Source organism: Rhinolophus ferrumequinum, chromosome 9 (genome assembly GCF_004115265.2).
Source record: "Rhinolophus ferrumequinum isolate MPI-CBG mRhiFer1 chromosome 9, mRhiFer1_v1.p, whole genome shotgun sequence".
NCBI classification, from domain to species: Eukaryota; Metazoa; Chordata; class Mammalia; order Chiroptera; family Rhinolophidae; genus Rhinolophus; species Rhinolophus ferrumequinum.
In genome coordinates, this window is record NC_046292.1 from 12,689,045 (window position 1) to 12,916,332 (window position 227,288).

The 227,288-nt window shown below is 46.9% G+C and overlaps 1 protein-coding gene across 1 annotated transcript; it reads right to left on the minus strand.

Annotated features, from left to right (window-relative positions):
* Positions 1-101,143: 101,143 nt before the first annotated feature.
* On the minus strand, positions 101,144-223,649 carry UBR4 (ubiquitin protein ligase E3 component n-recognin 4). The gene is made up of 106 exons (XM_033115099.1): positions 223,403-223,649; positions 216,398-216,495; positions 215,031-215,134; positions 214,126-214,255; positions 213,872-214,011; positions 213,122-213,224; positions 212,852-212,993; positions 212,576-212,700; positions 210,780-210,904; positions 210,120-210,179; positions 209,819-210,009; positions 207,407-207,506; positions 207,136-207,273; positions 206,561-206,678; positions 205,477-205,664; positions 204,282-204,441; positions 204,076-204,161; positions 198,260-198,429; positions 196,730-197,012; positions 195,950-196,085; positions 194,490-194,569; positions 193,859-193,987; positions 192,462-192,644; positions 192,199-192,321; positions 191,880-192,109; positions 190,344-190,465; positions 189,249-189,346; positions 187,892-188,049; positions 186,730-186,939; positions 185,709-185,810; positions 185,313-185,413; positions 184,868-185,066; positions 184,315-184,503; positions 183,839-183,902; positions 182,509-182,700; positions 181,900-181,970; positions 181,663-181,810; positions 181,003-181,230; positions 180,199-180,369; positions 178,691-178,873; positions 177,644-177,802; positions 177,158-177,310; positions 176,506-176,733; positions 176,030-176,187; positions 174,870-175,041; positions 174,412-174,613; positions 173,355-173,518; positions 172,706-172,922; positions 171,662-171,878; positions 169,698-169,761; positions 169,136-169,270; positions 167,982-168,156; positions 166,974-167,114; positions 165,953-166,074; positions 165,218-165,329; positions 163,160-163,290; positions 162,864-163,041; positions 162,298-162,402; positions 160,567-160,704; positions 159,563-159,737; positions 153,173-153,269; positions 152,423-152,530; positions 151,847-151,963; positions 150,690-150,899; positions 148,793-148,942; positions 147,346-147,573; positions 146,542-146,620; positions 145,600-145,848; positions 144,607-144,775; positions 143,960-144,104; positions 142,911-142,996; positions 142,125-142,212; positions 141,672-141,865; positions 139,837-140,076; positions 139,276-139,414; positions 138,440-138,565; positions 138,192-138,320; positions 137,085-137,428; positions 135,418-135,508; positions 134,998-135,082; positions 134,704-134,831; positions 131,744-131,873; positions 131,462-131,619; positions 130,634-130,743; positions 129,823-129,964; positions 129,349-129,430; positions 128,850-129,023; positions 126,885-127,006; positions 125,730-125,927; positions 124,944-125,024; positions 122,593-122,680; positions 121,706-121,833; positions 120,730-120,837; positions 120,085-120,204; positions 119,172-119,362; positions 118,572-118,745; positions 118,098-118,197; positions 114,713-114,931; positions 113,753-113,866; positions 112,697-112,839; positions 112,146-112,271; positions 110,865-111,059; positions 107,929-108,153; positions 104,707-104,797; positions 103,938-104,100; positions 101,144-101,529 (listed from the first exon to the last, which is right to left on the minus strand). The coding sequence occupies exons 1-106, from the start codon at positions 223,576-223,578 to the stop codon at positions 101,465-101,467; spliced, it is 15,549 nt and encodes a 5,182-aa protein (XP_032970990.1). The 5' UTR covers positions 223,579-223,649; the 3' UTR covers positions 101,144-101,464.
* Between the last annotated feature and the right edge of the window lie 3,639 nt (positions 223,650-227,288).

A 227,288-nucleotide genomic window follows, 5' to 3' on the forward strand; every position in this document is an offset into this window, starting at 1 on the left:
TTCATGGACCTCCCTGAGGGGCTTGAGGATAGAATTCTGAGGGGTCCACGATACTGGGTTGGACAAAAGTTATATCTTCGTTTTCTCCAGTCTCTAAGTGGTATTTAGCATTTCCTTTGATCATGAATGCAGGCAACAAGTAGGAGTCCCTGTTGTTTTGCCACAAATAGAAATCACAGATCTTTCCATATCGCACTTCAGTTACTATAGATATTCCAAACTATTGTTTAAGCTACCACTACTCTAAAATTAAGATCATATCATTCACCACTAAATATCATTTAATGTATTAATAAAGAAGCACAAAAAATTGTAAATACTTTGATGACTGTATTTTAGTAAAATTGTTTTCATTGTAATCCAAATGCAAGTTTAACAAATTATTCTGAGAACGGGTCCACAGACTTCACCAGATGCCCAACGAGTCTGTGGGACAGAAAGCTTTACGAAGCCACACCTGGGGAGTGGTCCCTTGCAGCCCTTTTTAGGAAGATTCTGTTCTGCCAACAGAATTGCCCTGGAGTTGGGGTGTGAAACCCTGGGGTGAAGGGGATGCCTGGCCCTGTCCTGGGCACTGCAGAGTTAGACAGTCCACGGTCGTTTATTGAACACCTGCTCTGGCACAGCCCCTGCCTGAAGGCTGGGGAAAGGACAGTAAACAAGGCAAGAGCTTAAGGAGCTCTGAGGGAGCTAATGGAGACCGACAACCAAAAACACCATCCTGAGAAGTGGGAGAGGGTGCAGGGGTGGGAAACCCGACCGGGAGGAGATGGTTGAGCAGAGACCAGGCAATCTGAAGGAAGCAGAAGCAGTCGTACCATGACTTGAAGGGATTTCCAACTGAGTCATAGAAACATGGTACGTACAAACAAAATGGCTAGAAAATAGTTCTGTGGCCACCAATGTGCAAAAGCAAGATGCTGTGTCTTACTCTTTGTGAGTAAGATGAGAGGGGAGGCTAAGCTCATGTCCTTTCAGCTAGGGTGATCAACTGCCTCCATTTGCCCAGGACTGAGGGGTTTCCTTTGAGGCAGGGCCTTCAGTGCTAAAACCCAGAAAGTCCCAGACAAACCAGGACGAGGTGGTCATCCTACTTCCAGCACAGAACTCTAGAGACACCTGAGCCCAGCAGTTCTGGTCATCAATGTCAGCCAGATAGAGCTCAGAGTGCAGCAAACCCAATGCTCCCATTTTAGAGACAAAAGAATTGAGGCCCAGAAGTAGCTAGGGACTAGCCCCAGTTACCCAAATAATTGGTGGCAAAACCTGGCCTAGAATTCTGGCCTCACTCCTTATCCAATGCTCAGTCCTAGCACAAGCAGTGCAGAGAAGTTAGTGGTCCCTTCCCTTCCGCCCTGGACACCCTCACCTCCCGCATCCATCATCCAAAGAATATAGGTGGGTTCTCACAAGGAGAGGGAGAGACAAGGGTTCAACAGACAGGAATTTCCCCAGGAGGGATGCCAGTCTCCACCCACTGAACAAGGTTGGGTTTCTAGGTGGGCACCTCCCCACGGCCCTCAAAATCACAGTGGTGTGTCTGAATCCCCTGGCCTCTTCTTGTAGGCAGGAAGGGAGAGTATTTCCAGACATGGGCTTTTGAGCCAATGTTGGCTTAGGTTTGGATCTCTGCTCCAGTCATGTCACCTGGCAAGTCACTTCACCTCTCTGAGCCTCCATTTCCTCAGCAGTTACAAGGACATAACTTCACGGGCAAGGCCCTTCTTATACCTTCTACATCTGTCACGGCCACCCTCCAGCCGCGTCAAAGTGTTGGGCCCATGGCAGTCTCTCAATAAACAGTTGCTGAACGAACAAATGAATGAATGAATGAATGAATGAATGAATGAATGAATGAATGGTCAACTTTCATTCTCCCCACCCCACTCTCCTGCCATTTCATCTGGTAACTACCTCTCATCCTTCAGGTCCCAACCACACGCATAAAACCCTTTCTGCCCTCCCAGCATCCACCAGGTCTGGATTGGGGTGCTTCCTCTAGGCTATGTCAGCACCATGGCTACCCCATGACAGTACCAGCGACACTCTCTGGTCGTGGATGGCTTTTTCATCCATGTCTCCACCCCACCCCCACCCAACCCCCAACACTCACTACACCATAATCTCCATCAGGGCAGGGACCTTGAACCAGAACCAGATCCAGTTCACTGCTACACCCCCGTATCCTGGCAGGGCGCCTGGCACATAATAGGTGCTCAATAAGGATGAACTTGGGTAAACAAATAAGCTGTTAGCACTGGGAAAAACTATAAAGTGCATAATAGGTGCTCAATAAATGTCAGGTTTTCACATTTTAATTACATTTCTTTGTTTTACAACTTATTGAAGTACATGTTACATATTTACACAAGTCACCCATTTCAACGGTTTTTAGTAAATTTACCAACTATCACTGTAAGTCAGATTTAGAATATCTCATCTCTCCTAATAAGATTTCTTGTGCCCATTTACTATGACTCTCTTTTTCTACCCCCTGCCCCAGGCAACCACTAATCTACTTTTTGTCTCTATAGATTTGCCTTTTCTGGACATTTCATATGAATGGAATCATACAATACGTGATCTCCTGTGTCGTGATTCTTTCAGTGAGTATCCAAGTTTTTAGGTTCATCCATCTCATAGCATTAGCAGGTCATTCCTTTGTATTGACAATCTCTTTTTAAATTTTGATAATTTGAATTTTTCATTACCTTATTTACTTTACTTTTCTGCACTTCAGTTCTTCCTCTGGAAATAGAAAAAAAATATCTACTTCATAGGATGGTTATACGGGTTAAATGAGTTAATACATGTAAAGTCAACATGTATGTAGTAAATGCTCAATAAATATTAGCTATTATCACCGCATTTTTTTCATTCTTCTTGCTTATGCAAATATGGAAAGCCTATAAATGTGGAAGGAGGCAGGAAAACCATAAGCACCTCCAACGATCCCACACCCAGTGGCCCTCTCTGGCATGCAAGTTTAGTCCTGCTGCCAAGGAGAATAAACTGCCATCTCCCCTCCATCCCCCGTCCCCACCCTCAGGCTGCAGTTTCTAGAACATTCTCATCAGGTTTCCTCATGGCAAAATGAAAGAGAGCAGTAAAACATGACGGCACAGAGGAAAGGGAGTGGCTGCAAGTCCCACATGATGCTACAGGTGAAAATTAATCCTTTAAGCAAAACAGAACATTTTTGAGGTGTCCCATCTCTCCTCCAAAAAACAATAATGACAACAACAGCCAAAAAAAAAGCTGGCAAAAAGGGCAACTCTGGCTCACCTCAGCAGCGGCAGCATGTTGCTGGGCCTCCTCCTTCCTGGGCACCTCCAGGCTTACAGGCGGTTTACACTGCCTGTTGGCTTGACAGTTATTCTGGGTGGGTTTGCCTTCCTCGAAAAGGGCGTGGGTTTCACGGGAGTCAGGGCTCCAGCGTGCCCACTGGCTGCCCAACAGCGCTGATCTTGGCCAACAGCCTTGGGGGAGCTCTGGTTCTTCCAGCACCTTCTCCAGGTTTCTGCAGCGTGTCTCATGAAGCCCAGCTGGGGAGTCCTGTATAATCTGGCTATATGGTGGTGTGGTTATGAGCCAGGATCCAGAGCCAGGTACCATCAATGAACTGTGTGGCTGTGGGCCAGTGACTCAACTGTTCTGTGCCTCAGTTTCCCCCTCTGTAGAATTAAATGATAGCAGTTACTATGAGGATGAAACAAGTCCACATGTGTAAGGAGCTCAGAGCAGTACCTGGCAGGTGTTAAGTGCTAGCTAGCACGAGCCAACATGCCTCGAACCTCTGGTATGTGCCAGGCACTGTTCTAGATGGTGGTTTCAGGTCCACGTGACAGGAAATCAAGGCCAGGGGTTGCAGAGGCCTACCTAGGGCTATGCTGGATTACTCTAGAGGGGCGCCACAAGTTTGGGGGAGGGCTTGTTTTCAGGCCTTATTCCCTGATTCCTATATGATAGGCATCTAGTGAACATTTCCTTTACCCTGACTCTATCACTAACACTTCACCTATTAAAGACCCTTCTTACAGATGGGAAAACTGAGGCTCATTGGGTGAAGGGCCCTATCTAAGAACAATCATTCATGGCACAGTTAAGCGCTGAATCCAACTTTGAACTCCAAGTCCTCTCCATCTCGCTCTGACTACAGCTCCTTTCTCAACAACTCAAAGGTGGAACATCCAAACATAGACCTGAGGTGTGTGTGAGCTGTTGAAGTGATTTCTGCCAACCTATTCCACAGTGGAAACCTTCAATGAGTAGAAAGAGGTGCAGAGAAGCTAGGGGAAGTGGCATTATCAAGTGAGCCCAGAGGCAAGATGAGAAGGAACGCCATGCACGCCTACCAGAGGGCCTTTGCACATGCTGGTTTCTCCTCCAGGACCACTGTTCCCCCTTCTCGCTGGCTAACTCTTATTCATCCTTCAGATCTTAGCTTTGGTCTACTTCTCCTTTGTTTGTTGTCTTGTTTTGACTTTGTATTGAGGGATAACTTACACTCAATTAAGTGCACAAATATTACATGTTCAGCTCAATGGATTTCTACATACGTACACCCACATGTACTCCCCACCTACATTGTTTCCCACCTTCCAGAAGGCTTCTTCATACTCCCTTTCACTGGCATCTCCCAAAGGTAATCAGGTTCTGACTGTTCTCACCATGAATTCTTTCCTAACCGCGTATAAGTGGTATCATCCCGTATCTTTTGGCTTCTTTTGCACAATCTTATCTATATGAGATCCATCCACCTAGTTATGCGTAACAGCATTTTGTTCTTTTGTTTTGCTGTATAAGTAGTATACGGGCTGAACATATCACTATTCATTTATTCTACTGTGGATGGATGTTTTTGTGCTTTCTCGTTTGGGGCTATTTGGAGTAATGCTACCATGAACCTTCTCATATATGTCTTTTGGTGAACATACATGCTTATTCCTCTGGGATGTAAGTCAAGGAATGGAATTGCCGGGTCCTTGGGGACATGTATGTTTAGAGTTAGTAGCTACTGCCAAACAGTTCTCCAAGCTGGCCATACAAGTTTACACCCCGTCCAGTAGTATCTGAGAATTCTCATTGATCCACATCCTGGCTCATATTTAACAGAGCCAGTCCTTTTTACTTTAAACTTTTGGGTGAACGTGCAGGGTAATAGTCCTTCTCCCCCGAGAAGCCACTCTGTAGCCCTCAGACCAGGGTAGGGACCTCCTGTTCTTCCTTGTTGTAGATTCACTTCTCTGTAGCATTTCCACCAGTTCACTCTCCCTCATCTCATGGAGAAAGGGCTGCTTGAGGGAGGAAAGGGCACCATCTATCTGACCCATAACTCCTTTGGGTCAGGAGAAGCCAGACCCTGTCATCCCGTCCTCGGCCATTCACCCTCTTCCAGTGAAGCCATAAGTCCAGCCCTGAAAATGAACGGTCCTCTTGTGGATGCGCCCTAGTTCATTTCAAGCCCAAAGCTTAATGAGCCGGCTTCTTACTGAATGTGTGATACCTCTCGGAGCCTCAGTTTCCCCATCTATAAAATAAGACACCTCTGCTCCATAGGGTTGTGGTGAGAGCTGAATGAAATGCTATATATTAAGTCCTTGGAAGGGTGCCTGGCAGAGGGGAGTGGCTCTCTGAGGTCACTCGAAAACCACAGGCCTCTCTCAGAGGAGACGACCTCTCCTGCCTCATTCTGCTCATCAACAGAAAGCTCTATAAAGTGCCGAACTGCATGAACCAACGTGTCCATCTCTGCCCGGAGAGATGGGTCCCTGACCTCAAAAACCAACACGGACCGAGAGCCTTTTCTCTGCTCCACACGTGGTGTCTCGTTCATTTCTCACATTACTCTGCTCCATCGACTTTAACAGCAATGGTTTCCATGGCAGGCATCATATTAAGTGCTTCCCATGCATCATCTCATTCTCCCCCGACCTCATCCTTCCCCTTTTCCAGATGAGAAACTGAGGCTTGGAGAGGGAAAGCTAGGTGGCCGAGGGGCGACTCTTTCCCCTGTTCCAGGGCCTGGAGAGCATAGGTCCAAAATTTTAAGCCAGGTCCCGTGTGGATACTGCAATGTCCACACCAATCTCAAGACAAGGGAGGACCCTGCTTCTGCATGGGGGGCCAGCATGAGTGGATGCTCGTCAGGGAGGCCCCGGGAGTTCTGGAAACCACACGCCAGGGCAGGGGAGTCCTTACCCTGTGAGGTCCCTTCTGTCTTCCCTACTGGCTTGCTTTTTGAGCTTGGTGAATCCCCACTTCCCTCACCTCTGATTTCTGGTGTGCAAATGGCTTCCTCGCGTGTCAAAGAAAGCCCTCAGAAAAGGGCAGGGCAGGTCCTCTGTCACCTCATGGTCCTATTTCTGCTGAAACAGATGTCCCAGCAATAAGGATACCTCCTGGGAGGTGACTGCAAAGAAAAGGGTGAGTCAAAGGCATTTTTCCCAGAGGACTGCCCCTTCTAGCACATGTAAAGAAGGAATGCGTCTGATCTCATCCCAGGCTCCAAAGGCAGGAACATCTCCCTAATTGTCCTTAAAGCAACTTCAAAATTACTCATCGCAGAAGTCACTGTGTCAGCCTTGGTGACTTCCCCAATAGCTGTTTTGTAACTGCAGGGGCCTCTGCCAGCCAGAAGATTCCTTAGTCTACACCTGCCCTGCAACTTCCGGCTCAACTCAAAAGAGATAATAGGAGTCACCTAGGTGTCCAGCAACAGGGGATTGACTAAATACGTCATGGCACATTCATAAAAAGTAACACTCAGCAATCCTGAAGATGATACACACCCATCCTTCCTGGCATAAAGAAGCCCAGCATTTACTGTGGAAGTGAAAAGGCACAAGAGAAAACCCATTTAAAAAGTCTTTGTCTTAGGTCTGAGGGGTTGTCTCTGTGCATATACACAGAAAAAAATCTGAAAAGACATCCACAAGGTCAGCAGGTGGTTTTCACTTTTTAAAAATACAAGTATGTGTTTTCTGAATGATAGTAACAATTGTTACAAAGCTCTGTGTCAGGTGTCTTGGTGAGTCCTTTCCCAGCAGTATCTCATCTAATCTTCACATCAAGACAAATTCGGCAAAATTCTTTCCCCTTTTTACAACGAGCAATTATAACTTTTATAAGGAGAAAAATGAAAAAACTATTTTCACTTTGAAAAACAAACAAAAAACCATATAGCTCATATGGCTGCATAAAAGACACCGGGGCCGAGTGGGAAATCAAAAGATAAATTCTCTGCATAGAATGTGGCCCTGACTTCAGGAAGTTTCCGGTCCCAGGTACCTAAATAACTCGAATGCTAGTTTGCATCTGGTAAGTGGACCAAGAGACACCCAGCAGAGTGTTATGAGAATACAGAACAAGTTGTGTCTTTAGGGGACCACAAAACAAATATTTATCGAGCATCTACTACGTGCCTCTGCTCTCAGCGCCTTATTCCGTTTTGGGCTCACAGCAGCCCTTGGGTGGGCATAACTTCCATCACTGCACTCATGAGGAAATCCAGACTCAGCAAGGCTCTGAAATTTTCCCAGAGCCATGAAGCCAGGACTAATAGAGCCAGGATTCAAACTTCTGTCTCCAAAACCAGTGGTGTCTCTCCCACTCCTGACACTTCCACTATCCCCAGAGGAGTGTTCAGGACAAAGCTGCTTTTGAATTCAAACTCGCTTCATAAATAACATTTCAACAGCAGGTGAGGCAAACAGAGACAGTTCTCTGTCCAGGCCTTAGTTTTCTCATTTCTCAGTTTTGGGAACAATAATACCAACCTCATAGAGTTGGTGTGAGGCAATCGAGATAGCTATGCGTGTAAAGCACCTTGAAAACACGCCTGGTGCCCAGTGAGCTCTGAGCCTAGCGGGCTCTCGAGTCAGGCTGCCTGGGTTTGTGTCTCTTCTCTGCCACTTACTGTGTAACACTAGACAAGTTACTTAACTTCTCTGTGCCTCACTTTCTTCATCTGTAGAGTGGGTGTGATTAAAAAAAAAAGTCCCAATCTCATACTTCTGTTGGGACAATTAAATAAGGGAATGCATGTAAGGGATTCAGAGCAATGCCAGCACATAGTAGACACTGAATAAAAATGGTCATCATTATTATTAATATTATTTTGTACTGCAAAGACTTCTGAAGTTATCAGAGCCTGATAATTGCTGCTGGGGTTTTTTAAGGGCCTGTTTAAATGAAAACATCTCAGGAGGGGTGGAAACACCACCAGTTTCCATCTGCCAAGCTCTTGGCAAGAGGGCAATGGTGTCACAGATAGTGATGAGGGTGGAGAGGCGTGGGTCAAAGGGCCTTGAAGGGAAGGAGAAAAACCTCTCCTAGTAGAGCATAAATTGGGAGGAAAGGTCACCTCGAACAGCGTCATAACTCTAACATCTAGTCTGTCACCCAGCCCAATCCTAGCCGTGCAAGATCAGGCAGAAAATAGCAATTGATTATAGCTACCTTGGCTGAGCAGTAGTTATGGGATAGGCACTGCACACAGCTTTATTTGTGCAGGCCATCATTTAATCCTCAGAGAAATGCCATGAGCACATGCTTCTCCCCCCCACCCCATTTTACAGATGGAGAAACTGAGACCCAGGAAGCTCAAATGACTTGGCAAACATCACACAGCTAATTTGTAGTCCAGCCATGACTGCACTCGGCTGTACAAACCCATAGCCCATATTTTTTCTCTAATCCCACACTCTGTCCCTTTGATGTGCACTCTTTTGATTCAGTGAATGGACATACACCTCCCTCTACCCCTTGGGTCCCCAAGGACAGATGGTCCCCACCTCCCATGCCGCTAAGACAAGCTTCTGACATTGAGCTGGAATCTGGCCTCCTTTGGAGACAACACTGGGGCTGTCTGGGAAAAAGAGTGAGTCTGGCCAGCTGTCAGAAATCTCCAGATCTCAGCCTTTCTTTGGTGGTCCCATCCAAGGCTGGCCACCATCCCTGCCTGTCAGGCAAGGCTTAAACCACCCAGCCCACAGGCAGGATTGGGACATATGTTTGGAAGTTGCCATGGGGGAGGCACAGCTCATCTCCTGTGACTTGGAAATTGGTCACCCAACCTGGAGTCCAAACCTATTTCCCTGAACCCATCCACGCCATGGGTCAGGTAAGAGACTGGTGAGTAACTCGAGCAGCAGAGCTCAGGGATGGGAAAGCAGGATGCTTCTGAGAACCGGTGGGACCCAGGGACGAGGACTGTGGCACATGACACCTGCTTCTGTCCTGTGGCTCACTCAGGTGTGAACTGTCCCTCTCTGGGCCTCAGCTTTCATAGCTAAAAAATGAAGGGTTGAACTAGACCATCTCCCAGGACCTTCCAGGTACCCCTAAATCTGGTGGTTCTATGATAGCATTCCCTTCCTTCTTGGTGTCCACAAAGGAACAGGAAGACATAGTCCCTCAAGAAATTCAAGTAGGGAGGCTGGGGCAGTGGGAAGACAGTGACATTTATAGCCACCAGGTTCTGGGTTCACATCCAAGCTCTGAGTATGTGACCTCAAGTTACCTCCTCCAAGCCTCATTTCCCCCACTATGAAATGGGGCTACGAGAGCTACCCTTACAGTCACGGGGAGGATAACCATATGAGATACTACCTCACACCCACCAGGATGGCTACTATCACAAAAACACAAAAAAGAATATGTGTGAGCAAGGATATGGAGAAATTGGAACCCTGGTACACTGGTGGTGGGAACGTAACATGGTGCAGCCACGATGGAAAATAGTTTGGCAGTTCCTCACACAGTGAAACATAGAATTACCAGCAGTTCCACTCCTAGGTGTATACCCAGGAATTGACAGCAAGGACTTCAACAGTCCCTTGTACTCCCGTGTTCACAGCAGCTTTACTCACATCAGCCAAAAGGTAGAAACAACCCATGTGTCCTTCCACAGATGAATGGATGCACAAAATGTGGTCTAGATAGACAATGGCATATTGTTCCACCATAAAAAGGTAGGCAATTCCGACACATGCTATACAAACATGGATGAACCCAGAAGACATTATGCTAAGCGAAATACACCAGTCACAAAAGGATAAATATTTTAAGCTTCCACTTGTATGAGGGGCCCAGAAAGGCAAATTCATAGCCAGAAAGTAGAACAAAGATTACCCGGGGCTGCAGAGAGGAGGGAATGGGGACTTATTCTTCCATGGGTACAGGGTTTCCGTGCGGGATGATGGAAAAGTTCTGGAAATAGACGGTGGTGATGAGTGTACAATATTGCGAATACTTAAAGTCCACTGAATTGCATACTTAAAAATGGTTAAAATGGTACATTTTGTGTTACGTACATTTTACAGCAATAACAAAAAATTTTAAATATATCATCTGAAAAAAGAACTCATGGGGAGGGTTAAACGAGACAAGGTCAGAAGCTGTCCGCACAATTCTTTGCCAAGAAGGAGCACAGATCCCACTAAGTCCACCAATGACACGGGCGCGCTCTGTCACGCCCTGTGGCATGCTCGGGGCGGGAGAGCATTTGTGTGGCTTTATTGTCACTCTCCACTGGACCCTTGCCCTCAAGGAGCCCCCACTGCCCAGTGGAGGGGGCCACGCAGGCCCACCAATGCCGCCCACAGCAGATGAAAAGTGATGAGTGACAAAGTCTGGAATGTGCCCGGAGGTCACAGACATTTGGAGGTGAGGTGAGTGCAGACGGCTGGGAGGGCCAGCGGGTGCGGGATGGGATGTTGTCCCATAAACCAAAGTTCCAGGACATTTGAAAGCAAGGACAAGAACAATGGGGCTGCTGGGAACCTGGGAGGCTTCCTGCAGGAGATGGCTTAGAACTGGGTCTTGAAGGAGGTAGAGATAGGACATTCCATGGGCATCCCAGCTTTTTTTCTTTCTTTTTTTTTTTTCGGATCCCAGCTTTCTAGCAGCCCTTCTGCTTAGGCTGGATGCAGTGAAGAATCATTTATGGAGTTTTCACCCAGCGCTGAGCTCATTCAGTCCTAACAGTGACCCCATGAGGTGGCTGTCATGGTGCCCATGTTATAGAAAGGGAACCTGAGGCCCGAAAGACTGAGTAACTTGTCCAGCGTGATGGCATGAAGGTTGAAGCCCAGGCCTATCTGACCCCCCAAGCCTGTGCAGCTCCCACAATACAAAACTGCTCTCCAAAGAGTAGAGCAGGTCCCAATCCCCACATGACTCCTCCTCCCACTTCAAGGTCTGGCACAACCCGCTTTCTGTTTTACTTGCTGTGTTTCCTTGGGAAATACACTCAAGTTCTTTGACCCTTGGTTGCCTTATCTGAAAGCTGGAGAACATAGAGTCCTTCCTTAGAAAGCTATCTGTGAAGATTAAATGAGATACTGTGTCTGACATGCTCAGTACTATCCCTGGCATGTTATACATACCCCACAATTGATAACTACTTTATTTTCATTCTTCTTCTTCTTTATTATGGTGATAACAACTACTGTTTCTATTGCTATTAAGACAAAGGCCATCTATTAAGAGGGATCACCACTTCCGATACCTACGGAGGCTGAGCAGGCAACACAAGTCTATGAATTGGGCAGTGCAACAGGGGAGGTGGGGTCTGTGGCAAAGAGGAGTGTGCGTGCCCCATGCCCTGCCTAAAGATGGTCTGTGGTACAATGAAAAATAAATATTTGGTCTTCACCCCTGGTTCCTATCGTGTTGCCCTGAAAATAAGACCTAGCCGTACCATCAGCTCTAATGCGTCTTTTGGAGCAAAAATTAGTTTAAGACCTGGTATTATCTTATATTATCTTATATTATATTACATATTATATATTACATTACATTATATAAGATTGGGTCTTATATTAAAATAAGACCAGTTATTATATTATATTATATTATATTAAGACTGGGTCTTATATTAAAACAAGACCAGGTCTTATATTAATTTTTGCTCCAAAAGATGCATTAGAGCTGATGGTCCGGCTAGGTCTTATTTTCAGGGAAACACCGGTAGTTCCTGGCACAGAGCTCCTAAAACGTTTGGAATTTACTGTTTTTTATACGCTAATGAGCTGACTCTTTGGGGGCCCAGCCTGATAGTTCCAGGATGGGGGCTGGTTGCCAGAAGAACCAAGTCCTGAGTAGAGCCTTAAGACTTTTCAGCCTCCCCTCCCTAAGCTCTGCGGAGGAGAGAGGGGCTGGAAATTGAGTTCAGTCTAGCTAATGAGACCTCCATTAAAACCCCTACACCACATGGTCCAGAGAGCTTCCAAGTTGGTGAACACACTGAGATAAGTGCTGGGGTGGTGGTACATGTGACAAGGCCGCGCACGGAAGCTCCATGCCTGCCACACCCCACACCTTGCCCGTGCATCTCTTCCAACATCAGGCTGTTCCTGAGATGCGTCCCTTACAATGAACCGGTAAACCCAAGTGTTTTCCTGAGTTCTGTGAGTTGTTCTAGTGAATTATCAAACCTAATGAGGTCATGGCTACTCCCCCTCCCATGTATAGCCGGTTGGTCAGAGGACAGGTCACCCCCGCAGGACTTGTGATTGATATCTGAAGTAGGGGGCAGTCTTGTGGGACTGAGCCCGTAACTTCTAGGCTCTGTGCTAACTCCAGTTAGTGTCAGAAGTGACTAGTTAGACACTTAGCTGGTATTGGAGAATTGGAGAATTGGTGTGGAAAACCCCCACACTATTTGGTGTCAGAAAAAAAGACACGACGTAGTCAAACTAAAAATTAAAAAAAAAAGAAAAAAGAAAAAAATATATATAGTGTCAAGTGATTGGAGGGGCACACAGGAATCCTGGGGGGTCTGCCATGCTGTGCTCTCTCTTAGCCTGGTTGGTGGCCACCCAGCTGTTCACTATGTGACAGTTCACTGAACTATATAATTACGTACTGTGAATATTTCTGCCTGCATGTTATTACTTTAAAATTCAACTATACCAGTTAGCTAAGCCATACCTAAGGTCAGATTTGGCCTCCAGGCAGCACATTTGCTACCCCTATTAGTTAGGTATTAATAGGTATTAATAGGTATACCCCTATTAGTTAGTTAGGAGTTAGGTATTTTCTCCTAGATGGAGAACACCTGTCCATGGAGAGGACCAAGGCACCAGGATTTGAGACTCACTTCGGGTAACAGTGGGCAGTACTGGGACAGAGCCTAAAGGGCTCGTCAGGTCCAGCCCCTTTCCTCCTGGGCATAAAATATTATTATACCCATTTCTCAGATGAGGCCACGAGGCCTGGAAACCTCCAGCAAGATGCCCTACCTCAGAAGGCACCATCTCTTTTGGGGCCTTAAAATCCTCAACAGCCTGACTCTGTTGTCTCACCTTCCTGGGCCTCCGGAAGCCCTGTGCAAGCCTGTGCCTGGACGGGGCCGGTGGGGTCCCGAGGCTATCTCGGTTGGCTTTTCCACAGGCCAAAGTCACTTTCATGTCCTTGACTCATCCTTGTTGCAATTTCAATTATTATTTTTAGTGATGCTTTTAAAATACGCTTCAAGGCCTTCGGGCACTAACGTCTCACCAATCCAAATTCATCACCATTATTGTGATTAGTATTTAATTAACAATACTAATTTCCTACAATGACCATCAAGTTGTCATTAGGTGATTTCAAAACACTTAGCAAAGGTTGACTCACGCCCCAAAGGCTGGTCAGAAACAGCGTTATTTTTCTCCCCAGATAGTCAGTGACCTGGATGAGAATTGAGAACACCATAGTGTGTGGCCAGTAGGTTCCAGTAATATAGCCAAGCGTAGTGTCAGGTACCTTATGATATTATTTCAGTGCTGCCTCCCATTGGGTGGTGTTAGGTCGCGTAAGACGCAGCATTAAATAACGTTGACTTCTATAACGGGAGAGCCGCTTGTTCATTCCTTTTCCATTTGTTCCCCTGAATTGGACCAGGAGAAAGTCTCAGCCGTGTTCTCATTTGTCCCTGATACCCTATATCCCTCTTTAACAAAGAGAGAGCAGACCCCAAGCTCAGACCCTCGGGCTCAACCTTCTATCCAGGGTAAGTGGTGGTGATGTGATGTAAAAGTTCCTTTTTGAATGCATGTATTTAAATAAGTAGAAGGTGAATCTCAAGAAAGTATTAAAGAAACAACAGTCTGAATCTGGGGTTGGCAAACCGTGGCCCGTGGGCCAAACCTGGCCTACTGCCTGTTTTTCTACAGTTCACGAACTAAAAATTATTTTTACATTTTTAAAGAGCTGGAGGTAGGGGACCAAAGGAGAATAATATTTTGTGATATGAGACAAATATGTGAAATTCAAATTTCAGTGTCCATAATAGTTTTATTGGCACACATTCGTGCTCATTGATTTCCGTTTTGTCTGTGGATGCTCTGCCATTACAGTGGCAGAGTTGAGTAGATGCAACAGAAACCAAATAGCCTACAATGTCTAAAATATTTATTATTTGACCCTTTAGAGAATGAGTTTGCCGACCCGTGGTGGAGGGGGACGGCTGACGTGGCAAAGAGCTCGTTGACGGTCCCAGTGTGTGAATCCCTCATGGGAACTCTGGGAGGGTATCATCATTTGTTTCCACCCAGTTTTCAGGTGAGAAGGAAACTGAGGCTCAGAGAAGTTTAGTGACTTGTCCAGCTGATCAGCAGCAAGTTGGGATTTGAACACAGGTTAGACTGCAAAAGGGCATTTGGTGGGCAGGGATGAACATAACGTACGTTTTTGTGATCGTTCTTTTCATAACTCCCACCTGTTCATCCTCTCCATGTCCCCCAAACACACCTGGCACTTGCTAACCTCTGCACCTTTGTTCATATACTCTCCCTCCTCTTCCCATTCTTAACCCCAGCGAGATGGCCCTTCCTCTAGGAAGTCTCCCCCCTCTCCCCACCTCTCCCAGACCCAGGGCAGTCCCCTTCCTCTTCTGTCCTCCCCCCACTCACAGGCATGTGGCCGTGGATTATTCACCATCATCTCCTGATGATTCAGCTCATCTCCCCAGGGTCAGGAAAGGGGGAACTGCTTTATACAAACTCCAAATGACTGAGCAGGACAGGAGAGGTCTCATGTCTGGAGCCTGGCCTACAGCCTCACGTCACTTCTCCCTGGCTTATGCCTTATGCTTGTAATTCCCCAAACCCATCACAATAGCTCAGGCCTCTTTACCTATGCACAGGCTGTTCCTTCTGATGGAAACACCTTCCCTGCCCCTTCTGCACCCGACTCCTATTCATCCTTCAAAGCCTCAATCAGGCATCAATACGAAGACCTCCATGTACCCCACTCTCACCTCCAACAGAGTAGATCACTCCCTCCCCTGGGCTGCCTCCATTCCCCCAACTACTGGTGAGGCTGTAGAGGGGTGGCTTAGCAGGCAGGTCTGGAGCCAGATCGCCTGGGTTCAAATGTGACTCTTCTCAGTTCTAGCTCTGTATCATTGGACACGTAACTGAGTCTTACTCTGTCTCAGTTGCTTCGCCTGTGAAATGGGACAGCAGCGACTGTAAATTGCGCCTGGGCTCAGATTGGATGACGTAATGCCTGTGAAGCCCCTCCACACAGTAAGTGCTCAGTAAATGTTCACTGTTATTACTGCATTGTAATGTCAGTATCTATGTCTTCCCATTCTCCAAGTGATGGGGGCGGGGGGTCCTGTGGGAGTGGGAACTGGCTCTCATCTACGTGTGACTCCGCAGTGCCTAATGCAGCAGCAGGTGTGGGTTAGGCACTCCGTAAAAGGGAGTTCCCTTCCACCTTTCTCCTCCTCACCTCCACCCCAGCCTCTGCTCCGAGCTGAACAAAGCAAACTGGCTGGGAGTGAGGCTTAGCCCAAGCACCAGGTTCGCTTTCTCACAGAGGTCCTTGACCTGAAACCAGGGCCCCAGGGCCCAGGGCCATGGCTGCAGCCACCCCACAGCTGACCTTTCAACCCCTTGCGAATCCGAGGAGAGGAACCCATAAACATGGTTTATAGGCCAGGAAACAGATTAAGAGGCTTGCCTTGTTCAAAGTCAGTGGGACCTCAAAGGAGGCCACACCAGCGTCCTTGTTCTTCGTCCAACTCCTAGGCTCTCTTCTGAGAGTGGGCTCCCCTCCACCAAAGGTCTGTTAAAACAAAACAACAAAGACATGCCTGAATGATGTCCTTACAGCCAGGCTTGGGGCCAAGGCAGCAGCATGCAGAGCAAACCGAAGCCTCCCCAGGAAAACCAGAGTCCCCATAAATCTAAATGGAAAGGAGGTGAGTTAGCTACCCAATAGGGCTCCGTGAAAGGCAGGGCAGTGCAGTGGCAAAGAGCTCAGGCCCTGGGTTCAAATTCAAACATCACAACTTAATAGCTTTGTGACCTTGGACAACTCACTTCACCTCTCTGAGCCTCAATTTTCAACTCAGTCAAATGACGTACAGAGCTGCTGTGAGGATGAAATACTACCTGGGAAGTGCTTTGCACACAATGCCAGGCACCAAATAAATTTTTCAATTCACCTAGATCTTATCATCACCTGGGAGAATCCTCGCTTCCCTTTCTTGCTTTCTCTGGGCCTCCGCTCCTTCCAGAGCAGTCCTCCCTGCTCATACTTGCCCCCTCAGAGTCGAGTAGTTAGTCCAGGGTTGTACAGGGCACTGGGAGCAAGATGGAGCTGGGCCAGCTGGGGTCCAATACTTAGCCCCATTAGAACCCTAATCACCGCCTTAGATGGGGTGACCCTAAAGTCCAACACAATGCAGGGATTCATGTACCTGAACATGTTGTTTATTGGGGAGGCAATCCCAGGAAATGCCAATAGGGGACTGGGTAAATGAGACAGAAAAAGGAAGGCAGCCAGCTACCACTAGGGCTCCTGTCCTGGGGTGGAGGTAGGGGTGGGGCTGTGAATTCCCCAACACTTCACACCTACTGTGGATGCCGAGGCATGAGGAAGCTCCCAGGGGAAGACCTGGAAGGGCCGGCAGCTGGAAGTGGGGTGAGTGCTGTGGTGCGGTGATGGTGAAGCCAGGGAGGGCACCCATGGCATCTGCTACGAGCACCTACTATGTTCCAGGCACTCAGGTGCCATACACATCAGGTCTCACTCAGGCCCCCAACGACCTTGCAAAATGAAGCGTTATCTCCCTCCTCTTTTTAAACAGCTTTATTGAGGTATAATTTACATACCACAAAATCTGCCCATTTTAAGTACACAATTTAGTGTATTCTTATTATATTTGCAGAGTGGGCCCACCATCACCACGATCTAACGTTAGATCATTGCCCACTTACAGTCATTCCCCATTCTTCTCGGCCAACCTACACCCCCACCAGCCTTAGGCACTCACGAATCTATTTTCCGTCTCTATCGAGACGTCTATTCTGGACATTTCATATTCCAAATGGAATCCTACAATCGACGGTCATTTGGGTCTGGCTTCTTTCATTTTGCATCATGTTTTTGAGGTTCGTCCATGTTGTAGATGTGTCCGTATTTCAATCTTCTTTTAATTGTCAAATAGAATTCTGTAGAATGGATATACAACTACCTTTTGCTTATCCATTCGCCAGCTGGTGGACGTTTGAATTCGTTTTTTGGCTTTACTGAATAATGCCGCTACGAATATTCGTGTACAAGTCTTTGTGTGAATATATGTTTCCAGTGTTGAGTGGATACGTAGGGTGGAATTGTTCGGTCATCTGATAATACTATGTTTATCACTTTGAGAACATGCTTTTGCAAAGCAACTGTGCCGTTTGACATTCCCACCAGCAATGCATGAAGGTTTCAATTCTGGCCACCCTTGTCAACACTTGTCTAGTGGGTGTGAAAAGATATCTCGTTGTGGTTTGGCTTTGCATTTCCCTCATGACTAAGAGCAGCTTTCCATGTGCGTATTGGTCATATGTATTCTCTTCTTTAAACATGTATCTATTCAAATCTTTCACCCCTTTTTAAATTGTGTTATGTGTCTTCTCTGCCATCCCCCTTTACAGAGGAAAGGACGGAGGCTCAGAGAGGCAGAGCAGCTTGACCACAGCACCACAGCCCGTGGGTGGCAGGCAGCCTGGCCCCCATGTACAGCCCTTGGCACTACTCCCGGCTGTGTCCAGATCCCCATTTGACCTTCTTCCCCAAGGACATGTTTGGAGGTTGTTGGGAGCTGAATGTTTGGTTCTTTGGAAATGAGGGGCTGGGGGACTCCTCGAGGGCATGTCTCCTACTTTAGAGGTCTGTGATCCCAGAGAGAAACGCACTTCACAGCAGCCTGCTTGCCTCACCCTGAGAAGCTGCCCCTCCCCAGCACAAGGACCAGGTGACAGCACAGAACCACCCTGCCAGGTGCTCAGAGTTTGAAGACTTGTGTCATGGACCATGCACTCCATCCCACCTGCGCCCCCCGCGCTCCCTCAGCCCTCCACTTGGGAGCATGGCCTGCTTTCTCCTGACCTCTGGCCTTGGCTCTGCTTCTTGGCTACTGTTCTTGTCTGTTCTCTACAGTCCAGTGATTCCACTAATAGCCCTCTGGGTCACACCCCTACTGGCCTGACCCAGCTTTCCTCTAGCTCGCCATTGGTCAGTCCTCTCAGCGGACGTTGTCTTAGCACCTGCTCAGGGCAGAACTCCAGGGACTCAAAAGCACAGGACACAATCTGTGCCCTTGATGAGGCGGACGAGGCAGGACCATACATGACTGAGAGCCAGTGAAGATCTATGGGAGCTGTAATAGACGAGAAAAGTCTGTCCAGGGAACTGTGGGGTGAGGAGCAGGAGGCAGAAGTGAAGCAGAGTTCACGGTCAGACTCATCCCTGGAGAGTAGAGGCAGGGCTGGGTGTTCCAGGCAGTGGGAACAGCAGGAGCTATGGCAGAGGGGGGTGAAATCTGTTTGGGAAATGGCAAAGAGCTCTGGGTTGTTGGGCTGTAAAGGGCAGAATTGGTATCTAGTAGAGCTGGGGTCATGGGGGACCATGAAAGAAGTTGGGGAGCCAAAGAGGGTTTTAAGCAGAGGAGGGATATGGTCAAATCTGTGCTTCAGAAAAATGCAACCATGCTGATCAGTCATTCATTAAATTCAGCACATCAGTGTCCCCTGGGTGTTTTGTGCTGCCAGACAATCCATTCCATTCCATTTCCCAGTCTCTTCACTCTCCCACTCTCTTCAACGAGCATCTCACACCTTCTCTCTCTCATTGCTTAGACACCTCCTCACCATCCTCCTTCTCAGCGAATGACCTTCTTTCCTATTTACTGAGAAAGCAGAAGCAACCAGAAGAGAGGGCCCACACCGTCCACCTCATTCCAGCGTATATGACTCTGCATCCCCGCTGTCTCTGTGAGTGAACTCTCCTGCTCCTACCCGAGCCCCAGTCGCACGCTGTCTGCTCTCCCCTGCACACCAGCATCACCCCATCAACTGGCCCCTGTCTGCTGGGTCAGCTCGTCATCATACAAACCTCCACTCTACCTTAAGGTAACTTCTCAACTTCTTCTTTTTTTTTTTTTTAACTTTACATCTCTCTTCAGCTACTGGCCCAATTCTCTGATCATTTTCACAGTACAATTTCACAAAAGAGGTGTGAATTTTTCTCTAGCCACATTCAACTTCAAGAATTGAATCAATTAGAAAAGAGAATCAAACTGAGCACGGAACGAGAGACCATAAAAATGACCGTGGAGATTTGAAAAAGAAACACATGAAACATCCAGGAATGAAAAATATATTAAGTGAAATTTCAAAATCAATGCATGCATTAAACAATAGATTATATAAGGCTGAAAAGATAATTGAGAAAATGGAAGCTCTATCTGAAGAAATTATCACAGACAGACAAAAGTATAAACTATGAAAAAGAGACTAAAAACGCGGTGGGAGGATGTAAGCTACATCTCAATGGAGTGCCATGTGCTAGGCTGAAAAATGGCCCCCAAAAGACATCTGTGTCCTAATTCCTGGAACCTACTAATGTTACCATACATGGCAAAAGGGGGGATCTTTGAAGATGTGATTAAGTTAAGGGGCACAGGATGGGCATATTCGTCTGGATTATTCGAGGTCCTTAAATGGAATTACATGCATCCTTACAAGAGGGAGGCAGAGGGATATTTGCCACAGAGAAGTTAATATGAAGATGGAACAGAGAGCAATTCAAAGATTCTCTCCTTGAATACTGGAGTGATGAGGATGAAAGCCAAGGAGTGCAGGCAGCCACCAGAAGCTGGAAGAGACAAGGAACGGATTCTCCCCTAGAGCTGCCAAAGGAAACACGGTCCTGATGACACCTCGATTTCAGCCCAGTCTTACTGATTTAGGGCTTTTGGCCCCCAGAACTGTGACAGAATAAATTTCTGCTCTTTTAAGCCGCCAAGTTTGTGGTGATTTGTTACAGCAGCCACAGGAAACTAATACAATGAGAGAAAAGCAATCATTGAAAAGATAGTGGCTAAGAATTTTTCAGAATTGATGGAAGATATGTATCGTCATATTCAAGAAGTAGAGTAAATCTCAAGCAACATTAAAGTTTAAATCTGTATCTATATATAACACCATGAACCTTTAGAAGAGCATGTTCAAAGAGAAAATACAGTCAGAGAAAGAAACAACAGATTTACTATCACCACCACTAACAAAAAACAAGGATTAATGGATAGCTGACTTTTCAACAGTAACAACGGTAGCCAGAAGACAGTGGACCAATTTTTTCAAGGGCCAGATACTTGTTCCTTCGTGAAAAGAATTGTCACTAGGACATTCCAAAGACATGTTATCCTAGATACACAAGAATGATAGGACTCCATCAGACCATCCTGTGTGGTTACTTTCCATCACTGGGATTCTCAGGTTTATTGTAGCCCCCTTTTTGTTTACAACTGTAGTGATCTCTGCAGAGTACAACAATATGATTTAAATTTTTTATTATTATCTATTTTATACATTGCTATGTTCAACAGTTTTAACTTAAAAAATTAAAGTTAACCTTAGAATTCTTTTTTAATTTGGAGACATAAAAGGACCTTTCAGTTGTTTTCATACTCAAATAGCAATCACTTTGGGTATAATATTATAGAGTTAAGATGTTCTTTACAAATCATCCCACTGTTACTCTGAGTCCTGCACATTTCAATTCTTTTGGAGACATCTGGTTTTTTTTGGGGGTTTTTCACTGTTTGTTTGGTAGCAGGAGTCTTTATTTAAATTAAAATTTTTTTCACCTGGAAACTTTCTAGTCTTATTCTCATTTCATGAGTTTTTTCTTTGCACATATCAAACTCTCTCAACTTCCAATTACAGATTTCTTTTAATTGAGGTATAATTGACATACAACACAATGTTGTTTTCAGGTGTGAAACATAATGATTCCATACTTGTATATATGTGAGGCGATCACCACAACGGGTCTGGTTAACATCCATGACCACACACATATCACAGAATCATTTTTCTTGTGATGAGAACTTTGAAGATCTACTCTCTCAGAAACTTTCAAATATGCAATGCAATATTATTGACTGTAGTTGCCAGGCTGTACTGAAAGTTTTTTTAATATTCATTTTTATCCTCATTTATGTTCCAGTGTTCCATGTTATACTTCAAAAACAGCTCTTATTTTCAGATTATTTGTAGGTTGGATTTCTATGACTTGTCCTCCAATATATTTCTGAACTCTTCAACAACAGAAAAAAGAAAAAAGAAAGAAAAGACTTGTCACTAGAATTGTGTACCTAGCAAAACTGTCTTTCAAGGACAAAATTTTCAAACAAACCAATATTGAGTATGTTGACCACCAATAAACCTTCACCAAAGGAACTTTTAAAGATTTCCACAGGAAGAAGAAAAATCATCCCAGATGTAGATCTAAAATACAAGACAAAACAATGAGAAAAAAAGACAGACAACCATGCAAGTAAATATGAATAAATAGTAATTATACAAAATGTAATATCTGCACAAATGAATTTATTAGTCAGTGCAGTTCCAAATAAAATCCCAACAAGGTGTTTATGGCATATGACAATCTCTTTCTATAATTTATAAGAAAGAGCAAAGGACCAAAGAAAGCCAAGATGTTCTTGAAGAATAACAAGGAGTGAGGCTTGACTTACCAGGTATCAATATACACAATATAAAGTGATCATTAAGACTTGTTTTAAAGCATTGGTCATTGGGAGTATGGTTTGGCTCAGGGTAGACACACAGACTAGTGGATCACACTAGAGAGTTTAGAAGTAGACTCAAGCATAAAAGGAAATGTGATCTAGACAAGAGGTGGTTTTGCAAATAATAATACAGAAAATGAACTATTTAATAAATAGAGCTAGGATAGTTGCTAATCCATTTAGAAAAAACTGAAATTTAATCTTTATTTATATGAAATCAATTCCAGGTGCATGAAAGACCTAAATATGCAAGGCAAAACTTCTAGAAGAAAACATAGCAGACTATTTCTATGACATCAGGGGAGGGAAGAATTACTTTAAAAAGACACAAAAGCACACACCATGAAGGAAAACACCAATAAATTCTACAATGTTAAGAATAAGAGCTTCTGTTCACAAAGACACACCATTTAGAAAGTGAAAAGACAAGCCACCGATTAGGAAATGACACTTGAAATGCATGTAATTTATAAAAGATTAGGATGAGAATATAATAAAGAGCTCCTAAAAATATTAATAAGAAAAAGCAACATAATAGAAAAGGACATTGCACAGAGAATCAAGTATTAGCAATAGACACAAAAAGATGTCTCATTAGAAATCAGGGAAATGCAAGCCAAAACGCGACATAATATGCCAATTTACACCCACTGGATTGGCACCAGTGTTAAAGTCTGACAACATCAAGTGTTGTCAGGGCTGTGGAACAATGCGAGCTCTTATACACTGCTTGTGGGAGTGTACATTTATACAACCAGTTTGGAAATACACTTGGCATTGTCTGGTCAAGTTCAGATGCTTACTACCCAGTTCTTATTCCGGTGATGGCAGAAACCATATATCCATCAAGAGGAGAAGGGAATGATGATACGTGGTTTATTCATACAATAGAGTGTGTTATAGCAGCAAAAATGAATGTGGTGCAGCTATACTCAACAACACGGGTTAATCTCACAAAGAAAATGTGGAACAAAAACACACGTGCTGTGAGAAAACGCAGACAGTCCAATTCTTTTCTCTCACGTTCAAAGACAAAACTACACAATGTATTGTTTAGGACTGCATCCATCTGTGAGGAAACTATGAAGAAAAGGGCAAAGGGGCAGCCAGATGGCTCAGTTGGTTAGAGCACAAGCTCTCAACAATAAAGTTGTCGGTTCAATTCCCTCATGGGATGGTGGGCTGCACCCCCTGCAACTAAAGATTGAAAATGGCACCTGGACTTGGAGCTGAGCCGCGCCCTCCACGACTAGATTGAACGACAACAACTTGGAGCTGATGGGCCCTCGAGAAACACACTCTTCCCCAATATTCCCCAACAAAAATTAAAAAAAAAAAAAAAAGGAAAGGGCAAAGGAATGACAAATACAAAATTCAGGATAGTTATCGCCTCCGATGGGAAGGACAGAGAGAGCTGGAAGAGAAACGGGAGGAAGCTTCAGGAATTTGTAAAGTCAGCTCTCCTAAGCTGGATGTGGGTGTATGAATTTAATAATAATAATAGAAATATCTTACATATAAGATATGCTTTAGGTGGATGAAATGTTCTTAATTTCAAAAAGAAAATGCAACTAGCACCCATACTCTGGCAACCATGAGGACGGTGGCGACTTCAGACTCAAAAGGGGGAAACTGGAGACGGGAGACCCACCATGAGGCTGTTTCCTCTCTGGGGTGTCATGAGTATTAAATGAAATCACGAATGTTAAAGTGCTTAAAGCAATGCCTAGTCCATAATAAGGTCTGCATAAGTGTTTGTTCTCGTTGCGATAATGAGAGTCCGCCAGGGCTAATGGTCGTGTGTAGAGGGAAAAGGAAAATATTTGAGAAATCTTTGCCGCTTAGAGTGATTGAGTATGGGGGGTGAAAGACTCAATCATGACGTTAGGATTTCACTGTATCTATGAATACACTTAGTATTTGCAGAAAACCAAGCAGGAACCAGTAGAAGAGAAGCAGTTGGCGGTTACAGGGGTAATGGTTGTTTTTCATGCATGTTTGGATCACGTGGATGGCAATGTTTTATCAACACACTGTGTGCACTGCACTGAAGAAAGACAGATGGAGAGTTTGTATGGAACATGGAGAATTGAGGATTTGCCGGCGGAGCTGTGCCCAAGCCCTGGAAGCCACGTGCAGACTCCGTAATTCACAGACAAGGCTGCTCTAGCCCCCAGGCAACTCCAGAGTTTACTAGTCACCTTTCGACTCACCATAGAATTCTTCTACCACATGACTTTCTCCTTGCCTCTTAAGAATGCCGAGCATCTTGTTTAGGCAGGTATACACAACCTTTTGAAGTGGCTACACTTGGAGGGTACAGCAAATGCATACTAGGACTCTGTCTTTGTCGGTCCCAAGGGAACTTGACTGCTGGCTGACAGGGCTCTCTGAGAGCAGAGTCTTTGGAGACCCACCCAGGGGCCTTGGCACTCACAACCAGAGGTCAATGTGAACCTCGATGCTGGTTCTACGGTTTGTCTTCTTGTCATTAGAACCTCAAGTCACTTCTGGAAAGGACTTCAAAAAGTCACCTAGGCAGTTCCGCCTCTGAGGACCAACCCAGACAGACATACCTCTTCCCTCTCTGAAGGTATCCTATAAGGGCGACACCACTGATGCTCTGGGGGACCTTTCTTCCTTTGGCTTTCTTCCTCTTGAAAAGCCTCCAGGCATAGGGGGATTTGGGGAGCACATACTGACCTGTTCAGTCTGCTGTGAGCGTCCCCTTTATGGGAGGCAACTAGCAACGCGTATCAAAAGCTCTAAACCAGCTTTAGCCCACATAGTTTCCTCATAAATTATCCTAAATAAACAACTGTATAAAGAGGCACTTACAAGATTGTCTATAATAAAGAAAAATTAAAAACGAGCTCTCTGTCAACCTCATAAGATTTACATATATATTGGTAAGTCCTTGCAGCATAATACAATACACCCATTTGGAAAAAAAAACTTGGCGGGGTGGGGGTTGCGGGGGGGCGGGGGGTGCAGCCGGTGAGCTCAGTTGGTTAGAGCATGGTGCCAATAACACCAAGTTTGCCGGTTCGATCCCCGCATGGGCCACGGTGAGCTGCGCCCTCCTTAAAAAAAAACCACAAACAACTTGGCTTGGGAGAATATTTAATGACATGGATAGATATTCACAAGATAGTAGAAAGTGTAAAAATGCAGATTTATTAAACAGTGTGTTACATGTAGTCATCTTCTTTTTTTAAGCATAGGAAAATATAGAAAAGATTCGGAAACATATGTAGTCATATCTTAATATTATGGGTATTTTTTTCCCTTCATCGTGTATAGCTGCATTTTCAGAGGGTTTACAATGAATATATATTTGTTTTAGCTTTAACTTTTTCATTACACCACTAATGCACAGAACAGATTCATGGTGAAACTGTCAAGCAAAACACAGGCCAGCATCATTTTACCCACTCCTTCCCAGGGCCTATCCCTTCCCATCTGCGGCCACTGTTACGAGTTCAATGCCATCCCTTTAAGTCCTTTTCCTGTGTATTTTGCATGGATATATGTATATAGTTAGAAATATGCAGCATTTTTTAGGGTTTCTTTTTTAACATAATTGGTATCATAATGTACATTATACAGACATGAGGTTGAACAGTTGGACAATTACGTTTGCAAACTCATCCTAGAAAAAGTGCTACATACCTCATAGCTGAATATCACTATGGTCACCTTCAAAGTACTCCCCTTGGGAAGCTATGCACTGATGCCAGCACCTAGTCCACCCTTCAGAGCAATTTGGAACTCTTTCTGGAATGGCCGTCAGAGCTGTCATCGTATTACCCTTGATGTCCTGAATGTCATCAAAATGTCTTCCTTTCAATATTTCCTCTATCTTTGGGTAAAGAAAGAAGTCATTGGGGTCATCAGGTGAGTAGGGAGGGTGTTTCAATACAGTTATTTGTTTACTGGCTAAAAACTCCCTCACAGACAGTGCCATGTGAGCTGGTGCATTGTCGTGATACAAGAGCCATGAATTGTTGGCGAAAAGTTCAGGTCTAACTTTTTCACGCAGCCTTTTCAGCACTTCCAAAGAGTAAACTTGGTTAACTGTTTGTCCAGTTGGTACAAATTCATAATGAATAATCCCTCTGACATCAAAGAAGGTTAGCTACATCGTTGCAACAAATTCACAAACTTAATTGTCAGACTTCATATGTAACTTGCTTTTCCTCTTACCCATGTACCTAGGAGATTTTTTCATGTTGGTATAAAGAGATCTACCTAAATCATTTTAACTGCTGCATGGTATCTATAGTATGGATGGACCATAATTTATCTACCTATTCACAATGGATTGATAGGTAGGTTGTTTACAGTTTCTGACTAATACAAACACAGATGCAGTGAAAAAATCCTAGTGTGTGCCTGTATGCATGCAGGTATATATTCATTTCTCTAGGAGAGATTCTAAGAAGTGAAGTCATTAGTCAGGCACATGTCAGATTTAAAGAGATAACCGCAAAATATTCCCCCAAAAGTGAGACTGGCCTGCTGATTTTCCCACTAATGGTATTTAAAATACCTGTTTCTCCAAGTCTCTGCCAGCACAGTACATCATCAGTCTTTTTCGTTTTTTAATTTTATTGGGGAATATTGGGGAACAGTGTGTTTCTCCAGGGCCCATCAGCTCCAAGTCGTTGTCCTTCAATCTACCGTGTTTCCCCGAAAATAAGATCTAGCCGGACAATCAGCTCTAATGCATCTTTTGGAGCAAAAATTAATATAAGATCCAGTCTTATTTTACTATAATATAAGACCAGGTCTTATATAATATAACATTATCATATCATATCATATCATATCATATCATATCATATCATATCATATCATATAATACCAGGTCTTACATTAATTTTTGCTTCAAAAGATACATTAGAGCTGATTGTCCGGCTAGGTCTTATTTTTGGGGAAACATGGGCACAGCTCAGCTCTAAGTCCAGTTGCCATTTTCAATCTTTTTTTTCTTCTCATGATTCTACTGATTATTATTATTTTTATTTATTTATTGGGGTGACAATTGTTAGTAAAATTACATAGATTTCAGGTGTACAATTCTGTATCACATCATCTATAAATTACATTATGTGTTCACCATCCAGAGCCAGTTCTCCTTCCATCACCACATATTTGATCCCCCTTACCCTCATCTCCCACCCCCCCCCACCCCCCTTACCCTCTGGTAACCACTAAATTACGTTCCCCAGATTAATTTTCAAAACCCCGTGGCCATCTTGTGGTTACTGACTGTTTTCTAATCCCCTCACCTTCCCCTTTACCCCCCCCACCCCCCCCCGCCCATCTAGCAACCCTCAGTTTTTCCTCTTTGTCTCCAAAACTGTTTCTGATTAGTTCATTCACTTATTCTTTTCTTTAGATTCCGCATGCCATTTTCAATCTTTAGTTGCAGGGGGCGCAGCCCACCATCCCATGTGGGAATTGAACCGGCAACCGTGTTGTTGAGAGCTCACACTCTAGCCAACTGAGCCATCCGGCTGCCCCTCATCAATCTTTTTAAGCTTGTGTATTACTTCAGTGACAAGGAAGAAAATGGGGTTATCATAGGTCATCCCATTTAACCCTCCACTGCCCAAAGGGTGGCTGGATCTTTTACAGCCTCCCAACTCGAATACCCAGGAACACAGTTTTGTACATAGCACCCTGGGTGGCTGGTGTCACATGCTATTGCCACATCTAATGGCTGAGTGAGGTGTGTCAGTGGGGCTGTCGATGAGAGGGGCGGTCCCAGAAATGTACGAATCATCTTCTACCACCAAACACTATTCCAGCACTATTGGTTCTATTGGCTCTACTTCCAAAACAAGTTGGTCTGCGTCGTCTGCCTCCATCGCCACCATTCCAGATCCAGCCTCCTCATCCATCACATGCACCCTGAGATTGTCTGCAATCGTCCCCCACTTCCACTCTTGTCCTTTCAACTCTCCAGTTTGTTCTCCATCCAACAGCCAAAGAAATCTTTCTTGAAAAGTAATTCAGATCACATGCCCCCATGCTCAAAAGCCCCCCTAGCTTCGTGCTGGACCGTTTCCATGGCCACAGAGCCCTGCACCATCTGGTCCCACCTGCTCCCTGACTTCACCTCCTCCGCTCTCCGCTTGCTCGCTACAGTCCACGCACTTCTGACCTACATGGACGCCATCTCCTCCATGCCTCAGGGTCCTTGCCCATGTTGTGCCCCCTGGTGAGGACCTCCTCCTTCCCGTACTGGTCCCTGCTCATCTGTCAGGTCTTGGCTTAAAGGCCACACAATCTGAAGTGGGTCTTCCCCATCTTGTTCTAATTTTCCATCCTTTACCGTCATAGCACCCGTCACAACCAAACAGACGCAATCTGTGTGGCTGTTTCAGGTTATTTCTGGTCTATCCTCCCACCAGACTGGGAGCCCACAGGGGCTGAGACTTGCCCAGCTTTTCTTCCCTGTATCTCCAGCACCAAACATGGTGCCCGACACACAGTAAACACTCAGTGACAGATGAATAAATGAATGAATGAAACATCCCAGGAAAGAGGAAGGAGGGGCAACCTGCTCCGGGAAGCCTCAGTCGCGCAGGAGCCCTGGGAGGCAGAGGGCACTTGGAGATGGCTAAGCATCTCGTGTCACCTTCCAGTTGTTTGCTGTTCTGTGATGCCATTCTCTCTTTGACTGAACCCAAATCTCAGTCAAGGCCTGCGCTGCTCAGGTGAGTGACACCTTGAGGAGGAATTCTGGGACTGCTCCTAAGAATCTTTGGTGATTTGGGCCAAGTGGGGACACCACAGGTCCCCATGGTGGGGACTCAGTGAAGGGAACAGTGGCCCCATGGAACTAGTGGAATTTGGAGATTCCATTTTTCTACCAGATTCCCCATAAAATAAAACTCCTGAGGAAAAGAAGGTTAGAAAAAAATCAGAGCAGACACAGAGAATGAGGTGGCTTCCTCCTCTTGGGAGGAGGGGCGGGGGCGCAGAGGGACGAGCCAAGCTTGGGACTCTGCTGAGTTTGGTGTTGGTTCCAGCTCCTCCCCTGCGTCTCCATTTCCTCATATGTAAAATGGGCATGACTGTCATCGTTTATGTCCCATGTCAACAGATTACATGAGATAACAAATCCCTAAAGCACTTGGTACTATTGCCACACTTTTTGCCTTGTTCACAGCGGGGGAAGAGGAGGGCAGGCAGAAGTCCGGGGACCTTGTGTGTTTGCATGTGTGGAGGGTCAGCTTCCCAGACTTGTGACCTGGGCAGTTGCACAGGGTCCCGCGCTCAGAAGGGCCCTGAGCTTGGTTCAAGCTCTGCTTTAATGTCACCGTTTTGAAATTCTTCATTTTAACAAGGGGCCCTGCACTTTCCTTGTGCACTGGGCTCCACGATTAAATTATGTAGCGGGGTGGGGATGTGGGGGGTGAGTGTGTGTGTGAGAAACAGGGAGGGAGAGGGAGACAGAGGGAGAGAGAAGGATGCTGCTGAGGGTGCTCAATGAAGAGATGAAGAGATGTCCTCATCGATGAAGCCGTGTTAACTGGTGGCAAATACCCACTCCAGCCAATACCCACGTCACCGTCCTGAGCCAACCACACACACCAACAAGCTGAGACTTCACCTAACAATAGCCCCTCTCAGTTCCAAACATCAACAACTGAAACAACCCCTCCTAGCCTTTGGGCTGTTACTCAAACACCCCACGCCCATAGGCCAAGACCCAACACCGAGCAGGTGCCAGGTGTGGGCTCCCTGCAGATTTTCCCAAGGACTCAACCAGCCCCAGAGGCTGTTTTCTGTTGGTTTCCATACACAAGGCACGTGATCTGCTGGCTCCCAGAAGCGCTGCCCCACGCCATGCTGTGTGTACCGTACATCAGGTCTTTATCACCCTGTCCTGGGCCAGATGGTGAGCCCCTTGAGGCCCGGATCTGGGCCAGCCTCCTCTCTGTGTCCCTAAGGGTGGGTGCAGGGCTTACAACACAGTAGGTGCTCAATAAATGCTTGCTAAAGTCGTTTATGCATTCGTTTCACACACATTTATCATCCAGAGGCAGAGATGGTCACAGGCAAGATGCACATAAAATAAAGGAATGCTAAAAAGTTTACAGTCTGAGCAAGAATTTGAGCTTCTGTAAGATGTGGACTCCCTCTACCTTAGGCTGTGCCTTCTGCAGGCTGGGACTCTCACTGTTGAGAACTGGGGAGCCAGGAAAGGCCTCAGTCTCCACTCTGCTTCTGAAATTGCTGCTTCTGGGGTTGGTGCTTAATGACCTGCTCAAGATAATGCAGGCATCAAATAGAGTGGAACGGCCCTGACAGAGTCAGGAGACTTTGGTCCTGTTCCTGCTCAGCTCAGTGCCCTTCAATCAGGCAAACATGTTGGATCAGGGCTACGCTATCCACTATGGTGGCCATTCACTTGAAATGTGGCTTGAGGAACTGAATTTAACTGTTATTTATTTTTAATTAATTTGAATTTTTAAAATGATGCACAAGTCATTGGAAAAATTTTAAATATATTTGGAACAACTTGGGTATGGGATCCTATTTTTTTTTCCATTGTAAATTGGATAAAATCTAAATGCTGATCAAGTATTTCCGAGGAAAATTTAGATCTTGGACTAAGATGTTGACTGAATATAAAATACAGATCTTGAAGACTTCATATGAAAAAAAGAATGTAAAATATCTCATGAATACTTTTTATATTGATTAAATATTGAAATGGTACTATTTTGGATTTAATGGGTTAAATAAGTATTATTAATAGCAATTTCACTTGTTTCTCTTTTTCATTTTTAATGTGGGTACTAGAAAATTTAAAGTTACAGTTGTGGCTCACATTCTACTTCTGTTGTACATCATTGGATTAGGGAATCTCTTAAGTGACTTCCTTTTTTTAAATATTTTGATGCTACAAATCTATGTCTTTCTGATGCTGGGTAATCTTTTAATTCTGTGAGTTTGCTTATATGCTTATAATTCTGTGAGTCTGGCATTATATGCCTCCTCATCCCAATCTTGTGTTGGCACTTTAATTTTCCAAAGGAAGATTGCTTCAGGTTAGACTACTCTTCATCCCCAAGCTATAGGTGGGCACATGACCCAGGTCTGGTCAATCAGAAAAGAACACCCTCCCTTTGACCACAGTGATTGGTTCAAGTGTCACATATGACCACCAGGCAGAGCCAAAGAGACTCCATTTGACTGAAAGATTGGAAATGAGTCCGGCCTTCCCCCTGGGGTTGCTCAGAAGTAGGATGGAAGCCTAGACCTGCCGCCAGCCATCTTACTCCTGTGAGAGAGCAACCTGCCTGACAACAATGAGAAAAAGAGAAGGAGAGTGAAGAGAGAATCCAAGTCTTGAATCTGAAACCAGGAACTATCCCTGGGCTTTTCAGTTACATGAGAAAAAAACAGAAACAAACAAACGAAAAAAAAACACAAAGCACTTTTAGTTTAAGACAGTTCAAATTGTGATTCTGTCCCCTGAATCTTGAATAACCCATGGACACTTGGTTACCCCCTTAATCCTAGCTTAAGTGATAATGTTGAAAAACTGGGCTGCCTTCAACCCTCTCATAATTTCTGTGGAACTGGCCCCTTCCGTCCCTCTCCTCTCTGCCTTGAAACCCAGCCTGCCTTACCATATCCCCCAGTCTATTCTCTCGCTGGCCACTCTCTCACCTTTCCATCAGCTGGAACAACTCGCAGAGGCATGAACCAACGCCACTTGTCTTCCTGCATTTTCACATGCTGCTCCTACTGCTTGAAAAATCCCCACCCTGCCCCCTACACCATAGAATCTGGCAAACTCCTCATCGTTAAGCCTCAACGACTCTTTCCAAAGTCACAAATCCAATGGTCACTTCTCTTTCCAGCCCCTGTGTGACTTCTTGACAACACAATTGACCGTTCCCACCTTCTTGAAAGCTTTCTCTTCCTCCTGGTTTCCCTAACTTACTGTCCTCCTACTACCTCATTCACCACTCCTTCTCAATCTCTTCATTCATTCATTTATTCTTTCATGTGTTCCTTCAACAAATATTTACCAAGAGCCTACACTTGCTAAGCCCTATGCTAGGCACTAGGCAGTCAACAGAACAAAGCCCCGCCCATGGCGCTTACATTCTAGGGCAAGTCTTCTTTATCGAGTCTCCACCTCTGCTCAACCTCTAAATGTTGGCATGCACTGAGGCTTATCTCAGACACCCCCTGTCTTTTCCATCTTATCCATCTCATGGCTTTAAATTCCATCCATATGTTATTGACTCCCAAATGTCTATCCCTAGACCTGGCTGTTTTCCCTGAACTCCAGACGGCCTACTTGATTTAACCACTTGGATGTCTACAGGCTGTCTCCAGTTTAACATGTTGAAAACAGAAATATGTATCCCTCACTCTCAGCCTGAACCTGTTTCTCTACCTGCCATTCTCCATCGCAGTCAATGGCACCACCAACCACCCAGTTGCTCAGGCCCAAACCTTAGGAGTTATCCTCATTCCTATCTTTTCTTCTTGCCCTACAACCAATCTACCAGCAAGTTCTGACAAGATGTACTCCACTGTCCGCTTTTCTCTGTTTCCTACCACCCTAGTCCAGGCCACCATCATCCATCCCCGACCACTGTAATAACCTCCTCACTGGTTTCCATGCACGTCTATCATCCCCATCTATTCTTCATACCACAACTAGAGTGATCTTTTCAAAATATAAATAAGATCATGTCACTCCTCTCCTTAAAACCCTCCAGTAAACAGTGTGGGAGAAGATATTTGCAACATCTGTAAAAGACAATGGATTAGTAACTCGAATATATAAACAACCCCCACTAATCAATTCAAAAAAGTCAGCATTGTAGAAAAATAGGCAAGGGATATGAACAGACAATTCACAAGAGAAGGAAAATCTAAAAGCCAATAAATACAAAATTACATGTTTAATCTCACTAGTAATCATGGAAATGCAAATTAAAACGAGTTACCCTTTTACACCCAAAACATTGTCAAAATTTTAAAACGCTGACGGTAAACTGTTGGCAAGGATACAAAGAAATGGGAACTTTCAGACGCTGCTAGTGGTGATATAAATTAGCATGCCAGCTTTGGAGACACATCTGGCAACTTCTTATGTCGAAAATGAACACACCCTTCAACCCATGAATCCCCCATTTCAGAATCAGTTGTAACAGTGAAAAATCAGAATACAATCGAAATGTCTATCAATCGGAGAATGGATAAATAAAATAGGATGTATATGTGCCATATGATTCTATATAGCAGTTGAAAACCAATTAAGTTAATTTAACATCAAGCATGGTTGGATGAAACAAGGCAGCCATAAAAAGACATGCGCACACAGCTTCCATGTATGCAAATGTAAAATTCTAAACTTGAAGAGAAAAATGGCTTCCCATTACCCTCAGAGAAAAATCTTCATTCCTGCCCTGGACCAAAAAGGTCTATGTGGTCTGGCTCTTGCCCAGGTCTCTAACTCCATCTCACACCCCTCCAGACACACTAGCCGTCTTTCAGGCATTCCTCAAGCACCGATTTTCACACGCAGCTCAGGGGCTTTTTATTAACTAACTGTTCTCTCCAGCAGGCACTTCCCCTGAAGCAGGTTCCGCATCACCTTCAGACATTCTGTGTTTGTCTATTTATTTGCTTGCTTATTTCTTTATCTCTCCCCTCACTAGACTGTAAGGAACTTTGTCTTTCTTGTTCAGTGGTATATCACCAGTGGATGGCATTTAGTCAGAGCTCAATGAATGCTTGTTGAATGAATACATATGACTTCCTCCAGGAAGTCTTTCCTGATTTCCTAGACTAAGAAACATCCCTTAACTCTGCATTTCTACAGACTCTTAGCTTGGCTCTCTCAGCAATTTTCCCACGATGATTCAGGAACTCTTGATCTGGAAGTCTCAAATGGATGACAAGGGAATCCATAAACATTCAAACCCTGTGGGCCAAATTTCATGTGCATGTCCTTATTACATTTTCTGGGAAGTTTGCATCAAATTTCCAAAGAGGTCTATACCACAAACATACAAAAAAAAAAAAAAAAAGTTCATAACATTCCTGTTTCAGTTGGGTTATAATTTGACCAGGTCCTTCACACTGTAGGCTGTTTGAGGGCAAGTCTGCCACTATTTTCCAAAACGCCAGTGCGGAGCCTGGCATGTAATAGGAGAATCTCAGTGAAAACCTGAGTGAATGAATGAATGCATGCATGCTTCTGGAGCCTGGGTACCAGGCTCATTTTCACTCTCAGATCCCTTGGGAGACCAAGACATTGGAACTGGAACAGACTGGAACAAACAGGAAACAGAAAGCTGGCCTCAGAGCCAAGAAGGCTAAATGTGCAAAGGGGCAGGGTCCCAGACAGGGCTCTCATCTTGTTTGCACTGAGCCCAAAGGTGCTCATCCATTACAGGTTTTCCATCCTCAGCCCAGCACTGGCTGCGCCCTTCTCCTCCTTACCCCAGAAGGTGAGCCAGCTTTGGTACCAGGGGCGTATCAGCCGAGATCAAGGCAATCACCAAACTCAGGCAGCCCCATGGAAACCCCACAACAAGACAACAAAACAGAGACCAAACCCTTCCTGGAAAACTCAAGGGGCGAGGAGAGGTGTCTGCTTCACTGGTGACGGAGGAATCTAGAAATTCCAGCAGGGCCAACTGAGCAAGTGGTGCGGACACTCAGCCTCATTCCATATATAGAAACCCCAGCCTCCCAGATCTACCCCGGTTTACCATGTGGCCAGAGTCTTTCTCCAAGGCCATCTTTGCTCACGCCTAGGGGCAGGCACTCCCTCGAGAAGTTCATGAATGAAGGTCGTTCAGGTTGGGCCCATGAGGAATATTTAACACTATTGGTCACCATTGACTGAGGTCTACCATGTGCCAGACCATATGCTACATACTCTACATTTTTAAAAACTGAATCCTCACAATATACCTGTCCAATGAGCCCCATTTGACAGAAGAGGAAACCGAGCCAGGAAAGGCCAAGTAGCTTCACAAGGCCCTTTGGCCAACAAGTGGCAGAGCTGAGATTCAAACAGGTCATCTGGTTCCTATGACCTTAACCCCCAGTCCAGTGCCGCCAAGTAGGGAGCCCAAACTTGGTCACACAGGGCTACACCTGATTACATTCAGGTCTCACAGCCACCCTGGCAGCGGAATCACCATGACTCTCTCCATTTTACAGATGAGAAAACAGACTCAAAGAGGCTAAGTAGTCTGCGCAAGGTCACACAGCAAGATGAGTAATGGCGGAGACCCACGCCTCGCTGACAGGTTGGCTCCTAAGCTCTGCCTGGAACTGCTTTCTCTAAGAGGGCGGGGCTGGTGTGGCCACTCCCACCTCCCCAACCCTTTCCACTCCAGAGTGTAATGAAGTCATTCTCTAAGTTGAATTTCAAGAACATAAACCAGCACCTAAAACAACGACCAGGCAAAAAGTCTGAGCTTGATGAATAAATGTGTGAATGAACTACTGAATAAATGAATGAACTACTTGATGTATAAATGAATGGATGAATGAATTTCTCCTGACTGCAATCTCTCCTCTCAGAAAGAGAGTCTACACTTCCCTCCAGGAGAGTCAGGACCAGGCACCCACCAAACATTCTCCCCTTGGGCTGGAGAGCCTTCTGAGGCGAGGTATAGGAGACGGGCTTACATGTGTTCCTGCAGGACTAACTCTGCTGCTTGCACGAGAATAACCAAGCCTTAGTCTGCAGAGCACGCTTGTACACGTTCTCATGGATTTCTCTCCATAGCCACCATGAGGGAGCTACCACGCTCCCATTTTACAGGTTAAGAGCCTGCAGTGCAGAGAGGGCACGTGAGTTGTCACACAGGAACAAGCGACAGAATGGGGGTCACTTCAGATCCCCCATCCCTTCTCCTCTGGCCTGTCCCTGTGTGTAGGGTCAGAGACAGGATTACAGGATTGCCAGGGGTTTGTCCCAAATCCACAGGCCAACAGGTCAAGGGGCAGCATCCGGGTCCACATTTTGAGGGAAATGAAATGGAAACAAAGGCATTCCAGGGGATGTGGCCAGAGGTCCCAGTCAGACAGCACGACCAGGCTCGGAGATTTCAGAGAACCGCGTGATGGGCCCCAGGGCGGCATCAGGCCAGAAACCAGGCAGAATCAAGGGCATTACTGAAATGTACCTGTTGCTAAAACAGGTACAAGCCCAGCCAGAGGCAGCCCAGGAACTTGGGCGCAGAATCAGCAATAGGTCCCCGCCTGCCCTCCTGCTCACCCCTCCTAGTGGGGCACGGGATCATCACTGGGGAAGCTGGATGCCACACAATGGGCTGGGAAGGCAGAATCTCTCTATGTGGGCACGGAGCAGTGTTGCCCGGCCCAGCCAGGCCCTCACCAGACAGCCAAGCACAATGGCTCTCTCAGACAGGCAGACAATTCAGCCCTTTCAGGCCGAGGGCAGCCGGGCTGGCATCCCCTGCACCTCTATTTCTCTCTGGCTCCCGTAAGTGAATCACTCAGAATTAATGACCCTGGGAACAATGAACGAGGAGCAGGTTTGAGTTCTTCTTAAGCAAACAGAAAGCTGCATCCTAGGCACACCAGTGCCGTTGCTGCTGATGAAGATCTATGCAGCTGATGCTCCAGGGGCACAGAGCCACACAACAAAGTGTCACTGAATTGTCACTAACTGTGACCATCAGAACCATAGAAGGTTAGGTTCATAGCATCACGGATTTTTCAAGAGCTACAGATTGTTCTCATTGCAGAGCCACAGAGAGTGAATGCCCCAGAACTGTCAATCATAAGCTTAGAATCACCAGCTCAGGGAATCACAGACTTGCAGGACCATCAACCCATCAGTTGTCAGAACCTAGCTCTCTAGAGAGAGAAAAGGCCTTACAGACCATCCTGTCTAAGGCTTCATTTTGCAGGTAGGGAAACTGAGTCAGCTGATCAAGGGCACAGAGCTAGGGCTAGGACACACACCTCATCACTCTGCATCCTTGCTCCACTTCCAGGGAAAATGGGCAAGAGCTGCAGCAGCCTGAGCTCCTGGACGCTTGGCCCAGGGACTTGCCTCTTGGGAATCGGTCTGGCCCCACTCTGAGGGATTATCTGGTGCTGTCAGGGCACCTGTGGTCAAGCCCTTCCATTGTGTCAGGTCTGAGGCTTTGTCAGCTCTAATGTCAGGATGATGTAGTTGACAAGTCTAGACAGGCATGGATTCTTTTAGCCAATCCCTCAGTTCCCTGCCTAATAAGGGAGAATAATGCACCCTCGTGATTTTACCACCTGTGGAGAGAATGCCCACAGGTGATCACACAGGGGAGAGAGCTGGTCCTCCTGGGTTTCACCCTGGGATGTCCATTGCCTCAGAAGGGTCACTTCAGTTCACTGCCACACAAGGAAGCCCAGTCTCGCTTCCCAAGAACCTGTCACATGCTAGGCTCGGAGAAGCTACTAAGAAGGAAACGGTGCCGACCTTCGAAGCCCCTGTAGTCTACTAAGAGAGTCACATATGTATGTGATCATAAGCAAGGCAGAGTGTGGTGGCAATAAACACAGAAGAGACGGAAACTAAGAAAGGCTGCATGAGATAGTGGTAGCATTTAAACTGATCCATCACAGAGCTTTTCTTTATATCAGTTCCTGACGGTTCAGGGAGAGGAATCCCAGGAGGAATATATTAATCTTGCTGAATGAAAATTTGGAGATTGGAGTTCAGGCACGCAGCTAGAAGTTGTGTGACAAAGTTCCCGAAAGTAGGAAGTTGTGCAGTAAAAGAGCTCCAGAAATTTGCCTGGGACTTTTTGGAGTTATTGCTGAGTACTAGGGTAAAATTCCATGAGACTGAGCAAAGAACAACTGACAGGTTGCAGCTGAACATTTCCCAAAGCTCACATATGACAGGAAACATTTGAATTATGACCAGCCAGAGTGGTGAGAAATCATTGAAAACCTAGAACCTTCAATGGAGATTCTGTAGAAGTCACGCCTTAGCTAGAGTGAGGGCTAGTCCAGACCAGCCATAGCAAAGCTTTAAAACAGGCTTCAAAGGGTGCCTCCGATTTGCAAGTAACCCAGCTGCCTGTTACAACAAAGCCCAACTTCTTTAAAGGAAGACAACAAAATTGAGACACTCAACTACATAACAGCGATAATGTCCAACATCCAATCAGAAATTATTATGTGCGCCAAGAAGCAGGAAAATGTGACTCACAATCAAAAGAAAAATCAATCAATAGAAATGAACCCAAAAATGACATAGAAGATGGAACTAGCATACAAAGATGTTAAAATAGTTATTATAACTATGTTGAAGTATTTAAATAAAAATATAAGCATAATGAGGAGAGAAATAGAAGATATAAAAAATAATCAGGTGGAACTTTTAGAGGTGAAAAATGTAATATAATACCTAAAATGAAAAACATTATTGGGTGAGATTGACAGCAGATCAGATACTGCAGAAGAAAAGATCATTGACCCTGAAGGTGTGGCAATATAATTTAGCTAAAATAAAACACAGGAAGAAAAAAAGACTGGGGGGGGGGGGAAATAACAGATCTTAGCAATCTGCGATATGACAGCAAATGGTCTAACATATGTGTAATTGAAGCCCAAGGAGAGGAGAAAGTAACAGAAAATCTATCTGAAGAAATAATACTGAAAATTTTCTAAATTTGATTAAAACACTATAAACCCACATATCAAGAATCTCAAACCCCAAGCAGGATAAACATAAAAACTCCACACCAACTTACATCATAATCAAATTGCCGAAAACCATTAATAACAAGAAACTCTTAAAAGCAAACAGAGAAAAAAGACATGTTATGTATAGAGAAGCAATGATATGAATTAAAAGACAGTTCTTATCAGAAACTATGCAAGCCAGGAGACAATGGAATATCTCTAAAAGAAAAAAAAAAACCTGTCAACCTAAAATTCCAGGTTTCCAGCAACAAAACCCTTTAAACAATGAAGGAAAAATAAAAACTTTTTCAGAAAAACTAAGAGAATTTGTCACCATCAGACCTGCACTACAAGAAATAATAAAGGAAATTCTTTAGGTGAAAGAAAAATTATACCAGATGGCAACTTAAATCTACACAAATGAATAAACATGTCAATAAATATAAAGGTATTTTCTCATTTGTCAACTGAAATCTTTAAAAGATAAGCAAAAATAACAGTGTATGTTGGAGTTTACAATGTATGTGAGAGTAAAATGTAACATAATAGCACAAAAAAGACAGAATGGGGAAAGGAAATATACTGTTGTTATAAGTTTCTTACATTATTTCTTGTAGTGGATTTGTATTGGGTCAATTCAGTTAAGCTGGAACTACATTTCCCAGAATTCCTTTCCCTGCTCGTTAGCATGGGTCCCAAGAGACATTTTTTGCAACATCTGGAAGATGGAGTAAAGCAGTAGCCACATGCATTTTTGCTTTTTTTTGTTGTTATTGGTTGGTTTTTTGGTCTCTCCGAAAGTTGGTACAGGGACACCAGGTGCAGCTCACACACAGTGTTGTTTAACTGCTGGGTCACCTTGTCACCATGAAGGCAGCAGCTGGAGCTGGGCCCACAGCTCCTGCTGTATCATCCTTCCGTTTCTCTAGTCCCTGGCATTGAAGTTAGGAGGTGTGAGATGACGTTGGGGTTCTGGTTTGTTCCCACTCTTCCCCACTCTCCCCTCACTTTAAATCCATCTCTTCTTCCCAATTTCCTTCCTTTCAATGTCAGAGAATAGCCTTTTATAAATTCTTTATCTCACTCTATAGTATCATATAAGGTTAAATTCTTGTAATAAATCTCTTATATATCACTCCCAGTGGTTCTGCTTCTCTGATGGAACCCTGACTAATAAATATGTAAAGTGGCATAATATTATGTAAATACTATGTGAGAAGTTAATGATGTATATAATTAACACCAAAGCAACAACTGAAAAAAGAAGTGAAAATAAAATGAAATCATAAAAATAATTAATCCAAAAGAAGCCAGACAAGGGGAAATCAAGGAACAAAAAAGAGATGGGACAAATAGAAAGCAAGTAGCAAGATAGTAGATTTAAATCCAAGCACATCGACAATCAGTGACCATAGGATGGCCACGGGCTTGAAAATTAATCTGGGGAACGTAATTTGGTGGTTATCAGAAGGTAAAGGGGTTGGGGGGTGGGGGATGAGGGTGAGGGAGATCAAATGTATGGTGATGGAAGGGGAGCTGACTCTGGGTGGTGAACACACAGTGTGATTTATGGATGATGTAATACAGAATTGCACACCTGAAATCTATGTAATTTTACTAACAATTGTCACCCTAATAAATTAAAAATAAATTAAATAAATAAATAAATAAATAAATAAATCCAAGCACATCGATAATTATATTAAATGCTAATTTTTTTTTTTTCATTTCCATTTTCAAGGCAGAGATTGTCAGATTGGATTTAATAAGCAAGACCAGGGCCTGCCTGGTGGCTCAGGCGGTTAGAGCTCCATGCTCCTAACGCTGAAGGCTGCCGGTTTGATTCCCACATGGGCCAGTGAGCTCTCAACCACAAGGCTGCCGGTTGGACTCCTCGACTCCCACAAGGGATGGTGGGCTCTGCCCCCTGCAACTAAGATTGAACACGGCACCTTGAGCTGAGCTGCCGCTGAGCTCCCGGATGGCTCAGTTGTTTGGAGCTCATCCTCTCAACCCCAAGGTTGCCAGTTAGACTCCCACAAGGGATGGTGGGCTGCAACCCCTGCAACTAATAACGGTAACTGGACCTGGAGGTGAGCTGCACCCTCCACAACTACAATTGAAAGGACAACAACTTGACTTGGAAAAGTCCTGGAAGTACACACTGTTCCCCAATAACGTCCTGTTCCCCTTCCCCAATAAAATCTTAAAAAAAAAAAAAAAAAAAGAGCAAGACCCAAGTATATGTTGCCTACAAGACATCTACTTTATATAAAGGAACAGAAAAGTTAAAAGTAAAAAGATGGGGAAACCGATAGCAGGAAAGCACTAATCATAAGAAAGTTGGAGTGGTTATATTAATATCACACAAAGTAGACTTCAGTATAAGGGATGTTACCAGAGATTAAGAAGGATCTTTATTAATGAAAAAGGGACCAATTAATTAAGAGGATATAACACTCCTAAACATGTATGCAGTTAATAACAGAGCTTCAAAATACATGAAGCCTAAACTGACACACCTGAAAGGAGAAATAGACAAATCCACAACTAGAGTTGGAAATTTCAACACTCCCATAACATATAGAACAAATAGACAGAAAGTCATCAAGGATATAAAAAACTTGAACAACACTGTCACCTAACTTGACCTAATTGACATTTATAGAACACTCCACCTAACAACAGAGTACACATTATTTTCCAGGGCACGCCAACGTACACCACATGTTGGGCCAGAAAACGTGTCTCCGTACACTTAAAAGGATTGACATCACTACACTGATTCTGGAGAGAAAAAAAATGTTAAGGGGATGCACAAGTTTTTGTTTGTTTGTTTGTTTGTTTTGTTTTCTTAGCTAAAAGATAGAGAAGAGAAACTTTCTATACAACTCAAATGAATCAGTCATCTTTTGTTGCTTACAAGTGATAGCAGTGTGCCTTAAAACTTAGACATGTCTTAAGACTTAACTCCTTTTGAACAAGGTCATGAATCAGAAGGGACTTCCAGGCCAGTAGGGCATATTATTGAAAGTCAGGGTGACTTTTCAAAGGGAGGGTGCTGGTAATAGCAGCTAAGGCAAGAAACAGACCGATACATAGCTAGATCTCTGAGCTCCTACACCTCCTCCTGGGTGTCCCAAGGCACGTCAATGTGTCCAAAACAAAGCCAGCCGTGTATTCCCAGCCCCCCCAGAGCACCCATCTTTACTTCTCTGTCTCAAAACTGCTATTTCTTCCAAATTACCCATCTTGGTTAGTAGCACCTCTCAGAAACCCACAGGCAGTCTCCACTCCTACCTCTCCTTCAGTTCTCACGGTTAATCGGTCACGGAGTCCTTTTGAGTCTTTCTTTTTCATTGATCTCAGGAATCCAGCTTTCTCTCCGCCCCTCCCCCGCCGCCACCACCACGGCCACTGCAAGGTCCAAGCACTTTTTTCCTTTCTCACGTTATTCTATAACTGCCTCTAATTTCCCCCGGGCCTTCTGCCTTCTTTTGTCTCCTTCTGTGCTAATAGAGTTTCAACTTTCTTGATTTTTATGTTTTAAAAAATCACACAGTAATACATATTTCTCATCCGAAAATGTCTAATACAGGTAAGAAAAATCCAAAATACATTACTTAATAAACAGAAGTAAAAGCAATTGTAACTTCGTATCAGCTCGCCACCACCACTCAGTGATAACCACTGTTTGTATTTGGGACGAACCGCCTTCCAACTCTTTTCTAAACATTCATTAATATTCTTAATGATAATAATATTCTTAATAATAAAATGTGATTGTTCTAGACATATTACTAGGGTGACCCAGTTAACCCGGGACAGTCCCGATTTTAGCACCAAAGGTCTTGCATCCCAGGAAAGCACTCAGTCCGGGGCAAATTGGGATGCTTGTAAACCTGCAGTTTTTTTTGCTTAATATATTAGCATATTTTGATGTTAATAATATACAACTTTATCTTCATTTTAATGACTGCAGGGATAGCAACAGGTGTATGGGATCAGACAATTAAGGTCATGAACTCATCCTAGAAAACGTGCTACACACCTCACTGCTGAATATCACTACAGTCACCTTTGAAGTACTCCCCTTGGGAAGCTATGCACCAACACCAGTGCTTAGTCCACTCTTCAAAGCTATTTTGGAACTCTTTTTCTACAATGTCCATCAGAGCTGTCACCATATTGCCCTTGATGTCCTGAATGTCATTAAAATGTCTTCCTTTCAATAGTTCCTTTATCTTTGGGTAAAGAAAGAAGTCATTGGGGCCAGATCAGGTGAGTAGGGAGGGTGTTCCAATACAGTTATTTATTTACTGGCTAAAACCCCCCTCACAGACAGTGCCATGTGAGCTGGTGCATTGTCGTGATGCAAGAGCCATGAATTGTTGGCAAAAAGTTCAGGTCGTCTAACTTTTTCACGCAGCCTTTTCAGCACTTCCAAATAGTCAACTTGGTTCACTGTTTGTCCACTTGGTACAAATATATAATGAATAATCCCTCTGATATCAAAGAAGGTTAGCAACATCTTTGCAACAAGGCTGTGAACTTGTCAGTCCTCGTATATGTCAAAATACTCTTTTAAAAGGAAAAACCCACTATCGTCCACTTAACATCCTTTGATGTAGGGTTTCCAGGCAGGAATTCCCACCTGTTCTCAGGATTTTTTTTTTTTTTTTTTTTTTGCTTTCCTATTCCCGAATCCCGAGATATAAGCTGTTTTCTGTTCTCCACGATGAATCTTTCCACAAAGTGACAGCCAATACTACCAACCACCTGGGTTCAAGGAGCCGATTTTCCCGATTTCCCAACCAACTTTTCTCGGGATTCAGGAAGGGGAAAGTGAAAAAAAAATCCTGAGAACGGGTGGGAAGTCCCCCCTGGAAACCCTACTTTGATGTACCCCATAGAGTAGCGCAGTGAGCTCCAAAGTCAGGGTAGGGAGATGCATTCCAGGAGATGCTTGAGAAGAACCACTGATGCAAGGGAGATAAGTACCAGAATTTATGGATTCTTTATCTCATGTTTTACATTTTTCTGTTGAGGAAACTGGACAGTTGCATGCAAAAGAATGAAACTGGACCACTATCTTACACCATACACAAAAATTAACTCAAAGCAGATGAAAGACTTGAACATGAGATCTGAAACCATAAAACTCCTAGAAGAAAAACATAAGTGGTAAGCTCCTGGACATCAGTCTTGGTGACGATTTTTTTTTTGGATTTGACACCAAAAGCAAAAATAAACAAGTGGGACTACATCAAACTAAAAGCTTTGCATAGCAATGGAAACCATCAACAAAATGAACAGGCAACCCACTGGATGGGGGAAAGTATTTGCAAATTTTATATCTAATAAGGGGTTAATAGCTGAAATATATAAAGAACTCACACAATTCAATAGCAAAAAAAGCAAATAATCTGATTAAAATTTTCCATTTTTGTGTCTTATACATGGTATATTTGTATGGCAGTACATGGATATAATTTATTTATAAATAAATCACCTCTTAATGGGGATTATTTTGTGTTTATTTCAAGCATGATCCTAAAAGTTAGAGATGTTCACCTGATAACATACTAGCTCTAGCCGTCCTGGAATGTCCAGCATGGTTAATTTCCTCCTTCAATTTCATCTACCATCTCCCGCCCGCTCAGCAAGCCATACCAAACCATGTCTGTTTCCTAAACATCCATATTCTCCCTTTCAAACATTTGTACAGGCTGTTTCCACTGCCAGAGGTTCCAGACACTCCACCCTCTTCACCTCGTGGCTAATATGTACCTGTCCCTGGAGACCCAGATAAGTGACATCTCTGCCAGGAAGCCTTCCTGGGTACACACCCCCTCTGGAGCCCATCCCATCCCTGCTGGGTGCCCCTCCTCCTTGTTCCCATAGCACCTTGTGCTTACCTGCACAACACTGACCACGTGACTTTGTTAATTGCCTGTTTATCCCTCTGTGACCTCCTCAAGGTTGGGATTGTCCTTCAGATTTGAATCCCTGGTGATGGTCCAGACCAGCGCCTGCCACTTGTTACTAAATGGTGAAAGAATAAACAAACAATAATAGCTAATGTTGTCTATCGCACTTTGTAGATGCCAGGCACTGGTTAAAGAACTTGACATACATTTGCGCATTTAACACTCCACAAGGCGGGTACTTCTGTTGTCTCCATTTTACAGATGAGGAAACAGAGGCACAGAGAAATCAAGTAACTTGCTGAGATCACACAACTAATAACTGTCTGAGCTGGGATTCGAACCCAAGCAAATCAGCTTCAGAACCCACGCTATCAACCACTGTGTGAATCACTCAGTGAAAGAACGAATGAACAAATGAAGGGAGGAAGGAACAAATGAATGAACAGTTAAACAAAAGAATGAGTAAAAACAAGTGTCCAGTGGCCTCATGAGACCATGCCCAGATTGCTTTGCAAACATCAACCAACTGCTCTATCGGAAAGATGCTTTTGTCGTTTTTCATCTTATGCCATTTAAATTTTTTTTAATTGGTGCATAACAAGGTCCCAAAAACTTGGCTCCTTCCTCCTCACCCCTTTACTGGCACCAATCAAACCGTCCTGTCCTCACTGCTTTTTCCGTAACAGCCATGTAGCGTAATGAGCATCTAGACGGTATGATCATTGAGTGTAAGAGCTAGCAGGTACACTTACAGACACTTAGATTATCATGCAGTCCAACCTTCCATTTTGTAGATGGGAAAACCGTGGCCCAGAGAGGCAAAGTGATGTGCTCACAGTAACACAGCAAGTTAGTAGCAGAGTTGAGCACGGGCCTAGCCTCCTGACTTCCAGTCTGTCTCTCTTTACCAACCCACCTCTCATCACTGCTTTAGCTCTGTCAATCAAAAGGCATTTGGGGCAAAAGCATAACAGACAGGTTTAATGATTTCTCAAATGCAGACGCTATCCCAAATCTGCTTCGGTGTCGATTTCAAAAGGTCGTGGGAATAAGGGAGGTGAGAACTCAAAGTCGAAGCCCTGTGATTTCCTTCAGGCAGAGAAGTAAATAACTGAAACCATCACTGATGACTCACCATGTGCTAGATCCTTCCCTGCCTTAGCCCATTGAACCCTCCCAACAGACAGATGGTAATTATCCCCATTTACACGGGAGCAAATTGAGGCTCAGAGAGGTAAATAGAGTGACCTGGAACCATCCCTGTTTCCCATCTGGGAGTCCTGTGTCTCGGGAACCCCTGAGTCCGGGGAAATCGGGATGGTTAGCTACCCTCCCGAAGGACCAGATTCCGGGGATCCTGGCCAGTTCCTATGACCTTTTCTACCACACTGCGCTGCCCCTCTGGGTAAAGAGATAGACTTGAGAGGGAGGAATGAAGAGATACACAGACAAGTTGGGGTGGGGCTGGGAAGTGGGGGGAGGGTGGGCACTGAGGGGCAGCTCTGAAGGCAGGTCAGTCCCCGGTCACTGCAGCCCAGCTAGTCTGGGAGGTAGGGCGCTACTGGGTGTCATGCCAGAGAAGTACAGACAAAGGCTGGTCTCTTCTCCTTTTATTCCAGGAGGAGTCTGTTTACGATGATAATAGCCCTGTTATCTCCGCCAGGCCGCTGGTTTCCTGCCAGGCAGTGTAGGGGGTTAAGGTCTGAGGCTCTGACAAAACCAGTCTCCCTGGGACCCTGGCACGCTCCCCATCCTCACCTGGTTGGGAAAGAAAGGGAGACACGTGAGAGCCACAGGGTGGGGTCTCCCTGGCCCATGGAGGCCGCTGGGCGACCAGGACCCCCGTGCTCGGACACTGGATTTCCATGTGGCTAGGGGAGGATTTCACAGTGCTCGACCAGCTGCTGGGAGCCAGACACTGCACAACGCTCCTCTTTTTACCTTCCTCCTCCCCAAAGCACTCAAGAGTGGAAGCATCACCCCTACCTTACAGCAAAGAAACCTGAGGCCCAGAGTGGGGATGTCCCTTGATGAGGTCACACATCTGTCAGTGGTAGAGCTATGACCGCAGTGTTCCCTGCCTCCCAAGCCTGGGCGCTTTCCTCCACTAGAGGCTGTAAAACGATGACACAGACATCGGCTATGACCTGGGTGCGTGTCTGTGTGACTCTGGTTTCCCACAGCACACCTGCCTGCACACTACCCTCGCTCTCCGCCACCGACTGATTCCTCCTCATCCTTGACACCTGCAGTCAGCCCGGGCTGAGCAAGGACCCTGTCCCGGAACCCATGGTGGCCTAAGCTTGGGCAACCTCCGTTCTCACGGTCTGGGTTATAACAGGCATTTGTCAGTCTCCCCCGTTCACGGCTCCACGGGGACAGGAACTGACCTCCCCACTCCCGGCACTGATATGTTCAATTAGCTGCCAGATCATTTTCAGTTCTGTCTCAATCAGGAGGCATCCCGAAGGCAGCAGCCCACTTACGTCTCCCTGTAGGTGCCTCTGCGCCACCGACTTGCCCTGACGACCCCAATGACCTTTATCTGTCACCTCAGTATTCAAAGTGTGGTCCTTAGATCAGCAGCTGCAGTGTCACCAAGAGCTTGGTCAAAATGCAGAACTCAGGCCCCACTCCGGAGCTGGCCCTGAGCCAAGGCTTGATCAATGGTAGCTATCATTGTACACTATCATGTCTGAACCTCGCTACAAACTCTACCACACAGCGGTCACCCTCCCACTACGACAGATGAAGCCAGGGTTTGGGGAAAGGAAATGACTTCCTCCAGGTTGAACAGCCAGGAAATGGTAGAGCTGGGATTCAAACCTAGAGTCCATTTCCCTCCAAAGCTGATGGAAATTAGCGCCAATATTCCACATGGTGGGAAAGCTACATTTATTGAACATCAGTACTTGCAAAGCTCTGTACGTGCTTTATCTCTCAGGTGACCCTCCCAACCTCTTATGAACTAGGGGGTTAATATTCTCACTTTATAGACAAGAAGACAAAGCTCAAGCAGAAGAGACACTTGCCCAAGGTCCACAGCTAGGAAACAGCAGAAATGGGATGGAACCATCTCTGTTTGCCTGACAAAAGGCCCCAGTCTGTCTGTTCGGGAGGGGGCAGACACTGGCTGTGAGGAGTGTGCTGGGTCACTGCTCCAGCTCTGCCTGTCTTTTCTCCCACCTGAGAGAGCTGCGGCCTTGGATTACAATACACACTTCATGTCCCATCCTAACCCTCAGCCTTGGGCTTAATCATTATCCAACAAAGTTGAGCACAAACACACGCTAATTGATTGCAAACTCCTAGTAATGTGTGATGTCACCCCGCAACTATTTCCATTAGCCAGTGCCAAGAATTCCTGAGATGACCTTCCTGCATTCCTAGGGTCATCGCGTGTCCTTCTCTGCCTGATCCCGGATGTGCGCCTCTGTAGCAGGTAGGGGTCACAGGGAACACGTTACGCCCCGTTGAACGGAAGACTCCGACCAGAAAGAACCATTCCCAGGCCATCCTTGTTCCTCCCAGTTGTGGGATCTTAGCAGATTACTCATGTCTCTGAGCCTCAGCTTCTCCATCTCTGAAATGGGTGGGTGATAACCGTACCTCCCAGGGAGGTTGTGAGAAGTATTGGGGCTGATGAAAGTGGCTGCGGGGGGTCTCCGGAGTTCTCATTGCCTGGAATGAAAACACAGCTCGGGCTGTCTAATGGGTTGGCCAGCGAGCGTAGGCAGTGCACGGGCATCCATTTGTAAGTGCAGCTCACAGGGGGAAAGTGTTGTTTGGAAGGAGAGGAGGGAGTGGCACAGGTGTGTGTGTCCTGTCAGGAGGTGCCCAGGCAGGGGGCAGGGGACAGGGAGTGCTGTCTTCAGGGAGCAAGGCATGAGCAGAGTGGTAAGAGCAACCTTTACCCGCTCCTGTGGGGAACACAGCACATGGGCCCAGTGAAGAGGGTGGCGGGGGTTGGAAAACAGCTCTTGGCATGAATCTCCATATCCCTACAGACAGCACTGGCCACTGTGGCCAGGCCCTCTCAGTGACTTCAAGGACAGAGGACACAGAAGGGGGAGGGGTGGCAAAAAATAAAAGATGAATGGGCAAGGGCTGGTGGTAAAGGTAGCGAGGTTTTGTGAGCACTTGGGACTTGGCGGTCACACTTGGATGCCCAGACCCACCTGGGTGAGGTTGTGCAGGGACCAGACATCCAGAGGAGCAGCTGGCAGCCAGACCCACTGAAATGTGCATGGGAGCTGTTAACAGGAGCCCATTTAGTCACAAGGCTGGAGAGACAGGAGGAAGTACCATCACGGGCCCCTGGACACATGGCTGAAAGGGCCCTACTTCCAGCCGGGGGCCATGAACCCTGCCACCTGCACTCACCCACTTACCCTCTTCCCAGCCCGGATATAGGGCAAAGGGCATGTTGGGGGTGGGGGTGGGGGTAATAAAGTCCTTATAAAGTGAAAACTTATTCATGAGTCAGCCTGAGCCCTGGCCGGCCCAGCTCATTCATTGCAAAGGTATTTTCTCTTCAGCTCTTTTCTACAAAGCCTTTCACTGATGCGGAGGTGAGGTCATCGCTGGTAAACACTCTGCCTTTCCGTAAATTTCCTCAGAACGTTTTGCTTCTGTTTAACCAGCCAAACCTCAAGGGAAGCTGGCAGCCTAGAGAAGTGCAAAGGGTTCGAGGCTAAGTCGGAGGCAAGGGTTGAAATCCCAGGTCTGCCCTTTCCAGCTGCGGGACCTTGGCCGATGGGCCTTGGTTTCTGTGTAATATGAAGTCACTGCTACTACTGAAAGTATTCTAAAAAAATACACAGCATTCAATCAACAGATACTTGTTGCGTGCTTAATATGAGTAAGCACTATGCTGGACACAATGGAAATTATGGTAAAGAAACATACATATGTGCACACATATGTGTGCGCACACATGGTTCCCACTCCGTGCCCTTCGAAAGTTCACATTCTAGTAGGGAAGACAGACATGAATCAAATGAACCCATAAATGAATATTAAAATTCGGCTGTGATTAGCACTGAGTTTGACGGTGCTCTAAGAGCTTGTAATGGGGGTTTGAGCCAGTCGGGGTGGGCAGGGCTGGCAGGGAAGACCACCTGAAGGAGTGGTGACTGAGGGAGGGATGGAGAATATGAGCTGGCATCCCCCCGGCAGACAGAAGCTGTGAGCAAAGTCCCCGCAGAGAGGCCGAACTAAGGCTTGTCCCAGTCACGGGACATGGTCAGTGTGCCTGGAGCACAGGGGTGAGGGGTGAGGGTGAGCAGGGACAGAATGGGGCTGCAGATGCAGGAAGGGCGGGGATCAGTACTGAGCCTGCCGCCCCTGAGGGCAGTTTCCGGCTCTGATATTCCAGGCCAGATGTTCCCCTATGTGCTCAAGTGGCTTTGCAGAGAACAGTACGAAATGTCAGTGGGTTCTGAGTCTGATAATTAACTTCGCGAGCTTGTTGCAAGGATGTGGCTGACCTTTTTTTATATCAGAGGGATTCTTCATTATGAATTTGTACCAACTGGACAAACAGTGAACCAAGTTTACTATTTGGAAGTGCTGAAAAGCTTGCATGAAAAAGTTAGACGACCTGAACTTTTCGCCAAAATTTCATGGCTCTTGCATCACGACAATGCACCAGCTCACATGGCACTGTCTGTGAGGGAGTTTTTAGCCAGTAAACAAATAACCGTATTGGAACACCCGCCTTACTCATCTGATCTGGCCCCCAATGACTTCTTTCTTTACCCAAAAATAAAGGAAATATTGAAAGGAAGACATTTTAATGACATTCAGGACATCAAGGGTAATACGACGACAGCTCAGATGGCCATTCCAGAAAAAGAGTTCCAAAACTGCTTTGAAGGGTGGACTAGGCGCTGGCATCAGAGCATAGCTTCCCAAGGGGAGTACTTGGAAGGTGACCGTAGTGATATTCAGCAATGAGGTATGTAGCACTTTTTCTAGGATGAGTTCGTGAACTTAATTGTCACACCTCATAAACTTAATTTGGGCTAAATCAGAAACTATCATCTACTCAATTATGGCACAGACAAAAGGCAATAGATATGGAAAACCATAACTGAAAAAATTCTATCCCTCAGTTTTATTTTTCTGCAATTTAAAAAAAAAACAAAAACGCTACCATGGTTTGATTTTAGTGATAAAAAAATGTCAGCCCAATCCACAGAACAGCAGTTCTCCAGAGGACGCCAGTGTGAGCCCAGCTAAACTCAGCCCCTGCCTTCCACAGGGCACAGCATGCACGGGGCCACCAGGTGTAGCTAGGAAGGACAGTGGAATTTTGGGATGGCTGCCAACGAGTAAATCCCACAGTGGTTCCCATCATTTCATTCTGGGAGCAGAAGAAAATCCCGGTTCAGATCATGGCAGTACAGTATTTGTCTTATAAAAAATATGCTGCCTAGAAGAAAACATAAGTGGTAAGCTCCTTGACATCAGTCTTGGTGATGATTTTTTTGGATTTGACACTAAGAGCAAAAATAAACAACTGGGACTGCATCAAACGAAAAAACTGCATACCAAAGGAAACCATCAACAAAATGAAACACAACCTATGGAATGGAGGAAATATTTGCAAATCATATTACTTCTGATAAGGCGTTAACATCTAAATTATATTAATAACTCACATAACTGAACAACAAAAAGAACAAATAATTTGATTAAAAAATGGGCAGAGGAGATGAATAAACATTTTAGACATACAGATGGCCAACAGATACATGAAAATATGTTCAACAGTATAAATCACTAGAAAAGTGCCAATCAAAACCACAATGAGATAACACCTCACACCTGCTAGAGGGACTATCATCAAAAAGATAAGAGACAAAAAGCGTTGGCAAGGATGTGGAGAAAAGGAACCCTTGTGCACTGTTGGTAGGAATGTAAATTGGTGCAGCCGCTATGGAAAACAGTAGGGAGGTTCCTCAAGAAATTAAAAATAGAACTACCGTATGACCCAGCAATTCCTCCCCTTCTGGGTTATACTCAAACAGAATATAGAAGAGATATCTGCATATTCATTGCAGCATTATTCACAATTGCCAAGATCTGGAAGCAACCTAAGTGTCACCAAGGGATGAATGGATAAAGAAGATGTGGTCTATACATACAATGGAATATTGAGCCATAAGACCGAAGGAAATCCCGCCATTTGTGACATGAAAGGACCTAGAAAACATCATGCTAAGTGAAATAAGCCAGACAGAGGAAGACAAACATTGCCTGGTATCACTTACATGTGGAATCTTTAAAAAGAAAATGTCAAACTCATAGAAACAGAGTAGAAAAGTAGTTGCCAGGGGCTGGGGGGGAGGGCAGGTTAACAGAAATAGAGATTGGTGAACGGGTAAATTTTCAGCTCTGAGATGAAGCAAGTCTGAAGAGCTAATGTAAAACATGGAGACTATAGTTGATGACATTGTATTATATAATTAAAATTTGCTAAGAGAGTAGAACTTAAATGTTTTCACCAAAGTGTGTGTGTGTGTGTGTGTGTGTGTGTGTGTGTGTGTGTACGCGCGCATATAATGGATGTGTTTGTTAACTAGATGGAAGGAATCCTTTCATAATATATACATATATCAAATCATCACAGTGTACACTTGAAATACCTTACAATTTTATTTGTCCAGTATAACTGTAAAAAGCTGACAAAAAGTATATGCTGAATAGTGGCCTCCTATTGGGTATTCGTTCCTGTCATCCTGACCCAGTGGGGATTGCCAAGAAAGCCAAGGCCACCTACTGTACCACTCTGCCCCCAGCCTGGCATCTAGCACAGGGAGACCACCCAGTGCCTATGTCAGGCAGGACAAGTCGGTGAGGTTGGCAGTGGAGCTTGTTACATGGAACTCCTGGCGTTTCCTATCGGACCTGAAATTGCTGCATCAACTTTCATGAATATTAAATATGAAACTACCTAGAATTTGTATTGCTTTCTTAAAGTTCGTACTGGATTTAGGGGGAGAGGGATTTAGATAACTCAGGTCTCTCTCTCTAAAAAAAAGTTAAACTACAAGGATTGAAATAAAGACATTTCTCGCTGCGCAATATATTTTCTTGAAATAAGTATAGTCATCCGAAATCATTCCTTCTGGGAACAGCGATGGAAGAAGGAAGAAAAAGGAAAGAAAAGGAAAAGCAAAAAGGATGTCCTCAAGCATCTCTGAGCAGCCATTCTGTGTTAAGCCTTGGTTGCCCAGAGAATAGAAAGTCAGGATCTGAGTTATGAGATAATAATAAAACAAGACAGACGCACGGACAAGGGCTCCAAACACGATACAAGCAATCGGCATTGAGGAAAGCCTGTGCAGGACACATGGTCCACAGGTGACCCTCTGGGACTGGCATGGGGCAACCACTCTGGCCTCTGGACATAGGAGACCTGACTTCCAACCCCAGTTCTTCTGATTTCTAGCTTGGCTGATTTCCCACTCTCCTCTGAGCCTCAGTTTTCTTGGCTGTGATATGGGCCACCAAGAGGTGTGAGGTGAACTGTGCAAAGAACTCAGCCCCTAGTGCAGCTCTCAAGGGTGGGGAGATAAAGGTGGGCTGGGGGTGTCTGGGAAGGTCTCTTTCATGGGGTTGGCATGAGACCTTAGAAACAAGGGCAGGATTGAACAGGTGGAGCCGGGTGCTGAGATGGATGTTCTATACACAGGTGAGGCTGGTTCCTCCTTGGTGATGGTGGTGGACGTGGCTACTCCCTTTGAAGAGTGATTTGTTTTAAATGAGGGCTGACCATGGACTTAGCCACTTCATTGTCTATTACCACCTGCCTCAGTTTATTCAAACTTCAGCCAAGCTTTGGGTTAAATTAATGTCACCAGGAAACGAATTCCCTCCCATGCTTCACACTTCACTGAAAACCCATAAAACAATTCATGCACCATTAGGGATGGGTGTATGGTCCAAGACTGCCCTCTAAACAAGGAAGGAAAGGGTAAGCAGGTGCCTGGAGAATCCAGACCAACGCGTTCACTTAGTCAAGTTCACTGAGTCAGCAAGAAGCAGTGAAAGCAAAGACTGACCGTGACTCCACACTGAATCTGTGGCTGGGACCCCTGTTATCTCTGCCTGGTGCTTAGAATCATGTAAATCTGCTGAAAGGAGCACAGATGTTGCCACCTGGAAACTTTCGCTAGCAACCGTTCTCTTCCAAGATGGGAAGAAAGTTGACGATAGCGTTTGGGAGACTTTGAAAAGGTCATCCCTTTTGCCCCAATCATTTCCCCATTTTAGGCCTCTTTCCTGAAGAAGGCATCTGTGGTTCTGACAGAAAGTTTGGCTACAAGATCTTTACAGAAGAGTTATTTATATTAGTGATAACTGGAAGAAATGAAATGTCCAACAATAGAATGGTTAAATTAAACAGAATTCAGCATAGACAAAATCCAATATTTCTGGTTTGGGAGATTTTTCTAATAATGACATGATAAAATGTTCATGATGAAAATACTCCGTGGGGGAAAATATACAAAATTACATATTTGTACTCTGACTCTGACTTTGTGTTTTCAATATCGCAAGGATCTCATTTCATTCTGCCTTTGTTGTAATTAATTGGGTATCTATCTGCCCCTTAGACTGTACATTCTCAGAGGATTTGAGAGTGAACTTGCCACTGTATTGGAAAAAAAGAGTGAATGGGTGTGTGGCTTATTTGACAATCTGGTAGTTTATTTAAAAACAATAGTAACAGCTTACATAATTGGGCGCTTACAATATGCCAAATCCTGAACTGAGTTCTTCATCCCCTTGTCACTTAATCCTTACAACTCTATTGTATGAAGATGATACGGGTTCGTTAGAGCACGGTTCCCAAAGTTCCCTCGGAATTAGCAGCATTGGCCTCACCTGCGAATTTTCTAGAAAAACAACTTCTAGGGTCCCACCCAGACCTACTTCACCAGCGTCCATTGCTTGACCAAATTCTCCAGGTTATTCTGAGGCACATTCAAGGCTGAGAAGCGCTGGCCTGTGGATGACATGTACCCAGGTTTCTCAAGAGCAGCCGAGGGGTTGAGCTTGAAAGTTATGTCCCAGCCCAGTGAAGCTAAGACCAAGAACAAGCCTGTAATCTGACAATGTCAGATTTATCCACCCACTGCGATGAGGGAGAACACACAGCAAAGGACGCAAACGAAGGAAAAAACAGAGTCCATCTGAAATTATATGATGTTATTAACCAATGTTATCCCAATACATTTTAATTTTTCTTTAAAAAAAAAAAGGTAAAAAACTAAAATTACAGCCATCCTCGTAGGTATGAAGTGGTATTTCATACAATGGAATATTATTCGGCCACAAAGAGGAATGAAGTTCTGCAACGTTCTGCAACAAGGATGAATCTTGAAACCATTACATGAGATGAAACGAGCTCAACACAAAAGGCAAATATTGTGGGATTCTACTTATATGAAATATTTAGAAAAGGCAAATCCACAGAGACAGATTGTAGATGAGAAGTCACCAGGAATTGAGGGTGGATATAGGAATGTTTACAGGGGTGATTTGGAACTGGATAGTGGGGATGGTTGCACAATATCACAAATATAATAAATATCACTGAACTGTACGCTCAAAAATAGTTACAATGACAAATTTTATGTTATATATATTTTATCACAAAAATGTGAAAAAGAAGAAAAAAGATTTAGACAAAATCCAGACGAGAGTTACTGCCCGATCATCCACTGTTAATTAACCTACCTTGTTTCCCCGAAAATAAGACCTAGCCGGACAATCAGCTCTAATATGTCTTTTGGAGCAAAAATTAATATAAGACCCTGTCTTATTTTACTATAATATAAGACTGGGTCTTATCTAACATAATATAAGACCAGGTCTTATATTAATTTTTGCTCCAAAAGACGCATTAGACCTGATTGGCTGGCTCTTATTTTGGGGGAAACACGGTAGAAAGGCGGGGGATTTTAAACTGGAACTAAAAAAAAAGTAACTATAGAACTTTGAAGAAGGGAGGAGTCCAGGTGGAATTTAAATGAAGGAATGTTTTAGCCTCAAAGCAAAGTAGGGCCTGTATTTAAGGGGCTTGATATCAAACCTAGCCTGCAAAGAGTTCTCTTTCCTTGGAAACCAGGAAGATACAATAGATACGGAATGTTGTGTACAGAAACCCCTTATCTGAAGTCTGGCACTTGGGTTGGAGATCAGGGCTCCTTCTCTGTGTCAAAGTGACTTAGATCTGCAGGGCAAGACTGGGATGTTTCATTCTTATATTTCATTCTCCAAAATTCTTACTGATAAAATTTCAAGCAGCACAGTTTCTGGTAGCCTCTAATTTTAGAAAGCAAAGTTTCTCAGTGAGTAAAAAGCAGTTGTCACTTATAGAAGTGAGTTGTTCTGACATTTTATAGCTGCACATGTGTCCTGCTGCAGGAGAATATTGTTTCCTGGATACTTTGCAGCTGGCTTGATCCATGCTTGTCATTCCAGACTGACAAACGGCCGGCCAGATCTGTACCTTCTCAGTCCAAGCTAATTGTCACTTTCTCAGCTAGAAGGTGGTAAATGAATGAACATTAGTAAAATGCTTAGAACTATTCCTGGCAAATAATTCATATACACTGTAACTTTATATTACATAAAATATAAGTGAATATACATAAAATATAAAATATGGTACATAATGAATGGAAATATTAACTACTAATTCAAGTGATAAGGCTTGTGGTTCAACAGAAAGAGGAGAAAGGGTTTTTCCCCTTCCCTTCAAGCAAGATTAGAAAGAATTAGAAAGTGTCTCAGGCCTCTAATTGCAGAAATAGAAAGACTAGGTTAAGAAAGACCTTGGGCTCTAGTTTCAGGAATGCTAGGACAGAGAGGGAGAAGTATTTACTGAGTGTCTATTTTGTGCTGGGCTCTGAGTGACCTCATTTGCCCTATAAGTTGTTACTCCCGTTTTACCCATGAAGGAGCTTAAGGTAGTTAGTTACCTGAACTCGTCTTGCTCATTTAGCGGTGGAGCTAAGATCCAAGCCCAACCACAGCCAGATGCCTGACCAGCCACAAATCACGGATGCACTGGCAGCCTTTGCTCTTCCATTTGCAAAATAGAGGCGATACAACAAATTGTTTTGAAAGTTCCTTCTCATGTCAATGTTCTTTCTATAATTAAAACTCAGTGATGACCCCCTCCAAAAAAAGACCATATGTGAATAGATAATGGTACAAGGATCGCCATTACAGATTCTTTTATATCAAAAATGAGAAAGAACCTAAATGCTGAACAGTAGGATATGATTAAATCAGTCACAATATATCCATATAGTGGACTGCTATGATGCTGTTGAAGTACATTATGGAAAGAAAAGATATTCACGATATATTGTTTGTATAGTAATATTTTGTGAAAAACAGTGCCTGTCATTTACAGATTCAATGCAATCCCTGTCAAAATTCCAATAACATATTTTTTGCAGAAATAGAAAAGTTCATTCTAAAATGTATATAAAATCTTAAGGGAAACTGAAAAACCAAAACAATCTTGATAAAGAAGCACAAAATTTGAGGTCTCACACTTCCTAATTTCAAAACTTACTACAAAGCTACTATAATCAAAATAGTATGATACTGGAATAAAGACAGACATATAAACCAATGGAATAGAATAGAAAGCCCAGAAATGAACTCTCACATATATGGTCAAATAATTTTGAACAAGGATGACAAAAGCATTCAATAGGGAAAATACAGTCTTTTAAGAAAATTGTACCGGGAAAAGTGGATATCCACAGACAGGAGGAAAAAAAAAAAGAAGAAGTTGGACACTTACGTTACACTATATAGAAAAACTAACTGAAAATGGATCAAAGACCTGAATGTAAGAGCTAAAACTATAAGACTCCTAAAAGAAAACATAGGGAATATTCTTTGCGACATTGGATTTGGCAATGAGTTTTTTGGCTATGATACCAAAAGCACAGGCAACAAAAGAAAAACTAGGTAAGTCAGACTTCATCAAAATTTGCACATCTAAGGACGCTATCAACAGAGTGAAAGGCAATACATGGAATGGGAGAAAATATTTCCAAATCATACATCTCATAAGGAATTAATATCCAGAATATGTAAGAGCTCCTACAACTAACCAGAAAAACAACCTGACTAAAAAACGGGCAAAGGATTTCAATAGCTATTTCTCCAGAGAAGATACACAAATAGCCAACATGCACGTGAAAAGACGCTCAACATCACTAATCATTAGGGAAATGCAAGTGAAAACCATAATGACATCTCCTTGTACACATCTTAGAATAGTGTAAAAAAGCAAACAACAAAATAACAAGTGTTGGGGGGTGGGAGATGAGGATAAGGGGGATCAAATATATGGTGATGGAAGGAGAACTGACTCTGGGTGGTGAACATACAATGTAATTTATAGATGATGTGATACAGAATTGTACACCTGAAATCTATGTAGTTTTACTAACAATCGTCACCCCAATAAATTAAAAAAATAATAACAACAAGTGTTGGTGAGGATGTGGAGAAATTGAAACCTTTCTGCCCTGCTGATATAAACAATATGGAAAACTGTAGTAAACAGAATGGCAATTCCTCAAAAAATCAAGCAGTATTACCATGTGATTCAGCAATTTCACTTTGGGTTATATACCCAAAAGAATTAGAACAGATGTATGCAACCCCATGTTCATGGCAGCGTTATTCACACTAGCCAAAAGGTGGAAACAACCCCAATGTGAAATAATCCAAGACGAATAAATAAGCCAAACATTGTATACAGACACACAAAGGAGTATTATTCAGCCTAAACAGGAAGAAAATTCTGACACAGGCTACAACATGGATGACCTTGAGGACATTGTGCTAAGTGAAATAAGCCAGACACAGAAGAGAAAATACTGTATGATTCCATTCACATGAGGTACCTAGAGTACTCCAATCCATAGAGTCAGAAAGTAGAATGGCGGTTGCCAGAGGCTGGGGAGGCAGGAACGTTGTTCAATCAGTACACGGTTTCAGCTGGGGAAGATGAAAGGGTTCTGGAGATGGATGGTGGTGACAGTTGCACAACAATGTGAATGTACTTAAAGCCACAGGACTGTACACTTAAAGATGGTTAAAATGGCAAATGTTACATTACGTGTATTTTACCACAATGATAAAGTATTATATATATATCAAACTATCCCAGTTTGGGGTTTTTTAAATGTATATGTTTAAAAGTTATGAAAGAATATATTTATGATGTTAACCGTCATTATCTGTAAGCAAGAGATGATGAGTGATTTGAGAAAGTGATCTCATTTTATAAATGGCTATGATGAACTTGTTTCAGTTGTATAATAAAATAAAATCCTGAAAGAATACAATGGGCAAGGTTTCCAGTAATGTCAGCATGAGAACACTAAGCAATTCTCCACAGAAAACAAGTATAAAACTGGACAAAAGTGTTTTGCTAACAGAGCACTGAAACATGACCAAAGGCAGGTAAGAACTTGATAAGTCTTGACTCAGAAAAAACTGCTGCTGAGGGTAGGAACAGTGAATCTGTGACCCTTGCTCCTGGAGGTATCATAGCTTCCCCAAGAAGGGCAGTAAAATCCTGCAGTTTAAAAGCCCAAAGGTAGTGAACATGGCTCAAGGGTGGTATATTCAACAGGGAGACACTGAAAGTGAGAGAGGCGTATGTGATGGTCAATGTATGTGTCAATTTAACTTGGGCTAAAGGATGCCCTGATAGCTGGTAAGACATTATTTCTGGGTATGTCTGTGAGGATGTTTCTAGAAGAGATTAGCATTTGAACCCATAGATTGAGGAAAGAAGATGGCCCTTACCAATGCACGTAGACATTATCCAATCAGCTGAGGGCCTGAATAGAATAAAAAGGCAGAGGAAGGGTGAATTTTCTCTCTTTGCATGAGCTGGGACATCCATCTTCTCCTGTCCTCAGACACTAATGTTCCTGGTTCTTGGGCCTTTGGACTCAGACTTATACCATCAGCTCCTCTGGTCCTCAGTCCTTCAGCCTCCTAGCATACCTGAAACTAGAACCTCTGAATGAGCTTCTAAACCCACGGAGAGCTCAGGTGGCAGAGGGTTAAATTCTTATTGGCTTGAGATGTCTGAGCATAATCTCCACCCAATCACTGGCTGACCCTGAACTATTTAGACACAGGGAAGAGCCCTAGGGAGCCAAGTTACAATAGAAAAAATAAAAATGAAGAGAAACATCAGGAGCTTCACATTGTAGAAGAGACAGTTTGAGGTTTGAGTCTAGACAAATTAGTTGCCTACTAAAGCTGAAAAATTAACAACTTCAGAAAAACAAAAACAATTTAGAGTTGCCACAATGTATTATCTACAATGACCAGTTTTCAACCAAAAATTACTATACATGCAAAGGAAAAAGAAAGTATGACCCATACCAGGGGGGAGGAAAAATAACAGTCAAAAGACACTAACTCTGAGCCCCGATGTTAAATATAGATTTTTAAACAACAACAAAAGCAGTTATAACTATGTTCAAAGAATTAAAGGAATATACATTCAAAGAATTAAGAGAAAATGTACTGGGAGCAAGCAAATAAATAGAAAGTCTCAACAGAAATTAAAACTATTTAAAAATCAAATAGAAATACCAGAGCTGAAAAATATATACCAGAGCTGAAAAATAACAACTGAAAAAAAATTTTTTTAAGTCACCAGATGGGTTCATAGTAAATGTGAGATAATAGAAGAGGGGAAAAAAGTGAACTTGAAGATAAATAAGTAAAAATTCTCCATATTGAAAACTATAGAAAAAAAAGATTGAGAAAAAAATCAATAAAATCTCAGAAATCTGCAGGACATTATCAAGCATTGCAACATATGTTTAATTGTAGCCCTAGATAGAGAGAAAAGAGAGAATTGGGAAGAAAAATATTTTAAGTGAAATGGCCAAGGGGCCAGCCCGGTGGCTCAGGCAGTTGGAGCTCCGTGCTCCTAACGCCGAAGGCTGCTGGTTCGATTCCCACATGGGCCAGTGGGCTCTCAACCACAAGGTTGCCGGTTCAACTCCTCGACTCCTGCAAGGGATGGTGGGCTGTGCCCCCTGCAACTACCAATGGCAACTGGACCTGGAGCTGAGCTGCGCCCTCCACAGCTACAATTGAAGGGACGACAACTTGACTTGGAAAATATCCTGGAAGTACACACTGTTCCCCAATTAACTCCTCTTCCCCTTCCCCAATAAAATCTTTAAAAAAAGAAAAAGAAAAACATACAGCTATAGATATTAAGAGAGCAAAATAATGGGTTTCTTTTTAAAAAGTGAAATGGCCAAAATATTCCCAAATATGGTGAAAAACATTGACTAACAGATCCAAGAAAGTCAACAAGAAGGCAAACACAAGGAGAATCACACCTAGATATATAACAGTCAAATGGCTGAAAGACAAAGACAGAAAAAGTATTGAAAGCATAAAGAGAAAAATAACACATCACATACAGAGGAACTATGATAAGTAGCTGAGTTCTCACCAGAAATAATACAGGTCAGAAAATATTGGAATGACACATTCAAAGTGCTAAAAAAAAGAAATTGTCAACGAAGAATTCTCTATACAATAAAACTACCTTTCAAAAGAAGGATGCAATAAAAACATTTATACATAAATGAAAACAGAGCAAATTTGTTGTTGGCAGATCTGCATTACAATAAAAACTAAAGGAAAACGGAACAAAAACTGTAAACTAAAGAGAAATGATACCTGATAGTAATCCACATGTGGGAATGAAGAGCACTGAAACTGGTAACTATGTGGTATATTTTGTTTTCTTAATTTCTTTAAAAGATATATGACTGTTTGAAGCAAAAATTGTAACACTGCATGGCTGGATTTATAACATATATGTAGTATATATTACAACAATACCACAAAGGAAGGTGGGTAAGTGAACTGTGCTGGTGCAACGTTGGTACAAGTTAGTCATTATTAATTTGAGTTAGATTGTGATAAGGTAATGATACATGTTGAAATTCTAGAGCAATCTCTAAAAATTCACAAAAATATCAAAAAAGAATTAAAATCATATATTCAAAAGATGTTTAACACAAAAGAAGGAAGTATAGTAAGAACAGAGAAACAGCAAAGAAATGAGATAAGTAAAAAAACAGATTGCAGACCAACTCTAACCAGGTCAATAATACATTAAATATAAATGGATTAAATCTTCCATCAAAAGGCAGAGATACTTTAGATTGGATTAAAGAGCAAGATTCAACTGTATGCTGTATACAAGAAAGTAAAAGATGGAAAATTACATCCCACTCAAATGGAAGTATGAGAGGGCTAGACCGGTCATATCAATAACAAACAAAATTGGCTTTAAGACAAGGATTCCCTATAGACAAAGAGGAATGTTCCATAATCATAAAAAGGTCAATAAGGCACAAAGCTTTATAAATGTATATGCATGTGATAATAATGCCCTCCAGGACATGAAGATTTTAATACAGCAGTAACTGATAGAAAAGGTAGGCAGGAAGAATACAGACCACTTGAACAACACTGTCAAGAAACTTGATCTAATTGACATTTATAAAACTCCACCACACAAAAGCATAATATACAGAGGGTGCCACAAAAATGTACACACATTTTAAGAAAGGAAAACTGTATTAAGATTGTAATACTCAATATATACCAATAACAAAAAATGAGTACAAGTCACATTTGACTTCTGCAATTACAACAGATGCTCAAAGTGGTTACCATCAGCGTCCAGACACTTCTGATTACGGTGAACTACTGCTTGAGAAACGTTGACCAAAGTGTCCATTTGTGTACATTTTTTTTGGTACCCCTGGTACATGCTTTTAAAGTATATATGGAACATTTACTTATCAGGATAGACCAAGACTGGGTCAAAAATCAGTCTCAATACATTTGAAAGGATTGAAATAATATAGAGTATGTTCCTTAAACCCAAAAGAATTAAGTTAAAAAGTAATAACAGGAAGAAATATGGGAAATCCCCTAAATTGTGGACATTAAACAATATACTTCTTAATAAAAATGGTCAAAAGAAGAAATCACAAGTGAAATTGGAAAAAAACTTGACTAAATAAAAAATAAAAACACAATATGGTAAAATTTGCAGGATTTAGTTAAAGCAGTGCTGAGAAGGAAGTTTATATCTTTAAATGCTTATACTAGAAAAGAAAAAAGGTACAAAAATAATTACCTAAGTTTCCACTATAAGAAGCTAGAAAACCCAGCAATATATACACATCGTAGCCAAGTGAAGTTCATCCCAGCAAAAATCAATTAACATACAGGATGCCCGCTCTTACCTTTTCTACTCAACTGTTGTACCACTATATACCCATTAGAATGGCTGAGATTTAAAAAACAAAACAAAAAACAAAACAAAACAAAACAAAACAAAACCGGGCCGGCCTGGTGGCTCAGGCGGTTGGAGCTCCATGCTCCTAACTCCAGGGCTGCGGGTTCGATTCCCACATGGGCCAGTGGGCTCTCAACCACAAGGTTGCTGGTTCGACTCCCACAAGGGATGGTGGGCAGCGCCCCCTGAAACTAACAACGGCAACTGGACCTGGAGCTGAGCTGCGCTCTCCACAACTAAGACTGAAAGGACAACAACTTGACTTGGAAAAAAGTCCTGGAAGTACACACTGTTCCCCAATAAAGTCCTGTTCCCCTTCCCCCGAAAAATAAAAACAAAAACAAAAACAAAAACAAAAACCTAGTACTTGACTATATATCAAGTGTTGGTGAGAACGTAGAGAAACCGGTACCCTCTGCATCGCTGGTGAAAATGCCCAATGGTACAGCCACTGTGCAAAACGTCTTGACAGGTTTCTTAAAAAGCACTTTATCTTATGAGCTAGTGATTCTAGTCCTAAATATCTACCTAAGCAAATTGAAAACATGTGTCCACACAAAGATTTGTATACCAATGACCATAGCAGCATTATTCATATTATCCAAAATAAATAAATACATAAAAATGATCCAACCCAAATGTCGTTCCACAGGAGAATGTTGAACACAGTGTGACACATCCATGCCATGGAATACCATTCAATCATAAAAAGTACTGATATTTGCTACAATGTGGATGGACCTCAAAGACATTATACTAAGCAAAGAAAGCCACACATCACAGACCACATACGGCCTGGTTTTATTTCTGTCAGAAAACGCAAAACTACGGTGAGAGAAATCACTCAGTGGTCGCCTGGGGCTGGAGATGGACTGCAAAGGCACACGAGGGTGCTGGAAGTACGCTAAACGGTGATTGAAGGTGTGGATCACACACACCTATATATATTTCACACAACTATATATATTTCCCAAAAATATATATATAACTATATATATTTCCCAAAATTCACTGAACTGTAATTCATTTAAACGGGTGGGTTTTATGGAACGTGAATGATACCTCAGTAAAAAAAAACAATGGGGGACAAGAGAGTTGTTGTAAAGAACTGTGGGAACAAGGAGGAATGCTCTGACCCACATCCACATCTGGCTTGACATCTGTGTGCTACACACGGCCCACCTTCTGGGCAAGATGGGCTGGGACCATGAGCTGCCATGGAGACGGCAGCCAGCCCAGTGGGGCAGAAAGGCATGTGACCCAGTCATTGCAAAGCAATGTAACAAGGCTTCACCAGAGTTCCAGCTCTGTGAGCATGCCGAGGAGGGAGCCATCAACCCTTTCCAAGAGAGGGGAGTCCTGCTGGGAAGGGAGGCAGGGGGCATGTCAGACTTGACTTCCTGGTACTCGCTTCTTTCCCTTCACTTCCCCCCACTCCATTGTGCCAGGTGGCTGTCATTTCTTTTTTAATTAAAGTGAATTCAATTTAATCTTGCCCAGAGAGTTTCCTGATACCTCTGGGAATAATTAGAGTCTCCCTGGGATGTTGCAAAGACTGGGTTGGGCCTCTCTCTTCCAAACTCTGAGGGCAGCGATGTGACCACCCTCCTGGACGCTGATTTGATCTCAGTGGGGTCGGGGTGGGGGGCGGGGTAGGTGGCAAGAGGGCGGTGCTCCAGGTAGAGAGAACCACCTGTGTCAAGGCCCTGTATGGGACCTGGTGTGTTCAAGGAAGTGTCCAGAGTCCTGTGTGACCAGGGCATTGTCAGCAATGACCTTCTGGAGCCATGGAGGTCTGAGGGACAAACTGCTGTTTCCAAGGGCAGGGCAATGTCTTGTGACGTTATTCAGCTCCATTAGTGTCTAATTGTCTCAGGGCGTTGCTTTGTGCTGGCTCCTGGGACAACCCCTTGAGGGCAGAGCCTGTAGTTCACTTCACATCATTTCCTTATATGCCTGCAAAGGACGCAAAGGACAGAAGGAATGTTTATTGCAAGCCTACCGTGTCCTTTACAGCACGGTAGCATTCAGTCCTTATATGGGAGGTAATTTCGTTATCCCATTTTAGGAAAAGGAAACCAAGGTCCAGAGAGGGGAAGTGACTTGCCCAAAGTCACACAGCCGCTGAGCTGGGATTCGAACCGTAGTGTGGCCTGAGCCCCAGCACCATGTCTACGTCTGGACCGAGAGCTAAGAGGTGTTCAGAGATCCCAGTGGCGAGAGGGCAATGGCTGGGCCTGGCCTGCTCGTTTGCTCGTTCCCTAAACCCCAGCACCCAGGAGAGGGGGCAGCAGGTGGGCAGCCTGAGGTCAGAGCATCCGTGCCCACTTGGCCCTCTGCCTCAGTTATCCTGGGTGCTAGAAAAGGCATGATCACCTCGGTCATGACTAAGGCTTGAAAGGTGTATTGAAAGTTAGATCCAGTGACTAAGAGGAAGGAAGGGGTGTCCTCGGTCTCCCCACCCCTGCCCCACACAGTCCTTTCCCAATTCCCTTTACTGGTTTGACAGAGCTGACGGGAGAGAGGGTGGGAGGGAGGTGTGGGCCTAGGGGAAGCTGGCTGAGCAGGAGCGAGGTGTGATTGCAACAGCCTCCCGGCCTCCCTGCCTCCTGTCCAGCCCACGTGAGCCTGTCCCAGCATCTCTCATCGCTCCCCAGACCCCTCAGGGGCTCCCCATCACCCCAGAATGAAGCCTAGTTCCTCCGCCTTCCAGGTTCATCCCCCACAAATCCCCACGTCACCACCTACTGCTCCCCCAAAGTGCCTTTCCAAACCTTTAGCCATGTAGGTCCGCGGCCCCTCCACATTCTGCTGCTACTTTCCGTGTGTTGACATTTGACCCTTAAAATCCTCACACAAGCCCCTTGTTAGTCACCAAACCACCCCTGGTCACTCCGATCCGGGGCCTCTGGCCTCTGGCCTCGGTGGCTGGTGATTTGCATCACTTTTTGCAGGGCCTGTGCTGGCTCCCGGGTGACTGTAGCAGACCCCAGGCTAAGTCCTCCCTCACCCCCCAGGCAAGGCCAGGACCCCCACTCTGGGACCCTTACCCTAGAAGGAGCCACACGTACACTGGGGCACTTAGGCCAAAGCATCGTGACGACTTGATCCTGGGTCTGTCTCCCCAGGATCATTATGTTGGTGATAAGCCTCCGGCACACAGAAGGTGCTCAGGAAAAGTTCAGAGATGAAAGAGATTAGGGTTTCCAGGCGGGACTTCCCACCCATTCTCAGGAATGTTTTTGTTTTCCCCTTCCCGAATCCTGAGAAAAGTTGGTCGGGAAATCAGGAAAATCAGCTCCTTGAACCCAGGTGGTTGGTAGTATCGGCCGTCACTTTGTGGAAACGATTCATCGTGGAGGACAGAAAACAGTTTACATCTTGGGATTCGGGAATGGGAAAGTGAAAAGAATTCCTGAGACCGGGCGGGAATTCCCGCCTGGAAACCCTAAAAGGGATGGAGGAGAGAAAGTCGGAGGGAGGAGGGAGGGATGGAGGAGGGAAGAGGGACAGATGGAGGAGGGAGAGAAGAGTCCAGCACAGTGCCCCATCCATAGGTGGGTTATTGAATAGAAAGAAATGATTCTGGAAGCCTCTGTTTGCTAAGGGGAAATTTACTATCTTCCAAAAATGAAAAATTTCACTGTTTTTACTAGCATAGCAATAATATATGCTAATGTCAATTTTTGTTTTCTAGATGAAGGGTTGGCCAACTCTTTCTGTCAAGGGCCTAAATAATTTATGGATCACATATGCTCTCGATAGCATATGCTTCTGCTGTTTTGTTTGTTTTTAATACCTTTTAAAAATGTACAAGCCATTCTTAGCTCATGTACAAAACCAGGCCACGGGCTGCATGTGGCCTGCAGGCCACAATTTGCCGACTTGCATTGTAGACAACCCACAAAGATAGAGATAAGAAAGTGAAAATCACCTGTAAACCCTCCACCCAGAGATCACTGCCTTCAAGATTTTGATGTCTTTCTCTCTAGACTTTCTGGGCATGTGTATTATACATATTTTGCCAAAATAGGATTATATTCTATATACTGTTAAGTAACTGGCTTTCTCATTTAACAAAATAACGAGGCCCTAGCTCCACGCCACTGAATATGGATCTAGGACATCGTTTTTCGGGACATGTATGAGCCTGACGATTTCTTTGGCATATTTATTGAGGGCAGACGAGTTACAGCCTCCAAGTCCTTGCTCAGCTTAATAAATAAAAGACCAAAACAAAAACCGAAGGAAGGGCTGGATCTCAGTGACCTGGGTACCAGGTGCCCCTCTTGTAGCAGGCACGAAGAAATGCCTGTTGGTGATGGTTTCATCACGTATTGATTCTCACCCCCTTCTTTCCAGTGAGGGCTACGAGTAGTGGGTGACGCTGACGGAGCAAAGAGACAGAAGCACAAACCAGCATCTGCTTTGACCCCGAGGCCAGCCTGAGAGCGCACGTGGTCAGCCTGCGCAGGGAACCCATTTGATGGGACCAGCTGGTGCAGGCGACACCGCTGCTCTTAGGCACAGAGTAACGTGCTGGGCCTTGCAGGCCAAGTGACAAGGGCTTGGCCAGTCACCAGACATTTGTCTTGCATTGGGGCAGCCGCTTATTTAGAAACTTCCAGAGACACCGTTCCTCACTTTCCAGGTGGATATTGGATGTCCTGGCAGATACGGCCTTGGAAGTCAGGAGACAGGAATCTTCTGCACACCTTAGGGTACCCCAATAATTGTTGGGAAGCCAGGCAAGCAGGGGTTTTGTTCATAATTATAATACATAATTACATGTATCGACCATATACAGGCTACGTGCCACCTCATGCAAGCCCTACATCTGTCTAATGAGAATATCCCCGCTTTGCAGGTGAGGGACCTAAAGCACAGAGCAGTCAAGTTACTTGCCCAAGGTCACACAGTTGGGGCATGGGAAACCCCAAACCTGCACCTATGTATGACATTTGACTCAGAAGCTGGTACTCTGTCCCACAATGCAGAGAGAACTGTACCCTGCTGTGCACACAGAAGGACCCGTGGGAGGGGATGGCTGCAAAGAAGTAGGAGAGCCCTGGGCCAGAGTGTGGAGACCTGCTCTAGAGTCCACCCACCTCTTGGAAGCAGGACAGGTGGGGAGCCCCTCGGCCTCAGCTCACTTCCACCCTCATCTGTCCAGTGGGTGCCTCACACCCCCTCAGTCCACAGGAGGCAGGCGAGAGACGCAGACAAGCAGTGGACTTGAACACACTTTGGGTCATGAGATATAAGGTGACATGTGGGCTGAACCACCCTGCTAGGGACATCATGGAGAAGTGGCACTGAGGCCAGAAACGAGAAAAGGGCACCGTCACTAAGAATGGCCGCGGGCTGCTTCCAGGGACCAGGGGCCCTGAGCTTTCTAAACCCATCCCCTCCCCTCTGTCCTCTCTGCCTCACCTGGACTATTGTGGTAACTTTTATCCGGGCTTCCTGCCACCTGTCTCCACCCTCCATCCATCCTCCCCACCCTGCCACCAGCATCACTGCCCCACAGACTGAAACCGGTCATGTCATTCCCTGCCTCCAACCCTTCTGGAGTCCCCACGGTCCTGATTTGAGCTCTTTGGTGGGGCTAGAGCCCACCAGTGTCCAGATCCTGCCTCCTCCCTCGTCTCCCCCTGAGCCCATCACAAAAACTGTTCTTCCTCCTCTAAATGTGTCTCTGGGCCTTTGCACACACTGTTCCTTCTGATCGATGCTTTCCCCTCAGATTGATATGCCCTCTCCCCTTTCCTGGCAACTTCCAGTACATTCTTCAAAAAGACATTTCCAGCATCACCTTCCCTGACCTCCAGGGCAGTCGGGGGCTCCCTGAGTAGTGCACCCACGTGGCCGTGCACAAATCGTCCAGTGCATGGAAATCTCTGTGTGTGCAGTTACCCTGGCCCAGCAGGCACTGGGACTTGCTCGTCTTCATACCCCAGTGCCCACACTGGAGCCTGGCCCAGAGTCAGCCTTTAGCCAACAGTGGTTGGGTTAAGAACCAGATAAAAGCCAGGGGTAGCAGAAGAGCCCGGGGCCAGCTCCACTCACCAACTGCCTGCCCAGGGTCCCGGCCCTTGAGATGGCCGGGGTGGAGCCGGGGTGCCAGTGGGAACCGAGCAGGCCAGGCAAGAAGGTGCTTGTCTGAGAACCAAGCCAAGGGGTGACTTCACTGTTGACTCAGCCTGGCAAACACGAAGGTGGGGGCCGCCCTCCTAGGGAGGGGTGGTGTCTGGGACAGATTTAACAGGCAAGGTGCATGCTTAGGGGCCAAAAGCAAGGTGATGAGTCAGGGAAGGGGAGACGCCTTGCCCTAAAAGGGGGAACAGCTTCCCTCTCACAGATCCCTACTGATCACATCACACTCATTAAAAGAAAAGCAGAAAAAATAGGAGGGAAAAATACCAAATCCCATAGCTGGCGCTTTTTCTTAGAGGCAATTAACGATCATTCGGAAAGAATGACGACACCATCCCTAGTTTGAGCCAAAGAAACAAGAGCCCTAGGTGTGCACCAGGTAGAGGCACAGGTAGCCCACGCTTTCTGTGCCAAGGACACGGTCCACCCTTCGGGTTCATCCCCTCATCCCCCAACCAGTTATGCCCCAAATATGCCTGCGCCCCAACCCCATCCCGAGATGGAGGGCATTGGTGAAGCCTCTGACAGCTGTGATGTGGAATCCGGCTTTCCCACCCACATGCCTGAAAATGGGGTTTCAAGTTGCTGTTTCTTACCAAGTCCCTGCAGTTGTCCAGGCCCGACTGGGTGCTTCCAAAACACATGATTTCCTTCCAGAGCTCACAGCAGAACGACGAGGTGGGGGCTTGGTGACCCCATGTTACAGGTGGAAGAACCGAGACAGAGGAAGAGGAGGGGGGCTCAGGGGTACAGCGCTAGTGAGTGGCCGTGCAGGACACAGCGCCTTTTTGGACAAAGTGACACCATCAGTGGTCACTGCCAGGCAATGACCCACCTCACAGGGCCTGAGGCGAGGATGTGGACGCCGGCAGGTGCTGCAGCGACAGAGCCATTGGCCATCGGGGACATCTGGGTTACGACACAGCTGGGAGGTAGGCAGGGTCTGTGCCCCCCACAGGGTCACACTGGGGAACCCCCAGGCCTCTAAGGCAGAGCAGAGGCCTGCCGGCCACCAGGTCCTGAGAGCCACCCTGCTTCCTGCCAGAGGGTTCCATGAGGACAGGAAGTTCCTCCAGGGCAGAGGCGCCTGCCCCAGGAGGCCACTGGGCACAGACAGAGTCGGTTAATGTCCACCAGCTGAACTGACCCAAAGGAGGCATTTCGGCGGAGCCAGCATTATGGGTTGAACTACGTGCCCCCTTCAACTATGTTGAAGTCCTAACCCCCAATATCTCAGAATATGACCCTCTCTGGAAACAGGGTCTTTACAGAGGTAATCAAGTAAGATGAGCTCATTAGGATGGGCCCTAACTGAACAGGACCGAGGTCCTTATAAAGACGGGAAGTTTGGACACCAAAGCAGACACACACGCTCCGAGGAGAAACGATGTGAAGACACACGGAGAGGACGGGTGTGCGAAGGCCGAGATGGGGCCATGTTTCTACAAGGCGAGGAATGGCGAGGATCGCCGGCCAACCAGGAAGCTGGGAGAGAGGCCAGGAGCAGATTCTCCCTGGGAGTCCTCAGTGGGAACCCACCCTGCCGCCACTTCCGGCCTCCAGAACCGAGAGGGAACACATTCCTGTTACTTTAAGCCACCTGGTTTGTGGTCCTTTGTCACAGCGGCCCCAGCTGGCCTCAGAAGGGCCCACGTTTACTTGGAGCCTCTGTGCTCTCCATCCTGAAATCCCTAACATTTGAACAAGGGGCCCACATTTTCACTGTGCACTGGGCCCCACGACTTATGTAGCTGCTCCTGTTTTCGGACCTCCCTGGCAAGACCCGGCTATTTTCCCAGCAGCCAGGGCCCAGCTCAGCATGAGGCTGTGAACTTGATGGGACTTGGGCCAGGCACGTTGGCAGTTCCACTGGGCCTCCTGACACCTTGTTTCCGTAAGGACCTCCTCAGGATAGGATTCCCCTGTATGGCCCTTAAATTGGGACCCCTAGGTTCCCTTACCAACCCTGATCCTCCCAACTGTGAGCCAAAAGCAAGCTAAACATTAGATTTTACAAAGCATGTGGTCCCTGGGAGCCAGGAGACGGCTACCACCCTGGGACCCTTGCTAAAACACTGCGACCTCCCTTTACTCTGTGCTAACTCTGGTCACATCAGCCGGCGTTTCTAGACCCCTCCCCAGAGCTCTGCACAGAATACTCACTTTACCAGTCCCTTCTGGGAGCTTACCATGTAAGGATCTATTTCTATTTATTTCTTTAAAAGACAAACAAACCCTCCTGGGACGCAGGTTACCTCCTGGTGGAGTTTCACTGGCAGGCTCTCCAGAGAGCTGAAGCCTTTTGTCTCTCACGTCTAGTGCGGGTGGGCTGGATCTGTTCCCTCCAACTGGTGACCAGGGGAGGCCCGAGGCGAGGGGCTCGAGAAGAAAAACAGGGGCCTGTTTCTGTGGGATGCTGAGGTCCTGCCCAAAGCTACAGACTACATAATCGCGTTAACTCCCTATAACAAAGCCAGAACGAGACAGACAGAGAAAATAAAGCCAGGAAAATTGAGGCTCACAGATAATCCCCAAATCTGACTTTAGCCCTGAGTTTCATGGCACAGCAACTTTTCACCTATGTGGGCTGGCGAGAATTCCACTTCTTACCTTGCCCCTACCCGGTGACCTGGGACAGTGGTTCTGGGAGGAGATGAGGGCAGAATGGAAGAGAAGGAGGAGAATGACTTCAGTGGTGGTGATAGCTGGAGGCCCACCAGCCTTGATGTCCCCTGGCTCAGCCTGTCTGTCTTCCCTCCCTCTCCCCAGCCAATCGTCCTGGACACCCTTGAAGACTCCAGCAGGCATTGCATCCTCTGGGACGCTTGCCCTGGTGTGGCCATCACCCACCCTCACTCTGTCAGTTCTCCTGCTCCGTTCCTTTACTGTGCCCATTTTACCAGCATTATTCATTTACCTGTCTTTCTTCCTAACCAGATTCAGTCAAGCCAGAGCCTTTCTGATGTCGTGATTGACCTCTGTGCCTCGTATGGGACCTGACACAGGTGAGGTGTGCACTGAATCTTTCTGGGATAGAACCGTCTAAGGAGGCGAGAGAGGAAACTGGAAAACTAGTGAGGAGGGCCAGACAAGAGACGGCAGTGGCTACGAAGGCAGTCACCACAGACCCAATGAGCATGGTGAGAGGTTGAGTATAAGGATGAACAAAGGAATGAGAGGACTGAGGAAGCAGGGAAAGATCTCAGGGCCCAGTGCAGACAGAGCCCAAACCCACGTGGGTGGTGGTGAGAGTTTGAAGGGCGGAAAGCAGTCCGGTGACTTTCGCTGTCTTCCTTCCACTACGATCTCAGCAAATTGAAATGGATGGAGCCCTCCACCCTTGGGAGCAACAGCCAGACAGTGACCTAGACAACCCCTGTGACTGGGAAACCCCTGTGGCTCTTTGGGGCCAGTTCCTGGCATGGATCCCTTGCAGGCAACCAGGGAAAGACATGGAGCCCCCTTCTTACCATGGTCTGGAAGAGCTCAGACCAACCAGGGAACAAGGCCGCTGTGGGCAGCTTGCTGGCAGGGTCTGGGATAAGTTCCAGTGAGTCTCAAGAAATTAAACTAACCCCGAGGGGATGGGCAGGGCCATGATGAGACCCCGGATGGACCCCGGATGGACTGAGTCAGCAAACCTGGGGATCCCGAGAAAATGAAGTCTGAGTCCCTGCCCACAAGGCACTTTTGTGTTAGGGAAGGAGACAAACAACCAGAGCCGATTACAGCTGTGCAGGCTAAAGGCACGTGGAGCCGCTGACACCAGAGTGGCCTGAGGGGTTCCCAGCGAATAGGAACTCGGCCTCCTTGTCCGGCCCAAACACAGAAGGGTGGGGACCCTGGTGGCCTCAGACCAAGGACGCCCTGAAGCCACTCAGTTACTGTGTCTCTTCCATCTGCCCGAGAATACCACGGTGAGGCCTCCTACAGGACGTTTGCCAAAAGGTGGAAGCATTGCCTGAGAGCTGGGACCACGTCTCTCCCTCATTAGACCAATCACTTAATGAAGACGGTGGATACAAACACTTCGTAAAATGGGAAACACTGGATGAATTTGGGAGCAGAGACGGTCCTCTCTAGACTGAGAGCCTCCTGAGGGCAAGGGCTGTGCCTCCTCCATCAGACTAGCAGGTCGCTGAGTCAGGGGCTAGGCCTCTCCCATCCGACTGGAGGTTCCTGTTTTCATGCTAGAGTTCCAGACGGTTCTGCATCCAGGGTATGCTTAGCGAACCCTCTTGCCCACTTACATAGGTGCTGATGGGCCATTCACCTTCAGCACTAAGGCTTAGCCGACTCAGCTGAACCCTTTCTGCTTCTTATAAAGACCATGCAGCTGTTCCCTGACACCATTTATGAAGCCCCTTATTATTTATGCCACGTAGCGTATGAGGTAACTTTGACTTAAATTTATACTAAAGTGTAAATGACTTTATAATGAGATCTTATAATCTTGGCGTTAGAAGGAAACTCGGCGCTCTGGTTCTCAAGCTTGGCTACCCACGGGATCACCTGGAGAGCTTTGAAAAATACCCACACCCAGCCTGCACCTCAGACCAATTAAGTCAGAATCCATGTGGGTGAGATCCATTCATCCGTATTTTTTAAACTCCCCAGCTGATTCTGACATGTAGCCAAGTTCCAGCGGTGTTCTAGAACAACCTCCATCCCCATACAGGAATCACCATTGTTTACTTACTCAGTAGACATGTATAAAGTACCTACTTAGTGCCCCAAACCAGGATTGTCTCAATCTCTTGTAAAGCTCTGTTGGTTCTCCAGCCTTTTTTAAGGATACTTCCAGTGATGGGGAACTCACTGCCTCACGAGGCAGATCTTTTCCCAAAATCCGGTTTCGAGGTGCTGTGTAGGGAGGGGAGACGGGTTGAGAAGGGGCCTTACTATGTGTCAGCAGCAGTGTGGGACGCTTCACACGCACCGTTCCTTTGAACCTTTACACCCCTACCCAGTGAGGTAGGGGGTGCAACCAGCGTTGCAGATGAGGAAACTGAGGCTCAGAGAAGTGAGGAGACTGATCCAAGCGCACTCAGCTTGTGCGTAGTGAAGCCAGATCCACACGCCCGAGTGTCGTTTCGTTGGGAAGCTGGGGCTGGCGTGTGGGGTGGGGTGGGGAGGGGATCATGTCCAAAAAGCCCTCCCACGTCTCCCACCAGCTTCTTAACACCCACATTCCAGACACAGTCTTCCCCTCAGGTTTTCTTCCCTCTCGTCTCTCAGGGCTGGGAGAGACTCTGACAAATTCTTTTGTCCAAAGTATGGGAGGCCTGAGTCACCCCTCCGACAAGGTGCCTTCAATGTCAAAGGACCCAGGTTGGGCAGTGCAGTGCTCACCTGAACCAGGGCCTATGGATGGTGATGCTGGAGGTCCCACTGGGTGGAGAACCACCTCCATCCTCCACGTCCCTCCTCGCACTCCCACAGCATAGCCCACAGGAGGGCCCCCTCCCTAACCTCCAAATGGGCACATCTGTGCCACAGTGGCAACAGTCACGTGTCTGTGCACCTACTGGGTGCCAGGTGCCTTCACTCCTCGACTCCCAGCTCTCACAACAGCCCTGCAAATTCAGGATGATTATGTTCCCTTTACAAACGGAAACACGGCACAGCCAAACCTCTTCCGGGCCCCAGGTTCTCATCCACCAGACCAGTGTTTTTCAATCTGCATCCATTAATGGGACGTGAAATCAATTTAGGGGACCATGAGTAGCATTCTTTTAGTAGAACAAGGTAGAAAAGAGTAAAAACTGGTGCACACAGTGAGGGAGGCCTTATTTCATACAATTTCTGTTTCAGGTATGTGTGCGTTCTAGGCAAGGTCGTGATGAAAATATTCCTTATTGTTTTCGTATTGAAAACATTCTTACTGTGAGCTGTGAGCGAAATGCTGGAAAGCCAGTGCCCTACACGGCTGTCTATACGACACCTCTAGGAAGTGAGTGGCTTCCTTTCTTCCTGGGAAGGGATGGGTGACCCTGCACTTTGGGTGCCCACAAGTGAGGGCTCAGGGTGACTTCACCCCAATTTCATAACTCCTCCAGGATGCTTCCAGTGAGAGAGGGGGACCTAGCGGCAGCTCATCCCACCCAGCAGGTCCCATGCTGTTTTCACAGAGTCTCCAGCCCCAGCCAGTTCTAGAGAAAACCCTCAGGAGCCAGCCTAAGGGGAAGGTGGTCTGCGCTGCAGCATGAGGGATGTGGGTTAGACGCCAGGAAGACTTGGATGAGAGAGTGTTGGAGACGGAGTGAGTGCAGCAAGAGCCAGGACACAGCCTCCATTCCGGGGGGGTCTTTGAAAGCAGAGATGGGTTCTCTGTCTAGAACAGCTCAGCCGGTGTCTCCCTCAGACAGGCTGGTGGGTTGATGACAGGGCCCCTCAGAAACCTCTGGATGGGGTGATTCTCTGACACTGTGGTCTGGGCAGGGGTCTGCGTATATGACGTGGAGGTGGCGTGGGGGGGAGGGGGCAATGGGCGAGGGAGAGAACAGAGCCGCAGTGGCATGGAGAAGCAAAACACACCTCTGAGCCGCGACCTCCTCATCTGTGAAAGGGAGCACAGGCTGCACCTCGTTTTCACAGCGCTTCCCAGATGTTGCGTGTTTTACAAATTGAAGGCGAGACCCTTCCGAGCAAAATAGATTTCCACTCGCTTCACTGTGATACTCGCTCAGTCGCGGTGGCCTGGACCCAAACCTGCAGCATCTCTGAGGTTTGCCTGCCTGCGTGGCCCAGATCAGCACGGTCCAATAGAAATATGATATGAGTCATAAACGTCTGGTAGCCCCATGGAAAAGTGAAAATTAACAGATGAAATTAATTTTCATAATACGTTACTTAACCCAATATATGCAGAACACTTTCAGTTTAACAGGTAGGCAATATTAAAAAGTACTAATGAGATTTTACACTCCCTTTGTGTATACTAAGTCTTTGAAATGCTGTGTGTATTTCACACGCAGAGCGCATCTCGATTTGGACTGCCTACACACCCAGGGCTCAAGAGCCGCCTGGCTACGATATTACAGCCCAGACAGAGATAATCTCTAGGGTCTCCTCTAAAGGTATCTGTCAGGATTAAAGGCCAGGTTAGATTCCTTATATATTTACCTTCTGATGAACACCAGCACCCTGGCTGGTCCCAGTTGCAGAAAACGATTCATTCAGGTGACATGTTTAGGGAATTACTTCAAGTGACAATAAAATGGGGGCCATTGATTCTGGAACCACACAGACCTGGCTGACTCAGCGGCGTGTGCTCTAAGCAAGTTATTCATCCTCTCTGAGCCTCAGTTGTGCCATCTGTAAAATGGCAGTGATAACAATAGCTAATGTTATATAGCACTTACCATGGGCTGGGCATTGTTGTTCTAAAGCCCTTTATGTGCATTAACTCCTCATTCAAGAGTCTATCATGTGGCAGCCCAATTTTATAGGAGAAGAGTTGAGGCACAGAGAGGTTAAGTAACTTGCCCAAGGTCACACAGGTGACAGGTGGCATTGCTAGGATTTAAACCTGGGCCACCTGGCTTCAGAGTTCCTGTGCTAAACCACCAGTCCACAGTGCTGGCGTCCTGGGGAGACAGTGAGGATTAAGCAAAGGACTGCCCTGGAAGAGCTTGGCATCCACCTGGCACACCATAGGATGTAATCAATTGTTGTTGCTGCTGCCCTCAAGTGGGGCAAAGAGGGTGTGGGAAGAGCCCCTGGGTGACCTCCAAACACCTGGGGCACAGCTGGGTCATGACCAGCTAGGTGGCAGCCCCTTCTGAGCTTTCCTTGTACCACCCCCAGCCAGAGGCCCCCAGGGGAATCCAACCGAGAGGGCGTCTTCCTCATAGCTCAGGTGCGGGGGCCTCTGAAGGTGGATGATTCAGGGGCTGAAGTGCCCGGGGCTGTGGCTCTGGGGATGGTGGGTGGGCTGAGGGAGGTGGCCTCAGTGAGAAAGGCAGGCCCACCAGTTCCGAGGGCTGGGCTGGAAAAACAAAACAAAACAAAAACCTTTTCTTTAAAAACTCATATAGGGAACTCTAACATGTAAATCAGAGCCAAATGGAATGCTGTGGTTGAAGGAGGGAAAGGGGCCAGGACGCTCACCCTCCAGGGCCTTCCCGTCCTGAGGGGGTCCCAGGAACCCCCATTGTTCCCTCCATTCTGGCAGCCCAAGCGCCTGCATCAGCACGAGCCCAGCGCAGCTCTGGGAGACAATCCGGGTTGGTTCCACTGTCCAGGTCATGCCTGGGAAGCCTGGACAACAAGGTGAGGTGGCACCCCCCCAGGGTCCTGGTATACAAAGGAAACACTGGGGATCTGTGAACCCCACTCCCACCATCACCCCAGGCCCTTTCAGAAAGCCCCTGCCACTGACAACGACCTCACACTGCTGAGGAAGTGGTGGGTGTGGGGATGGCACGATCAGAGCCTTCACCGCCGCAGGTGACTCAGCGCGGAGCCAGGCTGGGGGAGAGGAATGACGGCCATGAACAGAGATGCCTTTGACTCCGGAGGACAATGCCGTCCCCACATCCCTGAAGGATGGCCCTCACCCCCTTAGCCACTGCCTGCTCCCCAGAAGCAGGTTAGGCCAATACCGAGTTGTTTCAAAATTATGCTAGAAGAGTGACAGCAATGCCCACCCCGGCAAGTCACAGTTTGTAAAGCATTTTCCTGCCTTTTGTCTTATTTGATTTTTACAACAGCCACGAGAGGCAGAAGACAAGGGTTCGGGGCCCTTCCCAAATACCTTCCATATATTAACTCATGTCACCCTCACAACAGCGACAGGAGCGGGGCACTACTGGCATCCCTGTCCTCAAAGAGAACACTGAGGGCCGGAGAGGGGAGGCCAAGCCACTCAGCGAGAAGTGGCAGAGACCGGACTTGAACCCAGGACCGCAACTCCAAACCACGGGAGGAGGAGTTGACACAACTAGAGCTGCTGATTTCACAGAAGAACAGAGTGTAAGGTCATCACCATCGAATCCTTGAAGGACAGACGGGAGAGAAGGGCTGCCTAGGAATTCCGAGGACAGAGCAATGTCCTCACACAGGGGGAAGCATATTTCAGTGTGACCTGAGAAAAAACCTGAGTTATGACACTCAGAGCTGAGGGACAAAAGAAAGGGCGTCCCAGTGTGGTATGAGCGTTCGGTCACCGGGACTGTGCAGGCGGAGGCTGGAGGGTCACTTGGCACAGTGTGACGGGGATTCCCGCACTGCTTTGGAGTTGGGCAAACATGGCCTTGGTGCTGGGATTTCCAGTTTCCTTTATTTTACCAACAGGCCTCTTGTCTCCAGTCTCAGCCCCCCCAGCCCACTCTCCACACCGCAGACCAGGTGGACTTTCCCAAGCATCCCTCTGACGACATTGCCCCGCCCCCCTCACCCCCAATGCTGGCAACAAACTACCCAAAACTCAGTGGCCTAAAGCAACCACCTTATTACGCTGGGTCCCGTGGGTCAAGAACAGGCAGGGCATATCGGGGATGGCTGGGCTCTGCTCCGTGGTGTTCAGAGCCTCAGCTCCGGTGGCTCGGTGGGTGGGCTTGGATCATCCACAGGAGACCTCTGCAGGGCTGTTGGTGGCAACACCTCCAGTGTCTCTTCACGTGGACGAGTGGGGGCTCCCTCACAGCATGGAGGCCAGGTTCAGAGTGGCTATCCCAAGAAAGCAAGATGGAAGGCATTTTTCTGGCCTAACCTTGGAGGTCACAGAGCCGCACACACAAAGCTCCACCATACAGGAAAAGCTCCGCCTAGGCTCAAAAGGAGGGGACACTGCCCCCAGCACTGGATGGGAGGAATGTCGAGGTCATGTTGAAAGAAGAGCAAGTGAGACCGGAGATAGTGTTACAGCCACCTTGGGAAAAATGTCATCCGCCACACATCACTCCTCGGATGGGGTCCAACCCCTCAGCACAGCTGATCCGGCCCAGCCTCACTGGTCTTTGTACACGCTGTTGCTTCTGACCAGAAAACTTGGCCACGCATCCCCACCCCCGTCACCTGGCCCACCTCTAGTCACCTGTCAGGGCTCAATGGAGACATCATCTCCTCCCAGGAAGCCTTCTGGGACCCCTGCCCCCACCCCAGCTGAGTTGGTCCCCCTTGACCACATGTGTCCTTCTGGGCACAGTGGCTTCTCTACTTACTGGTCTCCAACAGACTGCAAGCCGCCCCACCCTCCAGGACATGGATGGCGTCCATGCCATCTGTCTACTGTTACGTCCCCAGCACCAGGCCAAAGTCCAGCCCTTACTCGGTCCTGCCAGAGGACAGCCAGCAGCAACTTCTTCCAGGAAGCCCTCCCAGCTTTCCCCAGGCAGCAGGAGGTGTCTTTCAGGCTCGCCCACTGTCCCCCTGAGCAGGTGTTTGGGAATGCTGGGATGAAAGGAGAGAGCCCCTCCCCCTGTTCCCAAGCCAGAGCTTGTTACGGCAGTAAAAGCAGCCAATTACCAGGAAGGCTCCGAGCTGTAATGATTAAAACAAGGGTATTGTTTTTAAGGCTCCTAATGGCATACCTGAGGAGTGATGTCTGCTCAGCATGTTAATACAGACTTCAGCCACAAGGCTAGGCCCAGCTGGCAGGGAGCCAGACACAGAGGTGACAGGTAGTGTCCTGAGAGCAGTGTGTCCCAAAGGGGGTGACCACCTCTGCCTCACCTGGGGACCTCTGGAAAGTGCAGATTCTCAGGTCCTGCCCAGAACCACGAAATCTGTATCTGGGGGGCCGAGGGCCCAGGAACATGTACTCTTGACAAGCTCCCCAGGCGAACCTGAAGGCCAGTCCACCCTGTGGTTTCTAACCTGCCTCACCCCAAAGCCAGGTAGCCCCACGCTCACCTGGCCCAGCTCACCTGGCGAATGTGGCATGATTCAAAGTGTGATCTAGGGGAGAGGACAAAGACAGTGAAGTTTTCCTGGGAACTCAGATCAAATCTTCCTCATAAGCTGAGGGACCCAGGACAAGTCACCCCACCTCTCTGAGTATTGGCTTATTTACAGGAAGCATTGGCTGATTTAACTTTCAACATCTGCCCCAAGGCCTGGGAGGGGCCCTAGCAATGGGCTCACCTGCTCCTGTGTTTTGTACAATTTGCAAAAGTTAGATATTTTGTGTTCTTTTTCTGAGTCCCCCCTCCAAACTGTGTAAGTTTCAGGCCCCCTGAAAAATGAAGAGAGTAATTTGGACCTCACACGGTTGCTGTGGGGATGAAACAAGCAAATATAAGTAAAGCTGCCGGCCCAGTGCTGACAGCTATTCATGGAGACAGCACCCCAGGCAAGGGGCTCAGCCTCTCCGTGCCTCCATTTCCTCATCTGTGAAATGGACGTGTGACAGTAGCTGCCTCGTCACACTGTATGAGCGTAGAGGAGCGAATACAGGAAAATTCCAGCCCAGTGCCTGGCACAGAGCTAATGCTCTATAAGTGCTGAGCAGGGATGCTCAGCAGACTGCTGTATGAACGAGGGGGACAGTGGATGCCAGGCTTCGGCTTGGGCAGCCAGCCTGCAAGGGTAGTGAGACGATGTGTGCTTCTGAAACTCTGTTCCCCGGAAATGCAGACACAAAATAAGGCTCCCTTTCGCCAAGCCAGTTTAAGAATGGCCCTGCCAAGAGGGAGGGGAATGGACTCAGTGAACCAGATCACTGTGATTTCTGGGACAGGAGTGATGGGAACAGCCTTGACTGTGGGGCAGGATTTCTGGGAAGACGAAAGGGGCAGAAGAAGAAAGGGGCAGACACCCAGAGCAGAGCATGCTGGGAGGTTAGGGCAGGAGTAGAGTTTAGGGACAGGGGTTTCATCCAGTCCCACCCCCTCCTGTACTTCCTGTGCTACAAGCAATTGTGAGTCGAACCCGGGAGAGGCCAGGTGACCACTGTCCCTAATGCACGTGATGTTTTCATGGAGGACTTCCTGGAGAAGACGATTTTTGAGCAGGGAGGGAAGTGACAAGCATGGACAGAAAGAGAAGACAAGACCAGGAGATGCAGGAAGCTCAGTGGCCATCAGTGTAATCGTGGGTATTAGGTGAACACATACTATGAGGTCTGACAAGTTCGCGAACTCATCCTAGAAAGAGTGCTACATACCTCACTGCTGAATATCACTACGGTCACCTTCCAAGTACTCCCCTTGGGAAGCTATGCACTGACGCCAGCACCTAGTCCACCCTTCAAAGCAATTTTGGAACTCTTTTTCTGGAATGGCCATCAGAGCTGTCATCGTATTACCCTTGATGTCCCGAATGTCATCAAAATGTCTTCCTTTCAATATTTCCTTTATTTTCAGGTAAAGAAAGAAGTCATCGGGGGCCAGATCAGGTGAGTAGGGAGGGGGTTCCAATACAGTTATTTGTTTACTGGCTAAGAACTCCCTTACAGACAGTGCCGTGTGAGCTGGTGCATTGTCGTGATGCAAGAGCCATGAAATTTTGGCGAAAAGTTCAGGTTGTCTAACTTTTTCACGCAGGCTTTACAGCACTTCCAAATAGTCAACTTGGTTCACTGTTTGTCCAGTGGGTACAAATTCATAAGGAAGAATCCCTCTGATATCAAAAAAGGTTAGCTACATTGTTGCAACAAGTTCACGAACTTAATTGTCAGACCTCATATATCAGGAGTTGCCTAAGTGCTGCACTCATTTTTGGAATTCTTTTGTTGTGATGTATTCTTTTTGTTTTTTACTAATGGTTTTTAATGTTTTGAGACAATTGCAAACTTACAGAAAATGTACACATATACTACTCTAAGAACTTTGTTTTCTGGAACCATGGGAGAGTAAGCTGCTGACCTAATACCCATCAGCCCCAATTCTTTCTACAAACAGGACATTTCCCTACACAACCACAGCAGAACCACCAAATCAGGACGTTACCATTGATACAAGACCACCTTTTGCTCATCAGGCCTCAGGCAGTGTCCCAACAATGCTCTTTTGTAGCCATAGGACCCAGTTCAAAGTTCGGTTGTCAGGTCTTCTCAGTCTGGCCCAGTTACTCACACTTCCTTTTACAGCCCTGACACTTTTAAAGATTTCAGGTCAGTTATTCTGTAGAATTTGGGTTTGGCTGATGTTTCTTCATGGCTAGATTCATTTGTGGCAGGACTATCCCAGGTGTCACCTCCTTGGCTTTGAATTTGTTCCATGACTGATTATGTCAAATTGGGTAACTGGATGAAGGTGGCGTCCGCCAGGTTTCTCCACTGCCAAGTTTCACTCTCTCTCTCTCTTTTGTAATTAATAAGTATTTTGTGAGGAGATCCTTTGAGATGATATAAATATCCTAACCCTCATCAAACTTCCAGTTTCTTCACATATTTATTTACAGCAGTATGGACTCAATGGTTTCTTATCGCAAACAACAGCTTATAATCCTTTATTATCATCATTTATGTCAATGCTCAGATGGTCCCAAGATGGCCAGTGGTTGCCCCTTCAAGGGGTTGGTTCCTGGGGCATTTTGGCATGTCTCCATCATTCTTTGACATTCCCTTACTTTCTGGCACAAGAAATTCCAGCTTCATCTTTACTTTCCCTGCCTCGACCCTAGAATCAGCCGTGTCTCCAAGAAGCCCTGGGTCCTGTCATGGAGAATGGTCCATAGAAGCCAAGATCTGGGTGCAAATGTGCTCATTGCCACCGAGGACCTCTCAGTAGACAGAGCAGGGGGCGGGGACAGCAATATACGTATTTACATACACATATACCAGGTCTGACAATTAAGTTCACGAGCTTGTTGCAAGGATGTTGCTAACCTTTTTTGATACCAGAGGGATTATTCATTATGAATTTGTACCAACTGGACAAACAGTTAACCAAGTGTACTATCTGCAAGTGCTGAAAAGGCTGCATGAAAAGTTAGGCAACCTGAACTTTTCACCAACAATTCATGGCTCTTGCATCACGACAATGCACCAGCTCACACGGCACTGTCTCTGAGGGAGTTTTTAGCCAGTAAACAAATAACTGTATTCGAACACCCTCCCTACTCACCTGATCTGGCCCCCAGTGACTTCTTTCTTTACCCGAACATAAAGGAAATATTGAAAGGAAGACATTTTGATGACATTCGGGACATCAAGGGTAATACGACGACAGCTCTGATGGCCATTCCAGAAAGAGTTTCAAAATTGCTCTGAAGGGTGGACTAGGCGCTGGCGTCGGTGCGTAGCTTCCCAAGGGGAGTACTTGGAAGGTGACCGCAGTGATATTCAGCAGTAAGGTGTGTAGCACTTTTCCTAGGATGAGTTCACGAACTTAGTTGTCCGATCTCATATATACACTAGATGTTGTACAAGTACACAACACGCGCATTTACATCTCTATTTTCTGTATACGATATGGAAAACCATGAGTACACACTGATAGCCCCAATTTCTATCCAACAGCACAGGACTCATTTCCCTACCTGTAACTCCCTCTCTGATGTGAAAAGCTGGGCTTCTTCTTTTTTTTTGGGGGGGGGAAGGGGAACAGGACTTTATTGGGGAACAGTGTGTACTTCCAGGCCTGTTTTCCAAGTCAAGTTGTTCTTTCAATCTTAGTTGTGGAGGGTGCCGTTCAGCTTCAAGTTGTTGTCCTTTCAGTCTTAGTTGTGTCGGGCGCAGCTCAGCTCCAGGTCCAGTTGCCGTTGCTAGTTGCAGGGGGCACAGCCCACCATCCCTTGCCGGAGTTGAACCGGCAACCTTGTGGTTGAAAGGACGCGCTCCAACCAACTGAGCCATCCGGGAGCTCAGCGGCAGCTCAGCTCAAGGTGCCGTGTTCAATCTTAGTTGCAGGGGGCGGAGCCCACCATCCCTTGAGGGAGTTGAGGAATCGAACCGGCAACCTTGTGGTTGAGAGCCCACTGGGGCATGTGGGAATCGAACCGGCAGCCTTCGGAGTTAGGAGCATGGAGCTCTAACCGCCTGAGCCACCGGGCCGGCCCATGGGCTTCTTTATCCTTAACATATTTATCAATCAGATCACCCCCTTTTATGTAACCAATCTCCCACCACTGCCACTCACTCCCACACACACAGGGATGACCTCCCACCCCTCTCAGGCTCTGAGGCCCCTCCCCACCCCTCTCAGGCTCTGAGCCCTCTCCACCCGGCCACCCTCCCACCTCCTGGGGCCCTGACACCCCCTGAAGGCCACTCCCCCCATGTGGACACGCTTCTCACCTCTTTGGCCTCTGACGCCCACACCAGGTCACCCCTCCATGGGTGCCCAGTCCCCTCGCTCAGGCCCTGACTGCCATCTAGGCCACTGTCACCCACCCTGGACACTGCTTATCAGAGCTAGAAAGTGGCAAAGCAAAGATTCAAACCACACCCTTCACTCTTGCCCTCTGTGCTCCCCGCGAAGTCCTGAGAAGGAGCACACGTTATCTGCCAACTGAGCTTCCCCAACTGGAGCATCAAGGGGCCCAAGGGATTCCTCAGCCCCAGCCGGGACTCGTTCTCCAGGGGCAGGGAAGACAGGCAAGCCCCCCAGCTCCGCCCCTCTACGCAGGGCTGCACGCCAGCCCCTCGGCTCCTGCCTGCTCATGGCTTCGGCAGGGCCCTCAGGCCTCCCCAGGGATTGGGAGTGCTCTGCAGGTCTGTGACAGATAATAAAACAGCTCCCCATTGTTACAACACCTTACAGTTTACTTGCTGAGTCTTCACAGCAATCCTGCGAGGTTAGGATCACTACACCCATTTTACAGTAGATGAAACTGAGGGGTAGACTAGGGAAGATGCTTGACCGAAGTCCATGTCCTACAGCCAGCGGGTGTCAGAGCCAAGAAGCACGCTCAGGACCACCTGACCCAGGCCCCATCCTTTGCACACGCACATCCCCACCCCCGCCCACCCCACTCTACTTCCCCCTTCAGGGGATGGCTTGGCTCGGAAGGGATCACACCGCCCCCGGAGCCCCTCCAGAGGACCTCCCAGGTGTATGGCTCTGGTCACATGTGGCAGTTCTGTCCTTGCCCTTCAGAGACCACAATCTGTGGCAGACATCAGGGTGGTTGCAGTGCCAACGGCGGTGGCAGGATGTACCTACGCCCTCTCTTCCCAGACGCCTGCCACCCACTCCCTTTACCTGGGACCAGCAAACTCAGGGGTGGTCTGTGTGTTGCGTTCGGTTAGCCCTCGTTTGCTTCGTTGTCCCCAGGGAACCCCCTGCATCCAGAAGTGCCCCTCAGGGGGTGCGCCCAGCCAGCGCAGGACAGAACCCCCACGTCAGCAGGCCTGAGGCGCAGGCCCGCCCGTGGTAAGGGCGGTCCCCCAGCTCGGTACTGGGCTCCACATGGGAGGTGGGGCAGTACACTCATTAGCCTGCACGTGTACAGGCCCTGAAGCCCCACGCTGCCTCGTGGGAGGCCGGGGAGGCCAGGCTCCTGCAGCCAGGCGACTCCACTGGGCCCTGGGAGAGGCACCTGCATGAGTCAGCCCCAAGCTGAGCTCAGCACAGAACTTCTTACCTGGACTGCCAGGGACACCACTCCCCAAACAGCCTTTGTTCCCCAAATTCTACAGAATGGGGAACGGAGTCTCGGAGGCCCTGGGTATGTGACGCCTCCTAAGGCCAGCAGATGGACGCCCACTAGGTGGGGCCGCTGGGTGTTCCCAAGGCCTCCACTCACCCCAGAAAACTGCAGGGACCCCTGTCTCTCCAAGGTGCATCGAGGAGGCCCATCCCTCCCCCAAGGGTGGAGGAGAAGGTCAGGGCCAGCTGAGGGACCATACGAGGCAGGACCTTGGCCCCAGTCGCCCTCTGGGGTCCTGGTCAAGAATGGGCCATGGATGGGCAAACACCTTCCACTGGTGGGCAGGGGGCACACACGAGCCAAGGCATGGCGAGGCCACCAGAAGTGGAGAAGGGGCTGTGGAAAGGTCCTTGGGCGGCGCTGGCTGGCTTGGCCCCAGGCTCACGGTGCTGGCCTGGGCCTGTCACTCCCACTCAGGGCCTCAGCTTCCCCAGATAAGGTTGCTGTTTCTGGTCAGTGCTCTCTGTTTCATTCTCCCGGAGCCGTGGCCCACCTGCAGGGAGGAATGGGCCTGCCAAGCAAGTGGGACTCCAGCTCCCCCTGAGACAAAATCCCCAGGGCTGGACCTGGGGCTTCTCTTCATATATATGGGGGTGGGGGTGTCGGGAGGGCCTTCTGTTTAGGGTTTGGCTAGAAAATAAGATGTGAAACCACTGACCCAGGGGAGCCTAGGAGCCCCTCCCACGCCGGCTTCCTTCCCACTCAGCTCCCTCAGCCCCCGGCCTGTACAGGGCTCTAGCCAGGCACTGGGGAGTGTCAATCATGGCAAACACCAGGTCCCTGCCCCCAGGAGAGTCAGGAAGGTTCTGGTGAACAGGTAGGAACAAGCCCAGCTCCAGCAGATGGGGTTGGGGACAGAAAGGAGTTGAGGGCTGCCTCAGTTTCCCTAAGGTGCCAGGACAAACTAACCGTGAGGCTACTGGCGGAAACAGCCTCAAGGTCCCTGGGTTCAGTGCCAGGGGTACACGGAGAACAGGGTTGCTGCATTCCTGCCCTTGGGGACCTCAGGGTACCAGGGATCTGACGCTTAGAGAAGTAATGACACCCAAGCCAGAGAGGGCTGTGACCGAGACATGAACGGCGAGAGACCAACTGTTAACACAGAACCAAGTGGACAAACACAGCCACTTCAGAGTGCTATGAAGACGATAAAACAGGGCAATGGGATAGACGCCCGGGAAAGGCCCCTTTGAGGAGACGACATGTGAACTGAGATCCAAGTTCCCTGCAGGAGTCTTTGGGAACCTGAGGAAAGAGCAGTCCAGGCAGAGGGAACAGCACAAGCAAAGGCCCTGGGGTTGGAAAGAACTTGACTTGGAGGAAGAGAAAGGCCAATGTGGTCCCATTGTCTTTTGGGGGCACCTGCCAGAGCCCGCAGCCCACCCTGGCACTTAGGGACACAGCAAATTTGCACACAGCAAATTCTCTGTTTCTTCCATCTCCTAAAATTCAGCGGCCCTTAACTCTAAACTGTGGATGCAAAGTCAGTGACCAGGAGAATTCCCACATGGGGGAGAGCAGGCCCCAGGCCATCTGGCAAGGACCACGGCCCTAAGGCACACTGGAAAAACCCCGAGATACAGGAACCTCAGGATCCTGGCTGAGTGGCTGCCTTCCTGTCCCCTCTGTCCTGCTCAGGCTCAGGTACCCTGACACATGCCAGCCTCTACCTGGTGGGGGCCCCACCCTGGCTGATGGAGCTTGCCCAAGAGGAGAGGATGCCATGGCCCCCAGGCCAGGGGACCGGCTCTGTTGAGAGTGATGAGGCAGCCTGGTGGGAAGAGCAGGCTGCCCCCAACTCCAGGGGGAGGCAGGAGTGGGATGTGTCAGATGTTTACGTCACAGCTCCCAGGCCACCCACCGTCCCGGGCCTGTCGGCAGGACGTAAGCCAGAGTCTGCCCGGGGGTCTGGAGCCTGGAAACACTCAGGTTTTGCAGACGAGCCTTTTTGAGGATGAGGTGGAGAAGGGGCTGAGCTGGGGGAGTGAAGAAGGAGGGGGCCAGGGGCACCTCTTAGAGCAGGTTTTACGATGGCTGCACTGGCAGGCCTTTTACATAGAGCTGTCACGGCAGAGACAGTGCCGGCAGCGTGGAGGGAGGCAGCCAGGGAGGCCCAGCCCGGGCCTCACACACGCCTTGGGGAGGGGTGGCCTGGTGTGTCCGGCACACACCAAGGTCTCGGCACCTGGCCATGGGCTTTGGGCCACATGTCCCTCCCGAGGGACGAACCTGACGCTCCCTCTCACACCTGCAATACCCCCCTAATTCCATGCTGCTTCTGGCCCTCACACCCTCACCTCTGCTGTCATGCCTGGCATGTCCTTCCCCTGCTGCCCCCTCCCCCCGGGCCTAAGTCGCTCTAGTGGTTTAGGACCCAGCCCAAGGGTCCCCTCTCTGCCCCGTCCCTCTGCCCCGTGGGTCACTTACCACCCCCGCCATCCTGGTCTCCCTCCCCCAATGGGCGGCACAGCTCCTGCCCACTCCTCGGCTCAGCACTGAGTGCATCCCTACAGCGCACACACCAAGAGGGCATGACTGATTCACGTCCGTGCCCCTGTGCCTAGCACAGAGAAGGTGCCCAGAAGACAGACACCAGGCCAACAAGGGAAGGAAGGACGTGAGGAGCCATGCGTCGGTCTGCTGGTCCCCTCCTTAACAGAGTGGTCACAGAGCATCGCCAATCCTGGGGCCCTCGGACACGAGGGCTTGCAAACCAAGGGACTGGTCTCACTGGTGCTGGCCGGGATGTTTTAGCGAAAGCCTAATCGGGCCGTCAGACCTGACCTCCAGTTACAGGCCAAACGCGGGTAGCGGAACCAGCTAACTGACATGTCAATGAAACAATCAGACAAATCCAGAATGTGAAACATTTTACAAGACCACTAATCGGAACTCTTCAAAGAACCACGGCTGTGGTGGAAAGGTGGGAGTGGAGAGCTCCTAGAATGAAAAGACAGTGCTGTGTGTGAAGAAAAGAACGAGGCATCCGTATCTGGAAACCACTTGCTGAACCCTGACCTACAAGGACCCTCCGTCTCCCCCAACCCGGGCCTCAGTTTGCCCAGCTGTAAAATGGGAAAATATAGCCACTCGAGGCCCTGGAAGAGTAGGCAGGGTGAGTGGAGAGATGGAGGGTTCCAGAAGGAGGGAGCTGGAATTGAAGTGTTTAGGGGCAAAGTGAGGAGGAATTGGTGCAGGAGGGAACGTGGAGGTGAGTGTGGCTGAGGGCACTAGGGGACAGGACAGAGACAGGGCTCACTTTGATGGAGCAGAATGCCCCCCTGGGGGGTGAGTTTGGGACACCCCCTGAAGGCAAAATGACAATGTGCAGGGTTAAGTCCCCGATGGCTGAAGGACTTTGACACACATGGGGACGTATCAGCAGCTCCCCAAACTCGCTCCGGCACTGGGGACAGGGCCGTGCCTGCCTCGCCCTGGACCACAGGAGCCAGGACCACAGCAGCCGTCCCTGTACCTCCCATCTTGAGGCAACTTGCAGCTCCCAGGGAGGGTTTGTGCCTGAGCTGCGGGGGTGGCCCTGACCCAGCTCACATCAGGTGACTTGTGCCTTCGCGTTTGAGCCGCTCGCTATGGTTTGGGTTCAGAAGGCTTTAATATGAGGTTTCTCTCCCCCATCACTCTGGGGGTTCACAAATGGGGCTCATTGACAGATGACGACCACTGACAAAGTCTTATTTGTTCATATTTGTGTGTCATTGATGTTCTTCGAGGTCCTGAACCCCAGGCCCAGAGCTGACCCAGCGCTGGGAGCACCACGCCCGCCCCCCACCACCTCCCATGGTTCCCAGGTACTAGGCTCCATACACTGGCCGTGGGGTGGGTTCCTGGCTGAACGAGACCTGCCAGGTCCCAGGAACTTGGCCATCAGGGGCAGACCCCTCCAGGACAGGGGGGTACTCCCCTCTGAGGGAGTACAGACCAGGAGAGCAGCGGGGATCCTTGGACCAGAGCAGGACAGGGGAACCGGCTCAGAGCCATGGCTCCCGGACTCTGTCCACATTCTGGAATGAGCCATTTAAATAAGGGGCTTAGAAATCAGAGCAGGGATATTCCTGCTCTACCACGTACCTGCCATGAGGCCCAGGGAAAATATTTACCTCCCCTGAGTCTCAGCTTCCTCATCTGGAAAGTGGGATGATACTAATATCTACTCTGAGGAGAAACTATAAGGATTGAGGAGTCAGAGAACATGATGCCAGTGGGCCCAGCGCAGAGTAAGTGCTCAATAAACGTCTGTCCTCACCACCGTCGTCATCATCAGAAAAGCAGGCAGCACTTCCTGGGGAGGAACCCCACTTGCTGCCACTCAGAACGTGACCAGGGAACCTGGGTCCCACTCAGCCTCGCCACAGGCAGGGCAAGGCCTTCATCTCTGAATCCCACGACTTGGCATCCACTAGGTGCTCAGCAAAAGTGTGCTGCATTGAGTTAATTATCAGAAATATTAACAGAAGGGCCTATATGATCACTAGTGCTGTGGGACAGTTTTCATGTCCACCCCAGCACACAGGGGCAGGGCTGGGCTGGACCCAAGAATGTGCGTCATCGCCAGCTCCCCAGGTGGCCCTCTGGGGGCTTCCAGGAGGACAGGAAGAAAGGCTGGTCTCTTCCAAACGAGCCCAGCCTGGAGAGGGCCTGGACACATCCTGAGTCACACAGGGGTCCACTCGCTGTGGCCAGGCCCCCTCCTCACTGCCCTGAGCCACCTCCTGCCTCCCAGCTGCACTCTGCACCCGCAGCCCCTCCTGGCTCCCACCACCCGCACACCTGGCACCAGGCCTCCCCAAGGACTTCCCAGGGCAGAGGCTACACTGGCTGCAAGAAACGCCCAGGGCCTCAGGGGCGGACTCCCTCCACATACCCTGCACTAAGCTGTCGCCGGCCCCTTTGAGATTCTGCTCCGTCCACCTGGGAACCCGTCTCGATAACCACCTCCTCCAAGATGACCTCTCCTGACACCTGCACACCACCCCCAACCAAAGGTGGCTTCTCCCCCCTTAAGATCCTGGCTGTCCTTTTCCTCAGTCCTCTCCCCTCGTTCCCTAGGTATCGCTCCCACCTGCCCTGGACGCCGGCCCTGAGTCCTGTGCACAGAGGGCTCTGTGGTTGTCAGCTGACCCTGCCCTGTGCAGTCGTGGGCGGCCAGCGACGGAGGTCAATGCGCACGGCTGAGCAGTCACCATCGCACTGAATTCTGCTCTGGGGATTATGATCTCCATTTTATGGATGAGCAAACTGAGGCCCAGAGCAGTTAAGTGTCTTGCCTAAGGTGATGGTGTTTGGTGGAGCTGGGACAGTTCTCATGCCCACCCCAAGCCAACTGACACTCTCTGTCCTTCCAGGTCGCCTCCTGGGGGAAGGCAGGCATCAGCTGTCCTCATTTTTGGCCTCTGACTACCCAGCATCAGAACCCACCTGTAAATTTGGGGCCACACCTTGCTGCCCCCAAAGGCTGACTAGACCCTTGCTTTCCCAGCCTCCCTGCAGCCAATCGGATGTGCCTGCCCAGACTTTGAAACCAGAGCGACGGATGCAAAGAAACAAGATCAGTGGGGGGTCTACTTAGGGGTCACCAGGGGGCAGAGGCTCCGGGACACAGACACGTCCGGTGTCTGGAGTGGTGGCCTGTGTTGACCAGTTCTGCTAGCACACACGAGGGAGCAAGGGAGGCTGGGAGTCTCCGGGATGGGCCAGGCAGGCACTGCGGCTGCCAAGCGGGCAGCATCCCGCCCTCCCTCGCTCGGAGCCCAGCGGCTCGGGTGCTGCTCTGCCAGGCCCGGGGAGAGGCTGACTCTCTGAGCCAAACTGGGCTATCCCATGTCTCCCGACAGGGACTGGCTCAGAGATGGCTGAGGGACCCATGAAACACGAAGGTGAAGCCTCGGGAGGCCTCCAGGTTTCCTGAGCAGCACATGAAGGAATGAGCACGCTCTGTCTTCGTCTGGATATGGTCAGAGACCAGATGTGATGCCTGGACCCCTGGGGATAGCGGCCATGTGGGGACTTGGAGGGCAGCCAGCCTGCGGGTAGAGACGCTCGCCCTGCCGGCCTGGCTGAGCCCCTGGGTAAGCGCTCCTGGGTCTCCCCCGCCGGGCTTGCTGTTGGGTAAGACAGTCGGTTCCCTTAACAGTTCCCATCGGGTCTCCTGACCCTCACAGCTGGGCCTCTCGGCTGCTCCCCACCCCACAGAGACGTCCACGCCCTCATCGCTGGTCACAGCCTCGTTTCGCCTCAGCCCTGGTTGGGACCTGGGCACCGTGTCAGCGAGTGGCACTGAGAGCAAGCTGGGGTGTCGGCCTGTGGTGTCCCCAGTAAAGCGAGGCCCCGCGGTGTGACCCCAGACACGGGGTGGCTTAAAGAATGTCACTAGGGACTCAGAACGGCTGCTGGGCCGGCTGTGACCCCCACACAGCGTGTCCTCTGTAACTCACGTGGATCCCACGTTGAACCAGGGCTCGGCAAACGTTCTCTGTGACGAGCCAGATGGGAAGTAATACTTCAGGCCGTGAGGGCCACATATGGTCTCTGCTGCAAATTCTTCTCTGTTCTGCTTCCAACAAACGTACCAAACACTCCTACTTGCAGACGTACAAAGCAGCCAGGCTTGCCTCAGCCCCGGGCACCTCCTTGAACTGGCCGGCCTCTGGGGCAGGCTTACGGTCTCGGTGTTGGCCCCTCACAGTGCCCGCCACTCAAGTCCAGATGTTTTCAGATTGTGCCCGGCTGGCACGAGGACGGAGATGAGTGGCAACGAGACGGCGGCTGTGGGTTGTGGTCACAGGTGGACTTGGACTCGGGCCCCTGCTCTGCCCCTTCTGACAGGGTGGCCTCAGGGTCCTCACGTGTACAGTGGGCCTGGTCACTGTGCCAGCCTCAGAGGGCAGCTGAGAGACTGGACACGCCTTGAGCACTGACCAGAGCGTAAGGCACAAGCTGAGTGCTCACTGTGAGGTGGGGACGTGTCCGGCGGCCCCCCCTGGTCTGGGGCCTTCTCTGAACAGCACCTCCACCAGCTGCTTGATGAGGCTGCGTGCCCCACAGTGCCTGACACCCGTGAGCCTGTGCAACTCCCTGCCCCCTTGGGCGCCAGTTTCCCCCAAAGATGCTACCTGGATAGGTCTCCATTCTACCCTCCATGCCCCAGGATCCCTTCTGCCCTCCAGTAGCTGATAAAATGAAAACCTCCATGCACGTGTCGTCCTGTCCTGACAGCTCTCCTGGGCCGGAGCAGCCCAGGACACAAGCTGCAGCACTGAGGGGAGCCCAGAGAGACCGTGCCCCACCTGCCCTTCAGGCTCATGGCTGGCTCAGCATCCCTGGCAGGGAGAAAACCACAGAGCCCAGGATCCAGACCCTGCACGGCCCTCTGGGAGGTGTTGGGAAGGCCCCGAGGAGCGGGGCGAGCTCTCCCCTCTGATCTGCCGCCTCCCTAGGGTTCCCTTTGGACTCTGAGAAACCTGTCAGCCATTCTCACCACAGCCCAGCCCCACCCGCTGGGGAACAGCCAGAGTCCGGGGACGGGAGGGGACTGGGTGGCTCCCAGCACGGCCCCTGAAAGGCTTCTCAGAGCCTCCGTTCCCACATCAGGGAGACGCTTCTTAGAACCCACAACTCTCTGGCACCTGCTCTGAGCTGGACACTTGGCAAACATGGGCACATTTATCCTGGGAGGCAGCCTTGTTAACCACCTTTACAGGGGGTTGCGGGGTGAGGAGCCACAATTAGAACCAGGACTTCTGACCCCAAAGCCCTTGAACTTCCCACCTGCTACCCAGCCCTCAGAGTCTTGGGAATGACCTTTGACAGCGTCACCCCCTATGTAGCATGTGCCTGATGCTCCCAGTGACAGAAGCCTCACTGTCCCCAAACAGCTCGTCACCATAGGAGCCCTGCTGCCAGCTTCATTTTCCTTAGATGGAACCCAAACCACATCTGTGAAAGCCCTTCTGGGGGGGGTGTCATTCATAACCCCAACAACTCATGTTTTCGGAGCCTTCTCTCTGCCAGGTGCTGTGCCAACTCCCTCTTGGTCAGCCTGATGAGGCATGCTCACCTTATACACGAAGAAACGGAGGCCCAGAGAGGTGAAGGGCTTGGTCTGACACTGCACAGCTAGCTCTGAACCCAAATCTGAACCCAACCATGGTGCCACCCCGCTCTGGCCTCCAGGGCCCCACGCAGAATTGAACAGCTTTGGTGGGAAAGAAGGGAGGTGCTGTGGAGGGCCCTGGGGGCGGCCCATGGGGGTCTCAGCACAGTCCTGTGAGGCGGAAGCCACCGCAGAAAGGCCAGAGCTGAGGCTTCTGGGACCTGCCTCCTTTGCTCCCCGCACGTCAGGCCCTCAGGATGAGCCCCTTCACCAGTACCCCGCCCCTGCCCGGGGCCCCTGACGCTCCAGGCCTGTCGACCTTCACGGTCCCCAAACACGCCAGGCTCTCCTCGCCTCCCAGGAGCACCTGCTGCTCCCTGAGCCCACACAGTGGGGATTTGCACCTGGACCTTGCCTCTCCCACAGAAGTGGAGGGGGCTGCCTCAAAGTCATGGCCGAGTCTGCTTAAATTTGTGTGTCCGACGACCCCTTGAGCTAAGGTCGACAGATTTAGCAAACCAAAATGCTAAAGCAGGCGTCCTGCACCATGGAAAGAATCAACCCAGCAGCTGCCACTTCCGGACCCAGGAAAGGAAACAGAGCGGATTGTGTTGCCGTTTGCAGTCCTGCTCTGCAGGGCTGTGACCCGTCCCCAGGAACAAGTAGATTCCTGCCACATGAAGAGGCTGGGACTCAGGGCAGTCAATGTGGCAGTGGCCGAAGCTCTGAGCCCAGGACTCAGGCCCCACTCAACAAAATCCACCTCCTAAATGCCCTGCTTGCCCTGGCATTAGGGCCAATGGTTCTGTGTGGCTGGTTTACCTTCAGCTGCAGCCACCCCACCTGCCTGCGGGCACCTGACCAAGCTCTAGCTTCCCAAAGCTGTGCCCTCCTGCTGGGAGCTGGACGGATCTAACCAAATCTGTGCCCATGTCCGATGGGGAGCAGGACCAGGTAAATGAGCAGGGCTCAGGTGGTAGCAGTGCCTCACGTGCTGTGCAGCCTTGGGCAAGTGAGTTTGCCTCTCTGAGCCCCAGGTTCCTCATCTGCGAGTCAGGAAGAACAACGGTAACTGAACCCTGGAGCTCATGCCTGGCACACAGCTCAGCCCAGAGCATGTGCTCCGCAAAGACGAGTATTGTGGGGACCCCAACTAACTAAATCCATGAACTCACTGACGGGGGTCCAGCAGTGGCTCCTGGGAGACCCAGCAGGCTGTAGACAGGATAGACAGGGTGACAAGGTCATTGGGCAAAGGTGGCAGAGGGACCTGAGGGACAGAGTCCAGAGAGCAAGCCGAGCCCCCGTCTCCTCCAGTCCTGCCCACACCCAGAGCACTGGGGTAGGAGTTCTGGGCCCATTCACTGATTTCCTTATAAACTTGTCCCCTGGCGCTGCCCAGCCTGCCCTTGAACCCCCATCCGTGGTTCCTGTAGCTACCTCCCCAACAGCTGCTTTCTTGCCCATGTCCCAGGAACTCTGGGTGTCTCCGCTCCAGAGGGGCCCGGCCCGCAGCCCGCAGGCAGGAGCATGGGGTCTGCCCCAGAGGCTGAAGTGCAGTGGTGCCTGGACAGCGGCCAGAGACCTGCATGGGCGTGAGAGGCCAGCACGGAGGAGGTAAGCCGGCAGGGAGGCCGGCCTTTACTTGACGCTCCACACTCCACCTGCCACTTTCTCTCCCAAAAGAGAGCTACCCCCCCACCATGGCCATCACTGCTCCCCATTTTCCTCTCGTCACCGTCAGCCATGACCTGGAAATTGTTCTCCATACATCAGGGTGACAGGTCCGGAGGGCCCCGAGCTTACGTGCCTGCACCCTGTTGGCCTAGGATGTGGGCAAGGCTGCGAGTCGGGGTCCCAGGAAAACCTTTCCTTCTCTCTGCGCCCCGCTCTCCCAGCCCTAGAGCAAAGGGGTCAGAGGGCACCTCCAAAGTTCCGAAGTCAGCAAACGAGCTCAGGTGAGAGGTGGGGCGTTGGCTGGTGCAGCCCCGTGGTCCTTGGTGCAGACAGACCCCTCCAGGGCTGGGCCGCCGGGCTCTGGACGGGGACGGTCCCACACCTGGTACTGGGAGCCAGCTCTGCACCTGGACACTTGGCAGCTGCTCTAGGCTTAGCCCGGAGGCCAAAGGGGCGCGTTGACAGCACACGAGCCTGGGCCAGGCGCCGAGATGGGACAGCAGACAAAGATGGGCAGGAGAGGGCGTAGCCCCCAGGGCAGGGATCGCAGAGCAGCGGAAACGGAAATAACCACAGGGAACAAAACAGAGGCATCACCAAGCAACGCACTCCTGTGCAAGTATGGCAAGCATGTGCCCAGGCCTGTGTGCATGTGCCCATGTGCCCGGGTATGCGTGTGCCCGTGTGTGCGCGTGCCGCAGCTGAACGTGTCCTGACAGCCATGAGGTGGGGAGGGGTGACTCCTGAGACATTCTGAGACTCCTCTGTACAATAACACCCCAACGCTGACAGTCAGAGCTATGGAGAACTGCACCGTGCCAGTTGGTTCTAGCAACTTCTCACACTCAGACAGGCAAGGAGACGTGCCCAAGGCCCCCTCCAGAGTCCTCGCACTTCCCCACGACACCACGCTGCCCACATCTGGGGGAGAACACCGCAAACTCAGCTCACAGGACGGGTTCGCTCAGTCTTTGGAAATGCACTCTTTTTAGCCGCATCCTCAGGCACAGGCCCCTGAGGGTGTCTCCCCAGGCCTTGGGGACCAGAGGCGGCGAGCTGGGTCACACCCCAAAGCCACCCTTTATACCCTCATCCTCCCCTTCCAGCTTTAAGCACAGCCAGTCCTCTCCACGCCAGCAACACTCTCACAAGAGGGGGTTGGGGCACCAAGCAGGTCTGGGTTCTAATCTGGACCCTGCCCTTCTCAGTGCGTGACTCTAGCCAGGCTATCAGCCTCTCTGCACCTCAGTTTACTTCTCTGGAAATGGGGGTGCCTAGCGCCACATGGGATGGCATAGGGGTTGACGGACGCTGTACGGGAAGCAGGAGCTTCTAACCGGTGTTTGGTAACAATTGGTCTTCACCCTCTTGCCTGTTCAGAATACCCTGCTCCCCTGTCCACATCTGACCAGTCCTGAGGTCAACCAGTCCTGAGGGGGAGAGAAGGCCCAGGTGGCCAAGAGAAGCCACAGGATTGGTCCTGGCCTTGGCCCCAGAGGCACAGTGGGCAGCTGGCTCCAGGGAGCTCAGCCCCAGGGACGAATCTTGTCCCTGATTGCCGTCCCCTCCATGCTGTTGGGAACAGTGCAAGTTAAAAAGGCTTGCGGCCTGGGAGACCAAACGTAGCTCTAGGTAGAGAAATGGCCCTACTCTTGGGGTTGCCTGTGACAGGAGAAAGGAGGTGTGGCAGATGCAGGAGCCACAGCAGGGATTCAGACCAGGGTGCTCCAACCTGGGTCTGAGCCTGGCGCTGCCTCCAGCATGTTCTGGGACCTGGGCCCCGTCTCTGCTGCAGGACCAGCCAAGGGGAGGGGATGGTAAAAAAGGACCCTGTGGACCCACCCCGTTCGCCCTGTCACCAGAATCAGGTTTGATTCACTAGCCATCATCCCAGAATTTCCCAGAGGGTTACGGCACAGCTGATCCTGACTACCCCCTAGAAGATCCTAGCACGCAGCCATCGTTCATTACCAAATCTTTACTGAGTGCCCACCGTGGAGCAAGCACTGCTCTAGGCACTGGAGATACAGCAGTAAACAAGTGAGTCGGAGTTTAGGGAGATAAGCCATCGACAAGTACGTGCCCGAGCAAGCCGACCTCAGCGTATTGAACAGAATAAGCAGGCAGAGGGGTTTGGGTGGACACCGCTCCCTTCAACGGGCGGTCAGGGACCACCTCTGAAAGAGAGCAGCCGCCTGAACGGAGGGAGGGCATGAGCATGCAAACATCTGGGGGTACAGGGACAGCAAGTGCGAAGTCTGAGGTACAAGGGGACAGCAGGGAGGGTGTGGAGCAGTGGGAGGGAGAGGGGAGGAGATGAGGCCACGGGCGGGTGAGTCGTCCAATTTAATTATACGGGGTCTGGAGGCCGTGAGACGGAGCTTCGACTCCATTCTAAGGGAGAATGCATGAATTGGAAGTCTAAATAGGAGAGCCACAATCGGAATGGCACTTTTAGATTACTGCCAGGGGTGCTTGGAAGGGAAGGGACTGTAGGGCCAGAGAGAAAGCAGGCTCCCGCGGGCTCTTCGGACCAGGGTGCAGAGTGGTGACAAGTGGCCAGAGCCGGGCTGTATTGTGAAACCAGAAAGCAGAGTGAATCTCCCTTTCCAGCTTGTCCCCAGGCCTGCAAAGGGCCCATCTGGCCACAGCGGTCGTAACGGCCTGAAGTCCAAACACATACTAGCTGCACATGAGAGTGCTGAACGACCACCAGGACGCCCGTCACAACTGGACATGAGAACCTGTCACGGGCAGGTGAGAGCTGGAGGTGGACTGACCTGACTCCCGACTGGAAAACAGCCCCTCTGCCCTGTAGCCCCACCTTCCGGCCCCATCTTTCCTCATTTACTGCCTGTCATCCCTCCCAGGAATCGAAGCTCCACAGGGACAGACTGTGGACACACTGCTGTGCCCTCAGCATCCAGGATGGCACCTGGCGCCAAGCAGACACTGAAGATGTGAGTGCACGAGTGGGAGTGGGGCGTGGAGACGTGTCGAATCCCACACACCCGTCAGTGCCTGGTGCCCAGCAGGCAAATCACGTCCCCTGGGGCTGTTTCCTCATCTGTAAGGTGGGAACGCCATCACCTAACTAGTAGTGTTAATGGGAGAATTAAATACAAAAAACCTAACGCAGCCCTTGGTGTCTCAGCAAACATAACTGGGGGAACAGGGACGGAAGGGGGCCCTCGTGAAGGAGCCACCTAGCCTCCATTTCACCCGTAACAGTACTGAGCTCAGAAAGCTAAACACCAAATGAGGAACACCAGAAGCTTTACCAATGCTAGAAGCCCTAGCTTGACAGCTGAACCAAGACTTCTGGGGCTTAAAATTTGCAGCCACCATTAGGCATAATTCGGTCTGGAATCATCTGCATCCTGCAGCTGGGGGTGCCTGTGGAGAAAGACAGGGCCCCGAGAAGCAATCAGCCCAGAGCAGGCTCGGGGCAGGAAGGGGCTGACTGGGTTTTGCCCGGTGCCCTTCAGCCCGCGGCTGCTGGGATGAGCCTCGGGCTCGGGAGGCGGAGCTCCCTGCCTAGACCAGGGCCCACTCCTGCCCACGCTCTGTCTCAGGCACAGCCTGCAACCTGCTGCAGACCTGTGTGGCCGTGTCAGCAGTCTGTCTGGGGCTGCGGCCATCACTGGGAAGCCTCGGTGACACCGGGGAAAGCTGTGACTGTGCAAACAAGAGGCTTAATGCACTTGGGTTGGGGCCAAATTTCTCTGAGGCCTTTGCAAGAAATAAAAAGATGAAGGGCAGAGAAAAAAGTAAGTGAACACCTTGTCATGAGCTACAGTGACCCCAGCCTGGCAGGCAGCGGTTAAGCTCCCGAAGGTGCCATATCAACACTCGGTGCCCCGAGGTGTCGCTTCAAACACGGCTCAGCCTATGACAGTGTCACACAAGCTGACACCTGGTAAGCAGGTATAATCCTGTTTACACTGGCACTTTCCTCCGCTCTCCCAGAGGAAGCTGCCCCAGTTCATTGCCTGCCAGGATGTTACCTAACAGCGACTCTGCATACTAACTACCTGCAGTGGTCTCGGGGAGACCACCAGAAGGTGGGAGACGATGCACATGTGAGAGGGAAGGAACGGGCTGGAGTCAGTGTGCGGAGTCAGGGTCCCTAGGACCACGTGCTTCACCCTCCTCACTAGATGCATCTGGTCTCACCTGAGACATGGAGCTTCGGCAAAATCTTGTAGACTGAAAGTGAATTCATTAAAAAGAGCAGGTTTCCTTACAACATGGCAGGCAAATAATCTCATGTAAACCCGACAAGCACCCTATCCTGTAGACATGCTATTCTCATTGACAGGTGTGGCGGCTGCAGACACGAGGCCGTGGTGCTGGGGTGTGAGCAGAGCAGGCACCTCACAGGGCCTAGGCGATGCTGTGCCCTCTCCTCGAGCCAAGTCAGGCCCTCGGAAGCCCCAGCACCATCACCAACACCAACGTTCCCTCGCGCACGTGAACACACACGCTTGTCTGCCAGGCTGCCAGCTGGGCTCTTGCAACAAACTGCCTTTGTCTCTCTGGCTAAGCCCCAAGCACGACACTCACGCCTGCTTGTGGCTGCCCAGTCAGAGGCTCTGGGGAAGGGACACCCAATCCTGGCTGTGGAGTCTTCTAAAGGGGCCGAGAGGCACTTTCTGTCCCAGCTGGTCTGGCCTGGGCATTGAGCCACATACACTGGACATCGAGATAGGGGAGGCTGTCACTCGGAGCAGTGGGCAGAGCGTCACAAAGGGGCCCTGGCAAGCTTTCCTCCCCAAGAGGCCATCTGGACCAGCCTTGCCCTAAAATCTGGGGAGGCTCTTGGGCGTCTTGCTGCTTCACTGGCGAGGGCCACTGCCCACAAACCTAGGGAAGTAGGTCTCAAGGCCCCAGGGACAGGAGCCACAGTGGTTGAGGACATGGGTTTGGAGGCACGAATCTGCAGCTCTGGCAGCTACTGGCCGGGCTGCTCCTGGGCCTCTTCCTGCAGGGATGTCAGAAAAACTGGAAACAAATACACTGGGCCTAGCAGAGAAAAGGCGCTTGGTGAAGGGCAGCTACTCATCATTCTGATTCTAAGCCTGCCCGAGGCCCGCTCCTAATAAGCAACCCTGAAGAGAAGTTGCCAAAGGATTCCCGAGTCACAGCTGGCAGGCCAACATCCAACGCCTTTGCTGTAGAAAGACCAGAGCCCTACTGCACCGAGCCTGCCATCAGCGGACGACTGGAAAACCATTGGGCTCCACGTGGCTCCGGGTTCCAGCTCTTAAGGCCACAAAATTACGGGAGGCCAAGGAGTTTGTTTTAGGAAAGATCACATTCATCAAATGTGGTGCCCCAACTTGCTGGCCGAAAACAGACAGGCTCCATTTGGTGCCGACAGGAGGCCCAGACACAGCCCTTCTGACACGCCAATCTTCCTGTGCTGACACTAGAAAGGGCTGGGCAGGCAAGGAAAAAGAATTTGGCCAGGCCAGCGTCACTAGGATGGGTTTAAGCAGCAGTCAACACCTTCCTTTTCAATGTGTGTTAAGTCATTCGTTTATTTCTCAAGATGTGCACACTCAAGTATTAAGTTGGCCGGGGCAACTCATGGCTCCTAGTGTGTACAGGTCCTTCGATGGCTTGGGCTACAGACAACTTCATAGCTAGTGCACCACACACACAGATAAAACGGGAGCCTAAAAAGCCCAAGCCACTCCACGAGAAGAGGAAGGAGGGCAGGAGGGAGGAGTGATGATGCAGCATCCTGTGGGGGAAATCAACGCACAGGAGGGAGAACACAGAGGGGTGGAAGGCGAGCCAGCTTCACCGTCAGCCGCGGCTCTGTGGGGTGGTCAGGGGACCGAGTTCAACAGGTCCTTCAGGAAGCTCTCGGGATCCGTGATTTCTGATAGGAGACCTGGAAAGCAGAGGCAGAGGTTGGTCAGGCGCAGGAATGCATGGCCCCCAGCCTCACTGAGTCACGGCTGCAGCGTCCACGGAGAGAACATACTGTACTCCAACAAGTTCTGACAGCTGCTCCCTGGAGATGAGCAGTGACTGGGGGGAGAGTCACCGAGCAAACACTCTTGTTCTGCAGGAGTCCTGCTCCGGAACCAGGCGCTGCTGTTTGTAGGTGTTACAGTAACAGGCTGACCTCACAATCTTCCCAGGCAGAGGTTCTACACCAGGGTCCATGGCCCATGGCAGGGGGTCTGCAGGTCGACTGAAATTGAGCGCAAAAGGGGGGGCCTGCAGGGGGGTCTCCTGGAGGGAGAGTGTGCGCAGCCCTCGGCACATCCTCAAAGGGACCTGGACTGAAGCGAGGGGAGAGCAGTGCCCTCGAGGGCGGGAGCAGCAGACAAGGGCAGCAGGACACCGGGCTCCTCTGAGCCTTAACACGGGGCCTTACGCTAGCTGCCGCCGCTCAGGAGCTCCGTTTCAACTATCAAGTGGGGACTGTGCCGAGTCTCTGTTTCATCACTGTGGGGATTAAATTAGGCCACGTACAGGAAAGTGCCCAGTGCACAGAGGCGCTCCATCAGCATCAGGCCCCCGGTGGCCCCCGCCCCTCCCCCAAGCAGGGTGCTCTCATTTAACAAATGCGGAATTATTAACTCCAAGGCCTGGCACCGGACAAACTGAAGTCCTCTCCCAGCATCTGCGCTCATGGAGGGCAGAGGGGCACCAACCATCTCATGTTGATTTTGGAAGACGTTTTTGTCCTTGCATTCGAATAGGGCATGTCTGATGTTCTGAAATTTTCTACCAGTCTAAACAAAGTAATCACGTCGCGCTGTGACAACCTGACATCAGAGTGACGGCCCCAGGGATGCTCCCCGTTGATGGGCTGTCACTCTTCTGCTTCCAGCCGAGGCGCTGCCACCAGCTCCGGGGCTGATGGGAAGCCCCGACGAAGCAAACACCATTCCTTGCCCTGCCCACCTCCTTCCTCTCTTCCTCAGTCTCACACTGAAACATTCACCAGACCCTGGAGTGACAGGCATGGTGCGTGGCCCTAAGGACACAAACACACAGGCTGCCTGCTGTCAGTCAGGGATCACTTCCTGGGAAGAAAGCAAGGAGAGTGGCCAAGGTAAAATGCCTATGCTGAAAAGAAGCACGTGCGAGCATCTAGTGAAGTTAACGAAGAAACTGTGGGGTGCGGTGCTAATGTGGGCGCCCTGGGTACGGGGGAGGCACCGGGCCGACAAAAGGCCCGTCCCAGGGCAGCCTGCCACTGAGGCCACCGCAAAGGATGGTCCCACTGGAAGCCCCAGGGCTTTGCTGGCGCTCAGCTGGGAAGAAAGAGGAATTCACACTGAGCAACACTCCAGACCTTGGAAGGGTAAGTTCCCGGAGGATCAAGACACACAGCACGATGTCAGCGGAGGCTTTCCTTTTCCCTGCTTCTTTCCATGCCACAACATTCCCACAACGAACGTCGGGGGAAATAAGACAAGCTCACAAAAGAGTGAGGCAGGCGTGGTTCCCCCTCTGCTTCGGTCCCGGGAGCCCGACCCTGGAAGGACTGTACAGCAACAGTGCCCCCCACCCGAGAGGGCACGGAACTTTGAGTCCTGGGTGCATGTCCCAGGCATTGGCCCACGTCACCTCCCCCTGTGGGTCACCTGATGTTGGTTGTAAAATCCAAACAATTTTTAATGTGTTTGCAATTAAAGTGACAGATTTGTTGTATAAGGAATCTGCACATGGGCGAGATTTGTACCGTGGGCGTCATTTGTACTAGCTGCGGGACGGGGATGGCTCACATGACAACTGCTCAAGGTGTGGCCCTCTTCTGACAATCAGAGAGGCTCTCTGCTCTGTCCTGTTTACCATTTATTTTCAGAATCAGAGTTGAAATCTCCCACATGTCCCCAGGGAAGACAGGCTGGAAGACAGGCAAGCTTCCATGTTCCTTCTCTGAACTGTCATCCAAAGCCAAGAGTCAAAAAGGGGCTCTACCAACTTTCCAGCTATGCCCGGCTGGAAGCTTATTGACTCTTCAAAGCCTCAGGTACCCTGTCTATAAAGTGGGGACAACCACAGTCCCCAGCTCCCACAGGGCGGCCTTGTGCGCAGGGAAAATGCGTAATGAGTAGCACAGTGCCTGGAACCTACAAAGAGCCCAACGCCTGTCATGGCTGCAGCTCGTTACTAGCAGCCCGCGTTCACCTCTCTCTCACAGGTCATCTGGTGGCCCACAGGCTACTTCTCACCTGTGTTACAAGTGGTCTGTGAAGGTAAAAGCTACGGCCAGCCCCCCTAAGACTAACAGGGCTGTAGTTGCAGAAGACCTTCGAAAGGTAAAACCTTGACACTGACCGGCCACGTCGAGGAACTCGGAGAAGGTCTCCACCGGCATGAACTCCTCCTGGAAGGTCTTCAGGGCTTTGTCGGCAGCTTCGCAGATGGGCATGTCGTTGTGGCGGATGTACTCTGCCAGCGAGCAGGACCAGCCTCCCTCCGTGTTGCTGGTCGGCACCTTCTACGAGAACCAACAGGAGACGGGCCCGGGGGAGGGCGGTTCAGTGCCCCGAATCACACAGGCCACTCCAGTCCCGGGGAAAGGCGAGCCCTCCCGTGTACATCCACGTTTTCCCTGGAGGTGTTTTGCTTCCAGGAACAACAACATTTCTTTTCATTCCTCTTACAGCCACCTGACCCCACAAGCTACAACATGTGACCATGTCTTTCCTCCCTACACGTCTCATATCGGCATTTCCCAAGGGGAAGGGGATCGCCCGCCGGCCCTGACTGAAAGGAATCGCCCACCGGCCCTCTGATTCCTGCCAGGCAGGGGACTGTCCTGCTGGAGGCTGGGCGGGAGTAAGTCACACACAGGGCAATGGCGTTTATGGAACAGAGGGGACAAGGCGAACCAAGGGTGCCTCAGGAGGAAGGGTTTCCTGCAGAAGTGGGTGAGCAGCCGGCCCGAGGCCAGGTGACAGGGGTGAGCAGACACGTAGGGTCTGCACTGCTGTACACCCCTTCTGGTAGGTGGGGCCGGTGGGCCGAGCCAGGGGCAGGGGCAGCAGCACAGAGGAGCTTAAAGCCTTGCAGAAACCCGCTGAGCCTCCCATGGCGTCCTCACCTTAAACATGTTGTAAATGAGATCGACGAGGGCCCAGAAGAGAAGGGAGGAGCGGTACACAGAGTAGTCCTTCACTGCCTTGTCTGTCAGCCTGGAAAAGACCAAATGTCATGTCCATGCAGACCTGGGAAGGATCCTCACAGGACAGAGCACAGCATTTGGGGACCAAGGGAGGAGTCACAGCAATCAGTGCGTCGCTCCTCTATCGTCTCGGAAAAACACAGCTGTGGGCAAGAACTTCTGAAGCCCTGGGACCCAGTGGTTTATTTACTACAAAAAGGTTCCATGAAATATTCATCTTTAACACTGACTCTCTTCCAAACCAGGGTAAACTGGAACAAAGGGAGACCCAGGTTGTAACGTGGCCACCGAAAGGCGACGGGCTTAGAGGGAGGCCAAGGAGTCGCGTGTTCCGGGGTCAGCCCCCCCCCGGGGTCAGCCCCCCCCCCCCCCCCCCCCGTAAGCTTGTGGACTCGATGGGATCTAACAAAAAATGAAGGAGGAAACAAGGTTACCCAGTCTCACATTCCCACGGGGAGAATTTTTACAGTCAGCAGACCAAAACCCGCCAACATACAGCAATTTGTCAGCCACGTGCTGTGCTGAAAACAGCAACCTCTGGAAAAGTGGCGCTGAGCAATGGTGACGTCCAGGATGGAGGATGCAACCGCCCGACACCTCCCAATGCCGGGATAATCCCCGAGCTGCTCACCACGCCCTGTGGTTCCTGTATTAAGACCAGTATCGCCTGGACTTAATCCCATGATGCAGCAAAGGATTAGACACCAGCCAGTCCCTTGGAAAACTGGGGACTGTCAGCGACGACGTCCACTGCCCCCTCGGTGAGAAATGGTTACAGCGGAGGGAACCACTGTGAAATACAGAAAGACCAGGCTCCCCTCTATAGAGGGGCTGACATTGGGGCTAGAATTCAGTTTCTACCACCCCAGTCTGCAAGAGGTATCTTTGCAAACTGCCTTCACATCTGCAGGAAGTAAAGGCAAGATGAAACCTCGCCGTGGAGATTCTACACCTCGGAACATACTGGAACAGAGCCCATAACTGAAGGGACTAGAATTTAGTGTGTGTGTGTGTGTGTGTGTGTGTGTGTGTGTGTAAGAATCATAAAAGCCAGCATAGATGTTACTTTATTATATTATAGAAGCTAAAACTATACTGTATGGGCCTCAAGGTAAGGGACTAAGGAACTTAGACGAGCCATTGACACCTACATTCAGTCAACGTAAATTCCTCAACAAAAGGAAAGTAATGGTAAAACGAGAGCATTCCATCTGCTGACATGCTCCTATACGCACTGCCCTCCACAGCTTCCATGCTCTCCTGCCTGCCACGCTGAGCGTGTCGCAGCCCAAAGTGAAATGACTGCGAGGTGGCTCTGGGGACAAAGTGCCATTTCCCAGTAAACAGGTCACAGACCAGGCTGACGGGAGCATAAGGAAGCCCCAGGCTTACCCACTTGCCTGGCAGAGGACCCTTCTTCCATGAGTGTGAAATAAAGGTGAGTTCACCTTCCCCATAACGTGCAGAACTCAGGGCGGAGCCTGCACCAGGGACACTGCCCCAGCCAGCACATGCCGCCCTTGAAACGTCCTTCCAGCCAAGGACTCTCCTCAGAGGGTGTCTCAATACCATGCTACTGTCCCGCACCCCTCCAGTCTGTTTCAGGGGCGCCCGCCCTGCTCGAGCCCCCGCGCCACACCAAGTCTGGTCCTTCTCTGTGGCTGTTTTGCCTTGGTAGCAGGAATTTTGAACGACCCTGCCCAGCTCAATTATTTAAGGTTAATTAGTAAAGGTGACTAAACTGCTACAGAGAAAATGGTAACTCATGAGTAGCTCACACTGGATTTTCTAATTAAGCTGTGACCAAATTGGCTTTTCCTTAACTGCCTGGGACGGTAACGAATTCCAGTCTCCTAATTGAAAGCAAAACAGCTCCTGTGGGCTCAGATTTCACACCTGCCACTGAGAGCCTGTGCCCAGTAAACAGCCACTTCCTGGGCTGTGGAAGCAGGCCAGCCTGGCTTATCAAAAACGTGGTATCAAACTTAGCTTAGGATTCTAGTAGCTCGTTCACTATTAATGCTTCGGACTCTTGGGACCATTGGAAAGCTATATGCTTGGAATGGGGGCAAGGGTTAGATAGGAATCTAACAAGACTCGCCCCCTCCTACTCTACACCAAGAAGCTGATACCGGCCTGAGTCAACAGTCCAGCTCCAGCCTGGTCTCCCTGGGGGCGTGAGGTGCCCGCCACCAGCAAGGCTGGATAAATCAGAGCTGAGGGGGGACAGATACCAGGGGTGCCTGACTCAGGCCCACGCTCTCTCCACCTGGCCGGGCATTATCAGGAGCCTGAAAGCGTCTCCTCAGCTCCCTGCTGGCCCCCAAATGTTTCCTCACGTCCTAGGGAAAGCAGACTCCCAAGGACAGCCCTTCCAGAAGTGAAGCAGATTTCCCTCGTGGCAGAAGCGTGCTGACAAACCCATCCCCTGCTGTGGAGCCCAGGGCAGCACAAACTGCACAGACGGGGCCACCACGAGCCAAGAGTGGTTCTCAAGGGTGCACTGAGAGTGGCAATCGTGTGGCATCTCAAAGGGCTTCTTCTTCTTGTGGCACATGTTTCTCTCAAGGCACAAATCACAGACAAGGTCCAAGAACGATCTGCTTCTTTGGGAGGTGTTCACATGAATAGAGAGGAAGAACGGCTTGTGGAACGTGCCACAGACGGGATAGGAAGGTGATCCGGGAGGGAGATGACGAGCTCTCAATGATCAGAACGGAGAACCCCCAACCGCAGCACACGGAGGCTTTCCTCATGTATGCCCAAACCAAACCAGCACGCTGGGAAACCTGTCATCTGTCTTAGCCCCTGCTGGCCGAACGCCCCTTCTCGTCAGCAGTCTCATGCTGTGCCTGGCTGGCTCCGTCTCCTAAATTCTCCTCAGAGGTAAGCTTGGCTCTGCCTTCTCAGTGGCTGGACAGCAGACCCAGAGGTGGCCACGCACCTGCCCGCTTCGGGCCCAGACTCGTAGTGTGGCAGACTGACGAGGCTCAGGACCAGTGACCAAGTCAAAGAGCACGCTGTCCCTGAGCACACGCACTCTGCTAGGCCGTGTACACACCGAGAACACACAGTCCTGGCACCAGACAGACAGCAGGAGACGGCTTCCTGAAGTGGGTACTTCCTGAAGTAGATACTGACCTGGTGGCTCCGCCTGGAGCCACTGCCCGGGCCTGAGATGTCACCAGCAGCCTCCGTAGGATTTCCACACGCATGGCTCTCCACTTCTCGGGGGGCAGAATGTGGAGGGCTAGGACTGTGAAATAGTGGGGCCCGTCCACTTCAAAGGCACTCTCCACCCACTTCTCCTTGGGCTGCTCCAAAAAGCCCTGGAGATTCTTCTCCTCTCGGGAGGTTGCTCGGGTTCTAGAACAAAAGGAGCATGATGAGACCAGGGTAGAAGCTGGGGACCAGCCGCAAGAGTGGGGGAGGGTTTGCCCAATTTCTCGTCTCCCCTTTGCCTTGAACACCTGGATCACGAACCACTTCCATCCACCCTCGACTACCCTGCCCGCCTCCTCTCCGTGTGCTCCTGCTTCCCTCCTGAGCCCTTCTTGGTGGCGTCTTCCTTGGCCCCTCCCCACCCCCAGCTCAGTTCTGACACAATTCCAAACAACTACTGGCTCCTGAGCACCCTGCACATGTGGGCACCCTCGGTGTCCTCACGACTAGGGAAGGTGACGTCAGCACCTGTGGACCGCGGTACCTGAAGCCCAGAGAAGTGGAGTGATTTGCCCAAAGTCACCTTGCCAGTAAGTGATGGAGTCGGTGTGAATCCAGAACCTCTGACTCGAGCCCACAGCCCGCATTCTCCCTCCCTCTACGCAGTCGTATCATAGCTAAGCTGTCACACTCCATTCGCATCCGGTTCCTTTCCTTGGCTCAGTTTTGTCTGTTTTCCTATGTATCTGTGTCCTCTGTCCTTCATTAGAACAGCTTCTCCCAGGCAAGCACTGCTTCCTGTTTTCACTCTTGCCTAAACTATAATAATGGCGATCATAAACTTGAATCCAGGCACTGTTCTGAGAGCTAGTGCTATGTGATTAGCTCCTCTAATCCTCACAATAACACTGAGACAGGTACCAGCACCACCTCCCTCTTACAGAACAGGAAACTACGGAACAGAGAAAGATTTTGCCCATGAAAGTCACACACTGCAGAGGAAAGAACTGGGCTTTGACCCCAGGCCGCCTGGCTCCACAGCGCCCCCACCAGTGTTAACTGTCTTCCCTCCACGACGAAGCCTGACGACTGGTCAGTGAGTTGGCACCGGAGTTCCTCCTAATCAGATGTTTTTGGCCACACGCTCTCCTTATAACCTGGATGGCACACTCAGGCCAAGAGTGCCTGTGCCCCATCCTGATTCTGTGGGGAAATAAACACACACAACACTAGTAGCCACAAGAATCAAAGTTACCAGGTCTGCAGATGGCTCTGCCAGACACTGGACTTTGGACAAGAGGAGGGTCAGTGCAAGGATGCCCTGCCTCCTTCTGCTCCCTGAAGAACGGCATCAAAGGAACAGAAGAACACACTCGACTTGATTTTCCAGAGCTGGGAATCAGAGGCCACCGCCACCGCAGGGCCTGCTCAGCGCTGCTGGGGTCACGGTGTGACCCACCAGCCCTCGCACACAACAGGCCCCCAAAGGCACCCCACCCAGCCCTCTGCGACCGAGCTCACTCCAGTGTGAAACGCCCAGCTAGGGGAGCAGTCGGTGGGTGGGAAACAGTGCCCCTCGGTGCAGCTTCCAGGTCAGCCTCTAACTGACCAAGGCAACCAGGATGCTGCCAACGAGGAAACTGGAGCAGGACTTAGAAAAACGCCTGGCATCTGAGAAACAGTGACACCTGAAATCCCCAGCTCTGTTCTGCTGGGCAAATCACTCTGCCTGTGTGGGTCTGCTTTCCTCCCTGGAGAATGGAGGAGTCCACTCTACCTCACAGCCGCCGAGCAGAGACATGTCTCTGCAAAGCCAAGGGCTCGGCCGCACAATGAGTGCTGCTCAGGCCTGACACACAGTTTGGAGAGTGGGATCCAAACAGTTTGTGCTGTCAGCAATGCAGGTGTTTCTTCTGACAGTCTAAACAGTTTAGCACCTGATGTAATGCACCGATGGAGACCCGCCCGTGCATCGTTTTAATAAGGAAGCCTGCAGTCGTCAGGAAATGGGAGGGAAGCCGACGAGAACACCATTGAAGACAGAAGACCAGAAAGGACAAGAGACAGATTGTCCTGTTGCCTAAACTGAACTGCAGCTGCCTTGGGTGGACTGTACATAGCCTGTCAATTCTCTGCCCAATAGATTTGTAAGCCTCTTTTCTAGAAGATAGGGCCTAAAAGTATGAAATCATTTAAATCAAATCTAAGAATTCAAGTATATTGAACCTCTTCATTTGCTCTTAAAATCTGGGCTGGAGTGAAAGAAGATTCTTCTCTACCACCCCTAGGTACTTCCTTAAAATTACACTTTTAGATATCAACCTAACTATTCCATAGCCTACATACAGATAAAAATACAAATCTAATTTTTTCCTGGCTGCCTTCCTTTTCAGTTGCTTTCCCAGATAATCTCCAACACTCCCTTTCCCTTCACACTCGCCAGAAGCATTACTCACTGGGAGAGAAAACAAGGAGAGCAAGTCGTTTCCATTTATGAAATGGGCCCCTGGCTCTGCCGCACCGCTAGATGTGAAGCCCTGACCTGTAACACCTTGTGTGGCCCTGACAGTGGCGGCAGGCGGCTGTGACCCACAGCCCCCCTCTGTGCAGGAGAAGACATTCCTGCAAGCCGAAGCAGAGGCTCCAGGAGTAGAAGCTGCCATGGTCTGCCTTCTCCCAGTTCCTGCTCCCCTCTGGGCTGAAGGTCAGTCCAAGGATGCAGCCCTTGGCTACCCATGATGGGAGATGGGACAGTTTGGCAAAGGAAGTCAGCTAAAAGCCCCAGGAGAACATTGCTACTTCCGGAAAGGCTGCCTTAGGTCAGACATTTGCTCCGGAACTAACTAGGATGGAAACAGAAAAGGGGAGATGGTGCCGTGTCGGCCAGAGCCGGCCCAGGCCCGCGCGGTACTGACGTGTTCAGGACGTAAAGCACAGTGTGAATGATGTACGGGATCAGGTGGATGTTGCTCTCGCGGCCGCCCCCGCCGGTGTCCGCGCTGAACGACTGCTCCATGGCGAAGCGCAGGAAGAGCAGCTTGATGTCGTGGATGTTGAGCTGGTACGTGGGCTCCCGCTGGCCCGTACACTCCTGGAGGTAAGTGTTGTGCCTGCAGAGAAGCAGAGCAAACGCTGAAATGCAAGCAGGTTCCCTGGTGACAACCCAGGTGGGAAGGCAGAGCCCCCTCGGCCCCCCGATGGCTGCTAAGTTACACAAACGGACAGAGGAATGAAAAGCAGAGTGGAGGACAAGGGCTGGGCCTGGAGGGAGATGCGAGCCGAGGACGCCTTCATTCCTGCTGTGACTGAATGTGGCGCTCTCCGCGCTTTGAGGAGAACCCACCAGTTTGGGGGCCCCATTTCTGGATGGACCAAAGTCATAGGACATAACACAGCCACGTCTAGAAGCACATTTTGGAAAAAGAAAGGTAGAACCGATCCATTCTGACTGACGAGGAGATCTATTCCTAGGAATCAAATCATCTCCTTAACCTCCAAATAAAAGTTCTTCCATGTCAATTTATGTTACCACCTATTATGCTTCTTATTAATTGTGTGACCTCAAGTAAGTTACTCAATCTCTCTGTGCCTTGATTTTTTCATCTGTAGAGTATGTAGAATCACAACACATGGTAAGCATTTCAGTATGTTGCCTGTTATTACTTTCATTATCACTTCCAGGTACCTGCTTTATGGTAAGTATCTTCTCACCCGTGAGCTTTAAAAATAGGACTGGGGGCGGGGCACCAGTCCACCAGGCAGCATTAAGAGGCGAGGACCTCGCAGATGCTTCAGCTATTCTACTCTGGCTTTTAGGACTAGGGAAGCCTTGAGAGGAGCCCGATACCCGCATGCACTAAGATTTCTTTTTATTATTTAAACCTCAAATGAATAAGCTGTAGAGGTGAACTCTGGGAAATTTTGGCCTCGAGGACCAAGTCCCATGTCTTATGTCCTTAGATCAACAAAGGAGGAGAGAAATAACTACAAATTCTGCAAGGCGCACCAGCCAGAGGGTGCTGGTTTCTCTAGCTGAGTTCCTCTCTGTTCCTAACAGTCCCTGGCAGCAAGCAAAGACATGGGTTCCCAATGAAGGTGGTAAGAAATGGTGTCACCACGGGCTGGGCTGCGAGCTGATCTCCCCCCAGCTCCTGGGAATCCCCTTTTACCTACTGTGCAAAATACTGCACACTCACCTGGCCAAGCAAGTGGCAAAAGCGGACTCAGGAACATGAGGCCCCCAGACCGGAAGGAGCCCATTGCACTTGGTGTTGGCGTTCTGAAGGGCGGCGCTTTCCCACTCTTCCCGGCCTCGAGCCAACCTGGATTAGGAGGAGAGCAGGGACAAATGACCGCTGGAGTTAATCTGGCAACCAGGCACCCGGGCAAGAGTGGGTGAAGAAGGGTTTGCTAACACTAAGGAAATCAGCTGGCCTGTGCCCCCGACCCCACACAGGGCATTAGCCACCTGTACCCCGACATGGTAGACGCCAGCTCCCCTGCTTCGGGTAAGTAGGGTTCTTTTCCCAGTCTTGGGCCAAAAGCCAAGTGTAACATGACAAGAGCGGCTGTGGGGTGCATATGGTTTAAGGTAGAAGAGTCCACTCCCCAGAGACTGGGGCAGCATTAACACTTCAGGGTCAGCGGCCCACCCCCACCTCCAGGTCTAGGCCGGGGACAAGCTGCCTTCTCCTCTGAAGGAACACAGGTGTAGAGCTGCAGCACCGGGGAGGGAGCCAGGGCCCACCTGACAGCGGCCAGGTGGCAATCGTAGTGCACGATATTGAAGTGGGACACGGTGCTGTAGCCCTGCTGCTTCCGGGGCTTGTTCTCCATCTCCTCCAGGGCCACCCGCTTGGTAAAGGTATAAATGCCCAGGACCTTCGTGGGCTGCAAAGACAACATAAAGAGGAGCAGTGAGGCCCAACTCCAAGGCAAGCTGTGGAAGGAGGTGAGGCAGAGCAGGGGAGACCCACTGGAGTGTCTCCCCTCCTAGGAGAAGACAGCCCAAAAGAAGGGGTGATGGTCGGCACCCCAGTATCTGGGTTAAGCGCTTGGCTGGGCACAGCCCTAGTGGAATGAGGACAGAGGAGGAACCAAAATAAATAGATGCTGTGTGCTTGCACAGGCAGAAAGGTGAGCCTAAACCGTCTTTTCTGCTTGCTTCCTTGATCTGAAAACCAAGAATCTTAAGAACCTTAAGAAGGCACTTGCTTTTCAAAACTTATCAGGCAGCTCCAAAGGGCCTGTGTTACAACAGAACTTACAAGGCTTGTGGCCCACGTACTTACGCTTCAGTCACTTGGGTGCTGAACAGTAAATTCAAGCGGAAGAGAAAGGGGACCCCTTTTAGGCCTAGAGAGGAGCAAACAGGTCACTTGGTGTTCTCTTCCTCTCAGGTATAAGTCTAGTTTGGGGGAGCCTGATCTCCCCAGGTGTTCTGAATGGAAGCAGCAGGGAGTGTTTTGAAAAGCCCCAGGTCTGGACCCAGAGGGGCGTGGGCTAGAATTCTGGATCTGGCCCATGACCTTTGTTCTCTCATCCATAAATTGGGGCTTTTTATAAGTTTAAAGATGAAATTACGCAACTGACATCGACCTCAGGGCTCGGGCCTCGCACAGAAGGAGCTCAATGAGTGGCTGTTGACAACGTCGACGAAGACTAATACCCAGGTCAGCGTGCCTTCCTGCCTTTGCAGGGGACAGTGGCCAGGACGCACGCACACCTTGGCTCTGGCCAATGTAGGGACGAGAGATGTGCAGGAGAGGGGTGCCAACAGGGCAGCCCTGGGCAGCAGCTGTACCTGGAACTTGTACCCCTCCCGGCAGATGCAGCACGTGAGGCCCGGCTCCTCGATCAGCTCCTCCATCTGCTTCAGGAGCGCCGTCTTGGTCACAACCTGGCCCTTTTCATTGGTCTGTCAAGGAAGCCCAGAGGGCATGTCAGAAGGGGCTCTCCACGCCCCCCCCCACGCTAGCTGACAGGGCTGACCCTCCACAGGCACTAAGGGGACTGCTGCATCGAAAGGAGGCTCTCTCTAGTTGGCCTCTAATGGGGGTGAAGACCCAGATTCTCCCCCTATTCTCTTCCTACAAGACCCACTGAAGCAGAGGAAACCATCCAGCTGGAACTCTGGCAGGTTGCCACCTGCCACCAAAAAAGCCCCCTTTCTTTGTGCCAGCAATACCCAGTTTCAGCTGCCAAGGGCTGTTGCTTATGATTCATTTACTGTTCCCATGGGAGGTTTAAAACTGCTGACGCTCAAGTTCACCGGTATGGAGGAGCTCTCACAGGACTGCTGCTTCTGGGTCAATGAAAAGAGCACAGAGCCCTTTGTGCGAACAGACCCAGGTTCAAAACCCTGTCACCACTTATCAGACATGCACCTTGGCCTATATATATGTTACCTCTCAGCCTCAACTAATTTATGTGACAATGGGTATAATATTGACCTCCTAGGACCACACGAGGATTCAAATGAAACCTCACTAGTAAGCTGCCTGAGCACAGAGCGTGGCAAAGAGCAAATCCTCGACAAACCACGGTTAGCATCGCTGTTTTACTAGTTTTGTGAACTTCTGAATCTCGTGACTAGTCACCCCTCTGAGGGTTGCTGAGGAGATCACAGGTGAGCCTCGCACACCCAGTTCCCTGCTCTTCCTCTGTTCAGCCTTCACCTGCAGCATCCCCGAGCCTGGCTCTGTCCCAAAGCACAGATGAGCGTGACTGTGCCATGGGCAGACGGGGACTCCGCGGGCCTTACTGTCATGCCCAGTGTGCCCAGGGCCTTCTGCCTCATCGCCATGGCCATGCGCTTCTTCTCAGCCCGGGTCTCCCTGCGCGCTGCGTCGATCTTCTTGTTCACATCTGGGTGCTCCCGCAGCGCCTCCAGCAGGTTCTCCGCCAAAGTCCCAATGCCCTCGTCGCTGGACACCTGCTCCAGTTTATGCAGGTTTGTGATGGAGTCGGTGCCAATCAGAACCTGCCAAGAAGGGACCAGAAAGACACATGCCTCCAGTACGCAGACTTACAAGTTTAGAAAAGTCAATGGAATGTACACAATCTCATGTCATCTGCTCAGTTTCAATCAGATTCTTTGACTGTATACTTCGAGAGATTTGGACAAATTTTGGTTCAGCCACTGACCTTTGACCAGTCACTATGTACCTCTACCTATTTAGTGGGGGTAATGCCAGGGTTGCTGTGATGATTAAAACCAAGCAACGTATGTAAAAGCATCCAGGTACCGTGAGGGGCTCAGGTAAGAGTCCCTGGAGAAGCAGCCCCCAACGAGGCCTGAGTGCTGAACGCTGACTGCACCCAGCAGAGCAGGCCCTAGACTGTCACCTGGGGCCCTTGGGGTCCACCCAACCCCAGGGCACAGCTGTTTTCTCAACCTAGGGATACTAGAGGCACAACTACAAATGGGACTGGGGATAAGAAAATACTTCAAAAAATACATCAACAAGAAGCCGCTGTGCTTGAAAAAGCTGGCAATCACTGCCTTATAGCAGCATGCCCTGAACAGGGGTGGGAGGATTTCAGAGCACTGGAGGCAGGCGCAGTTTGCAAAAGCTCTCCAGGTGAGCTCACCGAGAAGTAGCCCCGTATCACTGAAACCTGCACCACACTCCTCACAAGTGAAGTGGGGACAATTAGTACCTATTGGACAATACATTGAAAACAACAAAGCTAACCTGCAATGTGAAAGCTCAGCACTCAACTCAGATCACTCACTCACTCATAAATCTATTCTCATAGCGTCAAACATGAACCTCGACAAAATTACAGGGCATCTCATGTCTCAAGCTCCTAAACGCTAACCCCACAGTTCAACTGCCTACTGACCTATTCCACAGGTACCCCACACTCAACGCTCCGCAGGTTTACCGTGCATGAAGTACGTGTGTGAAACAGTGTTTTAGGTGTTGGGGAAACAAAGACCGTGCCCTCCTGAGCTTACATTCTAGTTAGGAGGACTGACCACACCTTCACAGTCTAATATAATCAACTCTCCTCCACCTTACTTCACACCTCCTAGGTTCTCCCACCTCCTTCAACGGCACTGCCATTCATCTTGTTACCCAGTCCAGAAACTGAGCAGAGTTCTTGACTCGTCCAGCTTCTTCACTCTCCACATGCACTCAATCTCCAAATACATTTATTCGACGTCTCAGATCTCTGTTGAATCCATTCACTGTCTACCTCACTAACCAGTCTCCTCAGCCTAGCACAGCAGATACACAATAAGAGCTAAATAATTGTGTTGAAAGAAAAGTGAATGGTCAGAAGTGTGAATGCCAAGTATCTAACTAGATAAAGCCCGAGTCTAAAGAAAGTAATTCAATTTAGTGACTAAGAATAAGCCTGGAGATCAGCTGGCTTAGAAAAGCTAAGAAAAGCTCACTGTGTTGCCATTGGCCAAATCATAGCTCAGTCCCCTGACATATCCACATTCAAAATAAAGATGTTATAAGGAGAGGGAAAATAATGTAAGACTCTTAAGTAGAAAAACTTCTCTCTACAAAGACGTACTAATTACGACCACCCATGGAATTGACCAAAAGTTTAGAACCATAGAGACTTGGGTGAGACAGATTGAAGAATCTTTTCTTAAACCAAATGGCCATGTTTCTGAAATGAATTATCAGAACAGATTATCAAAAGAGACTGTGGAACTATATTCCAGGTAGAGCCTATAAACAGAAAAAAATCCAGTCCCACGGACTCTCAAAACTCAACATTAAGAAAACAAAAGATATAAACAGACATTTCACTGATGATACACATATGAAGCACATGAGAGACGTGCAGCATTACTTCCTTTAGGGAAATACAAATTAAAACCACAATATCACCATACGTCTATCACAATGGCTAAATAGGAAATAGTGACACCACCAAATGCTGGCAAGGATGCAGAGAAAAAGTGGATCATGCATGTGTTGCTGGAGGAATGTAAAATGGTGCAGTCACGCTAGAAAATGGTTTGGCAGTTTCTTATAAAACTGAATGTGCAACTAGCAGTTTGTACTCTTGGGCATCTATCTATGCCACAGAAATTAAAACTTATATTCACATAAAAACCTGCAAATGAACCATAGCAGCTTTATTTGTAATCGCCCCACACGGGACAGAATCCAGATGTCCTTTACTGGGTGAATGGTTAAACGGGCTGTGGTACACACACCATGAACACCACTCAGCAATAAAATGGAACAAACTACTGATACACATAACCACCTGAATGAATCTCCAGAAAATCACACTGAGTGAAAAAAGCCAATCCAAGAAAGGTTACATGCTCATGATTCCATTTATGTAGCATTCTTGAAATGACAACAGTACAGGTGGGGAGAACGGATCGGCGGCTGCCAGGGGTCAGTGGCATGGGGGTGGGTGAAGGTGATGTGGCTATAACAGGGCACCAGGAGGAGCCCTTGTAGTGATGGAACTGTCCCCAATCTTGGCTGCACCAACATCAATACCCAGGTTGTGACACTGTGCTCTAGTCTTGTAAGATGTTACCACTGAGAGAAACAGGGTAACGGGTAGATATACGATTTCTCTGTATTATTTCTTAACAACTGCATGTTAATCTACAATTATCTCAAAATAAAAAAGCTAATTAAAAGAAATCCAGCCTGGCCACCTGCCTGTGCCACTCAGGATTTGGGAGGGGAAACAGATACCTCAGCCCGGTGGGGCGCTATGAGGGATGAGCAGCAGAGGGGAACAGGCGGACCTCTCTGAGCCCAGTCCTCAGCTGTCTGACACAGAGCAGAGAACTGGGATGATGGTATGATAAATGTCCCAGTAACTGGGGCCAGAAATCAAAACTGCTTTACACTTGGCCAGCCACACCCTCACAGTTCAACTGCCGCTGAGCTGACCCGTGAGGAAATGCAGCCCCTTGGAAGAAGGAGTTGAATGAGGAAATCACGAATAGAACTTCATCCCCTCCACAGACAGCTGAGCCACGTGACCTCTGAGAGTCTCTTCCTCTCTGGGAGCCTCGTATACTAGGGTAAGACACGTCTCAAGGCAGAGCTCTTCACGTAGTCATGGGAGATGAGACAACAGTGTGAGTCCCCTCACACTGCATTTCCTGTCTCCAGAATAAAGTCCACATGTGGGCGACTACTCACCTGAGTGGCAGGGTGCTGGATAGCCAACCCCCGAAGAAGCCTCAAGATAAATGGCAGGGCTGGGCGAGACAAAAACTTTTTCCAGATGTCAGCATCCAAACTGCAAAGCAAAGGAAGGCTTATTAGCAGGCCAGAGAAGCAAAGGCTACCTGGAAACCAGCTGTTGGTTCCAGCTGGTTTAAACATGACCATCCAAGAGTGCCACAAAGAATCACCAAGGACCACCTAGCTCCGCTGAGAAGCCAGGTACAAAGAGTACTCTAAGCAGAAACCAAAGGCTGCCATCCTTTTCCCAGAGCCCCAGGGGACTCTCCTGTGGCTGGCTGAGTGGTCATCTTGGTAATTTCCAGAAGGGGAGGGAGACCCCAAGGAGGGCAAAGGGGAACAATGAAGCTTCATGCCAAGATGATGGAGGAGAAAAGGCGCTGGGAAGAGGGGAAGGCGAGCAGTCACTTGGGCAGCGCTGCCTCTTACTTCTTGGCACTGGGAATATGCTTCTTCATGTAATCAAGTGCATTCTGGGTAATTCCCTTCTGGAGAATCAGATCCTTCAGCTGGTGCCCATTGCTGTTGTTCTTGATGCCGGCTGCTATTTTACAGAAGCAGTCCAGGAAGACTTTGTCATCGCCACTGTGATCTTCATCATACCTACGAGGAAAGGGCACAGAGTCTGAGCGTGTGAAGGAATAGCATAAGCCGAACGATCATCAACAGTCTGCAGAGTCGTCTAAACTCCTTAGCACGACACAAAGAGCCTGTTACCTGGTTCCTGCCACTCTCTTACCTGCTCCATCTCCCAAATTCCCAACACTCCCTGTGCTTTCATGCTTTTGCACACGTGACTCCCTCCATCTTGTGGCACCTCCTTCCCATCTCACACCACAGTGCCCCCTCTGCCAAGCCAATTTAACACAACGTATTTCAGTTGGATTCCCCAATCAGACCGAGCCCCTTAAAGGCCTAACTGGCACACGAAAGTCCCGTAGAAATTCGGGTGATCCTTCCTCGGTCTCAGAGCTAGCTCAGGGTTTCTGTGGGGACTCTTCCCTCAGCTATGGAATCCAAGCAACATACTTCTCAAAGCTGCAGTACGGTTTGAACCGCTCCACCAAGATCTGCATTTTCTCCAGTTCCCCGAAGGACAGGTACGGGATGATCCGCAGGAGGCCCTGGAGCACGCTGGGGTTGGAGCGCACGAAGGTGCTGTTGATCTGGTCCAAGAGCATTACCAGCTGGTCCTTGTCACCGGTCAGGAGGAGGTTGCCCTGCAGGGGGAGAGAGGACGGAGGGCCCATTAATGGGTCAGGATGGTGGAAGCAGCACCTCCATCAGAGCCGTCAGAAGGAGCCCTGAAAGAACCGTCTCGGCACTTCCTGGGGAATAAACAGTGTGAGTTCCACCTGATAAATTTCCAAATTTCTGTGCTGGCTCTGGGAATAGTCTCAAGAGATCAAAATGTACCAATACAATCTCCCCTCCCCCAGGAGAATGTAAGCTACCTGAAATTCATTTGGCCATACTTCTAGCCAAAACATTAGCACCAGTAAGAATGGAGGAAGGCAATGGTACATTAAGTGCAGAGAAACTGAACTGGAAGTTGGAGACCTGGGTTCTCGGCCTCCAACTACACAACAACCATATAGTAACCAACTGCATAACACTGAACAGCTCACTTCACTTCTCTGGCTTAGTCTCAAGTGTGAAATGAGAGGTTGGACTAGGGCCCCCGCCTATCAGCTGGAACATGCCAGAATTTCCTTAATGAGCAGCTTCTGAGAGAAAGAATGTCCTTAGCAGCTTTGTTTCCTCTGAATCCAGATTTCAGGCTTCAATGCAATGATGGCACCATTAATTAGTTGCCATTCCTAGGAGCCAAGCAGGTTCAGCCATTCTTGGTTGACACGACCGCACACAAATGAGCCCACTGCTGGCAATGGGACAGCGCAGGTGCCCAGTGTCTGCAATGGGCAGGCTGGGCTCTGCTCACCTTGTCCTCGCTCAGGGGCTCAGCGTTGGACTCATCCAGAATGATCTCCATGATGCTCAGCACCTGCTCGGCGACAGCTGCACCACCACTGTCCTTGCTCTCCTGCTCAGCTACCAGGGCCTGCAGGAGGAAACGCGGTCACTTTGGGGATGGGGACACAACCACGCATGGCTGATGGGCTCTGCTCCTCACACGCCCTCATAGCCTTATTTCTCAGAGTCTGTGTGTGTGTGTGTGTGTGTGTGTGTGTGTGTGTGTGTGTTCGTTCGTTCTAAGAGAGACAAGCATGTGGGCCTTTGAAGACAGTGAAGATGTGATGTCCCAGGTTTCTTTCCGGTTACCCTGAGGCGAGTGGTACTACCTCCCCATTGGTGTGTGGTCTGGGCTCGGCTAAGGACTAGCTTCCTCTTGTCTCTGCTTTGAATTCAGGAAAGGGACAGGGAAGCTCTTGGGTTTCATGGCAGCAGCATGGGGATGAGCCAGCAGGAGGAGAGGGGACAGCCTAAATGATTCAGGCCTCTGTGCCAGTCAGACAAAGGGCTCGAAGAGGCCACGATCCATTTCATCTGAGCCCAGAAGTGACATGTCTTTTCCCCACCCAGGATTTCTAAGACTCATTTATCGTCTGCAGCCCTCACTCTTTACCAAGTTGAGAGTCCCCAGCATGACGTTCAAAGTGTTCATTTCCAGCTTGACCAGCTGCTGCCGGTTGACTTTCACCTTCACGCAGTAACTGAACAATTTCAGCAGCACCTGACAAGAAAAGCCCGTCAAGACCCATGAGACGATCGGAGAGTGAAGATGTGGGGATAGGCAGGAAAGAAATGTCTAAGAGGGTCATGTACAGTTAGTAGGTACTCTTCCTGCAACGCAGAGGACAGCAGAGAGAAGCAACCCTTAAGGGGACATGGTAAGGAGGCTGGACCTCATACCAGGTTGACATTTTAAATAGCAATGTTCTCTAGCGGTAGCCCTGGTGGGCTGGGTGGAAATCTACCATCTCTGAAACTATGGCAGAGACACCAGTTCCTAATGGAATGATGCTCTGCTAGCTTGGGAGAAATTCTTGTACTAACTCAGACTATGAACTAACAGCTGGCAGACCGAGTCCAAAGTTCATGGCCTGTGGGACCTCAGAACCATGTAGGTCGTTTAAAACTTGGGCACAGTAATGTATGTTCTACCAGCCCCTGGAGGTAAGTAAGAATCATAGTGTAACACGTGGTGCCTTTGGAATCCTCTACTCTGTACTAATGAGACAGATGGATGAATAAGCAAACAACATCCTACAAGACATGAAAGGGTTACTTACAAAATCCATTTAAAAGCAATGATAATAACAGACACCAGTACAGTCATTTAGGACAAGACAATTAGACATTGGTTCCACAGGTGACTAAAGAAACATAGCAGAAAGCGGCCATCCCACTGGTGTTTTGTGGGGAGTGGGCCAGGAACAGGGTAGGTGGAAAAAGGAGCCTAGATATAGAGGGCTCAGGGAAGCGTCCAGGTCCCTCAGTGGCTTGCACTCGTTAAATGGCACAGTGACCACAAGCTTCTTTCCATAGGGGCCTCTCTCCTGAAGCACAAGGCTGGGCCCACCTTGCTGCCTCCAACTCACTGTTAGAAGGTGGCGTCCCTGCTTGAAATCTTTGATCCCTGCCAGTCTGTTTAGCATGCATTCCAGGCCCCCACACTGGGCCATCACACCAGCCATCTTATAAACTTCTTCTTCATCTTCTTCTTCATCTGGGGGAGAAGGGAAGCCAAGCAGAAATAAAGAAAAGGTGAAGATGAGAATAAAACTAATAGCTCTCTTCCAGGCTGAAAGCTATTTCCCTTTTCCTTATCCCCAAAACACATGGCCGATAAAAGGAGTTGATATTGGATATTAAACTGCACTAGCTCTTTTTTTAAAGATTCAAGTCAATTAAAATATTTACTCAAACATGTGAAAATATAAGCACCACAATAACAGGGGATGAGGGGAGAACTAAGCTAAAAATAAATCTGAACTCACATTTGTGGCTGACTGCATTTATTTTCACCAAGGTTCCCCGCACCCCTCAACTCCAGAGCTACTTGAATCAGGCCATAGACACTTGCATTTTTCCTTAGTTGGAGATGTAATCTCCCCTCAATTCTGATCAGAGTTACTAGAGAATATGTGCCCAGAACGCCCCTAATTCCCAGGATGTGAACCGTCATTACTGTGTTTCCCCAAAAATAAGACCTAGTTGGACAATCAGCTCTAATGCGTCTTTTGGAGCAAAAATTAACATCAGACCTGGTCTTATGTTAATTTTTGCTATTTATAATTTTTCCTTTTAATATTATATTATAATAGACCAGGTCTTATATTATAGTAAAATAAGACTGGGTCTTATATTAATTTTTGCTCCAAAAGATGCATGAGAGCTGATTGTCCAGCGAGGTCTGATTTTCGGGGAAACACGGTCCTCCCAGACCTCACCCCCACAGCAGCACTGCCTGTGAGAAGGGCCACACCTGTGGTGGAGTCCAGGGACTCGATAAACTCCTCAGTGGCATCTCCCAGCAGCCCCCGCATGCGATAAACAATCCTCATGGGCTCTCCCTGGGCAGGAAAAGTTGGAGAAAGAAACTTGTCAATAGGCACAGAAAATGCAGAGGACTCAACCCCGGCACTTGCTGATGCTTCAGCAACGTAGACAGCCTCTATTTCTCTACAAGGTCTGAACCACAACATCCAGAATCCAAATGCACTGCGTTTCTTAGGGGAAAGGAAGCTCATTTATTTAGTGGCTATTTATTTTATAGACCAGGAATTGTGTGAAGCATTTTATAGACAATATCTCATTTAGTTTCATCTGAAAACTCTATGTAGGAACTGTAACAACTATCATTTCTCGTTTTACTCTGTGCTCAGTCCTATGCTGCTTAAGCACTTTATATCATCCTTTTGTACAAGGCTAAGCAGCTTGTCCCACATTATCCGCTATACGCCCAGGTCTGAGTCCAAGCCCAGGCCTCCTTCCGGAATGGAAACTCTCGCTAACAATAAGGACCACTCCTCAGAGGATCAGGATGAGGGAGGTGAAGAGGATCCGAGAGCTTTGATTCAAGTCTCAGGAATCAAAAAGCAAGAAAAGAGAGTCCATTACATCTTTGCCTGTGCAGATCCTAAGGTCTTCACATGACCACACCACAAGGAGAGGACTCATCCAAATTTCCTCAAGCTAAAACCTATAACCTGATGGAATAATGAGCAATAAGTCTTTTGTAAACTAGAAAATTATAGCTTCTGGAAACTGGAGGATTACGCGAGTTCACTAGACACCCAGTACCGAGGCAGGCACTCGAGCACTGACGTTATTCTCCTTTTGGAGACGAGAAGCAGCACCTTGAAGTTATACTACATGAAGTTAAGTGGGCGAGAAAATACCACACCGATTCCAGCTGCCTGCCTCTAAGCCCCGGCTCGGCATCCGGAGAGAAAACCCTAGAGGAGAGAAACTGTCAGAAAGGCCACTTCCAGAAGGGTTTCCAGCTACAGAAGCTCAGTGGGTACTAAGAGAGAAAAGAGCCATAGACCACGGACAGAAAGAGACTCAGAAAACAGCGGGCTCCCGTCAGTAGTTAAAGAGATGAGCTGTTTGTTTATGAGGGAAATTGGGGACAAAGTAAGAAGGGAAGACGACGAAGGCCCAGATACAAAGCTGCCATGAACTCTGGACTTGGCCAGAAGAAACCCTTGTGGATTAAGCCTACTAATGTGAGGGTTGGATGGTCCTTAACTTCTGTCTGGCCTCATGGTTCAAAAGGGGAGACGCCCATATGCATTGTCTGGGTTCCATACCACCATTTACAAGGGTGCCCACAGAAGCTTGGTCTTAATTTTTTATGTGAATCAGAGATTACATCTGTATCATTCTGTTTTGACGCTAAAATGTCAGTGACAAGATGTACTGGATGGAGTCCCTCTGTCAACAGCACTGGATCTACCAGCTGGCAGCCGGTCCAATAGTCAACAGTGGCCAGGATTCCCAGCACAGTGGGAGAAAGAGAGAAGCAAAAATATGCAACAAATGAAAGGCCAAAATGTATCAATTGTACACTAGCAATTTGGTTTCTTAAATTCTACAAAACTATTTGCACTAAGTACAGAAAATTTCACTGTGCTTCACTGGTACATTAGTTTGCTGTACTTAACTATTTATTTGCTTCACTTACTAAAGTTCCCCCTAATAGAGACAAGAGATAAGAAGGAATGGAAGGCGAGAAAGAAACAGAGAAGAAGGAAAGGAAGGAACAGAGAAGAGATTAAGAAAGAGGAGGGACGGGGCAGTGGAGTATCCAGGACAGATTTTCATGAATGGACAGACAGCACTGAGGGGGCCAGAGGACCCGTGCCAGTGTGCTATGCTTCCTTCATTCCCCTTTTCCCATCCTCAAGAATAACTGCCTGTTTGAGTTTCAACTTCCCAACTAGGAAAACGAGAACTATGCTCCCTGACAGACCCACTGGGATAATGTTCTGATAAGTGAGCAGGCCCCCGAAAGCTGAGGAGTAATCTCAGTCATGAGGAGCCCACAGAGAAAGGACACAAGACAGCAGGCGGTCCCCGTCACAGGGCTCCCTCAGACTCTGCGCAGCCTGCTGCGTGTAACCAGGAGACGCTTATCCTTCTCTGCAGCTCTTCCATCTTCACTAGTCAGATGCTTCAAAAGGAGGACAAGATGACTGGTTTTCTGCACACAATCACGAACAGGGGGTGCTGCTACCAGCTGGGTACGTGATGACTGACAATGGCTCCTCCTGGTACAAGCCTGCACACGTCAGAAAAGTAAAACCACCAAGCAAGAGAACAAACACATACCTCATTCGTGGTACACCAGACCTTCTTGTAAACCTCGGCCACAGGAAGGTCCAAACTAATGATTTTATTATTCACTAGAAGCTGAACAGAAAAGTACACAAAGCTGTTATTACAGGTAATGTAAGGCAAGTAAATTTCAAGATCAAAGGGCATTTTATGGCAGTGGTTCATAATTCATAAGTTTTATGTGTTGTGGACCAATCAACTCTCCCTCTACAAAAATGTGTATGTGCACACAGCACAGAATTTTGTGCAGTTTTAGGGATTACAAACACCCATAACCCAAACCATGGATTGCAGACTAAAAACCCCTGCTGAGGCCCTTCTTCTGGCCTCAGTCGACTTAGGCTCAGCACCAGAAAAGGCAATGTTCTCTATCTCACCCAGCATGCTTTTCACTACAATGTGGTAATGCCAGACCCTAGAGGTTGTCTCTGAGAAGGTACCAGATACAGGGCAGAACTCTGCACAGGCACTAAAGTGCCAGCACTTAGGGAGCTTAATTAACCTGGACTCACTGGGAAGCCTCTGCCAGAGCAGCAGGAATAATAAGTCTACTCCATGACAAGCAATGGCCAGTAACACTTTGCTTCCCACATGCCAGGCATTGGGCAGAGCCCTTTAGGGCTAATTATACCAGGTAGGTGGGAATCATTAGTCCCCATTCACAGGTGAGGAAGCTGAAACAAACCACTTGCCCAAGGTTAACCAGCTGCCAAGGGGAGAAACTTCCACTGGATCCCCGCCCACGCTCTTAACCATGCAGCGTGGGCCTATGCTTCTTACCTCCATCCCACTGTCATCCTCCAAGAGAGCCACCAAGTCACAGTCCTGGCAAATCTTGTTCTTTATGTCCCGCATAAGTGGCCCAATGCCTGGCTCATTGCTACTATACGGGTTCCCAGGCATCCTGCCCTGTAAGAAGTCTTCTTGCTGGGGGTCCTTTTCCAAGGTCACAAAGAACTCAGTGACTTCATTTTCCTCCTATAGGACAGAGAGAGGGACACATCAGAAGGGATGGCATGAAAATATGTGCAGAGGGAGGGCGAGGCCTTTGAGATTTATCCCATGCTACCTTGCTCCATGGACACTCTGGGGAAAACACACCAGAGTCATCCAGTCCCTTACACATTTAAAGATATAAAGGATATCTTTGAATCAAAGGTGGTGATTCAAAAAATCCAAATGTAATTCAAATACCTTCAAATATCCAGCATCTCCTCTGAAACCCACGGGTGGATTAGGAGAGAAAGCCCAACAAAATAAGCAGATGAGGAGTGACGTATGAAAGCTATATTTAGTGAAATGAAGGGGTGGGTGGCTTTCTTCCTCCTGCTCGTCTCATGTAATGCTAACCCACCTGGGACCACGTGACTCTGTCACAGATTAACTCTCAAGAAAAGGGTCTTCTCAATATTGCATAACATTCAGGCATGTCCAACCCCAACGATCTCTCATCATTAACTGAGGATACTGGTGTTTTTCATCCTTCCTGATAACAGGAAGGGGTCTTTGGATCACATGGTGCTTTTGTGTAACTCAGGTGAGGGAAACAAATATACACGCATGTAAGTGTGTACAAAATGGGGGCTGGAGAGTGAAAATGTCTTTATTCTCTAGTTAATATTGCTTCTTTCATAGCATATTGGATTGCTAAGCAATAGGGTTTTGGCAATGGGAAGTTAGACCTAGTTAAAAAAAAAGACTGATCTTGACCTTGAATCTAGGAAATAAGACCAAGGAAGGCCTGTAGGTTTCCTATCCTCAGGAACAGGAAAATCATGAGGTTGCTCCTGGTTCTGTCAGTGGAGTTTTCTAAAATGGTAACTAAATGGCCCACAGCTGGTAAAACTGCCCATGACTGTAAAGCATCACCAAGAGGCTTCATGGCCAAAGGCTCATGCCAACACGTTGAGCGCCATGGGAAGTACCACTCCTTACGGGATAAATGATGCTGCAGAGCCTCTCAAAGATGAACACAGGGGTCCGGTAGTCGTCCAGGTTGTAGCGCTTGGCTGTCTCAATGCACACGGCCATGAAGGCCTTGGTTTCCGATTCTGTACCTGCAAGAAATCAAAGTGGCCAAGTTGGTTAGGAAAGCGCTTCGCACACAGAAATGAAGATGACACTTTAAATGAAGTATCGTCACTGACAGATTCTTTCTGCCTGGTTAAGTCTTTACATGCCTTATGTGGCAATATCAATATTTCAACTGGAAACCTGAAAGTGACTGATTTTTATACACAGACCACATTCCACGTGAAGCCTCGACGCCCAACTCAGCACAGTGCATCACAGCTAGATGTGGACATGTCTCGTTCTCTCCCAGAATTATAACCTTGCATCTTCCTGACCAATAGGTACTCAAAAATGTCAAATGATGATCCTAACTGTCTTCCAATCAAAGGGAAGTTATAGTTTTAAGTTTCATTTTAAAAGATTAGGTAGATTACCCTCTATAAGCCCAAGAGGTAACTGCAAGTCACACAAGGAGGAAGAAATATGCTCTTAAAAGGGGTCTTACTGACAAGGTCACAAACCAGCTCAGCATGACATGATGAAAATGGCATCAGAAGGACCTCCATGTCTGACAATGCAGCAGAGTATGTTCCCTGACCTGCTCCCCACACTCACCACTTAAAAATAACTTAAAATACTGAATTAAAAAACCAGTGAACTGCCACATGAGTAAAGAAGAATCAAAAGCCAAAAACGAAGAGAAATCAAGAACCCAGGAAGTTTAGCAAAACACTGAGGCTGCTTCTGCCTTGAGCTTTGGTTTACATAACCTGCCAGGATTTGAGAGCTGGATACAAACAAAGCCCCACACCTGCCCAGGTGGCAAGTCTAGCAGGAACACCCATCTCTATACACACATAAATCTGGTACCCAAAAGGGTTACATCCTTGGCATAAGGGTCAACTAGAAATGACTCTCCCTTTCGCCGGAGCAATAACAGAAAGGACCTTGTCTTCCCTTCAATGTGGCAGCGAGTATGGAGGGGGACATCTCCTCTGAGAATTCATAACAAGCTGCCCCTCCCAGAGGTTTGTGGCTCACACGACCGAGGACACCTAAGTGAGAAACCTAAGTTCAGAACCTCACTGACGGCAGCCCTCAGGGGGCAGTGTCCTGAGATGCCTGCCCAGCAGAAGCTGGAAAAACCCGTCTGACTCAGATCCCGAAAAACTTCCAGATAAACCTACAAAACACAAGCTCACAGTCAAAATCACTAAATATAAAAAGATTTAAGGCACCATAAGCAAGAGCTGAAATAACAGCACAATCAGATCAATAAATATTTCAAATTTTAGAGTTATCAGACACAGAAATAAGTTTGATACGTTGAAAGATTATGAAAGGGATGGGAAATGCCAATAAAAAACAAGAGACTGTAAAATCTATATGGAGCTACAAGAACACAATGGGTAGATTAAACAGGTAACACAGGGTGAAGAAAAAATTAATGAGCTGAATGACAGAACTGAAGAAATGATCCAAAAGCAGCATAAGGATACAGTGAGATGAACACTACGAAAGAGAGGTGAAGAGATACGGATGACAGAGAGTGGAGTTCCACAAGGTCAAAGGAGAATGGAGCAGAGGCAACTGAAGGGATAATGGCTAAGAATTTTCCAGAATCAATGAATAGACACCAATCTGAGAGCCCTTGACCAATTCCTGCTCTATGAGCTCAATATAAAAAGTGCAAATTGACTGAGTCCAGCTCTGGAACTTTACATGTCCAAGAACCAGTCTTATCTCAAGAGAAGTTTCTTCTCCTCCTTTCCTGGAATGTTTGCCGCCCCTCCCCCCTCTGCAGAACTCAGGGAAATCAGAGTAACATCCCTAGGCAGACCCAGACAGGACGTGGGGCCTCGGGGTCCAGGCCACTGGCAGGGCTACCTGTTGTCATGTCCTCCAGCATCTCCAGCAGCATGTCCTGGGTCTCATCGATCAGCTTGGTCCTCTGCACCACCAGCTTTCGCAGGCACAGGTATCCATTCAGCACAGTGCCCACCAAGCGACTTTTAAAGTGCCTCTTGATGGATTCCACCTCCACAAAGGAAGAAAGAAGGCCTGTGGGGACAGGAAACAGTTGCTGCAAGAGTCTGGGTGAGAATATAAGCAAGGCTGGTCAGTGTCTTCAAAAGATTATGAGCAACTCGAAAGCAGGGGAAGCTATCTTTGTGCTCAGCACGGGGAAGGTGCTCAGGGAAGCAGGCTGGTCAACAGCAAACAGGAGCTCAAAAACGGAAACCCGTCGACAAGGAGGAAAACGCAGAACTTAAATGTGTACCATGCCAACATGAAAGGGAAGACCATGCCAGCACCCAAGGGACTCAGGGTCAGTCCCCACACTCCACCCAGGCTGCACTGAAGGAAGGGCCAGGGGGCTCTCTACCTGTGAGACTCTTGAGGGCATAGCCCTGCTGCAGGTCCGTGCTCAGGGTGGCCTCCTCCAGAGCCAGCAAGCGGGCTATTTCCTAAACAGGACGATGGGCAGTTAGTGTGACAGCACTGCCAATGACACTGGTCACCTCCACCAGCGGTCCCGGAGCTGGCAGCACCACCCAAAGACACTCCACAGTCACCATCATTTTATCCTCATGATCCCTCAAGCTGAGTCTTTGCAAAATTCCTTTCCAAGAAGCCAAAGACACTTGCAATGATGTTAAGGGTGGCTTCCGAATTGGGAAAGGCCTCAGTGTCCTCAACAGATGGCTATATCCTTATGACAAATACGATAAAGTCATAAAGATATTCTCAACAAGTATTTCTTCTCGGCCAAAAAGAACACGGCAAAGTTTACATCCGAGAAAGAGTTCCCTGAAAGGAGGAGCAGGGAAAGGGCTTCCGGGGGCTACGGGGTAGGTACCTTGGTGATGAGGTTGCCCACATAGGGCAGGACCCCCCGAGCTGCCAGGTAGACCTTCCAGTGAGCTGACGTGATGAGCTTCTGGTAGAGCGCCAAGTACTCAGCAGCACACTCGCCAGCTATGCTCAGCTCATCCAGGTAACTGCCACCGAGAGACAGGGCACTGTGAGCGAACTCAAGCAGCCTGCCAGCTCTGTGAGCTCCTCCTCGCTCATTCCATCTCACTTGTCTCCTGCTGTCCTTCACCCCCCTTCCTTCTGGGGGTGCGGGAGGGCCCCTGAGAAAACCCAAACTTCCCACTTGCGAACTCCCCACACTGGGGAAGAGCTCCGAGCATAGAGCTGGGAGTGCGATACGATCGACTATGCACATTTGGAGTAAGTACCACAATACGAACAGTGGTCATCTGGGCAGCGAGGCTGTATTTCTGACGGAATCATCGAGAAGGCAAGTGTACCAAAGAGTTTAGTGGCCAGTATGTAGGCTTTGGAATTCGACTGCCTGGATTCAGGTGGACATTCCGGGGACAAGTGAATTAACCCCTTGAAGTCCAGGCTGCTGTGAGGATGAAACAAGGTCACATATGACCAGTATTTCTATTAGCCGCTGGTGCTGCCGCTGTTACTTTTCCTGCTGCCCCCACTATGACTCAGCTTTTAAATACCTTCTTGTTTCTGTGGCCTCCTATATGGAACAAGATGGCTGCAGGGCACCGGTGTGCCCGCCACTGCCCCGGTCTATGAGTCCCCCGGGAAAGCGCAAAGGCTCTGGATGAGCTCTGCCATTCTACCCACACCCCCTCACACGGTACCTGGTGAGGAGGTCCAGGACCTGCTGCTTGCGGCTGGGAACGGTGGCCAGCGCTTCCACGATGGTACAGGCTGCCCGCCGAGCGGCCTGTGTCGCCGGAGTGAAGAGCACCTGCAGGGAAGGAGAGAGAAGCCCCTGGCTCAGAGGACAGACAGCCTGTCGCACCCTGCCCCCAGCAGGGCCAAGTCGCCTGTCACCCACGCAGGAGAAGTCCTCTGGATACCTCTCCAGGAAAAGGTTAAAGGCCAAAATCACCCACAAACAAGACCTGCCTGTCACGGACTGGGAGAGAGCCTGCTAAGGAGCGTCCTGCTCCATGGAAATGTTCTCCGTCAAGTAATTTGGAGAACATACCTAAGAAGACTGAGCTGGGCAAAAAGACATACAGGTATTTTCCTTAGCAAAGACTTCTATAATTCTTATTTTGGGGCCAACCTGTAGACTAAATACTTATACTTAGTGTAAACCAAACATTTTATGTATCAGCGGACAAATGAATTCTCTAAAACATAATCACTTTAACCCTTTAAGACATGAGCTAGAAAGAAGAGGGCGAGGACAGTAGAAGACACGAAAGACGGAGGAGAACGGGCGAGTGGCCACTGCGGCATAGTTCCAGTAAGTGGTCAGGGAGGTGCCAAAGGCACACCGAGCTGGATGAGAGGGCAGAGCCGAGTTCTGCTCTGGCCGGTCCACCACGCTGGTGGCTGCAACCCGCTCCCCGTTTGAAAGGAAGCTAGAAAGCAAAGAGAAGGGAAAGCAGAGCAGACGCAGAAGGCGCTCCGTGTCTGGGGCCAGGGGCCGCGGGGCCCGGGTGGCAGTCACTCACTTGCCGCAGCCAGTTGTTATGGCCCAGTTTGAGGTCCAAGGGGGAGGTCCTCTTGCCCCGACGACTCAGGAACTGTTTCCACCTCCACACGTACTTCTCCGTCAGATAGAGATGGTGGAGCTCTGATTTGCTGGGGGACTTCCCATTGCCATCTACCCCTGGCGGGCAAAGGGGTGCAGGGAGAGGTAAAGACAAGAAAGTGACAAAAATGAGGGGATTTTAGGGCTGTCAGGACAGGAGTAGGAGGGATAGATTTCCCAAGTCTTGAAGAGACAGACCCACCTCTGATAGGAAGACACTTCTTCCAGGCTTCATAGGATGCTTTGGGGTCTCTCTTGAGCCACAGCTGGGCCTGGGCATGGATCTCATTGCAGTACGGCCTAACTGTGGTGAGGGCCTCAACAGGAACATCCTGCAGGAGGAAAGCGGAACAAGGGGGAGTCCCTGAGAACACGCCCGAGCCACAGCTCCGACACCATGGCACCGACACCCTAAGGGGACACATGCAACGGCAAGGTCAGAAGGATCAACAATCGTATCTTCTGTGCCCGAGTGTGTATTCCCATTAAAGTACCCTGATCCAATTTAGCATCTCCACACTGAGCTGAAGGTCACGGATTTTGACTGTGCAGGATAAGATGGAGCTGGATTGTCCTACAGACAATCCTACAGCCACATACACACTAATTCTTCTCCCTGGGCTGATCGGCAGTTTCCCAAACATAAATCTTTAAGGGGTCACTGAGCAGTCTCCAGAATTTAAAGAGCCATTACTAACCAGAACTAGCCTGCAGAGCCAAGAGCCCCAGACACTCGAACCCAGCGGTTCTCAAACTTTTCTGACCTTAGGACCTCGTTACACTCTTAAAAAATTACTGAGGACTCTAAAGAGCTTTTGTATGTGTGGTTCTATCTAGCGATATTTACTGTAATCAAAATTGAAACAAAATTGAAGAATTCTGAAGATATTTACTCATTTAAAAATAAGAATAAATCCATTACCTATCAATCTAAATGACACTTTATATTTTCCAAAACCAAAATAATCTAGAGAAAGGAGTGGCACAGTTTTATATTTTTTAAAATAATTGAATGACTGCCTTACTAAGACAGCTGGATTTTCGTATCTGCTTCTGCGTTCGCACTGTTGTGATATATTGTTTTGATTAAGTATATGAGAAACATCAAGCCTCACAGACATATATAGATGGAAAAGAGAAGAACATTTTAATAGCTTTTCCAATTAATTATGGGTATTTTTGTTTAACACTACAGCAAAATTCAATACACTGTAGGTTCTTAAAGACTGGCTGTGATGTGGGATCTGAAACCAATCAATAAGCTTTTCATATTCCTTTACACTAAAATTCACCTTTTACCTGTGCATGATTCTGTAACATGCACTGCTCATTTGAAAATACAGGTTCACTGCGTTATGTCAATTCCTCTTTATTCAATTGTCAAGAAAATGTCTGCCAAGTACCCAATTCTGAGTCACCACAATTTGCCTGTCAGTCGTCCTTTCAGGCGCACGTGGGGTTCCAGGGAACACGCCGCTGCTTCAGCTGGCATCCCAGACAATCGCACATGTGCGCTTCCCCAACACAGCACTGCACTTCGGTGTGCCGCGGAAGCGCTTTGTGTGTACTTCCCATGTGGTCACGCTCAACAATAAAAAGTTAGTCCTTGTGAGTCCAGATTTACTGCAATGAATTCATGCCGCTTCATCCGGAAGCTCTCAACTGAAACCGCGTGTCAGAGAAGAGTTTGGCTACGAGGGAAATGGGTGCTGCTGCCTCTTCTTGCTCAGACACCAGCAGTCCCACCAGCGTTGACTTTGCACCATCGGCACAAACGGCAGGAGAGTGCACAGGGCCAACCGTGTGTTAGGATAATTATACAAATAACGTCGCCCTCACAGGTTCCCTGACAGTCTTGGGGGGAACAGCCGGGGATCTGTGAGCCACAGTTTGAGCAGTTCTGCTCACTTTAGGCTAAAACTAACCAAAATGTGAACAGAGACGTGGCTCCTTAGGGCTTAGAGGGTAAGAGCTCTGTGGAAATCTCCTTTTACCTGACACTGGAAAAAACAATGATTATGTGGGGATGAGGGTCCTGTTTTCAATCAAGGACCAATTTTATTTGCTGGGAATCAGCCTGAGAGAGAAACCGTCATCAAAGGGCAGGAAGGAAGGTACCTCAGTCCTGTCTTGTCTGAGGAGGGGCTGGCAGGCCAGCTAAGGGGAATGTAGTATAAATTGTTTAACATCAGTGTCTTCCCCAGTGCTAACCACTCAGAAAGCAATCTTCCTGCAATGAAGCCTGTTTCCCATCAAGGGATTCCACCGGGATGGAACAGGAATCTGGGTGGCCCAAGGATCACAGAGCAGGGCCGGCCGAGGGGCATGGCCAAGACAAAGAATTACGGCCTGCATATTCCATAAGCTGGTAAAAGCAAGTCAATCTGTGGCCTGGCTAGTTATTTTAGGATAAGGATTTGGCTTTATTCATTCACTTAAATGATTTTCTGAGTGGCTATCATACACTAGATATCATGCTATGCACTGGACATAAAAACATATTAATGAGATAGTCCCTGAATTCAAGGAGCTCATAGCCAGCCTGGCAGAGAAGTGAATTTTGTAAGGAGCAGTTAACAAGGCAAAGGAGAGCATTCTAGACAGAGGAGACAGCATATAGCCACAGCAAACATTTACTGAGGACTAACTTGGGCCAGACTCTGCTCTGAATACTTGATCTTCAGTAAGTCATTTAGTCTTCACGACTTTTCAAGGTGGAGACTCTATTCCTATTCTATAGATGGAAAAACTGAGGAACCTAAGTTAAATAAACTTGCCCAAGGTCATGGTGCTGGTAAATAGAAGAGCTTGGATTTGAAATCAAGAAGTCGCTTCAGAGCCTAGGATGTTCACCACTGCACAGTACTGCGTGGGCAAAGGCACAGGAGAGGACAGGCCACCACCCCACTCTCTGGGAGCTGGTCACCTGCTGTGACCGCAGAAAGTGGGTGTCCTCCATGGTTACTCACTTCGTTCTGCACATTTGTATTTTCATGTTTAGTTTTCTCTTGACTTTCCTCTGAGAAGCCTTCCTTCTCAAAAATCCCAACCCACCTCTGCTGACCCGAGGCCAAGGAAGTGATGGCGTCCCCTCCCCCAGGTCAGGGGAGGTGAGGGTGGGGCCAGGGCATGGCGGGGCCTCGGAAACGCCCTGCCCAGTACCTTGTTCTTCTTGCTGGTTGGAGCAGGTGGTTTGATGAGCTTCTGTAGGATCCGCAGGCACATGAGGGTGATGTTCTCAACCACCACGGGCGTCTTGATGTTCACGGCCATGAGGAAAAGGCTGAGCGCTGGGGGGGTGGGGGCAAAGGGCGGGCAGAGTCACGGTCACGACGCGCCACACAGCGGCTCCAGCAAGGCTGCCCCAGTGGCGTCTCCCCGCTGCCTCTGCCCTCTGTGGCCAGGGCTGCACCTTGAGGCCCTCTTTCCTGTCTCTGAACAGCTCCCCAAACTCACCACAGCGTAACCGGAGCTCCCAGCAGCTGTCCTCCTTCGAGATTGAATCTGTCAACAGCAGCATTTCGTACTGAAGGCTACTTGCCTAGAAGGCCAACGGGAAGACACACGAGTAGAGAAGGGTCAGAAGGTCAATCCCAGGACTGGGCTTGTGTCCAAGCTCTGACCCAGGGACTCAGAACTAAAAGTGTTGGTCACAGGTGGCTCCAAAGAGAGATGGAGGCCCTTACACTTCATGAGGCCGACCACCCATCTCTCTTCTCCCTCTGGAGCTGGGTGTGACCTGGGACAATCATTCTGGGATGTGAGCTCTGCAAGGAAATGTGCTGCTTTGTCACCACAACGGGACTGGCGCGGAGGGAGTGAGGGGAGGAAGAAGGAAAGCGAGGAGCACTCCGAGGGGCTGGCTGTCCTGCTCACCAGATCAGGATTGGCCCAGTGTCCCTTCAGGGCCGTGGAGACTTTGCCAATAATCAGGTCATTCATTTGCTGGGTGGCTTCTGGATTGTCTCTGGGGAAGCAAAGAAACACAGTCCTGTTACTCCCCACCGGTCGTGTCCCTCCTTTTCACTGGGAGCCCAGAGTCAAGGAAATCAATGTCTAGGGCTCCCCAGCCTTCCCAGGGGCAAGACTACAGAGTCAGCCCACAAAACCGGAACGTAGAAAAAAGCGCATGTTACAGCTGCCTTTCCTGGGAGGAGACATGACTGAGGGAGGAGCAGCACCAACACAGGGGAGAGTCTCTCCCCGGGGTGCACACCCCAGGCTGCAAAGTCCCCAGGCGCTGTCTGGTGTACTGCGGTCCCCAGATCTAGGTGTTCACACTTAGTCTTGGGCACAACTCTTTCCTCATCTTCTCTAACGGCCTCCACTTCATTCCCCACAAGGCATCCACATTTCCCATCCATGCCCCTTTGTAATTGTCTAGATTAACAATAAAAAAAAACATAAACAATATCACATCACTTCCTTGCTTCCCAAGATGTTGTGAATAAAATCCAGAGTCCTTACAATGGCCTACAAGACTACAGGATCGGACCCCTAGAGACCTCTCACTGATTCTGCTCCCCCGTTTCCTCCATGGCGTCCTTCAGCCTCCTTGCTGCTCCCCAGACACTCCTGGCTCACCCCTGCCTTCAGCCTTCCACCTGCCATTTCCGGCACGTGAGGCCCACACCTCAGGTATCTGCAGGCTTGCCCCTAATTCACACAGCTCTTTGCTCAAGCATCACGCCCTCCGGTCTTCCTGGACCACCTTAGCCTATACAGCCATCCCTCCCACAACCAGGGTCACCACCCCAGATTTACGTCTCTTCACAATCTAACGTCCTGACATAGTCTTGTGTGATGATGTGCCTACAGCAGCTCTCCCATCTAGAGCGTAGGCTATGTGAGGGCAGGGACTCTGTTTCCTTTACCACTGTATCCTCAGAGTCTAGAACAGTGCCCGGCACTCAGCAGATGCTCAATAAACATGTTCCAGAATTTATGCCACACACTCAGTAAATAATCCACATCTACCTCTGGGTACTGCCTCTGCACATACTGAGGACACAACAAACATGTGTCACTACTCACATGAATTACTTCATTCCATCCTCATCACAAGCCTTTAGGTATTTACTATTATCAGTATTTTTCAGATGAGGAAGGAAAACTTGGACCCAAGAAATTAAATAATTTGTCCAAGGCACACAGTTCAAAGTATCAAATACTGAGCCTGGGTCTTTCTGATCCAGTCCAGGCTCTTAACCACTAGGCCCCACTGCTCTACTGACGTCTTTCGCGTGAGTCTTAGGCCAAGTGCACAGTCACTCCCTTCTCCTCCTTCACCAGAATTCAGAGACCATTTCCTCAAGAAACCTCGCCGAACCAACAAAGTACAGTATAAGCCAAGTACACTACTCACAAGGGGCTTCCAATGCTCCCCTAGCTCGCTCATCCATCCAGTGGGACAGCTTCCCACTTTCCCTCTATGAGAAACTAGCTAGCCTGTCTGGCTGTGGGGAGCATCCCTTGCGCCCTCCCTCCCCCCCAGTGCCCTAGCACCGCTGCTGCCCCAGCCCCACGATGACGCAGGCTCTGACCGAGTGAGCAGGCACATGAGCTGGCGGACCTCCTCCCGCATGGCAGCAGAACCTCGGCGAAGATTGTAATCAAAGAGCTCCCGGATAAGGCCCTGGGAGACGAGGATGTGCCTCAGGGCTGGATTGGAGGCCAGGGCCCGGAGCAGTGTGATACAGTGTTCTGTGACAGCTGAGGCGCAGCCATAGCACTTGGTGGAGGACGTGTGGCCACAGCCCAGGACGGATAAGGCGCGGTACTGGCTGGCAGTGAAGGTGGGTTGCACGGCGGTCCGGGACGATTTGGTGGCCGCTTCCCTCTGCTGCAGGTCATATTCCAACAACTCTTTGCGTGAAGCAAAGACTTTCTAAGGAAAAAAAGGACAAAAGAGAAAGAAATTATCGATTAAAATAAGGGGGAAGAGGAAGTTCGCTTTGGTTTGAAAAAACTATCTCATTTAACCATCCCGATCACCCTTATCAGTTGATACGTTATCCCCATTTTACAGAGGAGGAAACTGAGGCTTGAGGGTTGGCTTCCCCCAGGTCAGTGGCAGAGTCAGAACTCAGCCTCTGATCACAGGCACATGCCCGTAACTCCCACGTAACACTGTCGCATAAAGCACAAAGACAGAGGTAGGAACCGAAGGCACTTGTAGCAAAGACAGCACACCAACGATTTGGAGGGCAAGGAAGGATACTGGCTGCTCTCCTGTCTACAGCCAGCCTCCCATCCCATGGAGATCAGGTCTGCAATCTTCTACCCACCGGACGGCCCGCCCTGCTTGAAGGGAGTTGGATGCCCTATCTATCTAGCCTGGCAACATGGTATGTATCAGAAAATGGGGAAAGAGAATCCTGACACCCGATTCATTAAAACCAGCAACCCCTCTAACTAAAAGATGGGTTGTGAATGGTCAAGAGAAACAGATCTATGATCTATAACCTCTGCACCAGAAACTGCACTGGAAGAAGTTGCGTGCTGCGGCCACTCGTCTACCTTTTCAACGGGGGTGGGAAAGGACAACCCCACTAGAGCTGCTGGCTGAGGGCAACAGCGCTGGTTTGAAAACGATACCGATAACACGAGACAGAACACACTCCGAAGCCGCTCCCTGGATGATTCTCTACCTGGATGATTTTGGAGAGTTCGTCGAAAGAGTTCTTGCAGTCTCCACAGTACTCCTGCGCCAACTGCAGGATGTACCGATTCACACTGGCTGAAGTGGAACTGATGCCCCCGGCCGTGCCCGAGTCATCCTGCAACCAAAGAGGTGAGGAGCTGTCAGCCTTCCACCGTGAGATGGTCTCTCCCAGGCAGCAGTCTTCTGATGAGGATCCAGGACCCTCTCCAAAGGCCCCTGCTCGTTTGGGATTACCTGTGGCTTCTCGGGAGCAGCCTCATTCACTTTGCAGAGCAGGTTCTCCAGCTGCGGCCGATGTCCCATCAGCTGGTGATACACTCGGTCAGCTTTGTCCAGAAGCGTATTAATGTTGGAAACAGCCTAGACAGGAAAAGACAGGGATGCGTGTGAAGGCTTTTCCGCATGATGGTTTTCCCTGAGTGATCCGAATTGTTAACCATTTACTGAAACACTTTCTACAGATCAGGTCCTGTGCTTCCTACACTATTTCCATTCTTCACAATAAGCCTGTGGGACAGGCATAATGTATGATGTACATATACAACATACACATAAATATGCAATGCCGGGAAGTCGTTTAGGCCAGGCCACACAGCAGTAAGAGGCACAGCTAGAATCGGAACTTTGGCCCTTCGGTCTCCAAAGCCAGATCTTTTGCTTGCCCGTGCCGCTTCTAGTAGCTATCCCTATAGTTCACCCCTTTTCACTCCTCTAATGTCCAGTCCCACTACGTCAAGCTGACTGAGAAGTACAAGCTAATCCTGAGGGAAGATCAGGACGAATATGAAGCAGTCTGTGGGAAAAAACGCAGGGCAGTCAGGCACCGTTTTTTCTGCCTTTCCATTTCTGTCCTGGAGAATCTGGTTAATTGCCAACAGTTCTCCAAAGTGCTGTGCAAACCATGTGCTCTATCTTACTCCATCATTTGCTCCCCATGAAAAGACAGGCCCTGAAAATAGTGCTGAGTTGAGGAAGACTTGGGTGAAAAGGAAAAGCACTGTCCTACACCGGCTGTGCCCAAAGAGCAGGGCAAAGCCACGGCCCTGGGCCTACGACGGAGCTGGCCTCACCTTCTTCCGGTCTTCTTCATTCTCAATGGGATCCACTGCACAGCAAGGCTTGGCATAGAGCATGAAGTCAAAGCGAGCGTATTTACAGAAGCCACAGGCATTGCAGAGGAAGGGATCCTTCTCATCGTAATTGATGGATCTGTAGAACCGAAGTACTTAGGTGAGGGGGGTAGCAGAGGTTTGGTGAGGTGGGGGTGACTCTCTGAGCAGATGGACTGTGCCCCCTCTGTACTGTAGAAACCACTGTAGGGACTACTGGGGGACAGCAACAAATAGGTGAGGAAGACTTCAGCAACCAGGTAACAAGAAAGACCCAGAACTAAACTTAGGAACCTCCTGTCCACCACAGGACGGGCAGACACACACAGACACACACACACACGCCACTCTTCCTCTTCCCTCCTCCTCCTCTCTCTATCCTTGGACTGACTCCACATGCTACACACCCGTAATCCTCTAATCACTGCAATGACACCAGACACTGCAACTGCCCACACTGAGACTCATGGGAAGATAGCAGGAATGTACACGGCGTGGCCTGGGCGACGACCACTCGCTTACCTGCATTTGTGACACTGGTAGACATTCTCTCCGCAGTTGCCGCAGACCCCTGGGTTGGCAGGGACTGAGGCGCTGCAGCGTGGGCACTGGAGGGTCTCTGTGGAAGCCTGGTAGTTTTCATAGAAATCTGCGAACTCGATCATCAGGTTGGAGGCCACAATGGGCAGGGGCAGGTCAATCTTCACCTCTGTCTGCCCAGGGGTCAGCTGAACCTTCTTGGCTTTGTGCCAACGGGCCGGCCTAGGAGACACCGTGTAAGGCAGAGGGGCAGAGGGCCTAGGAGTCTCTCACTGAACCCTCAGTGATGCCAGTCTGACGAGACAAACGGAAGGACTGTCCCTATGTATTCTGCTAAGGCCATAAAGTGATTACTCCAAGAAAAGGAAATCTGGCAAATAACAGTCACCTAATTTTAAAAATATTTCCCCACTGCCTCTATATAAAAGGATAAAAGATACAAGTGCTTCAAGATGCTCCTTATAATTTTTGAGATCCCAGAAAAATGACAGACATGCTTATCGAGGGAAGACTTTACTCCCCAAGCATGCCACACAGAAGCCTGCAATTCCGAGGGGTACCATGCTGATGACTGTCTTACGTCCCCATCGTTGACAACTACCCTGGGACGATAAAGCTCAGGTTGCTTTAAAGAGGCAGAGGGACATATCAGGATCTGGACCAAGTGCCAAGGAGAGCCACAAAGAGAAAAAAACATGTCATAATTTAGGGGTAATTAAACTAATGTAATTAGAGCTAATATTTACTGAGCACTTACTATGTGCTGTTCTCAGCACCTTATGTATACTAACTCATTCAGTCCTTAAAATAACAACCTAAAGTGAATTAGCTCCACTTTAGTGTTAAGGAAACTGAGGCTAATAACCCCTCCACGGTCAAATAGGGAGAAGAGCTGTGAGGTGAATCCACAGTCTTATTCCAGAGTCTTCAGTGATTTACCAGCAGGTGTACTGACTACACAGAGAAAATCAAGTCCCATTCTCCAGAAGGGAATGTGACTACACCAATGAACGGCTTCTACTTGTAGATCACCAATGTTAACTCCGCTTTTCAAAGGAAGAAGGGAAAGCTGCCTGGTGGCCATCTGTTGATGTGCTGTATACAGCCCAGCTTCCTTCTGCCTCTTGGAATAATACCAGTACTTCCATTCAATGTGTAGAACAGCACTATGTCCTAATATTCAAGCATCTACCTACGCCCTCTGCCCAACAGCAACGCCCGAGACATCAACAACTGATCTGTCTCTGTAACGGTCGACACTATAACCCATGCTAGTACCTTCCTTGGCCCATACATGACATCCCTCGATTCAAACACTGGGACAGGTAAGCCAGAAACATCAGCAGATAGAGAGGGAAGGTACCATGCAGAAATGGAAGGACTACATACTACAGAAATTTCTGCAGAAACACTGCCTGCTCTGTGAGCAAGAGAATAGTATCTTAATCTAAGAAATGACAACTACTTCCCAACACCAATTTGGAAGGTTTTACATAAAAATAGAACTGCTCTGGTTACCATGGGCACGAGAAGCTTGGAGTCCCGCTCACTCAGCTTCTCCCTCCTAGCAGGCCGCTGAAGAGCTTCCACAGACCCCCGAGGGCTCCCCTGGACACGACTTTAAAATAACCTTTTTCGACACCCTTAGGAACTGATGTTTGTTTCCCTTTTGTCCCCCAGTCATGACAGAAGAGGATAAGAGGACAAACTAGGTCTCTAGGGATGTGCTGCTTTACCCGATTCCAGCAATCGCAGCCAACAACTGGAGTTAAGCCTTACCAGCCTGCTGCCCCTTCCCACGCCTGAGGAGCTCATACTTGTTTTTCAACTCCACGATGGCCTGCACCGTTCGGTTGTTGTAATAGAGGTTGACCGTCCGCACCATCTTGGTCCGCTTCAGGTCCCCAATTTTCACCGTCACTTTGCTGATGGTGTGGCTGCCAATGAGCTTCACCACCTGCTGGGTGGTGGTGTACCGCGTGTCCACTTTAATGGAAGACAGCTTGATATACTAAATACACAAAGAAAGCACTGTATTAGTTCAAGGCTAATGGCTCCTTCTGGCTTCTTCAAAATTCATCAATGTCACCCACACCTCATCTAGGGACAAAATTTCTATTTAAGGTCCAAGCGTGGCAGGTAAGGATTCATACCACTGGTGACCAACCATTTGGAGAGGAACATCTATGTGGTAATAATCAGTCTCTGGAAACGAGAAACCCACTGGCCCTGTAAGCCTCAGGATCGTCCATGTTTAAGATGACACTTACACAAAACGGCACTTCTGGGTTATTACACACCAGGCAGGGATCACTCTCCAGGTAGTAGCCATCAAACTCCACTAAGCCAGACAAGGTGCTAAGGAAGAAACGAGTCTCAGCATAAGGACGTTTTCATTTTAGAAAGCACTGAACTTCATAAAGAAACCGTGAAAAAGCCATGGCTCAATATTCCCCACCCTTGTAAGCACACAAGGAAACGTGAGAAATCCCAACAGGGTGTAGAAGTCACAGGAAGGAAATTTCAAATAATTAACCCTAGATGCCCTCTATTTTTGAGCTGTCCTGAAGTGAGAGGGATCCTAAAAAGTCATGTTAAAATTTGACTCAAAGAGTCACAATTAAATTTACTAAAAATCACTGAACTAAATATTTAAAATAGGTGAAGTTTGTGGTATTTAAATTTTACCTCAATAAAGTTTTTTGGGGAAAAAACAGTCACTATTAAATCAGGGAGATAATGAATTGTTACTTTAACCAATGCTCTATTTTCAAAGTTTTTATTTAATAATACGGCTACTTTCTGTAAACTTATTTGATTCAGACTTAGACCCCTGGAACTAGAAACCTTTCTTAAATTACTGCTTACCAAACCCTAATTCACCAGTTATGTTTTGAGTGACTTCTATGTGCAAGGTCCCCGGCTCCGAGGGAGGGATTCAAAGACCAACTAGCCAGGGGGGTATCAATACATATGTTAAGAGTTAATCAAGGTTGAAATAGCAACTTGAACTATGGACTAAGCTTCAAAGAGGGAGAAAGCAGAACAAAGCTCACTTGTAAATGTTGGAGTTGGGGTGGTTGGTAAGAATATGGTTTTGAGTCCGCAGAATCTCCACAGCCTTCTGTGAATATTCCTTCAACTGGAACAGAAATCAATAAACGACCATAGTTAAAAAAAACCCAAGGGAAAGTCTTAATGGAGAAGACTTCTCTTCTGCTTCCTAGCTGATACTACCCTAGAAGTACCAGACTTCTCAGCCCCCATCCAGAATCATACAAAGCTGGGCCTAATTCCTAATCGTTTCCAGGAGTCTGTCTTCTTTAGAAGTTTCCACAACCTTAGTGACAGTCCATCGTTTTAGACCTTGTGGAGGAAGATAAACTTCGTTTTTCCAGAGAAGCCATGAAATGGTTATCTAACTACAGAAACACTTCTGGGGATGTAATCAGAGCTGCCAGGAAAACCAGAGGAGCACTTTCTTCCCCAAGCAACTTGAATGAGTTGCATTTCCTTCCCTATTTGATCTCCTGCTATTGGCTATGCTAATCTCAGGTTGTGCTTACTTGCTGGTATATACTGTCTATGTAGCATACACACTGGGAGTGCTTAATGTGTATTTAATAGATGTTTCATATATACACGTTAACTCAAAAAAAAAAAGAAGGTTGGGGCCGCTCGGTGGCTCAGGTGGTTGGAAAACCGTGCTCCTAATGCCATGGGCCAGTGAGCTGCGCCCTCTACAGCTAAGACTGTGAACAACAGCTCTCCCTGGAGCTGGGCTGCCGTGAGCAGCCGGAGGTTGGCGTGCGCTGTTATGTGCTGCCATGGGCTGCTAAGTGCTACCACGGGCCACCGTGTGCCGCCATGAACAGCCGGCAGCCAGCATGAGTGGCCGGCAGCCAGCGCAAGCTGCCATGCAGTGCTGTGTGCTGCCATGGGCTACTGTCTGCTGCCATAAGCAGTCGTGTCCTACACAACTAGACTGAGAAACAATGGCTTGAACTGGAGTGGGGGGGCGGGGTGAGGCGGAAGAAAGAGGGTGGGGGGAGAGGAAAAAGGTTATATACGGCCAGTTAGCCTCTGACCATGAATCAGCTGTTACCTTCTTCTCTGTCTGTGGGGTTTTCAAGGAGAAATATCCTAGTAGGTCCACAAACTGGGCGGCCTTACGCCCGTAGGCTGGGAGTTCTGGCCATATGGACCACATCAGGTCAAGCAGGAGCTCCTGTTGAGATTTGCTAGAGTTTCTGGAGGTGAATGACAGTTCACATTATTACCACGCAGCAGACAACCCTGAGGTTCTTCGTCAACAAGGCCCGGTACTGTTTTGGTAGATATATCTATTTCCCTACAACTAAGAGTTAAGTCTGAGTGGCTCTGTTGCTCTTTTGACCATCGGTCCTAATGGGTGTAGCACAGTCCTTTCCTGTCTTCAGGAGGCGGTCTATTCCCATCATCCAACATCACTCAATGGTTTTGTCAACCAAGCTTTGTTAGCCTGAGAGTCAAGTCTGGTCATTTTACAAACGTTTAAACATAGTCTTCTCAGTGGAAAACAGAGCATCTCTTGCTTATGGCATCAGTTTAATAGCCAAAAAGCAGATAACGCAAGGAAGGAATCCGTAACAGTCAAGAGGATTCTCAGGCTGGTGTAAACACTGACACTGTGACATAAAACCAAGAAAGGGCTCCCTCGTCCACTCTGGTCACAGCCCCGTGCAGCCCGCAGAAACCAAGCCCTGGCCCTACCTGTAGATATGCAGAGTTAGGCAGTGGGCCTGCCACCGCACCGAGGAAGAATTGGACTCTAACAGGAAGCAACGCAGGAACTGGACCAAGGTCTCCTTATCTGCAAATTTGTTCAGCTGGTTCACCAGAGCTGTGCACAGCTGGTCCTCCTGGCTGCCTGAGCTCTCACCTGCAAGACCAGGGTGAGACTGAGGCGGACGAGTAGGAAGAAACAGCCCAGGGTCCTACAGCCAGTGCTACCAGTGGAGGCAGGGGAGGCTGTCTATACCGCAAAGTCTGAACTAAACAGTTGTCATTTGAAAACAATGTTCAGTTGTTTAACGGGGGACAAAGGTCAGCCCCAATGAGACATCTAACAATGCCACCAAAAGACCACAGGATGAAGTGCCCATATAGGCCTGGCACTGAACAAACATGATTACACTGCAGGAGGAATTTCCTTTCGCAGGTCTGCTGTCTGAAACAGTCCACATTAATACAGAGCAGCACCGAGATAACTGAAGAATTAACTGGGACAGCGTGAACCACCTCCACTGCTCTCCACCCCCATCACCTGTCCAAACCTCCAAGGACCATGAAAAGCAGTGAAGCAGCAAGATGCCTGCCTTTCTGATGCTAAGGAGTCAGCTAAATCACGTTTGTAGAGCACTTCACAGTTTACACAGCACATTTATAAGCATCATGTCATCTGATGCTGAAAAACGCCACAGAACAAGTATTACTATTTCACAGAAAAAGACACTTGGCCTCCTAAAAATATTCAGTGCACTTTGACCTTTCCTGTCACTGACACTCAGTAGAGGAAGTCACACTGCTGAAGACGTCCCCTTCAATGTAACTGAAAATGGGACCCAAAGTAGACACCAGAGGGCATTTGGGTTCTAGGTCCCCTGTAAATCAGGGTAAAAGCCGCTTCAGAAGAGAATCAACCCTGCGCTCCGACACAGGTGAGAACACACCACCCTGGTCAACAAGACAAGCGGGGCCTCTTACCCTCCTTCTCCTTTTCCTTTTCTTCTTTCTTGCTCTTCTTAGTGGACGACTTTGGCTGTGCTGTGGCTTGTCCGGAGCTGGCGGCCACAGGGGCCGAGGAGGAGGCGGCGGCAGCAGAGGCCCCCGCGGAGGCCGCCAGAGCCGCGAGCACTTTACTGCCGCACAGAGCACAGGAGAGCAGCTGCAGCAGCACTGGGGACACGCCCTCGTCCACCAGGAAGCTGACTTGGAGAAGGAAGTACAGGACGGCTGCGGGCAGAGGAGAGCGGGCTCAGCTCGGATGTGACGACAAGCAGACGCCCACTCGAGGACAGGAGCCCTCTCCCCGTGGTCACGACTGCTCTATTCCCCCCAGCTCCTCCTCCAGGCGCTCTGCTGAAGGTCTGCGTGGAGACTTTATACCCTCCGTGGAAATACCTGACAAGTATCACAACCACACAGAGACTGGCTCCCAGCCGCCACCTCTCCGAATAAGACAGTTCTCTAGACTCCATATATGCTTCCCTAGCGTGACTACCAACCTGGACGTCAGATATCCTACGTTGAGCCCCCACAGCATCCCAAACTTTGTCTACTGACCCTTATCACTCTTTTCAGTGTTCACTTGTCTTCCGTGCTAGGCAGAGTCCTGTCTAACCTCATACTGCACGATTATGTTTCTGTCAATGACAACCGCATGACGGGGGCACATCACACAGCCTAGGTGTGCAGTGGGCTAGACCACCCAGGGTTGTGTAAGAGCGCCGTGGTGTTCGGACGACGACGAAATCACCTCACGGTGCATTCCTCAGAACGTATCCCCACTGTTAAGCGGCACATGGCCATATCTTGCTCCTGGCTGTATCTCTAGCACCCAGTTGAGTGCGTGGCCTATAGCAGGCCTCAGTAAGTAGTTCTTGAAGGAATGAATGACTAGCAACCAAAAGGAGCAGCACTGCTTACAGTCGTCTTTGATGCAGAATTTCTGCCAGTTGACAGTCCGCTGGGCAGCAATCTCGGCACAGGCTTTCAGGTGCTCCATCTGAAATGGAAACCCACCGCCGAAATCTGAGTAACCCCGCCAAGCAGCCCACACGGTACCACACCAGCTGCCTCGAAGGATCTTCAGCCAGCTTTGGATGCAAACTGCACACGGCCCTCTGTGCACACGGACCCAGCGGCCTGGCGAACCTGGGACCAAGGCCCACCCACAAGGCTCTTACTGAGCCTCCTACAGTTGACTCCCCAGCACACAGAGGCCCTGTGTTTGCAGGGATCCTTCGGAGCACGCAACAATGCAGCGGGAAAGACAGACCATGACTTGGGAAACCCCAACCCAGTTTACTTTTTTCTTGCTGAAAGCATAATAGTAAGGACACTAGATTAGGGTTCTGTAATACCGACGACGTTCTTTCTAGATGCTCCTGTGCAAATATATACAATTTACTCAAAGACAAGAGTCAGGTTCACAGATTTCAGGTTGATCCTGTCGGTGACATGAGCAAATGACACTGAGAAGAAGCCCAAGGCCCCCTCCTTGTAACGGAGGAACCACGGCCAGGTGGGGGCGGCCATGGACGGGAAATCTCAGATCCCGAAGCCCAGTCCATGTGGAATAGCACCCAGGCGGGTATTACGGATTCATCTGATCTCAAGCCTGGCCATGACGTTCTCTAACCATCGCAAAGCCCTGTCCTGCCCCCTCCGATGACCTGCTCGGCTGAGCCTCACCACATGCCCTCTCCCCACCCTACCATCTCCTCGTACCAGGCTGATGAGTGTGTCGTACTGCAAGGCGGAGCCTGAGCTGGCGGTGACCACACCTGCCCGGAGGAATATCCCCTGCTCCTCCAGCAGCTTCTTGATTCCACGCACGTGGGAGTCCAGGGTGTGCAAATCTCGGAGCTGGCGGTACTTCTCCTTTGAGCCACAGATGAAGAGCAGAAGTTTGCGGACTTGACGGCGCACGAATGGCGTCTGCTGGATCATCAGGTACTTGAGGGAGAAACAACACAAAGAGTCAATGACTCTGGAACTATATCTGTACCAGCCCCGGCTCCCTGGGTTTTCGTGAACTGTTACTAAAAACTGGTGAGAAATACAAACCAAGCTATTTCCTGTGATCAAGCTAGCCTCTAGAGAACTTTGGTATTCCTTACAGGGGCCAGGAGAAAGGCACAGAAAGGAAGAAGTCAAGGAGGGAAAAACAGCGATATTCCTGTTCCCCTTCAAGGAATTCTTAAAATCTACAGGGAAGTTGGCTTCCACTCCGGCCCACCCAGAGTGAAACTGGAGGGGGAAGAAAACATTCAGAATCTCTCTTTCAGGTAAAAGAGTTGGGTTGTTACATCTGTACAACTGGAAATGGCCATTTGGGGTTTGCTAACAGATGTTTCTTACCAGAGTTCTCTCAGGCTTGCTGTGCCATAACAAGCCATTCTCTCGCCAGGCTCCAAATCCACCCCACCATCCCCTGCTCTGGGGGGCCCAGCCCAGAATCATGTTAACTGCAGTGCTTAACATGCACTCCCTTAGGCTCTGCTAGTGGGGAACATAGGGGGACGCTGGAAGGCAGGAGGAGGACAAAGGGCTTTTTCTGTCTGTCTGTCTGCTATCCTAGCAACAGCCCTTCACCCGGCAGCCTCCACCATGTCTTTAGTATTCAAGGACAAACCAATTCTAGCTGGTTCTAATCATCAGCTTCCTTCAGTACTTCCAGAATCAGCCATGTCACGTCCCCGCTCCTCAGAGCTCCTAAGGCACTAGCAGCAGCCCGCCCACCCCACTCAGATCCACGGGCTTCTCGTCACACACAAGGCTGCTGCTTGCAATTACTATCTCTGTGTTACGGCAACGTTCCCTTTTAATCTTTGCTTCTTCAATGGCTGTTTACCAATCCCCTATATAAAAATCCTGCTGTTACTTTAACTAATATACTTTCTATTTTCTGGACAGAGTCCAAATTATTAAACTTGCCCATTATCCCCAATGTGGGGTAAGTAAAATGGACAGAAACTAAAGTGGATGGCTTGCTTTGATGCCCATCCGCCACAGTTTCAACATATAATATACTCCAGAGGGGCAAGACCTAAATGGTGGGAGGGCCTCTGCTAGGGGAAATACTGTACGAGGGTAAGGAGAAAAGGGGGCCACAAAGGTCGTCGCAGCCAAGGTGTCCTCTCCTCAACTGGCACTGCTGGGAATCTTCACTTACCTCCGAGAGAAAGTAAAACCACGAATGATCAAAGACAGGCGGTGGGATTCGAGAGCTGGTGTCAGCGATCTTTTTGATTTGGTATGGAAGCCTCAGTACCATCTCTGTGAGAAGCTGAGTGTAGGCCTCAAACACATCAGCTGCGTGACCCTGGGAGAAGAACATTTGTGTAAGAACCTGTGATCGACAACTTCCAGGACCACACTTAGAAAAAGGGCTGGTTCACTGCTCACCAGGCTCACCGTGCGTTGGAATTGGTCAATGGCACCTTTCAAAGCCAAAGCCATTACTGACGACAGTTTAGTTTACAAACCCAGCAAGGCCCCAGGCTCCTGGGGCAATTTCATTACACACAAAGGTTACAATGGAGACAGATCTCACTGCTCCTAAACGTTCTAATATTTCACTCTGTGGTTCTTAACAGTGGATTGATTGTATTCTACTTACAAAGACCTTAAGAGTGAGAATGGGAAAATACTGAAAAAATACCAGTGGAGAAAGATTTCTGACTTTCTATGAGAGATATATTCCATTCCCTAGAACGAAAACTTCCATAACAATAAGAAATACTTAAATAAACCAACGGGGCCAGGATCACTAAACACAGTCAAGATCCCGGGATCGTATCACGACGAGGCCAGGCTACTGAGATATTTGAGGACAGTGGACACGACAGCTACCCTGCAAGCTGCGTGGTCCCCAGGAAGAGTCTGCACAACGTGTCTCATCTATCCAATCACCGGTTATTTATCGGCTCCATAAGTCCTCAAGCTTTGAGGGTACAAACAGGAATAAAATGGTCTTTGCTGAAAGTTCAGAGGGAAGACTCCACATGTGTGTACAGGGCACTCAGGGAAAGGCTATCTCGATCAGACTTGACAGCAGGAAAGTGTGTGCTGGGGAAGGTTTCCCCAGGGTCCAATGCTTGTCCTGGGTCTTAAAGGAGTGGGAATTAGTGGATGTGGGAAGGAAGGGATGCAGAGGGAGAGGGACGAACTTTGGAAGGGATGGCATGTACAGAGGCAACACGTCCCATGGGGGGAAAATGCCCGGGTTAGTAGGGCTGCATACAGTGGTCTTGTAGGTGACACAGCTAGAGAGTGAAAAGGTAGAAAGCTGAATCCTCAAAGAACTTTTTGGCCTAAAAGTAATGAAAAACCACCACAGGGTTATTAAAAAGAGAAGGACATGACCAGAATTATATTTTGTGCTTGTTATACCCCAATACTTTTCAAAGCAGTTCTGAATACGCAGTAAGAAGCATAGCTAGTCCAACCCATCTAGCTCCACTGCATGGAGTCAATGGAAGAGAGATGGTAATAATCGTGAACATTCATTGAGCATTGGTATGTGCCAGGCACTGTGCTTTATAAACATCAGCTCATTCAATGCTCACAACAACCCTATAAAGCAGACACTTTGCGAAGACTCATTTTCCAGGTATACAAACTGAGGCTTACTAAGGTTAGATGGAACTTCTCTAAGCCTCACGGTGAGTAAGTGGGAATACTTGTTCCCAGACTCACCTGATCAGGAAGCCCATCTTCTAAAGGGCCTATAATGACAGCAGGGGGAGTATCTGACACAAGGATGTGACCCCCTACTGACAACGTGACCTTGTACCGTATCACTTTTTTCTAAGGAACTCAATATGAAAGGACATGACTGACTGCATTCAATTCCTGAGCTTTACAAAGTGGCAGGAATCAGGGTCCCAGCAGAAGGTTGGCAGAAGCGGTTAATTTATTAAATCATGCTGAGACTAAACCCCACCAAGGAATGCAGGCTCCTTCCTACGCTCCTTGCCCTCAGCTCCTTCAACTCTACTATGACTGTAAAGAGAGGGTTTGGGGTGAGGGACAGGAGCAGTTCTTTGCTATCTGGGAAAAGACCTCACCTTCACATACTGGCGGAGGAAGAAAGGGCTCATGTCGGGTGGGGAGGAAGTAGTATGTGGTTTCAGCAACTGGCTGGTAGCCACGGGCTCCTCGTCGCTCTGCTGGCTCTTCCAATACTCCAGCAGGGATCTGAGCACGTGCAGGCAGTAGTCCACAGCCCCCGAGCTCAGCAGCGCTGCTGCAGTGGCACTGGAGATGAGGGAAGATGACTGGGAGGCAGAGAAAACAGGGAGACGGTAAGAATGGCTGTAAACCCAACTGGGTGCTTGGAGGGAACACACTCACAATAGAATCAGTTGCATGGAAGTGGGTTAATCAGTCTCTTGAGTTAAAAGTTTCCCAACTAGCTCAAACATTTCCCTAACTCTTTGGAATCACAGCATGGTAAGAGAAAACAAACAAAAAACACCAGTTCTCAACTCTAATCTCCCCTACACACATGCCAGAGGCCAAAAGGCAAGGATCAGCCAACCTTTCCACCTGGAGGGAATGGGTTTTCTCGTTTTCCCCTGGACAACTAGAAAAGAAGCCCATTTCAAGAAAAGAGAAAGCTTCCCACTACAGGCACTTCTTAGCAACCCAACCCTCCTGGCAGGGGCTCTTCTCATAGAACTAGCTTCCAAAGGAGACGGGTGAGTGATCACATGAATTAAAAAAGCAGAAGAAAAGCTACTGTAAATAAAACCATTAGGAGAGCCTTGCAAATCCCAGCAAACCCCACAGCTCATAAGCTCATTAAGACTGGATGCAGTTCAGCCTCCATTTCTACCTTCTCTGCTTTGTGTTAATCTCCTTGCTTCCATGCACACACTGCTTTCTCTCCGCCTTATCACCATACCTTATAGCAACATACAGTCAGGGATCCTCTTAGTCGCTCTGCGCCTTGCAGAACAGTCAGTCCCCTGCTTTTCAACAGTGGAACCTCCAAACCCTTGAACCCCTCCCATGGAGGGACTGCTGGCAAAGATCGGGGCTTGGAAGGGATTCGGGAAAAGGGGGAGGTTCTGCTCTCGAAGAGAGGACAGCTTAGAATCTAACTCCTCTGAGCAACAAAAGGCCTTTTCTGACAGAGGACTATGCCCTGTGCCCTCAGCCCTAGCACAGCCAGACGATCCCCTTACCTTTCCCCACACCCAGAAGCTCAAAGCAAAAATACCTCACAAATGGAAGACTTGGATCCGGATTTGGTCCGGGACATGAAGACACTTAGGAGTCTCATTACCACCAGGTGGACTTCGTTCAGGGCACTGCGCTCGTTCTTCTTCGAGACGTCCTGCAGGTAGAAGCGGGGCCCAGAAGCCCACCCTTACTTTTAAGCTCGAGGCATCCTCTGAACAAGACTCTCTCAAGCTTATCAGCGCTGAAACTTCCTCAGACGGGATCAGAGACAAAAGAAGCTATGCATCCATGGACAATACCTGACTACCGAGAGCCTGATACCCTTGGGAGGCCATGTTAAGATATAAATAACTGATTTACTGTTTTCGCCTTGCAGAGCTACAAAAGGTGCATGAGGGCAAGAACGTCATCTTGTTCCTCATTTATGCCCAGATCCAAAAGTATGCCTGGGCCAGAGTAGGCACTGAGAACCTTTTTTGTTGAATCAATACAACGGGAGCCCGCCGTGGATGGTTACCCACTGAAACCAGGGGAGGTTCCTCTAAGAGAGGAATGAACAACTGAGAACTGGTCTCAGCCAATCGCTGTTCCTCACACTATGACTCGGTATTACCTTCTTATCCATGCCCAGTTCAGCAATAAGCTGGGAGAGCAGGTTGTCCAGGGCCCCCTTGTCTTTCTCGTCTTCTCCATCCAGATCTGCAGTGAGCATCAGAATGACCTAGAAGTCAAAAGACAGATGACAAATGAAAGCCAATTCCCTAAAGAACAACTGGAAATCCAAGGTGTTTCAGAAGAAATCCCGATTTTCCTGACTTCCCTGTGAATCCTAACAGTAATCCATGAAAAGGTTCTAAACCCCAAGGTATCCAGAGTTTAAGTGTCCCGAGCCTGAAGAGTCTACTTTTGTATATAGCACACTTGGCATCGCAGAAAATGTTTTTGCAAAACTCACTGATATTACGTCCAACCAAAATGGGTGGCGTTAGGGCACTGTGCTGTGCTGAGAATCAAAGAGCAGTTTTTCCCAAGAGGAAGGCAGCAAGTGGGAGAGTGGTTATCACAAGACCACATTCTAATACTAACATTACTAGAGTCGCTGTAGCCTAAGACTCTCAGGAGTAGACTTTTGCTCCTGGCTCTGTCAGGAACTAGCTGGATGACTGTGGACATTTTTAAAACTTTCTCTGACCCTCGGGCTTCTCTATAAAATGAAGGGCTGTGACTTGTAGTTCAAAACTGCATTCCATTGTTCGATGGCCTAACACCAAACAAAGCCTTATGGAGCCTCTGGCAGAGAGATGTCAGCATGTTTACAGGTGGTCCAGCTCCAATGTGACAGACCCAGTGAGCTGAGGGATACCTGCATGTATGGGATGGCCCGGACACCTCCAACATTTCGTAACTGGGGCAAGGTTTGCAGTAGTCTCTCCAACAGCATCAGACGGACCATGTGCAGCCTAGAAGACCAAGGAAAATACCGGCAACATGAGCTAGTACACAGTCCCTAACCAGCTGAATATATTTCTTTCCTCCTGACAGAAAGTCAGCAAGGCGCACACTGCTTAGAAACAATCCCAGCATTAAAAAATGTTAACAGATGCCTATCTGGTATACCAGAAACAGGATAAATCTCACTTTGTTACAAGGGAAGAAAACCATCCCAAAATACAACTGATGGTACGAAACAGCTGCTTACAGGCAAGTTCAAATGTTCCTCAATCAGGTCCTCGCCGTACTCAGTATCAAAACCAAACCCTCAAGAGTAACCCTACGGTTTTTTCCAACACATGCCCTATTCTGCCTCCAGGCATTATTTTCTGGCATTCTTCTAGCTATAAAAATTCTATATCATCCGGTTGCAATAGTGACCCAACCCTTTCTCCTTCATGCTTCCCAAGTCCTTAGGAAGGCCAGCTACTGCTTTACCCTCTCACACTTTATCCCTCATTTCTCGTAGTGGAAAATTCATTTCAACACCACCCTTCCCACACTGGAGCATGAGTTTTCCCATACATTCAGTTGGCTACTACCTAACCTTCTTCATCTGCAGATGGAGAGATGGTCTTCTGGATCTCTAATGAATATGCTAAATATGTGCCCCTGGATCTCTAACGAATATGCTGATTCAAAAGGACTAATATGAAAATTAATGAATTAGGGTATTGTTGACAAGCTGGTTGGCAGTCTCAGCTAACACACAGTCTTAAACAGATTTAACAGTGCATTTGCTGAATGAATTAATGGATTCACTTTCATAGTCAGTGAACTGTTCATTTTATTTTGCAGACCATGTGTAAGAAATCATATGCCTGTATTTTTTTAAGTGTGATTTTCATATAGTACATATCCTAGCAGGTATCCAAAATATTTTCAAAATAATAAAAGTATAAATGAAAGTACAGTGTCCTACTTGAATAATAAATGATTTCATTCTAAAAAGAACCTGAAGGAATGAGCTTAGTGTCCTTCAGAATCATGTAATACATAAAAGCCCGCACGTGCATCCATGAATAATGAGGCAAGCTGTGTGGGGGCTACAAATGAGTAAGAACTGCTCAGGAATGGATGAGGTACAAGTGAGAAAAGATGAGATGACAGCAGCAGTTCAATACTTTTAGGATAAAACATAAGCTTTGAGATGGATTAAAATTTTCAGATTTGGAAAACATGTATGTGAATGAATATACACACATGAAGGAAAATGTCAACAAAATAAGCAGAGTCTGGACCTCGACCAAGTTCATGCCAGATCACTGGCTTTTCAAACTCTTGAAATTTAACAAAAAAATTTAAACACTCTACCAAAGATTGCAATTTTCTTTTCTTGTGACTTAGAGTAAAAACAACTCAGTTATTAGATAATTTAAAATAAGTCACCTAATTGTTTAATTATTCCCCCAAAAAACTTAACTCAAAACCACGTTAGAGACTTCCATTACCAATATAGCGAGGTTACCTAAATTAACCCTCCTGCTAAAAACAACTAAAAATTCTTTAAAAAATACCATCATTTTAAAAGCAATGATGAATCTCAAAACATTTCAAAGGATTGAAATCACATAGTGTGTTCCCCAACCACAGTAAATTAAATTATAAATCAATAGCAGAAAAATAATTAGAAAATCCCCAAATGTTTGGAAATTTAGCAACTTGTTTCTAAATATCCCATAGGCCCAAAGGCTAAATTACAACAGAATTTAGAAAACAGTTTAACTGAACAGCAAGGAAAATACAACATATCAGAATATGTGGGCTCCAGCCAAAGCAAGGGTTAAAGGGAATTTTTGAGAGAAATACATAATTTCAAATATATATTTAAAAAGAAAGGTTTAAAATCAACAATTTAAACTTTCATCTTATAAAGCTAGAAAAAAAGAACAGAAAATTAACCCCCAAAAAATATGGTACTAAAAAAAAAAGTTAATAAGCAGAGAGGAAATAATAAAGAGTGGAAATAAAATAGAAAGCAGATTTACAAGAGAGAAAAATCAAAGCCAAAAGTTGGTTCTTTGTAAATAAAGTTGATAATTCCTAGCAAGACTGATTTTTGAAAAACAAATGCTACCAATATTAGAAATGAAAAAACGGTACATCACTAGATCCTAAAGATATTAAACGGATGATACAATATATTATGAGCAAGTTCATGCCAATAAAGCTGACAACTTAAATAAAATGAACAAATTCCTTTAATAAACACAATATACCAAATTTGACACATGAATAGAAATAGTTCTGTGTCATTTAAAAAAATGAATCTATAATTTAAAATCTCGCCTTAAAGTCCAGACCCAGATGACTTCACTGCTTTTATGAATTTTTCAAAGAATTTATACCTGAACTTAATACCATCTTACACTCCTCTAGAGAACAGAGAAAGGGGAAACGTCTTCAGTTTATGAGGCCAGAATAAAACGAATGCCAATACCTGACAAAGACATTTCAGAGAAGAAAAATTACAGGCCTCAATAAAATATTAGCAAATCAAATTCAGTGATACAAAAGATAGGACATCATGATCAATTGTCCCCACGAGGTTGGTTTAATAATGGAAAAATAAATTAATGTAATTTACAACCTCAAATAGAATAAAGCAGCAGCATATAATCAACTCAATAGGTACAACAAAAGCAACTGAAAAGCTTCAAAAACCCATTCAAGATAAAAATCTTCCAACAAACTAGGAACAGAACTTCACTGACTGGATACCCATAGAAAACGCTCCACTTAGCATCAAATTTAATGGTAAAATATTGAACCTTTCCCCCCCGTGTTTGGGAATGAGAAAGGATGCCCACCATCACCACTTCTTGGAACACTGTACTAGAGATCTTCGCCAAAGCAATACGGCAAGAACAGGCAATGAAAAGGTATAAAGATCGGAGAGAAAAAGTTAAACTGTCATTATTTGCTGATGACAAGATTGTACATGCAGAATCTATAATTAGAATTAATCTAATTACCAAAGCCAAAATTAGAAGTAGTCTTGTTATCAAAATCTATGATTAGGGTTTAATAAGCACCTTCAGAACGATCACTAAATACAAGCTCAAAATAAAACAATGAGCTCCCCAGCAATTAAGAAATTATCTGGCCAAGAGATTGAATGAAAACAGAATACCCAGAGGGGTAAGTCTGCTTACCCCTGACACTGATTTGGGGGCATTTGAAAACTTAAGGCCGTGATGCTCTGAAGGTAACTTGAGCATCTGGTTGCCAGGACCTCACAGGACATTTGGAATAGGAAAAAATGCCCAGAAATTGCTCCAAGTGGAAAGTTTTCTATAAAAACGTCATAGAAGAATCACAGAAGGCTATACACTCAGTTTAAAAGTAAACAGAAATATATTACTCCCCCCACCACACCACTTCTCCACCCAGGAGCATATAAAAAAAACTGGCTAATTCAAATCTTGACACAGAAAGGAAAAGGGGGTGGGGGAGAAGCTACTGAGAATATAGTCCGGTTTATACATTTATTTTTCCATTTGGTTAACACTTTTTCTGTCCTTATTTACGAAATCTTTGCTAACTCCAAGTTATAAAGATATTTTGTCTACCGAAATCAGTAAGGTATTACCTTTTACATTTATATCGATAGTTCAACTGATTTTTGTGTATAACATCAGGTCAAGATTCATTTTATTCTATATTAATTTCCAACTGACACACTGCCACTTATTGAAAAGACCATCCTTTCCTCTACTGTACAGAAAAGTCATCTTTGTCATAAATCAGGTGACCATGTATGTATGGATGTTTATAAACTCTAGTCTGTTCCGTTAATCCATTTTTCTATCCTTGTACCATTATCCCACTATCTTACTTATCATAGCTTTAAAGTATTATAAAGCTGTTATTGTGTAGAGTCCTCTATCTTTGTAGGCTTTCTTTAATATTTCCTTGAATAATCGTAATTCCTTACTCTTCCAAATAAATTTTAGTATTAGCTTGTAGATTTTGACACATACATAAAACCAGATGAGATTTTTGACTGGGATTATATTGAATCTATATCAACTTGTAGACAACAGTCATCTTTACAATAATGAGTCTTTCAATCCACAAACATGTTATATCCCTTTATTTATTTAGATCTTCTTTAATTCTTCTCAATTAGGTTTTATAGTTTTCAATGTAGAAGTCTTATATAGCTTTCAAACTTATACCTAGATATTTAATGTTATCTGATGCTACTCAAATAGATCTCTAATAACTATAAATAATTAAGCACAGGAAATTTTTTTAAAAAAGAGACATTAACAGACATGGAGAAGAGACTATGATGGTCTAAATTCCACTGAAGTCGAGTCCCAGAATGAGAAATAACAGAAAATGAGACAGAAGCATTGTCCAATGAGATTAACGGCTGAGAATTTTCTAGTTAATAGAAGACACTAAACCCACACATTCTAGCAGAACAAATGTAAACAAACCCATCCTAAACATATCTTAGTAAAACTGCAAAAAAACCAAACCAAAACAAAAAGCAATCTTAAAAGCAGCAGTAAAGACATTATTTTCAAAAGAGCCATAGTTATAATAGCAGGTGCATCTGCTATTTCCACTTTTGGGGGGTTAAACCTGTCAACTCAAAATAGTATATCTATCAAAACATATTCAAAAAATGTCAGCTAAATAAAAACATTTCCAGATGGACAAAATCTGAAATTTTGTAACCAGTGGATCTAAATGACATACTTCAAGAAGGAAATGATCCTACATGGAAGGTCTGAGACACAGAAAGACATGTGGGCACAGAAAGTGGTAAACTTGCGAGTAAATCGAAATATACATTGACCACATAAACTATATAAAACTGCAATAATATCTTGAAAGCTTTAAAAACATGTGTATTTCAAAATTTAAACACAAAAATAATAGTTTCAACTGATAAGCAGCAAAGTCTTCTAAGGAAGACTATTCAGGAAGAAGAGAGAGCTATTAATTTTGGTTTTGGATTAGTTAAGTATGCATGTTGAAAAGATTAGCATAGCTATTGTAAGATTAGAAACGGTGAACAACCTCCAAACTTACAGAGTTGGGGAAGGGATGGAAAAACAGCAAATCAACCCAAATGAGGGCTATAAAGAAGACACAAAGAAACACAGAAATGGGCAGAATAAAAAGCACAAAATAAATGGTAAGCATAAGTTCAAATATATCAATAATTAACATTAATTATAAATAAACTTAAGTGTTTCAATTAAAAAGCAAAGGTAGACTGGATTAAAAATGTTTTTAAAAATAAATTGCAAAGAACCAGAAATCACAAATACCACATTATATTGAACTCATGGAATTAACCTACAAATCACATTAAGAGGGAAAAAAAGATTAAGTAGAAAACTCCTTTCCGTTAAAAAACAAACTCCATCAAAATATCATCAGTTAAACTGAGCCAGAGATCATCTTCATCAAAGGGCTGTTGCAAGAGTTTTTAAGTGGAAGCAGTAAGGTACAGGGAATAAAGGAGACACTCTTTGATGCCCTCTGAAAATCTCTCTGCCTGACTGCTTCAGTGACCTTTTTTTCTGGTAGAATCATTCAGTTCAAAATACTAATCCATTGTTTCTGCACTAACGTGGTAACTGCGGGCCCCTTCAAATTTAACAAACACTATATCACAAGTAAATTCATAGGTTTTTCTTCCTCCTCTTCTATTTCTCTACTCATTTCTTGGTTAAGAATATATTCACTCCACCAATCTAGTACCAAACACCACCAGAATTTGAGGGGGATGCGTTAGGATTTTCAGATTACTTTCAACTTGCCAAGTGCTCCACCACTGGTATTGATAGACATAAATATGGATTAGCTCTGTTACTTCTCTTATAAACACATTGAATAAGGAGCTATTTCTAGTGTATACACAATAACTATCACTGTTGAGAATGCTATAAAATATGTTTATGGGTAATGATGAAACAAGGAAGATTTGAGTGGGGGGTGGGGAGGGAACAACACACGTTTTTAGGCCAAACACTTCCCGGTTACTAAGGGATACAGGGAAGCCTTAAGAGAAAAACCACTGTCTAGTCTCTAATGGATTTGATGTTATTCTAATTAGAACAAAGACAGATCTAGAACACTTGCTAACATTTTAAACTATTTCATGAGTGTATTACCTTTATATTTCAAAAGCAATATACTGTTATCACCACTCTACTTCCTACAATGGATCTATCCCCTATTCCTGAAAGAGTCTCCCACAAGAAAGCCTGGGGACTGAGAACGAGCAGGTCCTGACCTGTTGCTAGTGTGGACATCCCCTTCACCTTCGCCGTCTCCTTCTCCCTCGGAGCCATCTCCTTCCTGGTGCCCAGTGGTGGTGCTGATGGCACCAGTGCTTGAGCTGACACTTCCTGGCCCAGCCGGATGCCCCTCTGCCGTGGCATCACCATAAGCACTGCTCCGGCCAGATACTAGATGGAAATGGTTTAAAAGGCACAAATCAACTCCCACAGCATGATGAAATCCAATGCATCCTGAAGTCAGCGATAGTTAGAAAATGACTGGTAGGCAGCATCAGAAATTTTTTTCTTTTGTGTGAAGCTACGCAAGGATAGAATTCATGACTTTGACCCCACAGCATTAAGCTATGTGACTCTCACGGCAGCCACTCGTCCTTCTACAGAACATAAGATGAACCTATAAGAACGATCTTAATAATCTCAGCTGCTGATAAATTTCCGCCTTGTTTCTAGAGGAAACATACACTGATTTGGGAATCTAGACATTATCAGCTACTTAGTCTCCTCCGTAAAAAATTTTCATATCCAATTTTTAACCTCAGGTCGACTCTTAGGATCAAACCCACGGGGCTTTGTCATGCTTCCTGATTCTAGCGCCCCATCCTATCAGCCAGTACACTGAGAAGATGGCCTACTATATTAACAATGCCCAAAGTATCTTCCCCCAACAGAAGGAGCGAAAACCACAGCATGACAGATTTCAAGGTTCTACCGTAACTGCTTCAGATTAACCATGATTTGGGATTCTGTACGTCATTGCTTTCTTCAACTAACAGATAATTAAAAGCTGCCTGTAAAATATTTCAATATTAACCTCACTGAGCTTAAGCTATCATCACTGAATATTTGAAACTCTAGGGGTGAGGTCACATGAATTCCCTAAGACTTTCAATGAGTCCCCAAAGCTTCCTTCTGCTGAAAGCAATCCCAGGCCCAGGCAGGGCTTCCTACTTTGTCCCCACCCTCTGCCCAAGGAGACCACGACCCCAGGCCATATTACCGCTGTGCTCGCCAGCCACTGAGTCCACTGCACTTCCCCCGCTCTCCGAGCCCACACTACCACCATGGTCAGCAGGAGAGGTCCGCAGGGTAGAGCCATCAGTCGCTGCTGTGCTGCCCTCGTCATCTGAGGCTGGAGCTGAGAGAGTAACGAGAGCTGTTACAGGTAAAAACCCCTCCTTGGGGCAAAAGCATCAAACCACATAGTGCAGAGGACACAGTGCAGTTTACCTATCCTGTCGTTGAAGGAAAAAGGGAAAGATTTGCTTTGCTGATTAATCACTAACAGGAACAAACACTATACACAGTGCATTGCGAACAGTACTCAGACAGAAGTAAAGACCCAGCTCACTGGGCATTTCCTTCGCGTTACATCACGATGCAAACAGAACAGTGCCAAGATTCAGTACGAATCTGTGACATGGACCCTCAGTTTTCTAGATGAAATGCTTCATGGTCACCATTGTGTAGGTGTGACTGACACCTGCTGAGACCAGAAACTAGCCATTACCATTCACAGTATAGAACTCTGAATTTTTAAGAGATTTGTTTTGTAATCAGTCAATTCGTGCTTGTGAGGAAATCACTCATCATGAGCTCTTGCACCAACCCTGTGTTTCTCTTTAATCAGGTGGTCCAGAGGGCAGCTCACGGGGAAATGTCACCCCTCCGAATCATCCTCATCAGATGCTATTATTATAATGAAGCAAGGAAATTCCCCAGAGACAGCCACAGCATCCAGGATCAGGGCTGAGCTGAGACAGGAGGAAAATGCTGGATGAGATACATGGGGGAGGAAAGCCACGACAGCCACAGAGCACATGGGAACACAAGTGGCACAGCACGACAGTGACCTCCAAGCCTGAAATGACAGCAACTAAAGAGACCCAGGGGAAGCAACAAGCCATGGCAGCAGTGAGAGGGGACAGCCGATTTCTCCCTTTTTTAACTAACCGGGGTAAAACTCCCGAAAGGAAAAAAAAAAGGAGGTAGAGAAGGAGGAATAGGAAGAGGAGGAGGAGGAGGAAGAAAAAGAAAAGGAGGAAACAAATACAGGAAAGCACCCTCTGAAAAACTCTAAATCAACCCTTAAATTACTCGGGGGTTGATCTCCCGGTGGCTTGTTCAGATGTTCCATTCTCTTCTACTTGGTCCAACTGTCTACTCAGGAAATATATTTTTTCTTATCAGATTAGGAAAGAGAGTGAAAGTGAACACAAAATGAGGCCAGGAGATTTCCTATGCATTTGACTTGTGCCCCAACCCCCTACCTCCCAAGCTCACAGCTCTCTAATGGTTAATCACACTGACCTGAAGCATAACAGGTCTCGCAGCTTTACTTTTATTTGCAAACGAAGAGGAAAAGTTAAAAGGTATGAGCTCTAGTCCTTGTCTCACTTTCCGTATTGTCCGAAACGTTAGCCCTCTGGTGAACAACCCCGACAGCTGTCATCTAAGCCCTAACGCGATCGACCTGCACGCTTGCTCTCTGGGCCTTTCCTCGGCAATGAGCGGAAGCCAGGCAGCATGCAAGTGCAGGGAAGCGAAGCCACGAGCGTCCTGGCCGAGCCGCATCGGTATGCCTTCCACACCCATATTTCTAAAGCAAAGGCAGAAGCAGGAAGTCCAGAATGGCCTGTCAAAGCAGCTGCCCGTTCCACTCTCACAGCACCGGAAACGAGGCTTAAGGGTCCTGGGGCCCTGAGCCCTGCTCCTTGCTGTGGACAGTTACCTGATGCTGTGGTGTCAGAGAGGGTTCCTGCGTCCAGAGAGGAAGAGCTGGGTGCCTGGCCGGACAGCCCCAGGCTCTGCAGGCCCAGGGCACTGCTGCTGCTGCCTGGGAAACAAGTGGAGAGTGAGCACAACATCCCCTCCAGACGGCATCCACAACGCTGCTTTGGCCACCTGCTGCCCTCAGGAGTATAAGCTCCAGCGTGTGACCCCCCTTTGGCCTAGAGGAAGCTAAGCGACAGCTACTGCTGTCCGACCACCGCGTTTGGTTACAGAGGTGGTGGAAGGCTTCCTTGAGCTCAGGTTGGGCACATGCTGGAGGGATCTAATAGATTTGCGAGGAAATAATCCAAAAGACCAAACTACCGGGAACTACACGATTAGCTCCCAGCCTGAAAATGCCACCACAATCCCTCTCACTCTCCACCTGTATCTCTGAACAGCTCTCACCCAGATCAACCTCTCCCCAAATCTGGGGACACGCTAAGTCAGCTGGACATCAGTAACTGCCAAACCCTCCTTCCGGTGTGGGGCCAATGGGCCGCTGCTCCTGGCACTGCCTTCTACCTTGTTGGTCCTGCTGCAGGCTCAGGGCAATGGCTAGTTCAACCATGGTCTCATCATCGGCATCAGGCGGGATGTCCAGCATGGGGGGGAAGCCCTCTGCGCCTGCCAGCAGGGCCTCCAGGGGAGAGGGGTTGCCGTTGTTGACATTTTCAGCTGTCTCCAGGACCATCGACTCAGACTGCAGAGAGAAAGCTCTGTCAGTGTCCCGCCGTACGTCGTAGCTTTGGGAAGTCCGCTACGTCCGAGCTGGAGGAGAGTTAGAGGCCCCTCCTCCGCTCTCTAGCTGCCAGACTCACCACCATCTCGAAGTCTCCGTGGTCCACCTCACTCTGCTCCTGGCTTTCCTGACGGATGTGACCACCATTCGGGATCCCTGACGGCTGCATCTTCTCATCCGCATCATCGTCGTCATCGTCATCCTTGTCTCCTGGGTCAAAGAAACCCCAGTCACCTGAAGGCGCATGACGCTCTTTCCTCCCTCGGCAAGTGGTAGGAAGAGTCATGGAGCAAAGGAAAGCCCAAACCAGCTACCAGCTGGTACCTGTGCCTTCGAAGTAAACTCCTGGGTGCTATGCCCGGCCTGTTCTCATGCTTTCTGGACTTGGCAGGGTCTGGGAAGATGGGATTGGCAGTGACAACTTGCCCCCTCCCTCCCATAGGAAAAGGTTTTTCCAGCTGATGAAGAGGAGGAAAACACACACACACACACACACACACACACACACACACACACACACCCTTCGATTCCAAAGGGAGTTCCATAAAGCAGAGAAATCTAAGACCAGTAAGGTCACAAGCTCCCACCAACTCTCAGGAGACCTTGGGCAAGACAGGCAAAATAATATAACTGAGATGTTTATCTGTTACCTGTCATAGCAGCTTAGAGTGTTATTTTACTATTTCTTTCCAAAACAATGGGGTCAGTGAAATTTTCACACTATCTAATCATGAGAGGAATGTGAACTGAAATGCAAAACCGTGAAATGGAAGCTGAGGACGCCACTACAGGTCCTGCCCTGGCCAGTTTCTGTGTGAAGGGGAGAAGCCTTCCAATAAGGGAGAAGTCCAGGTTCGACTCTTAACTGTCAGAAGAGGATGGAGACCTCCCCTTCCACCGGATGGGCTGTGAAAGCATGTGGATACGGCCTTCACTGGAAACATAAACTATCTGCACTCTAGCTTCTTGCCAAAGATGCACACGCTGTTGTCAAAAGCTTAGATAAGAAGATTGTCTGAAGGTCACGAAGTAAAATGCATTCCTCTAGACCTGCACCGTACCATCCCGTAGCCACTAGTCACACGTGGCTACTGAGCATTTAACATGTGACTGGTCCAAATGGAGATGTGTATTGGTATATACTACACACTAGATTAAGACAGGACCAAAAAGTGTTTTAAGGAGACAAAATATTTCACTAATAATTTTTTTATGTTGACTATGTGGTGAAATATTTTTGACATAGAAGGTTAAGTTAATTAATTTCAACATATTTCTTTTATTCTTTATAATGTGGCTAATAGAATTTAAAATTACATATGTGACTTCCACTGGAAATTTATTTCTGAGACAAATCAAATAACCGGAGAGTTACATAATATAATGCAAATATTTATACTACGAAAATTGCTTTTATTTATTTTTTTTTAACAAGAGAAAATAATCAAATTTAATATATATGTGTGGATGGGAACCCTGCATACACGACAGAGTCAGAGACCCCACATGCAGGAGAGGATCTGAGAATTGCTTTTATTAAAACGTTAAACGTTAAGCTGTTGACTTGGGTCCAAGTAGATCATGAGGGAAATCTCTTGTGAAATTTGCTGTCAAACTTATAGTAGGTAAGACCACTGAGGGTCTAGCCCCTTAGGCAACAAAAATGGATCCTTACGGAAGAGGTTTTATGCCAGGAAAATTCTATTTTTCCTGAGAAATAGCTGTTTTTGTGGGGGTTTTTTCTTTAGTCACTGTGATTTTTATAACTGTTCTTATTTTACTGTTGCTATGGCTCTTAGAGAGCTTTTAGCTAAAGAAAAGATCGTCACTTAACAACCACGCCAGACCTCATGGTGTCGATCTTTTTCTTTGTACTCTTGGCTTGATTTTACTATTGCACCTTGATGATTTTACTATTGCACCTTGAATATGTGTCTTGATTCTCTTCATTTTTGTTCTACTTACTAGGTGCATTTTCCTTAAATTCTTTATGGACTAAGGGAGGGTAAAGCAATGGGTATATGAGCATAAACAAGTCTCCAGGACCTTGGTCAATATGAGCAGCCCACCCTCCCTTCCCCCTCTTCCCACCACACACACACACAGATGAGCCTACACCAGACATCACGTCACGTACCCATTGGAGTGTTGCTTCGAGGGGAGGAGGGCAACGTCACGTGTCTCCGCTTGTTCCTGGGTCTTAGGACTCGAATTAGAGCTTGTTTACAAGAGAAGCTCACAGCAGGATCCTGAGGTTGAAAAGGAAACTGTCAGGCTTAGGTTTTATATTATTCATGGAACCATCTATAAAATACTTTCCTCTCTTGGTTCATCATTTACATACATGTGGAAAATCTACCTCCTCTTGCCTACAACCCTGCTGAGAAGCCCATTTCCTGACTCGGCATGTGTAAGACCCATTCACTACCTGCCTGCATCTCAGTTGCTGGTAACAGGCTGGCATTTGCTCCTGAAGTCACTGTGACTCTCTACAAATGGGTTTTGGCTTTCCATCAGATGACCAGGCTCGTCTTAGCTCTGTGCTAAAATCAGTCCTGTCACACTTAGATTCTGTGCCAGGATCACTGGAAACAGACCTTGATGATGGTCATTCATATACTCATTCAATTAACACTTGGCACTAACTACACAGAAAGCACCAGGACCTTCAGCACTAAGCAAGACAAAGTCTACCCCTTCGCAAAGCTTTTGCTTCCACAGAATGAGTAAAGTCTTTAAGCTTTTACTGAAGTTGAAAACTCTTCATTCCCACTACCTCCCTTTAAGTCTGTTTTATCTCATTAGTTCGCAGACTTAGAAAAACGACTTTTCCCAGACATTGCCAGCTGTCTGGGGACGTGAGGACACGTACAGGACACAGGAGCATCTGCATATAGATCTTGGATGCCGTGTTAATACAGTCCAGCTCACACGTGCAGTAGCCATGGATAATGTCCACCAGAGCATTGACGGTCGCTTCCACATGAGTTAGGCCTAAAGGGGAGGGAAACACAACGGAAAAACTTCTCACTACTTGAGAGTCTAAGACAAAGGTACAAATTCTTACCCCCACATAAAGGTTAAGCTAACAAAAAAAATGACAAGCGCACACACGCACGCACACACACACACACACAGCAAAACAAATAAAACACACACACAGAATGCAGGCTGTCAGCATTACTTGTGATTTGTTTTATTAATACTCTCCTAATCTCCCAAAGTGTCCTCGAAAGCCTTTCCAGACATCCTGCATCACCAAAATAAGTAGCTGTCTACTCTCTATGGATATCAAGACATGGCAGAGAAGTGTAAAGAGGTGAGCAGATTCTAAATGTTCCCCAGGCTCCCCAAAGCTCAGGTGATGAGAAACATGACCTTGACCTGCTCTTTAGGTTTCTTGCCCAAGCAACTTCCACACACGAATGAGCACCAGGGGTTGTTCTACTTTTCTAGATTGCTGTTCAGATCCTTACTCTTCCACCGACACTCAGGACAGTGTAAGGGATTGGATACCAAAGACAGCAGGCAGCTTAGAAATGAAATTCTCAAGGCTGATGCTTACCTTTTACTTCTTGAATGGCTTTGAATCAAGCTTTCAAAGATTTTTTTAAACAATTACAAACACTGTGAAGGACACACACACACGCCTCTTTATGTGAAATATTCAACCCGACAGGAAAAGATACAGGAAAATCCCACTTCTCTGCCACATCACTACATTCCTGCATCAGGAACACTGCACTCATGTCAGAGACTTCTATTTTGTAAATATTAATTCTGGAAGAAATGGATGACGAAGACTAAAGGCTAAGGGTTCGATCTATTCAAAGACAGAACTTCTATCTGGCTTCATATCTATCAAGATTCAAGTATCCCTTTCAACATGATACCTGGCAGGCACGCAGGTGCCAAGAAGGCATTCTTGGGTTTGGAAGCATGGAGTTTCCAGAAGTGGTTCACCAGCTGGGTGATGAAACTGCAACAATCTCCTTCCAACTGCTTCTGAGGTTCTTTCCCCTCATCCACTCCTTCTAAGCAGGAGAAAGAAAACTATTAACGATGGTAAATTGGAGCTAAAATTTAATTTGTTTTAAGGTTAACTCAGGTCAAGGAAGCTTGCCTGGGGAGGGAGTTTCAAGTGGGGCCCCAGTCAATATGCCAACTATCCCTAGATTCCAGCAGACACATCTAGGAAAAAAACAGTCTGGGAAAGGAATATCACAGAAAACATTGTATGTTAGAATTAAGTAGAAGGGGGAGCATTCAGGATCTTTACAGCAGATTCAGAGATCTCAGGTCCACCCAGTCAACTTCTAAACACTAGGGGAACATCAGAGATTTTCTAGAATGATTCCTGGGTTATAGAATTAGAAGGGAAAACAACACGACGACAGCATATGGGAGCATGTACGTGACAGGGAATTGTAAAGGCATCAATAAACTATCTGATAGAGGCAAAACAGGTCTGGTCCCCAGCCAATACGAGGAGAAGAGAAGATAGAACTGAGCACGGAGAAAGGCCGTTATACGTATTAATAAAGTAATGGCAAAACAACAGCACGAAAGCAAAAGGTATGACCCTATGACCTTAAAGCAAGCAGGGCCCAAGCTTAACCATACCCTGAGGACGGTAAGAGGTAGTGATAGAATTTATCTGATGTCCAGAGCACTAAGTAAATCCAAGGACACTCCAAGGAATAAGCACTGGAAAGCACAATTATTTAAAATGGTACAATCCTAATATCACAAGCCCTACAAGGTACAAGAAGACACGAAAGAGTAAAATCCCTGTCTGAGAGCAAGGAGTCACTCAGAAGCCAGTGAGAAAAAGAGGCTGAAAGAGTGGAGAAGGTGCAGTAAGCCGATTTCAGGACCACGGCCATCCAGGCCAAGTTCACCTGTTTCCATCTGGGGCAGCTTGGACTCCGTGAAGTGGACAAGGTTGCTGGGGCGCATGATGGCGATGGAGCGAGCTGTGACCACCAGCCTCTGGAAGACCTCGGGGTCCAAGTCCTTGCCTTCTGTGCTGGACGTGTTGAGACACTGCACAGCTTTGCTCAGCAAGGCCTGATCCTACAACGGAAGGGTCACAGAGGATAAACCACAAGCAAGGGCTGGGTACTAAGGCAGAGAAGAGAGGCGAGCTGGCGGATCGTCAGGACGGTGACCTCCTCCCAAGAGAGTATGTTCATTACCACCAACTCCCTGGAACAACTCTTCAGAGTTCACCTTCTTAATATATAAAATATCACAAGCATGAAAAAGAAATCGAAAGTCACAAAATCAGTATCAAAGTATGAAGGGGAAACCAGAAACCACCCAATTCTCTAGAATTGCAATATCCCAGATCTCTTTCCTACAGAAGAAAGAGTCATTTCTTTGTGAATTCATATCTCCCAAAGATCGTGTTTCCAAAACTGCCTTTCCTGGGGAGGTTCAGCAGGTTAAACCCGTGATTCTCAGTTCTCTGGGTTGCAGGCAGACACGCCAACCAAGGCACCTGGGCTGCCTGGCTTCTTCCTCATGGACCTGAACTGTCCTCTTTTTCATCTATGGAAACCGGCCTAACTTACCGCCTTCGGCTGCGACTTACTTTCATAGGGGAGAACCGCTTCTCCCCAGATCTACCCCTCAGTCTCTCGCACAACCATCCAACACTGTCCTCACAGGCAAGTAACCGAATTGAGGGCTACGCCACAGCGGGCGGAGGGCAAACACCAACAGCCCTGGTCTCCTGAGTGATCCCCTCCTGTCACTCTCTTCCAGGGAGAAACCACCCACTCGAATGTCCTTCCCTCTCTTTCGGAAATCTTGCTGATCCTATCAGAATGACAGAGAACAGTAACTGCAAACCAAGAGCCCAGTGTTTGGCTTGTCTTTGGTTTACAGGGCTGTTCATTTCATTTCTCGGGAGACACTGTAGAGTGGCGGGGTCTAACCTCAACGCCATCCTTTCCCACCTTCCTTTGCATACGAAAAGCCAACTTACTTGATCCCGTCCATGCCCCAGCTTCTGCCTGTACAGAAGGCAGCCCTGAGAGGGAACGGTTACCTTGTGGCTGTGGTAGGCCGAGCGGCTCGTGTGCAAGCTGGCCAGAAGACTCTTGGATTGCTGCTGGACACTGGCGGGGGCTGGCAGGGATAGCAGCAAAGTGGCCAGCTCCTGAGCCGCGTTCTTGTTTCTTTCCTGACGTGGAAGACAGCAGGGTTACCATGAACCCTGCCAAATCCATGCAGAATGCACTGTCCACACTCTACCCTGCCCCTCCCTCCCTTCTAGGCCACAGGCAAGGTTATGCTCCATGGACTGACTGCAAAGAGCAAAACAAAGAATTTCAGGAACTGTCATCCTCCCACAATACAGCTGCAGAAACTGAGTCCAAGACCATGACTCAGAGAACAGTGTTGTTACCAGCACTCGTCCTACTCGGTGGCTCACTGACTATCGGTCCCTGAAAGGAGGACCGCAGGCCTGCAGCTGAAGGCTTCTTTGCAGCTTCTTTGAAAATCAAGATTATGCTACAAATGTTCTTTAGGTTCTCGGCGCCTCTGACGACTCCACTGACTCCCTGCCTCTTCAGAAAGCTCCCATGTACTGTGAAAAAGGAACTTGCCTTTTCGATGATTGGACCAACCGCAAAGCAGCTTTCCAGGGCTTCCAAAGAACTCACGACCAGCCTAGGGAGACAAAGGAGCTGGCTTGAGCACGACCACCCTTCTTTCTATCTTGTGCATTAGCCCGTGCAGACCAGAGACGTGAGGACCTTGGGGACCGCTAACGAATGCCAAGTACAAAATCAAAGCACAAGACCTGCCACAGGCACCATGCATATTGTTTCCTTGTGTCACAGGCCAGAAGAAACCTGGCTCCTGCTTAGAGAGCAACCTGAGGCCAAGTTCATAATCCATAACTCGAAGACAGGGCTTTTCTTCCTCAGAAAGGATAGATGTGCTTCCTTCTGCTGCCTGTGGCAGGGATCACTGAGAAGGGATTAACGGTCTCAGGTGCCCAGAGATCAGTGGGCCAGGGGATGTACAAAGGGAGAGGTAAGCCACCTTCTTACACTGGGAAGGTAAGGTTCTAGTTTACTGACACCTCCTAGAAAATGCACAAACGCAATTCCTACGAGTCCCTAAGTATGGGGAAAAGCGCAAACTGTATTTTCAGAAGCATGCCAACTGACAACATTTACAGGGTACTACAAAGCACCTTTAGCAACCTGAGCAATTTTCTCTTAGGAAAGGAACAGGAAACCCAACTGTTGAAGGGTACGTGTGACATGCTCCCAACCCAGGGCCGACTCCTGAGAGTTTCATGTGGCACAGTAAAGAGAGTGGCACCCTGACGGCTGACACTTGGGACAGAGAGGGCAAGTCCTCACAAGGCCGCTGGAGAGAAAGGCACGGGGTAGAGGAAGGAGTGAAGAGCTAGGGAAGAGGGACGAGAGGCACAAAACGAGTCGCACAGAACACGCTCTCCAGTGGCCTTTCAGATGGTAGGACGTCTCCGCTGTCCCGCCGCCCCCGCCCCCCTTCTCATCCGCTGCAGAGAGGGCCCAGACAGGAACGGGGGAAGGAAAGAAAGCCAAGAGAGTCTGAAGCGGCCAACACCAAGTGCGCACGTCCAACCCTCCGCGTACCCCCCTTTTACGCGGGACAGCTCTGCAGCCATGCAAGGACCAGGACAGAAAGAAGCAGGAGGACTCTTCCACAGAAGCAGAATCAATGCAAAGCCACACCATCGGTTACACTGCTCTCTGACACACACTCACTCGTGCAGAGGAAAGAAAGAGGGCATACTAACCGGTCCAGCTTGGTTAGGGACTCAGTTTCAGAACTTGGGGGAGAAGCAAAGAAAAAAAAAGGAAAAAAATGTGAAGCTCATCAGAAACCTGGAAACACATCCTAAGCAAACAATATGAGAAATAGGGTAGGGGAAAAAAGAAAGAGAGAGAGAGAAAAGAGGGGGCTGCTGCTGGGGGGCAGTGATTCCAAGCCAGGCTATTCTTAGGACTTACGATGTAAGAAACTCAACATCTTACATCATGCGTTACTTCGTCTGCCATGGCAAACCAGTAGCTACCTAGCACAAAGAAGCCAAGCGCAATGCTTCAGAAGGCCACTGGAGGGAGCCCTAGCAGGCTCTGAACTCGGCTACAAGACGCAGCCGCCTGCAGCCGGTTATCACCACGTTAAGTAGCTGCTGCAGAGAAAGACGAGAAGATGATGACACCAGAATGAAAGGGAAGAGTTTCCCCTATAACTTCAGCAAGACTGGATTCCTAAGCCATAATACTAGCTCAAACATCTTCTAGTCAGCAGCCTCCGGCCACTCCAAAGGGAGCCTGAGCATGAAGGGAAGGCACAGGAGCCCGCGGGCAGAGACGAGTCAGGTGGCTCTCAGGCTTTGTCTGCACACTAAGGAGACACTGTGTGTCAGGGAGTTGTGTGAAAACTTGAAAATCACAGGTGAGACTTGGGCGGTTAGTGGAGGCTGACTCTCTTAAGACACAGGTTCTGTAGGGAGAGTGAAAACTGGTGAGAATTGAAGCCAAGCCCTGCCAGTGCATGCTGGTACCTCTCCAGGACAGTTCCACTGGTGGTGGCAGGGGCAGCTGAGTCACTCTCTCCAGTGCCATTGCTCTGGTTCAGGTTGGAAGGGCAGATGTTGCTGATGGAGGCAGAAGGGAATTCTTCCGGGGGCTCGTCGGGCCAGCCAAACTGCTCTTTAGTCTTGCCATAAATTTTTACAGCATCGATCATGGTGACACCTGCAGGATCCACCGAGGCTCCGACTGCAGTAAGCAAGAGAAGCCCTTAAGAAGCATGTTTTCTAAAGGGCTACCACCACCGCCCTCCAAAGCAAAGACCAGACCAGTTTGGGCACAGTAGCAAATCACATGGATTTCAGTCATAGAGGAACCTTATCTCCTCAGGCTTCAGCAGCACTTTCATCTTGTATAGATGCTGAACACGTGAAGAAAGTTCTACTGGTCACAAGCCAATGAGCTCTACACTCGGGAGAGTCCCTCCCCATCACTTAGGGGTCAGAGCCTCTGATGCCATCAGGGTACTGACGGTATCACCCATCGCCACACCCAGGGAGCTCTGAGCATGACCTCTGTTCACAGATCATCACCCTTTACACTAAAAGCAACTATTTCCAAGAGAAAGAGCAATGCCAGCCTTATGGATGGCTCAGGCACTTGTACTCTGAGGGTTTAGTTTTCAACAGCATGGCAAGGCAAGGCATTAGCTAAGCACCCTCCAGCGACGTGGGACCTGAGGCCCTCATCTCTGCTTGAAGAAAGCCCTGCAATTGCACACGCTAACCTTGCCTCCTGTCTGCCTCAACACACAGGCAGCCCCTTCAGCAAGCCTACGGAAGCGAATCCCGCAGCCGAGCTGTACCCTATTTCTACTCCTCCCACTCTCAGGTGGCTCCCCTTCCTGTCACCTTGCCTCCTTTGTATCTCAAATGAAGCTCAGAGTTTCAGAAGAGAGCACAGAGCTATCAGTAGAGCAGAGGGTTCCCAGAATACCAGAGGGTCACGGGGCAGGGCCCCCCAGTCAGCAGCCACTATGAGAGGGACACAGGCTGGGCCAGGGGCTGGTGACTCACTGAAGAGGTTCAGCTTCTTATCAGCCTGCAGGGCCTCTTCTCTGGTGAAGGGGAAGTCAAACCAGCGCGAGCGACTCAGGTTAAGCTGCATTGTCCTGCCGAATATCTCAATATACGACGGGGCCCGTTCGATCGCCTGCGACCCAATCTGGATCCGCATGCCGGTCATCACCATTGTGCTGTTGTTGTTACTGATCTCAATGGTGAAGCCACCGGGCTGGAGGGAGGAAAGGCACACGTCAGAGACGAGACAAGTTCCTCAGGGTAAAGCTGCGCACTCTCCTGACAGGGTCTCCACGTGTGATCCTAGGCAAGTCCGTTATCCCGGTAGCTCCCCGGTACTGACTTCCTTGCCCCCAAAGATGGAGACATTGAGGCAGGAAGCAGACTCTCCTCAGGCTTGCTTCTCCTGAGCATGCACCACCCCGCTGCGCTCAGCACAGTACCCCTATTGGTAACGTTGGAGTAGGAGCCCTTGTGCACGGGAGTGAGAATATCATTTACTCCGGGGGCTATACAACTCGAATCAAGGGTTAGTGACTGTGAATATCCACTTTATACTTGGGTCTAAACACAGGTGTGTTCTTGAACACTACTGTTGATGAGTCCTGCCCCCCCAGGGACCAAACCCAGCCGGGGCAGTCCTCACCTTGGTGTTGGCCACATACATGCCGGTGGAATTCAGCCGGTGCTTTATCTGTTGTGCATTATAGACCTGCAGGAGGTCATTACCACCAAACTCCACATCTGTCAGCTGCTGGTTGTGTTCAAAGAAGTCAATGGGGAAGGTCACCTGGCTAGACGTGCGCGTTGCTGTGGAGAGCAGCACCAGATTGCCGAGAGCGTCGGTAAGTGGGGTCTCTACCACCGCTGCGCCCACGCCACAGGTAAGGACTCCTTCCCACTGAGCCCACGCGCACACACTCTGACCTTTCCAGACAAGCTCTCGGTTATAACATCTGCATCAATGTGATGCCTACACCTGGTTACCTGTGCAATCATCACTATCCCTATGACCTAGCGGGACAAAGAAATCTGGTGTTGGTGTTGGGTATAGTTAATACCAACAGGTTCTCTCACGGCTGGTTTATTTAAAATAGAAACTGCTTCTTCACTGGAGGATGAGCTGCATCATGATCTCAAACACGGACTCAAGGACAAATCTCAGGTAATGGGATGACCCCTGCAATGGTCTTTGCTTAGCCAGACTCAGCCCTAAATTCAAGCTTTCATTCCCCGCTGAGGCCTCCACCGTCAGGAGCAAGACTCCCACCTCGGAGACCGATGATGGGTGCTTCACTACTCGGCGAGACATTAACCAACTGAAGGACCGATCCTTCCATCAGTTCCACCTCGCACTTCACATCAGGCAAGCCATTTTCCCCAAACCCAGAGTAAAGTCTCTCGAACAAGGTCCAGGAGAAATTTCTTTCCTGGGCACCTAAAAATGGCTGGCCTGAAGTTGAGAGCCAATGGGTGCTTTCCCATTTGTACAATGTGTCTCTAAAAGCCACACAGACCATTGGTGGCTTCAGGAAACTTGACTCTGCTTTTGGGAAATGAGCTAGCATATATCCCTACCTTTACAAAACGTGCAAGCGGGACAGTCACCAACTCTTCACGGACATTTACAACAGTCTACGCTGGGTCATCATCTAGAAGACGCCACTCCCACTCCCCCACCAGTCTCTGAGGAGGCGCCTTACTGATGGTAGCCGCTTTCCGCTTTCGAACAGGCTTCATTATGCTGAGGACACTGCTGGGCTGCAGTGACGGCTGCAGCCAGTAGGAGGTGTTCTCCACGTTGGCCATGTAAATGCGCAGGCTGCCATCCTCACACAGCAAGATCATGGTGGTCCGCTGCTGCTCGTTGCAGGCTGTGTGTCTAATGGCGACCATGTCTTGGATCTAGGGGCAGGGGACAACGGGGGATGTCAGTTCCCACACCCACAAGTCAGAACCTACAGAGAGAAAGAGGCAGGGAAGCAACTGGTTTCGTGCTCAGCTATGGGTTACAAAGGATGGCGAAGGCATCTAGGAGAAAATGGATCACAGTTCTTTTATAGACCTCCACCGAAAGAGCTGGAAAAGTGGCAGAATACACAAATATAAAACTAGACCAGGTTCACAGTTGATTCCAGTGATGGGAGAATCTGGCACTGACCTTTGCTTTAGCAGGAAGAGTCTTTATCTCTTGAATAAGAAAAGTGTCTGGTTTCACCATGACTACCAGTGGCACACCTGTGGTTTGCTGGACACAACACACCAAGCCAGGGTGGTTCATCACCTCAGACCACTGGCAAAGGGCAGGAGACGTCTTACTGCCACCATTGGAACTGCACACAACAAAAGTGGCCACAGTTAGGTGTCAATCACCAACTACTTGTGTTTCCTTTGACCTAACAGCCTGACTCCTAGAGCAACATTTGTTCAGGGACTCAATTATCCACAAGTCTCAGCTCTATTCCGAGCCATATATATATATATATATATATATATATATACACACACACACACACACATATGTACATATATATACTCTCACATGGCCCAATGTGTGAGGTTCCACTGTCTAAGGATGCCAACTGCATAGGGCCACAGAGATGCCCAAGGCTGATGATCCATTTTCTTTTTTTTTCTTTTTTTTGATCCATTTTCCTAGTAAGACTCTCCAAGCATATCAAGCTATATCTGAATGGTATCCACTTTATTTCATCCCAAACCAGGTCATTCATAAAACAGAAACCAGACACAAAATGCTATAATGGCTTTTCAGTATCAGATTAAGAAAAGATGGCAAGAAACCCTAAACCTCTTCTTCCTCCTCCATGAATAAAACACTCACTACCTCACACATACCTCTACTATCTGGAAATGTGATGGGAGCCTCTGCCAACCCCAACCATGCCCTGACTACTGACACCACGTTCTACTTACTGATAAATTTCCCAGGGGGGCAACTTAAAGGGCATTTTGACAGCATGTGTGTCTAGGAGAAGCTTACTTTCCCTTCTCAAAACTCAGTAATCATATTAAAATCGGGTTTGCTGCCTTGACTATAGCTTTTCCTTCTGAGTGACAGTCGTCCCCCAAATTATCTCTTTTAGCTTGGGGTCTCCATGGTGGGGGACCAACCATGTAGACAGCCCAACCTGTCGACACTGGATGCTGCTTGATTTTAAAGATCCCTAACAGGGGACGGAGAGGTTTGCTGGAGAGAAGTAAGTTTCACCAGATTCATACCAGAAGGCACGTGCGAAGGGGACAGGGCTCCCCTATTACTGTGGGCGCTGGAGAAGCTGGACACTCAGGGCTCATGCTCACCTTTTGATGTTGATGGAGAAAAGCTGCAACACCTCCAGAGTCGTCCTGCTGATGGTGGCTGCAAAGGACCGGCCTTGACAATAGCTGAAGAACAACATTTGCAACACGTGGGAGTAGTAGACAGACACGCCGCCGCCTGCCACCTGGCTGTTACTGTCCTGTGAGGAGAGCGACACAGCATTTGCATGAACTCCTCATGTGGCCTTGGCTACCAGCTTCCAGCTTGGCTGATTATTAGTTTTAAATCATTACTACGGGCTCTCCTAGTCTAAGCATGAGATCCCTGTGGGCAAATCTTAGAATTACGTGAGAATAAAGAAACATCAAATTGAATTAGCTTAGTCCTGAAGGACAAGAGTTTTTGCAATTAGGTAAAAAGTTAGAAGAAAAAACAAAAAAAGGCCATGAACAACAACAGACGAGTTGCTAAGCTAATGAAATCTGGAATAGAAAGGATCGGCTACATGTGCTCTAACCTTCAGGTCCTCGTGGTTGATTTCCAGAACATTCGTAACATAGAAGGGTCCCTGCTGAGCACTGCTGGCCTCCTCCATGAGCTGAGTATAGATGTACCCAGCTGAAGACATTATAACGACGATGTTCTTTCCCTCCTCGTTGAAGAGGAAGGTAACGTCTCTTATCTTTGAGCTCGGCAGAAGAAAGTAGAAGGTTGGACTCAAGGCATCAACGGACAGGTCATAAATCTGCAGGACGGATGGAAGACAGATGAAATAACGGAGGTCTATTTCAGCTGCACCCCCAAATTCTCCTGGAGAACGCAAAGGGCTGTAACTGATGAGTCCCGGGCATTTGTTCTCCACTCAACAGCACCTGTAAGTGTTTGGCCCTGAGCATATAAAGAGGAATAAAGCATCTTTTCCTCTCCCTCAAGAAATGAGCAGGAGAGCGAGACACATCAACAAATTCTGTGACAAATGTAGGGACAGCTGTGCACTTGGAACAGCAGGGACAGAACCTGGATGGGTTTCATACTGGCTACACACAGAAAGCTCCCGCTCAGTCAGCGTTGGGCCAAAAGGCAACAAAATGTTGGGATTTTTTATTTTTAGTTTCTGGGAAAAGCCAGCACACAATGGAGATCAGACATTCAAAGAGCGGTTACTGTACCTTGACGAAGTCTGCAGTGACAATCGCTAACTCAGTCTGTGAACCAGGTAACCACACGGCTTTGATGATGAAGTTCCCCGTGGCCAACTGGGGGTGCAGCACCAAGTGATCCGAAACAGAGCCTGAGCTACTGAAGGTCAGCACGTGACAGTCCTGGATGCAGTTGAAGGAACAGCATGGTTAAAAGTTGATTTGGAAATAGGCTAATTCATTTCAGAGTTCTACTGTTCCCTTTTCTTCCCTAATAGTCCCTGCTTCCAGATAGTATTCAGACTTTCTAGTAACATATTCAGGTTTCAAGAAGACACAAAGGATATTTCCGATAGAAAAGCAATCGGGAAGAAATTCAGAGAAAGACTTCTCTTGCATTAAGCAGCTTTTAAGTTTAACCTCAACAAGTTAAGAGAAAGTGGTGCTGAGAACAGGAGAGGGAAGGTGACTAGGATACATAGCTGTAGGTAACCAACGCTGAAGCGTGACTGTTACCTTCAGCCCGCACACGGCCAGGTAGTCCTCTTTGCACGGATTCCCAGTGAGGCTCAGCACAGTAAAGGGGACAGGGGCAGATGCTAGGCGGGTCAGAGTCAACTTCCTCTTGCTGGAATCTGCTTGCTTCAGGAGTGCAGACAGCTGCAGAACAGTGATCTGGAAAGGAACAATTACCACTTCATTCTTACCCCGAGTCCTCACAGAGAACACAGAGCAAAACAAAAGCTTCTTCAACAGCTACTAGTTTGTAGGTGTTTATCGTGGATAAGTCTCCTAGGAAAATCCTACACCAATATCGGCCTCTATTTCTCCTGGCTGAAAGGTATGGGATGTCTTTCATTTCCTCCTTCCAGTTAGGACCAAACAGATGAGTAATAAAAGCAATTGCTCTCTATATCATGTTAATAAAAATAAAAAATTCCCTTGTACTATGCCCTTTCTAGCTTTCTACGAAATGCTTTTAAAGTATTTTTGAACTGTTTTAAGGGCTATTCATCCCTCTAGTTTTTTATTTAAGATTAAAACAACATTACTGGTGATGAAGAAGCCAGAATACAGAAAACCGTGAATTAAGATACCTACCCCTTGTCCAGCTTCTCCTGGTTCTGTAACACAGCACATACCCTTCCCTGTGTCCTTAGAGAGCTGAGGGGCAGGCAGAACTAAACAGGGAACACTCAGCCTTCCTATGATGACGTTTCTCTGTCCGTCTGTGCCTCCCAGAGTGACCAAACTGGGCAAGACTGGGAGCCACACTGTCCTAGGAACTGCTGGTCATTACCTTCCCCTGGGGGCTTGAAGGCTATGTTTTGAGTAGGAATTTACCCATTGGAAACCCAGTCTTTGTTCTCGCCATACTAGGTCTAAGTCTAATCATGCTACTCAGGGTAGAAATGCCCATGGAGAACTGCCCCTAAAGCATTCTTAGAACCCGACAGACTATTATTCCCCAGAGGGCCAACCTGAGCGTAGTCATCTATCTGTTTTGCTTAGCACTTAGGACAAACATGACTTAAATAAGTGAGTAGGAACTGGAGGACCCACCTTGCCTTTCTCATGGCTGACAGCCAAGTGCTGGCGGCGCCCGTGTGGGGAGGACAGCACGCACATAGCCACCCGCCTGAGCACGTGGGCACTGATTAGCTGTCGAATGGTCTGGCCCTGGTCTCCGCTGTAATTCATCCGGACGTTCTCAAAGGCACCTTCCTGGGAGCCCAAGGTGGGAACCTGGTAAAGAGGGAAGCAGAGAGAGCAGGCAGTAATAAGGCAAGCAAGCTCAAGTGGATTCATACGCTGTGCACGTGACCGAGATACTGCACGGTTTGGTCATTCAAGAGCAAGGGATTCCAACCTCTAATGCATAGATACAGGTAAATTTGAAAAGTTATTGTCAGTCCAATAAGAACAATGCAGTGAACGTTTCATAAAGCTAAATTTAATTAATAAAAGTACTGGATTCCGGGGTGACCAGTTAGCTCAGCTGGTTAGAGCGCAGTGCTAATACCACCAAGGATGCCAGTTTGATCCCTGCCTGGGACACCGTGAGCTGCACCCTCCTTAAAACGTTTTGGCTTCTAAAAAATGTTAAAATGCCTTTTTAAAATAAAATATGGTGATGATAATGGAATTTTTCTTCACTGCTTTAACTTGGGAAAATTAAAAGTCAGCAGCTTTATGGATCACCACACCAACACTACCCCAGTATTTTTTAGGTTCATCTTTAATATCGAAAAGTCTAAAAACAACTGCTCTAAAACTGTGACTATTTTTTGTTTGTTTGTTTGTTTGTTTGGAGAGTGAAGGGAGCATATCCTGGACCACATAGGTGTCTTCTACTCCTTACATTCAGGTACCTTGGTTTTAAAGGCATGGATTCAGAAACCTCTGTTATACTGCTGTGTAACCACTGTGTAAAACTGATTTTTAATAAAATACCTAAATATGCATGTGTACGTATATGTGTGGATTTCCAAGTGAATATTCTTCCCTTAAAAGCAGTCACCTGGTGAGATCTAGTCATGCACTTCATTGAGTTTTACGCTTCCCTTTACTTTCCACGGAAGAGGTCATGCAGACCCCACCGGAAGTCCTATAGTCAGTGCTCAGCATAGGTTTTACAGTAGATAATGACTTACAACTTATAACCCACGTCATACGAAGAACTAAAGGAAAGTCACTTAAAGCAAAAGAGGGCAAACATTATTTTTGCAAGCTAGATGAGCCTCAGGGCAGAAGACACAGGAGGTTTTCTATTTGATACGCGGAATAAATTTCTAACTATCGTAAACTGCCTTCAAATGAAGATCCTCACATCTTGGTAGTTCATTTATATATATGAACTGAAAAGGGGAACTATTCTCTGGGTTGGTCCAAAGGACATCTTCTGAAAACACACCCCATGTGCTGGTTTTCACACCAGCTGTCAAGCTACCTGAGGTTCTAAGTTCTGAAAGGCCAGGGCTTGCCTGTTCTAAGGATACTCCTGAGACTCTAGCGCACTTTGGCGTCTCAGTAAGGAGGCCGGTTCCGACACCCACCCACCTGACACTCACCATCAGCTGGTCTGTCATCTCAACCACCTTCTCCACCGTGTGCAGCTCACGGAGGGCTTGCTGGGCCCGGCTGCTGCTCCCCACGGCTGAAGCCTGCTGAAAGTTGGTCTGAATGGCATCCATGAGGAAATTGAGCATGTCTAACACGAGAGGAGCGAAGGAGAAATTGGCCTGAGAAAAATCCAAATACACAAGTGAAAAAAAAAAACAGACAGAAAAATAATGGGTCATACTCATAATCATCTTTCAGTATCCACCCTAAGAACCCATTACGGAAAATCATCTCATTCTGTCCGGAAGGCTGGATTTGAATCCAGTCAGTATGTTACTACGCTACTAACTACAGAGCAATCTTTCTAAACCAGGACTCCCACACAGCCTAATATTCGAACGCGTCCATGCATAATTAGCTAACTTCTCTCCTGTGAAACTGGAATGGTTCTAGTAATATACCATCCTTGGGAAAACTGAGAAAATAGTCACTTGAATCACTTCCTGTATTCCGTGCTTCAGATGAGAAACCCCAGCCAAGAAAGAGTGTTCTAGAGTATAGCACAACTAAAACGTACCCTTCCACAAACCCCCATAATCCTCCTCGGTCATACAGCCTTTCCCTATAAGGTATGACTGATAACACATACTATTCAGATGCACACTGTGGAAACAAATACACTTAGAGAAAGGAGAAACAACTCCAAGTCCCACCAGTGGAGCTGCAAGGAGAACCCTGGGCACGGTTTGCTTGTGAAACACCTGGCCCGGCTCTGCCCTCTGCCCACGGTGCTGGGCACCACCAGAGCCCACCTGGTCCTGCAGCTCCTCCCGGCAGCCCTCCACGGTGCGGCACAGGCTGCTCTTCTTGGGTTTCTCCTCATCAGCACTCTTCCCATCACTGATGGTGACTTTAGCCTTGTCAGCTGGGGATGTGCTGGTGTGGCGCACTAGACTCTCCGAAACCCTGGGTTCACTCTGAAATGCTGACTCCTTCATGGTGGAGCTCATGCCACTGCTGGGTGTTCGCTTCACCAGCGCCTGGGGACAGAACACGTCAGAGGCCCTAAGCTCTTGCCACAAGCACAGATGAAATATTGCCTGAGATCTTGGAAGAAAATCTGACCCAAAGGAGAAATTGGCTAGCCATTTAAACGCTACCCGAAAGCCTGAATTCTGATCTTCAGGATATTCACCTAATACGTAACATACACCCACTCACAGCAGCAGGTCTTGAGTATAACCTCTGAAATCATGGGGAGGTCTTAGGACCTCCTGCAAGATCTCTAAGGAACCTGCAAGTTCTAACATTCTAAGTGAAGTGCTTAAGCCATGATCGGTGACAGGACCAGACGTTACTCCTGGACCCAGGCCATCATGAAGGTGACGTGGGAACTTCCCAGTTTGGCTGACGCACTCCTGGATCACTAACCAGTCACGCTTGACAGCCCAGCAAATGATGCAATCTCTCACCAAACAGCTGCCATCTTCCTTGGCTCCGCAGTCACAGAAGAAGGATCCGTACTTGGCATAGGAAATCTCGTGGTCCTTGTGGCACACCTTGGCGCACACTGTGCACACACCCACCCCATCCACCATCTTGCAGGTGTGACAGTGGTACCTACGAAGAATAAACACAAGCAAATGAGCCCAAGGTCACCACGCTCAAGGCCTGGCACACCCTTACCTAAAAGGAAAAACTCCTCTTACCAATGCTGGTTCATGAATTCTTTCTGAGTGATGGTGAAAGTGCAGAGTTTATTGCAAAGAGAATCTTCATCCTTCAAAGAGAGTAAGTCTTTTTAATCAGAAATATACCCCTCCACACCACACAGACACCCACAAAAACACACCCTTATGTAAACAGTCGACTCATAAATGGCCAGCAGAAACCCGCTCCAAGTGGAAATGTCATACATCCTGCAAATGTCCTGCAATTTCAGGTGTGACCTTAAGTAGTAGTGTGGTAAAGAGAGAAATCTCATGCCTTCTCTACATGAGTGCTCACCCCACTCCCAAGAACCTACCCCTGAAATGCTTTTTGGATGCAATAACTACAGGATTGCAGGATAGCTGAGTCTGGCTGGAAGAAGGCAATGCTTATTAAATAGCCCTTTGCCCCAGGAGATAAGGTCCCTACAGCTTGCTCTGTGGCCTGGAGAGTCATCCTGGCATTAATCGTGTAAGCTGGGAGAAAGCAGGGAGGACCGGGAAGCATCCGGAGGCTCCAGGGCTGGAAGGGCGGGCCCAGGGCTTGTCTGCGTGACTGTGCACAAGCACCCCCGTTGCCCGCGGGCCGCCCAGTGAGCCTGTACGCACCGAGTCCTCGGCCTGCGAGTCCTCCTCTTCCACGGCCAGCTCCTCCACCCAGTCGGAGTCCACCTCGATGGCCCGTTCCTCCCCGTCCACGGAGAGCTGACTCGAGCCTTGACCGTTACTCTGGCTCAGGGCATTGGTGACGTCAGCCAAGTAAGACATGATATGGCACGTGCACTCCAGGACCGCCACATGCTACAAGAGAAGACCCCAGCCAGAGGAACCTCAGTTCTCCTTATTTCATTATTCTGTAAAACTACGTTTTCTCAAGCTTTCGCCAATAATGCTCAATTTCAGAGGAATGGTATAAAAGCAAAAAAAAACCACACACACAAAAATTAATTATCTATTTCCCTAGCTCTTAGTACCATGTAGCTAGTCAATAAATTGTACTAAATTACTGCATATTCATTTATTCTTAAGCACAAAAGTAACTCTCTCTACAAAATCTTGTAAAATTGAAATCAGGAAAGAAAGACTAAAAATGGCAACAAAAACCATTCAAGAAAAGACTAGATTAAAAGTACGAATAGGCTCTTATTAGCATTTTCCCTACCATTAGCATTTTTTTAAACCATTAGTGAAAGACATTTAAATTACTGGGTTTACAATTAATCTTCAGGAGAAATAGCTTCAGGGATCAAGTGAAAAAGTGTCCAGCAAACCACTGCAGGTAGTTCGGGCTTGTCTAAAAAACCCAACTGTCTGGCATCAAAGCCTCAGATTTCTCAGTTCCTCACTCTGCACTCTGACTGTTCAGAGCTGAAAGGATAAAGATTAGCAAGAAAACAGAGAGAAATGAATGGTGCCGTGGTGGGTCTCAAAGGCCAGTTATCTGTCCTTAGCCCCCTATGAGAAGTTCCTGAGTTGGATAAGGGAGGAAAACGCCTGAATGTAAGATTTCTGTCAGCTTCATCTCAACAATGACCTGAACGTTCAGGCAAAAGAAACAATTCTAGCATCTGAACTGGAGCTGAAGAGGTAGTCTGCAACCCCATATAACACCCACTCGGAGAGCACAGTTCCGATGCAGGAGCAGGGGACCGTTTTCTGTTGCATAGCAGTATGGAAAAATAGCAGGAATTCACTATGTTTCAAAAAGGATTCTGGTGGATGTTTGTTTACTAGAACATTTTCTTCCTACCACCTCTTGCCACCCAAAAGAAGCCTGAGGACATGCAGTTAGCAACATCACACTTCTAGGTCTTTGAGATTGTAGAGCTGTGCTCTGTAGACTGACAGGGACAGAAGCCAATGGGAAAGACAGACTTGCATCTGACCACAAACACAGAATCATCACTCCCTCACTGTTGTCACTCCTCATTTTTCTTACCTTTCCGTGCATTACATTGGCATTCAGTTTTTCAACCACATTCTTCTGTGAAAGATATTTCTTGCTGTCCCAAAGAAAAAAAAGGGGGGGGGGACACAAAATCATCTAAGGAACCAAAGAAACATTTTCATGAATCTTGCATCAATTTGTGGATGTTATAAAGCAAAGGAATTCTTAGAAAACCACGTAGGTAACCAGAGGTTGGGGTGCCCTGCCCTTATCACTGACAGTACACTTTCCCCAAGACTTCTTCTAGGAATGAACCGGAAACACTACTAAGAAACTAAGGAATATTACCTCTAAATTGAACAGAGTTATTGGCTACTCCCTCAATCCTCATAAAAAGGCAGAGATTCAAGTTTCTTTTATACTCACACTGAGATACAAAGACAAAAACCTGCAGTTCCTTCTTCCCCCTTTTATCTAAGAGCGATGTTATGACCTAAGGACGGGTTCCTCCGGTTTTGTCATCTTACCATCTACTCAGCCAGTCCACAGCGGCATTATGAAGCTGAAGATGGCCAGCACCTTGACCTGCGCTGGCCAAGGTGGCCATCACAACCATGAGTTCAGGGAAACCAGTACCATCTCCGTTGGCCAGCATCTCTGTTGCCATGGGGATCAGGGTACCCAGAAGCACAGCACACACACCTTCCCCGACTTGGCTGGTAGAAAAGAAATAGCACATTGGTGAGTAATCAACAGGAATCTGATTCAATGTAGCTGTAAATTTGTAAGAGTAATTAAAAGAAGTTTTAAATTAAACATTAAATACATGACTACATATACTTTGGACTTGGGCCACTAGAGCACACAAAACCGTCACCTCGGTTACAACTGACAGGTCAGTCATTTCAAGTTTTTCCATGGGAAAAATCAAGGAGCCCTACTAAATCCCTTAAGTCTAGTGAAGGGAGCTATGGGATCACTGAAAATGCTAACGACAGATGCCTAAAGCAAAGATAGCTGCAACTGCTCTCAACACATTTCTGGAATCATTGGGGACACGTGACATAAACAGAATGCTACCTGTTTTCCCGAACAATGTATGTGGTCAATAACTGCAACAGCTGCCGGTTCTCCTGAATCACATCCAGCTGATCAGAATCTTTGGGGGGCGATGCAGTCATGCGGGTGAGCCAGGCCTGGAGACGCACAGGCTCCACACAAGCCAGCTGCGCCAGAGAGCCACAGAGATGCAGAAGGCTCGGGTTAGGGCTCTTCTCCGCTAGGGACAGACCGAGAGGCCAAGGTCAGTGAAGGGAGGGCAGGGGGAAAGGGAGGAAGGCGCAAAATGTGAGCCAAGAAAGGGGAAAGGCTTCAAGCAAGTTTTCCACTTCCTTCCCAACTTTCTGAGGGATTCTCTCCACTTGTTAGCATTTTCATGCTGTAGTTAAACTCAGGCAGAATATAGGCACAGTATTAGCCTGACATCAAAGTTCCCATAAGAAGATTACTAAAAGCTGTCACTCACTCAGCTGGAAGAGTTTGGTGAAGAATTTCAAAACTCGGTTACAGAATTTAGCAGAGAGGTTCTCATTGGCTGTTGCCATCATGATCTGCACAAGTTCTCCACTGGGAGGCGGGAAGGGAAAAAATTGAAAGAATCACATTAAGACACCCGTTTCCACGTCTTCACAATCTCATCTCTTCTAGGGGAACTGGTCATTTGTGAGCCAACAACACAAGATGTTCATGAAATCAAGTCCTCATCGATAAGCTCGAGGAGCCCCCCCGCAGTTCTGTGTGTATACACCTAAGCAGGCCTTAAGTATTCCCTGAGAAAGAACACTTAAGTCGACATATAGAGCTCCTTGCTTTCAGGAGGCAGTCAAAAACTGTTCACTGGATCAAACAAAATACAGCTCACCTGTCAGAGAAAAATTCCTCCATAGCTTTACGAGCCTGGCTGCTTTCCAGTTGCTTTTCCAAATACTGGAGACATTCCTCCAAGATGGATTCATCCAGTCCACTGAGTATCAAAAAGAAAGATTAACAACCAAAAATAAAGGTGTGTTTCAATGTCCTCCTAAGACTGATTTTTAAAAACCCAAAGTTTGTTTATAACTAAACCTTGAGGGTAACATTCAACTTTGTTTTGTCAAAGCTTAGCAATAGGAGCTCAATAAATATCTGATAAATTAAACTGTAATAAAATTTAAAAAATTCCTAAAATCTGAGCTAACTGATGTAGTCAATGACTGAGAGTCCAAAGATCATTGCTGTGGAGGGAGGGAAGGAAGGAAGGGGGGGAAAAGAGGGAAGGAAGGAAGGAAGGAAGGAAGGAAAGAAAGGAAGGAAGAAAAGAAGAAGAAAGAGAAGGAAGGAAGGAGAGGGGGACAAAAGGAGTGCATGATGAAAACCTGGTCTCCTCCGCAACAAAAAGACAGGCAATCCCACTACTTAGACCCCTTAGTTCTCAGGGGGTAAAACTGCAACTTGCTGAACTATTCCTTATGGCTTGCCTACATCAACGTGGCCTAAACCATCAAAGGGCAACAGTGCTGTGAGACTGCCTAACTTCACACACCACTCAGCTCAGAAGCATGGTCACAAACAACAAACATATTAGAGACTTTATCAAGTTTCTTTGTAAACCCCATCACAACTAGTACAGTGCTTGATAAGCATCTGTTATTTAATGTTTCCAAATCTGAACATTTAAGCCTGCCATCTCCTTAATGTTTATTCCTAAGAATTAACTACAAAAGCAGATTCCAAATAACCTTTCATGCAGGTCCACAAGAACACAAAATGCACACAAGTACAGAACTTTCTGTTAAAAAGCACAGTAAGAAGCAATTAATGACGTAAGAGGCCAGTGTTGGTACATTTCACTGACAGGAGCAGGAGGTCACAGGAACCTGATTGTTCTCCTGGACCAGGCTCACCTATTGGGATCCGCATGATTGGCCAGAATGTTGTAACAGCCAGTGATCAGCTTTTCATAAACGCGAGCCAAGAACTCATCAGACTCTGCCGGGCCCAGGATGCGCTCCAGGGAGTTGCTACTGATCTCAGCAACGCTCTCAGTGGTCGACTCCAGAAGAAGAGGCAGCAGGGTCCGAATAACCTGTGGTGGGTTCATCTCATCGGACCAACTTCAGCAAAGAAAAGAGAACCAAGTTAGTGAATACACTCCTCCAAAGAACTGCAAGGGCAGGACAGGGCAATTCAATCATGGTTGAGAGGAAGGACTTTTATTCCAGTCCTTTTTCCCTTGGTAGTTGTTTTTTACATAGATACAATGATACAATCTCATAGTCTTCTTTTTCATTATTATACGCATATCGAAAGCAAAAATCAGTTCCATATGAAAAATCCACTTACTAAAATGTTAAATTAATAAGATATATTTTATAATACAAAAGAAAAGAACTAAAACTTAAGCTAGTAACCCATCCCAGACAACTCTTCTAAAAGAACTGCCAAATCTGAATCATTTTCAAGGCAATCTGATATCGGACTTTACCTGTGACCTATTACAGGAAGACAAAATAGACCCTCCATGGCCTGCCCTAGTCCCCAAATGACAGTGTCTTAACTCCTGCAATGATTCTAGAGAAACGATTTCAAATACATCACTGCCACCTTAAAATCTATACCTAAAGCACCTCCAAATCACAGGATGATTTCCGCCAGCATGCCTCTTCTGAAAAATTCTACACAGAAAGAGGGGAGGAGGCACACTGTTCTCCTCAGACCTGAGTCAAAAATCATTCTAAACACTCACTCTCTCAAGCAACAGGCTCTTGATCATCCATGAACTTAAATATAAAAAATGTTAAGCAAATGATTTGCAACTGTGTAAGTGCCAATAAAATGCTGGGTTTCTTTCTTATGCATATACGTACTACACTATACTTTCTGAAAGTTAATTAAAACATTTTTTGGTGTTTAAAATGAATGAATGAATGAATGAATGAATAAAGCAAGCAAGCAACAGCTCTCTTTGCTACAGAAGCATGCACAAAATGCACAATTGCATAGTTGTTTCAAAACCCTCGCCTTCTTCAGCTACGACAGAACATGAGCCACGTAGCAGGTACTCACACAATAAGATCTCCCGTCAACCTGACCAGTGAGAGGAGAGTGTGCTTGAGGGAAGCAGCCAGGGGCAGACTTTGGCCACAGAGAGTCCCCAGGTGAGCGGCCTGCACGGCACTGATGTAACTCTCGGAAGGGATGGTGTCATTGGCGAAGGCGTTGCGCTGGAAGGGGTGAGAACAGACCCGAATGGACAGACCATCTAAAATTCTCTCGTAGGAAACAAAGAAACCAAGCTGACATACACGGAGTCCCACGAGGTTGACAGACAATGGCTTTACTTGTACACTGCTATTCTATTCATCCTGGGAAGGCGAATGGACTGGAGTGGAGGAAGCAGCTAAAAATGTTTAGTATGGAGTTAAGTGAAAATTTTAGAACTGAAAGTTAGAATTTAGTGAGTACAAAGCTGAAATACTTAACACCACTTTCCAAATAATTAGAATACACTACTGTTGACCCCTGAACAACTTGGGGATTAGGGATGCCAACCTCCCATACAGTCGAAAATCTGCATATAACTACTCTGCCCTCAGGCACGGATCCCAACCCCGGAGGTGACCCTTTAACAATGCAGGTTTGAACGGTGCGGGTCCACTGAAGTGCTCGGATCAACTGAAAAGAATCTGTGTATAAGTGGACCTGTGTTTTTCAAACCTGTGTTGTTTCATGGGTCAACTGTATATTCAATATGGAAACTATTGTCTCCAATAATTTAGAAGGATCTCAATTTTTGCACTGCATCTGGGTCTCCATTACAAATATCTTAATTGTCCTCGTACTATAGCCCCAGGCCATGTAAACTGAGGTCACAATTACAAAGCAGGGCTGACAAGATTATAATACTTAGCTTTTCCAAAGAACTGTAGTAACACAGTAATCTGTTAACAGAGGTAATCTGAGTAGAGCATACACAAAGGTCAAGTAAACTGACAGAAGGCTCAACCGTCTTCTAAGAGCCTAGAGAACCTAGAAGCTACCCCATAAAATTATGGCGAGAGGAGCATGTCCTGGACATAATCCATAAAGGAAAGGAAACAGTTAACATTTACTGAGAACTCATGTGCCAGACAATGGGCGAGGCACTGACATTTAATACTCTTAATTTTCACACCTCAGTATTTAGCAGATGAGGAAACAGGCTCATAGGACAAAGTGGTTGCCCTGTGACACGGTAACAGGCCTCTCAGCTAAAGGACCACATGGGTACCATTTGGGAAATGCGAGGCTTTGATAATCGACTCAACCACAGCAAATACTATTACTGCGGCGCTCGAGGATCTCTCAGCAGCCTAAGGACTAAGAACAGAACCCGGAATAGCGAGTGCTCTGTAGTTTTGCTCCTCGAGAGGCAGACGCTCACCCAGGATCCAATGTTGGGAAATTCGTTGGTGTTGATGTTGTTCCAGGATTCACATACACCCTGCACCGATGATGGTAAATTCTGAACCAGTGTTGGACCTGGAGGCAACAGAAGGGACAAGGAATCATCACAGGACAGAAAGAACAGCTCACAGCGTTTTAAAAGCCAAGCCCAAATGCAGAACGAAGCACCTCAGCCCAGGCTGTCAAAATAATTACTCAGAGAGCGTAGATGGATATTTCAATTGCAGTGCTATCTCCAAGAACTGGCTAACTGCTTAACAGCTACCAAACTCAATTGTAAGGTTTTCATTTCCCATCATATTCACTTTCTAACTTGCAAGTGAGGAAGACAACTGAAAACAAGATGCAAAAGGAAGGCAAGTCAGTACAAGTTAGGCTAAAGTCACTATTAGTCATCTGCTACACCTTCGATGAGTAAGTGCTGCTTCGATCCCTTTTCTCCTCAAGATGAATCTTAAGAGCAGGAATCATTAATGCACATTAAGAAGAGCATTCAAGGAAGTAGTGGAATTGAATTTCTAAAAGTCAGAATATCTGAACATCAAAAGAGTCCTACTTAAAGCTCGAAATTCAGGAAAATACAAACGGCTGGAAATTTTAAAGGACAACTATTGCACTTAACTCCAATCCTGCTTAAGTCCTTTCAATTCTCCGTCCTAAATTTCTACCAGAGCATTCCTAACACAGGGAAGAGGTTTTCCCAAGCACGAGCCTGCTAGTCTTCCTAATCTCTGTAAGTGAAAAAAGAACCAAGATCTGTGCTCACAACAAAAGAGTCTACTGCTTTAGAACCAATTGCTCTCGGTTTGCATCCCAGCTCTGTCACCAGCAAGATGCAGGACTTGGGGCAAATCACTTCTCTAAGCCTGTTTCCTAATGAGTAAAAAGGGACAATACCAACATTTATCTCATTAGGGTTATTGTGGAGATCAAAACAGATAAACCTGTCAATGTCTGACACACAGAAGGTTCCGGCAAATGCTGAACGCCAGCAGACAGGCAGAGAGGGCGAGAAGCAGCAGCACTGGTCGCACTGGGAGTAACAGTATTAGCCCAAAGCACACGCACTTACCCAGAGTGTTCGCCTTGCACCTACTAGAGCCGATAGCCAAAACAGCAGCAAAGCCATGTAATTTCTCCTGGGAGGGTTTTTCAGTGGATCCCTCTTCATTAAAGTTCTGTAGCAAATAGGCTCTGAAGAAAACATAGGGGGTTATGTGAATGCTGAAGAAAACTACTCCCACCATAGCTAGAAGAAACCAACCCTAGACAAACTGAAAACCCTGTATCTCAGTTTCCTCATCTATTACATAGAGTTGACAGCTCTTGCCCCTTTCTGGTCTCTTAAGAATTCCAACGGGTAATTGTTTCCCAAAGAATGTCCCATTCTCTGAAATGCTCCCAAAGCACGATTCCAGGACAAATGACTTTGGGAAATAGGAATACTGTTATCGACCCCTCCGGCCCCGGAAGACTCGCAATGTATAATTAAAGGCTTTGAAAAGTTGTGTGCGTGTGTGTGTATTTTTTCCAATTGTTTAATTTTATTTACCCAGCACTTCCCAACTTACTTGCCCAGAAACATCTACTAACAGCTAAGTTTATAAAGTACTGGACCAATGGGCCAGATTCGAGCCTACAAGCTCTCAGAGGGCAGTGACTTAGCTTTGCTACTGCTGTACCCCACGCACCCAGAAAAGCACGTGACCCACAGCAAGCACTCATATTTGTTATTCATGTTTATTGCTCATACTTGTTCAAAAATTTTGCCTCAAGCAACTGCCTCTCTCCATTGTAAGGTATTCACACTAAAAGACGTGACTTCAGTTTTACTGTGATCCAACTCCCTTTCAGCAGAAAAGCCCCATAGGACAGGCGCTGAACAGTGAAATCCTACAGGGAACCAGATACTGGAAAGGGCCCAGGTAAACGGAACAAGGGGGGTGGTCACTCCTCTGCTCTGGTTCATTTGTGACACGTGGGGAGTCAGGCCCAGTTCTGCCAGTTCTTCCAACGTAAGAAAAGCCAGAAATTTTGATTTGTGAATAGATCCCAATTTTAATACACTGAAAATGAATCCTAAGCTACTTAAAACATCATGAAGAACAAACGAAACCAATCTGCACGGCATGCAATCTGCCATGTTTATTATAGAAAGGGCTGGGTTTCAAAATACTCTAACTCATTAAGAAGTTTTTTTCTCTAACTATATCCCATGAAATTTAAAGAGCATTTAAAGTGCCTCATCTTAGTGAGTAACAGAAACGACAGTTTGTAAAAATTATATGATCTTTTTTTGTATCCGACAAGTAAAATGCTAGAAAACATTTAAAGATTTATAAAAATTAAACTTCCTCTTGACTCTTCCTGAACTATTTGAAAATTCTCTCATGGACACCCCTTCTTCATTATTAGAAAAGAAAACATACCACGGTAAAAAAAAAAAAGAAAAAATGTAAAATTCTGAATCACTGGGGATCTGCAGAGTGAATGGTACATACAACTACGAAGTTCAACTGGAGGAACTTTCAGGCTCCTAAAGAACGTAAACCACCCAAGGATCTAAATTGCCCATATCCGCCACCTCTAGGCAGGCAGCCCATTCTACCTCGTGAATGACGCATAGGTGTCAATGAGTTGCAGTGTGGCTGGAAGTAGGTTCTTGGTGATCTCAGATGACTTATGAGGATCGGTCTCGGCAGCCATCTTAGAAAAATGCTCGTCCAAAGAGACCTGGACCTTCGAGATGGCAGCATCCAGGGTGTAGATGGACTGCAGACTAGGAATTTCATGGAGTTGCAAGATGGTGGTACAGTCAATGTTACAGAATGATGAGATCTTTAAAAATACCCAAGACATTGATTAGCTATGGCAAAAGGCTGTGGCAGAAGCCAAATTCTGTCATGATTGAGCCAAAACGAACATACCTGTCGAGCAAAGTATTCCTCTACAATTTCAACGTCATATTTCACTGAGCTGCATTTGGTGGATGCCAGTTCTAAGAGGGACCCAGCATGCTCGGCCTTCATGCCCTGTTTGATCAGGTGATCCTATTTGGACAGCAAGAAAAACGTGTTCAGGCGATCAATACAGACAGAGTCAAAAGCTTTCATTACCCTTACATTTAGAAGTTCCCAGAAGGAACTTAGCAGAGGACACTAGCAGAGAGCTCCGTATTATACTGTAGTACCTTTATCCAGGTGACGTAGGAGCTGATTCGGAGGCGAGAAGACCACCGCAGCGTGTGCAAGATGTCACATTCACTCATCTCAGGTGAGTTCATGGCCAGCTGGTTCATGTAAGTCTTTGATGGTGGCAAAATTCCCAGGATCCTCCACAGTATCAAGAAGTAATACTGCAGGGCACAGGCCTCCTGGAAAAAGCAGAGAGAGCAGTCAGAGGACTGACATTTGGTATTGCCTCAAGATCTCTGTCCAAACACAACTTTTAAAGCAGCATTGTGTGCAGTCCCGATTTTCAACTGACATTTGGCTCTCAAGTCTGATCTCAGATCTTTCTAGAGAATATACCATATTTTGCCAGGTATAATGTGCACTTTTTTGCCCAAATTTATGAGAAAAATAAGGAAGCACATTATCCATGGGTAGTACTAATTCCATATTTGTATAAACATTAACTCTTTTATTTATGCTATGAGTTAAAAGTTTAACTTTAAAATTCAATAACGATATCCATATGCAAAATAATACCCTGGGATATGATAATCAGCTTCACTGAACTTAAGATGAACTTGCAAGGACGAAGAGTTCTTGGCCTTCTCTGATGCATATTGTAAATTTGTTACCGGTACATAAAATTTCTTGTACCTTGTATCCGTTCTTGTGTTTTATAATTATCTGTTGCATAAAATTTCTTGTACCATAATATGTTAAAAAATAAATGCTAAAATTCCTTGATAATACAAAAAACAAGTACATAAATGTAAACAAATAAAAATTTGAATTAAAAACTTAAAACAAAAGTTTTTCCCTGAAAGTGCGTGCACATTATACGTGGAAGGGCATTATACACGGCAAAAAATGGTACCAAACAATAAAGCAGAAAATGATAAAACATGTATGTAAATAATCTGCTGCATATCCTGCTCATTTCAAGGGCCAAAAATGCTGTTCTAAGACCACTTTGGCTCCCCATATAATTTACCAAGTAACCAAAAGAAAGCAGGACATTGTCCTTGGCAGGCTGCCAATCAGCTGGCCCTTTCTGTGGCCTGAATTGCTTCTAGAGATAGAGACACACTCGTGGGACCACAGAAAAAGCTCAAGTGTGAGGCTTTCAGTATCACCCACCAACCAGCATTCACAGGAGATACAGTACTTAGGTGGCTATTAACTTTCAAAGTTACATTTCTCTTAATGCTAACAGAAAAATGCAAAAATGATAAAATTATCTCTAAGGTGAACATAACCACCTTAACTACACAGAAATACTGAAGTATCACTCAGTTTTGCAAACAAATATTCAATAAACCGATTAGACCCCAAAAGGAAGTTTCTGGTAGAACTGTTACCCAATTATCAAATACATCCCAAACTTCATAATTAGCCCAAGCTTCCACGGTCTTACCAGAGATGTAACATTCTTGTTTTCCTTCCTCCTGACTGTATCAAGCTGTGACCCAGCAGCAAGCAGGGATGTCAGTGCAGTGTAAAGCTCATCATACTTGACAAGTTTAGAAAAAAGAACATCATACGCCTAATAGCAAGAGAGAAAGACAATCATTTCTTGGTTTTTGAAATCTTTTTCCCTCTTACCATACACTATCACTTAAGTTGGTATCACTCAAGACTGACGAACTAGCTCATTCAAATTCTCATTAGTAATTTCTCATTGCAGCAAGATTCCTACTCAGGGACCTCACCCAGTTTATGGGCTATTGTGAGCACACAAGTGCAGGCTTTAGAATAAGGCAACTGTTTGTCCATTAAAATATTTGCACGGGAAAACACTAAGAGAGGTAGTCTTCAGGAATAATGTATCAGAGGTATCGACCACCAGGAAGGATGTCCGCAGCAGAAGTGGAGCCCAGCAAATAAACCTCCAAATAACACCATCCTTTTAGAATAAGCTCAGACCTTAACAAAGACCAAATTCCCTCAGTACAAAAAGGAAGTCACTCCCTTCCCAGCCAACAAGGCTGGTTTTGGTGGAAACCGTCTGACCCACACATAACATGGGGCTTTAAAATTCTTGGTACCACAGCATCGAGCCGGTTCAAATCATCTTCGGAGGCTTCTGGGGACAGGACACAGTAGAATCTGGGCTGCGGGACAGCATCTGAAAGACAATGCTCTTATTGAAAGAATGGTTTTATTCTTAACGCTGTTTAACAAATATAAAATGTAAAAACTAAGAAAACACTTTGGACCAGGGTTTCCAGCCTTGGCACTACTGATGTTTGGGGCCGGATAACCTTTTCGTGTGGGAGGATGTTTAGAACCATCCCGGCATCTACCCACTGAATGCCAGGAGCACCCTCCCAGTTGTGACAACTAAATGTGTCTTCAGACACTCCCAATGTCCCCTTTGGGGGTGGAGGGCACAATCACCCCCAGTTGAGAACCACTGCTCTAGGAATTCACTAACATGCTCCATGCTCAAGTTAGTCAACAAAATTACATCCTTATACTGAATGCCTTAAACGTAAATGCTGTTTCTCCAATATCAAAGGGACTAATAAGAGATCCCAATGATAATAATTCATATGAACACTTGATGAAAGTTCCACAAAATACTCTTAACATCTAACAATCCTCAGGATGAGAGCAAACACATACTATTAGGTTGGTGCAAAAGTAATTACGGTTTAAAAGGTTAATAATTGCAAAAACCACAATTACATTTGCACCAACCTAGTAAGAATGAACACAAGAGGCACCTCATCAAAAGAATGATGAGAACAACTAGGGCTGCCGGATGGCTCAGTTGGTTAGAGCGTGAGCTCTGAACAACAGGGTTGCTAGTTCGATTCCCACACAGGTCAGTGACCTGCGCCCTGCACAACTAGACTGAAAACAATGAGCTGCTGCTGAGCTGCTGGAGGGGCGGCCGGATGGCTCAGCTGGTTAGAGCACGAGCTCTCAACAGCAGGGTTGCTGGTTCAATTCCCACATGGGATGGTGGGCTGTGCCCCCTGCAACAAAGACTGAAAACGGCGACTGGACTTGGAGCTGAGCTGCGCCCTCCACAACTAGATTGAAGGACGACTTGCAGCTGATGGGCCCTGGAGAAACACACTGTTCCCTAATATTCCCCAATAAAAATTGGAAAAAAAAATATGGACAACTAGAAACACTAGAGAGACTATCATGGCTCCCATTATTTCCTGAGTATTGACCCAAAAGGAAATTTAGCCTGCGAGTTAGAATCACATCCCTAAGAGAAATAAAATGTAATCACTCAGAGTGGCAAAAAAATATCTACTGTAGTCTGGCCAGACAAAAGGATTCTTAATTCTTATGTCTTGATGTTTTTTGTTTTTAAGTAACTGTGGGATATGTGAGCCATCTATTTCTGAAAAGGTTTGAATCTGTAGGTATTTGCCACCCACAGGAAGTCGACTGTAACCAAAGATCTTCGCAGAGACTACAAGTTCCAAATTCAATCTGCCAGTGAGAACCAGTGAGTCAGTTCTTTATTCACAGTCCTCTTTCTGACCTGATGAGAAATGCTTGGACCAGTTTTCTTCCACTTCCTTGAACCCGTGATAGAGAGGGGTGGTCGTGCGGCGGCTGCTGCTGTCCTGAGATCCACTTGCCCACCCAAAAGGAGGACTTAGCAGATTGTGCTGCACCTTTTAAAACACAAACACTCAAAGTAAGAAAGATGCACAATCACCACGCTGCTTCTCACTCCAGGCACGAGAACAGATCAGTATACCGAAGTTTGGGAAACTCGCAAACTAAAATGAAATTTTAGATTTTTCTGTGACTTCTTTTGGGAGGCATCTCTGTGCTGGAGTAGAAAGAGAACCGTGCTCAATGCAACATTTTAAGACGTGCTGAATGTAATAATGCTTAACTGGGTCTCCCATCCTCGCTTTGGATCCCTACAGAGGAATTTATTAATCCTTAAAATTGACTGCTTGACCCTCATTCAACCACTAGCACACAGTCACTGATGGCCAATGCTCAGGGCATGTACCAGACACAGGGAAGGCGCCGTTCAGTCAAAGGACACCTGTGAACAGAGTCTCTAATTCCATTTTAACACACGCATCAAATCACGTAATCTACAGTTAGCGCTTCTGGCTAAACATAGGTTGTAAGGGCACACACGCAGGTCCCGGCAGTCTTCCTGCGGCGACTCATAAACCTATCACCACGAACACCTAAGACCCAAAGGGAGCAGGTCATTTGGGTTTGGACAATGGTAACTGGAGGAGAATATCGTTCTCGATGAGAGCCAGTCAAGCAAAAACAGTGTGTCCATCCGTACCTGCTCAAACAGATACACAGGGGCCTTGGAGTACTGGTGAAGCAGATAATCAAAAATCAGCAGGAGGCGGGCCAGGATGAGAGGCACAGAGCGCAGCTGGGCGTCCATGTTGGCACCCAGCTCCTGGATGATCTGCACAAAAAGGGTCAGTATGGCCCGCCGGCCTTTCTCAGTGAAGTTGTGGAAAATCAGAAGGAGCAGCTGCAGATGTTCTACGTTCAAGTCTTCAGTCTCATTGGGCACCAACCCTTGCAGGGCATTCTGCTTCATTGTCGACAAAAACCTACCCGAGAGAAAAGGAGAATGTGTCTGGTGGGGACAAGGGGACAAGTCAGAACATCATCCCCCAAGAGTTATAATGTCAAGTGCTGGAAGAGTTAAACTTAACCACCCCAGGCATTAAGATAGCAAAATCAAGGAAGACAAGCTCCATGTGAACAGCAGATAAAAACAAAATCTTGGCTACAAACACCAGCAGCACCCACAAGAACTCTTCAGCAATGGCAAGTGTGGCCACCAGAGGGTTAACACCGGCCGTTTCTGACATGGGAAGAACTACAAAGCCCCCAAAAGGAGGCCCTTTTTTTTGCCCCAGCAAACTTGGGCAAACAGAAATAATTACTTTCCCCTACACTTTGATTCTGGAGTTTAATTTTTGTTTTGAGAATTTACACGACAGGTTAAGTCGTTGCATGAAAAGTCAAAAATAACTCAATGCAGATAAAAAATAAATTATGAAATTCAGAGAACTTGTTGGAAGAGCTTTTATGCAAAAAAAAAAAAAAAAAAAAAAAAGGAATGAATGTAACCAACTGTTTCCACAGCCTTTGGCTATTAGAAAAGAGATTTATGTTTTAATAAGGTTTTCCCTCACCATATCCCCTCCTCTCACCTTCTGGCCATTTTGCAAGACTCCACCAGGAAAAATACAGCGGGTCTTTGACATTCAAGATTTCTCAAATCCAGCATGAGAGCTATTTGATCATAGAATGAGGAAGACAAAAGCAAAGCCTTCTAGGAAAACAAACTGCTTTGAAGACTCCTAACCATGTAAACAAAAATGGCAAACATAGGTCCATCTAAAGAGGATTTAGATGATTAATCTGAGCTTCCCCCAAGTAAAAAAAAAAATCTTTAAAAGTTGTCCAAAAATGACTGCAAGTCACTCTAAATGGCTTCCTGTTGAAAGCAAAATAACCTAAGACCAAGTTGGCTTCCCTGCTCCCTCTTTCAAAAAACCAGGTCAGGATAAAATTGGTTACGTTCAGGATTCAGGTTCAATCTCATAATTGCAACCAAGTCCCCCATGTGCTGAAGATTTTATTTCCAGTCTATAGCTTATGTACTTCTGTCTTTCAAACAGCACATCTTCCTCCAACTCCCTCCATCAGAAACGCAGCCCACCACACTGGCCACTTTAAACATTGTCATCGGGGTACCATCTCAAAGCTGCAGATTAACTACAAAGAAGTCAAACAAACAAAAAAGTAAATAACCTTCTCCACAGGGCTTCGCTTGGAGTTTTCTTACCTGTCCCAAACTTTAAGGCATTCGGGGACATCGGGGTCACCTTGAGCACCGGCTTTATGTTGCCAGATGAGCAGGAGGCGTGAAAGTACAGAGAGGCTTTGAGGGTGAATGTACAAGGGCCAAGGGCCCTCAGAAAAAGGCGCAACTCCCAGCTGCTGCAACAGTGTGTTCTGACATGAAAGACATATAAGAGACTATCAGGACAGAGACAGTGAATGAGGCCAAATGGTTACTAACACTCTGTTACTGTTTAACAGTGGAAGCAGTATTTAAACAAAGGAGGATGCAAAACTTCCGATTTAGAAGGGGTTTAGAGAAAGATCACTTCATTCAACAAATAAGAAAAATATAAAGGATAAATTACTCATCTAACCTCATTAATGACTACCATTAATTAGTGTCAGGAATGGGTCCCGAAAAAGGAAAAATGCATCGAGACAGCAGAATCAGGGTAATATTTCCAAATGGACAGATCATGAGAAGTCGATGCTTTCAAAAGAAACCTTGAAACAACTGTACTAGCTAAGTTTTTCTTTCATAACCAGTTATATACTACAAAACACTCAAAGGGGGGAGGATCCAACAACTTGTTGGTCCAACAGCTTATATTAACAGTATTAAAAGAGAAATTCTGCCTAGAAGACATCAAGGCTTCTAAAACTAATCAGGGCTGTCTTTGCCTCCAGTTACAGCATGTCTTTCAAATGAGCTTTCCTTTCAGCTCAGTTATCTAAGCTGCAACTTATCTTCTCCGACACACACAAACTGAGCAGGATGCCAGTGGAAAACCAAACAAGAAAGCCTGCTTTCTCGTTTGGCTTCAGAAAATACAGATCACGGTTACCCCAGGATACAGGATAAACGTCTAAGTCTGCCAACTTAAATGAAATTCTTACCAGACATCCTAGAGGACCTCATTGCTTCCTTGGAAATAACCGTTTGTAACATCACAGGTATCATGATTAGCTCGCCTGTACTGGGCAGTTAGCGTAGGCGGAGCACCGTAGGGACACTCACACCACATGTTCAGAGCGACAGGTAACGTTTGGGTGGGTCTCTGCTCCTTTTTACTGATGAGGGAAATGGAGCTCAGAGCAGTTTCAGAACATGACCAAAGCCACAAGATTACCAAGGGACGAAGCCAGGTTTATGTCTAAAAACCTACATTCTTAATCGCTACGCTCGACACAGCTGTAAATCACTTCTCAATCCCTGACTCAAGGAAACAAGCCAAAAAAATAAACATGCCTGAGCTATATCAAAAATATTATTTATAGCACTATTGTAATTAAAAAAAAATCTAAGTGTTCAAATCAAGGGACTAGCAGCCATAATGTGCCAACTATAAAGACCAAGGTAAACAAACAAAAAAAACCTGTCATACGTATATAAATATAACAGCAAAATCTGAAAAAGCAGAAACCAAGAGATGTATTATCAATGTTCTGGTTATAACTGTAAAATTATGCCACTATGTGGCCAGGGCTGTAAGAAGACGTGGAAAAACTAAAATCATGAATTTGGTGGAAGGATTATGGTTGACATATATTCATATTCCTTATCACTTAACACAGTATTTTTTTAAGTGAGGTTTTTACTTGTTTTGTGTCCGTTTTGTGTGTCTTTTGGTCAGTTCCTTAGACTTGAGAGCCCTAAGAAATGAGCTGCCATTCTCAGGAACCCGAGTCTCCCCCACCACTCCAGTTCTTCCGAGCTCTAAGTCAGAAGAATGGACTTTCCCGGAAGTAAGACTGAGCCCCAGCACAGGAGCAAGACGCGGCCTGAACCACTCCTTGCGACCTTGGCGAGTACCCTTTCTGCACTCCTGCCTCTCTTACACGGGCGCGCCTGAGGTTTCAGCGGCAGTCTTCGTCTCGCTCGCTGCCCTCCATCCATCTCACTGTCTCTCATTACTTCCACAACTGCCTCTGAGCAGATAATTCCCAAATCTACAACATCGATCTTAATTTTTTAAGGCAGGAATTTCAGACTCACATTTCCAACCACGTTCTAGACGTTTTTGTCCCACTGGAACCTCAAAATTTCATCATATTTAAAATGATTTCTTTCAATAATAGTGACTATTTAAACTAAAACATTGCTAATATACAATAGACAATCTTGTTACAAAATTCTTGTATACGATTCTTATACACAAAAATATACAACTTGTTCTCATTTGATGGAAAGAGCTATAATGTTCAACATACCGACAAAGGAAGCAATATAATCACCTAGGTAACACCTCTGCTAACTGCCTTCAGTTTACTCCTTCGTCCAAGGACAGCCTCACACTCAGCTATAAATTTTCTAGACGACACGATGGTTTCAAGACTGGCCTACCATAAGCGACTGAAAGAAAATCAGGTTGGTAAGCTGACACTAGCTCGTTTGTTTTTAAAAACAAAAAGAAAATGGCAGATGATGCCATACGTACCTAAAAAACCTAAAGGGTCATACTGAGTAAATGTGAAATCAAGAAGCCACCCACGAGTCAGCACAGTCTCTGAGCTGACTTAGCCGAGGACCGAGCAAACAGCACTCAGTGCCACTCCTTCTGCCCCCAAACCAATCCTCCTTCCTGACTAACCCGGGGCTATTAGACACAGCGGCATCTCTCTAGCCTCCATTTGGGATTTCTGCCCAGACAGTACCTTAGACTCCTTCCTCTCCGTGCCCTCGCCCCATTCAAACAACTTCCCACGAGCTCTACAGTAGGTCCTCGTCCACACCGTATCTCCCCCTTTTCTTGTGACCCCACACTAATGCAAGTCATCTTTACTTCTTCAGAAGTGTCTACAACAGTACCTGGCACACAGTAAATGCTCAGTGAATACTTACTGAATGAATGAACCTAGGTCACTATACCACTACTACTACTAAATTATTATAATTCTGCATGTAATAGTAATGATAGTAACACAGCAATAAAGATAGCAGCTGACATGTGGTAGGTATTGGTACTAAACTAGTACTAAAAGTGCCAGGCACTCTTTTGTGATAAAGTGACACAACATAAAACAACCATTTTAACCATTTTTAAGTGTAGAGTTCTGCGGCATTAAGTACGTACATAGTGTGCAACTGCGATCACCACCATCCCTCCCCAGCACTTTTTTACCTTCCCAACTGAAACTCTGTAGCCTTTAAATACTAACTCCTATGATATTGTGATATAACAAATACATATCGGGTCTTGGTCCCATTCCTGGCACACAGCTCCTAAAACTCATGTCATTTTCTTAGTGGTGCGGGGAGAGAGGTGTCTTCTGTCAATCACTGTAAGCCCCTTCAGTAGTATCTGAATCAAGCTAGTGAGGTGGCTGTGCGTGGGACCGATGGCTTCAGGATGGGGGCTGGCTGCCAGAACCAGCCGTGTGACCAGAAGGATGGAACACTGGGCTAATCCCCAGTGGCCAACACAGCCTGCTTTCTCACTGGGCTTCAGGAGACACAGATCATCGCAGTCGACTGATTTATTGGACACATTTGAAAGAAGGGACAGAGGGGCCATGCCCACCACGCACATCTTCTCCCACAGCCTTTCAGCAAAAAGTTCTCTTCCCAAGATGTTCAAAAGTCCTCAATGAGAGATTTCAATTTCTTCTCTTAGCAGGGAGTAGGCGTGCTGGTCTTACTAACTCACAACCATGATTCTTTATTTCCCTGACTGCTGAAGACAATTTTTAAGACATAACTGTATTTGTATACTTTCACAGACTGAGGCACGTATTATTAACCTCCCTGAGATGACATCGTGTGTGTCCTGCAACAGAAGTCAGGCACCTTGGGTAAAGCAGCTTTGTACATTACTCCAAAGAAGCAATATCCAAGGTAAGGGAATTCGACAGCAGACAATTAGATGACACTGACTATCCTTTACTTTCTTTCATCATAGCTATGAAATCTGGGAGGAGAATTTAAAGTCCCACGTTTGGGGATGGACTGAAAAGGGAGGTTGAAGGATTTCCTCTGCATGAAGTCAGCAGCTATGGGCAACCAGGTTGCATGTCCACACAAGGTCTGCAACTATTTTTTAAATGCTAAAAGGACAACATCATTACAGGAGTCTTTAAGAATTCCTGTTCTACAGAGAAAAGCATTTCTCCTTCATTTTTTGGACAAGTTTAGGCAGGAAAAGGCCGAGTCCAGGAACTCTGACACGTCCCTAAATAAACTTAGATCTGGACAAGGAGCTGATCACTTTGGCACACCCTGACCCTATGAAGTCTGAGAAGGTACTGCAGGTGAGACGCTAACTGAAGCATCTCCTTCTCTTCATCTAAAGACAGGTCAACCATATTGCTAATCAATTTATATTCCCCTTCTTGCCAAAAAAATGTTTTCATGTTAACAGTAGATAAGTATAAATAGGCTTCTATGATCATCTTTTTAAACGACAAAATAATATGTTTAAGAATTTCTCAAATACATTGGGATTATGAGAATTTCAAGCTCTTGAAATAGCTTCCCGGATTTTGTCCCTCTGGGAGCAAGTAAAAGCCCATGAATTGTGTCTTGATTCCGATAATCCACTAAAATAACCTTAAGAGTAACACAAAATTTTTCAAAGCAGTCGTAGGGCAAATTATTGAAGATCTACCAAATTAAATTCTTTTGGGGGAGGGGAATGTCACAGTAACTAGGAATCTGCATTTTTAACAAATTCCCCAGGGATCCTATGTACACTAGCGATTGAGAACCACTAACTTTGATCACGTTAAGAACATTATTATGAAAATGTGACACTGGCAAATGTTGGGAGAGAATGTGAATCCACTTATCGCTGACACGTTGCTGGTGGGAGTCAAACTTGGTGCAACTACTTCAGAGAGCAGTTTGGCATTATCTGCTTACATTCACATACTCTATGACTGATTAACTCTATTCCTACGTTATATTCCCAAGAGAATCACTTGTGTAACAGGGTATGTACAGGAAAGATCATAGCGATAAAACCTGACACAAGCCAAATACCTATCCCTCACTGGGAGCAGAGGGGAAATGGATAAGCTGGTGTAGTCAAGCACAGTGGAATATCACAGACCCGTCAAAATAAGAACCACAGAAATATGCAACCATAGAGATGAATCTAGGCAATACAGTACTAAACAATATTAAGTGAAAAAAGAAAACCTGAAAAGATTACATAGAGCATGATGTCATTTGCTAGAAAAACTAAAAACAATCAAATTTTAAAATCAAAGACTATAAATGCGAAAATAAATACATATAGGAAATGAGTGAAATGAGGAATTTGATATTTAGGATTCAGGACATCAGCTACTTCAGTGGGAGAGAAAAACTGTAAGATTTAGACTTCTACAACCAAGACCCTAGACTTCATTTTGGCGGTAGGTTTGAAAGTAGGAGCGTGCATGAGAGCATCTATACCCGGCAATTTGACAGATTTCTTTAAAACATGCATTTTAACTTACATCCTTTAGGTGACTGATACTGTCGATCACGTCCTATCTTTGTTGGGCATTTATGTACATACATGTATTTATTTATTTATTTATGTATTTTCCCTCTCGTCTACTTTGTCTACTTTTCTGCTATGATAGTTATCGGGAGTTGTTCTTGTAGTTTTTCCTTTTCTTTAAGCTTACTGAGTGACTTGGGGATAAAGGACACATTTTCCTTCCTAATTGAAATGATCCTAATTAAGGCAGGGGGACATACTAGGTAGAATGATGTCTCAGCACTGCGGAGTGGGGATTCATGACAGACTGTTCCCCGGCACTAGAACACTGCAGCCTACTGAGAGCTGATAGAGAGGGCTCTCGGCCTGATCGGTCTGAGGGCACACACACCTGCAGGTTGGGGGACTGAAGGTCAGAAGTCACCAGAGAGTGGTTGAAGTGATAGAGGGCGGCAGCAAACTCTTCATCTGAAGCACCTTGAAGACAAATGGGAAAACCAGTTCTTCATGCAGCTACCTAATGCATCACACCACCCTGCCGACCGCCAAACTCCACTAGAAAAAGGACTCCACCAGGCACGCATCCTGTCTACTGACCCTTGAGTCCATCTTTGTCCACCTCCTTAATGATGCCAGCCAGGGTGGCCATGTGGTGTTCTGAAAGAGACACACTCAGGTAGTTTCGAATAAAATTGTTCCGGGAGTTCAGCATGGAAGACGTGATGAAGTTCAAAATGTTGGAAGCCAGACCCAAGAACTAAAAGGAATGACAAAAGCTTGTATCAGGTTCCTAAGCCCAGAGTCTCTAAAATCCCGAATACAAATAGGAAGGAACTATGCCCACAGGGCTCAGGCAATAAACACAATCAATGTAAATACCAGATTTTAAATCACCTACAGTGGGACCAAGTTTAATAATGATAGTCTTTCCCATGCAATTTCACCAGTCATATTAGGTTGGCGCAAAAGTAATTACGGTTTAAAAGGTTAAAAATAATTGCAAAAACCACAATTACTTTTGCACCAACCTAATACAAAATGGCATGCCAGTTTGGTACAACAGACTTCATAAAGTACTGTATGAAAACAGGATTTCCAAACAGACTGACTCATTTCTTCCTCCTCTAAGGTCCTATATTTGTCCAGCTCTCTATAGGTCACTATTGATATATTGATATTCTGAACCCTATTTCATTATACGCATATAGAATTCCCAGCTCTTTATTACTCTTATAAAATTAAACTGAATTATTGCATAAATGTTTTATGTCCAGATCCTTGACTGGACGAAGCTGTATGAGAGCAAGGACTATATGTGCCTTGTTTGCTGATACAGCTTCAGAACAGAGGCTGACACGTAGTACATCATCAGTAAATACTGGCTGAACAAATCGTTATCAAGCACTAATGATATATGTACAAGATCTATGCTAAGAGCTCTTTAATTCTTCACAACAGCCTTTGGGGCAGGTGCAATCATTCCCGTATGATAAAAGACAAAACTGAGGCTTGCAGAAGTTCAGGTTCTTGCCCAAAGGTACAGAGCCAGTAATTGGTAGGATTCCAGCTGATGTGTCTAACTCTGAAGGCTATGTTGCTAACCCCAATCAGAGAAACACCACCAAAAATACCAGTTATTTAATCAAACATAATCGATGTACTTAAGTCCTAAGTGAAAATCCTTTAAACATTAGTTACCCAGCCTACGAAATGCTTTAGTTCAAATGATTTGCTTTTCACACCCCTTTCTCCACACTTCTGCTCCTCCTAAGCCTCAGAAGTACAATCTTACCAACTCGGGGTCTTTGCGGCTAGCCAAAATGTTGCCCTTCTCACCAGGGGCCTGCTTACTGGGGCTTTTAACTCGTGGAGAGCTCTCCAGCGGGGGCGGTGGGGGAGGAGGTGGAGGTGCCACTTTCTCCTTACTGGGGGAGATGGTCTCCTCAAACCACTGCCCCAAAATAGGTTCACTGTCATCATCTGAACAGAGAAAGAGAAAAATAACACATTTTTAAAAAAAAGTATATCTCCTTTGTAAAAGTGCCTAAGTCAAAAGGAACACAAGGATTTCTTGACTGTGGTGGTAGTTCCACGGCTGCACAATTGACACTAACATAATGTTTGTCAACTGTAATTGAAAACTAAAAAAGTGGTTTTTAAACTCATCTAAATTTACACATAAAATGGGAGCATTTTATTGTATGTAAATTATACCTCAATAAAACAGGTATTTTTTTAAAGGAGCGCAACAAAAGAAGAGAAACAATCTCATTTTATTTTACTGGCAACAAACCAAGTATTTTCAAGAGGAAATTTTTACTTGTCTGTCCATTGTAAACCCCAAGGTAAGAATGGTACCTTTCACAATACTGTACAAACCTGATTATAAAGAATCTGAGATATTTATCTTACTTCGTCTCTCTCCAAACTAAGGCAGGAGGGAATGTTGCTTTTGCCCTGTTCTTCGCTACAACCAAGTCGGGAGTTTCTCTCCCTAAGCCTCCCCAAGCCACACATCTATGACAATAGTCAAACCAAACACTTCACACACCGTTTGAGTGTCACTAGGAAAGCTCAGAGCAGAGTTCACAAATCAGGTCAACACAAAAAGAAATGTGAACTGAGATGTGCTCTGATTTTGGAGGAAAAGAAATGAAAGCAAACTGGACTTTGCTGATAGTAGTTTCTATCACTCAGTCTTCAATAGCTCAACTTACTCTTAAATGACACGTTACCTTTCAGTGTACATAAAATCAAGACCCAGGCCAGGCAGGTGAAAGAAAATGGTAAAGAGGAAACGAGAGGAAGTTACTGGGGAAACTTCCTGTTGCGCTCTGTGGCTTCTCTCCCGGGGGAGAGAAGAGAGAGGCCTCTACCTTGGCTGCTGTCCTCCTCGGTGCTGCTGAAATCGTCCTCGTAGTAGGTGTTGGAGTCCGTGGAGGCGCTGGCGTCACTGCTCATGGAGCCCTTCCTCTGACGCTGCAGGACACAGGCCTAGCAAAACAGGGAGGGCTGCGTAAGTGACGAGCACCAAAGTGGAGCCATCCTATGTCATCTCATTTACCACATGACGTTTTCTCCATGTCTTCCTCTTTTCTCTAAGCCCCAGAAGTAGTTCTCCTAAGAGCCCCTTCGGGACTGTCATCGCTTTATCCTACAACAGCACTCCAAAACCAGGGATATGGGCAAGCACTGAAAAAGGGAGTGTTTCCACAGTGTCCTCTATGTTTTTGCTTCAGCATGCCGGTTAATCACCAAGTAGCCATATGTATCACAGCGTTGATAATAACTGATTCAAGTGTTTGGAATCATTTAAGAATTCCTCTCATCTTCAAAATCATTACCACAAACCTGGCATTTACAGAGGTCATGGTGTACAGTCAGTCTTACTCCTTTTGAGAAAGTTATTACATAAAATCTTCCAAATTACCAGTGGCATGACCCCACCCACCTTCCTGTAGGAAGTTGAGAGTAATGTCAACAGCAGGTTCGTCAGTGGCACAGAGTCGATCAGCCGTTGAATCCTCTGTATGGAGGTGCTCTGAGCCATAATGCTCAGGACCGCAGGGGGACCTTCAGCCTCCCAACCCTGAAGGTAAACATCAAGAGAAGTGATGTTATGACTCATCCGCAATTAACAACCTGATCTGACGGCTCCATCTAGCTTACCCAGGAGTGGACCAGCCATCTGTGTGCTGATTCCACGAGGACAATCCCCTCACCTTGTGCAGAGCCTCCACTTGCAGGTCTTGAAAGAGAGATGTTAACAGCTTAACAGCATGGTTTGCCAGTATTACCGACAGCACCCCAAATCCCTGATGTCTACAGAAAGAAAAAGGAAAACACAAACCTTAAGATGATTTAAAATAAATCCCAACCTCGAAAACAGTGGATCTTGCCTTTTTTGGGTCCTAGACCCCTTTCTGAATCTATGGATCTTTCCCCAGACCAAAAAAAAAACAAAAAAACAAAAACAAAGTGCACAAACACACTAAACCTGCATGTAACTTCAGACGTGCACCATCTCCCTGAATCTCATGCCTAATGATCCACAGGTTTAGAATTCCAGGACTAGAAGAAAGTTACAAATTGATGGAATTTTGGAATTTAAATTATCAATTGAAAGCAACTGAGTCACGTAGAGATTCTGACATTTATATGATGGTTGAACTTTTTAAAAGTCATTCTTCTGAGAGAAAAAGGTTAAAATTTACCAACTTCTATAAAGTATCTGGACACAAACAGAAGAAAATAAAAACAAAGTTTTACCTTAAATCTGAGTAAAACTTTTTCTGTCCAAATGACCACATGACAAAGGAGCAGTATATCTAATAACACAGTGAGCTCACGTAAATCAATAAGAAAAAAAGGACAAACACCAAAGAAAAAAACAGGGCAAACGACACAGGCAAATGACAAAAGAAATACAAATGACCAATGAACATGTGAAAAGGACCACAATCATGCCAGTAACCACAGATACATGAATAAGAGCAACAGAATAACATCTTGCACCTCTGAGCTTAGCAAACATGAAGACTAAGGACACTTACTGTCAAAGAAGACATGGGGAAATAGGCATAGGCACACATGGCCAGTGGGAATACAAATCAGAACAGCTTGGCAAAACATTGCAAATTTTTAAATAAGTGCACCCTTGTCCTAACAATACTTCCAGGAATTTTTACCCTGGGGAAAACTAAAAAAGTTCACAAAGATTTATGTTTTAGAAGGTTTATTAAAGCATGGTTTATCAAAATAAGAAATTTGGAACACCCTAAATAACTATTCAGTAAGGTAATTAGTTAAGTATGGTATGTTTATATAGCGGAGTACTATATACCACCACAATTAGCCATTAAAAACTTAGTGTTATTGAAAAGATGCCTACAATATTTTACAACAGTGATCCTATTTTTGTAAACATATATGCACAGAAAAATGTCTGATAGAATGTTTACCAATTTGGGTGGTAGAATTTGGGATTTTTTTTTCCTTTCTTAGGTTTGTAACTCATACACTGTACATGTACTCTTTTTTAAAATCTCAAGAAACAACAGCCGTGTACAAACAAAACAGAAACAAACTCATACAGAGAACATTTCGATGGTTGTGAGATGGGAGGGGGGTTAGGAGAATGAATGAAAAAGGAAAAGAGATTGAGATGTACAACTTGCCAGTTATAAAAACAGTCCGGGATGTAAAGCACAGTATAGGGAATATAGTCAATAATATGGTAATGACTACAAGTATGCGTGGTGTCAGATGGGTACTAGAGATACCCATCTGATTTATCGGGGTCATCACTTCGTAAGTTACAGAAATGTCTCATCACCATGTTGTACACCTGAAACTAATATAATACTGTTTGTCAACTGTAATTGAAAAATTTTTTAAAAACAGTTATTTTTAAAATGTAACTGCTATCTAAGGTTATTCGTACCTTTTGGCCGTCTCGTGTTTCCCTTTACAATGCTAAGAGTGAAAACAGACTCACAACATCACAAACTGCTGTTCTCTCTGGAATGCGCTTACCTCCCTACTTTGCCTCGTATCTACACTCATGAACTGCTTAACGATGGGGATACATTCTAAGAAACGCGTCACTAGGTGATTTCATCATTATGTGAACATCATCGAGTATGCTTACACAGCACAGATGATACAGACTACCACACACCTAGGTTACCTGGTACACCACTGTTGTATATGCAGCCAGTCGCTGACAGAAATGTTATTGCGCAGCACATGACTATACTGCCAACCACTCCAATGGCTAGTTCAGATTTCTGCCCCATTAACACTTCCTTAGGGAAGCCTGCCGTGATTTTTCTGACCAGGTCAAATGTCCCTCTTACAATACTCTCCAGATACAATTTGATGTATATCTGCATGAATATCAACGTCAAGTCTCTTGGGAATATGTCTATTTTTTTGTTCATCACAGCATTCCAGACTAACACAAAGCCTGGGACACAGAAGGTACTTAGTGAACAATTTGTTCATTGAGGTCCAGAATTTGACTTCCTCCTTCAACTCCAGACGATTAATGGGGAGATGAGAAGAGTTTAACTATCCCCATCAAAACAAAATGGCAGGGAAACAACAAGAGTGACAACCTAGGAGACACATACCCTTTTCCAGGCCCCAGTTTCGGAGAGCCCACTCCCTCTTTCGTCCGAGAAAGGATGTCTCTGACTCGGAGTGCAGCCAATGGATCTTTCTCTTTCCCCTTGTCAGCCAAGGCAGTAGGACTGAGGTTCAATATGAGGAAAAGGCTATTCAGCAAACACCAGGCACCCAGCAACTGGAAGTTCTGATAGTGCTGTTGAAAAAGGCACAAAAGAAAAAAATGAACACAGAGATCTTACAGACAAGACAGAAACACATCTTAGGGGCTACAAGACCAGAATGTCACAGAGACATGCTTCTTACCTCACCACCAGCCCGGCGGGAATTGCAGATTGCTTGTCCAATCATGTCATAGATCTCAAGCTGTCCAATATCAAATGTACACAAAAATCTGAGCAAGCTGATATATTTCACTATAAATGCTAAATCCTACCCCAATCAATTTAGCATCAAGAGTCAAATATCCTCAAGTCCCTTTCCAATGATACAATTCCATCACATTTTCTTTCATCTTCACATGGTGTTGGCTCCCTCTTTTCATTCAGCTAACATGGCACCTCGAAGGGGTTCCCTCCACCAATCTAAAGCAATATGCCGAGGCTCAACAAACCCAGATTGCTTTCTATCACATTTATTCATCCCATACACTTAGCACTATTGGGAATCATCTTGAGTATTGTATGTCTCCACTAAAAGTACATTGATACATAGTAAACCCTCAAATATATATGCCAATTGGATGACTCATCTTTCACAAGGTCCATGGCCACCAAAACGTCTCAGTGTTTTCTACAGGGTGAACCAATCTGCCAAATACACAGGCTGAATGCCTACCTCTTAGACCTACTACCCAAGGGAAAGGGATTGGAGAGCACTCCATGTCCTTTCCTCTATCAAGAAAAACTGGCCATAGACCCCCATTTGAACAATCAAGGCGCCCATGTCCCCAGAGGCTCAGCTTACACATTTCTGGACAATTGTAGCTGCGTCACTCTCGTAGTCTTCTTCTTTGGAGCTCGTGGACCCTGTCCGCACTTGCTGTGCACTGCCCACGTGAAGGATGGCCATGCAGGTTGCCACACTCACACCTGAAAAAAGAAAAAAAAAAGATGTAGAGATTCCAATCATGGCACCGTCACAAGAATCCACCAAAAGTGAAACACAAAAACACAACCCACCCACAAGCAATTCCATGATTTGATTACTGAGAGTAGATTCCATAAGGGCAAAAACTAAACATACGATGCAGTCATCATACTCCTAGGTTTACCCAAATGAGCTGAAAACTTCTGTCCACACAAAAACCTACACAGGTATTGTAGCTTTATCCATTAATTACCAACAAATGGAAGCAATCAAGATGTCTCAGGGGAACAGATAAACAAACCGTGGTACATCTATACAAGGAATACTATTCAGCAATAAAGAGGTGAGCTATCAAGCCCCAAAAAGACATGGAGGAATCTCACGCATATTCCAAGCAAAAGAAGCCAGTCTGAAAAGACTACATACTATATAGTTGATTCTCACCATATGACATTCTTAAAAAGGTATATCTATGGAGACAGTAAAAGCATCAGTGGTTACCGGGGGTGGGGGTAGGGGAGAAGAATTACTAGGTGGAACATTGGAGATTTTTAGGGCACTGAAACTATTCTGTATGATACAATGATGATGGATACATGACATTACGCATCTGTCAAAACCCACAGAACTGTACAACACAAAGAAGGAAACCTAACTGTAAACTATGAGCTTCAATAGTTTTGTGAATGATAATGTATCAATATTGGTTCATCAATTACAACAAATGTATCATTTTAATGCAATATGTAATTAAGGGAAACCTGTCGGGGAGAGAGGGTACATGGGAACTCTGCACAACCTGCTCAACTTTTCTGTAAACCTAAAATTGCTTTAAAAATAAAAATCTATCAATTTTAAAACATTTTTTAAAATTTTTAAAGATTATTGAAAAATAAAAATCCCACGCTTAGTATTTCTCAAAGACATCCCCAGTGATCAAATTTCAACAAACCAAATCTGGGATCTTTAATGCAACTAAGAATGTTTAAGGAATCTTTAATTCTTATCGACTAACTACACTGAAAGCCACGTGATATACAAGAAATTCCCTGAAAATTTTAATAAACCCCAAATTGAAAAATGCAAAGGTCAAAGGTAGAGGACGAGGCAATAAACACTGGAAATGGGCTTGGAGAGAACACACTCTGACCCTGGGACACGTATCCTTAGCTTTCTTCTCCCACTGCAGCTGCTCTAGCTCACACCCTTACCATGTCCTTGCCCGAATGACCGCAAATCCCTCCTAATGGGTCTTCCTGCCTCCCATACTTCCCCACACCAAAACACCCTGCATGCGACTGCAGATGTTCTTCCTAAAGCATAGCGCAGGTCACATCACAATTCAGAATCTGTGGTCCAAATGAGAGACTGCATTTCTAAGCCCTCTGTGATTGGATCCTGCTTTCTTTCCAGCTGTGTAACACCCACTAATCAACACACACACACATGCTCCCTAAACTCGAGAATACTTTTGGTCCTGTTTTCGCCTCTGCCAAGGCTAGCCAAGCTATCCTGTTGAGACCTCGTCTCACCGAAATGAGCTCTGAGGTGATCCTTGGGGGAAGGGGCTAAGTAAAGGGGAAGAGAGCAGAGTCCTCAGAGGACCTCCTGGTCTGCAGCAAATACACCTGTGCTTGACTACGAAAATGACACCAGACATAATAACTTCTCACCTGCATACAGACAACTTAGGCTGAGGACTGTGACATCCTGCAGACGAGAAGGATTGAGAGGTTCCAACACAGGTAAAGAAAGGGTGTCCAATGCCATGGTCACATCGATCACCAGTGAATGAAAACTGGAACATAACAGAGAAGATGGACAAAAATGCCTCTTAGAACCACTCGCTTCTGTAACCTGAAAGCAGGCATGCCATATAAAACTAGCCAGTGCATCTTTTTTGAGAGCAGCATTAAAATGTGAAGTCTCTGCACCCTGGGGCACCTTACCCATTGCGAACAGCGGTGGCATCGGCCACTGTTGCAGGCATGATGAAGAAGGAATTGGCCAGCACCGCATCTTGAAACCGGTTGATGTAGCGTAGGAAATACGGCAGGTTCAAACAGACACGTAGGAGCTTCTCTGAGCCACCTAAGTTAATGAAAAGGCTTGACCTTACAAACAGGCCTGGCTGTTTGATCCTTTCCCACTTAAGGAATTTCTGAAAGCAGGGGAATCAGAAGAGGAAGCAGCTTTCTGACAAGACGGAAGAGTCTTACCCAGCTCCTGAAGACTAGCCACATTCTGAGCTATGAACACATTCTTGGTTTTGATAGCAGAGGCCTGATCTGTGGATGACTGCTCACCGCTTTCTCCTTCCACCTGAAGAGAAACAAAGGATGTGAAAGGCCTCGCCTGACATGATAGAATCTGTTAACGGCTGCCCTGGAGCTCCGAACCAAACCACTGGCCACACAAAGGAGCAGCTCCGAGGATACTCTTCAGACTCCGCAGATAATGAGGGGAAAATTCCTCTCTAATGTTGGGGAAAATACAAGTTATTTTCCAAAAGGGAGAGGGAAATTATATAGCTATCAAAAATATGTATCTGGCTGGCTGGTTAGCTCAGCTGGTTAGAGCACAGTGCTCTACCAAGGTTGCAGGTTCGTTCCCCGCATGGGCCATTGTGAGCTGCGCCCTCCTTGGAAAAAAAATACACACACACACACACATATACATATCCCACAACTACCACAGAATGATGCCTTCTATGGAAAGCATGCTCTTTGTATTTATTTACATTGAGAAATGTTAGAAGAATGGTCATCAAAATAGTAATAACTTCAGACAGAAGGAGTTGGGGTGAGTTTTACTTTTTTTTTGGTTTGTATTCTTCAGTTTTTTCCTACCATAGGCATGTATGTATATCGTTTTACATCACAAATACAAAGCACATTTGTCACATATTTTTTTCTAGTATTGCGGCTAACAAACCCCCAAGATGAGGACACCTGACTGAAGTAACTCACCGGGGTCTGTGGTCCTGTGGGCGGTGACGCTATAGTTCTAGGGTTAAAAACTGACGTCAGCTGGTTCAAAAAATTCATCTGTACCTCCTTCTGCCTCAGCTCTGGGCTTACTGGTGAGGCCAGCTCTTTCTGATCTTCCACTGTAAGATACAAAAGCAAAAAGAGACATGAGGAGAGTGCCACCAAATGGCTAAACAGGAGAAAGCTGGCCAGGGAAGTGGCCAAGTAACCGGCTCTGGCAAAGGAACACTCACCGTCTGAGAGTGTCTTCACTGTTTGTGGCAGCTTAGCCGATTTCATCATCGCTGTAAACGTGATAATTTCAGTTCTGTCTAGTCGGCTACAGCCAGTGCACAGGCCCTTGATGAGGAGAATCAAGTGTTTCTGAAAAGAAAACACATTCAAATATGCCTTTTAGAAGATCCTACTCTTTAGGGACTTCTAACTGGCACAGGACTGATTTAGGGTCCTATCGAGAACTGCAATCTTAGGAAAACACACTAAAGCAGAAATCACAAGCTGATGGTCCTCCTATCATATGCAGCTTGCAGATTTATCTGACTGTTACTGTTCTCACAGCGTTGTTTTTAATGTGAAGTTAATGTTCACTTTTAAAAACATGGAAGGTTAAACATACAAATCCAGATTTCTTCTCTCTCTAAATAATTCACAAGATATATCAATGAGCATTTGAGTCGCCATTCCTGCATAGCAACAGTGAGCAGGAGCCAGTGATTAGCCCCTTCGTGGCTGGGGCATGCACTCGTCTCAGCCAGCACACGTAACTCATTTTATGGTACTTACCTGGCCCTATAGGCATGTAACTTCGGAATCCTGGAAAAAACCCTCTGCAGCCCTCTATACCAGAGATTGGCAGACCACAGCCCCAGTTCAGCCCACTGCCTACTTTCTGTAAATAAAATTTACTGGACCACAGTTACACTCATTCATTTACTTATTGTCTGTGGCAGTTTTCATACCACAAAGGCAGAGCTTAAAAGGCAACAGGGACTGGATGTTCAGTAAGTTATTTCCCCTCTGGCCTATTACAGGAAAAGTTTACCAACCTCTGCTCTATGCCATCCCTTCTCCACCGTTCCACTAGTCGGTCACAATCCTACCTCAAAATGAAGGTCAGATATGGGCCCATCACTCTCACCTGGGACACAGCACAAGCCTCATCTGGATTCTCCAGACGCAGGAGGGAAAACTCAATCAGGACTTTACAGGCTGCTGCCACCGACTGAAGTTGGTTCCGGGGAACTGAGAAAGTAATAAGCTTTACTTAACCTCAGACTTCTATAACTCACTTCAACCTCACAGTCAATAAAGCAAACAAAACATGTATTGAGTTCCATATGTCCAACATTTCCAGTATCATTCCATAACAATTATTCAGAACCAACAACCCAAGGGGCAGACAAAAGCATCTGGGCACTGATAACCATCAATTGCTTATAGATCAATTTATCTTACATTTATTAGACATTAAGATACTTACAGGAAATACATCACTGTAAGTACCAAGAACCTCAAATATATGAACTCACTTAATCCTTAAACCAATTCTATGAAGTCGGTATTATTGTTACCTGCTCTCCCTCCTTTTTTAACAGATAAGGACATTAAATCAGAGAGGTTAAATGACTTGCCCAAAGACACACAGCTAGAGTCAAATCCAGGAAGTCTGGCTCTGAAGTTCACACTCTTAACCACTAGAATATACTACCTCTCTTTCCCCATAGGTTCTAAATGCCTTCTGTTTTTTTTTTTGTTTTTTTTTTGTTTTTGTTTTTTTTTTTTTACAAGGGGCTTCCCACACAAAGTTTCCTCAAGCTAGAAGTGATTCCTTGACCAGTAGCCAGAGCCTATAGTAAATAGCATTGGACACTGAAAGATTATTCAGCAACCCTATAGCTTCCTTTCATTTCACTTCCTTAGAAACTATTTAAGTAAACAATTCATTAGAATTCTTCAAAACTATTTGAGTTAGGATTTTTAAAAAAACAACAATGCAAAAATTCAGAAGAGTGGAAAATAAGGGCTTGGTCACTTTTTGGGTAGAGAAGTTTAAAAGATGAGGAACTGAATTCGAAATCATTTCACATACCAGAGAACACAAAAGGAGAACTGACTCTCTCACCAAAACCAACTGAGGAATAGAGCCTTGGCTAGTGGCTGCTAACCCCAGGCGGTATCCACCCATCTCCCCAACCACCTGAGAAATTAACACACTCGTAATTACATCTGTGCAATGAATAAAATGCTTTTGATCAAGGAGGTTAGGCTGGTTAACTTAATGGCTTGTGAAGCAGGTGTCTACACCGAGTAGCTTTGAAATCCCTCTTGCTGGCCGAGGTAGAGAACTTCCAGAGTCTCATCACACTGACAGCTGTCCCCACTCCTGGGTGAACAGGTTAGGAATACAGGCCCCACTCACAACTCGTCCAGACACCCCAACGAGAGCACACACAACCCCCCATATTCACACGCCCTCAGAAGGGAGTGACAGAAGGGAATACTTACTGAGGCTGCAAACTGTGGTGATATAGTGTGTAGAAAGTGCAACAAAAGATGAGTAGAAGGGCTCATACTGCTTCTCGTGGTGCAGGATTTCTGATTCACTGCAAAGAAAATCATTCGGCCAAGATTGATTTATTTAGTAGTATGTGCCAGATACCTTATCCCCGTGTAGGCATTATCTTACTTAATCCTTGTAGCAACCCCACTTGGTAGGCACTGTTATCATCCCTGGAATCAAGACTGAGAAAAGCGAAGCTTAGAGAATTAAAAATAAGTACCTTGGTCCGAGGTATCTGGCGTAGTAAGTGGCAAAGACTAATAAGCAGGAAACATTTTCAAACTCACTTAGAATTAAGGAAATACAAGTGAAAACATAACAGGATACCACTTTGTCCTATATTACCAATTGGCAAAGACCAAAAGCTAATAACACCGTGTGCTAGCCAAAAGGGGGTAGACCAGAGCATTTAAAATACTGTGAGTAGGGATACAGATTATAGTAACCCCTTCAAAAGACCAAACAAGACTAGCCTATAATACGGTAACTTAAAAACAATCAACAACTCAAAGAAAGAAATTATCTAATTGGTGCCTAAATCCAAAATTCACTAGGTACCAGAGTACTCCTCCTCCCCAAACCTCTCCCTGGTAGGATACAGCTAGATCACAACAAATTCAGTGATTTTTAACCACATCCCTGATCCTTGGCTGAGGAAATAAATGCTCTTCTGTGAAAATCTGGAGCCCAAGTGGGTCTAAAGGCCAGATACATTTACGGATACATTTAAGTCACTCTCTCTATCAAATCAGATGCTAATCCACAATTCATGAAACAAGTTGGCAAAGAAAAGACTAAAATGTATCTTAATAAATGAAAAAATCAGAACAGTGTAGCTAAATAGCTTCCTCAGTGACTTAATTCTCCAGCTACAAGTATCAACCTAAGAAGGGAAATGTAAACAGTCAGGCATCTACCCACTTGCCAAATCCACACAGGAGCCAAAAAGACAAGTTCAACATTCAGAAGGTGCCAATGTGAGTGATGAATCACCTCAAACAGCACTTAAGAGTCTGGCATTGCAAACACTTTGCTATTTGGGGATTTATCAAGGATAAGTGGGGATTTATCAAAGATCAGTTCCTCATTGTAGAATAACTCCTTCACCAAGAAAACACATCTACGGAGCACTTCTGACGTGCAAGGATCGTCCAGCCCATTGATGGCCATTGCTCCCTATTAGTCAGAGGAACGAAGAGGAAGAAACAAAAACCTGTAAAGAAAGTAGCACTCCAAGTTTCTAGTGACCAACATGTTGGGAAGGGTCATATCATAATCAGCAGAAAACTCCCTGCTAAATTCCCTTGCTTCTACCTCATATACTTACTGTTCCTTCACTTCCACCTTTCCACTTCCTTCTGCATCGTCCTAAGCTTTTTCCACCCTGTAATTTGATGTATTTTACTGAATTATTTACCTTCTTTGCTTCATTTTTCAAAAGTTCAGGGCTGCTTACCCTCGTGTTTTTCAATGAACAGGTTTACCAAAACTAAGAGGAAAAACTGCCCATCCAAAGGACGCACTTACTCTGTTGCTTTCATTCCCAGTCGGATAATGAAATAGATCCACGTACAGGAATAAACTCATTTAATTGCCTGCTTCAGTGCTGCCCCATTGTGATTGAACAAACCCTACCTCCAGCCCTAGGAAAACACCACTGCCTTATTCCAATAAAGAAACAAGAATGCCCGTTGGGGAAAGATGGACACTGGCATAGGGGAAAAAAAAAAGTAGTGCCGTCTTGAGCTCCCCTTACATTGTGTGCTTAGGCTAAACTAAGGCTAAACCCGGGGAAAGTTTAAAAGGACTTGAAAGAGGGAGTGGACCTGTGGTCAACGACAGTGTCCTATCTCCTGGTTTTAAAGAAACAAGTGTGTATGAGTCACCTAATAAAGATGTGCTGCCACACTTCCTTACCCCACCCTCATTCCCCAAGAATCTGAAAGGCACCAAGACAGCAGAGGATGCAAAGAAATGGAGACGTGGAACAAAGGACAAGAAGTTAGGTAGGAAGGGGAAGAAGGAAGAAATGGAAGGCAACTAGAACACAGAGGCAGAAAAATGAGGAGACTTTAAGAATCTCTCCTGTGAGCCGTCAAGCCATCTTTTCGGAACCTCTGCTTCTTCTGACAAACATCCCAACAACAGCACCACTGAGCCTGAAACAGTGCTCAAAAACTTGGCATCCACGTCCCACACAAAATAAGTAGGATGCAGAGTACAAAGAGAAACAGCAGCTGGGCGGCCAGGTCAGCGAAATCTGCTTTGACATGTAAGTAAAAAAGACCTGGCAAGGGTCTGGAAATACCTAGCTTTTAAAAAATGATTACTATTAGTGTCAGGTATACAAAAAACAACATCATGATGAGACACTTACACCCCTCACAAGTGATAACCCCAAGTCTGCTACCCCTCTGACATCACAGGTAGCTCTGACAGCAACATTGACTATATTCCCTATGCTGTACTTTTCATCCTGGGGCTATATGGATATTAAGTTATAGTTGACATTCAGTATTATTTTATATTAGTTTCAGGTGTATAGCGCAATGGTTAGGCATTTATATGACCTATGAAGTGACCCCCCGATAAGTCCAGTCCCCATCTGACACCCTACATAGTCTTTACAACATTACTGATTATATTCTCCATACTGTATTTCACCTCCCCGTGACTCATTTGTGACCACCAATCTGCACGTCCCATCCCCTTCACCCTTCTCACCTCTCCTTTAACCCCCCGCCTAGCTAGCAACCATCAGTTTGTTGTCTGTATTTATGAGTCTATTCCTGCCGTTTGCTCATTTATTCTGTTTAGATTCCACATAAAAATGAGATCATATGGTATTTGTCTTTCTCTGTCTGACTACTTCACTTAGCATAATGTCCTCTAGTCTAGGTCCATCCACGTTGTTGCAAATGGTAAAGTTTTCATTCTTCTCACGGCCGAGTAACATACTCCATAGTATAAATGTACCACAATTTCTTTATTAGAAAGAGGTAGAAATCTGATTCACCTCCCTCCTCCCTCTTAGATAACATACTGTTTAATATCTTTCCTATAAACTGTGGAAACTCCACAAAACCCTTTCATTTCATCAGAATCATAAATTCCCAAGCTTACTTGTTTCACGATACTTTTAATCATGAAACAAGCAAGCATAATGAATACATGAATGAATTATATCAATATATGTTTATTGAACATCTGCTGTGTGTCAGAGTATGTAATACATATTAACCAAAGACCTGAAGGCTTTCCGGTATGTCCCTCACACTCTTGATAAACCTGCGGTGAATGTGACACTAAAGACATGGAAGCATAACTAGTACAAGGACCAATCTCACAATTATAGGCTATCATTTGCTGGTGGGCTTCTTCTTCCTATAGGTCCATCACCAACTTATGTCCTACAGCACATAAACTCAAAGGATGTCGGCATTAGTGCATCTTTTCCTCCTTTTCAAGATTTTTAGGAAATGACTGCATTATGTAGTGGGGATGTTGTAACAACTTCCACCTTCCCAAGGAGGTCTCTCTGGCCTAAATTTCATCAACATAACTAGGAAGCAGAGACTCAAAGAGGCTTACCACTAAGGAGGAAGGACAGCCTAGGGAGGACCGGCTCAGGGGAAAGAGGCATGCTTTTTGTAATTTACAGAGTCAGATTGTTCGGTGACAGCCATGCCCACCACCATACCTTACACAGAGTCAAGAAAGAAACTGTGTATTCCACAGGATCTTAAAACATAAGGCTACATTCAGCAATTATACTAGTTAATCCCACATATAGTAATGTGCCCTTACGCGAGTTCTAGCTCCAGTTCTGGTCTGGAAAAGTAATGGTCTCTAGAAGACTTGGAACTTTAAAAGACATGCTAGCAACAGGCAATAGAAATGAAAATAAACTCCCCTTTAAGTAAAATCAGATGTCTTTTTCTTTTAAAAAGCTAATGACACTTTTGAGAGTACCTTCCCAATTTATCCATGCTAATCTATTCCTCCTTTGTTTCACAGTTTGGTTACAAAGTCAAACTTAATAGGGTCTGGACCTAGGAATTTTTTAATTTATTTTTTCTTCAAACCCAAAGGTCAATTCTAACTATAAAAGTATGGAAGAATAGGAAGGGACAGAAAACAGAATGACAGAGTACTGAGGAGTCTCTTAGGACATTTGTCATCACCCCCAACAGTCAAAAGGGAGGAATTCAATGGATGAGCATGTTGCCAGACAGAAAGTAAGAGATGGCATGATGGAGCCAGGACGTCAAAAAGGGAAGCAGAGGGCGGCCGGATGGCTCAGTTGGTTAGAGCGCGAGCTCTCAACAACAAGGTCGCCAGTTCAATTCCCACATGGGATGGTGGGCTGTGTCCCCTGCAACTAAAGATTGAAAACGACAACTGGACTTGGAGCTGAGCTGCGCCCTCCACAGCTAGACTGAAGGACAATGACTTGGAGCTGATGGGTCCTGGAAAAACACACTGTTCCCCAATATTCCCCAATAAAACAAAATAAAATAAAATAAAGGGGGAAGCAGAGAGTAGCAGATTGCAACAGAAAAATAGAAGGTCCCTGGCGGCAAGGAAGAAAAACGTGACAGGCTAAACAATAGAAAGACACACAGAAACTACAGAGGATGGGAGCCACAACCACAAAAGTAAAAGTGGCAGTAAAAGTAGCAGCCCAGGCACCGAAATCTCTGATTAGCTACCACAGGAAGCTCGCCACCACAGCATCTGTACAGGGCTGACTGTGATGTGCCCCCATCCTCAGTGACCACAGCTCCATATTCAAGAAATATTTCCACAATTCTCACACCCTTATTACATTTTTTTGGAAAGGCACATGCAACTTGAGAAATACAACACTGATAGCCTGGTACTCATTTTTGTGCTCCAAACCGGGGGTTGGCAAACACTGGCCTGCACACCAAATCCAGCCAGTCGCCTGTTTGTACAGTCCATATTTAAGAACGGTTTTTACATTTTCTAAATGGCTGGGGGGGGCAATCAAAAGAAGAATATTTTGTAACATTTAAGTATCATATGAAATTCACATTTCAGTGTCCATAAATACTACTTTGGAAGACAGCCACGCCCATTCATTTATGCATTGCGTAGGGTTGCTTTCTCCATACAATGGCAGAGTCGCCTGGTCTACAGAGACTATCTGGCTTGCACATATTTACTATCTGACCTTTTACAGAAAAAAGTGTGCCAACCTCTGCTCTACTCTGCTCTATAGAACACTTAATATGTTTAGTTGTTTTCACTGCAAAGAACTTGTAGGCTGCTTCCAGAAATTTTTCGTATCATATTCTTCTCAGAGAGGCTGGAGAGAACATATAACAACAGGCTTTCAAAATCAACCGTGCCACAAAAATCAGACCAGAGACTTCAAGGACCTTGCCTTCCAATAAAAGCTTGTGTTACTAAACAGTCATCAGTTTGGACCTCTTTTCTAAGCCATGAAGGGAGGTCTCGCAAGTGTCCACAAACAGGCAGTGCTTGACTATCTCAGCTAACACAGGGAGCAGCAGAGGTTACCATTACTTATGTGGCCAAATTCAAACCTAGTTTGATGTATTTGGCTTCGGCTCCTTCTACAGGTTAGAGGGAGTTGCTTAACTACTATAGTTTAAAAGGCATGATGAGCCCAGAAAGCCGGACGTATGAAAGGGTGTCAACAAATGACTTTATAACCTACTCACCCCATGACCACTAAAACATAAAAGCAAATGTTCTAAACAGAATGGAACACTAGCCATTATAAGCAACATGATGAGTATAAGTCAGGAAAAATACCACTCACCTAAATGCTTTGAACAGTTAAAAAGAGACTACATAATTTAAGAGTAATATCTTTCATACTTGATTACATCCCCAGCACATCCTTGGCTTAATAATTAGATACAAAAGCCCATCTGTAAAGTTAACTGTGAAGTTACCAAAGCCACCACTATTTTATTATATACATATTTTTTTAAACGGCACCCAAAGCATCGCAAAGCTAACAATATGCACTGCAACAAACAGTACGTCAAGCCGTGGAACTTCCTTTAGTAATAAGTAGCAACTTGTAACCTTCTGGAAAACATTCAGCTATACCCTTGCTCGCAGTGAGCTAACATGACCCAGTTACAACGGGAGGCAGTTGCTGAACGGCTGGCGAGAAAAATGAAAGTGAGACTGGCTTTAAAAGTATGTCTGCCATCAAACCAGTGAGAGACTGCTCTGAGCAGTAAGTCAGGAAGAGGCACGCGTTCTGACATCACTGCCTTCCTAGGAACCTTTGTAAAAAAAAAAAAAAACAAGAGCCTGAAAAGGTTTTGTTGAGAGAGAAAGAGAACACCTCCTTTGGGAAGATGACCTCTTAGACTAACTCACTGAAATGTGTTTCATCAAAGGCCGTCGCAGTAAAAATGTACGGTATGTGCAACTTGAAAGTCACCCATGGTCACCAGTGGCTTCAGCCACAGAAAGAGCACGTGCCCCAGTGATTACAGCACCACGGGGAGACCGTTATTAAATTATGTGCTAGGTCTCCGATGGACACCCCGGGCTCCGCTCGGGCCCAGGACGGGGGACGAGTGCAGGCGAGAAATGCAAACTCATCAACGCCCTGACCTTAACGCAGGGGGCAGCCCGGGGGCCATTCCCCCGCCAGCGCGGTGCGGTCGCTCCCAAACGGGTCCAACCACGCCTTCCCAAGAAGGCGACCTCCAAAGTTTTGCTCGGGAAGGAAACTGAGGCACAGAAGATTTCCAGGAGCTGGCGGAAGGAACCCCGGACAAGCGTCGTCTCCCCGCGCCCCGGAGCCCCGAAGCCGCGGCTGGGGCGGGGGTCGCTGAGCCGCAGGAGGCGGCCCGGAAAGCGGCTCCGGAGGATCCCGCACTACCTCCCCTCCCCCGCCCTCCCCGCGCCCGCCCTCCGGGGCCGCCGCCCGGTACCTCTCGATGACTGAGGCCACCAGCTGCGGCAACTCCTTCATCTCAAAGGCGGAATAGGACGCGGACAGCAGGGGCCGCACCGCCACCTCCCAGCCCGGGGTCGTGTCTGCCCCTGTCGCCGGAGCCTCGGGCGCCGGCGCTGCTGCCTCCGCCTCTTCGCCGCCGCTCGTCGCCATCTTCCGTCGTACTACTGCGGCTCCCTCCGGGGGCTTGCCACCGGCTCGGCGCCGCCTCCCGGGAGGGGGCGGAAGTGACGTCATGGGTCGCGTCAAAGTGCGCGACGCAGTCGCCGGCCAAAACCCGCGCCGCGCGAGGACGAAGTAAGTGTCAGCTCTCAAAGGAGCCGTGCGGCGCGGCCGGGGGCGGGGCGGGGGCGCTGCGCCTGCGCAGGACGCAGCGCTTCGGGGGAGGGCGGGGGAGCGTGAGCCTCCGCGCGTGCGCGCTGCGAGTTGTTCCTGAAGGTGCAAGCGTTGTGGCTTCGCGGTACCACGGAAAGGTGAGTTGGGCACTTGGTTTCAGGTGGCACGACTAGGGCAGAGGAGTAGACGATGCGTCGCGAATATAATAGCTCTGGACCGAGACAGCTAAAGACAAGAAGAGGAGGCCGAAGCCTAATCTCTCTCCCCGGCTTCTTCCCTCCCGAGTGCTCCTTGTACTAGTAATACCGCAGAGCTTAAGTTTGCAAACGCTTTCTCCTTCCCACACTGCCTCGCTGGTATTGTGATCACTAGTAATTACTTTTTTCGCGCTCAAATCCCTTGTATGTTTTAATTACCCTCATTAGTAGTATTACCAGCTCGTATTTGCATCGCTCTTTCCATTTTGCCACGTTAAGATTCCATTTTTCCTGTGTTTCTGCTAGCAAAGAAAGAATGGAAGCTTTTATTCACAGGGCATCATGTCTAGATTTTATCGAAAACCTGATCTGGATACCAGATCTAAGAGGGAAGAGCAGTTTGATACAACGAAAAGGTATGCATGCATTGGGGACATTCTTGTGTCTGAGATCGCTCTGGGTGGATGACGTCAAGCGCTATACCCTCTGGCCATAGTCCGCCTAAATAAAGAAATCGTCGCAAGAACTGTGGACACTGTTTGAAAATCCTGAAACCCTGACATTTTCCCCCAAGTTTTGGAAGAGCTCTTTTTGTTACCGGTGTAACGCTGATAAATAAATTTGTGCCTGGTGACCAATCTGCACTTTTAGCAAGAAAAGGCCTATTTTACAGTAGAAATAAAATTCAGTTAAGGCCAGCCAGTCTTGGAGGAAAATGTAGCTTCAACTATAACGGTAGGGATTTTCATTTACTGTCTTACATATACCAGGGAATAATAACAGCAAGTTTCTTAAACATGAAAACGTGAAAAATGAATGGCAGGGAAAAAAAAACACCTTTCCATGACACAGTAAATATTGCACTATTTCAAAATACTAAACCAGAGTCCTAAGGAGATGTTTGGAGACCACATATTTTACAGTGGCTCTTGGGACCTTAATTTTTTTTATCCAAAGGACAAAATTAATCAGCAAAGGTTCTCTTGGAGAAGTTTCAGGAAATAATAAAAGATCAAATGTTCCTGCTCCTCTCCTTCCCCCTCCATCGGCTGCAGCTGGAAAAGAGAAAAATAATAAAAAGACAAATGCAAACGATCCCAGGGAGATTTGCACTTATACCTAAACTCATGTATTATATACTTTTAATATTTATGGCTCATAGATTTGAAGAAAGCACTCTAGATAGTTTCTTTATAAATACCACATTAATTTCAGTATTGGAGGTTCTTGTGTTGCTACAAATATTTGGAATGGCATCCAAATTCTAAATTTACAAGTAGATGACAAAAGAAAACAGAATAAATAGGGGGCTAAAACAGTCTTCTAGATGAAACATAAGCTTCTAATACACTGATCCAGAAAATCAGATAGAAACTAAAGAACACTAATTTTATGAATTATTAACTGAAAGACTTAAAATACTAGTTCCCCTCTAATCTCAAATGACCAGGCAAAGAACTACAATTTTAAAACTGATGAAAGAGATGATATAGTCGTTACAGGAAATGCAGTGAAAGAAAAAAATTAAGCAGCCATAGCTGAATGGTATGGTTTAATGTGGAAGTACAGACTAGGAAGAAGCCTGGAGACCTGTTGGGAGCTGGAAAGTACTGTATCTTGACACAAGCCATGGTTACATGGAGATATACACAATATTCATTGAGTTATATACTTGATGTGTATATTTCAGTGGTTATGAATTATACCTCAATCTAGAACCAACAACAAGAAGAGGTTAATGTCACTGCAGGAACCTCAAAAGCAAGAGATACTGGCATTTTTATTTCAAAAGTATTCCATCTGATAGAGTTGCTTGAAATAAATCCTAATAGGTTCTTTGTGTTTGGAAACAATTACTGTACCTATTGTATATAGTATCAGTATATAATATATACTATGTATACTAATAGTATATGATATAATGTAATATAATACCCGGTCTTATTTTACTTTAAGACCGGGTCTTATATTAATTTTTGCTCCAAAAGACGTATTAGAGATGATTGTCCGGCTAGGTCTTCTTTTCGGGGAAACACGGTAGCTCCCAGGAGCCAAAAGAGGTCAGTCTGTTCTCGAGCTTTTACAAAGTTACAGGGACCAATAGTAAGTGTATATTTTGTGGAAACTTTTCTCCAGCTTCTTTTTGGTTAATTCACTATGAACAAAGGTTTTTATTTTAATACCAAGAATATAAGGAAATAGACGTCTAATTCAATTTAGTAATATGATAGTCATTTGTAATCCACAATTATTGGTTATTTGCCCATAATAGTACATTTTATATGGTAAGAATTTAAAACAAAACACACACAAAAAATGTACCTTGCAGCTTTCTTGCTTTAAGAGAGACAAATAACTTTGGCAATTGTGCAGGAACTAGAATAGAATGTCAGTTTTAGAGAACAGCAGGAAGCAAGACTTAAACTGAAGGAGGAAAGAACATGATTGAAGTTATTAAAATTATAATGTAAACATCTAAATTTGCAGTGGTATTCAATAACCAACGTGAATTAATAACTGCTTGATTGACAGGCTTCTACAAAATGAAGCTTAGATATACTTATTCAGCATAAACCAAATAACTTACATAAGTTCAAAAATATATTACAAGAGTTTTGTTTTGAGAAACGATTTTTGTAGTGCGCAGCTCTGCTATTGCCATCTTTTAGGATTTATAGTCAGCAACATTTTGGACCATCAGAGTGAAGAGAAAGACCAGAGGGAGGACAAAGCAAATGTGGTAAAATGTTAACATTTGGGGAATCTGAGTGAAGGGTATCTGAGAATTTTTTGTACAGTTCTTGTAATTATTCTGTAAGTCTGAAATTATATCAAAATAAAAAGAAAAAACTATTTGTAAATCCTTTGCTTTATGATTATGAAAACAGTATAATGACATGTAATAGGCACTTAACAGAAGGAAACAGAATAGTAGTCTAGGAAAAGTGGAGTCAAATGATTATACTGTATCCTTAGAACTGTGAGGGGTAAAGAAGGGCTGTTCTGGCCTCTTTAGCACATAAGTCCTAATGGATACTGTTTGTACTGTCTGCCTATAGTAAAAACCATGCATCGGATCTCACACCACCTATTTTAACTCCATAATAACCAGCACTTTAACTTATTACCCAGGCTTTTTCACAGAATATATATCCCAACTAGCAGACCTAAGTATTCTAGTCCTCTTTACAATTATAGCCTTGATTGTCATCAATAAACTGGCTTTCTGGTTATCAGTTTCTAGTCTAGCTTATTTTATCACAGCACGTGGGATGTCACCAAAACCGTACCAAGTACAGTGACGCTTATATAAGTGTGCCTTTGAAATGT

Coding starts and splice junctions, on each gene's coding strand:
- UBR4 (XM_033115099.1), bottom strand. CDS start 223,578: ATGGCGACGAGCGGCGGCGAAGAGGCGGAGGCAGCAGCGCCGGCGCCC. Junction 184,504..184,867: donor TACATTGTTCGGGAAAACAG/GTAGCATTCTGT, acceptor CTTTTCTACCAG/CCAAGTCGGGGAAGGTGTGT. Junction 120,838..121,705: donor AGGGACGCCACCTTCTAACA/GTGAGTTGGAGG, acceptor TTTTCTTGTCAG/GTGCTGCTGAAATTGTTCAG.